Source organism: Peromyscus leucopus, chromosome 2 (genome assembly GCF_004664715.2).
Source record: "Peromyscus leucopus breed LL Stock chromosome 2, UCI_PerLeu_2.1, whole genome shotgun sequence".
Classification (NCBI taxonomy): domain Eukaryota; kingdom Metazoa; phylum Chordata; class Mammalia; order Rodentia; family Cricetidae; genus Peromyscus; species Peromyscus leucopus.
In genome coordinates, this window is record NC_051064.1 from 122,373,476 (window position 1) to 122,630,935 (window position 257,460).

The 257,460-nt window shown below is 48.4% G+C and overlaps 4 protein-coding genes across 10 annotated transcripts; 2 read left to right on the forward strand and 2 right to left on the reverse strand.

The window, feature by feature from the left end:
- The first annotated feature begins 21,453 nt into the window (after nucleotides 1-21,453).
- Nucleotides 21,454-22,478, forward strand: Cited4 (Cbp/p300 interacting transactivator with Glu/Asp rich carboxy-terminal domain 4). Its single transcript, XM_028886414.2, has one exon. The coding sequence runs from the start codon at nucleotides 21,473-21,475 to the stop codon at nucleotides 22,013-22,015; it is 543 nt and encodes a 180-aa protein (XP_028742247.1). The 5' UTR covers nucleotides 21,454-21,472; the 3' UTR covers nucleotides 22,016-22,478.
- A 23,121-nt stretch (nucleotides 22,479-45,599) lies between these two features.
- Nucleotides 45,600-96,473, reverse strand: Kcnq4 (potassium voltage-gated channel subfamily Q member 4). Its single transcript, XM_028886508.2, is given in 16 exon segments — nucleotides 45,600-47,529; nucleotides 47,902-48,031; nucleotides 49,382-49,513; nucleotides 51,714-51,813; nucleotides 53,850-54,070; nucleotides 60,955-61,116; nucleotides 62,712-62,800; nucleotides 65,051-65,146; nucleotides 65,315-65,425; nucleotides 65,815-65,940; nucleotides 66,539-66,714; nucleotides 66,914-67,040; nucleotides 67,601-67,691; nucleotides 95,899-96,160; nucleotides 96,163-96,264; nucleotides 96,341-96,473. Coding segments are annotated over 16 exon segments (2,271 nt in total). The 3' UTR covers nucleotides 45,600-47,316.
- Nucleotides 96,474-109,197: 12,724 nt separating this feature from the next.
- On the reverse strand, nucleotides 109,198-182,492 carry Nfyc (nuclear transcription factor Y subunit gamma). 5 transcript variants are annotated; one of them, XM_028886433.2, is made up of 11 exons: nucleotides 170,476-171,206; nucleotides 168,541-168,613; nucleotides 144,276-144,388; nucleotides 131,576-131,647; nucleotides 130,106-130,219; nucleotides 125,179-125,274; nucleotides 120,110-120,283; nucleotides 116,799-116,957; nucleotides 113,281-113,388; nucleotides 111,021-111,080; nucleotides 109,198-110,016 (listed from the first exon to the last, which is right to left on the reverse strand). In XM_028886433.2, exons 3-11 carry the CDS (start codon nucleotides 144,378-144,380, stop codon nucleotides 109,897-109,899), a joined length of 1,008 nt encoding a protein of 335 aa, XP_028742266.1. In that variant the 5' UTR covers nucleotides 144,381-144,388; nucleotides 168,541-168,613; nucleotides 170,476-171,206; the 3' UTR covers nucleotides 109,198-109,896. The 5 variants fall into 5 exon arrangements, with proteins under 5 accessions (XP_028742266.1, XP_028742263.1, XP_037058800.1 ...); XM_028886430.2 differs by lacking the exons at nucleotides 168,541-168,613; nucleotides 170,476-171,206 and adding an exon at nucleotides 182,292-182,492; XM_037202905.1 differs by lacking the exons at nucleotides 168,541-168,613; nucleotides 170,476-171,206 and adding an exon at nucleotides 181,614-181,948.
- Nucleotides 182,493-217,886: 35,394 nt separating this feature from the next.
- Rims3 (regulating synaptic membrane exocytosis 3) lies at nucleotides 217,887-255,537 on the forward strand. 3 transcript variants are annotated; one of them, XM_028886426.2, is made up of 8 exons: nucleotides 217,887-218,214; nucleotides 236,251-236,424; nucleotides 241,390-241,637; nucleotides 246,773-246,914; nucleotides 250,596-250,705; nucleotides 252,483-252,584; nucleotides 252,820-252,959; nucleotides 254,822-255,537. In XM_028886426.2, exons 3-8 carry the CDS (start codon nucleotides 241,421-241,423, stop codon nucleotides 255,038-255,040), a joined length of 930 nt encoding a protein of 309 aa, XP_028742259.1. In that variant the 5' UTR covers nucleotides 217,887-218,214; nucleotides 236,251-236,424; nucleotides 241,390-241,420; the 3' UTR covers nucleotides 255,041-255,537. The 3 variants fall into 3 exon arrangements, with proteins under 3 accessions (XP_028742259.1, XP_028742260.1, XP_037058801.1); XM_028886427.2 differs by lacking the exon at nucleotides 217,887-218,214 and adding an exon at nucleotides 233,355-233,819; XM_037202906.1 differs by lacking the exon at nucleotides 217,887-218,214 and adding an exon at nucleotides 234,695-234,873.
- Nucleotides 255,538-257,460: the final 1,923 nt, after the last annotated feature.

Genomic DNA, 257,460 nt, shown 5'->3' on the forward strand with positions numbered 1-257,460 from the left:
AGTAGACCAGGGTTCGATTCCCATCACCCGCATGGTGTATCATGATCATCTGTAACTCTAATACTGGGGGATTTGATGCCCTCTTCTGGTCCCCAAGGGCACCAGGCACACACATGGTGCACAGTCTTAGACACACACAAAACACCCACACCCATAAAATAAGCCAACAAATATTTGTAGGAAAACAATTCTGAAGCTAACGGATACTTGGAGAGTTTGGAGGTTGGCAATCACAACAAGTTTGTGTGGCTGGGGCAGAGTGAAGAAGGAAAGATCTGATAAGAAACTGGGGGAAAGAGGGACAAAATCAGTGGTGATCTGTTTGCTACAGCCAAGACGCCGAGCGACTCCAAAGACATGAGAGCAAGTCTGAGCAGAGGCTTGAGAGAGTGGAAGGACACTGTGGGATCTAGGCAAGAAGAAGCCACAGCAGCGGAGGTGGAGCTGGGGAGAGAGGATTTCTGCTGTAGCTGGAAGCCACAAGCTCTTCAGAGAGACCAGACAGGTAGAGAGGGCCAGGGCAGGGGTGGGCAGGGGTGGGCATAGTGGGAAGGGGTGGGCAGGGTGGGCAGGGGTGGCCAGAGAGAGGTCAGCCTGAGCCACTAAAAGAGTGCAATCGCCATGGGCTGAGATGGGGATGCTGGAGGGAGAAGCTGGTCTGGGAGATCATTTTAAGGCCCGTGAGGGTGAAGATATTACGGATCACCCAGTGGAAAAGCCAGAGGGCTGTTGGGTGTGTGGCTCAGCAGGGAGGTCCAAGCTGGAGACAGAAATGCAGGCCTGAGTGCATGGATGAGTTCTAGGAAGGAAATCGTGAGAACGCCTACTTTGTATGGGGATTAAAAAAAATTCAAATTGAAACACTCAAGTGTTGAACTGGTGCCTCACGCAGTAGGCACTCAATACAGGTTGACTGTCTTCCACGTCACCTTATGTCTCTTGCACTCACCCCCAGCTTCCTGCCATGGCCAGCTCCCCATGCCATCCTCCATGCCGCCGCCTATAGGAGTGACTTCCTAAAGCCACAGGTCTAGCTGTCTCTGCTGCTCACAGCCGCAGCGACTGTTGCTGGCAGGATGAAATTCATACTTCACTGACTGCCCTGAAGGCCCTTCTTGATGCGGTCACTGCCACCCTTGCCAGCCCCCACTTCTGCTACCCCTACCTCCTACTTTACACCCCCCTCCCAGCAGTCATAGAAAACCCTTTGTTCCTAGCTTGTTGTCTTTGAACATGTGGCAGCCTCTGCCTTGACTTGTCCAACAGCAATCCCCTGTGATTCTCACAAGCTCTGTGAAGCCTCCCTGCCTGCCCAGACTGCCCCCTCCCCTGCAGATCTGTTTCCACCTTCACCAATGTCTGGAGGGGGGGGCACACAAGTGCGCACGCAGGGGTGTGTGTGGCTCTTCCCACACTTGTTCCTGCAGCTCCTAACACTAAGCCTGTCACAGGCAAGGCCGATGTGACACAACAGATTTCATTATTGTTAGCATGTCTCGGGTTCATGAGGGCCAGCATGGGTTAAGGATCTTGCTCAAGGACCTTGCTCAGATCGCAGCTGACAAAAACTGACAATCAGACTCCAAGCCTGTCTGATTCTGGGTCAAGGTACACACACACACACACACACACACACACACACACACACACACACAGGTATGCACCAAACTCAAGGTATTTGGGCGTAGAGAAATCTTGGTCTTTGTAATTGTTCCCTGTTTGGGAAGGGATCCAGACTGGGCATTAAAATTTACCCTCAGAACACAGCTATTCATTGGCTTATTTAATAATTCATTCACCCATTTATTCTCTCATTCATTTACTTCCTCATTCTTCTATTCATTCATTCACCCACTCATACACACTTAGTAATTGGACTTAGAATTTTGCTCCTGGAGTCCACCCCTATCTTCCACACAAGCTGAAAACCCAGGAAGAGCCCACCTGGCCAGGGGATGAGGTGGCTCAGGGAGGGAGCAGAGCACAAAAGGCTTGTGGTTGACCTTGGAAGGTGAAAGGGGCTTGCTAAGGGGGCTTTGGAAGCAGGATTCTGAACTGAGTGTGCACATTCGCAAAGAACGCTTGAAAGGGCTGTAAATAGGAGGCTGTCTGAGAAGGAGGAAGGGTGAGGATCATGCCAGAGAAGTCTGGGGACATAAGCAGAAGCCAAGGGCAAGATTAATTTGGAAGTTAGGTATGGTGCAAGGTTAAGGTTTGGGTTGAGTATGGGTTTAGATCTTCAAATATAATTCTCTCTATTTTTTTTCTCTTGAAAGTTTTTTTTGTTTGTGTATTTATTTGTATCTTGTTTGTGGAGATCGGTTCTTGCTGTGTACACAAGGCTGGCTTCAAACTCTAGATAATCCTCTTGCCTCAGTCTCCCAAGTGCAGAGTTTATAAATGCGAAGAGTCCAGATTCATATATTCTCCCTCTCTCCCCTTCTCCACCCCTCCCCCACCCCTCCCCCTCTCTCTTTCTTCTTGTGGGTGATGGTAGTCATTTATGACAGTTCATAGCTCCCATGCTGGATTCCTTCCTCTACATCCTAAGTGTGCTCAGCAAGTCAGGCTAGGGCCTGGTTTTTAACAGGCCAGTCCAGAACCAAAGGATCGAGGTGGACTGCCTAGTCAATGAATTTGGAATGCTTCAAGGAGCAAAACCAACACCTGTTGAGACTCCTGATGCCCACCAGTTAAACTGCCAGTTTGGGATGTTCGACTGTGTTGTGGGCACCTCTCTGCCCGGACCCCCACGGGTCAGGATCGATGCCCTTTTCTGCTCATAGACTTCCCCACGCTGTGCTGCCCCTCAGCACCACCTCGGAGCACACAGTAGGTGTTCCATCCAGACTGGCTCTTTGCTCTCATTTTCCCACAAAACCGGCTGCAGGAGCCCCTTCCGGATGGAGACCACCCAGGTGTTCTGACTCACCTGTCTGGAGGACCAGGCTGCGACACTCCCAGCGCGCCCCTCCCCTCCCCCTGTCCCTGCCCATCCCTGGCCAGCGCTGCACAGCTAGGGTCCTGCACTGCCCCAGGCGCGGAGCCGCGCAATTACCCTAATTACAGCCCGGCCTCAGCGGCGGTGGAGAGCGGGGCCACGCCGGCCTGAGAACGCCCCCGGTCCCCGGCCGGAGCGTGGGAACCTCGGTGCCCTCCGCCTGGAGCGGCGGCGGCGGCGGCGGCAGCGTCGGGGACCCGCCCGCTGGGGAGGCCGCGATGCGCGATAAGCCCGCCCCGCCACTCCCGCCCGGCTAATGACTGGGCCTCTCTGGGAGCGCGGCCCCTTTCATCAGCAGGTCCCCAAGCGCCCCGCGCCCATTAACTCCCCAGCCCCCACACCTGGGTGGAGAGCAGCGGCGGGCCCGCAGCCCCAATTGCCAGGCGAAGCCGAGTGGCTACGCAGGCAGGCCAGGAGGTTCCCAGGAGAGATGCGGCGGCGCCCTGCTGCCGGGATGCGTCCCACATCCCACATCCGCAAAGCACCTTGCTCCCCCGCTCCTCCATTCACACGCCCACTCATTCATTTATTCACTAAACAAACGTTTTCTGCGTCCCTTCTAACGATTGTTTCCTCTTCTGTAAAGGGAATAATAACATTATCGTATGGGGTTTAGGTGGTACCGGAGGGATGAGAGAAGCCACTGAGTAATCGACCCATTCATTTCCAGCTGCACCCTAGCTCGCTTGGCACACCAATCCTGGATGAGGTAGAATCCACTTTATATAAAGGCAAGAGAAGTGATGGGATTAGTCAAAGTCACACAATGGCAGGTGTGTCAGCGGGCACGACTGCACCACACCGTGAGAGTGCAGTTGACGCCCAGGACCCCAGATTTAAAAAAAAAAAAAAAAAAAAAAAAAAAAACCCGACAGCAGCTGGCTTTTCTGGGACAGTTGGCACCAGGCACCATGCAAAGCGATGTCTGCACATTGTCCCCTTTAATCCTTGCTGCAGGAATCTGAAGCTAAGAAAATAAATCCACTTCTCAAGGCCGCACAACCAGAGTGGCTGGAATGAGGTTTGGAAACCAATCCGACAGGGCCGCTGAGACTCATTGCTGTGTGATGGACACAGCAGTGCCAGCCTAGGACTTGGTCATTGCTGAGTTCTTGGCAATAGCCACATGAGAACATGTCAACAAGCACCTAGGAAGGCCAGGCTTTGAAATCAGATCAAATGGGCCCTGAACCCAGAAGCTCACCAAAATTCTCCAGCCTTCATTTTCTTCTCTGCCAAATATGGACACCATCACCCACCTCCCACTGCTGGGAAAGGAGCGAGAGTCTGCAGATGAGGGGACAGACCAGGTGCTTAAGACATGTCTACCCTTCCCTCTACCCCTGCCTTTGGTGCCCCAGCTGGCCTGGCCTGGCCTGGGCAATGTTCCACTCCTGCTATCCTTGCCCTCCTCCACGTATCTAGCAAAGGCTTGCTGGGCACATGGTAGGCACTGGTCTTCTTAAGAACGGCCATGTTTCCCCAGGTATGGTGGACTACTGCTTACCCAGGAAGTATAAGCACAGTCCCAGGGCCTCTAGTTTTTATCTTTGGACCTGAAGCTCCCGAGCTGGGACTAGCTCATTATAGGCAGCAACAGCCATCAAAACAGGAGTCACCAAGGGCAGGGGTCATCAGTCCATCTCCAGTCAGGTCTAGAGAGTCACTTCAAAATTTCCTGACAACTCTATGCCCAGGTAACGGCATTCCCTCCAAAGGAGAAGGTGACAGAGGACAGGGCATCTGCCGGGGCAGAATCCGATCTGCCTCTTTCCGCTGCCATCTGCTACCTCTCTTTACCACTTTAACACGTGATGATGGCCGCCAACAAACCACCTCCCCCGGCAGGAGGAGACAGCAGGGATAGAGGTGTTGGGGAGATGGGACACGGGGCTGTAGAGATCAGCTTTGTTAGGACTCCTTGAGGAAAGCCATTTGTGCCTAAGAAGCTTGACCACATGGCCTTGAAGTCCTCCCAAGAGCAGGTCCCAGAAGGAAGAAATTCTGAGGCTTCTGGTCTTCACACCTAGAATGTATGCTGTAAAAATCTTTCTGTTTGGTGCGGCAGCCGCTCACTCCATGTGGTGAGTGAGCATTTGGCAGGTGGGAAATCAAAACTGTGGTGTAGTGGGTCTGGTGAGGCGGCTCACTGAGTAAAAAGATGATTGCCAGCAAGCCTGACAACCTGAGGTCACTCTCCGGGTCCTGCATGGAGCAGAGCAAAAGCCAAGTCTTCTGACCTCCACACATGCGTGAATGTGCACACACATACACACAAATAAATGTTCTTAAAAATGGTGTTGTAAGTACTAAACACACAACTGCTTTCAAGATTTATTACAAAAACCCACGGTAGCTTTATATACTGAGGCCAGAATGTGGCTGAATGGTAGAGTGCTGAAGGCCCCGGGTTTGATCACCAGCACTACACTATTATTATTTTTACATTAATTACATATTATAATGAAGTTATTTTGAATGGAAGGGGTTAAACTACACATGGCCAATGAAAACCATTTCACTCATTTCTCCTTTCCTTTTAAAAGGTGCCTACCAGTACGGGCTTATTACCTAGCTGGTTAAAGCCCATGCCTAGTAAGATGTGGCCATGTGAACATTTCCAAATGCATGTATGACTCACATTTAGATTTCTAGTACACAGCTCTGATTAAAGAGTCAGCCAGCTGAGCCAAGACTTCTTCCCCAGTCACCATGAACACTGGGGTATGAAGGACTTGCTCCCTTCCTAAGAGGGGTACACCAGACCTTGGCACCTTGTGAGGAAGTGCTGTTTGCTTCCCCAAAATAATTGCACCCCAGTTTTCCTGATTCTGCTCAAGGTGCTACTTGCTCAGAGCATGACAAAGAGACCACCTTCCATTACCACTCTTTTTTCATGGAAGTGATTGAGATGTACCTAGCAAATTCCTTCTGGGGGTAGTCCCCAGCAGACTCAGAATCATGCTGCCCATAGGCACCTTGGTGGCCCCTTACTGTGTTGTGGAATATTAGTTTAAGATGTGTTACATTTGTTTATGCTATGGAATATTTGTTTAATGATGCAAAGATGTGTGGCATTATTTTATGCTGCATTTGTTTAGTTCTGTGAAGCTGTGTTACTGTGCCTGCCTAAAACACTTGATTGGTCTAATAAAGAGCTGAATGGCCAATAGCTAGGCAGGAGAGGGTTAGGTGGGGCTGGTAGGCAGAGAGAATAAAGAGGAGGAGAAATCTAAAAAAAAAAAAAAAAAAAAAAAAGAGGAGCTAGGAGTGAGAAAAGGAGGAGAGGAAGACACCAGAAGCCAGCCACATAGTCACACAGCCACACAGCCAGCCAGGAAGTAAGAGGGAAAGATATATAGAATAAAAAAAGGTACAAAGCTCAGAAGCAAAACATAGCAAAAAAGAAATGGGATAATTTAAGTTAGAAAAGCTGGCTATAAGCCAGCCAAGCTAAGGCTGGGCATTCATATGTAAGAATAAGTCTCTGTGTATTTATTTGGGAGCTGGGTGGTGGGCCCCCAAAGAGTAAAAACAAACAAACAAACAAACAAAAACCAAAGCCCACATTACTGTCCAATCCTGTTCCCCTTAGTTGTCTAAGGCACCTGTGGGGAGCAAGACTCAGATCACATGGAGTCCTCTGTCCACCTCTTACAGGCCCAGCCAGGACTGCTCTGAGCTGGAACAGGATTCTCTCCTCCCTCTGCGAATTGGCACATTTGTGGAAGAAGCAGTCGTGATCCCACCCACAAGACAACTAGAGGTGCTCACACAGCCCCTTTCTCCTGGGTAAGAGCAGGTCCTTAGGGAGATCAGGGCACAGAGATGGGGTGCCGTTTCTCCCCACCCCACACCCACAAGCATCCCTCTCCACACTTTGAGAAAGAAATAAACCTTGAGCCCCGTAGTTAATATCATAACCCGAGGAAAATTCTTCCAATGAGGGGGTTAAAGTCACGGTCAGCCAGTGACTTGCTGGGTGACCTGGAACATTCACCTCCCTGACTGATGAAATTCCTTCCATTGACTTGAAACTATTTCCTGGTAATGTCCACCCCGATCCTCCCACACCTTCCAGTGTCATCACTACGTGACAGACGTCCAGAGAGATGTGAATGCAGTTTGATTAAGAGCTCCTAGACTTTCCTCATCTCTGGGCTGGGATCCAGTTCCTTCTGGGCAGCACTTCCATCCTGCCCATCCCTCGGCCCTTTGGGTCTTCCCAGAAACCTGGTATGGGAGAAAAGTGGAGTCATCTGGTTATCAGGAGTGTGTGGGCTCAGAAGTCAGGCCGCCTTGGGAAGGGTCCGAGCTGCACTGCCTTCCAACTGTGCGTCCCGGGGAAGTTGCCTCAGCCTCAGTTTTCCTCAGAAGAGGGGCTCTGAGCGGCCTGTTGTGCTGTGAGGTTGAAGTCAGTTAGCACACACTAAGCTCAGCACAGAGCCTGCCATTTGTCACCTGGCTCCTGCCTCACCGCATCAAGTCTCCCCTCGTCACCTGATAATTTTCCAGCCAGGCGCTTGACCTGAGTTGAGCCAGTGGGTTTTTTCCCAAGGATGTCTTAGATGTGGGATGTAAAGGAGGAGGTTGGGTTTTCTGTCATTAGCTGAACTTGCAAGGTATGAAAACCAATGTTTTCTATGGTGGGGGGATGGTCTGCCGCTGTGACAAAGATGACATTCACGTGCCCTAAATGAATCAGAGACAAGAGACACATGGAGAACACCCTGGTTCCACCTGGCCCTGAGGATCAGTTCCATCCTGGCCTCTGTTAGTTATCTTTCTCATTGTTGTAAAAGAAAAAAACAAAACAAAACAAAAAACAAAACCCTGGCAGAAGCAGCTAAAAGAAGGGGGAGTTTGTTTTGTCTCAGGGTTTGAGAAGGGGTGTGGCCCGTCACGGCTGGAAGGCGTGGCAGCGGGACATGAGGGAGGCGGTCACACGGTCCGGTCCCGTCCGGTCCGGTCCGCAGTCAGGAAGCAGAGAGAGATGAGTGCTGGCGCTCTGCTCGCTCCCTCCTTTTTATGCATCCTGGGACCCCAGTACACGGGATGGTGTCCCTACTCCACAGGGTGAGCTTTCCTTCCTCCGATAAATTTCTCTAGAAACATCCTCCCAGACACACCCGGAGCTGTGCTTCCAGGGTGATCCCAAATATAATCACGTCAACCATGGAAGCTTATTACCATCATACAACTCGTCCTGTAACCTTGTGGTTTAAAATCGGCTAGCTTCCGCTGTGGGACAGTGGTGAACCTCTGCCAGGTTCACCTGGCAGGGACCAGCTACTGATCAGCTCATGACTCTGTGTGCTGTCTTTACCTGGGCTCAGCAAGGACCTTCATCTGCCCATCTCTACCTGGACTTTCTCATGGAGTTCCAGTCCATGCTCAACCAAGGCTGGAGAGCCCAAGATGGCCTGAAGCTGATCTAGCATTTTTCTGAATGTTTTTGCCATGTGCCAGGTGCTATAGCAAATATTAGAGTGATGAAAATGTTTTGTGAGTTCTTAGTTTGTGCAGATAGAAATGCTAAGTGCAATGTATGGCACTTAATCCTCCTAGTTACTCCATTAGATAGTTGTTAATATCGCTCCCATTGTACAGATAAAGAAACTGAGGCTCAAAGAGAAGGAATAACTTCCCTAATATTTCCTTTTGTAAAAGATTTGTTTTGCTGGCCGGTGGTGGCACACACCTTTAATCCCAGCATTCCAGAGGCAGAGGCAGGCGGATCTCTGTGAGTTGGAGGCCAGCCAGGTCTACAGAGGGAGTTCTAGGACAGCCATGGCTACACAGAGAAACCCTGTCTTGAATAAACAACAACAAAAAGATTTGTTTTTTATTGTTTTTTAATTATGTGTGTTCATCTGTGTGTGAATATTGTGCATGTGAGTGCAGGTACCCACAGAGGCCAGAGGTTTTAGATCCCCTGGCACTAGAGTTAAAATTGCGAACCACCTGATAAGGGATCTGGGAACCAAACTTGCGTCCTGTAGAGAAGCAGAGCGTGATCCTGACCGCTGAGCCATCACTCCAGCCCAACATCTCTCATATTTCAAGACCCTGAAGTAAAATTTAAACCGATGACCCCAGAGTGTTCCCAGGGCCCCATCCTCTTGCACTGTACCATCCTAACCCTTCCCACGCAAAACAGCAGATGTGACTCTGCTGGCCTTGTCCTGCTCAATGTGTTGCCATGGCAACTGAGTGGCCACGGCACCCATAGAACAAGATTGAGTGACAGCCGTTTAGTCAATTCCCCTTTTTATCTCTTCTGTGCCTGGTATCTGAGCAGGTACTAGGGACACAGAGATGACTCAGATGGGGGAGGCAGTAGCTGTGACAGGGAGGAGGTAATGAGACCCTGCCTGGTGTGGGCTCTCCACTGACGGCTTGATTTTTCAAGGTTGGTGAGACAAGGCCTCCTGGGGCAGACTCCCCTTCCCTTAGCTCTATCTGGTCTCTGAGTCCGGGTCCCACAGCAACAGATGTCATTAGGGGAGAGTCAAGGATTCTGAGGCATTCTTCAAGCCTGGCTGCCAAGCTGGGCACAGAATCTGTTCACAGTACAAGCCCAGATACCAGGCTAGAAGTAAGCTTCCAAGGGTAGGTGGCATGCTTGTCTCGTTCTTAAGCAGATCCTGGGCCCGTGGGAGCAGTTTCTGCCAGTCGGGCAGAAATGCCAAAAGGTGCGGCAGCATGTGTCCACAGATCTATGCCCTGCGAAAGGCCCGGGCACTGGGGACACAGAAGGACTAGGGGAAGGAGGGTGATCTTGGAACTAACTGGTCCCTCTCTGCAAATTCTCACTCCATCCTTTTCTGTGGTTCCCGTGAGCGGAAGAGCAGGCAAGAACGGGCTCCTTCCCTATTTGAAGAATGAGGACAGACGCCTGCATCTTAGGGCTGCTTCTTGTGTATCTTGGGCCGGCCGAAGCATGTCAGGGCTGCATCAAAAGGAATCCAGGATCATCACTGACCCCAGGGCAGTAGGCCACAGGAGGGACGGGGCAATGGCTGGTAAGCCATCAGGAATCCAGCTAGGCTCCCTCTCAGCCCCACCCGCCCCTTTTCTCTCTGCTGATTACTTCATCCTTCTGCCTTCACAGACAAGCACCTTCTATCTATCTGCTACCTGTGGCAAAAGCTGGGTGTCCTGTGGAGAGTTGTCATAGTCGGATTCACACTAGCTGCTGTCTTTCAGGCATTAGCCCAAATTTCCAGAGGGAAAGGATTTAGCCCAAGTGGAACCTGTGCTCCACTCTAGTCTGATGAGCGAGAGCATAGAGGGATGTGGCCAGAAAAGGTGGGTCACTACTGCAACCAGGAGCCCTGGGAATAAAATAAGAAAGGGGACATCTCAGAGAGCATCGCCATGATCAAGAGGGGTCCCCCCACATGGTTCTTATGCAGACAGACTGAGACAGTGTGCATCAGCCTCCCACCCACAGTCAGCCCCATCATGTGCGGGTCTTAGGTCAGCTTTTCTGGAAGCAGAGCTCTCAGAAGAGGAGAGAGGAAGAGAAAGGAAAAATGAAAAACAAGGCTATGATCCCAGCCTGACCCTCAGGGAACTCTGGGGCACCCCCTGCCCCAGCGCCAGGTTATATCCAGACCCCAGCACTGTCAGGGACTGAGCTGGCTGAGAAGGAAGGCTTCCATTCTGCAGAAGGCCATTCAGTAGGGAAGGAAGGCTGGGATCTGGACTTGATTAGACCCAGTAACTGCCATGACAGGGAATCTTGGCAACCTGTGTATTTAATCCATATGGTCAGCTCCATGGGCACCCTTCACTCCTCACTTCCCTCTTTCTATATGTCTAAAGATTTTTAAATTAGTTGCCCACCCCTGGGCTTTGTATGCATGTATTTAAACAATCACGGACCAAAAGTATTCACCCTGAAACTGTGCCCATGCTAAACACATAGAGAAACTTCCTGTCAATATTCCCTAAACAAGGCAGCATACAACAACCATTTATATGTTTATACTGTCTTAGGTGTGTACATTACCTAGAGATGACTCAAAAACACCTGTGAGTTATTGACTTAATGGTATAAGTTATTGACTTAACGCTTTCAGCTATTGACTTAATGGTATAAGTTATTGACTTAATGCTCTCAGTTATTTGCACCATTTATTCTTTGAAGTAGAATCTCTCTATGTAGCCCTGGGTGTCCTGAAACTCACTATGTAGACCAGACTAGCCTCAAACTCACAGAGATCGGCCTGCTCACCTATCTGATTGCTGACTTGGACTCACCAGCCTCCAACCCCTGAGCCTTGCTTAGGACTCCCAACCTGCCAGCTCCTTCCCTCCCCAGCCCTTCTGCACACAGCGCTCCTTGGCCCAGAACATATCCCTTTGTTTTTGGTAGAATTGGTTCCTGCTCTCCTTCGGACTTCAGCACAATGCCACTGTGGTAGTTAGTTACTGGTCTATTGCTATGACAAAACACTGTGACCAAAGAGATGCATAAAAGGAAGTGTTTAATTTGGCTGTGGTTCCAGAAGGTCAGAGTCCATGATGGTAAAGTGAGGGCAAGGCAGTGGGATCAGCTGAGAGCTCACATCTTACACCAAAAACAGGAGGCAGAGAGAGCTAACTCAAAATGGAGCCCTCCCCCAATGACACACCTCCTCCAACAAGGCAACACCTCCTAATCCTTCCTAAACAGTTCCACCCACTGAGGACCAAGTATTCAAACATAAGACTATTTGGAAGCCATTTCCACCACAGCCACAGCCACTTGTGAGGGGGGCTTTCTCCAACCTCTCTCTCTCTCTCTCTCTCTCTCTCTCTCTCTCTCTCTCTCTCTCTCTCTCTCTCTTCTTTCTCCTCCATTGTTTTAGACAGGGTCTTTCTTATGTAGTCCAGGCAGATCTTGACCTCAAACTCAATATGTAGGCAAGAATGACCTTGAACTTCTGATTCTCCTATCCTCACCTTTAATACTGGAATTACAAGTGTGCACCACCTCAGCAGGACGGTGGTGGCGCATGCCTTCAATCCCAGCACTTAGGAGGCAGAGGCAGGAAGATCTCTGTGAGTTCAAGGTCAGGCTGGTCTACAAATTGAGTTCCAGGACAACCAGAGCTGTTACACAGAGAAACCCTGTCTCAAAAAAAACAAAACAAAACAAACAAAGATGTGTGCACCACCACCACACCCAGTTCATGCAATGCTAGGGATTGTCACTTAATTGTGTGTTCCGTTGTGGTAGGGAGTGGTTGGCATACAGCAGGAGTTCAGGATGTATCTTTGAATAAATGAATCAATAAGTGAACGGATGAGTCTGTTGTCATGCCTCAGCAGTTCTCACACCCAACCCATCCTATTGTCTGCAAGAGAGAACATTCTAGTAGGAGCACCTTCCTCTGCTCAGAACCCTTCTGTGGCCCCTCTTTCTCTAAGGAGTCAGGGTGCTCATCGCTTGCACAGGTAAATAAGAGTGGGACAGAAGTTAGAAGACCAGGCTCAGTCCCGCCCTTGTGCCCTTGCTGGCTGGACAGCGCCTCTCCGACACTCAGTTCTTTTCTATGAAATGGGTGAAAGCGTCCTGCCATTTCTCCTTCCCGGGCTACAGTGAGAAGTCCCGAAAGCTGTGCATGGACGATTTTCTGTGGAGGTATTTTGTTTGTGCTCTATAATAAAGCTTGCCTGAAGATCAGAGGGTGGAGCCAGCCACTAGATAACGATAGAGGCCAGGCAGTGGTGGCACACACCTTTAATCCCAGTGCTTGGGAGGAGGAAGCAGGAAATTCAGGAGTTCAAGGCCACCCTGGGCTACACAAGATGGATCCAGTCTAAAAGAAAAACAGCCAGGCAGTGGTGGCACACACTTTTGATCCCAGCACTTGGGATTTCACACTTTTAATCTCAGCACCAGGGAAGTGGAGACAGGAAGTTATGGCTGGGCGGAAAGAGGAGGAATATAAGGCATGGGGAGGGGTGCGGGGGGGGGGGGGGGGGGGGAGGGGGAAGAGCTCACGTCCCTCTCAGGCTGAGGATTCCTAGAGGTAAGAAATCTTCCTAGTGGCTGGCTGCTCAGCTTCTCTGATCTTTCAGCTTTCACCCTGATATCTTTCTCTAGGTTTTTATTATTAAGACCAATTAGGATTCGTGCTACAATTTTCAGCATCACAGGCCTTCACCTTTCAGGCCTGCCCTGGCCCCTAAACACAAACGCCCATTATTCTAGCCTGGCCTGCTTTGTGAAGCTTGCCCTGTGCAGTCACAGCTTCCCTGTGCCCTTGGTTGGCAAAGCCCCCTTCCCCGCCTCAGCCGGGCCCTCCACGATGCTTTGCCCTCTGCGCACCTTACACCACACGTACTGTTAAGTGCAGAGGAGACCCTGCTGGGCATGGGACCTCACTGTCAGGGAGAGCCCTCTCTACCTTCCAAGGAACACGGGGCGGGCTGCTGTAGAAGTTCCATGGTGCACAGAGAGTACAGGGTCCAACTAGATTCCACACTACTATCCTTAGTATGGGCGGAGACTCTTCTCTGCACCTGCTTTCTCGTCTGTGAAATGGGCATAACAGCATTTTCCTTGTGGGGTTGTAGTGAACATTAAATGAGTTGGTATCTATAAGAGCTTGGCGGTGCTGGAGAGGTGGCTAAAGGGTTAAGAGCACTGGCTGCTCTTCCAGAGGGCCCTAGTTCAATTCCCAGCACCCACATGGCTGCTCACCACTGCCTATAACTCCTACTTCAGGAGATCTGACATCTTCCCACAGACATGCATACAGGTAAAATACCAATGCATATAAAATAAAAATAAATAAATCATTCTAAATATTGTTAAAAAGAGTTCACAGCAGTATCTGGTGCATAGTAAGTGCTCCATAAGCATTAGCATTTCTTCTTCTTCTTCTTCTTCTTCTTCTTCTTCTTCTTCTTCTTCTTCTTCTTCTTCTTCTTCTTCTTCTTCTTCTTCCTCTTCCCCTCCTCCTCCTTCTTCTTCCTCAGGTTTGAAAAATAACTGCCACTCCTCTAGGCATCACATCTCCCTCCCCAGCCAGAAAAGAGGAAATGCAAAAGAAGGTAGTGAGTGCTGGCTGAATCCATGCGGAGTTTGGCTGGTGGTTTGTTCTGTTTCCCAGTTAAGATGAAAGTTGCATAACATTGAAATGAACCGTTTTAGAGAGAACAGTTCCATGGCATTTAACACATTCGCCCTGTTCTGCAACTGGCATCCATATCTAACCAGCAAGACATTTTTCTGTGCTAAAAGAAACCTACCCCCTCCCCTAAAAAAACCAAATACAAAAACTAGGCAGTGGTGGCGCATACCTTTAATCCCAGCACTCGGGAGGCAGAGCCAGGTGGATCTCTGTAAGTTTGAGGCCAGCCTGGTCTACAGAGCAAGACCCAGGACAGGCACCAAAACCACACAGAGAAACCCTGTCTCGAAAAACAAAACAAAACAAAAAACCTTCCATTCCCATCAGTTCTTCCCTGTTCTTCCATCCCCCAGCCCCTGGCAGCTGTAAATCTGTGTTGGGCCTCTATGAATTTATTACTTCTGGATAATTCCATCTACTTTTAAAGAGCCTTCCAGGATGCTTACTCAGGCTTCTCTGCTCACACCTTATTGCCCAGTACTATATTTCTTTTTTAGCTGAGCACATTTGTGGTGGTTTGAAACAAAATGGCCCCCAGAGGGAGTGGCAATATTAGAAGATGTGGCCTTGTTAGAATAGGTGTGGTCTTGTAGGAGGAAGTGTGTCACTGGGGAGGCAGGCTTTGAGGTCTTTTTCTCAAGCTTCACTCAGTGTGACAGCCAGTTGACTTCCTGTTGCCTCTGAATCAAGATGTAGGGATCTCAGCTCCAACACCACACCTGCCACCATGCTCCCCATCCTAATGATAATGGACTGAACCTCTGAAACTGTAAGTGAATCACCCCCAATTAAATGTTTTTATTTATAAGAGTTGCTGTGGTCATGATGTCTCTTCACAGCAATAGAAACCAAAGACAACGTTGCTTCTGTGAACAAAATCAACTTTTTTTTTTCTAAATGTAGAGTCTCACTATGTAGCCCAGGCTGGCCTGACTCTTGAACTCTTGGTCTTCCTGACTCAGTCTCCTGAGAGCTGAGGTTCACAGGTGTGAGTCACTATGCCAGGTTAATTTTTTTTTTTGTTCTGCATTTGAAAACTCAGAGTACTTACAACCACATTTTATTCATTTGAAGACACACAGATTTCCTTCCACAGATTTTTTGGGCTAAGATCTTATATTTTGATATTGATAACATTTCATATTTAATGAAATGTCTGGCACTCTTTTAGATGCCTAAATGAAATGGCTAATCCCCTGTGTTTATGGGACTGGCACACATATGGTGGGATATAAACAATCAAACAATAAATAAGTGAATTGTGTAGTGTGTTCAGATATAATGCTTAAAAAAAAAATCAGCCAGGCAGTGGTGATGTGTGACTTTAATCCCAGCACTTGAGAGGCAGAGGCAGGTGGATATCTGAATTCAAGGCCAGCCTGGTCTATAGAGCAAGTTCCAGGATAGCCAAGGCTACACAGAGAAACCCTGTCTCAAAAAACCAAAATAATAATAATAATAATAATAATAATAATAATAATAATAATAACAACAACAACAACAACAACAACAAAATCAGAGCATGGTGAGTTCCATTCCAGAAATGGAACAGAGACAGACCGCCTCATAGTTCTCTTGCCATTTAGCACATTATCTCAACACTTAGCAATTTAAAACACGCACATTTGATACCTCTGTTACGTGGGGGCAGGAACCCAGAAGTCACTTGAATCTGGGTCTCTCATGAGGCTGTAAACAGGATGTAGGGCTGAAGACATTGAAAGGCCTGAATTGGAGCTGGGGGTTCCCATCCAAGATCACTGACTGATGCAAAGGCTGGCGAAAGTCTGCGTGTCATGGTTCCTCGTCCTGTGGGCCTTTCCATGGCTGCCTGAGTGCTGTCACACCACACCAGCTCCCTTCCCCTAGAACACGTGACAGTTTCAAGAAAAAGCCAGAGCCAGATGTGGCAGCACACACCTGCAATCCCTAGACTTGGGAGGCAGTGGCCCAAGGATCGGGATTTGAAGGCCATCCTCAGCTACATGGCAAGTTTGAGACCAGCCTGGGCTACATGAGACCTCAAGAAGGAGGAGGAGGAGAAGGAGGAAGAGAAGAGGAGAAGGAGGAGGAGAGAGCACACCACAGCATCTTTTATGCCTTAGTCTTAGAAGCATCTCCACAGACTCTGTTCTACTTGTGGGAAGTGAGCCATGCCGTCTCTTCCACATTCAGGGAGAGGGGAATTGAAGACAGAAATGTCCAAGGACTTGTGGACACATTAGAAAACCACTACAGTTAACTAGGGCTGCCAGAGTGAGAGAAAGGTGATGTCTGAGTGAGAACTGAGCCGGGGAGGGCCTTGGCCAAGCTGACCTAGGGAGGAGACACTCCAGGCAGAGCAAGTGTAGTGGTTTGAATGAAAATGGTCCCCGTTATGCCCCTAGGGAGTGGGACTACTAAGAGGTGTGGCCTTGTTGGAGGAAGTGTGTCACTGGGGGCGGGCTTGGAGGTCTCTGATGCTCAAGCCAGGCCCAGTGTCTCACTCTCCCCTCCTGCTGCCAATGTGCATCCCGATGGAGAACTCTCAGCCACCTCTCCAACACCATGTCTGCCTGCATCCGGCCATGTTTCCCACCATGACGATTGTCTTAGTTAGGGTTTCTATTGCTGTGAAGAGACACCATGACCATGGAAACTCTTATAAAGGAAACCGTTTAATTGATGGCGTACAGTGCAGAGGTTCAGTACATTATTGTCATAGGCATACATCTTGCATAGGCAACAGGAAGTGAACTGAGACACTGGGTGTATCTTGAGCACATGAGACCTCAAAGCACCCACGCGCACACACAGTGACACACTTGCTCCAATAAGACCACACCTACTCCAACAAAGCCGCACCTCCCAATAGTGCCATTCCTTATGAGCTTTGGGGAGGCCAATTACATTCAAACTGCCACAACAATAATGGACTAGACCTCTGAACTGTAAGCCAGCCCCAATTTAATCTTTTTCTGTAAGAGTTACCATGGTCATGGTGTCTCTTCACAGCAACAGAAAACCTAACTAAGACAACAAGCCACCAGAACTGTGGCCCCGGACCTTCCGGCAACAAAGGTAAAGAGAGTGGCCCGTGGGAGGCAACAGGGTGTAAATAGGGCACCACACTCCCTCCTCCAACAACAGCTGAATGATGCTGGATGGTCTCTTCTCTTTCCTCCTCTGTGAAATGGGAATGGTAGCACAGGTTGACTGTCTAACATACCTGGGATCAGAAATGCTTCAGATTTTGGAAGTTTATTGAATTTTAGATTATTTGCATAGACTCGAGCATCTTTAATTTAAAATTTTAAAAGTTGGGGCTAGAAAAATGGCCCAGTGGCTAAGAGAATTTATTGTTCTTGCAGAGGTTCTAGGTTCAACTCCCAGAACCCGTATGGTGCTTCATAACCGTCTTTGACTCCAGATCCAGGGGTCTGAAGCCCTTTTCTGACTTCTAAGGGCTCCAGGCATGTGTGCATACAACCCGAGACTTCAGATCCCTGACACCAGAAAAAAAAATGCTGAGGGTAACGAACGTTGAAGAAGACACCAAACATCCACCTCTGGCCTACACACATATGCACACACACACATAAACACACACACACTTATACACACATAAAAATCCAAAATGCTCTTAAATGTGTAACTTGCTGGAAATGACATCAGGATGACTGTTTGGTAGCCCCTCCCCCAGACCCCACGTGGCTAACAGCCTTTCCTCTTTCATTTTCTCTTCTCCATTTCCTCTTCAGTCTTGCTGAGACACTATGGCCCATGCTGTCCTGGAACACTCAGCTTCTGTGTGACAGGATTACAGCCCTGAGCCAATCCCGACTCTTCCTCCATCTCTGCCCCGACCTCGCAGTCTCACTCCCCCAGAGAGTCTGCAGCCTGCATGCTCCTCTCCTGCATGCCTGCTTTCCCCTTGCATTCATTCTCTCTATCCCCATGCTACTTACCACTTTCTAGCACGTAGGGCCTCATTTTACCTATTCTGTTGTTTACTGTCTGTCTCCAAGTATCAAATAGGTTTGTGTGCATGGATGTGCTGTATATGTGCGTCTGTGTTTAAGTGTGTGCTAGTGTGTGTACAATACATGCAGAAGCCAGAGGGCAAAGTCTGGTGTCTCCTTCTATCCTTCTCCACTTTATTTTTTACACATATTTATTAACTTACGTGTGCCTGCATGTGCATGTGTGCTGTGGTGTGTAGGTGGAGGTCAAAGAACAACTTTGGAAGCTGACTCTCTCCTTCCATCATGTGAGTCCCAGGGATAGACCTCAGGTCATCAGGCTTGGTCACAGGTGCTGTGTATATCGCTCTGTATAAATAAAACACTGATTGGCCAGTAGCCAGGCAGGAAGTATAGGCGGGACTAGCAGAGAGGAAAATTGAGAGAACAGGAAGGCGGAGAGGAGACTGCAGCCGCCGCCAGGACAAGGAAGATGTAAGGTACCAGTAAGCCATGAGCCACGTGGCAAAGTATAGATTAATAGAAATGGGCTGAATATAAGAGTAAGAGCTAGACAATGATAGGCCTGAGCTAATGGCCAAGCAGTTTAAATAATATAAGCATCTGTATGTTTATTTTATAAGTGGGCTAAGGGACTGCCAGGATTTGGCGGGACCCAGAGAGAAAACTCTCAAGCTACACACAGGCACCTTTATCTGCTGAGCCATCACACTGGCCCATGTTACTCTTGGAGACAGGGTCTCTCCCTGAACCTGGAGTTTGCAGGTTGGCCTAGTCTGGCTGGCCAGCAAGCTCCAGGGTCCTCCTCACTCCCCCTCCATTGCACCGTGCTCACAAGCACATGACACCACTCTCAGCTTTTTATGTGGGTGCTGGGAGTCCAAACGCAAGCCCCCAAGCTTGCATAGCAAGCAGGTTTCCACAGGAACCTCTCCAGTTCCCCTAGTGAGTTGCTACACGCCAATTCCAGCACTTAATTCACCAGATCATGTGCAGTTATATTGTGGTCACAATGTCTGCAGAGTAGATTCTCAGAAGTTTTCATGAACTTGAAAGTCACAAATTAATTAATGTCTGACGAAGGGTAGACATTTGATATTTACTTACCAAATTAAAGACCTTTTAAAAAGTCTTACTTTAAATTTATATTTGTGTGTGTGTGTGTGTGTGTGTGTGTGTGTGTGTGTGTCATGTATGTGGGTATCCACAAAAGTGAAAAGAGGGTGTTGGGTCATCTGGAGCTGCATTTGTTGTGAGCTACCCAATGAGGACAGTGGGAAGCGAACTCAGGTCATCTGGAAATACAGCAAGTGCCGAGCTATTTCTCTAGCCCCAAATGAAAGAGCTCTTTAGAGCATTATTCACACACACTTTTTTTTTTAAGGGAAACTGTCTTGTGATGCAAACACTAGTGTCCTTAGACCAGCCATGTCAGGATGATTTTTTAAACATAGTCTCGTGATTCAAACCACCCACAGCCCAAGCACTAGGGAGGCAGAAGCAAGGACAGCAATGGCCCTGGGTTACGCAGCAAGGCCCTGTCTAAAACAAACGAACTCTTAGTGTCTGAGTCAGGAGGTTAGCATTCCCCCTAACCATGCACACCTCCAGAGGAGACAGAGGTCCAGTCGGGGTTAGGAATCTCTGTGTGGAGCCTTGTTCAGAGAGAAAGAGATAGCCCAGGGTTTTCATCACACTAGGCTGGGAAAGGGGGAAGATTTGTGACCACCTGCGTGCTCCCGGGCACCCAAGCAGGGACCACCACAGCAGACAGCCCAGGCCCTGTGGCCCTGCGGAATGCAGACGTCCCCCACCCCCACCCATCAGCCCAGTGTCACACGCCTGTGGGTGGCAGAGCTATGATTAGTTCTTGGGCCCCTCTGAACTCCCTGGCTAGGCTTCTCCCCTCTACACGAGCTAGATAAACCAAAGTTCCAGGAAGTCCAGAGGCTGCTGCAGGGGGAGGGGAGTCAGGAGAGGAAAAAAACAACATGTGGAAGTCAAGGCTCGAGGAATCTGTCTCTTGGCCCGCCTGTGGCTCAAAGAGTTTGGAGTGCATAGGCCTATTACACCTTTTTTGCATAGGACCCCTGCACAGCCACTTTGCTTTGTGTGTTTTAGTCTACTTATCTGCAAAATAGGGCTAAAAATTCATACCCTACTTCCAGGAAGATGCTTGTAGAATATAAAACTCTCTAAAAGTCCAAGTTAGAATTACTGTTATCCAAAGGGGTGAAAATCCCCCACTGGAAGATCATTAGAGCCAACCCTATACCCAGCCTTTCACTCAGTTGAGGAACATTTGCATAGGTATGTTCCAGGTACTATGGAGGGCTCTGTACACACACACACACACACACACACACACACACTCGGCTAACCCTCACCATAAGTGCGGTGTGGTCTCTGCTGCTCTTGCCAGCATCCTAGAGAGGAAGAAGCCGCAGCTTAGTGAATGAGCTGCAATTCACGCCATCATTCGCTCATTCATTCCACTTTTACAGAAAGCCAGCTCCGGACCAGGATGTGGGCCAAATGCTGAGGGTAAGAAGATGAACAAGTCCTTCAGGAGACATGCCCATAAATTACTTCAATAATAACTGGGGACATGCTTCAACAGACAGCACAGTGAGAGCCAGAGAAGGAGCAACTGGCTCCCTGGGGGTTATGGGGACAGAGAGCTGAACTCTCCAAATGACTCTGCTTCGCCGAAGTGCAATCCAAAGGCCTGAGTTTGAACCCTGAAGGCATTACTGTGTGTTTCCAGGAAATCTTCAGTGTCGGAACCTCGGTCTGGAAAATTAAGGAGCTGAATGGACCCCAAGATCCTGCAGCTCCAGGAACTGGTCTTCCCACTTCATCTTCTGGCAAATTTAAGCTACTCCCACATTCCCCACTAGCCAGAACCTCGAAAGCCTGACGAAGCACCAGAGAAATGTCAACCACTCTGCCCTACCAAAGCACCGGCAACCTGGGACGCCGCGGGAGCCCAAAGGGCGGAGCTCTGGTAGAAGGCGGGACCGAGGACTTGTTGGAGGGCCGCGCGAACCTCCCAGAAGGGATTCATCCAGCCAATGACAGACAGGGGGCGTGGAGGCCCGCCTCTTGGTATAAAAAGTCGCCTGTTTCCGAGGCACCGTATGCACGTCTGCGGACCTTGACCATAGAGTGTCTGGTTCTCTTGCGGCCTGCCATCCCGGCACTGGGGCAGTGGAGGAGAGAGGAGACCCGGAAGATCCAGGTGAGACAGTGGACGAATCCGATTCGGTCTTCCTTTGCCTGGCTGAGTTGCAGGGACAGCACCGTGTCCTGGTCTCCCGCCCAAGAGGAGCCGCTGGCCGGGACCCGGGGCGCGCGCTGACCGTCCGCCCGCTGCCATGGCCGACCACCTGATGCTCGCCGAGGGCTACTGCCTGCTGCAGGTGCCGCCGCATGCCCACGGCCCGCACGCGCCCCGGACTCTGCAGCCATACTCAGGCCCGGCCTTGGACAGCGGTCTGCGGCCGCGGGGGGCCCCGCTGGGACCGCCGCCGCCACCGGGGACTCGAGCATACGGCTCCTTCGGATCGCCGGCCTCCTTCCAGCCCTTCCCCGTCGCGCAGCCGCCGGGCCCCGGTAGCGCGCACCTGCAGCCCGCCTCCACTCCGTCCCCGGGCCGCACCGCGGCGTCCCCGGGAGCCGCCGGGGGCCCCTCACCTCTGCAGCCCACGCCGGGAGCCGCGTCCCCCCTGCCGCCGCCGCCCTCCTCCCTGGGCTGCATGGACGCAGAGCTCATAGACGAGGAGGCGCTGAAGTCGCTGGAGCTCGAGCTCGGGCTGCACCGCGTGCGCGAGCTGCCTGAGCTCTTCCTCGGCCAGAGCGAGTTCGACTGCTTCTCGGACCTGGGGTCGGCGCCACCCGCCGGCTCAGTGAGCTGCTGAGCGCCACCGCCGAGACATGTGGGACCCTGTGAGCCGGTGGCCCAGCCCGCACGCACCCTCCGTGAGGGTGGAGGCGCCGGGTTTACTCGCCGAGACGGCTCTGGCCTGGGACGCCTGCCTTGCCCCCAGGCTCTGCCTCCTCCGCAAGACAGTTGGGTCTTGCTTCTCTCACCCAAGCCTCAGAAGTCAAAAGGAGACTGAACCAGCCTTTGGATTCCATGTTCTTGAATTCTGTGCCCTCCCTCCCCGCTCCCTCCCCTCAATCTGAGCCATTGCAGGCCTCTGCCTGACCTTCTCATGCTGCCCACTAACCGGATTGGGTCTCCGGAGCCATCTGCCTAAACCCCCACCTTCCCTGGGCTTTTGGCCTGGGGGAGGGGAAGGTTTTACACCTAACCCCTTGCAGAGTGGAGCGATGCTCCCAGTAGCCTCTAAAACCAAAATAAAAGTGGGTTGCTTTACAGTTTTGAGTTTCCATTTCCTTCTCATCTCCACTCTCAAGTACGTGAAACTTGCAAAAGCCCGAGGCTGATAGATGCTAGAGGCCATGGACCCCAGAAGCCCGAAGGACAGGAAACTTGATAGTTTCTTTTGAAAATGTCTTGAGAGTTGTGCAATTGTCATGTCATAACCCGAGAGGCCCGGGCCACTGATAGACCAGTTGACAGCTTAACCCACTGGACTTCCCAGCTGCTAGGACTCCGGGGGCCTGGAGAGTACCTGAAGACCTAGGCAGCACTAGTTTTGTGCAGAGACTCTCTCACTTGTCCACGACACTACCCCTTCCGGTTCCCTTGGAGGGGGTGGTCTTGGTTATGATGCTGTCATAGGTGGAGGGGGTGGGGATTGAACCCAAAGCCTCACATACGCTTCATCCATGTGACAGCTGTAGCACACTTTCACACTCTTAGTCAACTCAGTAAACTGTGGAGATGGTTATTCTGAAAACTGGTGCACAAGGTCGGGGACAGACCTGGAAACAGATCATTCTGGGAACATGGCAGAGAACTGTCCAGAAAAAGGATGGAATCAGTTCAGCAGTTGGGATGGAGGTTGTTTCAGCTTCGGGGAGGCGATGACATTTGACGTGATGGACACTGTGGCATGACAAATGCGTTAAGGAACAGGACAAGACCTTGATTAAAGGGAGGGCCACATACCCGTTCGTGGGATCTATGGGAAGACAAGGAGCAGCTAGAACAGACAGGGAAGAGCAGATGGTTTCCTGATGACTTTATGTGGCTGGCTGGGTCCTCGTTCCACAGGTGAGGGTGTGGTGCTGGCCCCAGCCTGGTGAGTCCAGACCTCCAGTGCACCCTCTGCTGTTGACTCTGAAAAGATTCCCCTGCTGTGTGGGAGTGAGGCTGAAAGTCAGGAGGAGGAAGAGGCCTGGCCAGGCATGCTTCCCACAGTGCTAGGGCCAGGCAGTGGGGCATTCTCCACGAGACAGTACATTCCAGGGACTACAGAGCAATGCCACCGAGCCTTTCTGTCTCCGAGGGGTTGGCCTGTGCTCTAGTGCCAAGTGCTTGTGCATATGGCTTCAGCAGCTGTGAGTTATCCCCGGGTTTACTGTGTGGGCAGGAGCTCTGAAGCCAGCAACATGAGCAGAGAGTGGGTGACAGGAAGTGTTTGGCCGATGAATGAAGGGCCACTCTTAGATCCCAGAGCCTTCTGGGACAGATGGAAAGAAAAAGGAAGAGATTCTTCTGGCCCCCCGGACTGGCCTGACCTTTGAGCTCAGAGTGGTTTGGACCAAGACAGAAACCAAGGAATCGAATTGGGACAGGAAGGTTTGGCCCTGGGCTGGACACTTCTTTGATTGCATTTTCTCAAGGCCTTGGTTTTTCCACCAGTAAAAAAGAGGCTAAAAGCCTTACCCTGCTACTTTACAAGGCAATAACCTTCTTCATAAGTGAGGAACCAGTTCAGGAATGAGCTAATAAGCAGTTGGTAAACTCTCAATGCCTCCCAAGTAGAAGGGAATACAATAGCACCACACCAAGCCATACATGGTGGTTCACACTTGTAATCCAGCACTGAGGATACTGTGTTTGAAGCCAGCCTGCACTACAGAGTGGGTTATAGACTAATCTGGGCTACCTGGTAAGTTCCCTGTCTCAAAAGTTAAAAAAAAAAAAAAAAAAGGTGGGGGAGTCCTAGATACAGTTTTATGGTAGAATACCTGTCTAGCATGTACAAGGTCCTGGGTTTAATTCCCAGGACCAAAAAGCAAACAAAAAAAGCCTGCTGTCCTCCCCAGAGGGACCACTGACAAGCTGGTTAGCAGACAGATGGACAGAGATGTAAGACTAGGACAGCTCACCTGGTCCTGGTCCTGGCCCTGGGAGCTGAAGGAGAAAGAGCAATGGACTTGTAGTCTCATCACCACATCATCAGCTCAAGAACAGTCTCAGGAGCTGCGTGGCCTCAAACGAAGTCCCCTCATCCTCTGAGTGTTAGTCTTTGCATAAGTACACAGCCCTCCACAGTGTCTGTCACCTCTTCCTGGGTGCCTGCCTCCTAAAACACCCTGCTGCCCCTGGGTCCTGAGTATCTGTCTCTCCTGCTGAGGCCCGGTCTGCTGGGTCTTTAAATTTAGTCTCATTAAAGGATGGGAGCTCAGTCATGGTGCAGACAAAGCTTGCTTCCATTTCTTCTTCCTCTTCCTCCTCCTCCTCGTCATCATGGTTGTCAATTTATTCTCCCACTTCCCCATACCAACACTCTTTGTTTTTATTTATATTTTATCATCCATGCCTTGTGTTTTTCTACAGATAGAACCTCTCCGTAAATGGGGTCCTAATTGATAGCATGACTACCATAGAGCTGCTGTGGAGGTAGATGAAAGCTTCGAAGGCGGTGCCTTCCAGTAACCCCAGCACTTGAAAGGTGGACATAGGGAGATCAAGAGTTCAAGGTCATCCTTGGCTACATACCGAGGTTAAGGCCAGCCTGGAATACATGAGACCCTGTCTCAAAAAAAAAAAAAAAAGAAAAAAGAAGAAAAAGAAAAAGAGAAAGAAAGAAAGAGAGAGAGAGAGAGAGAGAGAGAGAGAGAGAGAGAGAGAGATAGACAGACAGGACAGGAAAGATGGCTCAGTGGTTAATAATGCTTCTTTTCAGAAGACCAGAGTTTCCAGCACCCATGTCAGGAGGCTCACAGCTACCTAATTCCAGCTCCAACATTCTCTTCTGGCCTCTGCAGGTGCCTTCACACATGGCAGATACATACAAACACACACATACATATGCAAAGTTGAAGTTGATGACGTGTTTAGGACGATGGAGTTTGTGCTTGATGCTCTTCTTGAATCTTGACTTTGGATGACACCTTTATCCTAGAGTCTTGAAGGAGGTTGCCTTCCCCGCCTAGTGAAGGGTCAGTACAACAGTGAGACTGTTGTCAGGTCCTCAGGAAGCAGACTCTGAGAAGATGTTCTGTTTGCAAGAGATTATTGTCTTCAGGATCTGTGCTACACAGGCAGGGGAGGAAGCCCAATGGAGCAGAAGTCACCCAGCAGACTCAGCCAGCCCCAGGCAGAGCTCTGAAGCTAGAAGGGCTCTTCAAAGTTGACCCAGGTTAGACCAATGCACTCTTATATGCTCCTGTCCTCATCAACCATGAAATGTGGGGTGCCTGGAATTGGTATGGCCCTGGGTCGGTCAGCCCTCTATAGACAAACTCCACATGCCTGAAGGAGCTTCAGGAAAAGGCTGCCACTTCCCTGTTAGGGCAACAATTCCGTGGAAAGGGACTTTGAGTGGCACATCACAGTGTCCCCCACAAACACCAGGGTCATAACAAATGTCTCCTCACGGTTACACTCCACAAACTTCATTGGCTGCCCCTTGATCCCCAAGTATCACTTTCCTCATTAGAGAACAAGAGAAAAACAATCGAATGTACCTTACAGGGTCTGTGGTACACTAGATTCTCACTAACAGCACTGACATCAGGGTCAGCACCCTTCCAGCTCAGCTAAGAGCTCAACAGTCACTGCAGAATAAATTAATGAGCAGCCTGGTCTCAGCCGTTTCCCAGGCGGCTTAAGCGGTTTAGCTGATTACTGACTGATCTGCATGAGTTCCTAATCCACCCTGGACTAACTCATCATGTCACTTGGATGCTAGAAGCGCTGGGTTGGGACTAGTGCCAACTAAAAGACCCAGTCAGCACCTGGTGAGTGCCTACTATGTGCAAGAATGATGGAAACTAACAGGGAGGGCCAGGGGATGCTCATTGTCTTCCTGCCTCTGCTTCAGTCTCCGCCCATCCCGGAAGGAGTTCTTCTGGGTAATTTGTCTCCATTCAAGAGGTCAAGAAACTAGGGTACAGTGAATTAGTCCAAGGCACACCCTAGCTCAGCAGGGCCTGTCCCATACCCAGGCTAAGTTTGGCAAAGGAATCGAATCTGAGTGACACAAAACCAGAGTCCCAGCCTGAGCTTGCCACTGCCTGGGAGATGCAGAAGGGGCGGAGCCTCCCAAGGCCTTGGTTTCTCTCTCCCATGAGAGGGAAGAGTAACACCAACATGGGTGCATGTTACAAGGACTCAAAAGATCTGGGTCCCAGAAGCACATTGCAGTTGGTGCAGTGAGGGGCTGGAGACACGGCACAGGAGGTAAAAGCACCAGCTGCTCCTCCAGAGGACTTGAGTTCAAGTCCCAGCACCCCCCATATGGAGGCTCACAATGGTCTGTAACTCCATTTCTGATGCCTTCTTTGGGCCTCACAGATGCTGCACACATGGGTACCAAGCACCCATGCATATATACATACATATATATGGATATATGTGCATATATAAGCATATAAATGCATATATGCACATATGTGTATATATGTATGTGTACATATGCACATATGTATATGTGTATAAAATTGGTGCAGTACTGCCTGACTGGGATAGGGTTGAGGATGGACAGTCACAGCAGCTACCCTGCATCTGGTTTTGGCCTAGGGGACTGCACACTTTGGGCGTTAAGGTCTGCAGCCACACAAGACAAGGGACACACAGGAAGGATTCCCGGCAGGCCCTGCTGAGCAGTTTGGAGTCTGGAAGGTTAAGCATTTATGGTAAGGATGCGATAGCATGGGCCTGTGATCCCAGTACTTGGGAACTGGAAGCAAGAGGATCAGGAGTTCAAAACCAGCCTAGACTACATACTGAGTTCAAAGCCAGCCTGGGCTGCGTGAGACTCTGCCTCAAAGGAAGGGTGAGATGGGGTCAGCTTGGGAATGACATAAATGACAGACCTGTACCCCTCCCAGTTTGTGGGGTGCTGCAGATCAAACCCAGGATTTTGTGCCTGTTAGGCAAGCACTTTACGGACTGAACTATTTTCAAGCCCGTAGTATTTTCTTTAAAGCTACATTGTTTTTAATGACTACATTGTGTGCAGTCTGCCTCCCCAGCCTCCATTGATGTTTCCTAAATCTGAGGTAAGAAACAATGCTACCAGGAGACCTGTCTATTTACCTTGCCTGCCTGTGGGAAGGGCTCTGTGGGGTGAATTCCTAGAAGGGGGATTACTTGATCTGATGATAGGTGCAAATAAAATATTCCCTAGAGTAAAGTGACTTCATCTTGCCCCTTGCCAGCTCTGTATAAGAAGTCCTACAGGCTCATGCCCTTGGCTATCCTGGGCATCAGGAACATTTCAAAGCTAGTTTCCATTTATTTGAACATTAATAAAGATACCGTCCATTTGTATTTCTTTCTCCGTGTTTTAGCAGTCCTGCTATTGGCTGGGGGTTCTGCTGGGTTTGTGTGGCTTTTCCTTAATAGCTTATAAGAACTTTATACTGTGCTGGAGATTGAACTTACTGCCTCCCACGAGATAGGTTCTGTCGCTGACTTGTGTTGTGGAATAATCTTTTTGTACATTATGAAGATGTGTCTTTGCCAAGGCTCCTTCTGATTGGTTTAATAAAGAGCTGAGCAGCCAATAGCTAGGCAGGAAGAGTTTAGACGGGACTTCCAAGCAGAGAGAAGAAGAGGAGATGAATCTAGGTACAGGAGAAATACCAGAGGACACTGAGAAGAAACACGAGGTGTAAGATAGAAGAGAAGTAAAAGCCATGAGGCAAAGCATAGATTAATATAAATGGGTTAATTTAAGTTATAAAGGCTAGTGGGACAAGCCTAAGATAAGGCTGAGCTTTCTTAATTAATAATAATTCTCCGTGTAATTTTTTTTGTGAGCTGCTGGTTCAATTTCTACAGAGCTGTAGCTCCAACATCATTTTCTCCTCTCTCTCTCTCTCTCTCTCTCTTTACTTTGAGATAAGGTCTCACTAAGCTGTTCTGGTTGATCATTACTTCTTTCTGTAGCTCAGGTAGGCCTTGAACTTGCAGTCCTCCTACCACACTCTTGAGTAGCTGGGTAGCAGGTTTGTGTTGCTGGACCCAGCTTACATAAGAAATCCTTATTTATTATAAATACTAAGCCCTTGTGCCTGGAGAGAGAGAGAGCTCGGTGGTTAAGAGTACTGGTTCTTACAGGAGACACAGGTTGATTCCTAGCACCTACCCCGAGGTTCACAACCACCAGTAATTCCAGTTTTAGAAGATCTGACTCCCTCTTCTGACTTCTGATGCCACCAGGCACACATTTAATACACATAAATTCACATGAGCAAACATTCATGCACATAAAATGAAATAAATCATAAAAAAAACTGACTAGTAAAACCCTTTGGGGAATGGGTTATTTAACTTGACATCTGGTATCTTTTGCCTTTTGGAAGTCATCAATTTTCTTCATTTGTGTGTGTGTGTGTGTGTGTGTGTGTGTGTGTGTGTGTGTGTGATATGCATTTATGTGTATGCTCTAGTATGTGAAGGAGACCATGTGTTCATCTGTGGAAGCAGGAAGTCTTTGCAGACTTCCTTCCTCAGTTTCTCCCTTCCTTACCTATTCCTTCACTAAACCTGGAGCTCAGTTTCCGTTAGACTGACTGGCCAGCAAGCTCTGGGGATCCCTCATCTCTGTCCCCTGTGTTAGGGGTACAGATGCCTGTGGTCATGCTTGGCTTTTCACGTGAGTGTGAACAATCTGAACCCAGCTCCTCGTGTTTCTGTGGCAAACACTTTACCCACGGAGTCATCATCCCCGCCCCGGCAGTTTCTGGTTTCTTATCCACCAGATCTTTCTGTCCCCTCAAGAGCTTCTGACAGGAGTGGCGGCCGGCAGTTCCAGCCTCCGGGATCACCACGGTCACCTGCAGGGCTTTGTTTTGTTTCTGCCTGGACTTTGTTTCAGAGAACAACACACACAGCTGTGGCTGAAGGACAAACCTGGGCCCTGGTGCCATACAGACCGAGGTTTAAATTCTGCTTCCAAACTCCGTACGTGATATTTGGCCACTTGGCCGCTTTGCTGTTCTCTGAGCCACTGAGTTTTTCTCTTTGTCTCTTCTTTTTCATCTGAAGTACGTTTAAATACAGATAAACTGAACCGACGGCTCACGTGTGCTATCGGCTGCTACGTGCTCAGCACGGTGCCTGGCGTGTGATAAGAACCTCGTGTGTGTGATAACCGCTTCCAGCTTAACTGCCTGGGCTGAGCGAGCAGGGGCTGTTTACACATCCAGAGAAAGGGTCCTGGAAAGGGGAGCGGTGACTTCAAACCCCACCCCATGCAGAGGGCCCTTCAGTTCTTGAGACATCTGCCTTCATGCCTTTAGGGTCTGGTCCTTTCCCCTGAAAGAAGGTGTCCCCAAATTTCCACTGAGGAACCACTTCTCTCTCATTTCTAGCCCGTGTGGTTTGAGTAAGCATGTTTGTCCTCTATGTGTTGTTTGAAATAAAATAATGCTAAGTTCTGAAGTTAGAAGAAAGACCCACCCTCGAACTCTGGATTTTTCCCATGGCTGGTTTGAAATGGCGATGCTTCGTCTCCTTCTCCCTTTCTTCTTATATAAAAGTCTACTGAGGGCCAGCAAGAGGGCTCAGCGGGTAAAGGAGCTTGCCAGCAAACCTGAAGACCTGCAATTGGCCCTCAGAAGCCACATGGTGAAAGAAGAAAATTGATTATGGTAAGTTATCCTCTGCTCTCCACAGCATGTGTGCATACACATGCACCCATGCTCACACGCATGCGTGCGCACGCACACATACACACACACACACACACACACACACACACACACACAGAGAGAGAGAGAGAGAGAGAGAGAGAGAGAGAGAGAGAGAGAGAGAAATACATCTGAAAAACAATTAAAAATATGAGTTTATCAAATTTGCAGATAAGGTTGAGCTTGCTAGCACACATATGTAATCTAGCAATTGGCAGGCTGAGGCAGGAAAATTTCCAGTTTGAGGTCTACCTAGGCTGTATGGAGAGACTTTACCTCAAAAACAAAACAAAATGCAATAAAAAACAACAAACAAAAACCCTCTCCAGCACCCACAAATTCAGCCAGCACTGCACACCCATGCACCCTCTGCTTGTTTGTCAGCCAGGACTGACTCAGAGTATCTCAGCTGTCTCCCAGTAACTTAACCCAGCGCATCATTACTTCAGATAAAGGAGCTTCGCTTCGCAGAGGTGTGCTGACTTGTCCATGAGCACACACCTAGTAATTTAACTTACAGACTTCAAACACTTAATTTACTTAAGAGAGAACTTCATGCTAGGCATGGTGGCACATACCTGTAATCTCAGCACTTGGAAGTCAGAGGCAGGGGGATCGCCGCAAGTTTAAGTCCAGCCTGGACTACACGGTGAGTTCCAGACCATTCCGGGCAATATATGAAGACACTGTCTCAGAAGAGAAAGGGTGGTGGGTTGGGTTTGTGGTTGCAACGGTAGAGTGCTAACCTCACAGAACGGAGCTGTGGCTTCAGTGTCCATCACCACATACAGGAGGCATGGCGATGCACGCCTCTGATCCCCAAACCCAGAAAGTGGAGGAGGAGAATTAGAAGTTCAAGGTCCCATCCTCAACTACATAGTAAGTTGGAGGCTAGCCTGGGCTACACGAGCCCCTGTCTCAAAAACAAAAACAAATGAAAACCATGGGGAGAGGGGTAGAATCCTGTGCATAGATTTTCAAGTGTTAGTTGAAGTACTATGAAAAAAGGGGGCAGAAAGAGTTTTAAGTGAATTGAGCAAAAAATAGCTCTTCTGAGACCCGCCCCCCCATCATTCATAACTGTATCACTTGCTCCTGGTTGCTCCACTGTTCAGAACCTCCCAACCCCATGAACCAAGACGACTGTTCAAAGTTCAAACCAGATTTTACATCTCTTTTTATCTTTGTAGCATGGAAGCTACATGAGCACACCATGTCCAGCTCTCAGCAGGAAGAGGGTAAGGTGGTGAGCACACCCAGGCATTGGGGTCCAGCGGTCATGTCACATGACCCATGACCACATTTAATTACATTTAGCTGCAAAGGAGGCCAGAAAATGTGGTTTCTAGCTAGCAGTCGCGTATCTATCAGCAGCTCAGGCACTATGGAAGAGGAGCATGGACAGACAGCAGTGGTAAGTGGCACCCAGACTCCAGGGTGCTTGGTGAGGTTGAGAAGGTGCCAGAGGCCTGAGTCTCATGCAGCCTGAACTGTTGGAGTTCAGTATTCTTTTTTGTAGCCAGGGTCTCCCAATGTAGCTCTGGCTGTCCTGGAACTCTTTATGAAAGCCAGGATGACCTTGAACTCACAAAGATCTACCTGCCTCTGCCTCCCAAGAGCTGGGGTGAAAGGCATGCATGACCACTCTGGTTGAATTTAGTATTCCTGGTATTAGTCATTCTTTACTATGAACACCCATCTTGGGAACCTTCTTTTTTTCAAGCCCCAGTTTTCTTGTCTGTAAAATGAAAATCATAAGGAGACTTGCCCATAAATTAAGACTGTGGAAGCATGCCCCATAAGTCAGAATACAGAGTAGGTGATCACATTATAGAATGGATGGAGTAGAATGTAGACTCAAGTGCATGAAGGAAGGAGATCCCAAGGCAGTGGCAGTATGTGCACATTAGCACAAAGGAGGAGAATGTGGAATGCATGAGCCAGCGGGCAGAGACAGAGGCGGAATGTGAGGTCTGAACAAGCAGGTACTCTTTTGCAGAACACGAAACTACATCTAGATTATTTAGATGGCTATGTGGCTTTCAGTGATGAAATGCAGTGGCTTGAGAATAATGAATAAGGTGTTATCCATAGTATCAGTACCTAGCTGCTCCACACACACACACACACACACACACACACACACACACACACATACACACACACTTAGGATTGTCATTCATGGGTGTTCTAGTCTCATTTCCTATTGTTGTGATATAATAACCAATTAAAAACTCAAAGTCTTAGTAAGGGTTTCTATTGCTGTGAAGAGACACCATGACCCTGCCAACTCTTATGAAGAAAAGCATTTAATGGGCTGGCTTACAGTTTTAGAGGTTTGGTCCATCATCATCATGGTGGGACATGGCAGTGTGCAGGCAGGCATGGGGCTGGAGCTGAGAGTCCTACATCTTGATTGGCAGGCAACAGGAAGTGGTCTGAGACATTGGGTGCGGCTTGAGCATATATGAAACCTTAAAAAGCCTGCCTCCACAGTGACACACTTCCTCCAACAAGGCCACACCACCTAACAGCACCACTCCCTTTGGGGGCCATTTTCTTTCAGTCCACCATACTCAACTTAGAGAAGAAGGGGCTTATTTTAACTTATTATTTCAGGTTTTAGTCCCCTGCAGTGCAGTAATCAAGGTGACAGGAAGTTTAAACAGTCACATCACATCCGCAATCAAAAGCAAAGAGAAATGAATGAATGCATGTCTATTAGTGCACATTTTTCTCTCTATACTAGGGAATGTTGCAGTCCACCATGGACAAGTGTCTTCTCTTGTTAATTAACATAATCATCCTGCAATCTCAATGATGGCCTGATGACACCTGCTTGATGTAGGGTGCAATACCCCCCTTTGCTCTGAAGGTGGCAGTACCACACCAAGTGAGGCTTACTGGACCACCTATGCAGATAATTTTTAGGGGAATGAAGCTTAATTCCCTCAAACACCAAAGCTTTGATGTTTTCCGTTCTCTTAGATGGAGCTCTGGGTAGGGAAAGGGAAGGGGACTACATGTTTGAATCCTGGCTCTGCCACTTACTCAGTGTGACCTTGAACAAGTTCTCTCCTGCTGGAGCTTGCTTCCTAGTTGGCAAACAGGATGATCACACCCGAACCTACATCATAGCGTCTCTGTGAGTGTCTAAACAAGCGTGACTGGGTTTGACATTTGTGTGGACGGGCTTAGGGCTGGTGTGTGCAAGCAGGCTGGGTTCCGGAGCAGGAGGCAGGCAGGGTTCAGCCCAGTGCCCAGTCATGCAAATGACCCGAGGTGTGGAGAGGGAGGTGACTTTGGGGTTCACATTTAAAGATGAGGGAGCTGAGGACATAACTTTCCCAGGGCCACACCCTCAGATAGGCAAAGCACGAAACTCAAAATCTGGGAAAGAATTTAATGTGTAGTATGTGGAGAGGCCTTGAAGTTGAATCACGAGACCAAAATCAGAACTCCGTGGGACTGCTTTATTATCACTGTGTGGTTTTGTGCAGTTTTTGCTCTGAGGCTTCTGAAAGTTTTACACACACACACACACACACACACACACACACACACACACACACACTGCCCTGTTAACATATACATTCTCAAAGCACCCCCACATCTATTCTCCCACCCCATTCCAAGATGACATAAGGCAAGCTAAGGAGCAAAGGAAGGAGAGCCGTTCAGGGACCCATCTGGAAGTTAAGAGACTCGGGCTCCTCTCTGGGCTCTGCACTGGCTTTTGGAGTCTCAGAGTCCTCATCTGCAGACTGGGTCGGTTGGATCCAGGGCTCCTGGAGGCCTTGGAAGCCTTCCGACCTTCCTGGTGGCCTCACTCCCAGGCCTCTCCCAATACTGTCACTTTTTCATTTCACTTATGTTCTTATCACCTTCTGAGTTTATCTCAGCTTTGTTGCTGCTGTTGATTTCTATCTAGACAGTAGTCTACTGCCGACTCCGGGGAAGCAGGGACTTGGGAGTTCTCAAGAGCGGCTGGGACCACAACCACGGTGGCTCTAACAGTGCTGGATGTGTGTCAGAGAAAAACAAACAACTGGAATAAAAATGAAGGGCCGAGAACACAGCCCGTACCTTCTAACCCTTCCAGGTAGGGTGTCTGAGACCCCAAAGCCCAGCTTGTTTCCTAACTCTGGGCTGGTGCTGCGACACCCAAGGTCTTTACTGACCCCTTGTGGCCGTGGGGACACATAACAGGGACTAGGGGATGTTTCTTGGGTAGCAGACAATCACTCCCACCTGGTTTTGCTCCGCTCTCTTCCAACCTGCATCTACCTGCAGCTACCTGCTGTGTCTCCTGTAGAGTATGTTGATGGTTGCAAACAAGAAATGTAACTTTCAGGGACTGGAGAGAGAACTCGGTGGGTAAGAGTGCTGTTGTGTAACTATGGACCTGAGTTCAGATCCCAGCATCTGCGTAGAAAGCTGGGTGACCTCAGCACTGTTGAAGGTGAACTGCAAAGGCTTGCTGGCCACCCGTCCAGCTCCAGGATCATTAAGACAAGCTGTCTCAAAGAAGGAGGTAGAGAGTGATCGAGCAGAATACCTGATACCTTCTCTGACCTCTGCACATGCATGTGTGTCACACACACACACACACACACACACACACACACACACACACACGTTGGCAATTCATCAGGTGAGTCCACTTGCCACCAAGTGAAAACATGAACTGGATCTCCAGACCCCACTCGATGGAAAGAAGAACCAGAGAACCAAGTCCTGCAAGTTGTCAGCTCACTTCCACATGTCTGCTCCGGCCCCGCAACGCACACCATAGACAAATGTTATAACAACTTAGGAAATAACCGATGTTTCTTGTCCTCCATCTAGCTGACATCACACCTGAGAAAGTGGAGAGGTCCTGGTACCAGGAGAGGAGCTGAGGGAGTCTTGGGCCATGAGGGGGATGTAAGGCAGATTCCACTCAGTTCTGAGCAGGTGCAGCAGTCTGGGCTCGAGCCTTGGGTACCTCCTCCCAGCAACTTCTCTCTCGCGGGAAATCCTCCATGTCTTCCACCCCTTTTTAGGCTATTTGGGAAAGGGGTGGGGGAGCGGAGAAGTATCCAATGCACAGAGAAGTCATTAGGGACAAAAATCAAAGATGAGTAGAAGGCTTTGGGAAAAAATCTTTCGTTAGGTGCAATATGAGTTTCCCCTGTCACTGCTTCTAGTAAACTTGCCTCGCTGTCAGACCGGCCTCTGATAACACTGCCAAACAAGCCCACTCCTTATCTCAGATAAGGTTGATGTCTCCCCCTGCCAGCCCTGCCCTCTCCCTCCCTTTCCTTCTGGGTGGATCTTCCCAGCATATTCCTCCCTGTACCTTCCACACACCATGGTCTCAGAACTCTCCAGGAGATCTGCCATGAGACAGATCAGCAGCTGCCTGCCCCACAAGGGGAGCCGTGGAAGATTTCGCACAGACTTTCAGATTTTGTAGACTACTACTCTAATCACTAGGTAAACCGTGCATCATGGAGACAGACCTGGTTTATTTGGGTAGCTATAAGATGCCAGGCACATGTTCCATGCCTGTGGCATGGTTAGAACTGAGGCCACCTTTGCACTGACACCATGTGATATATGGGGGCTCCAAACATGTAATGTTATAACACAGGTTCTAGGTCTAAACAAATAGGTTTTTTGTTTTTTTTTTTTTTTTTTTTTTTTTTTTGGTTTTTCGAGACAGGGTTTCTCTTGTGTAGCTTTGTGCCTTTCCTGGAACTAACTTGGTAGCCCAGGCTGGCCTCGAACTCACAGAGATCCGCCTGGCTCTGCCTCCCGAGTGCTGGGATTAAAGGCGTGCGCCACCACCGCCCGGCCAACAAATAGGTTTTTAAAGATGTACTTTTATTATTATTATTATTATTATTATTATTATTATTTCATTTGTTTGTTTGTTTGGGACAGGGTCTCCCTATGTAGCCTTAGCTGGCTTAGAACTTGCTGTGTAGACCAGGCTGGCCTGGAACCTCTGCCTCTGTGCTGGGACTAAAGTGCCACCACACCCAAATAGTTGTATTTTTTATTGTACATGGGGTGTGTGTGTGTGTGTGTGTGTGTGTGTGTGTGCCTTCACATGATACATACATGTGAGACAGGTGCTGGGGCAGGCCAGAAGCTGGAGTTACAGAAGGTTATGAGCCACCTGATCTGGGAAGCAAACTCTGGTCCTTTGGAAGAGCAGCCAGTGCTCTTAACCACTAAGCCATCTCTCCGGCCCCCAAATAAGGTTTTTAAATGGTTGGCTTTATGATGTCTTCATGTGTCCACATTTGGCAAGAAGAGCAAGCCGCAAAGCAGCCCTCAGCCCCTGAACATTTGCGCAAAGGTGGATTAAAGGCCGCTCCAGGTGGGATGGGGAAGTTTGCAGCTCCCCACGACTCACAAGTTGAAGTTCTCATCCCTAGAACCTGAAAATGCAGCTGTATTGGGAGACAGGATTTGGAGGAGGTGACTGAGTCTCTGTGGGGTTGTTATGGGCTCAAGGGCCACATGGATAGTGTCCTTAAAAGAAGCAGAGACCAGAGGCACCAGACACTCAAGAATGCAAGGCTCTTGCAGAAACAACTGAAAATACTGCAAGCCCAGGAAGAAAGCTTAAGGATGAAGCCAACTCTGCTTGTCCCCAGATCTGAGACTCCCAGCTTTCAGAACCACGGGGAAATAAAGATCTGCTGCCAGATCTGCCAGATCTGTGCTATCTGGTATGGAGACTAATGCACCCCCGTGGCAGCCTTCACAATCCTGTTGCCCACAAGAGGTGGGTGGCAAGGCAAGGTGAGCGCTCTCAGCTTCTCAGAGGAAACAAAGATGCTATTTTATCACAGGGCCTGTCAAAAGAGCATGACGTCATCTAACAAGAAATATGCAGTATGGGTCTCATCACTCTGCAAGAGCATGAAAATTGCAACATTTTCAGAGGGCCATCCACATGAGCTGAGCTCTAACACATTGCAATCCCAGGCTGCTTGGTACAACTGGAGAGGTATCTGCTTTTGTGCTCTGGCCATGAAACAAAACAAAAACCCACTCTAGCCTGCAAGAGGATGAGAAGCTATGTGGGGCCAGATAAACAATCCAACCTGTGGACCAATGAGGGTACATGAAACACTGGACATATAAACCATCGTAGGTCATCATCTTGGCCCATTCTGATGCTGTAACAAAATACTGGGTGCTAGGTACCGTATAAAGGAAGGGGAGGCTTATATAAAAGAAGGAGCTCAGGGTTTTGGATACTCAAGAGCACAGTGTTGACATCTACGCTGGCAAGGGCCTCACTGGGAATGACATCATGGTAGTGGGAATACACATGAGCATGTTAGCTGCTTATGTGGGAGAAGACTCGGGGGAGATGGCAGGCTCCCAACTAATTCTAATTAGATCTGGAAGGAACTAATCCAATCCCAGAAAACCTTCACTAATCCCTTCTGAGGGTGGTTTCCTAGAACCTAGCTACTTTCCACAAAGGCCCCTCTTGCTAAATTGCTCTATACCACTTCTACACTGCCATAGAGTTGGAGGAGCTTCCAGTGTATGAACCGTTGAGGGACGTAGTCAAACCACCGCAAGCAACCAGCCTCGGGCTAGATGCCAGATGATTACAAGAACATTAGTGATCCCAGGTGAGGCCAGCAAGACTGCTCAGCTGATTCCAAGACGGAACTGCTGAACCACGAAATCAAGAATAAATAAAGCAATCGTCGTTTTAAGTCATTAAGAGTCACGGTGCGTTGTTACACAGCAATAGATAAATGACGCACCGAGCTAAAAATCGTATCTGCTCTCCAGGTGATGGTAGTTCAGGGACTCCCATGGCCACCTGCAAACTCTCCTTGCTGAGCCAGACAAACCTAGAAGAGAAACAGCAGACAGCGAGCTGTGCTTTGACTAATGGAGCAGCTGTCTCCCCCAGGGGCTGGATGACCCCGGGGCTGGAACTCATCCCCCTGCGCCCATTCATCCTGCATATGTGCTGAGCCAGGGTCTGGCATATAGCAGGTGCCCAGTAGGCATTTACTCAATTAGTGAACCGCCTTGGGACTTGTTCAGGCTGCTAACATCCCTGCTTGGATGCCTGTAGCGGTCCCTAACTGCCACCTCCCACACCCAGCCTTGTTCCCGAAAACCCACCTGCCATCCTAGAGAGAAAACTTTTTAAAAAGTACAAATCTACCTCAGTGTGGCTCCTACTCGAACTAATCCTTCGCTTCCTGCTTCCTTGGGATGATTTATGAACTGAAAATCTGTGAGTGTGATTGTGTACCTGTGCCCAAGGCCTTGCACTAAGCAAATGCTCTATGACCAAGCTACGTACAGTCCCAGCCCTAGGGTTCTTGAGACAGGGCCTTGCTATGTAGCACAGGCTAGCCTCTAACTCCCACCTGCCTTTGCCTCCCCAGTGTTTGGATCACGAGTGTGCGGCAGGGTCGTATCAAACTCTCACAAGTTCTTGACCCCCAATTTAACGTCCCATCCTGACCTCCCTCCCTGAGCAGCCCCCTCCCCTACTATCCGAGCCTTATCATGGGGTTTTCTTCATGTTCTTCCATTGCCGTGTTTTCTAGTGTGTCTGGGTTTCCCACATGCTATACCCACTAGCTAGCACAGTCGTCTCCACCGACCTCATTCCCATGCTTGGCTAGATCCCATTCACCCTTCAGGGTTCTTGTTTGTCTGGCAATGTTTTTGTTTGTTTTGTGTTTGGAGGGGTGTGTGTGTGTGTGTGTGTGTGTGTGTGTGTGTGTGTGTGAACCTTGACACAGGTGTGGACAATCTGAGGACAGCGTGAGTTAGTTCTCTCCCTCTACTATGTGGGTTCTAGGATTGAACTAAGGTCATCAGGCTTGGTGGCAAGTGCCTTTACTTGGTGAGCATTTTTTCTTTCTTTCTTTCTTTCTACTTCCTTCCTTCCTTCCTCTCTTCCTTCCTTCCTTCCTTCCTTCCTTCCTTTCTTTTTCCAAGATGGGGGTTTAACTATGTAGCCCAGGCTGGACTGGAACTCACTTTGTAGACCAGGCTAGCCTTAAATTCATAGAGATACACTCGCTCTGTCTCCTGAATAATCGATGCCACCACATCTGGCCCTACTGAGCCATCTTGCTGGTCCTGTTTTTTGTTGTTTGTTTGTTATTGTTTTTTTTTTTGTTTGTTTGAGATTGGATCTGATATAGCCAAGACTGGCCTTGAAGTTACTCCATAGCTAAGGGTGACTTTGAACTTCTGATCCTCCTGCCTCCACATCCCACGTGCTGGGATTATAGGTTTGCCTTCTTTCTGCTTGGTTGTCCATTTTGTCTGGCTTGAGAGATGACAAGAAGTATAGGTGGACACTGATTTGTGGACAGTGGATATCAGTTAGATTGAATGGTCCAGGATTGGGGAAATGCAGAACTGAAGGACTGTCCATAAGGAAGACGGGAAGAGGAATTCAGATTGGCTTTCAGCCGTGGCACAAAATTCAAAGATATTTGTGTTTCAAAGAAAATCTTACTGAAAAGGACTCATGTCAGAGGGGGCTCTCGGTAGCCAGACAAGATGGCCCATTCCATGGCTAGCAGCCCACCTTCCTCCAGACCCTTCCTGTGCTGTCTCAGTACAGCCATGTACAATTCAGACACGGTGGCCAGAATGCAGGCTGTGGATCCAACACATGGACTTACGTCACCAAGACTCATGAGGCCAGCGCCAACACATCTCATCTGTTACCAGCAGAGGCAAACATGAAAGACCTAATATGTCCCCTCTCCACAGTGGGCCCCCAACACCTGGTGTCATGTGGGTCCCACTGGACACTTCTTGTCATGGAGGGGCCTGGCTTATCCTCACCGACAAGCACAGGATGTTAGCTTCCAGGAAGACAAGGTCATGAGAATGGCCCTCTCACCAGGCCATAGTATCGATTCCTGTGGTTACTGCAATGAGACACTTTACACTTGGTGGCTTGAAACATCACCACAAATTCTCCCACAGTTCTCGGGGGCAGAAGTCCAAGGCCAGTTTCACTGAGTCTAAACCAAAGCGTGGGTACTCCCTCCAGAGCACTGGGGGAGAATCCACTCCTTGACTTCCAGCTGGTGGCTGCCAGCCTTCCTTTGCTAGGGCGTGCTCATCATTCTGCCTCTGTTTGTCTTCAACTCACCTGCTCTTCTGTGAGTGAGCTCTCCTCCTACCTCTCTCTTAAAGAGACAGTCATGGGACTGCAGGTCTGGCTTAGTGGCTGAGTGCTTGCCTGGCATGTGAGAGGCCCTGGATTTGGTCCTCAGCAGCACCACTACCGCCACCTCACACACACACACACACACACACACACACACACACACACACACAGGCACACTATTTAATTACATTCATGGTCTGTCTTTAACAAAGGACAATTTTCTCCTGTCAGAATCCTAAATTTCAGGCTGCAATCCCAGCACCAGGGAGGCTAAGGCAAGAAAATCAAGAGTTTGAGGCTTTAGGTCAGAGAGACGGCTCAGTGGGTAAAGGCGCTTGCACCAAGCCTGATGACGGGAGTTCAATCCCCATGGCGGAAGGAGAGAAGTGACTATTGTAATTTATCTTCTGACTTTCACATGCACGCTGTGGATGGGGTGTGTACATTCCTGCACAAACACACACACACACACACACACACACACACACACACACACACACGTCAATAAATGTTTTATTTTCTAAAAGCCTTAAAGAGTTCTGAGACCACCCTGGGCTACATAGTGAGATGGGGGGTGGGGTGGGGGGGTGGGGGGGTACTGAACAAACAAAAAAACTTTATTAATATCCCCTCCCACCCTTCTCCTTATTCTCCTTATTCGGTGACAGTCTACACAGATTAGAAATTCCTCCTTTTGGTGCCATTATTCAATCTATTATACCTGTTTACCAAGCTTCTCCATTTGGCTCCTATAATATTGGCCCCTGCTACATGGGAAGTTTTCATCTTCAAGGGGAGGGATGAGTTTTCATGTCATTTGACTTCCTCAGGCCACATAGCCAGCAATTAAAGGAAGAGTTAATGTCCTAGCTGCATGGCCTGCTCCCTACAAGGGGAAGCTGAGGGACTACACATCAGGGCAAGGCAGGCTAGGTCTGGAATCCAGGGGATGCACTAAGGCCCCTCTGACAGTCAGCCCTCTGTCTTCTGTATCTGTGCGTTCTGCATCCATAATTCCAACCAACTGTGGAGACAGATGACGAGTAGATAGATAGGATGATAAATAGATGGTAGGTATGTAGGTGGTTGTCTACAGATACATAGAGTAGACGGTGTCAGAGATAGATGATAGATAGGTAGATAGGTAGATAGATAGATAGATAGATAGATAGATAGATAGATAGATAGATATTGCATTTATACTGGCTATGTACAGGATTTTCTCTCATTATCACTTCATGAACAACACGGTATAGCAACTATTTCATATAACATTTACACTGTATTTGGGGATTATAGGGTAGAGGTGATTTAAAGCATGCAGGAGGATGTGTGTAAGTCATGCTATACTCTTTTATAATGAAAATTGAATTTCCACAGTTTTAGTCTCTAGAGTAGATCCTGCAGCCAACCCATCATGATTACTTTACTTCCATAGACAACACTAAAAGTTAATGAAAAGCTATGACACCCAAACCATGCAGGACCACTAAGGATTCAGACCCTTCAGAGATAATTTAGGTCACTTTATCACATAGAGAACCCTAACCAGGCGCTGGAGATGATGGCTCAGTGGTTAAGAGCACTGATTGCCCTTGCAGAGGACCTGGTTCCCAGCACGCACATGATGGTTCACAACCATCTGTAACTACCGTTCCAGAGAATCCAGTGCCCTCTTCTGGCCCCTGTGGGCTCCAGACATGTGTGTGGTACATAGGTGCACACAGAGGCAATACAGGAAATAAAAATAAAATTAAAAAAAGCCATCAACCCCTAACCAACAGAGAGATTGGCAAAGGAAAAAAAGGAGGGGGAGCAGGTAAGGATTAATAAATTATACGCCAGCTATGGCATAGTTTGCATAAAGAAACGTGTCTCTATGAAAGATCAGTTACCACCAAAAAAGAAAAAAGTCTATAATAGCTATTCATGTTTTCTTCTTTGCTTGGGATGTTGTGGCATTAATTTTTTTGTTTTATTTTTCAATAGCATTAATTTATTCCTGCCCCCCCTCCCTATTCCATGAACTAAAGTTCCCTTTAAAAGCCACATCTGTGTTGAAGACTCTGCAAACTGACTGACTAGAACCCTGATTGTGGAGTTTGGAATGCTGCAGACCAAGAGCCACAATTATCTCGTACTATCTTTAGTCCGCTTAATCTAATCGCCATTTATCACTGTTACGCTTTGAATGTAAATGCCCTGCACAGGCTTGTATGTCTGAATACTGGGTCCAGAGGGTGGCGCTGTTTGGGGGCGGGGTTGTGGAACCTTTTGGACATGGAGCCTAGCTGCAGATGCACACCGCCACAGAAACAGGGCTTGAGAGTTAGAAGCTATAAGTCATAAGAACTCAGCTTCCAGCCTGAGGTCTTTGGTTACTGCTCTGACAAGATATAAAAAAAAAAAAAACCACATGCTCCGGAAGCTGTGAACTCAGCCAAGTCTTCCCTACCAGGACAGACTACACTGTGTGAAACCATACGCCATTCTTCTTTTTAAATTTTTCTCCTCTATTAAGTTGTTCTGGCAGCTGCAGTTTAAAGGATGAGAAAAATAACTAATACAGTTGCTACCCTCTGGGCTGGGGACTAATTCCATTGGCAGAATACTTATCGAGCATACATGAAAACCTTAGGTACCTTATAAACTGAGTGTAGTGGTGCATCCTGGGAAGTAGTGGTACCAGGATGAGAAAAGTCAAGGTCATTCTTAGCTATGAGTTTGAGACCAGCCTGGGATACATGAAACCCTGGGGATAGAAGTGGGGAGGGGAGGGCTTGAGGAAGAAAGAAGGGGAGAGGGAGAAGGAGGGGACAGGAAGAGGGAGGAGGAGAGGCAGGGGAGAATGGAGAGGGAGTGGGAAGAGGGAGACTGAGAGAGGAAGAAGAAGAAGGAAAAAGAAAGTTGTGTCTGTTAGGTAAAAATTTTGGAAACTATCACCTCTAAGTAGCTTCCACCAACTCAAAAGTTAAGAATGACATCAGATCAGATCTGACACCTCTGCAAAGACGTCCCCGCGGCTTCGCTGTATCCCATCCACCTGCTGTCCCTAGCGATGGATCTGGCAAACACATTGATTTATGACTGTCTTTTGGTCTATGACTATAAAAGTTCATGTAACCGCTTCCACAATAAAGATGTCACTCAGGGCAACCTGAATTTGTATCCCTGAACCAGGGTCACTTATACTTGGCTCAGAATAAGTTCCTTTTCCCTTTGGAACAAGGGTAGTCCCTTTGTGAACAGTCTTCTACAAGATCGTAGTGTGAGGTCCGTGTTTGGGTGTACTAGGAGCAGCTAACACCCTCCCAATAAGGTTGGCTGGCTAGTTCCCGGAGATGGACGGTTTTGTTAGACTGAGGTTTGGGAGCTGGAGAGATGGCTCAGTCGTTACCAGTGTACACTGCTCTTCCAAAGGACCCAAGTTCCGTGCCAGTTCCAGGGGGATCTGGAGTTTCTACCCTCTAAGGGGCATTCACATGCACACACCCACACAGAGACAGGCACATACACATAGGTAAAAAATAAAACAAATACATAAAATAGTTTTTAAAAGGCTGTGGGACTGTGTGTCTTCTTTTGCAGGGAGAGAGTTAGAAGGATCTTGTTTGTGTGAAGCATAGTTTTGTCTTATTTGGTGGTGGACACTGTCATATGGCTGTCTGATACGTGTGGGTTGATGTGTACCGTTATTGACTGTTCGGGGGGGTCTGTTGTCATCCTTAGATTCCAAGAGCTTCTGTGACACTATGACTTTAAAAAAAAAGGATTAGCAGGGAAAGATCAGAAGGCAGATGTAGAGATGTTTTTACTTTCTTTCCCACAAGGCTCTGTGGTCGACGTGCATGCCTAGGCAGGCCTCTCTGTATCCCTAGCAGAACTTCCTTTACGTATCTCCAAACTCAAAAACTTGTCCTCCCTCCCTCCGTCTGTCTGTCCGTCCGTCCGTCCGTCCACGTGTGTGTGTGTGTGTGTGTGTGTGTGTGTGTGTGTGTGTGTGTGTGTGTGTTAGTTAGTGCTAGGGACTGAACCAGGACTTAGAACATGCCAAGCAAGTACTCTACCATTGGGCCACACTGCCAGTACCAAGCTTGTGAGTTTTGATGTCTTCCTGCATTTTTGCTGTTCCAGGAAGGGTTGCTGTGTCCAACAACTTTCTCTAGGTAACCCCAGATTTTCTGTTCCTTGCTCTGCCTGCACCACAGCTCTCCATTGTAAATCCTCCTTGTGGAATAAGTACCATTCTGGGTCTGACGTGAATTTGGAAGAAACATCCCATCTCTCAGGTCACCTGGGTCACTCTGACAATTAGAGACTAGCTGATATAGACCAGAGGAAGCCCTCTGGGTGGTAAGTATCATTTGGCAAGATCCATAAATGCCAGGGTGGTGCTTCCCGGGTGGCTTAAGTTTATTGAGACCTTTGCTTCTATGAAGAAGGGGAAGGACATGACTTTCCTACCGCTGAGCCTTTTTGGAGAATCATGATGAAATATTGACAATAACTTGGATTGTTCACTGCTTATCATGCCCCCGCCCCACGGGAATCCCGTGGCTAAGGAGCCCTAGGTGTCCGGCCTAAACCTCCCTAGAAGTTGAAGTGATGCTAGCAGTGAACACTTCCAGTGACTGGTTCCTTTCTCTTCCCAGAGCCAACTGAACAAAAGGCTGTGTGTGCTGGAGTAGCGTCGAATGCACGTTTGAGGCCAGGCTGGGCTACATACCCTGTCTGAATAAATACCTAAATACCCTGTCTGAAAAAGTAAAGGGCTGGGTGCACTGGCTGTGTCCTGATTCTAAATGTACAAACAGCCACATTCTTTTTTCCCTCCTTACCAGTGCTTCTGTGTGTAAATGAACAAAATGAATTATGTAAATTATTGGAAGTCAAAGAGAAAAACCTACTATCTGCCATAAGGCTGAGATATGCTCAGAGACTCTGTCTCAAAAACAAACAAACAAAAAAATAAACAACCCCCCACAAACAAAAAGTCCCCTACCACTGTTTCTGGTTTCCTGACAGGACAAACCACCAGGAACGTAGTATCCACTTCTCACTGGTCCTCACAAGAGGTCCACCTGGCTGTGAGGAGGGCCGAGCAGAGGGATTAGCAAGAGTTCCAGCACCTAAATTTACCTGTCTGTGAAGTCAAATCTACTCCCCTAGACGCTTCAGTTATCCGGGACAATGTGTCTTTTCTTTTTCCTTGGGCGGTATGGAGCTGGGCCTGTATGGCTTACAATAATTCCAATTCTCATTTCCACCATCAAATCAGGAGCCTCAGCCCTCAGCCACGGACCACAACCAGGACCAATCACTTCCTACTGAAAACTTTAATGAAACCAATAAGTTAATAAGTTAACAAAGTGAGGTACTTGCACATCTGAGAACGGGGTCGGTGGGGGAACCTCGATCGTGGAAGGAGGGAGGGCTGCTTCTTCCCATGTCTCCTTTGGTCACAGGGTAATCTTCTTCTCCAGCCCCTCTGGGCAGCTGTCTCTGAGGAGGTGGAGCGGCTCTCTAGGGTCGGTGCAGTGCGAGTGAGACGAGCCAGGATGGGCTCCATCCAGGGCATGATGGTACATGCAGATGGTAGGGCAGAGCCGGGGCTGAGCACGATTCCACCCAGGCCCCGGCACTGGTACATGCAGGTCCCAGTATGAGATGCAGACAGTTAGGCCTCAACCCCTTGTTCCCACGCACCCCCGAGAGTGTCCTCATTGGTCCACCACCTCAACTCCCTTGCCACCTGCACGGGCCTTGCATAAGAGGAACCAAAGGGGGCGGGGATCCAAAGCTGGTGCTGAGGCCTGCCGTGTTTGGGCGTGTGTGCCCATATGCCGGTTGGAGTGAGCCGGTGGGGCAGAGGCCGGTGCAGGTGAGAGCCAGCTGCCCTTGGTATAGCACTGGATAGTGTGTTCTCTCTGGGACTAGGAAGAGGGCGTGCATGCCTGGGTTCTCTCCAGTGGTGTGCAAGGTCTGGAGGCCCCGGCCTGGGTTATGCTGTGGGGATGCCAACGCAGTCCTCAGGGCAGCCAGAGGACTCCTGTTGGGGAGCAAGAAAAATTCTGAGGCTGGGTCTGGGGAGACCTCTGGATGCTCCCTTTCCTGCCCAGGAGACCAAGTGGCTTTGTGCTCACGCCTCCAGGTGTGTGTGGTCGTGTGCGTCACTGTGTGAGGCGTTCTGATGGAGAAATAAAAGGGCCATGCTTGTGTTCTTGGTGGTGGGCCGCTGACTAGTAGGTTTGGGGAAAATACAAGAATTTGTGCTGTCAAAACTGTCTGGAGGACCAGTAGGACATCCAGCAGCAAGAGGGAGCCCCTGGGTGACCCCTGCAAAGAGCAGAAAGGCCCAGGCACTGTCCTTGGGAGAGGACAGGGAAGTTTAGGCCCCATGCTGGGTGGGGGTGGATGATAAGCCAAAGAATGGAGGTTGGGTATGGCTAAGCAGCCTGAGGCCAGCTACTGCTGGGGCCCATCTCCCAGTGCGGGAGAGGCAGAGGAACCCCATGGGGGTCCCCAAAGTTGCATATTTAACATAGTTTGCATATATGGTGCCCATCTACCTTATGGCAGAGTCCTGTGCTTTGTGGGCACCTGTGGGGGCACCTTGGGCCCATCCCCGAGTGGGGCAGGGCTTGGCAGGAGGACTTCCCTGCTCTGCCTGGAAGGGCGGGCCTGGAGACCTCACCTTGCATAGCTAGAAGCTGGTTCAGGGACCAGGGCCCCAGCGCCCTGCTCCCATTCCCCGGACAGAGCCCCTGCCAGGCGGGTCATATTGAACCTTAATGGAGCCGGCAGGGTCCGGGAGTGTCCAGAGGCCTCCGGGCAGCCACTGCTGCGGCCCACCACGTGGCCTGGCATTTCGTGCTCCTGGGGCGCTGGTACCTGGCATCGGGTATCTCGCCCACCCAGACAGCTCAATACTGTGTATGGCCTCTCTCCCTGCCAGGGAGCGAGTTCAAGTATGAGGGGTGAGGCCTCGGGGTGAGTCCGAGGGGCAGACGGAAGGCTGCCCAGCCCCTGAGAAGCCCTTCAGTCCATGTTGGTGCTGACTGAGCGAGAGATGCTGAGGGTCTGTGCCGAGACGGAGATGTCCTCGTGGTCTACAGGGCTGTGGTAGTCCGAGGTGATGTCCGGGTCAAAGAGCGGCACTTGCACGGTCCCCAGGCTGGCCGAGGTGCCGGAGCGTAGGCAGCGGGAGTAGAAGCCCAGCAGAAGATCCAGCTTGTGCTCGATGGACTGCACCTGGGGGGGGGGGGGATGAGGAGCGAGGCTAGAGAGGGTGTTGGACCCGAGGGCCGGGCGCCGCTGGGGAAGGGATGGGCCTGGACGGGGCGGGGCCGGAGCTCGGGGGCGGAGCGTATATAGGAGGCGGGGCTTGGAAACGATTTGGACGCCAGGTAGGAGGCATGGTTAGGACCGGCTTACGCCTTGGGGATCCTTCAGGAATGGGGGTGAGTGGGCTTTCTTGGAGCCGGGCTTGTTTGTGGGAGGGAGCTTGGCGGAGCAGAACTCAGCATGTGGGCCCCGCTAGGGCCCCCAGGGGCCAAGGCTCGGCCCTGCAGCAGTGCTGTGCAGCTCATGCAGCCATGGGGTGGAAGTCCTTCCTACACTCACCTGCTTTTCCACCTTGACTACGCGCCCCATCATGCTGATTTCATCCACTGCCTCCGTGTCCGAAGGCCCCTTATCGCCCTTCTCCCTAGTCTTGCGGTCCCCGGGCCCTCGACCCACAATTTGGTCCACCCTGTGGGGGAAAAAAATAAACTATCCAAGAGACTGAGTCGCACTGTGCCTCCCTTCCAGGAGAACCCTTGGTTGACCGCTGACCGGGAAGACAGACCGAATTCTGGTGGGAAGAGGCCACTTCCCTGCCCAAGGGAGGCTGAGCCTGGGAGACACCAGTCCCTTGCTTTGAGAATTCTCCAAATAACAAGCGGAGCCTCCGAGGTGAGAAATGACGGGCTGGGAAAGGGAATGTTGGAAGGTGGACAAGGCCGGAGCGAATCCCAGCCTCTTCCACGCTCGCTAGTTCATAGCAATGCAAGTGTTATCTTGACCCTCTGCCCGCAGCCCTGCTTCCTTTTCCTCAGAAGCCACTCCAGTCAGACTTCCCCTCCCCCAAGTGAACTCCATGTTGCTAAATCCAGTGATCAACTCAGTCCTTATTTACTCGACCCAACAGCAGCAGAGGTCACATCTGATCACTCTTTCTTCCCACAATCCTTTATTTGTTCTTTTCCCCCCTTCTAGACAGGGTCTCTTGTGACCCAGGCTGGCTTTGACAACTCTCTCAATAGCCAAGGCTGGACCACTGATCCTCCTGCCTCTAGCACCCCTCCCCCCAATACTGCTGTTGTTGTTAAGACTGGGCCCCCCTGTGTTGCCCTGGCTGACCTGGAACTCCCTCTGTAGACCAGGCAGGCCCCAGACTTACAGAGATCCACCTGCTTCTGCCTCTCCAGTGCTGGCATGAAAGATAGGCACCACCAGGCACCACCTCGAATGTTATTTTTTGAGTTAATAAATGAGCAGACAGTGAGAAAATAGGGCACACGAGAAAAGAAAGCTCTAGGCGATTTGGGACTTGATATAAAAGTTCTTCCTTGATCTTGAACCTAGGGGACATGCAGGATTCTCAAGGCAAGAATGGAAAGGTAACTTGCTTCACATTGCTACTTGGGAGACGGGAAGTCAGTGGTTACTGTGGGTCAGTTACTTCCAGATCTGGAGACAGGCCTCCTAAGGAAGCTGTCAAGGCATGAATATGGACTGGACTCATCCGGAGGACTACAACTGAGGTTGTTTTGTTTTTCAGCTTCCAAGCAGCCTGGGAACTGCAAGCCAGGGATCTTTTGGTTTGGATTGGATTTCTGGTTTCTTTGTTCTTTTGAAGCAGCATCTCATAGCCCAGGCTAGCCTAGAACTCATGGTCTTCCCGCCTTTGTCTCCCCAGTGCTGAGATGACAGGTGTAGGACAGTGAGCCTCCTAGAGGACCTTGCCCACCTGGGCAGTGCCCTTAGAGAGCACAGACGGCTCACCTGGGCTGGGACTGTCAACTCCCTCCCACTTCCTTCCCGATGCCTGCATACCCACCGAGCTTGCAGGCTCTTGATCCGCCCCAGCATGTCCAGATGCCCTGCGGAGTATTGCTCGATGACATCCTTCACATCATATGGCCGCAGTGTCTCCTTGAATTTCCTTTTGGCTACCAGGAACTTCAGAATCCTGTTAGAGGAGGGGGAATCTCTGGCAGTTGCTCTTGTTCCAGCAGGGGACACTTTTCCAATCTCTTCTCTGCCCCTTTGTCCAGATCCAGGTCATCTGCTTGGACCACTCCAAACAACCTCTGCTGGGTCCCCAGCCTCCTTACCTAACCACCAGGCTCCCCTTTGCCCTGCACACCCACAGACTGGCTTGGTGTCTCTCATATGCCTGCCTCTACAGCCTCATTAACAGAGGAGGCGGGGAATGGACCCCTTGTCTCTCAGCTCAGTGGGACACGGAGCTTCTAGAACACCAACTGCTGCTGTCGGCTTAGGAAAGAAACGTTGTATTCACTCTACACATACTTGGCAATTGTGTGCAGGGTTTTGGACACCCAAAGGGAGATTCGATCCCTGGCTACAGAAAGCCCAGGCCTAGGGTGGGAGGCTGGGAGGGTCCAGGCAGTTGGGGGAGACTAGAGCCAGGTTCAAAGAATAGGAAAGGAGAGCTCGGAGCCATGAGAAGGGAAGGCCTCAGCAGGCAGAGCCTTGGGTGGTGTTTTCCAGCCAGGGGCAAGAAAGCTGCTCCTGCTCTGAAGAAAGGAGCTTCCCAGAAACAGGCAGGGGAGCCTGGCACAGGACTAACTGTGAGGAAGGGGCGGGGGCTGGGTGGAGAAGGCACTGGGCTGGAGAGGCGTCATCAGTCTGCCTTAACACGCTTGCTCTGCCAACTCCTGGAGAGAATGTGCCGGGGTGCTCCGTGGTCTAGGCACGAAGACCAGTTCTCAGGATGAGCCTGAGCTGGGAGGAGACAGATTTGAGCAACCCAGAGGTCAGACAAGAGACTTCTGAGTCCAAATCTAAGTTGACTCCTATGGCTGGAGACAGGGTAGGCAGTGGTACCATCAACTGCCTGACTTGGGGAGGTGGGCAGAGGAGCAGTTTGGGGGGCATTCTGGGTGTGTGTGTGGGAGGGGGTGCTGTGAGGGTGCCAAGCAGAGCTGTGCCCTCACAGCTCAGATACCGTGTCCAAGATGGTGGTCACAGAAAGGGAGAAACAGGATGTATGGAAAGAGGTGAGGACAGGCCTGACTGAGCTGGGAGGGGGACCCAGCTGGCTGATCTGAAAAGGAACACAAGAAGAGGCTGTGGGTGGGCAGGGGCATGAGCCAGGGCACAGGTCAAGGGAGCTGAGCTTCAGTGGCCTCCGGAGCCCAGCTGCAGGCTAGGAATGGAGACCTAGCCAGGACTCCTCGCCAGGAAGCTGGGGCCAGATCCACACTGGGCAATGGTTACAGGACACAGGAGACCAGTCCCTGCTGAATTATCACAGCAGCCAATATATCATGGCTTTCAAACTGTTTGACCAAGACTTACATAAAGAACACATCTTATCCTGCAAACTAGTACGCAAACACACACAGATTGAAATACAAATTTCATAAGCATTATCACCCTGAGTATGAGACATTCAGTCTCATATTTTTTTCTTTTTATTTGATTTTTGAAGCAGGAACTCCTGCAGTCCAGGATAGCCTCAAACTGTCGATGTAGCCAAGGATGACCTTGAATTCCCAAGCCTCCTTCTTCTACCTCCCAAGTGTTACACAGAACTGTGCCACTATGCCCAGCTTCAGGTTTTTTTGTTTGTTTGTTTGTTTGTTTTGTTTTTAAATGCTGCCACGACACACTGGCAGTATCACTGAGTTCTAGACCTGTGGTATGAAGAGTACTGCTCTTGAGGATGTCCTAGGAGCAACAGAGAGGCCAAGGCACCCAGGGAGAAAGTTTGTGAAATAGAGACAAAAGGAGCTTGGGAAGAAAAACACGTGTAGAGTAGGTAGGGCCTGTCAAGGGTCTCTGTCACTGCTCTGGGGCGAGAAAGAAAGAGGCTGCCACACGGTTGGAGAAGGAGAACGGGGAAAGAGGAGCAGAGAGGCTGAGCTGGGATGACGGGGAGGACATGGTATGTGTAAGGACAGAGACTGATGGGCAGCTGTGCCACTGGCCCCCAGAGCCAGGCCCTCTGGACACGTTGTGTGTCGTGTAGGAGCAAACGGTGCTGGAAGCCATATGCTCCCTGCCCACACCTCCTGCACTCCAGGCAGGTAGCAGCTGGCACCCTGGGAGCTGTGCCAGGCCTGGCCATGAGGACAGGCCCAGATGGGGAGCAGTGACAGGTAGCAGGTGGGAGAGCTGCTCACCTTGGGCTTCAGCCTCACCTGACAGAACGGATGACCGTCTTCACAGCAGGCATGACGTCATCCACCGTGAGCTCACACTGGTAGCTCTTCTCCTCAGCCACTTCCTCCGAGGGGCCCTCTGGAAAAGGCAGGAATGGTACATGAGGGGCAAGGGGTAGGAGAAGAAAGCACCCCCAGTGCCCATGTCCTTTAGCAGTGCTAATAAGAGGACAGAGAGGTAGGAAGGGTCCAGAACCTTCCTGAGGCTCAAGGCAGGCCAGGTTCCTGCCTTCCTGGCTGGTGGTTCTCATCGCTCTGTGTTACATGTCCTTTTGCCTCTTCTAGTGCTGAGCAGGGCAGACATCTGCCTGGTGACAGGTGGCTGCTTTAGAGGACATACGGTCTAGCCTGGGACAAAGGTGATGCACACAGCCTTGGAGGACATGCTATGTGCTACTCCTTGCAGGGCCGGAAGCCCCAAGGAAAAGGCATTTATCTGATACTCTTTACAGAGTCTTGTATGGTCTTCTCTTCCAGTTGGGAGTGAGGGGGGTTGGGAGGGTAGGAACTCCAGCTAGTGCCCCTGCCAATATCTGCTACAAGAAAGGCCCTTAAAGCGAGGATGGGAAAACAGCTTCTCAGAGGCTGGTACCCTGTGCTCCAGGAGGGTGTACTTCGCTCACCACGCAGGAGGAAGGTGACCCCAGGCACCTTCCATGGGTCAGGGCCTCCCAAAGAACTACTGGTTTGTGGTGTTAAGTAACTTTCCAGGAAAAGGCTGAGTCTTCCATCCTCAGCATCTTGGCACAGCACAGGCAGAGGTTTTGAGCTGATCTCTCCTTCCAAGAACAACAGGAGCATCCTGTCCTCATCCTCCATAGCTTCCTGTCCTCATCCCCCATAACTTCTTGTCCTCATCCCCCATAACTTCCTGTCCTCATCCCCCATAACTTCCTGTCCTCATCCCCCATAACTTCCTGTCCTCATCCTCCATAACTTCCTGTCCTCATCCCCCATAACTTCCTGTCCTCAACCTCCATAGCTTCCTGTCCTCATCCTCCATAGCTTCCTGTCCTCATCCTCCATAACTTCCTGTCCTCATCCTCCATAGCTTCCTGTCCTCTCCTCCATAGCTTCCTGTCTTCATCTGCCATTGGATCTATTTACCCTTTCTTTCTGTACCAAGAGCCTACAGTACATTCAGCAGGGGCAAGGAGTCTGTCAGGAGACCCCATATATCCTTCCCATTTTCCAGAAGAGGACACTGAGGCATAGAACAGAGCAGCCTCTTGCCTAAGTCCCAGTGAAAGCTAGAACCCAAAGGGACCATCTTCCTCTAACAGTGGAGAAATGGCCCCTGCCAGACCCCTAGCCACAGCGGCATCAGGCCAGGCTGGTGCAGGTGACAGCAGACGGCACTTTTGGCCAGCCTTGCTTCAGATAAGAGCTCTCCCACTCACATGCTGAGAGTCTCAGTTTCCATGTCTACAGGGTGGAGGCAAAACAGAGTAGCTGAGAGAAGCAATGGAGACTGTCCAGTGGGCAGCTGCACACAGGGTTAGGACTCCTTCCAGAGTGCCCCGAGAGCTGGCTGCTGCTGGGCACTCACTATGAATTCCACCCTCCTGTTCGACTTCCGAGGATCACCTCACTTACGCCTCAGAATCTTTCTCCGAAATAGATACTGCTATGGCCTCCATTTTACAGATGGGGAAAGTGGGACCCAGAGTGATGTGGTCACTTATCTAAAACAGGTGACGGAGGGCCAGTGAGATGGCTCAGGGAGAAGAGTGATTGGCATGCAGGCTGATGACCAAGTTTGATCCGGAGGACCCACGTAGGAGGGAGCCAACTCCCACAGGTTGTCCCCTGACTTCCACTCACACAGACATGGACACATACACACCATAAATAAGTAAAATATAATTTAATTTTAAAAAAATTAACAGAGACAGTAATCAGTTCTTGGAAGCCTGGTTCCAATCCTGTGCTCTGCCAAAAGCCCCCTCTAGATTCTCATTTGATTATCCTACAGTCTGGAGACTGGGTTATAGCGAAGAGGAAGTTCTGATGACGGTTTTCTAGAGCAGATGACCTGAGCCAGCCTCCTCCCCCACCCCACCCCACCCCCACCACCGCCACCTCCAGCAGATGCACATGACCTCTGGGGCTTACCCTCAGCAGAGCTGCGAGGCTTGAGTCTTAGAGAGGCCCGGAAGCGGGTGCGGTCATTGAAGCTCCAGCTCTTCTGCACCTTGCTGGGGCTGGACGCCTCACCCACCTGCTCACTGCTTGGCGAGGTGGGTATTGGCGGAGGTGCCAGGTGCTGTTTGGAGGGACCTGTCCGCTTCTGGGAGCTGCTCATGCGGATGCGGTCTTTGATGCCCATCCGGCTGCTGGCGGGGCATGGCGGGCCAGGGAAAGGGTCAAGTTAGCTGGTGCTGAAGCAGGTCAGCAGGCAGGTGGGGGCAAAGCTGACCTAGGGGCTAGCTATCGGGTCTGGATTTCCCACCAGTCATTTCCTCGGGTGTGGCGAGGGGGCCCTGATGCCTACAGGAAGCTAGGTTAGGTCAATGGGGACACATCCCTTCCCCAGCCCCACCTCCCACTCTTTCCCATCCCCATCCCCAGACACATAAGGGTCACACAGGAGACAGATGACAGAGTGAAAGCAGTGAGAGAAACCGGAAGGAAGTGAGAGACGGGAGGACAGAGGACCCCGGACCAGCCCAGGTAGGTGGGTGGGGAGTGGAGGTAGCAGACCCTGTGGGCACAGACACACTGTAGGAGGAGCTCACTGGTCAGGAACACAGAGCCAGGCTCCGGGCCTCCTTGTACCCAGGGGTTGGCTTTGTGGAAGCGAAAGTGTGTGCACATGTGTACCCGGGTACACAGCCCCCCATGTGTACACACAGTGTGTATACATGTGTCCATTTACACCTCCTCCTCCCCCACCGCTGGAGCCATCTTATCCCACACTGGTCAGGTCGCGGCTTCAGGACCTGGAGCGACTGCATAAACAGGACGCTGCAAACGTAGGTCTCTACCCCAGATTTCCATGTGTTGTTAGCTGGGGGGCTGTGTGATATGATGGCCTGCTGAGGCTATGCATGTCCAGGGCACACCAGGTGCTGGTCCCCTCCATGAGGATTTGTGTGTGGTAACCTGTTCTCCTGTGGTTTTCCCTGCCTGAGTTCTGCTTTCCAAGACTGACATCCTACCCACATGGTCTTAGAGCACCTGGAAGTCTCGTCTTTCTGCCTACTCACCTGTGTGCTTGTGAACACACGTGTGTGCAAGAAAGCTTGCTCTCGCTTCTCTTCCTGCACCCTGCTCCCCGTCACTTCCCCCAAACCTTGGAGGACAAACAGAAGGAGGCCTCCATTCCCCTCAGACAGGCCCCAGTTAACCAATACCTGGTAGAGCAACTCTGTGTCCAAGAGGTTCGAGAACCATGCTATGCTGTTGGTAAGACCTCAGCAAGCATCCTCCACCCCACACCCTGCAGCATTTCCCCTGCTGGAGAACCCGGGCTGACACAGCTCCAGGGGTTCCCACACCAAGTGTCTAGAGCCATAGTGCAGGAAAACATCAGATAAGGCTGGAGAAGAGGCAGAGGTGAAGAGGGGGTCCTAGCTCCTGCCTGAGGTCTTTCAGATCAAGGGCTGAGCAGATAACAGAATCTAGTTTCTGTATTAGGTGGGAGGCAGGGCCCCCATGCCTAGGGCATGGAGCAGAGAGCAAAGCCAGCGTGGTGAGGTGGGGGAGTGGACCAAACCAGGGCCACCTTGGGAAAGGTGTCCCAGATATGGGGCCAACCTGAAGGGTGGGTCCCTGCCTAGGGGTAGAGGTTATAGGTCACAAGTTGGGAGCTTGGGGCTAGTAGAAGGAATCCATCATGTTCTTTGGAATCCTGGGATCTCTTTGACACACCCCAAAGATTCTAAGAGAAGTTTGAGTGTGGCTTTCCCAAACTTGCCTCTGCAGCCCCATTCCTGTGGGCTCTCCTCATGCTGGCAAGCACCCACACCCACCCAGGCCATGCAGGACCACCCTGTCCTCTGCTCCTCCAATGTCGAGAGAGAGGAGACTGGGGAGTCCTTGCGCTTCGGCCCAAGGACTGGAACTCCAGATTGCTTCTTGAAGTTCTGGGGAAGCGTGGCCTCCATTACTGGAGTGTACAAGGCTATGCTTGCACCTGGCAGAGCTCTCAGAGGAAGGAGACCGAGGCTTGCACTGGGGCTTACAAAGTCCCTTTCTGGCTCTAATTCCCTGGTGGTGGAGGGAGCTTCTGGCCTGATTTAGGGATTCTGTAACTTTCCAGCCAGTCAAAGGTCTTGGCTCCTCTTGAATGCAAGAAGACACTGTTTTCCCCTGGAGCAGCCCTGGATTCCAATTCCTTGGGCAGGGACCAGAAAAAGGCTCACGTCAGCCTCTCTGGAGCCTGAAAGCTCAAAGAAAATGGAAAGAAACCTGGCACACGGTAGGCACCAAACAGCTCTTTTCTTCCTAGGCCCCTAGGAGCACACAGGGTCCATCTGCAGGCTTTGGTGCCTTTAGGTCTCTAAGCCTCCCCTGGTATGGTCCTTGGATTTGCCATCCCTAGTTTATAGATGCAGAAAGAAAGAAACAATTCACCTAAAATAAGAACAAGATCAGGATCCATTTTCTCTGTCTTTAGAAACTGCCTTTTCCCAGGACCAGGGTTTAGTGTGGGAACTATGGCAGTGGTCCTCAGCTGGGGGCGGTCTTGCCCACCAGGAGGCACCTGACAATGGAGATACTGTAGGTTATCACTCTGTAAAGGTGCTCTCCTGGTACCTCCTGGGTGGAAGCCAGAAATTCTGTTCATCATCCCAAGATGCATGCCGTAGGCCACAGAAAAAAGAATCATTAGATTCAAAACGTCAACAGTGTTGAGATAGAAAAAAGGGGGGCTGTTGGTGCCTGGACAGATGGGGGTGGCTGCATTAGTGCGTGGGGGTGGAAAGATGTGGGGGAAGGGGAAGGAGGGGAGTAAACCCTTCATCGGCTGCTCTCCAAGTGCCCTGAAAACCCAGCCATAGGGAACTCTGCCCACCACAGCCCAGGCTGAGAAAGGCAGACACCCAACCCTGTGATGTTCCACACAGCCCCTCTTCAAGGACTATGGGGAAACAGCCTTACCACGGACCTCTCTACCTTGGGACATTCCTGACCTCCAACCTACACTGGGCAGGTCTAACCCAGCCTCCTCAGCGCCACCTTTGGGGAGCCCTTATTTCCTACAGACATATTCAGAAGCTTTTGATTTTTCTTTTTTCAAGATTGGGATTAGAACTTGAGAGGTCTGCCATAAAGCTATATCCTTGCCGGGCGGTGGTGGTGCACGCCTTTAATCCCAGCACTTGGGAGGCAGAGCCAGGTGGATCTCTGTGAGTTCGAGGCCAGCCTGGGCTACCAAGTGAGTTCCAGGAAAGGCGCAAAGCTACACAGAGAAACCCTGTCTCGAAAAACCAAAAAAAAAAAAAAAAAAAAAAAAAGCTATATCCTTCTCAGCTTCCAAACTACTTTTCAAAAGTATGGCTTTTATTTTATTTTATTTATTCATTCATTCATTTAGAAGATAGGACCTCGTGTAGTCCAATCTGGCCTGAAACTTGATATATAGCCAAGGACAACCTTGAACTTCTGATCCTCCTGCCTCTACCTCCCATGTGCTGTAACAGTAGGCATGCACCACCACATCCAGTTTATGCAGCACTTGGAAGCAGACTCATGCATGCTAGGCAAGCACTGTACCAACTGAGGCACACCCCAAAGGCCTTCTTAACTGACAAGCCTACTAGATTGAATGAGGCCAGCTTACATTTACAGAAGCCAGTCAGTTTTAGCAGAAGCAAACCCCATTAGCACCTTTATTTTACATGGGAGGAAACTGAGGCCTAGAAAGCGAGGTGGTGTGTGCAAGGACACATAGCTAGCAAATTGGAGCTAGAGGGTGGCCTGAAACGATGATTCTAAGAACGGGCTGCCTCTCAACAGAAGCCTAGTAGGGGCCCTGGCCCTGTCTCCAACCACAAGGCTCCCCAAACCTAGGCCACCCCAGTGCCAACAGGATGAGGCTTATCCTGGTGGTTGGGGTCTTCCTGACCCCATCCTGCCCCAGAGTGGCTCCAGGGGCCACTCTCAGATCACGCCCTACTGGGCTGCAGGCTCATCTCCCACAGCTGCGCCTTCTCTTTCCCTCCCGAGCTCCATCTGTGCAGCTCCCTGGCCGGAGCACCCTCCCCCTGCAGCCACCTCTTCCAGGACCGCTTCTGGGCTAAATGTCTGACCTCGGCTCCATAGCCCCTCTTGGGTTGTGCTCCATGCACTGAACCACAATTACTCTTTGCAACTCTCCGCGGACCATGTTTTATTCATCGCCATTTCCCCGGTGCACAGAGCAGGGCCTGGCATGGGGCAGGTGCCACAAATGTAGTCGTGGTGCAGCTGAAAGAGCCGGGGCTCTGAAACTGGTGCCACAGGGGCTGGGCGCAGCCCCTTCAGGTACCTGCGGGCTTCCCAGGTGGGTGGTGGGAGAGGCAGGGAACCAATCCCAAGGTTGGCACAGGTCAGAGTGGGAAGGACCCTCAGAGAGCCTCTAGTTCAACCTGTCCATCCCACAGAAGGGAAACAGGTCTGAAGAAGTAATTTAGTCAAGAGAGCAGGGGTCAGCAGCAGAGCCAGAGCATAACCTCAAAGCTCCTGAGAGTGCTTTGCCCTAAACCTGGCACTGGGCACATGCCCTAAACCTGGCAGAGGCAACCCCGGGAAGGCAAGGGGGCTTAGGGCCCCAAGGCAGATTGCAGGCGGCAGGCACATGCACCTTGTCCTTGGCCCATCCTGTCCCCCTCTCCAGCCCCTAAAGTGGGGGGGAGCACGGAGGAAAGGGGACAGGAGGAGCAGATGAGGGGGTACCTCGGTCTCCAGCTGGCGTGGATCCGAAAGAAACTCCGCTTATTACTAAACATCTGGCTGGAAAGTTGAGAACAAGACACGAACAGAGGTTAGTGACAAAGAGACAGGTGGTTAGAGCATGGAGTGCTGCCAGGATGGGGCTGGTCTCCTGTGGCTGGAGGGAGAGAAGGATTCCCACTCAAGCCACCCCCCAGTCCCAACCCCAGGATGCAGAGGTGCCCAGGCTCTGCATACGACCCCTTGGGTGTATGTCGAGCCTGCAGAACTCAGGGCCCCTTCTCCAGTGACCGAGTCTGTGGGATGGAGAAGTCCTGTCCTTTGCATTTTGAATACATGCTCCATGGGATGTGGTGGTCAGGAAGCCAGGCTTTTAGAATTCATCCCATAACCCTCAAAGGGAAACCCTGGTCCTGGGAATGCCATTCCCAGGAAGTCCTGCTCCTTGGAGCCCCACTTCCTGAAAACATGCTCAGTGTGGGCCATCCCCAAGCTCCATGTGTCCAAACCAGGGTGGGGGGTGGGAGGTAGCAGAGTACACATGCGTGTGTATACATATATATGTACACACATGTGTTTGGGGATATCCTAGCAGGAGTTACACCCCATTTCCTAGGGCCAAGATAGCCAAGATGAAGGACATGTCCACTTGGCTTGAGCCTGGTGACAGATCCAAAAGCCACAGCTCAATGCCCCACCCCAGGTTCCTGAGTCCTCCGCCATCAGACACACAGACACAGACACTCCAGGGCAGACAGACACAGTGTTAATAATGCCAGGCTTTCAGCGTTTGTCTGTTCCCGGGCCTCTGAGGACTCAAGGACCCAGAATCATTAAGGGGCACAGGACCCAAGCCCTCACCCATCCCTAGTGTCTTCTGATTCAGGTGAAGGAAGACAAGAATGAACTGGAAGCTCAGAGCACATATTTGGCCCTGCCCAGGGTTGCCAGAATGCCAAACGTTGTGAGTTTCTGGCTGTAAGTTGTGGTTTGGCAGGCACAGTACCTGCAGGCACTGATGGAGAACCCACGTTAGGTTACACCATGGGCTTCTCTTAGAGGGAGCTCCCGGTCTAGCTTGCCCAATCATTCCTCTCCCTGAAGTTCCAGGCCTGTCTAGCCCTTGGCCAGTAAGAGCCCTCACTGAGAGCAACCATCCCCACCAATCCATTCTCCAAGCCCCTTCAGCCCCAAACAGAGAACCCAGAGCCCCTGAGCAGCCTGCATAACCATATGCAGGTTGGGCACGACCCTGACCACTGACCAGCGTCAATGTTTTGCCAAGAGCAGAGTTACTGGACTTTCTCCAGGCACACAGCCGAGGCGAGCATCTCTGAGTGTCGAGGGACTTGCCTCTTTCCTGGCTGCTAATGTTGAACCTGGGCTTAATGAAACCCCAGATTCAGGGAGCCGGTGTCCACCTGGCTAGTTCGAGGATGATGTGTGGGGTGAGGCAGAGGAAAAAAAGATGGGCAAAGCTGGGGAGAGCATGAGGGGACTAAGCTGACCCTTGACCTCAAAGCTAGACCCTCACAGAAGCAACTGCTTTTTCCTAAGACGTGAGGAGGGGCTTCCATTATCCTAACGTGCCCGGGATTCCTCCAGTTCGGAACATGTGGAGGAAGCAAGCGCTGTTCTGTCTTGATTCTTCTTTCAACAGGCCAAAGCTCCGGGTCAAGTTGGGAGAGAGGGTTGGGGACAGCAAAGAGTGTCTCAGTCCAGAAGGAGAGAGCCCCAGGGTGTCCTCCCCAGCCCAGCAAAGCTGCAGAGAAGAGCTGCAGAGATAAGCGTGTTAGACACTGGTGGAGTTTTACGCAGGTCCTGTAGCCGTCTTAGTCACAGAGCTCTCTTCCAGCAGCATGCCGGGGGAGGGGGTCCCTGCCCTCACACCCCAGAACAGAAAAAGCACCCTCCATTACCTGAGCCGTAAGCACCTGGGGCCAGCGGCCTCCTCCTCTCTCCAGCTTCCCGGGAGGGATGGGGGTGCAGGGATGGAAGGGGGTGGGGGGACGGACGTGGAAACAGAGAAAGAAAGAGGACAATGGTATGAACGGTGGAGATGACAGGAGAGAATGGTGCGGACAGCTCTCCCTCTGAGACCCTGGGAGACCCAGAGAACAGAAAGGTAAGTCCAGGGTGGCCTCTCTAGAGAGGACGCTCAGTCTGTACCTGTCTGGCCATCTGACGACAACTACCAGGCCTCACAACAATGCCAGAGATTTCCCCCAAACAGGTCCATACACCCGTGTGGTGGCTGCAGGAGGTCTGAGAGAGGGTGAGACAGAAAATGGAAAAGGAAGAGGAGAAGCAAGAGGAGGTGGTGGCCTCCGGGGGCCCCTACCTTTCCCCAGGGCAGAAGGAGGCGCTGCCCGGCCGGTGGCAGGTGGCAACGGGCGGGTAGCGAGAGGGCGCTCCGTCAGGTACTGGCGCCCGCCTCACCTCCAGGGGCCGGAGGCCCCCATTGCGGGCCCGTTGTACGTGCTCAAACAAGAGGGCCAGCTCTCTGCAGGAGAGGGCGCCATCAGCTACAGGCAGGGCTTCCGGGACACCACCCACCTTACCCAGTGGGCCCAGAGCTACTGAGCTCAGATCCTGCCAAGTCTTGAGCCACCCCCTCAGGGCACTCACAAATAACCCCAGGTCAGAACAGGCAGGGTGGAGAGGCTAGCTTTCTCCCCCTTTGCAGGAGTTTCTGGGAAATCGGAAGGAATCTAGGTATGGTTATGCAGGTTGGGCACAACTCCAAAGCACCCACACTGAGAGGGAGCTCGAATCTAGCTGACGCTGCTCCTCTTCGTGGAGCTGTGCCTACCCAGCGGCCATCAGCAGCTCTGAAATCCTTAGTCTCCCAGCCTGACTGGGATTTTAGGAGAAACCGGAGCTGAAGACAGATTTAATAGGGTGGCCAGTCCAGCCACACTGCCCTGTGGTGTTCCTCCTACCACGGAGTTCCTGGAAATGGGATTGGGTTGGCTATCTCTGTGTCATTTCCTATTGCCATAACCAGGAAGGAAGGTAGCCACCTCTCACCCCTCACCTGTCTTTCCAGCGGAGCCCAAATCTCCAGACCAGGCTCTGTTCCTCTTACCAGGAAACCCAGGCTACCCCATCCAGAGTTCCCCCACTTCCACGGCAATTTCTAAGCATCCAGTCCCTGTTCCCTCTCTTGCTTGGCCTTGATCCCTTCCAACATCCCCCTCCTCCCCAAAGGGGCTGCTTCAAATCCAGCCTCCAGCTCTGCCTCTGAGGTAGGAGCTAGCCTCCCCCAGGTGTGGAGATGGGGAGAGGGAGGGGAGCCCCCTTCCCAGCCTCTACCTCCTGCTCCTCCCCTGGGAAGCCTGTGGGACAGGGAGGGAGGAAGAGGGGGCCAGGTGCGGGTGCGGGCAAGTGGGATCACCCAACAGCTGCTCGAGGATAACTAATGAGGCAAAGACGATGGAGAGAAGCGCTGAGCACAGCAGCCCGGACGAGCACGCACTCCATGCCACCCTGCCCGTGGGACTGAGCCAACCAAGCCGGCTCTGCAGTCTTCACTCCTGCCCCAGGGCCTGGCCAGGCACCTGGCTCCACGCACCTTGATGATGCTATTAATAACCTCCGGCACAGAGCCGCCCCCATTCAGCCTGAGCCCAGCCTGGGCCAGCAGAACAGACTCACTGCTGGCCTCAGAGGTTGCTGCCCAGAACAGTAACAGGGGCCACACAGTCACACACAGGGGCTCTGGGGCAGGCACACGTTTCTGCCATAGCATCCTCTCTAACCATCAATACATTGGTTGGTACAAGGCTAATGTACCCCCACTCAGGACCGAGGCGGGATGAGCTGGCTGTCGCTTCCCTAGGTGGCATCACCTATTGGCGAGTCTGGCAGCACTCCATGTGTGGGACTCAGCTTCAGGGGCAAAGCTGCACCAATACCCTGAGCCCAGTGGGCACAGAAGAGTTGGGGAGAGGACCAACCAGACTCCAAATTATGCAGGACTTGAAGCACCATCCCCAAATACCCTGTTGGGAGCAATCTCCTTTCTTAACCCTGAGGGCATCTTCCCAAGGGGAATCAGTGCCAGTCCCTACCCGCTCCCACTCCAGCAGCACCTACCTGAAAGACGGGAGGATACTGTCATAGTAGTACCAGGTGGCTGTCAAGTAGGCCCGGCTTGTGTCAGTGGAGTACAGGCGCCATGCGGCCTGGAGGCGTGGGGAGAATGGGGTGCCATAGAGTCCTTAGCCACCTACCAGCCCTCCACCCCTGAGCGAACCCAGTCCCAGGCCAGCTGAGAATGATGTCAGGACCAGAGGCCAAGTCTAATTCCATAGACCAGCAGGGCCAGCCAAGAAACCAAGACCTACAAGTGACTTCCTCAAGGTGACCTAGTAAATTGGCACCAGAGCCAGGGGCTTACAAGCCCTGGGTAAGAGCTGGGGTCTGTGGTCAGGCAGGCATGGGTTTCTAACCCATTTTTCCATGCAGGCTAGACTGACCGCTGTTGACCTAACAAACTGTTAGGAGGATGAAATGGACAGATGTCTACCCCACGCCAAACTCAGGGCCTGGCACACTTATGGCCAGGCTCCTTTAAGCCCTCCCGTTAGCTCCCTTAGCTAAGTATACATTCACAGTGTCTGGTTAGTGTCTTTCTTCATAAGCTGCGTCTTGGGCACCACTGCATCCCCAGTGCCAAGTACAGTATCTGGCACACGCAGGTGGTTCTGCAAATGTTTGGGGAGGAAATGTTGACTAAGTGAATGGCTTTACAAACAGCGACTCCGCTGTATTTCCATCAGCCGCCTACTGCTACCATGGGACTACTAAGGCCTGAGGGAGAGCAGGGAAGATTACTGACCACAAACTCTTCAGCAGTCACGGACTCTACAGCAGAAGGAACTACAGTTTGATGACAGAAAAAACTGCCTCTCTCTATCCAGGCAAAAAGAGTCTGGGAAAGACTGTGAATGGACTGATCCACCAGGGCAGGGAGGTATGGAGACCGTTAGGCAGGACAAAGCAGAACTGGGGCAGCCCCAGATGCCTCCCCTCCTTTGGGTGCCTCTTGTCCTTAAGGGGTTGCCACGAGTGACCTCACCAGCCTGGCGCCTTCCTAAGACAGAAATATTTTTACTTCCTGCTTGCCTGGGTCCCTGGCATGGGCTGGGGAGCAGCTGCCAGCGCTCTCGTTAATTATGGGTACCACAATACCAGCTGTCTCTCAGCAGGGACAGGGCCAGCTGCTTGCCCCTACAATGCCTCTAGGGAGGCCAGCTCCCAAAGGACAGTGGCCATTGTGCCCCAAGGGATGCTAAGAAGAAAAGGCCGGGCTGGTAGTCGGAGATAGCAGGGAGGGAGAAGGGGCTGTACCCTGGGAAGGAGAGATAAGGAGGGGCCGAGTCAGGCTTGGGTTTGGGGGTCAGAGGTTGCTGGGGAGCAGGCAAAAGTGTGCTGTGTCAGGATTCCTTAGCTCTTTCCTACAGGGAGTTCTCCTGCACGTCCCTACCCTGGAGAGAAGCCAAGGCAGCGACAGGCTCACAGATCAGGGCCCACTCAGACCACGGCCATCACGCTGAGGGAAGTTGAGGTCACATGGCCCTGGTTTCCTACACCTGCTCCCATCCCTGGCCACTCCCATTTCCTTGGCCGGCTCCCTTCTCACCTGCCCATTAAATGCTGGCAATACTAAAAGTCCAACTTTGGACCGTCTTCTTATTGTACGACTTCCTGAGGACACAGCGAGTATATATCAAGGCACCAGGAGTGGAGCAGGCCGACGGGACCCAGTTTCAAGATGGCAGAGTTAGGTCTCCATTAGGAGATGGGGGGCTCTTGTACAGACTCTCCCCATCCCAGGTCATTGCCACAGGTGGCAACAGGGTGGCTCTAGGGAGTTTGAAACCAGCTATTTGCTGCAGGGGAACATTACTGATAACTCAGCCAGCACCCCAGCTCTGTAATGTGGCATGTGACCCTCCCATGGAGGCTAGAATGTAACTGGCCCCCATAATCTCATAGGGAGTGGCATTATTAGGAGGTGCGGCTTTGTTGGAGTGGTATGGCCTTGTTGGAGGAAGTGTGTCGCTGTGGGGCTGGCTTTGAGGTTTCCTATGCTCAGGATCCTGCCCAGGGAGTCAGCCAACTTCCTGTTGCCTGTAAGATGTAGGATTCTCAGCTACAATCTGCCTTCATAATGCCATGCTCCTGTCATGATGATAATGGACTGAACCTCTGAAACGGTAAGTGAGCCACCCTCATTAAATGTTTTTCCTTTATAAGAGTTGCGGTGGTCTTGTGTCTCGTCACAGCAATAAAAACCCCGGCTAAGACACCTCCTCCCCCAAAGTCCTGCCCCTCTCTGAGCTTTGAAGCAGACTTGTAGTTCCTAAGTTGGGACACATGGGTCAGCCCACAGGGCTGACAAGCAGGGGGGCCTCCTAAGCACCATGTACCTGGATGAGGTTGGCTGCTGGCATCCTCCGCTTCTCAAAGTGCTTCTGCCTATGCTGCTCCTGGACCTTCAGGGCGAAGCCAGAGCCCAGGATACCCTACGGGGATAGGGCATGGCTGCAGGTAATGTAGAAAGGGGGACAAGAGGCGACTAAAACGTTCCCATACCTGCCCATCGGAGGTACCCCAGGTTGCCTAAGGCAAATTTAGGATAGGCTGGCTAGGTCTTGGTCCCAGCCTCCCTCTCCAACCAGCAGAGAACTCACGGCAGGCAGGGCAAAGAAGGAGATGCCCAGTAAGGCGAAGCCGGCAGCCAGAACCCTGCCCAGCCATGTGTGTGGTGTCTTGTCACCATAGCCAATGGTTGTCAGTGTGATCTGGAGATAGAAACAGGTTACCCATAGGACTGGGCAGAGTGGCCAGCCACAAGGACTTGAAGATACAGCAAACTGAGGACCAGAGAAGGGCTTCCCCGACAGAGCGGCCATAGGGACTGATCTCAAGGACTTCTCAGAGAGACTGGAGGGGTACAGATGGGTTCTCACGCTAGTTAAGGAAAAGCAGTACAGGTCACAAGGGCTGAGTGAAGGGCTGGATGTGGGGCACAGACAGGTCCAACAGAGTAGCTAGGGGGCAAGCACAGGAACTAGTCTCAGAAGCGCCAACCTAAGCCTGAGCTGGGGGGCCGCGGTAAGGGAACAGAACCTGGGAAGTGTCCAGGGAAGTTCTTAGGGGGAAGGGCGGACCTGCACAGACCCTCACGCACCGTCCCCCACCAGAGCGAGTCGGCATAGGAGGAGAAGTCAGAGTTGGCATCCTTCTCAGCCAGGTAGACGAGGAAAGAGGCAAAGATGAGCACCAGGAACCCGATGTACCAGGCGGTGATCAGCTCCTGAGGGAAAAAGGAGGGGTGCCTGTCGGGGCATAAAGCTGCACACACTTCTCCAGTCTCCCCCCTTCTTCAAGGATGGAGCCCCTGCCCGGCCTTCTCAGAACCCCCCAGAGCCAGACCCCAGGCCTGTCCTTAATCTTTTCAGGTTTCAACCCATCTGATCCCTTCCCAGACTCACCCTTAGAAACTACCCAGTTCCCCCACTCCATTGGGAGCAGTCCTGTCCAAACCAAGGTGCTTGTAGATGCGATCCTTAAGCTCTACCTCTCAGGCCCTGCCTAAGCCCCGCCCCTGCTGGCGCCAGCCGCCTCGACACCCACCCCCCAGCGTAGGCCCCGCCCCCTCCTCAGGTCTCTTATTATTAGGCCCCACCCCTGCTCAGCTCCAGCCCCTTTTTCAGATAGGCCACGCCCCTGCCAAGCCCCGATTGTTCTTGGCTCAAAGTAGGCCTATCCCGCATCAGTCCTTGACTAGGACTCCTCCGCCTGGCTCCAGGCCCCGCTTGCCCCAGCATTGGCCCCGCCCCAGCTCCGCCTCTTGCTTGCACCTCGGGTAGTTTCCAGGAGTTTTGTTCCCCCGCTCCTTTCCCCAGCCTCACCTTACTGTGCGCGTAGACCACGGAGCCCAGCAGCTTCCAGGTGCCGCCACGGCGGTCCATACGCACCATGCGCAGGATCTGCAGGAAGCGCATACTGCGCAACGCGGACGTGGCAAAGATGTTGCCCTGTGTGCCCGCGGCGATCACCGCCACCGAGGCCACGAACACGATGAAGTCTGCAGGGCAGAGGTGCCGAAGTCACCAGCCCACCTCGCGTCAAGACCTGGGGTCTGGGACTCCTGGGACCGTAATGGGGGTGGGGGTGCAGATTGGGAGGGTCCGCTAAATTCATGAGAAGCCAGGATCGGGGTCAAGGATGAGATTAAAACGCCTCCCTGAGGCTTGGGGGTGGGGCAGGGTAGCGAAGGCTTATACCGATGACACAGAAAGGCTTCCTGGCGAAGCGGAAGCGACCCTGCCATCCTCTGTAGCGGCAACAGCAGCCAGCCGACCAGACGCGGATTATGTACTCCAAGCCAAAGACCACAATCATGACGAATTCCTGTGGGGGACCAGGACCCAGATCAGAGCCCAACCCCATGTTAGGAACACCGGCACCTGGTTAAGTCCCTCTTAAACCTGGAAAGATTTGAGAGGATTCTAGAAGGAAGGTGGCCTCCTCTTTGTCCTCCAGGGAGAACAGAAGAAGCCCAAGTCTGCCCCCATACACAAATGTCTAGCTCCATAAGATGCCTGCATTTCTTCTTCTCCCTGCCCGCAGCCTTCCCACCATTCTAGACTCTTGGCCCTGGCTGAGTGACATTAAGATTAAGAGCGGCTCTCCGTTGGCGGAAGGGCCTTCTATGGGTATTTTTGTTTAACACCGTGAGGTTTGCTTCTGCTCTGGTATAGAATGGAGCCTGCTCGCCTAGTCTATCCTGGGCCCATCCTCAGGCCTCACTTAGAACAGGAGATCCCCCTGCACCAGGAATGATGGCCAGAGAGGGGCAGCCGTCTGCTCCCTGACCGCAGTCTAGGAAGCTTCTCTCCTCAGGTGGGAGGTGCTATGTCATATGCTGCTCGGCCTTGGAGGAGACTCTAAAGGGGACTCCCAGCACTCACCAAGATGAGGAGACACTCGTTGGCAAGTTCCTGGTGCTCCTGGATAGTGGACAACACGGACAGCACCAGGCAGCTGAAGACTAGCAAAAATCTGCAATGAGAGCATGATGGGGGAGGTTAGATGGTTGGGGGTACAGAATAACTGAGGGTCCCCTGGCAGGGGCTGCCGAGCTGGGAGACTCGCTATTTGGGTGGAATTCTTTGGAAAACAGAATCCGAGCAGAGCTCTGTAGAGTCACGGACAGGCAAGCTGCAGGCTGCTGAGCACAGACACCTCCCAAGCCCTCTCCGGACAACACTAACGTGACTGAGACTTAGGGAGGAGGCCTCTCCGTTTTGTCTGGGCTAGCAAGAAAACAGAGAGGCTGTGTTTCCCTGGGCTTAGCCACCCACTAGCCTTGGCTCCGGGCTCCATTTTATGGCCCAAGAAAAGTGTTCCAAAGGTCAACAGAGCTCAGAAGCTGTGGCCTCAACTGAAGAAGAGGGACAGCTGCTCTGCCCCCGTGTTTTTATGGAATTCATAATGAATCAGCTAGAGAAGAGAGGGGCCGGGGAGGTGGCTCGGTGACAGCACTTACTGTAAGGGCTTAAGGCCCCCTGTTTGAATCCCGAATACACAGGTCACAAGGCTGGGCGTGACCACGTGTGTCCACAACCCTAGTGTTGGGATCAGAGACAGGCAGAGCACAGCAGCTCACGGGCCAGTCAGTTCAGTTAAAACAGTGAGCTTCCGGATCACTGAAGGACCCCGACCCAAGGGAATAAGGCAGAGAATGATATCATAGGGCATACAATGTCCTCCTTTGGTCTCCACAAGTAGACACTCACACCCATGACCACACACACACACACACACACACACACACACACACACCACAAATACAAAGCGAGGGGCACAGAAGCAGCAACACAGGGATGAAGGGAGAGGAAAGGGGGGTCAGCGAGGGAGGGGCTGGGGACGAAGGCCTGGAACGACTCCGTAGGCAGCACGAAGCTACCAAGTGGCCCTGTTAGACGGGAACTCTAGAATGTAACTCATCCCACACTTCCCTGTCAGCTGCCCATGAAGAAACAACAGTCTACAGCAGGAAAGGGGTTCACCAGAGGTTGCTGAGTGTTTCCAGGGGTGACCTGAGATTGGAGCCCGGAGTCCCCAGCTGAGAGGAAGTGGGGAGAGTCCATAAGCAGGTGCCTTGAGGCATGTATATGCACACGGGCGGGCTGCAGGTATAGCGAGGGGAACGTGGGTTCTTTGGAACAAGGCGTGTTAAGCATGCACTTGCCCCCAGAAAACACCAGAAGGAATGAGCTTGTTCCCTGGAAACGCATCGCAATGTACTGACCCGCCAGCCTTCCCACATGTCCCCAGAACCTCTGACTCCTGCTCACGGCAGAGCCCCTGCACACCTTCAGCCCTAACACACTCTGCCTGTCCCCAGAACCTGACTCCTACTCACGGCTTCCTCTTCAGAGTCCCCTTCCACAGTCTGCCTTCCTGTATGTGCCCCAGGGGTTGCTCTTTCTTTCGTTAATTTTTGAGACAGGGTCTTGCTATGTAGCCCAGGCTAGCCTCAAACTCTTACCTTCCTCTCCTGTCTCTGCCTTCCTAGTACTAGGATTACAAGTGTGCAACACCATGCCCAGTACAAGCATGCATGCACACTTTGTGTGTGTGTGTGTGTGTGTGTGTGTGTGTGTGTGTGTGTGTGTGAGAGAGAGAGAGAGAGAGAGAGAGAGAGAGAGAGAGAGAGAGAGAGAGAGAGAGAATTGTGTGTAACCTAGGAAAACCACCGACCTCTTTACTCAGCCTCCTTCTCTGTTACATGGGCTGATGGGCAATTGAGAGTAGGGTCTGGCTGGGCCCTGGCCCACTTACAACTCCTTGAAGGGCAGGATCTGGTGCTGCATCACAGGAAATGCCCCTGGATCAAGGAGGCAAGAAGCAGCTGTCGGTAGGGACTTGAGATGAATGAGTAAGATGGAGGCCTCTGCGGTCAGTCCCAGCCCAGAGCTGAGTCAGCAAAGACACAAGGCCAGTGGGGGAGGGAGGCACGCCCTCCACCCCTCAGCTCCAGTACCAACCGCAGGACCAGCAGCAGCCAGGCTACCTGGAATGGGAGCTGCAGCTGACACAGAGTAGGGATGGGCAGGGCTGCGGTGGGAACGTCACGGGCCCTTGCTCTAGCCCAGCTCCTCCACTGCCTTTCCCAGCTGTCGGTAAGCCCTCGGGCTGCTGTGGACATCCGTAGTTCTCTCTGGAGCACTTCCAGAATTCCTTTCCTCCCTTTTCTTCTTGCTATTCCAATAGTTACACGGGCACCAACTATCCACAGTAGACGAAGCCAAAAAAGCAGATTATAGAATCTGAACGGTCATGTGATCATGGTGATTAAAAAGATACATAGGCACCAATAGTGGCAGGCTCATCTCTGGTGGAGCAAAAATGAAGTGATTGGGTTTTTGCTTTTGTTACCTATCTGTGCTTCCTAAGATTTTTTTTTTTAAGAATGAATATGGACTGCTTAGATAATAACAAACTAATGTGCGTCCATTTATTTGTACCCTCCATTAAGGGCTCAGTTGTCCGGCTCCATTCTCAGATCCTATGGTCCCGTGGTGGTTTGAATGAGACTGGCCCACATAGGTGAATATAGTTGAATTCTTGGTTCTCAGTTGGTGGACTGTTGGGAAGGACTAGGAGGTGTCGCTTGGAAAGCGAAGGTCAAACTCTTCAGCATTGCCAGCAAGGCCCTCAGAGGCCTACCCCCACCTCAACCCTGCCCTCCCACCTCTGCACCTGATCCTCTCTGCTACACTCACTGCAACACCCCAGCTCCCTTGAACCGGCTGGGAGTGGCAGTGTACCCCTTTAATCCCAGCACTCTAAAAGGCAGGAAGATCAGCACAATTTAAGGGCCAGCCTGACCTATATAGTAAGTTCCATACCAGCCTGGGACAGAGCAAGGCTCTCTCTATAGCAACAACAAAACCCTGAATTTCGTCTTCTCTTCCCTTTATCACTGGCAGGGACAGGAACTTTTTTTACCCTAGGCCCTCAATTCATTTGAAAGGATGTGTTCAAGCTGATGATGAACAACATCCTGTCCTGTTACCCGAATAATTATTCCTATCTTCAAGATGAAGACATGAGACCCAAGACTGACAGATTTGTTTAAGATCCCTCAGTGGTAGGGCTGAGGCTAGACGCTCTTCAGCTTCTGGCCTCAATGCTGCCTTGGCCTTAGCCATCACATAGAGATGCCAGATGCTCTTGGAGAAACACAAGCTCAATGTTTAGAGCTTAGCAGATGGAGGAAGTCTGGCCACGCTGGTGTATGACTTCATCATATGACAAATAGGATTACCTGAGGATTGTTTTCGGCCCCTCTGGGGCTCAGTTTCTCCAGCTACAAGAGTAGAGATGGTACGCAGGGGCTGGCTGGCCAGGGCCTTTGCTACCTCCCTAGCAGAGCGCCAGACTGGAGGCTCCTTTCTGCTACATCTCTATGCATCCCATCTGTGGGCAAGTGGGCCCGTGTATCCTCTTAGCCAACCTGGAGTTAGAGCTGTAGCCGATGGGGGCAGCCTGTAGGCTTGTCGGGAGGCCTATCACGGTCTTTCCTCTTCCCTGTACCCCATTCTGCAACTATTCCTCCTACTCATTCAGGAAGAGTATGGACAGAAAGGTAGCTATTTGCTTAGATCCGTGGGTCTCAAACGACAGAAGACATCAGAACTCCCCAAAGGCTTGCTAATAGTGGCATATGCCTGTAATCCCAGCACTCACAAGGCGTAAGCAAGAGGTTCAGAAACTCAAGGTCATCCTTGACTACACTGAGACCTTGTCTTGAAAAGAAAAATGCTGATTTCTGGGCACTTCCTTGGCAATGTCTGATTCAGAAAGTTCAAGGTGGAAATGGGGCTCGATTACTAACCAACTCGGCGTTTTATTTGTTTTTCTTTTGACAGGGTCTCACTATGTATCCAGGCTAACCTAGAACTCAAGATCCCCCTCCCTCAACCTTCTAAATGCTGGGGTTACAGGCATGAGCCTCCACATTGGGCACCAAGTCAGCACCTTTACAACAATGACAGTTCTTACTGTCTCCCCTTCCACGCCTCCTCACATCACCACCGGAAGTGGCCAGGACTGGGGCCGACAGGGAGGCAGGTGTCATGCCAACCTCAGCATCACCACCGGTCTGATGTGCAATCCCACTGGTCCAGCACAATATCAACCCCTCCACACACATGTTCTCCATCAAATCCTCCCCAGTCCCTACTGTGATTCCTCAAGCACGTAAGTGAGGTGACGGGATATAAGATATAAGTATCCAGGGATGGCTATGCCAGTCTGTGAGTGCACACAGAGTCCTGAAATATGCACTTTAATGGGAGTTAGGCTATATAATGGGACTTGCTTCTCAACAAAACTGTGTGTGTGTGTGTGTGTGTGTGTGTGAGAGAGAGAGAGAGAGAGAGAGAGAGAGAGAGAGAGAGAGAGAGAGAGAGAGAGAGAGAGATGTTAACTTTCCCCACGTCATAATGCAAGACCGGAGCCCAAGGCCAGCTGAACCACAAGGTCAAACTATTTCTCCGAGCTTCAAGTTCCCAGCCCGCCACACAAAGGTAGAGGATACTGAACGATAAGCAGGTTCTTATCACCCTGGTGACTCTTCAGTAGTGGGGTGGGGAGGGAGAAGACAGCCATCAACTCAGTTCCAGATTCCCCAGAGACATCCCTGGAAGGAAAGATGTTCAGAGACTAGAGAGATGGACATAGGGCAGATGGGAAAGAGGATGACAGGGGATCTCACAGCAGGAAGGAAAGAGGTTGCCCCCTGAGTTATCTGAACCACACTCACTTCAGAAACACTAATCTCATCTACACTCAGGTGGGTTTATGGTAAAGCCAGGAATAAATAATCCAGATCCCAAGACACTGGCGAGTGTAACAGTGGAGACACCCTGGGAGAGATGGTGACTGTCCTAAAGAGAGTGAGGCTGTTCCAAGTAGAGATGTAACCAGACAGGGGTGGGGGTGACCCAGACAGAGGACGCATGGTATGCCAGCAGCAAAGATATGGGCATCTGTGGAAGCCAGCCTAGAAGGCTAGCAGTTCTTGACCCCGTAGGGAACAGAGGTGAGATCCATGAGAGCATCCTCTGGTACTGGAATGAGATCCTAAAGGCAACCGGAAGCCATTGGGGAGTTCAGGGAAAGGAAATGACAATGTCCCTCTTGTGTTTCAGGGCCACCGCCTGGGTAGTATAGACCATGGAGCAGGATGGAGACGCAGACGAGAAACACTCGCTAGAAGGCTCCAGGGTAACTCATCTGGGAAATGACAGAGGTCTGGACCGGCAAGTGGCAACAGAGAACAGAGGGAACTGGATGGACTGGCGGCACCGTAGGAAAGGGGACTCTGGGACAATGAGGAAGAATGACCTCTCTGTTTGGGGCAAGGGCATTGGGCTGGTGAAAGTGCTGAGTAGCACATGGCAAGTGGGAGACCCCAGAGGAGATGCAGGGACTGGGGACAAGGCATGATGGGTAAGAAGACAGAGCTGGGTAGAACAGTTGCAGAGATATTGGGGTAGACATGGGGACAGCTGTGACAATCCAATGAGCATGTGAATTTAGAGGAGAACCCAGTGACATCTAGCAGTGTGAAGGGAGGAGCCCTCTGTCCAGACCAAAAGAGTAGACCCAGGAAAGGAAGCCAGAAGAGAGGCACAGAAGCCAAGAGAAGCAAGTGTAGATGACAGCAAGAAGGAGGTGGGGGGGACCGCAGTGTTCACCCTGAAAAATGTCCATTGGACTTGTTGGTCCCTGGGTCCCTGGGTCAGGGCAGCCTCACAGGCAGAGAAGGACCTGAACAGGCCCAGTCGGAGTGAGAGCACATAAGTGGGGGTGAAGACAGGACTGCAAAGGAGAAAGGCCAAGGAGCTGGAGAAAGATGGACACAGGGATCTTATCAGAAGAGAGAGCAGGAGTGGGAGGAGCCGGGAGAACAGGAAGCTGGAGACCTGGAGAGAGTGGAGTAAGCCCAGGATGGATTCCCAGGTTGGCAGGGTGAGGGGAGGGGAGGCAGGGGACAGTTCAGTGGGAGACCGGGCTGGGTCAGAGGAGAGAACTGAGTGTGGGTACCCAGGAACTAAGAAAGGAGCTGCAGGGATAGAGCCTGAGAGGGCTGATGGGTATCAAAACCTGCACCGCCCAGGTCTGGTTTTTCTGTTTCTTCACGTTTGATTATCCAGTGAGGAAGCAGCCTATGTGGATGGAATTAGGGCATGTTTCCCTCACCAAACCAGACGCAGGCCCTCTGCCTTCTTTCCTCCAGAACCTCCTCCCTTCTTTCCCTCCCTCCGAGGTCCGGCCCCCAGCCTGAGCCTTGCCAGTCAGCGTCTGGGACCTGCCTAGCAGCCAGATCCCTGATATTCGCCACTGGCCTGGGAAGTATGTGACTCCTTTGCTCTCCAGACTAGGGCCCCCTGAGCATGGCTGCTCTGTTCCCCTCAGCAGGGGTGAGGAGTGGGGGGGGGGATGGGACCTAGTGCCAGTGTGTCACCACTCAGTCAAGATTCCTGGAAGGCAGAGGCCATGACCCCCATTCCACCTGCCTGCAGAAAGGTATTTCTTGAGCCCCAAACCAGAACTGATGCTGAGAAGGGACTTCAAAAGACTTGACACCCACATCTTGACAAGGGGGTTGCAGAAAAGCCCAAAGGGTCCCACCGTCCTCTGAGGAGGGCGAACACTTGCTTTATCTTGTGGGTTGGGGTCTTGATGGGAGGGCCGTTAAGCGGGCCTCAGAGCGATTCTTTCCAAGAATCCTCAAGGGCTGGGAGGAGCGTTTCCCCTGATCCAGCGATTCTAAATACGGCTGAGGGAGTGAGAACACGTGACCCAGGGCCCCACACAAGGCTGCTGCTGGCAGGGCTGCATCTCTGGGCCAGAGGTCCATAATGGGGCTCAGGGATGGGACGAGGTCTTAAAGGAGCCTTAGTTTCCCTGTCTCTAACACGAAAGGGAGAGGCAGTCCAATAGTGGCTAAGGGTCCTTCCCCTTAATGACTGTCCAGCAGGGCAGTGGGGGGAGGGGGAGAGAGAGAGGCAGCCCTCAGCTCAGTTCACTTTCTCCAAGGATGTCCCTGGAGGGACAGCAGCTGCCAGCACACAGTGCAAACTATGAAAAAAATGCCTCCTCTTGGAGGACCAATTAGAAGATGCATTCCCTTTAGTTGGACAAGTTGCAAAAACTTGACCCCTTGAGCTGGCTCCATTAGAAACTGGAATTGCTTGCTGTGGGCTGACCCACCCCTGAGCTACTGGAGTCCTCTCAGCCCAGCCGGGCACCTCATGGAAAGCCCCGGGGTGACTCCACAGCCTCTCCTGGCTGGAATTCGAACCAAGAAGAGTCCACCAGCTGGGCACGGTGGCACATGCTTGTAATTCCAGCACTTAGGAGGTTGAGAAAGGGCGTCGGGAGCTCAAGGCCAGTGTCAGCTACATAGCTGGTTCAAAGCCAGTTTGAAGTACATCAGACTTGGTCTCCAAAAAATAAAACTAGGGTGGTGGTGGTGGTGGTGGTGGTGGTGGTGGTGGTGGTGGTGGTGTGTGTACTTACAACAGAGGGTGGGCTGAGCCAACAGGATTTTTTTTTTTTTTAGTGTGCTTCTGTGGGAGGGTATGTGCATGTTACATGTGCCCACACAGGTCCGCATGTGCACAGATCAAAGGACATTCAAATGTCCTACTCTGTCACTCTCCACCTGAATCCCTTGAGACGGGGTCTCTCACCGTTTTTCAGCTAGGCTGCTGCCAGCAGGCCCCTGGAGACCCTCCTGCCTCTGCCCCATGCCCAGCATTTGAGTCACAGGCACATGTGGCCTTGCCCAGGTTTTTTTCTTGTGGTTACTGGGGATCCAAACTCAGGTCGCCATGTCTGTGCAGCAAGCCCTCTCCTACTCACTGAGCCATCTCATCTGCCCTTCCATCAGCTTCTCTCTCCAGAGGGAGCCATGAGCCGAGGAGGGAAGGAGCCCAGAGGTACAGAGAGCAGCGGCGCTCTAGTTCACGAATCCCAGATGCACATCTGGCTGCAAGGACTCTGTAACATCCCCTTTTCTTACAGCCCGCCACCTCCTAGGTCAGTCTTTCTTCCTTTCTTTCTTTTTTTTTTTTTTTTTGTTTTGTTTTGTTTTGTTTTGTTTTTCGAGACAGGGTTTCTCTGTGTAGCTTTATGCCTTTCCTGGAACTCACTCTGTAGCCCAGGCTGGCCTTGAACTCACAGAGATATCCCAGAGATCTCCCAAGTGCTGGGATTAAAGGTGTGCACTACCACTGCCCGGCTAGGCCAGTCTTTCTTAAGCTAGCTCCTCTGGAGCACAGGGCATGGGAAATGGTGGTTTCTGGACAAGGCGCTTGAGTGCCGTGCTTGGAATGTTGTTATTTCCTAGGGATTTGTGGGTCTCCAGCTTGGTCCTCAGTGTGGCAATCGTGAGAGAGGAGCCTGATGGGAGGTTGTTAGACCCTTGAGAGTGGGACCTCAGAGGCATTAGCAGAGTTCTCCTTGAACTCCAGGCTTCCTGTCCTTCCTTCCTGATCACCCAATCTCATTCACTCCCAAGACTGTGATATTATCATCCATGAGGCCTTCACTAGACCTGAGCCAATGCTGCTGGCACTCCCTTGAACTTCCAGCATTCTGAGCTAAAAACAGCTCTTTCCTATGTGAAACACCTAGCTTTGAGTATTTTGTTATAGTAACACAAAATGGGGTAATAATTTAATGAATCGCCTCCTCTTTTCTCAGCTGGACCAGCCACCAAACTTCCGCTTGTTCTCTCTGCTTCTATCTGCGGTACCAGCCAGACCACCTTCGGCAGCAGGTAAAGGAGCCGCACAACATGGAACAAGGAGGAAACGGGGGCTGTCTGAGGCTAGCAAGGCAGCCCCGGCTTCTCTAACAGCTAGCTGCTAAGGCCTTTTAGGCGAAGAGGAACTGAGGGCTGGAACACAAGATGCCCAAATCTGAGGAAAGTATGCAAGGTGGCCAGTAGAAAGTCCCCGTTGGCACCATCAAATAGTTCCGTGTGTATTCCGTGGCCCAGCTTGCTTTGACTCAAGCTGTGTTTGACACAAGGTTTTACTTGCACGAAGATCGAAGACCTCTGCTGTTTTGTTTTTGTTTTTTTAACGTGAATCCATTGACCTTTGACTCAGGCTCAAGTGCAGGTCCTGTCCACCAAGCCACCTTATTCCGGACCCGGCTGGCACCCTGACTCAAGCCTTTCCATTAGCATGCTCTGCTCCCCCACCATAGCACACGGGGCTTTGCTCGCGCTCCTCACCATCTTCGCGTGTGTGTGCCTCTAACCTGGCTGGTTAGGTGGACGACACCTCATACTCCCGTGATTCCCCCACTCCCATCTCCTTGTGGCCTTCCATGGTGGAGTGAAAACCTCTGTTGAATCAGCTGCCACCACAGCCCCAGAGGTCCATCCTTTTTATCAACTCAAGTCAGACTCAAATAGATGCTGGGTGAGTTCCCTGAGAAAAGAAAGGCGTGCCCCTCCTCTCCAGCACACTGGCCCCTCCTGACTCCACACCTCAACACCCCCTGAAGCTGGAGGAATTGTGGGGAAATGACACAGCCCAGATCCACAAAGTATTCATTCATTCATTCACTCTCATTCATTTTTTTTCATTCATTCATTCAGTAACCATTTACTATTTATTCAGAGATCATTTACTAAAGACTCTTCATGAGCCAAGCACAGTCACACAAGCCCTGCCTTTAGCAAGCTTACGTTTTTGGTAGGAGATAATAAACTTGTAAAGGTTCAAGTCGTCAGATGATGGTGGAGAAAAAATTAAGGGATAAAAAAGGACACAGAGCCCCAGTGTGGGAATGAGGAAGCTATTGTACAGAGAGTGGGGCGGGAGAGTAGCCTTGGGAAGGTGGCGTTTGAGCACACTGGAGGAAGTAGGGAGCCATGCAGGCATCTGAGCAGAGGGTAAAGCCAATGGAAAAGGCCCGAGCCTGCAGGGCGTGTGCCAGGCCATCAGGGAAGGAGGGAGAAGCAAGGGATGGTGGGAGGTGGAAGCAGATATCAGTCTCTGGGTAGCTGAAGATGTGGTTCCTCACACCCAGGAGACACAGGAGTGTGAGCAGGAGCAGCATGGCCCAGGGAACTGGGGACGCACTGAGAGAAGCAGCGAAACATTGGCCCCACCTGGGCTGGGAGGCTAATGGTACAATCCCAGCAGGAGCCTCCCGTGATGTGATTAGATCTGGGCTAAATTTTGGCACTGAAGATCCCTTAGAAAGCTACCAATCCTCTCATTTCTAGATGGGGAAACTGAGTCCCAGAAGGAGGTCTGCCTACCTGTGCTCCTACAGTAGATCAGACACAGTACTGGGCCTGGGACTGAATTTCCCAGCCCTGAGGGTAACTGTGTGTGTGTGTGTGTGTGTGTGTGTGTGTGTGTGTCAGTCAGCAGAGGCAAGACTCAGCACTTGCCCCACCCCCACCCACCCTTCCAAAAACCAAGGGGCCAGGATGGTTCCGTCCTGGCCCTTCCTGCAGCACGTGACCCAGGTGACACTCCGTTTGAGGGCTTCCCAGTTCCCTAGCTACTTGAGTCTAACAGGGGTCAGGGTCACCTCTAAGGAAGCTTCTATTCTCCGAGTCAGCAGGTCTGTGCTGAGGGGAGGGGGGATCTTAGTCCCAGCCACTTAGTTCTCAGTACTCCCAAAGCTGAGAGTGCATTGGCAAGAGCTGACAGGGTGGAACAGGAGCTTTGGGGAGGGCAGGGCCCCCTGGGGAGCTCAGGTGCCAAGACAGAGCCCAGCCTGGTAGTTCTGCAGACTCAGCCTTTGAGGACCCCACCCAGACCGAAGTTTGTGGGTATGAATAAGCAAAGCAGCATGCAAACTCATAGGCCACACCCGGGGCAGCTGAGTGCCCCCCCTAGGAACCCCAAGGCCGAAACCAGCCTGAAGGAAGCTAGTAAGCCCTGTGAGCTCAGGCTGAGAGCAGGGTGTGGGGGTTGGGGGTTGGGGTGGGCTGTTCCATAGCTGAGGTGGGAGGAGGGTTGGGACAGTCTTAAGGTGGAGGGTATCTGCAGACACTGTCTCGGTTTCTTCAGCTTCTTGGTAAGGGAGGACCACCCAGCCTACTATTCCAGCAGACCAGAGTCCTCTAAAAGGCAAGAGCCTGCTTGGTGGCTCTGAGAAGTGTCAGGATTGAGGGCACCAGAGGGCATAGGCAGCGCCGGGAACCTAGGTAACTCGGCTAACCCATCAGCCAAGGGTCAGCACTCCTCTGCAGGAGGGAAGGTATCAAGGGCCTTGTTTGTGGCTGGTCCAGCTGGCTACTCTGGCTTCCCGGACAGGAAGTGAGGCTCTGTCAGCTTCTAAAGCTGCCTGTTTCTTGTTCTCTAGGAAGTCAGTGAGTGCTCCGGGGTCACCCAAGAAGAGGGTGTTTTACATTTTATTTGCTTGCCGGGGCCGTCAGAACTCTCCCGTTACTGAATAATGCCATCAAGAAGGAGTGGGGTAGACCAAAGCTGAACTTCCTTAGCCACAGGGCTGTGCAAATTAAGGAGGAAGGGGACAACTGTTGGTCTCTGGTGCCGATGCGCTGTCCTCTGCTGATAGACCATGCCAGTATCACCGCCACAACAAGCTTGAATTCAGCTCTGCGTTGGCTGATGGGCCTAAAGCACGTGATCTGTCCCTCTCTAGGACTCAGTTTCTCTCTCTGTCCAGCGGGATCAATGATCCCAGATGTTGCAGCCTGGAGGTAGGGGTCTCCTGGGATGAAGCCTGAGCAAGGTTCAGGTTCATCTGGGGACACAGGAGGCTGACACTAGGCGGGGCTCCTCGGGAGAGGAAGATGTGCTTGGGGAAGGTCCTGGGGACCCCTCCCCGGCTCGGCCTTTGGCCCAGGAGAGCTTTCTGCCACGGGGAACTCTACCTGCTCTAGGGTGCGAGCCACCGGACCCCAGATCTTGGCCAGGGCGAGACATCGTGGAAGGGGCGGGGTCCTTGGTGGGCGGGGCTTGTGGGGGCGGGGCTTTGCCACTGCGAGCTCCAGGCGCGCTGCGGCTCCGGTTACCTCCCCGCCGCCTCCCCGCCCGGCCGGCTTATTTTCCGTTTCCAAATTAACAATTGAAAACGCGGCGGCCTGAAAGGCGAGCAGCGGGCCAAGCGGAAAGTGTGAAGGTGCTGCCGCGTTACCGAGGCCGGGGGGCGGTGAGAGAGCATTCGACACCCCGACCCGCCACCAAATGCCCACCCATGAAGGCCAGAGGGCAGCGACCCAGCGGAGTCTTGGCCTGATGCAGCCCTCCCGGTGCGGCTCTGGCCAGGGTCGCAGCACCCAGTGCTCAGGCTCGGGACAATGCCAACCCCTGCGAGGACGAAGGGGGGAAAGGGAAGAGCGCGCTAGGGCTAGGTTTCCACTCACAGGCTGAGTGCCCAGCCCGAGCAGCAGGTGCCAGGCAGCACCTCATAGCACCGTCCTTAAAGGCTCCTAGTGTCAGGGAGTTTCACGTGTGACCTCAAGCAAGTCATTTCACCTTGCCAAGACTCGATTTCCTCATCTGGAAAATGGAGAGAAGAGAAGCAGTGTGTGCGGAACAGATAAAGGAGGCTGGCTCACAGAGAAACCTCTAGGTAGCAACTATTACCTGTGTTGACAATGATGTGGTAGTACTAATTCCTAGGTACCCCTCTTCTCCTCACCATAACTAAGGGTGCTGACCAAGGTCTCAGGGCCTCCTTAGAGAGCCAGAGGCCAGGAAGGTCCTGGTAAGGGGCTCAAAGACTGGCTGAATGAGAAGGCCTGGGCTCCTCCTACAGAAAGGAGTGGCGCTGGGCCTGCATCATGGGCATCTCCTTGATGCTCAGTGTATGAGCGGTAATAGAGAGACTTCCTGTTCCCTGGCGCCTAGGCATGGGCGATGAACACTCTAGAGAGTTTTTGGTCCTCTTTTCCCTGTAGTGCAAGCTCTGTGAATGCAAAAACTTCATCTTGCTCGCTGTCTCTCTCCAACACCTAGAACAAGCTTGGTGGGATGGAGGTTCCCGGTGAATAATTATTGAGTGAGTGATCGAATCAATGAATGAATGCGCAGGCCCAGTGAGCCTGGGAAAGCCTCTTGTACAACTACAGCCCCTGTCAAGGGAGCAGGGAGGGAGGGTGAGTTCCCTCCCACCCAGAAACCCAGGGCAAGGGGCATGACAGGAGGAGAGACAGATAGGGAGATAGAGAAGAGAGATGGCATTCTCAGGAGGCAGAGCTAAGATTGCCTGTCTCCTGGCTCCCCACTACCCACTAGGACTCAGTCTGTTCCCTCCAGCTGGTTCTTCCCAACCTCCCAGGAGTCAGACGGCCCCTCATCCAGTCGGTTTGGAACCCAGTGTGAGTGTTCCTGTCCCATGTCAGTCCCTCAGCCCTGATCTGCTCCCCACACTTCCACCTCGGCGACCTCGACGCTCTCTGCCATCCTTAGAAACCCCTCTCCACTCCCAAGCATCCCTGTTCTACTTTGGGAAAAAGTACCCCTCGAGACCCTTGGGATTTCAAGCCTGCCTCGGCTGGGCACCCTCAGGACCCTCCGTTACCCTCTGTCTTCTCTGCCTGGTCTGCACTGTGTCAGCCGCTCCCCTGTCCCACCCCACTGACACTGATTTTCTAAAGCAGCCCAGTTCTGTTCTTTCATGTCCACCAGGCTGGTCCAAGGGGATGCCAAGGGCTTCAACCTTGGTGACTTGGGATTTGGCCAGCCTTGTGGAGCCTGAGGGTTCTGAGGAAAGTTGCCTTGGAGTTGTTGCGGAGAGGTCTGGGTAGAGGGAGAGCCGACGTGATGGGAGCATACCTCTGATGCTGGCAGGGCGGAGAAAGAGTTCAAATGGAGAGAGACCCACATATGGCAAGTCTAAATATTTGCAAGTTTAAATCAAGTTAACAAGCTGTTAAATAAAACGCGTTCTGTTCTTCCTGGCATGTCTGCCTTCATAATGATCTGGACGACCAAGTTTGAATTTCAGTTCCGGGATTCTTTTGAGTCCTGTGCTGGAATACGGCAGGGTCGGGCAGCCCATGGTGTAGCCCCATTTTCTTCTCCCACTGAGCCTATCTATCTCATCAGGCTCTGCCTGGACTCACTAGGAATCAGCAGACCCTCATCTCCCCCCAGAACCCCCCCCCCCAACACCGCCAGATTATCTGGGAGAGAAGCACATGCAGGTTACAAGTCCCCATGCAGGGCTACATAGGCAGAATGGACAGGATACTAGGCCTTTACCCTGGAGTTCACCCAAACCAGCCCCACTCTGATCTGATGTGTGTGTGTGTGTGTGTGTGTGTGTGTGTGTGTGTGTGTACCATTCAGGATCCTATCAGAGAACCGGGTCTACCACTTCAAACAGGCTGAACAGCGCTACTCTAGCCCCTGGCCTGTTGAAGGCAGGAGGAAGTAAGGGCTGGGCCACCACAGCAAGGCAACCACAGGCAAGCACAAACTCACCACACAATCCCAGCCCTCCTGCCTCCCAGGCAGACTTTTCTGATTGGTAAGACCCAAGACCCTCCCAAACGCCAGGCCGCCCTCAGCAGTGTCTGTGAGGCGTGAGTGAGCTTGCACCTGGGACCTTGACTCGGACTTCAACTCTGGTTGCCCAGCTCAGAGATAGATTGAAGAGCCAGGACCAGGCTCCAGAGAAGGAAGGGAGCCCTGGTATAAATAACAGTGGGGGGTCGGGATGTTTGGGCCCATCTCCCAGGCGACGGCTGTGTTTACTGCCCAGCGAGGGGGCGGGGGCGGGCAACCCACACATTTGCCTCCCTGACTTGTAGCCAAATTTCTCCAGGAAGGGGTGGCCCAGGATTAGCCCCAAACACTCCAACTTTACACCCCACCTGATGGATCATCTGCCTGACAGAGGCCCTAAACCTCCCTGCCATTTCTGGCCTCCTCTAGCCCCAAATGCTGCAGGCTGTATTTCTACCCACCCCAAGTGCTCCAGCCTCCCCCCACCAAGACCTACTCTGCTCAGAGATTGAAAGGGTGGGGATCATGAGAAGGGCAGGGAGGGCCTTGAGCAGAACCCTGGGTGTGCGCCAGCATCTAGCTGGGGCCACTGGGTATAGAGCAGAGACAAACCTCTCCCACGGCCCTGGCCAAGACACAGGGAGGGCTGTAGCCCCCAGATTAGGAGAGTGCAAATCCCTTTCCCCAGCCCACACTTCATCCCATGCCTGTCATGTGAGAGCATTAGATGGCCAAACCCGTCCTGGGGAGGGCTGGCAGGTGCCCTCTTGATCATGCACTGGCAGCCACACAGACCAAGGCAAAGACCATTGATGCAGCAGGCCAGTGGGAAGGTCTTTCCCCATGAGCAGCAGCTGCACCAGGCCTGGGCTGGGGTTGATGAGTGAGTTCCAGTCAGCAGGTCAGCCCAGTCTAACACAAACACACACACACACACACACACACACATTCTCACAGAGCTCTGCTCAGCTGTCTGGTGGGTCTTGCCTGGGACAACAGCTAACTTGGGCAGTGTATCCATCCTAGCATACTTAGACACCTGGGCTAAGTCTTAGCTGAGCCACTTTGCATAAGTCACTCTATTTAAAAAAAAAAAATTGTGTGCATGTGTGAGCAGATAGACTGTGTGTGTGTGTGTGTGTGTGTGTGTGTGTGTGCAGATGCACTCACACATATATGTGCTTATGTGTGAAGGTCAGCCTCAGAGTCACACCCAGCTCTCTGCTCAGGGACCCCCCTGCCCTTCTCATGCTCCCCACCCTTGCAGACTTTGAGGAGAAGTAGGTCTTGGGAAGGGAAATGTTGGAATACTTGGGACGGACAGAGGTGCAGTCTGCAGCATTTGGGGTGAGGGTGAGGGCAGGTCTAGAGCGGCTAGAGCCTAAGGAGCCACCCACCTAATTTTTTTAGACAAGATCTCTCTCACTGGGGTCTAGGGCCTGCTGACTGGGCAAGGCCTATGGACTAGCCTCAGGCTTCTGCTCTCCAACACTGGGGTTACAATTTGTACCATTACACACGTGTATGAGGATCAAACTTGAATCTTCATGCTTGGGTGGTACTCACTTTACTGACCAGTCTATCATCTGAGACAGACAGACAGACAGGCACACACACACACACACACACACACACACACACACACACACACACACACATTCATTTTTGAAGTCTTAAACACAGGACCCTGTGCATGCTAGGCAAATGTTCTACCGTTGAGTTACATTCCTAAACTCCTTTCCCAGCCTTAGGATGAAATGGTGTAGGAACATTCCTTCCCGAAGATACCACCATGAGAATTTCTGTCGTCAGGATTCAGGGAGATTAGTTGAACACACAATAATTAAAGCCCACAATAGGCTAGGTGCTGACCACAAAGCGCTCTGTGGGTCCACGTGGGACAGGGACCTCCTTTCGAACACAACGGGAAGCTCGGAGGGTGGGGAGGCTTTGGAGGAAGGCTGTCGTCGCCCTGGCTTACCACTGCCAGGGATAACTGAAACTCACGCTGAGCCTCAGTTCTGGTCTGAGCTCATCTGCTGAGTTCAGTTTAGCCTTTGTCCAGTTTGGAGCCCTGGTTTCTTGAGTAGCAGAATGGCAGAGTGGGGTACTGTAGGGGGGTAGACACTGCCCTGTTAAGTTATAGGGCCGGAGGAGGAAGAGGGGCTAGGCCCTGACTCTTCCTCCAGACTATGCCACACTTGTCTCAGTCAATCCTTGCATGTGCTCACGGGACTGTTCAAGACCACTCCTCTGGGGATACCCACAGACTCAATCCTAAACCCTCTGGCTCTTTCCAAGCAGTCTTTGGACCTGCTCTCACTCTTCCTGCTTCAAGCACAGCCCCAGCTCTGCAGCCTCTCCCAGGGCAGGGTTTGCATACATGCCTGGAGCTTTCCCTACAGGCAAAGTTCCCAGGGCTGCAGGCCAGGCTGGGACAGCCAGGCCCAAGACAGAGTTATTGGCAGCTGTGGAAGCGTGCTCTGGGATATGGGTCCTGGGGCGAGCAGAGGAAGAACAGGCCAATGGGGATGGCATCCTGGGGCCCCTTTCGGAGTCCTCCCACCACTGGGGTCCTGGTCAGTCCCAGAAAGGCATTTCTAACAGAATCCTGCCTGTCACACCTACACCCACACTCAGCCTCTTCCATCCTCTTCCCCAGGGAGCTGCTGCCCAGCCAGGACTGTCCCCACCAAACCAGGCACAGTTTAAGTCCCAGCCTCTTCTCTGGACACCATGCTAAGTTCCCTGTGTTGTGATGTTCTGCTGTCTTGGGCGAAAGCCACGCTGGTCTCACCTCTGGCCCCTGGCCTGTATCAGACCCTCTGCCCGGCTCCTGTCATCATCGGACTTTTCTGTTGCAGTGTGAGCTGCCTCCTCCAGGAGGGCTTCCCTGCCAAGGCTTGGTTTGGGGCGACACTGGACCACTCTATGCTGGGATCCCACAGGATCTGCAGCACCTAGGGACAGTGGCACTTATCACCCAGTGCAGAGGCCCATCCATGTCCCTCAGGAAATAGGGTGTGGGTCCCGATTCACTGCTCTATCCTCAGCTCATAGCTTAGGGACCATCTCCCAGAAACTGCCAGTGGCTCCTTCTCAATGAGAGCAGGGGAACAAAGGGGAAAGAACGAGTCCCCTGCAGAGGCGGGTGGGAGCAGGATCTTGACCTTGATGGCTGAAGTGCTATTTAGGACAGTCTCCTGGAGAAACAGGTACTGTGAGGATGAGGAAGGTTCACGAGGCCACAGCCTCCAAAGCTGGACCTCAGGGTTTGGGTCCTGGCCCTGCTAACGTCTTTGGGCCTCAGCCCTCATCTGGAAAACGGGCCCACTGGCAGGGCTCGAATCACAGGGCTGTCGAGAGGCAAGTTCTCAGAGCAACATCTGTCTGGCCTTCGGTAAGCACTCAATAAACACTCGCTATTATTATCTTTACTGTTACTGAGAGCTGGGGCAGGGGGAGGAGCCCCAGGAAGGGAGGTGCTGCTGGTTGCCGCCCAGCAGGCGTGGATCTCTTGCCTTCCCACTGCAAGCCTGACCTGCTGCAGCCATGCACAGGGTTCCTGCCCAGACACAGCACAGGGTTCCTGCACACTTAGACTCCCTGGACACTCTGTCCGGCGTGAACCTAGGACATTCTCATCTTCCAGACACTCACCCCTTCCTGCCACTTCCTCTTGTCGTGATGAGGGCTTGTCCTTAATCCACAAGCTGCAGCTTCCCTTTCTAAACAATGGGCACAGTGACATGGCTACCTTATGGGGATCTTGGTGGGGATTCATGAAGGACTATGTGGAAACCAGTTAACACAATTCCTGTTACGCATCAGGCAAAGACCTTGTTACTAAATATGGGCCCTGAGGACCTCAGCCTGGTGCATCTCTGAGCTGTGGTCCAGGGCTCCCCAAGAAAGGAACTGCCAGCATGGCTGACCTGTTCTTACAGGGCCAATCTGTTCCTCCATGGCAGTTTCTCAAGGCTCAGACTAGAGTCAGCAAGAGATGGATGAGGGCTTCAAGGCTCTAGGGAAGTGGAGCCTGTGATGGGAAGACAAAAAAGAGAAAACCAGCCAGGAAGTGGTGGCACACGCCTTTAATCCCAGCACTCGGGAGGCAGAGGCCGGTGGGTCTAGCCTGGTCTACAAAGTGAGTTCCAGGACAGCTAGGGCTACACAGAGAAACTCTGTCTGGAAAAACCAAAAATAGATAGATAGATAGATAGATAGATAGATAGATAGATAGATAGATAAATGTAAAAATAAAGAAAAAAAAGAAAGTCATCATATCGCTCTGTTTTTCAGAACACTCCAATAATTCACCAGACTTCAATCAGCAGACCGCCCTGATGGGTGGGCAGGAGACTACAGTCCTGGGGTGGAAGAGGCTAGTACTTCGGTAAAGTTGGACCTGGTTGCTGTTACACAGGATGCAGAGGCAGAAGCCAATCACAGCCTGGAAACTGCTGGTCCAGTGTTTAAGGCCCAGCCCCTCAGACCATCTTGGGAAACAGTCGGGGGTGGGAGAGGGGGGAGTGCCTGAGGGCAGGACCTGGGCCTCCTCTCTCCCCTAATCTGCCAGGTGTCTTCCAGCTCTTCTGGCCTCCATTGCCCGAGAGCCAGGACAGGGCCCCAACTCTTGAGGATTTCATGTTTTGGTCAAATTTCCAAAAACACTTTAGGGACTGTGTAAGCCTGTCAACTTTTTATTTTGCCCAGTAAGGACAGTTTTTAAAATCCCCACCCTATCACCTCACAGAAGAAAGCACATAACCTCAGACTACGGCAGTCTTTGAAATGGGCTGCGTTTAGCTTAATGAAAAAAATCACCACGCTGTCCTTATTGTGCTCAGTTTTTCTCTTGGCCACTGAAAACCACCCTGGGGCCTGCCTATACATCTGAGAACTGCTTGGTGCTTGAAGGGTCACGTAGATGGGTTCGAATTCTGGCTCTGCCCACAGACAAGCTGCATGACTTGGTGTGCCTCCACGTCCTGTCAGCAGAATGGGGATAACAGCCGGGCTGGCCACAGGGACTGGAAGTCTTGTGGCTGCAGAGCAGTGGTGCCCTTCCCCCATCTGCCCTGCCTACAGCTCCCGAGGACCAAAGGGTAGGGGCCCCTTCATGGCTCAGTGACCAAGGGCCCTGCAGAACCTGTGGCAAAGGGACCCAGAAAGCCTGCCTCAAAACCTTCATCCTAGCTATTCCTGTCTGTCGGAGCCCTGCCCTCAGGATAACGGCAGGAGCGAGCTTCTAGCGTTTGGAGGGCCAAGAGGTCCGTCCTCCACTTCTCTCTAGTGGGCAAAACCCCTCTCCTCTTTAAAACCTGGCCGTCATCCTTCTCTCATGCATGGGCAGTAACTCATTCCCAAGTGTGAGCCACACCCTGGGCTCACCCCTCCCTACCCAGGTCTGACAGCCCATGGAGGAAGAACCAAGGAAGAATGCATGGGGCCGGAAGTTAAACTCTGGGGACACTTGTAGGGTCTCCAGTAGAGCCGAAGTAGAGCGGGCAGAGAGTGTTTCCAAGAAGAGATGATGTTCAAACTGGGCTTTGAAGGATGAATAGGCGTCAGCAACACAGCAGTGGGTGTGAGAGGGGGGTAAGTGACCAGCCCAAGGAAAAGCACATGGAGCACTTAACAGCGCATTGTGGGTCACTTCCAAGAGAAGGCACAAAGGGTGTCTCTGGGGAGAACCTCCTGGGGTTTGGAGGTGTGAGAGCCACTGGATCCAGGAAGGAAGACCGTTTTTGAGGTGTTCACAGTCTGGGTACTATCTGGGAGTTAAGGGCTAAAACCCTGAAGGCGAAACTGTCCTCAAAAAAGTAACATGTCGCGGATTCTGAACCCACCATGAAACGGGGAGGAAAGGGCCCAGGACAGAAGTCCAGAGTTCAAGGACAGGAAGAGGGGGCAGAGGGAAGAGGCATGAGCCATCCCTGCCCCTCCCCGCCTCAAGGAGTGGGGGCGGGGGGGCGGGAATGGATACCAGTGGCAGAGTGCTTGCCTAGCAGCACAAGGGTTCTGAGTTCGATCTCCTGCATCCTGGGTGGACAGGAAGTGGATAACAGGGGCCCCTAAACTCAGACGGCTAAGCACATGGTTCCAGGAATCTTGTCCTGGGTTCAAATGCTGCGTCTACCACTTGCTAGCCATTCTAGCCCCCCTACAAAAAAACAGTGCCAGATGTGGTGATCCCAGCACTTAAGACAAGGAAGGAGGAGGAGCTAGAGAGTAGGGTCAGCCTAGGCCAGTTACAAAGACCCTGTATGTACTTGCGCACGCGCGCGCGCGCACACACACACACACACACACACACACACACACACACACACCAAAAATAAGAGTGCCTGAAGGAGCTGCTGATGTGTTCACTCAGCCTCCCTCCATTCCTAGCTTAGGCGCCCTCCCTCCTCTTTCTGCTGGACCAAGGGTCCCCCTTTCCTCCCCATCCCACCTCTCCTGCTCAGCGGCCTCCAAACAGGCTGGCAGAAGAGATGAGCGAATGTGTACTCAGGGACTGCTCCATTCCCCGGGGATATATGGCACACACCATGATGATATCTGTGGAGCTGTATCCTGGGCCATCGGGTCCTGTCTCCTGACTCCGTTTCCTCATCTGTGAAATGAAGCTATCTATCTATGTGTCTGCCCACGGTTCGGGGCCTCTGGAGCGCTGAGGTCTCTGCTCTGATACTCTGTAGCAAGGAGACATTACACAGCTCTGCATGCCCTGCCCGCCCCACCAAAGGAGGATGCTCCCTGGGGCTCCAGACTGCACCCGGGTGGGGGCTGTCCCTCCGGCAGAGGGTGGCGGTTGGGCCCAGATGGGCCAGAGGAGCAGCACCTGGGGTTTGCTGACAAAGCCATTCTTTCATGTCCTTCTTCTCTCCCCACCCCCCTCCCCAACTCCCAGAAGCAGCCAAGCCCAGCAGAAAGTAAACCCAAAGGCAGAGACCTGGACACTCCAGGGAGGAGCTGCAAGGGAGGAAGGGTGAGAGCAGTAGAGACCCCCCCTCCGTTACTCCAGAGCCTTCCGGTCCTGATCTTATTTCCTTTCCAATATTGGGCTCACAGGAAGCAGGTGTCTACCCTCTGTCCTCCATGCTGTGGAGGGGTGCTGTCCCTTTGCCTGACGAGGAGGATTAGAATAAATCACATTCGGCGCTGCTAGACAGGGTTTCCCACATTTTGGAAAGTGTATCCCACAGAACCTCATCTGGCAGTCCTCCTTGTTATCTGACTTCTCTCCCTTTGGTTTCTGTGAGAACCAAGTTCTATCATCTCCAGCAAGCTTGCTCCTGTACCACAAGCTGGACCAGAGGTCTGAGGAGTCAGAGGATTTCCCTCCAGCCCCCAGGCCAGAGACCCCAGACCACCATCCGTTCCCGGTTCTCCACAGAAGAGAGAAGAATAACTGTGCTCTCTGCTCTCTTTGCCTGCCTCCCTCAGGCACAGCCCACGGATTCTTAGCCCAATGAGTCTGTTGCCTGGGGCTGCCCCCCCACCCCTGCCACCCCCTCCCCCCGCTCTTCACCCCCAGGTGCCAAGCTCCAGGGCACACAGATCCTGCCTTGGGGACAGAGTTGCCCAGTCTGCCCGGAGTCTTGGGGGGTTCCATAGGTCAGACTACACCTTCTTCCCATCCCCACAGAGCCTCCAGGGGATTGGCAACCTCCTGGGTACCCCTCTAAATGTCTCCCTGTCTTCTGAGGGGCCCCAGCAGAAGATATTATGAGATACCCCTCTCACATCCCAGCTCCTAAGTCAGCAGCCCCTCTCCATGAGCACAGCTCTGTGTCTGCAATCCTGACTAAGTGGGTCCTCTTTCCTGCTAGGCCCATCTGGCAGAAGAGGACACGAGGCTGAGGATTAGAGGGGGATGGGGATGGGCATCCCATGATGGGTCCCTGGGTTTGTTCCAGAGACCACTGCTACTGGGTACCTCTCTGACGGTGTCAGTTAGCTGGGGGCGGGGAGGGAGGGATATGAACCATGACACCCAAACCTTGACTGCACAATGGCACTTTGGGGCAGAGACAACACACACACACACACACACACACACACACACACACACACACACACACAGAGAGAGAGAGAGAGAGAGAGACAGAGACAGAGACAGAGAGACAGAGACAGACAGACAGACAGACAGACAGAACCCCAGGCCCCAGGAGGCTTAGAGACCAGTGTTCCTAAAGACAAGCAGCTTCTCCATAGCCCACCCCACCCCCTATCTGCTCCCTGCAGGCGAGGCTCTGGTTCCCCAAGCCTGGCAAAGCACTGGGCTGGCTGATGTCATTCATGACACAAAGGAAGAAACAAATCCATAAGCAGGCCAGAGACTCAGGCTAGTGACTCCAGTCACTAGCTGGGTGACGTCCCCTACTCAGTGTGAAGTGAGGATGACTGTCCCCTGACACAGTGCTGTGAGGCCTGAATGATGTAAGGAAGAAGCTGGGAGGGAGAGGCACTGACTCCACCTGAGTCAGGAGAACATGAGCCTAGGATTTTGAGGCTAGCCTGGGCTACATAAGGAGATTCATCCTAGAAAAGAAAAAAAAAAAAAAAAAAGGCTCAAATGGGCCTGGAGGGTGCTCCACAGAAAGCCACAAAGACATAGTCTCAGGCTCCCAGCAGACACACGAGTGACAAAGGCAATACCGCCCATACAACATCCTCAGTACACACACACTCCTGCTGAGCCCAGGACCTCGGTCAGACCTCCCATCGGAGGCACAGAGTGACGACAGTCAGAACATCATACACACAAGGACGACGGCGACGGTGACGGCGGACTCATGCCTGGTGCGGCACTGGCTGCTGTCCCTCTTCAGCCCTGGCCACCCAGGAGGCGGCTGTGATCCCCACTGTTCAGACTGGAGGGCCCGAGGCGGCTCAGAGACTAAGCAACTTTCAGAACAGCTAAGGGCAGCGGCAGAAACAAAGCCCATCTGCCAGACTGAGCCCACACTCCCATGTCCCCGTGGGGCTAGCTCTGGGGACATGAAAAGCCCCCCATTTCCCTCCAACCCTCCATCTCCACAGCAGGGCTGTCCAGGTCTAGCACTGGGGAGAACCGGAATGGGGAAAGTTTCCCACAGGCTCCTTTGGGGGCAGGGCCCCAGAGCCTTCTCCTCCTGCTCCCGGACCACTTCAGTAACTCTGATAGCTCAGAGAACTTTAAATTAATCACCCACTCAAAGTGCTGCCACCAGCCAAAGAATAATTGTCTCCTCAAGCGCGCCTGGCTCCAACATTGTGTGGCCATGGGCTTCTTCAGCAGCGGGGCTTGCGATCCCATCCAGCAGGGCCTCGTCAATGGGAAGAAGAAATGTGCTAGGAACTAACCCAGAGGAAGAACTCCAGAAGGCGTGGGGAGCAGCAGGTGCCAGGGAAAGCGAAAGGGAGAAGCCATTCAAGATGGTCACTCTCCCACTCCTCACAGAGGAAAAACAGAAGCACTGAAGTGCCACGGACCACACACTCCAAGTCAGTCACTAGTCACAGAGCGAAGGTGTTGGAGCATCAGGTTTCTGCAGGGCTGTCTGGGAGGCTAAGTGTGACCTTGGATGGGAGTGTGTCCCGTTCTATGCCTGGGTATTCACAGCCACACGCTGCAGGGTTGGGCAAAGGGGGCACTACGGGAGGAGCCCAAGTCGGCCCCGCTGAGTCACGTGGTCCCCAGGCTGACCAGGGGGTAATCTGAAGCCCTAGGAGAGGAAAGGCAGAAACTGCATGAAGGGAGTCACCCCTGGTCTGTCCCGGTCCGGATGTCCGTCTCTGAAGCCAGTGTGAAGGTGGGGCATTAGTTCCTTCTGGATGAGGCTGCATGGGCATCTGTGCCGTCTGTGGGCTGTGGTGATGAGCTTGACTGCCCTGGGAGCAGCTGAGACCTTTCTACCTGAGTCTGTAAAACCTTATCACTGCCCCCTGGCTGCAGCTGCACAGGGTGCTAGGGACACAAAGCGCTGCTCTGGAGGGGTCTGGGGCCTGATCCAGCCCAGGTCAAAGGATGACAGTTCTGGGGTGAGGTTGCTCCTTGTGAATGACATGGCCTTTCCTGGGTTTCACGTTCCTCATCTGTCAACTGGGGAGAATCACAGGGCCCACCTCACCAGGCTGGGAAGGGTGTGCATCTACACAAAGTCAGAAATCTCAGTTCCAACTCCAAGGGCCCCATCAGGTGGCCCCAGAGAGCAGAGGGAATGGTTCTGGACAGGGACCGTGGACTTAAAAAAGTCTGGCCCTCCGCATCTGCTACCGATTTGCCACGTGATCTTGGTCTTCAGAGCCGTGGTTTTCTCAGAGGCGGAATGGGGCAGTCAGAATGTGAGAACTGACCTGGCCTGGGTGTCCTGTGTGGGGATGACATCCAGCCCAGGCCATGTTGTGTCTCACGGGCTTGGGGTAGGAGGTTGGGCTGGGGGACTCCCGGGTTAGGAGTGAACAGGCCCCAGAAGCTGTGGCCACCTCCTCCCCTCCCCATTCCCACAGTTTCTGACCCCAGGGACAAGGCTGAGGGAGGATGTTTACAGAGCCTTAAACCTTCACTTAGAGAAGTTTGCTGGGGGCTGGGAGCAAGGACTGTTGAGTGGTGAGAATGTCCCAGTGGCCGGTTGGGGGAAGGGGCACTCGCTCTGTCATAGACCCTCCCAGGTCTGGGACTCCAAAGGTGCTAGTGTGATCTGAGAGGGTACCACAAGGAGTGAGTCTGCCCCTAGGGACTCAGCAATGAGGACAGGGCCTGGGGAGGGTGGGGATACAGACCAGTGGCCGGGGCACGGGGTTAAAGGGCAAAGTGGCAGATCCAAGGGCCTCAAGACAGAAAGACCCGAGAAGGGTCCAGTGACCCTTCTTCATTCTGGTCTACACAAGGAGAAAACAGGACAGGCAATGTTCATTCCCTGGGGCACAGTTGAGGACAAGAGAAGCCGACTTTATGCCTAGATGCCAGGGGGGGTGCTGGTCCTGGTGGGCTAGCTAGCTGGTGTGAGGGAGGCGTCTCAGCCCCCTCCTTCCCAAGTCCTCTCTCAGAGGCTCTTCTGTGGGAACCCACCCCATGCTGGCCCGGGTCTCTGACAACAGGCCCTAACCGATGCTATGCGTGGAAACACACACACACACACACACACACACACACACACACACACACACACTCAACTTGGAGAGTGTGCAAGTTAAGCTAGAAGTGCAACTACAAGCAATTCTTGACAAGGACACACAAGACCCTACAGTTAGAGGCTGAGAAACGCCATGTCTGGAACCCTTAGAGACAGGAGACGCTTCTGTGTAGGCTCCTTCCCCGACCCACACCACTACCACCCACTCCTCCCGCTCAGACAGCCCCTAGCTGTTCGCCTGGCTCTTTCCCACCATTAGCCCACCCATGAAGACAAACTGGGGGGGTCTCTACTCGCTCTGATGACCTACATATTTAAGGCTCCGAGAGACTCTAAAGCTAACAGTGTCACTCAGCACTCAACAGGCTCCTGGCATCTCAGTCTCCCTGACCTCCAAGGTCCACGGCCAGTTCTCTGAGATCCCTAAACATCCAGACACTGTCACACCATGTTTCTTCCCCTAGAGCTCCAAGGAATGCCTTCACACTGAGCTCCTAGAGACAAGTGCTCAGGACATAGGTGCCTCTAGCCAGGGCATTCCTGGCATTCGGAAAGGGCCGGATGTGGGGCAAAGGTGTTGTCAGATTTAGCTCCTGGGAGGAAGGGGAGGCCCCTCCAAAGGAGCCATGGTAGTGGCTGGTCTGGGTTAGGTTGCCCTCATCTCCAATGACTGTCCCGGGGAATAAGAGGCCAGGCCTGCAGGCTGAGGAACCCAGCTTGGAGCCAACTGACGTCTCTGCCCAGCTCTGCCTTGGAAAAGTCACCTCCAGGAAGGAAACTGTGGAAGGCACAGCTGTGTCCTGTGTCTTAGCCTCCACGGGCACATGAGGGGCCCGCCATGCAACTCCTTTACACACACACACACACACACACACACACACACACACACAGTGCTTCTTTTTTCTTCTTCTTTTGATGGTGGCGCCCAGGGCTCTATCAGCAAGCTCTACCTTGAGTCTGGTGCATTCACTTTCAATGGGCACCGGAGCCCTAGGCCACCAGCACTGATCTGTACCGCTCCACTGTCCTCTACATCCGACAGATGTTCATCCAGGTCTTATTGGGACGCACTGAGATGTGGGCTGCTCCTGGTCACTGACCTGGACCCAAAGCCTGACCTTACATCCTGCAGAATCGTAATCTGAGGGGGGGGGTGTCTCTGCACGAGTCATGGTTGCCACCTCCACATACTTATGATCGACAGAAAGTTCCTTCTCTGTTCTTCTTTGAGCCACCTTCCCCCCCCCCTCAGGTTCTGTGGCCCCTATTCCCGTGGGGCAGAGACAGGTGAGCATACACCAGCGAAGCAAGCAGAAAGACAGGTGAGAAGAGCCAGGTAGAAAGGTGGACAGGCAGGTGGACAGGTAGATAGACAGATGACAGACACACAGACATCACAATAAATAACTGGACAGGCCCACATACCATGGAAATAGACCAACAGAAAGGCTGTGGGACAGACAGGTGGATAGATGAACAGACAGGCTATCACACACACACCACACCACACACACACACACACACACACACACACGGAAACTCAAGTCTAGCAGAGGGACAGACAGAGTGTAAAGTGACCAGCAGGTGGACAACGTGGGCCGCCCAGGAGACCCTAAGACTGGCAGTATGCTTAAGAGCAGCCCTCCCGGGCACTCCTAAGCATCCCAGAACCAGGCCCAGCCCATTAACCGATATGGCCTGGGCCTCTCATGTTCCTGGCTGGGCCAGGCCGTCCCCCAAGACCGCCTTCTGAGCTGCCAAAATTCACTCTTTACATCCAAGAGGGGTCAGTGTTTTGAAAGTTGTAGGAGCCTGCTGAGGGAAGGAGGGGCCCCACAGCGTCATTGTTTCCAAACATACCCCTCTCTTCTTTCTTTTTCCCCATGCCCAGAGCCAGGCCTAGTACAGCGGCCAGCAAGGAAGGAGAGCCGGGCCCAGCCTGCAGGGCAAGGCAGGACAAGACGGGGCAGGGCAGCCAGGGCAGCCTGCTGCCTCCGCTGCTTCGAAGTTGAGGGTGCAGGGAAAGGCTAATGAAGACACAGATAAAGTTGGAAACAGCACACAGGCCTGTCAGGGCCATAGGGACCCTAGACACCTACAATCAGAGGCCAGCCCTGAGCTGGGGACAGCCTGTTTCTGAAGAGGGAAATCTCCAAGGGGACGAGGTGGGAGCACAACACTGAATCTGAGAGGAGATGGCAGGAAACCGTGGGGGCCAGGGTCTTCTGTGTCTGGGACACAGTGCGGGAGAGGTGGAGAAAAGGAGAGCCTCACTTTAGTGGCTTCAGACTCGGTAGAGCAGAGAAGCTGAATGCCGAGAGTAGCTGGGACAGAGCGGCGGGGCTCTGCGATCAGGATGGAAGTAAGGAGAAGAGGCAGAAGAGGTCAGATGCGAGGGCAGCAGGGGTCAGCGCTGGGAGATCAGGGGTTAGGGTCAAGCTGGGGGACCGAAAAGGGGGCTCAGGTCCTAGAGGGAGGGCTGAGGCACTGCCGCGGGGCAGGGGGCAGGAGGTGGAGCCAGCGCGGGGCGGCGGTCCCCAAGGAGCCCGGCTCACGCGGGGTCAGCGCTGGGGCACGCGAAGGGGCGCGGGGTCCCCAACTTACATGAAGACGTGATAGACGAAGGCCCAGCCGCGGGGCCGCTCGAGCACGTTGTAGACCCAGTTCTGGAGGCGACGGTAGCGCTTGTGCGCGGCGGAGGAGCGCTGGCCACAGGCGGAGCCCGAGCCCGAGCCCGGCCCAGGGAGGGGCGCGCCCGGCGGCAGGGGGCTGCCCAGAAGGCCGAGACGACGCGGAGAGCCGCCCCCGCCCGCCTCGCCCTGTTCGCTCTGCACGGCCGTGAGCGCCACCAGCTCGGCGCGGGGGCGTCCCCGGGCGGGGGGCCCAGGCCGAGGCGGCGCGGGGGGCCTCGGCCATGGGCGGCGCCGGGCGGGGGCCGGGGCGTTGCGGGGCGGGGGCGCACTCGGGCCGCTCAGAGGCGCATGGCTCGAACCCCGGGCCGGCGAGGCGACCCTGGGCGCGCACGCGGTCGGCGGGGGCTAGGGGCCGGGCCGGGGCCGTGCGGGGGCCGGGGGCGGTCGCTCGGAGCCTCGGGGCCGCGGGAGCCCGTACTGACCGCCCGCTTCCCCGGCGACTGGGGCGGCTCTTTCCGACTCCAACTCTCTTATTACGCGCTCCATGCCGCTCGCCTTTCCACCTGCCGCCGGCGCGCCGCTCACATGTCACCCTCCCCCGCCCCGCCCCGCCCCTCCCCCGCCCGCCCCGCGGCCGCCTTCCCAAATCGGGAGGGAGCGAGAGAGGCGAGCGCGGGGAGGGGGACCCGCGCCCGACGCGGCGGGGCAGGGCGCACGGTCCGGCCAGTCGGTGTGTGCTGGCCCCGAGCGCGTGGCGCGGGCAGCGAGAGGGCCCTCGAGGCCGGGCGTGTACTAGTGGTGTCCCTGGTAGCCGGCCGGCCCTTGGGAGGGAGATTGGGACGCCTCGTGTGTGGTTGTGGAAAGTGGGGCGTGGAGTGTGGAGTTGTGGCCGCGGTTGCGCGAGGGACACTACTCATACTGTACAGGGACGGTGTGTGTATCCAGCGAAGTGTCTACTTGTGCACGCTGGCAGGCTACCCGTGGTTCTGTGTGGGTTCATTGTGAGTGGGTGGGTGGGTGGATGGATGGATGGATGGATGGATGGATGGATGGATGGATGGATGGATGGGAAGATGGGTATGCAGAGCCGGGCAGTGCTGCACGACGGGTGGTGTAAGCGAGAGGTGTGCCCATCGGGTTGTGCCCTTGGTTTCTTGTGCAGGGTGTTTAAAGTTCGCTGAGTGAGGTTGGGACAGCGGCTGCTGCTCCTCCCGCCGCTACCTGAAGGGTCTGGTGCTCTACAGTACTGAGAAGCGTGGGGCGGTGTAGCTCACCGCTGGGTCCAGAGGAGTCTCTCCTCGAAGCTTCCCTTCTTGGTGATGATGGAGGAGACCCCAGCTGACCACCCTGAGCAGAGGGGGCGCTCCCCCGAACACAGACCTGTCCTCATCTTCCCAGCTCGTCCCCGCCTCCATGGGAATCACCCCACCCCACCCCACCCCACCCCTCTCTCCAATTTATCCAGGGAACCTTGTTTAGGGCAGATAGGAAGTATAGAAGTAAGCACAGAGCAACTGTTAGGAGGACTGGACAGAGCCCTCCCAAAAGCCCGTAGTATCCTATTCGTACTTTCTCTAGGAGCAACCCTCCCCGGCAGAAAGTTTTCGGTGCCTGACCGCCATCTCCAGGTGTGGGCTGGCTGGCCCCTTCCCTTCGCCCTGTGCTAGGTGGTGATTCGGGTTTGCTGGCCCTCCTTCTCTCTTCCCCAGCCTAAAGCAGTGGCCAAACCAGCCGCTCTCTCCGCAGGCCCTGCCCCAGGGTGAAACGCTTCCGCAGCAAACTCTTCCCCCCTCGGGAAGGATCTCGGGGGACACAGCTAGCCGGAGGGGCGGGGGAGGGGGCGGGCTGCAAGCTCGATTCTCAACTGTCAGCAAAGGCAGCATTGATCTGCTGAGCGTCAGTAGGGGAGGGCGGGAGGGAGGGCTGTGGGCCGGGAGGGCGCGCAGGATCTGAGATCCCCAAGCTAGGCTTGGCAGCCAGCCGTACCCCCAACCCCTAGTGACCCTTTCCCCTCCTGCCCCGCTGGGGTGCATTCTAAGGTCTGACCTGGATCTCTCCCACTGCGGCTGGTGCTGTGAGTGCACAAGGCCAGGCACTCCTGCGCAGGTCATGGTCTGACCTACTGACGACTGGAGGTTTCTAGATCTCAGGGCTCCACTACGGATGCAGTGCCAGAGCTAGATGGAGCCATCCTCTCCCTATAAGCTGAAGCCAGTATATCCCCCTTCCCATATATGGCATTGCCTCTCCTGACTGTAACTGGCAGTCCTCCATCAGGGGCCCAGGGGTGGGACTCAAGTCTGGGATTCAAACTGCACAATGGAAAGTGGTCGCTGGGAGTCTTTTGAGGTTTTGATCTTGGATGAAATGGAACTTGAATTCAGGTTGTCCCTATCAGCACTCGGAACATCTAAAATTGGGTCTGTTCCGGGAAATCCGATCCTCCAGTTCAGCATCACCTATGAACCCATGCCTCTCTTCGCATGTGGGGGACGGTTGAGCTTCCCTTTCCTCCTTGAGTAAACTGCTCTCTTCAGAGAGAGGGTCTCCTTAGCTTTTCCAACCCATCGCTGGCTAGGGGGAGGTAAGAGGCTGTTCAGAAGCACCTTCCAGGGTCCCAGAGGCTATCTCTGCAGGTAGGCATACCTCTGCATGGAGGGTCATATGTACTGGGGAGGGCAGTTTTTCCTGAGGTGTGGGGGGTGGTAATAGGAGGGCCTGGCAAAGTTGGGCTGTTGTGGTGTGTGTGTGTGTGTGTGTGTGTGTGTGTAGGAGGCAGAAGAGAGAGTCCAGAGAGGACAGGTGGCCACTCTGAGAGTCACTTGGTGGCCTTCCTGTGCCCATCCGGATTCCCAGGACATGACAGAGAATGGACTTTCCCCAGGCAGCCTTTAGTGACTAAGACACTTTTCTGAGCAGACAGCTGTCTCTCCATCCCAGGTCTGGCCTCCCTGATGGAGGGGGATGGGGTAACGAGTGCTGTGGTCTCCCACACCCCATCCATGCCTCCCCCATCTATCCCCTTCACTCCATCCTCAGCAACTTTCTCACCACCGCCCCAGCTCCTTGGCAACCCTGCCCCTCTTCCCAGCTCTCTTTACTCATCCCCTGCCCCATGTTTCTCCCTGGCTCTGAGTTTCCATGGCTGTATAAGAACAGGCCAACTCTCCGATCTGCTGTAATCCATCACTGTCCCCATCATCCATCAATGGAGCAGATATTGATTGAGAGGAAGGGTGGGGAGGGTGAGTGTTCCCATTTGCTGAGCACTAGCTGTGGGCCAGGTCCTATCCTTTACAAAGAATACAGTCCTGTGCTTTGTGGGAAATGGGCTGAGAGGTAGGGAGACACACCTAAGGATAGCCAGTGCCCTGAGTTTCCCCAGCACTTGCATGCTGGGCCCTGAGTGCCGGCGGCGGCGGGGAAGGAATTGTAAGAGTTGATTCTGGGTCTCTAGCACTGGCTCCTGCCAGGGGGTAGGATGCCCAGATCTGAAAGGATCAAGTAGCTGGCACCTTGGTTCTTGAGGCTAGGTTCAAGGCTGGTATTGACTGCTGTCATGACCTCAGGTCATTTCACGGCTCGGATTCCTTGCTGGAGTGGGAGGGTTAGCTTCACTCAGCAGTTTCCAGCCCCTTGTCAGCACCAGGAGTCCTTTTTTAACAGACAGAATCATAAGGTGGTAAAGAATGACCGGGGCAGGGGGCTCCAGGCCCCGCCCACCTGCCTGTTTCTCCCTGATCTCTGGCTGGTCTCCCCGCACAGCTGGCTGCATAGTCCAGGTTGTCCTGAATTCATGGCAATCCACCTGCCCGTCACCCGGTGCTGGGATTATCAGTGTGTGCCACCTCACCTGGCTTTCCCCTGGGTTTTCTTATGAGGCCCGAGGACAGAGAAGCTGCGGCTGGCAATGACAGGGAGCCTTCTTTGGGGACAGGAGTGGCGAGGGCTTGAAGAGCAGCCTTCATCACCTTTGCCTGAGCAAGGCCTCTGTGGCTCCCCTTTTAGCATCTCCCAAACACGCTGGGAGCTCACGAGGCTCAGACCTGTCAGGCAGCCTCAGGCTGGGCGAAGACTTGCCCAGCAGAGCACCAGGCTACAGTGTGTGAGTAGGTAGGTCTGGGATGGGGCGGTGTTCTAGGGCACAGGGGAGGAAGAAGCGTGGCTAGCAGGGCAGAGGCCTTGAACACCAGACTGAAGAGTCCAGATAGCAGACCGGGGGCCTGAGTTAGGCCCAGAGTGGAGGAGGACTCAGGAGGGCTAGACACAATAATTCATGAAGCCACAGGTCAGCTGGGGTTGTACAAATAGGAGGCATTTATCTTACTGTGCAGGTGAGAAGTGGCCAAGGGTGCTCACAGGATGATAGTGTCACATCGTTGCCTTTGGAAGTCACTGAGGGATGTGGGAGCCTTCTCTCTTTTCCCTATACAGCCAAGAGTGGGCAGAAGGATTAAGCTGCCCAGGGGTCAGAAGAACCAGCTAGGGAGCCGATGGCCCTGGGCCTGAGTGTGTCACTTGCCTGCTCCCCCCCTGGACCAAGCTCGTCTGGCCAGACAGGTAAGAGTCACAGAAGTGGAGAGGGAGGAGTATCTCTGAGCTCAGCAAAAGTAAATGCCCACTGATCTTCAGGCCTGGGGTGGTGGGGTTACCTGAAGAAGAGAAAGAAGGGGAAGGGGTGTGGAAACAAAGTCAAATTCATTCCAAACGTGCAGGACTCCTCTACCCTTGGGGTTCTTCCTCCTTCCCTAGGTGGGGGAGGGCTGGCCATGCAGATGAGTGTGGTCCTGGGGTCTCCTGGCAGGTCCCTGGTCTCAGCAAGGGTCACTAAAACAGTAGAACTGTTGGAGTACAGAGGAAGGGCTGTGTTGAGTCATCAAGTGTCTTCTGGAGGCTCAGATCCGTCATCCCAGCTGCTCAGGAGGCTGATGCAGAGAGATCACAAGCACTGGAGTTCAAGGCAAGTATCTTAGGGTTTCTGTTGCTGTGAAGAGACAACATGGCCACAGCAACTCTTAAAAAAAAGATTTATGTATGTATGTATGTATGTATGTATGTATGTATGTATATATGTATGTATACAGTGTTCTGCCTGCACACCAGAAGAGGGCGCCAGATCTCATTACAGATGGTTGTGAGCCACCATGCGGTTGCTGGGAATTGAACTCAGGACCTCTGGAAGAGCAGCCAGTGCTCTTAAACTCTGAGCCATCTCTCCTCTCCTGCCCCATGGCAACTCTTATAAAGGAAAACATTCAATGGGGTGATTTACAGTTTTAGAGGTTCAGTCCATTATCATCATGGTGGGACATGGTGGTATGCAGGCAGACATGGTGCTGGAGAAGGAGCTGAAAGTTTTACATCTTGATATGCAGGCAACAGGAAGTGGTCTGAGACACTGGGTATGGTTTGAGCATATATGAGATCTAAAGCTGCCCTCCACATGACACACTTTCTCCAACAAGGCCATAACTACTCTAACAAAGCTACACCTCTTAATAGTGCCACTCCCTTTGGGGGGCATTTTCTTTTAAACCATTACATTTCACTCCTTGGCACCCAAACACTTATATCATAATGCAAAAATGCATTCAGTTCAACTTCAAAAGTCCCTATAGTCTATAATAGTCTCAAACTTATTTAAAAGTCTAAAGTTCAAAGTCTCTTCTGAGATTCATACAATCTTTTTTTGTTTTGTTTTTGTTTTTTTGTTTTGTTTTATTTTTTGTTTTTTGAGACAGGGTTTCTCCATGTAGTTTTGGTGCTCGTCATAGATCTCGCTCTGTAGACCAGGCTGGCCTCAAACTCACAGAGATCCGCCTGGCTCTGCTTCCCGATTAAAAAGGAATTAAAGGCGTGCACCACCGCTGCCTGGCTTCATGCAATTTCTTAATTGTAATCACCTGTAAAATCAAAATCAAAAAGCAGATCACATCATTCCAACATATAATGGCACAAAATATACATTACCATTCCAAAACATAGGGAAGGGAGTATAGTGAGGAAATACTGGACCAAAGCAAGACTGCAAAACAGCTGGGCAAACTCCAAACTCTGCATCTTCATGTATAGTGTCAAAACGCTCTTCAGATCTCCAACTCCTTTCAGCTTTGTTGACTGCAACACACTTCTTTCTCCTGGGCTGGTTCCACTCCGTTAGTAGCTCTCCTCGGCTGGTATCCCACGACTCTGGCATCTCTACCATTTTGGGGTGTCCACGGCAATCCAGGTTTCACAGCTTCACAGAATGGATTCTTTGAGCCTCCATTCAGGGACACCCCTGACACATGCCTGGCCTAGTGGCTCTCCTTAGTCTCAGAGGAAGGTTCCATAATGCCTTTGTTCTATCCTTGACTCTACAGCCATAACCACTTGGCCAAAGCTGCCAAGTTCTGCTGCTTGCTGGGGCTGGAACATGACCCCCCTCATTCAATTACATCTTTACCAGCTTCAAGTTTTCAATGGTTTCCTTCACTACCTAAGCTTGGCTGTTCTAGAACTTGCCCTGTAGACCAGGGTTCCCTCAAACTTAGATATCAGCCAGCCTCTGCTTCTGGAGTGTTGGAATAAAGGCATGCACCACCACACCTGGCTCTAAGCTTTTCTTTAATTCCTTTCACAAGCTGGAAATCTAGCTGTGTACAATCTTGCCCTGAGGTCATGACTCCCTTTATTCCATTTCTTAATCTGTTTATCTCCTTGAACACAGGACTTAGTTCCATTCCACTTCCTGGTGCTCCTTTTCTCCTCAACTATTACATTTTGTAATTTACCCTGCTCAGCTTGCTCCTTTTTACTATACATCATCATTAGAATTACCACTAATAACCACACAACAGAGTCAATAGTAGGCTGTTTTGAAATTTTTTCTCTGCCAACAGAATTAATCCAAAACTCTTCACTTTAGCCTTAGGTAGACTCTTCAAGGACAAGGGCAAAATTGTCTTTCTTCACCAAAATATCACATTCTTCACCAAAATATCACAAGAATGATCTCTAGGCAACATTCTTCTCCTCTGAAACTTCTTGAGCCAGGTACCCACAGTTCAAATCACACTCAGAACCAATGTCGTCCATGTTTCTACTAGGATAAGTGCCAGTTAAGCAGCACTTAAAGCCCTCAACTGCTTTTCTATTCCACAATCCCAAGGTCCATATTCCTTCAAACAAAAGCATGGTCTAGCCTATCACAGTAATACCCCTGTCTCTGGTACCAACTTCTGTCTTACTTAGGGTTTCTATTGCTGTGAAAAGATACCATGACCATGGCAACTCTTATAAAGGAAAACATTTAATGGGGCAATTTACAGTTTTAGAGGTTCAGTCCATTATCACCATGGTGGAACATGGTGGCGTGCAGGCAAGGCATGGTGCTGGAGAAGGAGCTGAGAGTTTACATCTTGACATGCAGGCAACAGGAAGTGGTCTGAAACACTAGGTATGGCTTGAGCATATATGGGACTTCAAAGCCTATCCCCACAGTGACACACTTCCTCCAACAAGGCCATACCTACTTCAACAAGGCCACACCTCCTAATAGTGCCACTCCCTTTGGGGCTATTCTCTTTCAAACCACTACAGCAAGCTTGGGCAACTTTGTGAGACCTTGTCTCCAAATAAAGTGCAAAACAGGACTGAGGATGTATTCAGTGGGAGAGTGCTTGCTAGCATGTACACAGACCTAAGTTCAATCCCCAGTACAAACAAATAAAACAAGCAAGCTAGCTAGCTCTCCTGACAAAATAAACTTATATTAGGAGGCAGATTTTTGAGAGTAGGCGGGACTGAAGACCTTGAGTGGCAGGGGAAGGGATTCAGAGGGAAGATGGTTAGTACTTGGTAAGGCAGGTGGGAGTTCAGGGGGTCTTACAAGAAGCATGAGGCTGAGTGGCAATGTTGAGAGGCACAGAGAACAGTACCTCCAGGTCAAGCTTGCTCTTAAACTATCTCAGGCTTCTGGAGCCTTCCTGTCTCTGGCCTCAAACCTCATCAGATATCAGTAGAAGCCTTTTCTTGAAATATTAGGTATGGGAGACAAATGCTGGATTTTTATTTTTGTTTGTTTATTTATTATTTATTTTAGACAGGACCTTGCTATGTATCCATGACTGGTCTGAAATTCACCATAAATTGGGCTAGCCTCCAAATTGCTACAAGGACTCTGCCTCCTAAAGGCTGGGATTACAGTTAGGAGCCACTACATCCAGCTTTGGATTATCAATTTAGGAGGGGGTATTAAAAGGCATTTTAAATATACATCTTCAGCCCAAAGGTTAAGAGAAAGATGGTTGGGAAGAAAGATACAACCTAGAGCATGGGTGTGGGCTTCTCAGTGATAGAGTCCTGGGGTATTTCTTTTTAACAATAGTTATCCAAGCATTAAAGCAAAATTGAGAACTCCTTAAGAGCAAAGGTTCCTTCCTGTGAACAAGAGTGGAAGCTGTACCTTAGAGGATTCTTTGTTCTAAGGAGGACAGCCGTATAGCTGGCCCACATGAGCAGAATGAGGGCCTACAGTAGACTGCTCACCTAGGCTAGATCTGGGGTAGTGCTAATCCATCTCTTCCTGTTGGTCACAGCTTTAGGTAGAAAGAGTCCCATGTGAATGGGATACCTCAGCTGGTCCATATGCATTGGAGACTCAGATCCATGGTATGCAAATACTCTAAGCCAAGACACTTGAGGTAGGTGCTACTCCCACATGGCTTGGGCACATCAATTCAAGAAATCACTTCTCAGTATGATGGCTACACTCTGGCACAGTCAGGAAAATGTGCTGCAAGTAACCCAGAGAACAAACTTCATAACAAACGAGTAGTACAATAACTTGAGGAACATTTCCCGCCATGGGAGAATTCATACCTGAAGACCTAGAAAAAATGAAAGTCTAAAAATCTTGATACAGTTAAAATCTTCAAAAATATAAAGGAAGAATCAGCATCTATGAATAAAACCTGAAGGACACCAAGCAGACATATACAGCAGAAATGAACCCAACTATCTAGAACTTTTAAGAAACAGAAGTTACTGACAATGAAAAATAACAAACTCAATAGGCAAGTTAGTAAATAGAGCTGAAGAGAGAATCACTGGTTTAGAAGCTAGAATTGGAGAAATCCTTCAGAATGAAGTGCAGAATAAGGGAAATAAACATGTGAAAGAAGAAGTATCACAGAATGAATGGGAATCTCGAGTGTATGTATCATTACTCAGCAGATATTGATGAGTAACCAAGCTCTTTCCAGAATGGAAACATGAATTTCTAGTTAGGAAGTCTACAGACTGCCTAGTAAGACATTACAAAAAAACTACATCTAGACACCTTTTAGTCAAAAGTGTGGAATATCAAGAATAAAGAGGAAATTCTAAAAGCCACCAGAGAGAAAAGATCGCTTATCTACAAAGGTCCAATAATTGAATTGACAGTAAACTTCTCATCAGCAACAACAGATGCCAAAAGACAAAAGAGCATCTTTCAGAGTGCTGAGGGCAAAGAACTGGGAATCTTCATTTCCATCTATTGCCAAACTGTCTTTGAAATCAAAGGGCAAAATAAAGACATTTGGACATGTACATTGTCTTAGAAAGCTTCTGTCCCACAAACCTCCCGGGGGGGGGGGGGGAGGTGCAGGGCCCAGGGGGAGGGGCTAGGAGCTCACAGGTGCCAAGAGGCTCAGCGGAGGCCAGGTCTCCAAGAAGGGGCAGGAGGCTTTGATATGCAGGGCAGCAAGAGCTGTTTTGGATCTTGCCTCAGCACTGGCCAGACAGAGGAACCCAGGCCAGCCTGCCCAGCTCAGATTTTCCCCTCTTGAATGCCAGTCCTGCTCTCTTCTCGTCCCCTCTTTCTGGGCTGTGGTAATGGCATGATACCCAAGCTAGGGGTGATATCACTGGCCTGGCTCTGGGGCCTTGAAGAGGCCATGCCCAAGCTACTCATATGACTGGGTACTTGACCACTGAAGGGTCTTCTCTAGACAGCTTAGATGTCACCTCAGAAAGCCCTACAGGCAGCTAGTGCTGTGGAAAGGGACAAGACCAGTGGAGGACAGGTCACAAGACTGACAGCCAGCTGATGCCCTTGAGCAATTTCTTAACTTCTTTGTGCCTCAGTTTCTTCCTTATAAGATGGGGGAGATTGCTCACCCCCATGATGATGATGATGAAATGTGAATCAAAGTAATACCAAACCTACATACCTTCCTTCCTTCCTTCCTTTCCTTCCTCCTTCCTTCCTTCCTCCCTCCCTCCCTCCCTTCCTTCCTTCCATGTGGCCAAGAATAACCTTGAACTTTTTTTTGTTTGTTGTTTTTTTTTTTCCGAGGTAGGGTTTCTCTGCATACAGTCCTGTATGCTTTGTAGACCAGGCTGGCCTAGAACCCAGAGATCTTCCTGCCTCTGACTCCTAAGTAATGGGATCAAAGACATGTGCCACCACCGCCTGGCAACCTTGAACTTCTGATACCCATCTTCACCTTCCAGCTGCTGAAATTACAGGTGTGCACTATTTATAGCCAGTTTGTGCTGAGCTGGGGATCAAACCCAAGGCTTTATACATGTTAGGCAAGCCCTCTCTCCCCCAGCCTAGCTCCATTTTCCTATACAATAGCATCTTAGAAGGTCAATCTCAGAAAACTCAGCCCAGCAGACAGACCATCAATGCTCAGTTAAAACAAAAAAAAACCTAACAGAATGCCATGGTGAGCAGCTGAGATGGTGGATGTGTACGGGTACTACAGTCCACAACAGCAGGGACCTCGCCTGGCTTGTTTTCAGCTGGACTCAGAATGTCCCAAACAATATTTGACATAGGCACAGGGTGCCAAAGAAATCTCTGCCGAACAGCTGTGTACGTGAGCTCTAATAATAGTTTGTAGATGTTGACACAGGAGCATCGAGAGAGTCCTCGCTGACTCTGCCCAAGGAATTAGAAGTTTCTCAGTGAGAGCCATTTCAATTGGGCTTTGATGGATGTATGAGAGATCAATACACGGGAAGGGCTTTCCAGGCACCGGGGCCAGCACATTCTGAAAATATGGCTTCAAGTTCAGGCAACAGACGGTTAGTACAGAACACTGACTGCAGTGGCAGGCAGGGCGGGAGGGCGCAGACGCGGAGTTACGGAGTAGCTTGTATGGAGTTTTGTCGGAAAGTCTTTATTTAAACCTAACTACTTACGTTCATATGATACTCCAAAGAGAGCAGTTTCCAGTCCCACTGTTATCCCAGAGGCCCCTCTCTTCAAGGGGTTGGTTGGTGTCTTAGCAGAAAAGGGATAGTCACACCCCCTTCAGTTCCTAGAACTATTTCAAACCCAGAAGAGGATGGGGACTGGTGACTATGGACTCGGTAAGGGTGGTATGCTGCCCCCTTGTGGCCTTGGCCAACCAGGGCAGCAAGGCATCATCTAGGTCCCATAATCCCAGGGGTCTCCAATCTCTACCCCCAAGCAGCACCAACTTTTTACTACTCCATACACACTCAAGGTTGGGCCAGGGATCCTGGGGAGCCAAGTAAAAGCCAATGTGAGCGATTTACGTAAAGCTGTCTTCTCACACTTCCTACCTTCAGACAAAGGAGGTGAACAGGGGTCAAGGCACCAGGGTTCAGGTCTAATCCCACCCCTAATTCAAAATGACCTTGGACACGTACGTCATTAAACTAGGCCTCTCTTGCCACCTGTACCCCAGGGACTGTGCTCCCTCTCCATGGCTTCTGAAGGGTCACTGTGAAGACCATTGTTACACTGGGGCTATGAACACTAGGAAGGAAATGCTCAGAGTGCTCGGGATGGATGTAAGGGGATCATGCTGGGGATTAGCTAGGGGCTCTCTGGGGCTGCACCAAAGGGTTTGTTTACATCTGAACAGGCCTGCTGGCAGGGCCATTTAAAGGGAACGTGCTAGCTAGCTGCTTGCCAATCACACCGATCGAATACTTAGAAAACAAGGATGAAGTCTGAGTAAAAGCAGGCTGTAATGGCTAGCACTTGGACATTGAAGAATGAGGTGGAGGAGTGGGGTAGGACAGAGGGTACCAGGAAACAGGATACAGCTCCTTTACTGTGAGCAGGCCTCTCTACCTGTTCACTAGATGGGATGTCCCACTCGGGGCAGGTGGAAAGGCCAGATGCTCCCTTTATAGAGACACAGCTAGATGAGGACAACTGAATTGGGGTGGAGTCGATATGAGAGTTATTTTTCCTTAGCCTACTTACTGACAATTATTGGTGAAATCCCTTCATCTTCTCTGGTAAGGAGCCTCTATCCAACACCTTAAAACTAGGAAAATGGTTTTGCAAAAAAACTGTTCCTTTTCTTGCTTATAAAGTGTGAATGACTCCCATACTTGGTCCTAGCTTTTTGCTTTGGTGGCCAGGAAGCTCAGCATCAAATCATTTCATTTGTGTTTCTATTTTTTGGATCCCAATCTCCTATTCAATTGTTTTTTCCTAATCTTAGTTTGTTTTATGGACTCAGGCGAGTACATGTAAGTGAATGAAAATTAAATTGACACATTAGCATGTCACTAACAGTCTTGCCTATCCAGGGAGTTAAGGACAGTCTGACCAGATCTGAACATTCCAGCCACGGAATCTGGAATGTAGGAGGTGTGAACCATGAGTCTTTCCCAATTTTCCTTTGCCAATGTCTACCCTACCATGCAGGTTTGCAGTGAGCTGTCTGTAACCATGGAATCCTAAGAATACCAGGCCTCAACTGGAAAGGTCTAGAATCGGTCTCTTCCCTGCACCTTTCCTCTTGAGCCCAAAGCCCAGGGAGTTGCCCACAGGTTTATGGCAAAATGATCTCTTCTTCTCCTGGCATTCTGCTCACTACCTTCCCCATGACAGCAGGCCCGACTCTGGCTGTAAAGAGACAAAGACATCAGGAAAAGGGCTCACTGCTGGCCCTTCTTCCTGTTGCCCCCGTTCAGTGGAAAGGCCTCCAGTAATCAGAACTACAGCAGGCAATGGCAAGAGCCACTGTGTGCCTGGGGTCTTCGCTTGCTGGAGGAGCCAGTGTTCTCCAGGAGAGATGTCCCTACCATGTCATGCGGTGGTCCATTTGGGTAAGGCGAGGCTTTTCTGAGCAGGAGACATGTTCTGATGAGGGTCGTTTGTAAGCCAGTTTGAACTCATTAAGTTCCTCTGACCCACTCCTTACAAGTGGTCCACCTTTCCTGACAGCCAACCAGAAAACAAATCAACCTTTCCAAGCCTCCCCAAGTGAGTGTGGCCCCATGACTGTCCCCAGACACAGAAACAAGACTCTCGAGTACCTAAAAGGAGATTTATTGCATTTCATGCAGTTTGAAGTCCATGCAGCAACGGAGATGAACACAATCATAACGTATCAAACAATGAAACAGTGGGCAGAGCAGAGCACAAGGCCCTAGTCTCCTTGGGTCTTGGAGAGAAGGGCTGCGGAGGAAACCAGCTCTCTGTGGGGAATGAGTTCATGGCCCACAGACAAGGAATGTTTCCACGGCTTCTGGATGCAGAGGGATCTGGAGAAGGGCAGAGAGGACGCTGGGGGAAAGGGTCTGTTCTGAGGGCAGAACTGGCAGAGTGGAAACCCTGGGCACCCTTAGGAAGGGAGCACGGGCTGCCCCTTAGCAGTGGCAGTGAGTGCCCAAGCCAGGAAACAGAGAATTATTTCCTCAACCACACGCTTCAAGAAAATGCCATAAATATGTTATTTAATATTCTTGTTTTATAGCATTGGACACACAGCTCAACATACTGAAATATTGATTCCTTGGAGACAAAATGAAAAAAAGAAAATAAAGAATATTGCATCGTTCTGTTGTAGAATCTCAGTCCCCAGGTGTGGAAAGTAGTGCACCAGTGTCTTAGCCTGAAGGAGGCATGAAGTCCCAGGTCCTCTAGTGAGGGAGGGTATGTCCCCATCACCTGGGGCTCTATGGCAAAGATTGTGTTGGGTGTCCTTGGCCTTGCCTGCTCAGGCCCTCAGTCTCCAGTCACCTGGGGGGTCTGCCCATCGGAGGGCTGGTTGGTTGACTGAATGAACATGGGCTGGGCGAGGTCTTGGCCTGCAGGCATGGTGACTTGCTGGATCTGGTACAGCTGCTGCAAAGGGTAGAGAGGAGAGGGAGGTCACTCCTGGGATAGAGGCAGCAGGCAGTTCTCTACAGTCTTCCAACTGGGTGGGGTCCCAGACCCCTTAACGTCGAGAGGGAAGGGGACAAAGTGCAGTCTTCATAGGGGGAGGGGGCCAAGCAGCAGATACAGGAGGCGCCAGGCGCCATGTGAGGTAGTTTGGTAGACGGGAGCTACACTCGCTGTGCCTTCCACGTCTCTGTGCTCTCCAGTCAGCTCAGACCCAAACCTGCTGCAGCCTTTTCTGTTCTGACAAACACAGCACTTGGCCACAGGACTAGCATCTTGCAAACCAGGATCCTCCCTCTTCCTTTCCTCCAAGGGCTCTGTGAAGATGTGGCCTGGTATTAAACATGTACTACAACCAAGCCCATCAGAGAAAAGACAAGTCAGGGCCATCCAGCCTCCTGGTTTCTCTCAGTCCCTAAAGAGACCACCCATAGAAGGAGCCCTGGCCCAAGAGCCTGGCAGAGACCAGAGGGCTGGAGGCTGACTCTTCTCCCTTTGAACAGCAGAGAACAGAAGTTAGAACATGTCACCTAGCTTCATCCTCAGTGGACCATGGGACCATGCTGTGAGGAAACAGCAGGTGAACAGAGAAGGCCCCTCTTTCTTAGGGACAAGAATGCTCAAGAGGTCACATGTTCCCTTATTTGAACTAATCTATGTATAGGTATCCTGTCTTAGGAAGAAACAGAAAACCTGTATTCTAGTGCTGGCTCTGTACCAACAACTGAGTGAGCCTGGAAGAGGCACACCCACTTCCAGGGCTCAGTTCATTCACCTGAAGGATGGCAATTTGGGCTATATAACACTTACCGTTTTTTGTTTTTGTTTTTGGCCTGCAGACCTAAAGGACTGCTACTTGTATTAACAATGTTTTGTCCACTATTAGGAAGTAAGACAATAGCCCTACCCATCCAAACCCACATACCATCTGCATCCCTAAACCCCAACTCAGGCTGGGTCCCTACCTGTCCATCTGTGAACTGGCTGAACTGCTGCTGTCCTTGTTGGACTTCTGTCTGTGTGATCTGTGGAAAGCAAGGACAGAGCAGGCACATTAGCTGCAGGGTCTATCAGTCCCCCACACAAAGACTGAATGACACAAGGTCTACAAAGTATCCAGAATGAGGCCTGTCACTGAGCAGCTGCTTGGCAAAGGCCTGCAAGCAAGAGTCTCTTTGCACTGAGGGCTAACAAAAGTCTGGTCTCACACAGGCACATTACAACCACCCTCTCCTCTCAAGGTTTGAGGCTCAGATTAAGAACACACATCTCCTCAGCTTTAATGTAATAGTTATGGCTTTAAATAGAAGCCTTAGAGTTTGTTTTTCAGCCAATGAAGGCAGATTGCAAAATGAAAGGCAAAGCAGTGAGTGGTCCCCTTCGTCCTTGGAAGGCGGGCTCCAAACTCAACTGCAATATGAAACACCCTAGTGAGCAGCAGCCTTGGCCCTCCCATCTCACAGTGGCAAGTCATGAAACACTTTTTCCCCACACTCAGTGTACAGCCCTCTGGGCCAAGAGGGAGAGATGTGTGCAAGAAAAACATTTACCCCACACACTTCACATCTTACACAAGGACTTTATACTGACAAGCAGAGTTGCAGCATATGCCAACTGCTGGGAAGAGCTAGGAAAGCTGGAAAGACTGCAGTGTGCATCTGTGTCTGTGGATACGCAACTTGTGGCAGCCTCTGTACAGCTTTTAGAATCAGCAGAGCCAATCTCTAAGGTAAAGCTTGCCCTCTCACGTGTCCTCCCAATGGCCCCAAACAGCTCCTGCTAGCCTGCCAAGGAGGCAGGTATGAAGGTTTCTTATTATTACTCTTATTCTAGGTCTGTCTCCTTCTGTAAATCTATAAGCTGCTTGAGGATAGGAGCTATGATTAATCTGTATACTCCCCTAGTACAAAGTCAGTCTTGTAGAAATGCCTTCAGGATAAATGAAGAAAACTGAGACACACAAACAATTCTCACAGATGAAAGTCAACTGTGCCTGTGGCCAGCAAGATTGCTATTACCAGCAGTTGAAAAGTTTAATTTACCTTTAAATCACAGGCATTTCATCCAGTGTTCACCCAACAAACATTTATTTAAATCACAGGCATTTCATCCAGTGTTCACACAACAAACATTTACTAAGCACCTACTAGGTGCCAAGCTGTACAATTTACATCATGGAGACTGTAAGTGCCCTCAAAGAATCCACTTTTTGAATCTCCCCTTCTCTCCACTTTCTGAACTCCACTGCCCAAACTGGCATCTGAGGAATCACAAATCCTTCTCACTTCCTTCTGCTTCCATGCCACAAAAAGGCTTCTTGGATCTCAAGAAAATTACCAGAAATCTTGCATGCTTTTAAAGAAAATGTAAAAAGGGAGATGGGCGCACGGTCATACTAGTCTTGAGAAGTGTCATTGATATCCAAGAAACTTATGGGAAGCCCAGATCCGTAGGCAAGTGGGTCGCAGGGATGGAAAGGGTCCTTTAATGATCCCAGAGATGATGTGGAGCTCAGACGTCTTACTCTTGGCTCATCCCTCACATTTCCCAAATGAGATCTTTGGAGACCTGCTCTAACTCAGCTCTGTCACCACTGTCAATAGATACATCACCAGAAATGCAACCGGGCCAGACGGGTCCAGCTCTTAAACGATTGCTGCTTTTTTTGGGCCTGAGGCAAAAGGATCCATTAACAATACATCCCCTTCACCACTGTCCCCCATCATCTGCAAATGATGACCAAGACCCTTAAGCCCCCGAGGCCTGGAGTAGGTAGCCCCCTTGGCACCTATGACTCAGAGCCTTCAAGACTGTAAGGCAAGGAGGACACGAGGGGTGATTTCTCTGGCTGAGTCTGTCTATGGAGGTAGAGTAAATTAATGTTTTCCCAAGGGCACAAGAAATACCAGAACACAACTGCCATTGGGGCTTGGAGGGGGGGCATAGCCTGGCAACTAGGGTTCCTCCAGCCTGACGTGTACAGACCCATATCTGGCCTCTTCCTGGTATACTCTGTCTGTGTCTTTGCCCCTTAAGAGCAAGATGGTAAACACATTGTGGATCTAACTGTCCAGTTAATCCCATCAGCCCCTGGCTGCCACACAGATAAACATTTGGGGTGAATGGTTCTTGCTGAAGGACAAGGTAATGAGAGCTGTGTGCTGAGCACTCTCTTTGCTACAAGAAGTTGGCCAGCTGATTCTTGTCCCTCTCTGGTGTACATACCTGTTGGGCATTGGTGGCAAGTGTCTGGATCTGTCCCTGCACAACTTGGGTGCCTGACACAGGCTGGGCTAAGCGGATATACTGCAGCTGGCCGGCATTCAGCTGCACCTAGGACAGGGCAGAGACAGAGAGCACAGCGGTCTGAACACAATCTCATACAGGCATACTTCCCATGGCCAGATTTAGGGATTGCCCATGTCCTGCAAGTCCCTCCAAGAAGCCTACCCTAAAAAAAGTCCTTTTAAACAGAGGTCAAAACAAGAAAAGCACTCCACCCCTACACAAAAGAGCATGCCCTAATATGACCACACACTCATCTTGCTAGCAGTTGGCTATTTGATCAGAGCTTATCTAAGGCTTTCCTGAGACTACCCAACACATCAGAATGACTGGGCTTTAAGTGTAGGCCTCTCCTGCCATCTCCATCCACTGTGAACAGTGCCAGGATTTGCCAGGTGCCCAAAACAGATGGCTGTCAATTTGAGTCATTTAACTCATCTTGGAGGAAAAGCCTGGCCCCCAAATTCAGGACCGATGTGTATGGGTGTGTGGGTGTAGGGAGGGGGTGTCTGTGGACCATGAAGACCCTTGATGTTCAGAACTAGCTTCTGGCCAGATACTCCCCAGGGGAAGCAGAGTCGGTAAAACCCTCACAGAAAAGCTACAAAACTGCCCCTGGTGCTCTTCGTGCTTACAATGGAACCTCACACATCAGGGTAACACCACAGCCTACACTTAACTGTGTCCTGAAAGCCTTAACGTGGGCTCTTAGAATTCCACTGTGCCATGAAGCGCTGTCACTTCAGCTGGGGAGGAAGGGAGGAAGGAGACAGTTAGAGATCCATGGCTCCAGAGAGATAAGGGAAGCTGAGAACTGTGGCTCTGCACACGGGACAGGTTAGGAGCACAAACTGATTTGGTCTGTCTCTATCTAGGGGCCCAGAAAGCACACTCCTGGTTGTTCAACTTGCTTCTGGTGCAAGGAAGAATTTCCTCAGGCAAACAGCATCACACCGCTGTACCGGCACAGGCTTCTTCCTGGCTTTCAAAAGCTACCTCCATCACAGCAACCTTACTTCCATGAGGAAAATGCTGACAGGATAAAGCTGTGCCCTACATGCAGGGCTACGTCAAGTGCTTCTCTGCGATGCTGGCCTCAAAGGATTTGAACCATCAAGAAAAATGGAAGTTTTGTTTGGTTGTTGTTATTGTTTTAGACACAGATATCTCAGGCATCCCAGGCTGGCTCTGAAATCACTACATAGCCAAGACTGACCTTGAACTTCTGATCCTCCTGCTCTACTTCACAAGTTCTGGGATTACAGTTTAAACAGCGGTAGGGATCAAACTGAGAGCTTCATGCATGCTAGGCAAGATGGCACTGCTCCCCAGGCACAACTCAAGTTTATGGTGAAAGTTCCAAAGCTATCTGCCTGGAGCAGATAGGGGAAATACAGATGTTAACATCAGGTTCGATGGAATGCAGTGAGTGTACCGTGACCTGCACCACTTTGTTCCAGAGCCAACAGGAGCTGGTGGGAAGTTGTGCCCAAATTCCTTACCAAATCTATACTGCAACTTCCAGTTGCCATCAAGCCACCTCTGTGGATGAAAGTGGTTGGAAACTTCATCTGCTCAGACCAACCGACAGTGGTCTGTCTAGTCAGGAGTTACCAGAAGGCCAGCCAAGAATCAATCCTAGGGTGACAAACTAAAGCCTTGTCTCAGGTATAGGTAAGGCTCCTAACAGCCCCACGTATTTAAGATTTCCTAGCAGGAGGCCACAGCTGCAGGAAGTCCTAGGGCAGCCAAGTGGCTCCAAGCAGCTGCAGCAGAAGGAAGGGGCTTTGCTGGTTAGGTTGAGAAACCTAGAGTTGCCCTGCTCCTCGGTCTCCAGCACAGGACCGCTGCTCCTCATGGCTTTGCTGCTGCCCAAGTTCCTTGGCAAACAAGCCTCTCCCTTTAGCTTTTGTGAGGGAAGTAGTTTCTGCCTCAAGAGTCTGAAAATGTCCACTTCTGAGAGGATGTCTGAGGACAGAGAAGATGAAGCACTAGATTCTGGAACCATCTTCTGGACCAATGGTTTTTTCCACAGAGGGATAAAGTTACAGTTCCAAGACTGGAGATATGGTTCAATGACCTTGTTTTGGTGAGAGAGAGAGAGAGAGAGAGAGAGAGAGAGAGAGAGAGAGAGAGAGAAAGAGAGAGAGAGAGAGAGAGAGAGAGAGAGAGAGAGAAAGAGAGAGAGAGAGAGAACCATTCAAGCAGAAGGTCTCAGAACTAGTGGCTGAAATAGTGATGAAAGGTAGAACAAGCAGGTCCTTGGAACTACTGGTGTATTTTTGTCTGAGAGGCAGAAGTGGGGTGGAGAGAGACAGACTTACAAAGTCCACTTTCCTACGGTTTTGCCTGGTCTGTTACTTCATAACTTAATAAAGTTCCCGCACTGAACAAAGGGTACTCTTTGGGCTTTGTTTCAGAGAGGAAATAGCAAAGCAGGTCCAAGCGGGTGCCTATCATGAAGGACGGCTCCACTCTTTCCCATTTTGGTTGCAAAATGTAGAGTCTTTGCAAGTGCTAAGACAGGTGTTTTTTTTGTTCTTTTTTGTGGAGTTTTTTTAGTTTTTGGTTTTGTTTTTTTAAACAAAGTCGCTCTTCCAAAGGACATGGGTTCAATTCCCAGCACCCACATGACAGCTCATAAGCATCTAACTCTAATTCCAAGGGATTCTATGCCCCGTTCTGGCTTCCACAGGCACCAGGTACACACTGCTTGGACACAGTGCAGACATACATGCAAAGAGAACACCCATATGCATAAATTAAAAAAAGACAGGTTTAAAAAAAAAAAAAACTAAGAAATGAAATCCCTCCAGGCACGCAAGAAGCAACAGTCTACAGTAAAGGAATGGGTAAGTTAAATGAATGCCAAAAATACACTTTGTGGCAGGCTCCCCGGGAACTGACTCATGAATATGCAACAAGTGTATTTATGGCCTTCCCTACATACCTCCCTCATGTTCTCAGCTAATCAAAAGATAGGTCTGGGGGGGGGGGCTGGGGCTGGTGAGACGGCACTTGCCGACAAGCCTGATAACCCAAGTTCAATCCCCAGGACCCATGTGGTAGGAGAAGTGGTGGTGCCCAAATCCCTGCCAGGCCTGTGCTGCAGCTCCCAGCTGACAACAGTGGGCACGTGTGTAGTGGGTACACACGTGTGCGGATGAACGTGCCTTGGAAAATCCCACCCACAAACGTGTCCTGATTCTCACATGAACACAAAGAAACACACCCACCCATGGGCAAACGAATAATAATAATAAAAAAGAGAGGCATGAGATACAGCTACCATGATGTCTCTGCGTAGGTGTAGGAGGGAAGAGAGAAGAGCCACACCACAGGTGAGACAGGAACTGGACTGAAGCAGAGGGGAAGGGAAACAATGGACAAAGCTGGGTGTGTGGTGGGAATACGACACCATGAGCTGAGAAGAGTCGGGGACGACGGTGCAGGCTTACCGGGATCTGCTGGATCTCTCCAGTGTTGGTGATAATCTGCTGCATCACCTGCATGGTCTGTCCAGTACCACTCTGGGCCTGTTGTGTTTGTCCCTGAGGCTGGGCCTGCACAATCTGCACCTGCTGACCTTCTCCAACCTGCATTGTCACGGGTGTGGTCTAGAGGGAAGATCAAGAGAGAGTTGCTTGGGTTCTGGCTAAGCGCCTGTAGAAGTAAACTGGGAGCACACACTCCATTACTGCCTAGATCTGTCACCCTCTTAACATGCAGCCCAATGGGTCTACAACACAGCTAGAGTTAAGTCTTAATTAGGAACGAGAAAGCCAAACCAAGTTTTAGGCTCACAATGCAGAATATCTATCTGCCTGAGTCTAAGCTTAAATGCCTGAGCTTCAAATGCTGCAACTCCATAGTCTTTCTGTGATGGCAAGGTGCATACAATATAGGGGGGGGGGGGGAAGCAATCATAACAGCTCACTCGAACAGACCCATGTCAAATTTGGAGCAGGTGAATTTCGAGGGCACAGTGTAACATAAAGTGGAGCCTACACAAATGTATTATACTTAGGGTCCTATACTACGTCCTAAGCATGGAAGACCCTAAAAGAACCCGCTGAGGCTGGGGCCTAGTGCATGTAGGCTTTCACTCATTTCAGCAGCACAGAGGATCTTGTCCACCTTCCCCCAGGAGAGCATGGCAACAACTCATCAAAGCCTACCCTCATTTAATAGAATTCAGAAAAGCAAGAGCTTCAACAGTCTAGAAATGGATCTCAGGGTTAAGAAACTTCTGCCTTATGTCCATGACTTGCACTTAGCAGCTTGTCACTATGAAGCAGACTCTGAATCTCAAGACCTTAGCCCTTAATGTGAGCTGGGAGGAATGAACCCAGTGTCTGACTTGTCTGGTCATGAGAGTGGTGGCAGATAGGGGGAGCCACTAGACTTGTGTTCTCCTCCCACTTCAGACATCATCTCCCCCTTTGAACTAAGTAAGAACCTTGTCAATCAGATGATACTGGGAGTCTCAAAGAGTCATGGGCTTCAAATGATGTTGCTGTTCTGATGCCAACTCTTGACTGCACAAGTGCCCCGGACATTATAACACAGTAACTAAAACTATGGTGAGGGAGGCCTAGGAACTACAGAGAGATTTAAGAGATTACTAGGTAAGGAAAAATTACTGAAAACTTCAAGAGGAAAGGAGAGACAGAGTTCTCAGTACAAGTATCCTTGGTGGGCTAGGACAACACCAAACATCTTTTCTATTTGTCTATCATGGTCATGGTGTTCCACCTGCCTACCCCACACCAAGAGAAGTAAGTTCCCAACTAAAAACAGAAAGCACAGAATTCATTTCACCACAGTTCCTTCCAACTTTGCTACAATGTATATTTTATCTTAGGAAAGACACTTGTATTCGAACTGAAACAGCCTTCATTACTCATTCACTATGGGTCCAGGGAGGTGGAACCCAGTCCCCAGCCCCCTGAAGCAGCAAGAGCAAAACAGCTTGAGGAGACCAACCTCACCAACCTCACAAGCTTTCTCAGCTCCAAGCCCCAGCAGGTCTTGGTTGGCAAGGAAGATGGATAAAATTTTTGTTGACTACCGCCCCCACCCCAACCAACCAACCAACCAACCAAAAAAACCAAAAACGTATGCTGCCAACTCCTCACTGTACTCCATCAGCCCAGTTTTTGAGAGGATTTCCAAGGTATTTCTAATTCATTTCAGGAGAATGAGGGCTTTACCAGCACGGCAGCTGCCAAGTCCCCCACGGTGTGCCCTGCTGTGAGCACGGCCATCCCGGGCTTCCTGAGACAACCCACCATCAGGGTCAGCCCTCTCACTGCAGAGGCACAAGCATGAGCCAAAGCAGCAGCTCCCTGAGGCTTCAGGGTGCAGTGAATGCCTGAGGTGAGGACTGGGCTATGTAATCAGCTTTGAACCTTGTCTGACTAGCAGTATCTGACATAGAGAGAGCATTCGATATATTTCTATTTTATGAATAAATAAATGAGCAAGAAATAAACCCTGAAGTCAAAATTAATATTTAAGTTCATCCCACTCCCAATGTTTTTCTTCTAGGTAAACTTAGCTCTTTACCAGAATACATAAGGTTCTCCGGGATGTGTTTCCTGTACCTGTCTAGGTATCTCCCATGCTAATTATATTCTCCTACCACTTCTGCTGCTGCTTCTCATTTTTCTGTCTGTCTGCTTGTTCTGCTTGCTTGTTCTGAGACAGAATCTCATGCAGCTGAGGCTGGTCTCAAACTCCTGATTCTCCCATCCCCAACTCTGGAGTGCTGGGATTACAGCATGTGCCACCACGTCTAGCTGTTTTTCATTTGTAAGCCTTCGAGCAGCAATAAATACCATGCTTTCCCAGTGTATTAACACTTCTAGTGAGCCCTCTAAGAGCCACGTTACTCCATTCAGGGGCCTCTAATCCCCTTCTCTTCCACCAGCTCCTCACATCTTTATTAGGGACTCTGTTGATAACGCTCTGTCTATAATTCTAAAGCTGTCTTAGTCTTACTCATCCCATGTGGTGGTACAACCTTTAAAAATATTTGTATCCCCAACTAAGACTATTGTGAATTCCTTGGAAATCAGGATTGTTTTATTCATGCTTATGTCCCCAATACCTAGCATAGGACTTTACTCACAGAGGATGCTCACTGTTTGATGAATAAATAAAGAAATGACTGACAGAATTTGGATTCAGAGCTCACAGAACTGAGTCCTCTGCAGCCTCTCATGACTCCCAACGGATGGTACTGCTCTCAACAGTACTATGGGGGAGAGAAAAAAATCCTCTGATTACTATTGTCAAAAGAGCAGATCACCTGATACAAATACAGTAGGACAGAGAACTGCCAGAAAGAAGAGCTTTGCAAGGTGGCAATAACACTGCTCTCCCCTTTACGGGCACAAATCCCAGTCCTGGTATAGACAGAGAGCAGGTGTGGAGTCCACTGAGAAGACCTTTTACAGACATCCCACTAATGGTCAGGGGTACATTAGAGAATTTTTTTCCTTCTAGAATGTCTGAGCTCATAGGGATCCTGAAGAACATCTTGTCCACTGCATTTTCCTCATCTGACCTATGAGGAAAACAGGGTCCAGAGAGATTAGGGTGACACTTGGCTTCTGTGACTCAATCAGGGGAAAGCTCAGGTTTCCAGACATCAAATGCAGCACTCTGTAAGGATGTAATGGCCTCTCTCTGCACAGCATACTTTCCCCACCCAAACCTAAGAGGCACTGCTGTGCTAGGCTGGTACCCTCTGCAGCTCACAGACCTGACCCTGCTGAGGCTGTGCAATGATGATCTGCCCAGGCTGGATGGTAGTCGTGGAACTAGTAGTCTGCTGGCCTTGCTGCTGTCCCTGGACCTGGACAGCAGTGGGCTGCTGAGCCAGCGTGAAGTAGTACTGGACGGGCTCCGCAGGAGTCACAGACTGGCGCACCTCCTCCTGTGGGGTGGAAGGAGACTCAGGTAAGGGGAAAAAAAACCAACTCAGCAACCGCCACAGTGAATTTCCACTCTTCCCCCAAACAGGCTATGTGCAGTTGCCTGCTGAATGCTGAGCTCTCCACATTTGCAGTCAAAGGAAAAGGGGAATCTGAAGAGACCAGTTGTGCTAAATCAAACTAAAAATAACAGCTTCTATAGGCTTCACAGAACATACAGCCAATTTTCTGAAGCATCGAGTAATCATCCATTGTGTGATAAGTTGCAAACAGTCAAATAATTACCGTAACCAACAACCACGTACCAAAAGAACTTGTCAGTAGATTCTGTCAAGGCCTGTGATAGGAGAACAGTGCTATCTGCCAGCAACAGGAAGATGATACCAAAATTTACTGTCCCCAAGTCCCATAAAAGACAGTATCCCCATTCCAGGAGGGACATGTCATGGAAAGGGGGAAGGCTTTTCCTGGGCCCCAATTCCAGAGCCAGCCTTTCACAGAACACTGAAAGCTCTATGTTTACAGCATCGCATCTGAGTCTACTTGTACTTAGCCACAGAAGTGCAACCCAGGGGGCCTGATGATAGCTCTCCTCTGGGGTGCTGCCTTGGCTGACTAGGGAGGAAGTAGCATTCTGTCCGATCTGGTAGGTGAAGAGATTGTTCTTCAGCTGACGTTTTCCATGGCAGAAGGAGTAAACAACCCTCTCCCAGCCACCTTGAGCTCACAGCTGAGAGTGTAGGATGTTTACACACACTACAACATGGTTACAGACCAGGGGTTGGTGGGCCCCTGACCACCCACAGAGATCAGCATCTTATTCCGAGTGACCTGTGACACATGGTGTCCCTGTCTAGGACAATAAAAAACATTCAACCACATAGGCTGAGTAAAAAATATTAGCTAATTTTATTCATGTCCTCATTCAGAGCTAAGTTTATCAAGTTTCAGAAGAGATACTTCCACAAGGTACTGAGACCTTCTGCTCACACTCCCCAAAGTGCGCTTCCATGGCACTGTCCTCACTGCAAGATTTTGTACCTACATGGCAAACTGACTGCCAGTTCTGCTCAAATCTAAGTCCCAGGAGGGCAAATACTGCCTCTCTCTTGCTTGCTACTGTTCCTGGTACTCCCATACAGGCCCTGGTAAGTGGTGCCTGAATGATGAGACTTTTCTGAATGCATCCTGACTGCACGCAAATTCTTCTGAACCCAACAGCTACACCAATACCTTTAGAGGACAGCACCTCCATTCTCCTTTGTTTCCCTAAGATCCGGTGACCATGGTGTGGAAAAGTCCTGGGCTGAGTGCTTCTGTATTTGCCTGTGGACACTGTAACTGATTATGGACAGCTGGCCTCTGAGAAACTTGAATCTTATCTAACAAGGTTCCCTAATGCCATCCCGGAGCAGGAAAGGCCTCTCTGAATGTTCTTGTCATCTAAGAAGTCTTTAAACACAAACTGACCTGGGTTAATGTGGTCCGTGCTTTAAGTCCACACGGCTTCGATCCTCAACATAATTACGCAGATGCAGAGGAGGCAGGAGAGCCCCCTTTACTTTCACCTAGGTCTCAAATTCGAGACCACCTTAACCCTGACAAAGCCAGGTCCATTTCAACCCCAGCTTCCTTTCCACTTAAGCAAATGTCAGCCAGCAACCATGTCTTGGCAGGGATAACAAACATACCAATACCCCTTTAAACCACAAAAGGGAGGCCAACTGCTCTTTCTAAAGCTGTGGAAATAAGTTCAATGTGTATTTTTTCCCCATTGAGGTCTCCTTTCATATTTTATAAATAGGAAGACCAGACTTGACAGACCAAGCTCTTGGCCATGAGAGTATTAAGACCAGAGAACGCAGACCAGCTGATAGCAGTCAGGTAGCTGGGAGACACTGGTACTTCCTACCTTTGATCTGTGGCTGGCTCTAGGTGTCCATGATTACAGTTATCAAGCACCAAATGTGTTTTTGTAAGACAAACAGCAAATTATTTATATACCTCTGCCAGAACCCAAATTACCACTTTACCAAAAGCTAGCAAGCAGGCAGGTAGCTTCTCCTATGCTTCCTACTGCATCCTCTCAGGTAATAACAAACTAGACAGTTTCTAGGACAATGCTGTCAGGACTAGGCATGGCTGTTTTCATATCCCTAGGATGGAAGGAGGCGCAAGTAAGGTTCTTCGGCTTTATGAAGACTCATTCTGCAAATGGAGGTCAAGCCAGCAAGGGAATGATTATGCTTGATATAAAGAAATGGGTGAAAAGATAATGACATTTCAATGAGCAGGAACTTTCAACTCATAGCTTAGTGGGGGAGAAGTCAGCCCTTAACTTTTACTTAAAAATAGTCTATTCACTTCCACAGAAAAAAAGAGATTCCAATTCATCTCTGAGAAGTCAGGACCTTAGACTCACAATTCAGTATTTCCCTTTTCCAGGTGTGGAACAGCATCCTGAGCCATAGAATAATCCCTGCATGACTGGGTCAATACAGAAGGGGGGAAAGTCGGGATTTAGCTCAGTGGTAGAGCACTTGCCTACCAAGCACAAGGCCCTGGGTTCGGTCCTCAGCTCCAGAAAAGGGGGAAAAAAAAATACAGAAGGGGGTACTTGCTTAATATTAGTAGTGGTCTCTCCAATGCTGAGACTGAAAAACAATGCCAGTGCATAAACAGAATCTCTTCACAGGGTCATCACTACACTGATGAGCAGCCAGCTCCAGATTGGGGAAAAAACACATTTGCTTTAGTAGCAGAGTGAACTGCTGCCTCCTTCAGAGGGTGTGTTTTGGAGAGTAGGCACTTTTAAAGGACTTTAGGAGGTGCCAGCCAATTTGGAGCTTGGGAAAACTTCATGTCTACAGAGAATTAAAAAACTGCTATCTTAGAATTTCAGGCTAGCTTTCAGCAGTCTCAACCTTTTAAAGGCCAGGCAGCAGCTGTCCTGAATAGGATGCCAATCAATAGCTCAAACACCTACAAAGAACTAAAACCAGGCAGCATACAGAGTGTTCCTGCTAGATACTCTTTAAAGGGAGAGAGACCAAGTGTAGGGGTGTGTGCCTTAAATCCTAGCACTCAGGAGCCAGAGGCAGGCAGATCTCTCTGCATTCCAGGACAGCCTGGTCTACACAGTGAGTTTCAGTCTAACCAGAAATACACAGTGAGACCCTGTATCAAAAACCCAAACCAAACCAATCAACAAAAAAAGGGAGTGGGATAAGAGTACTTCAAGTTTAACACTCTGAAGGGTAAACACTCTGAGACCCTGAAGGACAAACAACTCTGTAGGAAGATATAGGACAGTGGTTCTCAACCTTTGGGTTGTGACCCCTTGGAGGGAAAATGTCAACCCTTTCACAAGGGTCACTTAAGACCACTGGAAAACACAGATATTTACATTATGATTCATAGCATTCACAAAGTTACAGTTATGAAATAGCAACAAAAATAATTTATGGTTGGGGGTCCCCACACCATGAGAAACTGTATCAAAGGGTCCTGGCATTAGGAAGGTTGAGAAGCACTGCTCTAGAATAACACCCTTCTCTTTAGTCAGTCTATTGGCAAGCAGCCCACAGTGAACAAGGAGTTAGCGCAATAAGAGCAATGCCTGACTGTATCACAGATCTTACCACCTCATTTTTAAAGGGGGCTTGTGGTGGACACATGGGAGCAAAAATCCAACAAAGAAAGCAGGCTTGTGGTATTATTAGCTCCAAAGGAAAAGAGGCAGTTTGAATTCTGTGACTTCTCAGAGAGGAAGGAAGCACCCCAAGAAGAGGAGTCCAGTCCAGGGCACAAACCTGTAATGTCTCAAAGCCGATGCACGCAGCGGGGACGACTGTGGCAGCCTGCCGCTGTAAACATCCGACTGAAAGCTCTTCTCAACACCTTACAGCTTCCAGTCAAGGATGTTTACAGTAGCAAAGACTGCCCAGAAAAAAAGGAGCTTCGGTGAGGCACACCCTGCTCCCATAAGGGTGACCCAGGGCTTGCCAACCCAAACCCTCATGAAGGGTCAGAATTAATGCCAATTAGGATGCCCACTCCTCTGATACATTTTCTGACTGGTAATTAGTACAGGTCAGCATGGGGATTATGGCTGTCATTAAATGACTCTAAACCGTGTACTAAATAATTTGTTAAAAACACTTCAAAGCTTACGAACAAAAATAAAGCAAGCAGAACATGGTATGGCTTTACTCCTGTGAGGCTCTGCCACTATTTCCGAAATGTTCCACTAAACCTAGTGAGTCATGCAAACTGTGTGCCTGAACCAAGGAGCTCTATAGGACGGGCTCTATTACAATCATGATGAGGAGTTAGATGCACTCAAGTGGAACAAAATAGTTGGTGTGACCTCTGGAGGTGAGCAGGCAGAAGAGAGGGCAGACATTCGGCTCTTGTGCTTGAAAAGAAAAATGTAAATGGTGGTTCTAACACTTGGTTGGACATTAAAGCATCTGGGGAGCTTTAAATATTATTGATTCCTGGGATCATGGCATCACAGGCTCTGAATCAGTGCATGGAGGTTAGAGCCAGGGCACTATATAGAGACACAACAGACTGAAAAAACAAAGGCCTCTCACTCCAATCCACTCTTAGAATCTGAAATCTGCCTGGCTGAGAAAGTTTTTATTTTAGATCAAGGAGTCTTGAAATGTTTCATTCCACTGTTTGTGACTAATATCTTTAACTTTCATTGCAACACCACCCCAGAGGCACTGAGTTAAAAGTACCCATAAATGAGTAGAAGGAGATGTTGAGGATGATCTGGACTAGAGAGGAGAAACAGGAACAGCAAATGCCTTGGGAGGGTGGGAGGAGCCCTGGACAGCAGTGTGCCCAGGTCCTGCAGGCAGAAGTTAGGCATGCCCTCCCTGCTCACCTGACGCTTTGGAGGTTTCAGTTCATCTCTTGGAACAATGTCGATGAGAAAGTCGAACTGATCAAATTTTGTAATTGCCATAGCAATATCATTCCGCTGTAACAAAGAAAAACAGAGTAAAAAACTGGTATAAAAAGAATATAGTTCTTTTGGCTTTATTATCTTTCACGTAAGAAGAAGACATGACTCCCCCCAAACATCCCCACACACCCCCACACCCAGCCTCTAGGATTAAACCTAGGGCTTTGCACATGCTGGGTAGGTATTCTACCACTGAGCTATACGACAGCCCAAGGAGGTGACTTTTAGGCTGCACTAAATATCCCTAGGTGTGTTTAGAGCTAAAATAAGAACAGTCAAACTTGTATCAGACTTGTTGGACAGAAATCAACAAAAGAAATACACACATCCCGTGCTCTAGGACAAGATATCTGAGCCCTACTCACTACTGTTTCTGCTTGTTCTGGTTTCAAGACCCTCCATAAAATTGTCAAAGTATCATCCTCTGACTAATTCAGGAGACAAAGCCAAGAGTTTCAACTGGCACTCCATGGCTGGCAAGGTTAGCCCATCATTTATTCCTATTACCTTTTTCAAGGCCTATGCATTCTTTTTTTCTTTCTTTTACAGGCAGTTATAATCTAGTCACTTGATCTTTGTATGTTAGCTATAGGTTTTAGTTTGGAACTCAAAATTGCATTGCTTAGTTTAATGCAGACTTTAATTCTGAATTTGAGCCTGAATGCTCAAGCCTGAATTTACTAGGTAGCTGACAAGAATGTCACAGCATGTTCAGGTGGACTTTCTCTTCAAGTCTGACATTCCTCCTTCCTATGAACTAAAACACACACACACACACACACACACACACACACACACACACACACTTTTTTTCTTAATGTGTGTACTTTATTGCAAGTTTTAAGGGAAAAAGAAAACACACTAACTCAAGAGTGTGATATACTCAAGCATGTAGGAGAAAGTAAACTTTGAAATGTATTTTAAAATTGATCACTTTGATGGTGGTGATGCACACACCTTTAATCCCAGCACTTGGCGGGCAGAGGCAGGCAAAATCTCTGAGTTTGAGGCCAGCCTGGTCTACAGAGCAAATTCCAGAACAGCCAGGGCTACACAGAGAAACCCTGTTTGAAAACCCCAAAACAAAACAATAGACCACTGTTGGCCTATTGTTGATGGCTGGACGATGTGAGAGGTCCGGTAAATTAGCTAGAGTACACTTTGTGTTGTGTTGTTTTCAGCCTACAGCATCTAGCATTCCTGGATAGTCTCCATCCAATTACTAACCAGGCTGGACCCTGCCTAGCTCCCAAGATCGGATGAGATTGGGCGCATTCAGGGTGGTATGGTTATAGATTAGAGTAAAATTTAAAGTCAGAGTTTGGGAAAGACAATATACTGGTACTCACTACAAACTTCATGTTTGAAATTCTTCACAATAAATTAACAAGAAAAAGCAAACAAACTCACAAAAATCCTCAGCAACTTCTATATTCCACATCTTAAGGAAAGGATACCCATTAGAACAAATAGGAGGGTAGAAAATTTCTGGTTTTTTCCCCTAGTATCTGTCCTGGTCCCAAGCCACTGAAACGCAAACCTCTAATCTACCCTTCTTGCCAACCATCAGCTTGATAATAAAGCCTCCTAAATGAAGTAGGGCATTTCTTAAAGTCTGCCAGAACTCATCTAAGTACAAGAGTGTCACAACTTTGATGATGCCACCTGTTCAAGCTAAGTAAATAGCTCATGTATGGATGGAATGAAGGGGAAAAAAAGTAAAGACCTCTAAACACTCTCTCTCTCTCTCTCTCTCTCTCTCTCTCTCTCTCTCTCTCTCTCTCTCTCTCTCTCTCACACACACACACACACACACACACACACACAATTCCGGAATCTTCTGTTAATACAGATATATTTTAAATTGATCTTTTCTGCCTCTCTCATAGTCGAGGTCAGTCTTGAACTTGCTATATATATATAGCCAAGGATGACCTTGTACTCTGGAACCTCCTGTCTCTACCTCCCAAATGCTGACATCACTAGTATGTATCACCTCATCTTACTGTGCCTTTTTTTTTTCCTTTCTTTTAAAAAAATAAAAATTATTTGTGTTTCATTCTCTCTCTCTCTCTCTCTCTTTTCTTTCTTTTCCAAGATAGGGTTTGTGGTGTTTTGAAAGAAAATGGCCCTCAAAGGGAGTGGCACTATTCGGAGGTGTGGCCTTGTTGGAGGAGTGTGTCACTGTGGGGGCAGGCTTTGGAATCTCTTTTTCTTAAGCTTCCTGAATATGACCGTCAGTCGACTTCTATTGCCTCTTGAGTCAAGATATAGAACTCTCAGCTACAGCACCACATCTGCCTGCATGCCACCATGCTCCCTGACATGATGATAATGAACTGAACCTCTGAAACTGTAAGCAAGCCCCTCAATTAAATGTTTTTCTTATGCCATGGTCATGGTATCTCTTCACAGCAATAAAAGCCCAAACTAAGACAGGGTTACTCTGTGTAGTATTAAGATTAAAAGTATATACCACCATACTGTACCTTTCCTTAAAAAACAAACAAACAAACAAAACCCCAAAACCCAACTGTTTGTTTGATGTTTTGTTTCATTTTGTTTTTCAAGACAGGGTTACTCTGTGTAGCCCTGGCTGACCTGCAACCCACTCTGTAGACCAAGATGGCCTTGAACTCACAGAGTTCCATCTGCTTCTGTCTCCCAAGTACTGAGATTAAAGGTGTGGACTACCACTCCTGGTTTACTGTGCCTTTCTTAATATTTTACTGAGATACTATTCATTTCAGTGAAATACAAAAATCTAAGCAGTTTGGATTCTGATGAATGTCTATACCCAGGAATTTGAAACCAGATAGAGCTCAACTTCTAGCAACCCCTGCAGCTGAGGTAACACTAATGGTTATCACTGGATGTGGTACTGCTTTAATATCATACACTAGACATTTTCCTCTAGGTTCTTTAGTTTAATACAATTTTGAGTTTATTGTGTTATATGGAGCAGTAGTGACCTATTTCGTGATATATGAGAATTCAATTATGTATGTCTGACGGGATCCTGAGTTATTCCCAGTTTGGAGCTATTACAAATAAGGTTGTTATGTAAGAATGTCTACATTTCTCCTGCATGCAAACCTAGGCATGGAATGCCATGTTAGTGTGGCCATGTGTTTAATTCTACTCCAAACTGCCAAATAGGTTTTCCAGAGTGATTACACCACTCTATATTCTGACCAGCAGTGACTTTTAGATACTCAATTTCTACACCAATACTTAAGAATTGTTTCTCTTTGACTTTAAGCTGCTATTCACAGATGACTAGTGATGCTGCACACCGGCTTACTGGCCATCACCTTTAAAACTCTTTTTATTACTTGTAGAGGGGACACTGCAAGATTGAGCATGCTGTGGTGTGTGCAGAGATCAATGAACAGCTTGTTCTCTTCTACCATGGACTGAACCCAGGCTGTCAAAGTGGTGTGTGTGTGTGTGTGTGTGTGTGTGTGTGTGTGTGTGTGTGTGTAGCACTTCTCCTGGCTAAGCCATCTTGCCTCCAGCCATCATCTTTTATAAGAGGGCTGTTCAAGTGCTTTCCCCCATTTACTTTTTAATTTCAACTGACTTAGTAGCTTTTACAAGATCTTCCTAGACTTACAGAATTACTTTAATCAGTATATAAAGTTTTACAATTTCCATATGCATATTATTCTATAGAGATATGTGTACGCATACATACACATTCACACATGTGAGAAAGAGTGAGAGACAATTTTTTAAAATTTAACATTTTTTGAACAGTGGCTAGGCATGTTGGCAGAAGCCTATAGTCCTGGCCTTGGGAGAATCAAGGATTTCAGGCCTAGAGTTGGAGAAGGAGGTCACTTGGGAGGCAGACGCAGGCAGATCTCTGTGAGTTTGAGGCCAGCCTGGTCTACACAGTGAGATCCAGGACAGGCACCAAAACTACACAAAGAAACAATGTCTCGAAAAACAAAAAAAAAAAAAAAAAACTTTCAGTGTTTTGTATCTATCACATCTTTTCTTTTGTATCTGGAACACCTTTTCTCTAACCTTCCTAATGTTTCAAACCTTTAATACAGTTCCTCATGTTGTGGTGACCCCCAAATATAAAATTATCTTGTTGCTACTTCATCATTATAATTTTGCTACAGTTATGAATCATAATATAAATATCTGATATGCAACCCTCTAAAGGGGCCATGACTCACGGATTGAGAACTGCTGTTTAGGGCTAGTGCCTAGCTGATAGAAAGGGTTTTGGGAATTAATATCACCAAAGGTTCTACATATAATATAAATATTGACTTGCTAAGTTAAAATAAAGAGAGCACAATGACAGGTAGATCTCTGAGTTCAAGGTCAGTCTGGTCTACATAATAAATAATGAGTTCTAGGCTGGCCAGAGTTACTCAGTGAGGCCTTGAATCAAACAAACAAAAAATAGTAACAAAACAAAAAGAGCACAAAAGGAAACAATTTCAAGGAAAACAGACAAGGAATAAAAAAAATCTAGCAGTTAGTGAGACCTTGAATTCTTTCTGGGATTGTCTTTTTCTGACGGCTCTGGTCCAACCAGAAGCCCATCTGGAGACACAGTGGACCACTTGAGCCCTTGCCTCTACGTAGGTACACCAACTAAAGAGAAAGCTCCATCGCCGAGCTGTGAAAACCATGCGAGAACTGGAAACTAACATTCTTAGAAGGAAATATCATCATGTGCCTACCAAGTATACCTGTGCTCCAACAGAGGAAGACCCTAATACATATCAGCTTGGCAGAGGCCATCAGTCCATAGCACTGGAGAGGACAGGGTAGGGGAAGGCAGGGTTTACACCCCAGTTTTCCTGATGTGAGTCAGCATTACCTGAAGAGTACGGCGCTTGTTGTCCTCCGTGTGGATCCAGGCTCGAAGAGTCAGCTCCGTGATAAAAATTTGGGCTGCCTTGGCGAAGAGCACAGGGGCTTCTGCACTGATCATCTGGAAGAGATTGTCGGCCCTCACTGTCAATCACCAGAAAAAAACATTCAAGCCAGTCAGTCTTGTGTCAATACCTACCTTGGGACAAGAGCTGGGAAAAAAAAAAAAAAAAAAAGGTGATGGCCTCTGGAAAGTCCAGAGTGAAATAAATCCGAGTAGGGGTAAGACAGGTAACTGGAAGAAGGGAAGAGGAGAAGGATGCTTACTTATCTAGTGCCTGCCACTGTCAGGCCCATCCATGGTGTTCACTTTTTGCCTTGGTCAGCGTCTCTTGTAACACAGGCCAGACTCCTTAGATGCTGGGTTGTCTTGCCTCTACCTCCCAATGCTGGGATTATAGGAATATAGGTGCTTTTTTTTTTTTTTTTTAACCTTCCTAACAGCCTTTCAAAGAAAGTACAGTTAAGAAAAGTAAGTGACATGGCCATAGCTACAGAGCTAGTAGGTGGCAGAGTTTAGATTCTAATTCCAAGAAACTATGTGAGGAAAGCTTGGGTGCCAATGGATCTGGGTAAAATCTCACATTTCTCACAACCTCCAGTGTTACTAGGAGAAGTAAGTAGGAGTAGCCTGTGTACCCAGCACAGTGCCTGAAAATACTAAGCTGTCTTAATATGTCTGACTTCCAAGTTCAACCAAAGCTGTAAAGAATATAGAGACAGATGCACTATAGAGTTAACAATATATAAGCCGAGAACTGGGATCTTGGCTCTACCAATACAGATGGTCATTTCATCTTTGTGCATACTTCCACAGCTATAAAATGGACATGCATGGTGGCATATGCCTAGAATATCCCAGTACTCGAGAAGGGAAAAATTGGGCTACATAATGAGGTGACACATGTCTGCATGTATGCCTGTAGGCCAGAAGAGGGCACCAGATCTCATTACAGAAGGTTGTGAGCTACCATGTGGGTGTTGGGAATCAAAGCCAGATCCTCTGGAAGAACAGCCAGTGCTCTTAACCACTGAGCCATCTCTTCAGCTCCAGTAGACCTTTTTCATAGCTCAGAAGAAGACAAAAGATTGCAGCAGGACGCTGAGAGAATAGCAATGTTCTGTTGAATGATACAAATGTTTACCCTATGAAGAGAAAGGAATTAGGAACAGCACCTGATCTCAGAAGCAACCACTAAGTGTTTGGGAAAAACTCCCATAATATGCCTGATTTTCAAAGAAACATCATATAATAATTAAAACTGTTCAATTTAAGGTCAGTTCATTTTAGACCAAATAAAACCATAGGCAACATATCATAATATTTTCATTTCTGTTTAACTTTGAGCCCTAAAGGAATGAACAATACTCAAAAGTTTTAGCTCTAATATGAACCTTAAAAATAACGTGAATTCACCTTCACATCTTCATCCAGTTTCATAATCTTCTTAATACGAGCCAGTGGGAGTTCCTGCACCCGGAAATCTTTCTGAAATGAGCAATAAAGGCACATGAGTGGTGGATGGCCAGCCACGTGGCAGAGCACAGGCAGAAGCCACAGACTGGTCTAGAACCCCCTCTCAGGAAATATGCAGGAGAGGAAGGACAGATAAATTAACAAAATACAAGCTCCAGACAAAATTCTTCACTTAGCCCTTGCAGAGTTCCCAACTCTCACAGTGCCCCAACGAAGGAAAGACAGCAGTACTCAGTAGAGGTTCATTCATTTCAAGTATCTCCTCTTCCTTTGTCTTTTTGTTTGTTTGTTTTGGTTGTTGTTGTCAGTCATTGTTTTGTTTTTCTCTATATAACACCCTGGCTATCCTGGAACTTGCTTTGAACCAGGCTGGCCTCCAAATCACAGAGATCCCGGGTTGGGGATTTAGCTCAGTGGTAGAGCGCTTGCCTAGCAAGCCCAAGGCCCTGGGTTCGGTCCTCAGCTTGGGGGGGGGACGGGGACTCTGTGAGTTCGAGGCCAGCCTGGGCTACCAAGTGAGTTCCAGGAAAGGTGCAAAGCTATACAGAGAAGAAACCCTGTCTCGAAAAACCAAACCAAAAAAAAAAAAAGAAGAAGAAGAAGAAAGAAAGAAAAAAAAAAAAAAAAAAAAAAAAAAACAAATCACAGAGATCCACCTGCCTCTGCCTCCCAAGTTCTAGGCACCACCACTGCCCAGCTTCCTTCCTTTTTTTGTAACCAAGTTTACTAACCTGCAACATGTGGAGTAAAATGAAATCGCTGCCTCCAAGGCTTTCCCCTATCCTGCCAGTGTTCTGTGTTTGTCGGAGACAGGATCTCATTACTGGCTGGTCTCCAACTCACAGCACTCTCCTTGCCCCTGCCTCCAGAGTGCCTGCCCGCCTGCCCTCCTCCCAGCTCTTTCCTCTGTGAGGACCCTAAGGGTGAGGAGGAAGTTAGCAGCTGCTTCTTGAAACAGGCCAGCTACTTTTTCCTTAACCAACAAAAATGGAATGAGGAAAATAAACTATACTGGCTGGGGTTTAAGAAAGGTGTTTTTTTGTTTTGTTTTGTTTTGTTTTGCTGAGTAGTAGCGGCGCACATCTTTAATCCCAGTTTGGGGGGAGGGGAGAGACAGGTGGATCTCTTTATTAGAGGCCAGCCTGGTCTACAGAACAAGTCCCAGGACATCCAGGGCTACACAGAAAAACTCTCATCTCAAAAGACCAAAAGAAAAGAAGGGAGGGGGGAAGCTTTTTGTAGTAGTAGTACTACTCAATTTATGTGCAATTTAAGCCCCTCCCCTTTTGCTTTATTTTGAAACTACTACTATTAACCACATGCCCAAGGGTAGATATAATTCTAGAAATAAAAGATAACTTGGAATTTTAGAGCAGTAATGAAGTGCTAAATGAAGTCAAGTCCGTGCTGAGCTAGGCATTAAATGACTGTTCCATAAGGGCCTAGAGTGTGACTTTCTAAACCCAGAGTAATCACCTGGGTATCCACCTTGTCACATTATAGAAGGAGGAACTATTACTTGAGATTTGATAAAAATTAACAAGCACAGGGAACTTTCTTTTCCAAAAGTAACAGAAAACTTAATGTGCACGTCAAAGAAGGCATTCTAGAAAAAGATCATTAGGCTTCCCAGTTTCTCCCCTATAACTAATATATAGAGAGTTAGGAGAAACGATTAGGATTAAAATATCTAAGATATCTAACAGGGCCAGACACTGTAGCACACAACTTTAACCCCAGCACTAGGGAGGCAGAGGAAGGCAGACTTCTGTGAGTCTGAGGACAGCCTGGTCTACAGAGTGAGTTCTGGGCCAGCGAGTGATACACAGTGAGACCCCATCTCAAAACAAACAAAAAAAGAACTGGCAGCATAGAGGAATACCTTCAAGGCAGAAATTCAAAAAAGATACCCAATGTTTCTACACAGATGAACAAGCTACACTCAGCTCTACAAATTCAAATATCACTTTTTAATCTTTTTGTCTTCCAAATTAGGTAGCATTCTCCTCAAAGCCTCCACTATGACTAACCTGGGAGTGACAGAGGCCGAGAGGTCCAGTTATTACAATGTTACCAGAAGAGAGTAGAGCATATTCTTTCTAACCTTGTTTCTGCTCCCCTTTATTTACTGCGTCCCTGCAACCCAACCCAACCTATGTTACCTGTGACTGTGTCAAAGTGCAAAGTACCATCCTATCCCTATTTTTGAGGGACTTGTAATTTGTCAAACACAGTCACATCAAAAACATTATATAGTCTCTTAACTAGAAAGAGGGACACAAGGAAGGGAATAAAGAACCAGCTGGCAAACTGGGGCTAGAGAGAAAGAAGAGCTGGGAAATGTCCACAGGAAAGGTGACAGGAATTATGTTCAAGTGATACTTGTATTCTCACAGAGTGAATAGGAAGGAAGCACCAAATACCTGCAGTGTCAAAAGTATGACCCGGGACAGCAGGACAGTAGGAGCAAAGAGGGAGATGGATTAGGGCCAGACACTTGAAGTCATTTTTTTAAGTCTTTAATCACAGCAATCTATCCCTTGCCTTCTTACTAATGTGGCACATCATACAAGATGACAACACTGTTCAGAAATGCGAGAGAGAGAGAGAGAGAGAGAGAGAGAGAGAGAGAGAGAGGGTAAGGGATGTAATTCTCAAAGTTCTCCCTGGATATACACAGTACATGACCACAGGAGTTCGCTCTCTTGCAAATGTGCTGTCATTTGTCATTTAATGCCATTTCTACAAGATTTTTCCAGGATTACGTAACCAAAGCACAGGATTAATCTAACACACACACACACACATTCCAAAATCAAAAAGCCCTCCTTGACCAGTATGTCAGCACATGACTGTAATCCCAGCACTCAAGAGGCAAAGGCAGGACTGCTTCAAGTTCTAGGTCAACCAGAGCTACATAGCAAGATACTATCTCAGAACAAACAAGGAAAACCAAACACAGTAGTGCACATCCCATACTTGTGAGGTAGAGGCAGGATGATTAGTGCAAGGCCAGACTGGGTTATAGAACTCAAAACAAACAACAATACCACACACACACACACACACACACACACACACACTTCTTCCAATTTGAATAGAAAAGCAATAAGGGAAATAGCAGAACACAGATACTATGAAAACCAAGTGCAGGAATACCAGGGTTAAAGAAGAGATAAAGAAGGGGATGAAGACGGATGAAGGAGTGATGAGCTATCCAAAACTGAAGGTGTGGTGACAGATACCTTTAGTCCCAGAACTCAAGAGGCAGGCCTATCTATGAGTTCAAAGCCATTCTGGTACACAGTGACACACATACCCCAAAGCCTTATGGAAACCCATTGCTATGTAAGCTAACGAAAAAATGTTATTTTTTTCAAAAAGGAGTATGAATGGAGGTACCCTGCCTGAGTGGACCATGCTTCTGTCAAAAAGCATGGGTTACTAAAGGAAAATTTCAGTGTCAAGTATAAAATACCTCCCTATGAGTCAATGGTCAGGGACGCCCCAGAGGAACACACACACACACACACACACACACACACACACACACACACACACACACACACACGAGACAACATAGGCTACTGCCATTGCTCTTTGTTGCCCACCACAGCTAGACAGTGAGGTCCTATTGCTGAAGACACAACACATTTTGGTTATAGGACAAAGAAATTAAACTAAGACTGACCTCAATGATGACTAGCTTTGATAGTGCTGGAGGTGCTATGCAAGAGAGAAAAGTTATCAACTGACTTACTGAGTGGTGGATGGTGCATCGCACAATACTGACCTGAAAGGTAGGCTATGCCTTCTGGTACAATAGTAGCACAACTCTGTGGTGGTAACCCACAGCTTTCTGATTTAATCTGAGGCCTGCTCCATAGAAAGGAATGCATGGCTAGCACTCTAGATCTGGAGAGGAGAAAAAAAAAAAAAGACCCCTGGGGACCCTATTACTGTTGGTTTTTTTCTAAATGTAAATGTAAAACTGCCTTCTAAATATCTATGTTTATACCCATAGATTAATGCTGTTTTCAGTCTTGGTCATAGAAGCTTCTTTCTACAGTGAGTGGGTAATTCATAACTGGTCAAAGTGTTGTGAATAGCTAAATGCTGAGCACTTAGCCCTCAATGAGGCATTGATATCAATCCCTCAGAGGCTCACGGAAATTGTGGTAAAAGGGTAAGAAGAACGTAAGAGTTGAAGTATTAGGAGGAATACTGTGAAGTCTTCAAGATATGACATGGCTGTTAAACTCATGAACTCACAGCCCCTATAGTTACCTCTACAAGACCTTTAAGATCAAGCCAGTCAACATTTCACCATGGATGAGAGGGACTCATGAAGCTCTACCCCCAACTGAGGAGCTATTGATAACTGAGGGCTGCTGCAGGAAGAAAAGTCATTTCTTGGGAGTGTGGCCACTACTAGGTTACCCACGCTCCCATAGATGACACCATATCCATGCCCATGCAGGTAGAACTAACTGGGAACAGTGAGCTATTTCTTTTTAGAAAGGACACAAAAAGGGGGGGCTGTGGCGGCGGCAGCGCACGCCTTTAATCCCAGCACTCGGGAGGCAGAAGCAGGCAGATCTGAGTTCGAGGCCAGCATGGTCTACAAAGTGAGTTCCATGAAAGGTGCAAAGCTACACAGAGAAATCCTGTCTCGAAAACAAAACAAAAAAAAAAAAAAAAAAAAAAAAGGACACAAAAGTAGACGTAGAAGGCTAATATTTAGGGACGTCTAGAGGGAGAGATCTGGGATGGGTATGATCAAGATGCATTGCACATATTCATGAAATTGTTAAAGAATTTTCTTAAAGATATTTTTGTATGTACTCATGTGTATCTGTGTATGTATGTGTTATGTCACGTGTGTATGAGCGCCTGTAGAGGATAGAAGAGGGTATCAAATTCCCTGAAGCTAACCTATCCAACCTTCTTCTGTGAGAGCTCATGATACCCAAGCCTTGAACTCTCCAAAGAGGAAGAACTATGTGGAGCTGGGAAGATGGTTGAGTGGTTAAGAGCACTTGCTGCTTTTGAAAAAGACCCAGGGTTGGTTCCCAGCACCACACGACAGCTCACAAGCATTTGTAACTCTAGTTCCAGGGGCCCTGAAGCCTTCTTCTGACAAGCACAGGTGCCAGACACACATGGAGTGCATATACATACACACAGGCAAAATAGAAACACTCATATATATATATATATATATATATAAATAATAAAATATATTTTAAAATTTTTAAAAGAGGCAGTCTGTGAAAAATGGATCATAACATGGTGTAGCAGTTTGAATGTAATTGGCCCCCATAATCTCATAAGGAGTGGTACTATTAGGAGGCGTGGCTTTGTTGGAGTGGGCATGGCCTTGTTGGAGGAAGTGTGTCATGGTCGGGGTGGGCTTTGAGGTCTCCTATGCTCAGGATACTACCTAGTGTGTCACAGTCTACTTCCTGGTGCCTGCAAGATGTAGGATTCTCAGCTGCCATGCTCCCAGGCATGATGATAATAGACTGAACCTCTGAAACTGTGAGCGATTCCCTTCCAATGAAGTTTTCCTTGTAGCCAGGCGGTGGTGGTACATGCCTTTAATCCCAGCACTCGGGAGGCAGAGCCAGACAGATCTCTTTGAGTTCAAGCCTAGCCTGGTCTACAGAGCGAGATCCAGGACAGGCACCAAAACTACACAGAGAAACCCTGTCTAAAACAACAACAACAACAAAATGTTTTCCTTGAAAGAGGTGCCGTGTTATCTCTTCACAGCAATAGAAGACACAGCTAACTAAGACACATGGGGTTTACGAAAGTAAGGTGTTCCTGACAGCAGCCTAGTTTTCTGTACTCCCACCTCAGCTTTCTAGACACACATAAGAGCCCAAGGGATGTTTGCAGGAAAGGGGGTCTCTCTACTACCAGCTTACTGAAGACCCACCCTGGCTTTCACATTGGCAGCCCTGTGAGAGTGAACAGTACTGACCTATCTTCCAGTTGAGCCAAGAAGGAGGACTATCACCCAAATTCTTCCTCAACTTTTCAGGAACTGGATCAGTGAGCTGCAGAACAGACTCTCTGAATATTCTCATGCACCTGACTACAGTCTGAGAACTGTATTTAAATCACCGCCATGTTAAAGTGCCAAGTTTCAAGAGTCCTTAAATTACTCTGATGAAAGCCAAAGAAAACTGTTGCAGGCTGCAGGAATATATCATAAGAACTCAGCTGGTTATGGCAAAGTCACTACCTGGAGGAATCAGGGAATTCCTCCAGAGGAAGCCAAATCCCAAGGAGTTTTTGGTGTTACTTGGCTTGTTATATATCAGCTGTCTTCTGTTATGAAAATCATGTGTGCCTTCATAGTTTTCCCAACTGACTTTTCCCTAAGAAGGGCTAACAGTGTGGACTGATCACTCTCTGGACATACACATTCCAGGTATTTGGAGAACAGCCTCGGGAAAGGCTTTCTCTGGAATCAGATATCTCCCTTAGCCACTTTCAAGGACTACAGGAAACACCACCCAGGTGGGCACCCAACTTCCGAGGGTAAAACAATGATAACAGCCCACGTGCAAGTCTCTTGACTTAAATTCCACAAGGAGACACCGCCCAGGTGGGTGCCCAACTTCCAAGGACTAACAATGATAGCAGCCCACATGCAAGTCTCCTGACTTAAGGTAAATTCCACAAGGAGACACCGCCTAGGAGAGGTGGACGTTAAGTAATAAATAGCTTTACACAATTTAGCTCAGACCCTCCCTGTATATACCGGTACTTCCAGGGCACAGGACAGAGAAGAGAAAAGAGAATGGAAGAACTAGATGGGTAAAAACTTGAGAGGAACAAAGTGAGATGGGGAAGAACTAGACTGAAGGGCTAGAAGAGAGGACTAGAGGAATGAGATGGAAGATGAGGAAGAGCCAGATGGGGAAGAACAAGATGAGGAAGACCCAGATGAAAGAGAAGGAGATGGGAGAGGAGCTGATAGGGGAAAGAACTAAATAGATGAGAACCTAGAAGGGACAGAACTAGATGAAGGAATTAAGATAGAACCTAGAGGAGACAGTAGATGGGCTGGACCCCTATAGTCCCCGATAGAAAACCAGCGAGTTCTTCAAGCTTTACTACAGAATCCAGAGTTTTAGGTAACAGAAATCTCTTCTACTCAGCTCATTGAAACACTACAGAATGTCAAGATTCTCATCCTTCTTAAAGCAATAATTCTCATGGTTGGCTTCATTTTGGAATTGCCTAGGGGAAGCTTTTGAAAATCAAGTTGCCTAGGCTCTGCTGCAGACTGACCACAACAGAACTCCAAGGGTAGAATCCTGACATAAAGTTTTTTTTGAAAACTCCCTTCATAAACTATCATTAGGAATGAGCATTAAGGGCTACTCTCTTAACTAGGTCTTGTTACTCAAATGCTATCCTTAGACTAGTAATGGCATTACCTAAGAATGCAAAGGAAACTCAAGATCCACTTCAGACGACTAAATCAGAATTAATTTTCACCTGCATTCCCTTCTGGGGCTCTCACAGACATTTGTCTGCAAAGCACAGATCTACAGAAAGAGATCATAGCACACAGCCTGTTTTATGGTTTGTTGTTGAGACAGGGTCTCACTGTGTGACTCTAGCTGGCCTTGAACTCTAGAGATCCACCTGCCTCTGCCTCCCAAGTGCTGGGGTTAATAAAAGAAGCCACCATGCCAGGCCCATGACCTGTTTGTTTTTATTCATTTTACTTGTATGAGTACTTTGCCTGCATGTATGTCTTTGGACTACATCAGTGCTTGCTGCCCACAGAGACCAGAAGAGGGTATTGTATCTCCTGAGACTGAAGTTACAGACGGTTGTGAGCTACTGTGTGGATGCTGGGAACTGAATCCTGGTCCTCAGGAAGAGCGGCCACCAGTGCTCTTAAACACTGAGTCATCTCTCCAGACCTTTTAACAGTCCATCAGCCCTCAATGTTCTTGCTTGATTACATGATTTGATTGTCATGTTAGGAATGTCACTGTCCATGAAAAGATGAAGTATTATAGCATGAAAAGATGAAGCTGTAAATGAAAGGAAAATGACTTAATTACTAAATTACAGCTATCTGAAAGCTGAACTGGACATAAAGAGTAGGTCAGGGGAAAATTAGATTTCTCAAGATTCAGGATCCTCACCATTTGATCCATCCACTCCCTACCCAAATCACTACCCTCAAAGGCTAAGTTATAGCCTTTTCTTCCCTACTCTCAAAGAGGTCCCAACAATTATAAAACTCAATGATAAGATGTATACTATGACTTCACATGATGCAGAATGCTTATAATTGTAGTGTTTGGGATGCTGAAAGGACACTCTCCATCCCCCCAAAATGAGAGATACAAAGAGGGTAGAGGAAAATTTGGATCCTCAATGAGATCCCCACCACCACTTACAAGGGTAGGAAACATCTGTTACTGACTCTGCCTAGAGACTTGATGAACAGGAATATAGAATGTTTTATGTAATCCCTGAGGGGCATGATTACTCATTAGGATTTGTAACCAACGCCACCCCCATCTGAACACTTGAATTCATGGCCAACTGCAGGACTTTTAAGAGTGTGGGAGCAGGATGGTCAAGTTGAGATGGAGGATAAATTGCTATTACTTGATTCAGACTAAAACAACTGAGAACAGGTATGTTCAGTACATCATGAAATATAATACCTGAATCCCACACCACTTTTACAAATATTCTTGTTTTACTTATACTTAGATAATTTAAGCATAACAGACTTTTAAAAATCTGTTTCATGTTTTGAAGTATCCGCTAAGAGGATAAGACAATCTGGGAAAGTCTGTTATCAATCTGGGTGTGGTGGTACACTTCTGTAATTTCAGCCCTTGGGAGGCAGGCACACGAAGAATGCTGAAACTCAAGGCTAGCCTGGTCTAAACAGTATATTCTAGACTGGTCAGGGCTGTAGAGCAAGACCTTGTCAACTCCCTTCCCTCAAAAGTCTGATTTTAAGCAGCACCAAGTTCCCAAATTAAGTGCTAAAGTGCTGCACAGGCAGATGTATGTCAGAGAAGTGGAGGCCTTCGTGTGCTGCAGGCTTGAGACTACCACAGGCCTGCTCTTAGAAAGAACAAACACCCCAACCTCATTCTCTCATGGACACTTGGAACTGGCATCGCTCTGCCCTTAGTCTGGAGTGGAGTCTGAATCATTCAGTCATTCATCGTGCAGCTATTATATGTCAGTCACTCTCCTAAGCAGATGCTACAGTAGAGGTCTAAGGAATCTTTCAGAGATACACAGGAAGAAAAGTTTAGTTAAGTCAATGGAAGAACAACCCTTTCTTCTTATAATTCTTTCTCTCTACCTACAAAACTTGAACCAGAACGGTACATATTGCACCAGTTTGGCCTAAAACAAGTAAGCATTTAAAATCAAATAAATGTAACCATTAGATTATATGATGACTAATCTTGGCTGTCAACTTTACTGTATTTGAAATCAATTAAAACACAAACTGCTGGGGCACTCCTGTGAAGGATTTTCTTGATCAGATTATTTGAAGTGGGCAGACCCATCCTAAATCTGAGTGGCACCTGGTGGCAGCCTTCATAAAAGCACATGGAGAAAAGAACTGTTTGCTTTGTCTGTTTGCCCGCCCTGTCGAAGGCAAGTCCCCATGTCTTACTGCAACATTCCTTTTCTGATATTAGAACCCACTTCTTCAGGATTCCAACAAAGACTGGAGACCAGCAGCCCTCCAAGAATCCTCTCTAAGCCTTCAGCACCAGATTGGGCCTGGCTGAGCAATGCCATATCCTTGGCTTCTCCCGTGTAAGACACTCATTGGTGGACTATCTGGGTTGTCCTGTAAGCCAATCATGCACGTGTACTTGTACTTTTAGAAAACTCTGACTAACCAGGCGATGGTGGCACACGCCTTTCATCCCAGCACTCAGGAGACAGAGGCAGGTGGATCTCTATGAGTTCCAGGCCAGCCTGGTCTACAGAGTGAGTTCTAGAACAGCCAGGGTTATACAGTGAAACCTCTCTCGGGGAAAAAAAAACAACAACAAAAACAACCCACACAAAACAAAACAAAAACCCAAAAGAGAAAATCCTAATAAAGATTATCTTCCAAAAATCTGTGTAAAACAGCCCACTTCTGACTTTGTAACTTCACTGCCAGCCCCTTTGTCCTCTGTCTGAAACAGCACGGATAACCAACCCTTGGGAACACTGGAAAGAAACATGTCTTCTCACTGGAAATCCACTCTGCCCACAGCCACCCAGAAAAGGCTCAGCCAAGCCCAATCACCCTTTTGTGTAAACGAACACCACCCAGTGGTCCATTCAGAACATTAATTACCCCAATGTCAGTGGGTATTTATCACAGTTAGAAGTTAGTTTAATTTGTTACTTATTTACAGTCTGCCTTGAGAGAACAAGGCATGTCCATGAGGACAATGATCTAGTCTGTCAGCATACTACTAGAGCCACAGAGGACAGCACAGGCCAAAGTAGATGAAAAATTAAGAATGTGTTGAGTAAACAAACAAATCAATCTTGTTTACCAGAGTATACCAACTTTTTTTTTTTTTTTTTTGAGACAAGGTTTCTGTGTAGTTTTGGTGCCTGTCCTGGACCTTGCTCTGTAGGCCGGGCTGGCCTCAAACTCACAGAGATCCGCCTGGCTCTGCCTCCCGAGTGCTGGGATTAAAGGCATGCGCCACCGCCACCTGGCGAGTATACCAAATTTAGGTTTACTGGTTTAGTATACCACTAAACCGAAGACATTAGCTTCTATTATCAGGAAAAAAATCCAGGGTCTGCTCTGCCAGCGTGCTAATACCTCCAAGGCAGCAATGGCAAAAGACACAGGGAGTTCCTTCAGTACTTGCTAAGACACCAAACTGAATGCTCTTTAATAAGAACATGACAATGTATTCTGAAAATACTTCTGTTTTATCCTGCCTTTCTCCTTTACTATCCCTGAACCACACACTACATTCCTACCCCCAACTTTTACCATACTGAACGTCTATTCCTCTAACACAAGGTTCTTTCCTCTGGGACTGCAAGCCTTTGCACATGCTCTTTTTGCTGTCTAGAATAGAACTATTTTCCCATCCTGCTGTGGAACAATCTTTGTACCCTGTAAATGTGCATTGCTCTTATTGTTAATAAAAAGCTGACAGGCCAGTAGCTGGGCGGAAATTAGGTGAGAAATTCAAACTGAGAATTCTGAGAAGGAGAAGGGCAGAGTCAGGAGTCACCAGCCAGACACTGAGAAAGCAAGATAGGATGCTGTACTGAGAAAAGGTGCAAAGCCACGTGGTTAAAACAGATATGAATTATGGGTTAATTTAAGGGTAAAAACTAGTTAGTAATAAGCCTGAGCTACCAGCCCATCATTTATAATATAAGCCTTTGAATGGTTATTTAGAAGTGGCTGTGGAACCTGGCAGGACAGAGAAAAGCCTCTGTTTACACCATCCTGTCCATGTGGCTAATGCTCATTCACCTTTCAAGACTCAATAAAAATAAACATGCCGGGTTTTTTTTTGTTTTGTTTTTTCTTTTTTGCTTCTTAAGTTTTATTAAAGCTCAAGTCATCAGGTTGGTAGCAAGCACTTTACCTGCTGAGCCATCTCAGCATCTCTATATGCTGTCATTTAAAGCCTTTTCTAGCTCAACCAGAGAAAATTGGTACTACACTGTCTTCAGGGCATGTTCCCTTTTATTGCTTCAGAACTCACCACTGTGACTGTGTCCATAAATACTGAGTAAATACCTATTGACTAATTCACTCTAGTTGTAATTAGAAGACTGTAAGCTCCTCAAAGATGGGGTTGCATATGACTTTTTTTTTCTAAGTCCACAGTTATCAACAGGAGATGATTTTAGCTCAAAGGAACATTTGCCAGTCTATGAAAGTATTTTGTTGTTTTCACAAGTAGGGGAAAACTGCTACTGACTGTTAATGAGTAAAGGCCAGGATGCTGCTAAACAACCTGAAATACATAGGACAGCCCCTGAGAACATCATAATGCTGCTGCTACTGAGAAAGCCAGATCTAAGTGTATCGTTTGTTTGTTTGTTTTTTGGTTTTTTGAGACAGGGTTTCTCTGTGTAGCTTTGCACCTTTCCTGGAACTCTTTGTAGACCAAGCTGGCCTCGAACTCAGAGATTCGCCTGCCTCTGCCTCCGAGTGCTAGGATTAAAGGCGTGTGCCACCACCTCCCGGCTAAGTGTATCTTTTAACACCTGCAGAGTGCTGGCTCACAACACATCTGCTAAATAAGTTGCCCAACAGTTTTCATTAAATTATAAAAAGCTGGTATGGCCAATGAATTAGGCTAAAGAAACAGGCTAACTACTACAGGAGGGTGCAACCTCTGCCTCTCTGTACTTCCTCAAGTACCAGTTTCACATTAGTCTGCCTCCAAGTAGCGTATCCAAACAACTACTTAGTTACAAACAATAGCCTGGTATTGCCTTGTCCAAGGGAAATTCTACTTTCATCCCCCAACTTATAGGTCAGAAATGCACTATGCCTTTGTAAACATGTTTGAAAATAAAAGGTTTGTGTTTTGCTTCTGCTGATCTGCTTTAGAAGCTCATTGCTCTTCCTTACCACTGTTAAGTTTCGGATTTCTTCCATGACTCTGGGCCAGAAGGACTGGAGGCTTTGCTGGGCATCACTGCTGCTGGTACCGCCAAACCCTCCTTCTGTAGACATTTTCGAAACTGAAAACACACACAGACACGAAACTAATTAGAAATAATAAAGTCATACTTGCTGTCCAGGTTAGCTGTTTATCTGTAAATGTTTTCATCTGGTTTAATTGTTTCAGTGTGTTAAGGTATATGTTGGGTTGACAGGCTTTCTGGCACATACTTATAACATCTTCACAAAAGATATTTGGAGCAAAATTTTCCTAGATTACAGCACAGACTATCACAAGTTCTAATTTAGAAAATTAAGTTTTGAGCTGGGCAGCAGTGGATGGTGGCACACACCTTTAATCCCAGCACTTTGTGGGGTGAGGAGACACAGGACAGGGACAGACGGGACACAGAGGCCAGCCTGGTCTACAAAGTGAGTTCCAGGACAGCCAGGGCTGTTACTCAGAGAAACCCTGTCTCAAAAAACAGAAAAAACAAACAAACAAACAAACTGTTTTAGCTGGGCAGTGGTAGCGCACACCTTTAATTCCAGCACTCAGGAGACAGAGGCAGGTGGATCTCTGAGCTCTACAGAGTGAGTTTCAGGACAGCCAGGTCTACACAGAGAAACCCTGTCTCAAAACAAAACAAACACAAGAAAAGGAAGAGGAGGGGGAGAAAATCAAGTTTTGAGAAAAGCCAACTGAAATCCTCATATGGATCTGGTTTTAATCTCCTGTGGGAATGAAGAAAGCATTCTGTAGTCCCAGTCTAACCCATAATTTTCATTATTATTCTCTTCAAAACTTCCTAAGTTATCCATAGCTCCTCATACTCCATGCCATAGCCTATAGCATATACATAAGGGTTTGATGATAAATACAGAAGAGAAAGCTAAAGAGGTTTGGAAAATAACAGTAATAGTCACATTTATTACTTTTATTTACGTATTTTTTAAACACTGATACCCCACTTCTCTGGAGTTTCTAATGGTGATTGTTCCTTCTGATTGCCAACAAATCTGTCTTGAATAAGGATATTAAAAATGCTAAAGCAGGACCAGTAATTAAGTGGGTAGTGTGAAATCTCTGAAATGAAACTGAGCACTCCCTAATAGTTTCATAACTCCAAGTTTGCTTTGGCACAATACCACACACAACACACCAAAAGTTAGAAGCTCTAAGAGTTGAAGTCATAATTTTACCATGTGTGAGGTGGAGGCAGGAGGATGAGGTCAACGTCAGCTCTGGATAAAATAGTTTGCCAGGCTGGGCTACATGAAACCCTGTTTTAGAAACAAAGGAAAAGGAAAGAAGAGAGAAGAGAGAAAAGGGGTGGGGGTGAGATGGTTCAGTACGCACCCACACGGGAAAGGAAAGGACCATCTTCCTCAAGTTGTCCTTTGACGTCCACGTGGTGCTACAGCGCTCACATACACACAAAATAAATGTTGGAGATGAAAAAACAAAGACAGCTGAAAGAAGAGGAGGATTAAAATTGGGAAGAAAAGAGGAAGGTCAGAACCTACATCTGTCCAACTGGTTTATAATGTAGTAAGGAAATGAAACATTCCCCCAGTAGCGATCACTGTAAATAATACTATAATGCCTTTGAAAAACTTACAGAAACAAAGTGTTGGTCGTGTGTGTGTGTGTGTGTGTGTGTGTGTGTTTGGTTTTTTGAGACAGGGTTTCTCTATGCAGTTTTGATGCCTGTCCTGGATCTCGCTCTGTAGACCAGGCTGGCCTCGAACTCACAGAGACCAGTCATGCTCTGCCTCCGAAGTGCTGGGATTAAAGGGGTGTGCCACCAACACCTGTCGAAACAAAGTGTTTTCAAAACCTCTAGTTCAAATGCTTACCTGGCTAGTGTTTAACACCAGAAAACAGTTCAACAACTTAAGGATAAGAAACTTTTGATCTCCTAAAGAATTCCTATTGCAGAGAATTACTTGAAAAAGTCTAATATGCCAGTGACAAGTCACTGACAGAGCTATGTAAACTATTTTCTTTAATTTTTAATTATTTTATTTTATATGCATTAGTGTTTTGCCATGGGTGGCAGTTCCCCTGGAACTAGAGTTACAGTTGTGAACTGTCACATGGGTGCTGGGAAGTGAAACCCAGGACCTCTGGAAGAACAGTCAGTCCTCTTAGCCACTGAGCCATCTCTCCAGCCCACTATGTAAGCTAATTTAGAACTAATTCTGCAGGGCTAAAAGAAAAGTACCAGAGCCAGGTATCACATGACCAAACATGCAGCTTTCTGGGGTTTTGTTGGTGGTGGTTTTGCCTTGTTTCCAGAAGGGGTCTCACTATGTAGCATTGGTTGTCCAGAAACTCACTATGTAGACGAGGTTGTCCTTAGAACTGCCTGTTTCTGCTAGGATTAAAGGCATACAACACTATACCTGGCTTCAAATGTATACCTTTCTAGGTTTCATGTGTGTACGGTTGGGCAGGCCTTCTCCACTAGCAAAGTGGGGTGGCTGGTAAACCTAGGATGTTCAAATCACTGCTAACTGTTTGTTTAAGGACTGCCTGACCAGTCTGATTTTTTCCCCATTTTCCTTATAGAGAAAATGAGTGTGTGTGTGTGTGTGTGTGTGTGTGTGTGTGTGTGTGTGTGTTGGGGGGAGGGCACAACACTTAAGACTTCAAAGTAGATTGCTCTGGTGTAATGACATCAGTGGGTGATGATATAATGGGAAAAATGGCTGGAGCCACTTTCTAATGCTGGAGGGCTATAAACAGCTCTATACATCAACAGGAACTCTTTAAGTATCTGGGAAGCAATGTGATCTTAACTTTCTGGAAAGAGTTAAAGGGAAGTGGTGAATCACAGTTGGAAATGACTAGATAAAAATCTTAAGTACTAAATACTCACAGAGATCCCTCACAACACAGCTCTATGACACTTCATTCATTACCACTGGGCCTATATTGCACTTCAGATGTACCCAGAACACAGAAATCGTTAGGAAAAACAATGTTTTGAGACAGCCATCACGCATGGTCCAGGCTAGCCTAGAACTCTCTACATATCAAAGGATGACCTTGATTTTCTGATCCCCTTGCCTCCACTTCCAGAGTGCTGGCATTATAAACATATGTCACCACATCCAGTTTAAGTGGTCTTGGAGATCAAACTCAGGCTTGGTGCTTACTAGGAAAACATTCTACTGAGCTACATCTCCAGCTCCATGGAGAAAATTTTAATTTAGTTTTACTAATAATTTCCTATGAAATACTCATGACAAGAGAGTGAGAATCAACCTTGTTAAATAAGCAAATTTTTTATAAAAACCTTTCTAGCCAGATGTGATGGTAGTACACACCTGTAAATGCAGCCTTCAGGAGCTGAGATTGAGTCCAGAGCTAGCTTAGGCTCATAGTGAGACCCTGTCTCAAAAAGAGGTAGCAGTGATGAGGAAATGGGTATGTAGCTCAGAAGTAGAGGACTAGCCTAGCATTCACAAAGCCCTGAGTTCCCTAGCATCACACACAAAAATACTGTATTTAATATAGAGTATGGTGGCTTATACATATAATCTCAGCACTTGAGTTGGAGGGCAGCCTGGTCTACTCAGTGAGAAAAACAGAACGAATCTAACCTTTGTTGTGGGGAATAATGGACAGGTCTGACCTGAGCACACTCTGCCATGCAGACTGCTACCCACTGAATGGAAAATCTGCACCATTGCTAGTGACCTTTCCTTCACCCACTGATGATAACTAGATTTAGCTGGAGCACAGACACCTGTGAGATGAAATGTTTGGTAAGCTCTGTTTTCCGATCTTCCATCTATGCACACAAATGTAAGGGTGCACAAGTCAAGAAGCACTTTTACAACCATCTGTGCAGTTTGCCTTAAATTACACAGTGCATATTCTTCCTTTACCTGGATTAAATGTATGAGCCACCTGGACTGGCTCTAAAATTTACACTATATCTCAAGCAATACAGTTCATTTAAAAAAAAAAAAAAAAAAGCTTGTGTTTTCAGTATTTACTCACTGAAGCATATTTTAGTATTAAAGTAACACAGCCTAACTATAAATACAAACTAATTCTGCTGACTAAATTCTTAAAACAGAGGCGGGAAGGGAGCAACCTGAGTTACTTATTGCAGTAATTAACACATAAATGGCAACTGAATTGATCTTGCTACAAAATTAGCTCATTTATAATCTTTACACCCCATGGAAAAACACGCATAGTTCATCTGGGTGATGAACCACATATTTAAATTAGAAGAATTATTCATAATGGCAGCACTTGGGAGGCAGGAGCAGAACAGGCAATTTTGAGGCCAGCCTTGTCCACACAGTGACAGGAGCTTTAGGATTCTTTTCATTCTCTTAAGTCATTACCTACCACTGGATAAAGCCATTTATATAATGCTAAAAAAGATAAAACTGTCTTTAGACCAAGCACATTAACTTACATCACTCTTATCAAAAATGCAATATAGAATTTCTCAGATTCAATTCATTATTGATATTAAATGTGTTGTTCATGTTTATTAATTAGTTTTAAGTACTTGAATAAGACTTCCTGTTTAATGAGCTGAAGTATTCAATGCTGTTGCTGAAAGTATTTTCAACTCCCAGTATTTCAACTCCCAGTATCTATTAATTTGTGATTTTAAATTAACTGATTTTATAAATGGTTTCCTTTCCAAAGCTAAAGAGGGAAGACTCAAAGTCCATCATGAAAATGCTATTTCTCTAATGCTCAACTCAACATCTCCACAAAGACTTCTCTAAATATCCTCCCTCACCTAGTAGTCCCTCCTTGAATCTACTCTAAGTATGAGTCAGCTCTAGTTCCCTCACCTAGCACATGGTATGGTAACTACCAAGATGGGCAAGAGAGTCACTGAGTATGGCCTCTCTAGGAAAACAGACAGCTTAACCCTGAACATCCAAGAGAAGTGGTTACACAGGAATCTCAGAATAGAGAGTTTTCTCAGGCTGGTAAGATGATTCAGCAGATAAAAGTGCTTGCCTTAAACTGCACAACCAGAATTCAAGGCCTGGGTGATACTGACACATACCTTTAGCCCCAGCACTTACTTGGGAGGCAGAGGAGGCCAAACACCAGTCTCATAAAATATAAGAAATAAAGCCAGACTACCTGGCTACAGAGCAAGACCCTGCCTCAAAAAATCAAAATAAACCAGGCGGTGGTAACTTAAGCCTTTAATCTCAGCACTTGCAAGAGAGAGGCAAGAGGATCTCCAAGTTTGAGGCCAGCCTGGTCTACAGAGTTGAGTTCCAGGACAGCCAGAAAAACCTTGTCTCAAAAAACCAAAATCAAAATAAGGAAAGTAAGTGTTGCTGGGCAGTGGTGGCACATGCCTTAAATCCCAGCACTCAGGGAGGCAGAGGCAGGCAGATCTCTGTGAGTTCAAGGCCAGCCTGGTCTACAAAGTGAGTTCCAGGACAGCTAGCACTGTTACAACAGAGAAACCCTCCCTGTCTGGAAAAATCAAACAAACAAAAAACAAGTACTGTGCTGCATACCTGAAATCCAGACTCAAGAGGCTACCGGCAGGAGGACCAATGCAAATTGGAGACAATTATATTGAGTTCCAATAAGTAAGAAAAGATACAAAGAAACATAAGGCTTGGATGGCAAGACTGTTCAGCAGATTGAGGAACTTGCTATGAAGTTCTGAAGTGGATCACCAGAACCCACATAATGAAAAGAGACAATCAACCCCTTGACCTCCACACATACACAAACAAAACAAATGTAATTTTAAATAAATTTTAGGTGGACATGGTGGTACACATATTTAATCCTATCACTTGAAAGGCAGAGGAAGCCAGATCTATGTGAATCTGAGGCCAGCCTGATCTACAAAATGAGTTCCAGGACAGCCAGAGCTACATAGAGAAACCCTGACTAAAAATATACCAAATTGTAAAATAAAATTAAACTAAAGAAATTTAAGGCTTTATTGAAATATTTGATACAGCTTATTCTAAAACTGCTGTGGGATGTCTTTCTGTAAGCTATGAATATATGCTGCTCTCTTTGGTTGATAAATAAAGCTGCTTTGGCCAGGTGGTGGTGGCGCACACCTTTAATCCCAGCACTCGGGAGGCAGAGCCAAGAGGATCTCTGTGAGTTGGAGGCCAGCCTGGGCTACAGAGTGAGTTCCTCTGTGAGTTGGAGGCCAGCCTGGGCTACAGAGTGAGTTCCAGAAAAGAAGCAAAGCTACACAAAGAAATCCTGTCTCAAACAAACAGACAAAAAAAAAAAAAAAAAAAAAAAAACCACCTGCTTTGGCCTATGGCAAGGCAGGATAGAGCCAGAGGTGAAATCCAAGCAGAGATACAGGTGAAGAAGGGCTCAGTCTGAGAGACACCATCCAGCCGCCCAAGGAGCAACATGCCAGCAAACTGGTAACACCACAGCCATCACAATACTTAGATTAATAGAAAAGGTTTAATTTAAATGGAGGAGCCAACTAGTAATAGCCTGAGCCATCTGCCAAACATTTATAATTATTATTAAGCATCTGAAAGGTTATTTGGGAACTGACGGGTGGGAGAGAAACTTCCCATTAGATAAAACTCTTATCTTTAGGTTTTTAATTCTCTATTCCTTGGCATGTACTTCATTCTACATACCCCTTGGGAGGTGGAAGCAAGAAAGAGTTCAAGGTCAACCTCAGCTACATAATGAATGCCAGCCTGGACTACAAGAGGCCCTGTCTCAAACAAAAAACACCTACTGTCACAAGAGAACTGTTCAATGAAAACATAAACCATAGAAAGTTCCCTCCAAGACCATTTATTGCCTAGCACGGTAGCATAATCTCACCACTTGGGAGGCAGAGGCCAAAGGATTAAATGTTTCAGATTAAATTAACAAATAAACAAACAAGAGCTTGAGATCAACCTAGGCTGTATAGTGAGAACCTATCAAAAAAAATTTTATTTACATTCTTTAAAATGCAAATAAATTCTAGACCTTTACTATCTGGAAAGCAATCATATGTGTTGGTAATATCAAACACACACACACACACACACACACACCACTTTCTTTCTACCCACCCATCCCCAGTAGGTGTGCTCTAAATGGGCAGTGCTCTCAGAAGCCAGAAGAGGGCACTGGTCCCCTGGAACTGGAGCTATAAGCAGTTGTGATCTGCCACATAAGTGCTAGGAACAGAACAAGTCCTCTGAAAGAGTTAACACCTTCTTTGAACCACTGAACCATCGCTACAGCCCCATATCACCCCCTATTAATGTTTCCAACCCAACTTGCATTGGCCTTTTAGGCTAAGTTATCAACTATTTATTCCATTGCCTCCAATTTAAAATAAACCAGCAAATATGTTCTGATATTCAAAGCACCTATCCTGAGTGGGCAAGATAGGGCTCAGTGGGTAAAGGAATGTGTCACCACGCCCAAAAACCTGAGTTTGATCCCCATATAGTGGAATTGGAGGACCAACTTCCACAAGTTGTATACACACACACACACACACACACACACACACACACACACACACACACACACACACACACACACCAATCAATTAACCAAGTAAAAAAAAGTAGGAAAGCCCCTATCCCGACTCCTTTCTGGTCAATGTTTATTCTTACAGCACTGTGGAGCTCTGGATGTTAAGAGAGGGTATCATTATGTTACTGTGGTTGGCCTCCAAGGAACTATGCAGAGTTCACTGCTTGCCTCAACACCCACACTTTAGTTTCCTAAGTGCTTAAGATTACATCTATGTTCAATTCCCACCCCCAAGACCGAGACTGGAACCCAAGCCTCTGCATACTAGGCAAGTGCTCTACCACTGAGCTCCTCCCATCTTTTACTCAGTTTGACCATGTCTTCCTCTGTCACTTTTAGTTCCAGTTCTGTTTAAGTATTCAGTGAAACCATTAGCTCCAATTTCTTTGTGTAAACCAGACAAAAGTGGAGTGTTATATTTAAAACAGTAACGGAACAATGAAAAGAATGTTAATCTGAATAAACAGATGAGGAAGAAAGTAGTTGAGACTGAAGCTAGTTTGTGCTCACTACATTAAATAACATCTAATTACAATCAAAAGTAAATTTGAAAACTCAGAATTTCTAAATAAATATTTCTACCAATAATTTGCTTCTCATATTTATATAGCTCGACCTTAGGATATATGCCATTATCAATCACATTGGCTAAAAGTCAAACCTTCAGTTCTCTATCAAAAAATCAATCACAAACTGACAACTTCAGAAGGGAAAAAATAGCATTGCTCTACAGATTGAGAAACCTGCTTGTGGGGGGCTAAAAAAATGGCTTAGAGGTTAAGAGCAGCCGGGCGGTGGTGGCGCACGCCTTTAATCCCAGCACTTGGGAGGCAGAGCCAGGCGAATTTCTGTGAGTTTGAGTCCAGCCTGGTCTACAAAGTGAGATCCAGGAGAGGCTCCAAAGCCACACAGAGAAACCCTGTCTCGAAAAAACAAAACAAAACAAAACAAAACAAAAAGGTTAAGAGCACTTGTTGGACCTGGGTTCAATCCACAGCATCTATGTGGGGGTTCACAACTGTCTATAACTCCAATTCTAGGGTATCTGCCCTCTTCTGACCTTGGATACCAGGCAAGCACATGGTGCACATACATACGGGCAAACACACATACACACAAAATACAATTTAAGAAGCTAAGAAGTTGGGGCTGGAGAGATGGCTCAGAGGTTAAGAACACTGGCTGTTCTTCCAGAGGTCCTGAGTTCAATTCCCAGCACCCATCTGGTGGCTCACAACCATCTGTAATGGGATCTGGCTCCCTCTTTTGGCCTGCAGGCATACATGCAAACACAACATCGTATACATAATAAATAAATCTTAAAAAAAAAAAAAAAAGAAAAGAAAGAATCTGAGACATTGACAGAGACATAGACTTGTTAGTATGCTGGTAACTAGCTTGTAGCCTTGGGTCCAAGGGCAGTCACTCCAGTAATCACCTCCTACTTGAATACATGTCAAAGAGGTTTCTGACAGTTGTGCAGAAAGTCCTATAGACCTCATGACTTAAGGATGTGGTACATCAATGAATCCAAAGGAAGGTATGTGACTACAACAGTCTTTTTTTTTTTTTTTTTTTTTTTAAAGATTTATTTATTTATTATGTACACAGAAGAGGGCGCCAGATCTCATTACAGATGGTTGTGAGCCACCATGTGGGTGCTTGGAATTGAACTCAGGACCTCTGGAAAAGCAGTCAGTGCTCTTAACTACTGAGCCATCTCTCCAGCCTGACTACTACAACAGTCTTTACCTACGCTCATATAAGGTAAGTCTTCTACTTAGGCAAAAATACCAGAAGTCTTGCTGCATATTTTCTAAGCTCGCTCTTAGCTGACATCACTAGGTCATAATGATTAGCAGTCTATCACATGGTCACTACTACAAAAACGAATGGAGTCTTATTTTCCACAACTGATTATTGTCAAGTTCAATAGCCTAGGCTGTGTCTATCTCTAGGTTGGATCTGGCTATACACATTCTCCTTAAAGACCTGCTCACAAGGACATATTTTTAAAATGGCAACAGAGCCATTTTTTGCCTTCAAAATCATGTTTCTGTTTGCCATCTTCTACAATATGGTCTCCGAGACAAGGGACAGATAACAGAGCTAAGATATAACAGGGGAAAAACAAAATAACTGGCACATACAAAGAAGTGACATGGTATGGAGAGGCTATTTTAAACTTTGTTGCTGTGGACTAGAGAATGGTGTATAAATTTTTTACTTCCCAAACTTTCCTCACCCGTGTGAGTGCTCAGACTTGACTCATACCCGAATGTATGACAGTAATAAAAGACTACCATCACTAGTTTACAGGCTGGTGTAAAAGGACCCAAATACTGAATGAAGAAGGCTAAAGCATGAGCCCAACAAGTACTGCCCACAAAATCTGGGGGTCCTTACTAACCATTACTGTATAATAAAATAACCTTCCTTGAAGACAGCAATCCTCATTTGCTTATGCTGTCCACGGCTTTCAATGGAAACCATAGGACTTGCAGACCCTAAAATACAATGTGTACAAAAGGGTACTAGTTAGAGCCATGTCAGGTGCTCTACCCATCCTCTTTCTGTTAAGGAACATGGGATGAAAGCTTAAGCTTCCCTGGACCACGTAGCTCTTCTGTGGCTTTGCCAAAGCCTAACTCACTTCATTAAAAGTAGACTGGACCTGCTCCCTTGGCCCCACAGAAATAATAACTGTACTGTCTTTGACTCTCCAGCCTAAAGAGAGAAATATATTCTTGCGAAAGAATGGAGAGCAACTAGTTTTTCAGGCCCTGAGACTGAAGGAAATTCTGACATCAGCTGGAACTAGAAACAAGGCCTATACAGTGAGGTTGTGTCTGAGAACAGCCATTTTGCTTCCTGGACCATCTGAGATGTTTGTTTGTTTTTTGAGACAGGGTTTCTCCGTGTAGTTTTGGTGCCCATCCTGGATCTCGATATGTAGATCCGCCTGGCTCTGCTTCCCGAGTGCTGGGATTAAGGCGTGTGCCACCGCCACCTGACTCCATCTGAGGTTTATAAATAAACGTTTGCCCAATTTCTGGCAAGATTTGTGTCCAAAAATGAGAAGTGTAATTCTAAACAGTATTTCAAATATGACAACTTTGGAGATTTGGAATTTACAAATGACTTGCCGGGGCTGGAGAGATGGCTCAGGGGTTAAGAGCATTGGCTGCTCTTCCAGAGGTCCTGAGTTCAATTCCCAGCACCCACATGGTGGCTCATGACCATCTGTATAGTATAGCTTGTTAAGTCAGTCTTGCTCTCTGCTGTTTTCAGGTGTATGTATTTTCAGAATATTCAAAGATAATTAGTCTCAACAAGGGATTACTGATTTAAATCCTTAGCCCAAACTTCCACGTGCCTCCCATCTCAGCCCCCTGAGTGCTGGGACACACACAAGCCACATCACACCTGCTCTCCTTGGCTTCTTTCCATGCTGTCTTTTCCTTTTATCCTTTCCCTTCCCAAATTTCTTGACATAGTGACATCTATGAGTACTCAGCTGTGAACAGTGGGGGGCAGTGAAGTACAAGTAAAAAGAAAACACATAGGACCTGGGGTCCTTACTGACCATTGCTGTATGTTTATGATCTTGGGTAAATCATCTAACTCCTCAGAGCCACTATTGTTGGCTCAATGACAGACACCTACTCATGCCCAACAGTTTTAGACAGCACCACGCCTCAAGACCATCAGGCATCAGAGCTCTTCTGTTTACTTGCTTCACTTTTTTCTTTTTTTTTTTTTTTTTTTTTTTTTTTTTTTTTTTTTGGTTTTTCGAGACAGGGTTTCTCTGTGTAGCTTTGCGCCTTTCCTGGAACTCACTTGGTAGCCCAGGCTGGCCTCGAACTCACAGAGATCCACCTGCCTCTGCCTCCCAAGTGCTGGGATTAAAGGCGTGCGCCACCACCGCCCGGCACTTTTTTCTTTAAAAAAAAAAAAAAAAAAAAAGCCCTGCTTCACATGCATGAAGATAAAAATAAAAAGACCTCCCGTCTCTTTCACAAATATCAGATAGTTAAGACCCTAACTACTTAATTTAGAATGAAATGTTCTAATTAAAAAAAAAGGCCAACAATTAAAGCTGGAATTGACTAGGAAGGCTTCAAATTTAAAAATTGGAAAGCCAGTGATCAGGATAGATGCAGACTTTCCCTCCAGACTAATTCAGAAACATGTAAATCTTTAGGAAATATCACACTGCAGGTTTATATAAACTGGGAGTGCAAGGCTATTTCATCTTGTAGAAGCAATCATAATATATAGTCTAGGGCAGCTACCACACTATCTGACCCCACTTAGCCCTATCACCAAAAGAGAAAGTCTGTTTTGAGTTCTAAAGAAAGCTCTGGAAGGGAACACCTTTAATTCCATCACTTGGGAGCCAGAGGCAGGCAGATTTCTGAGTTTAAAGTCAGCCTAGTCTACAGAGTGAGTTTCAGGCCAGCCAAATCCATATGGTGAGACCGTGTCTTGTCTGCTCTTCCAGAGGAACAGGGTTCAATTCCTAGCACTCACATGGCAGCTCACAACTGTCTATAATGCCAGCTCCAGGGGATCTAGACACCCTCCTCTGGCCTCCTCTGGCATTGTATGCACAAGCATACAGACACATAAACAGGCAAACCACCCATAAAAGTTAAAGAAAAGAAAAAGTAAAGAAAGTTCAAGCAGGGTCCAGCTCTATTTAAACTCTCAGATACAAAAAGATTCTACAAAGCAATAATTCTGAGGACCATTTCATGGATTATAACTACTGTTTAAAGATTTAGGGTATAGCAGCTGGGCAGTGGTGATGCACGCCTTTAATCCCAGCACTCGGGAGGCAGAGCCAGGAGGATCTCTGTGAGTTCGAGGCCAGCCTGGGCTACAGAGTGAGTTCCAGGAAAGGCGCAAAGTTACACAGAAAAACCCTGTCTCGGAAAACCAAAAAAAAAGATTTAGGGTATAGCATCCATTAGGAAACTTTGCTTTCCCTTATAACTATAGGGAAATTTAATATATTTACTAATCAACATTTCTCCTTCCTCTCAAAACATCCTTAGTGCACAATCAAATCTACTTCTATAAGTAGCATTTTCAGACTTGTTAATACGGCTTATTACTATTTTAGCATATTATTTTTAAGCTCCAAATGTGTACACTCCTATTTTCTTCTTGGCTCTTACATACCATCTGTTTCTGGCACACACTCAAGATAAACATGCCTTGCATATAGTGAAAGGGCCATGAACCCAATGACCAAACACAGGCTCCTCAAGAATTACTCTAAGTTCTCAATAATCCTTAGTCTCAGGTTTTTGAAATTTGCATATAGGAAGATTCCTTCTTAAGTACTTGTGTTCATCTATATAGAAACCGCTATGCAATAATCCAATAGAAGAATTAAAAAAAAAAATAGTGACAGGGAAGAAGTAAAGGGTAGGGATGCAAAGGAGCTGTTCTCCTTTAGACATACAGCACAATAGCTAATCACACGTTTCCTTGGACAACAGAGACTGTGTGCTGGTAAATTAATAGGTCTAAAAACATCAAGGAGACGGCAATTCCCAATTACAGACCTGAAAGGCTTTAAGGGTTTTTTTCTTTTTTGAGAATGTTTTTTTAGCCAGGCAGTACTGGTGGGCATCTTTAGTTCTAGCACTCAGAAGGTAGAGACAGGCAGAACTCTCTGAGTTCGAGGCCAGCCTGGTCTACTGAGCTAGTTTCAGGACAGCCAAGGCTACACAAAGAAATCCTGTCCCACCCACCACACACACACACACACACACACAAGAGAGAATAAAAAATTTTTTTTTGAGACAGGGTTTTTCTGTGTAGCTTTGGAGCCTGTCCTGGAACTCACTCTGTAGCCCAGGCTGGCCTTGAACTCACAGAGATCCTCTTGGCTCTGCCTCCCTGCCACCACTGCCCGGCAGAGAATAAAAATTTGTTTACATCTTTCTTTTTTCGCCTGCGTGTATATTTGTACACCACATGTAAGAGGGCATCAGCTTTTCTGGAACTAAAGCTGCCACGTGGGGGCTGGAAATTGAACCTAGGTGCTCTGGAAGAGCAAACAGAGCTCTTAACCACTAAGCCATCTGTCCAGACCTCCCTGTCAAGTTTTATAAAAGTTGTAAATACAGGGTTGGTTATACTGATTATTCAGAGTGGGAGGAACTAATTCTCCAAGACAACCAAAACCCAAATCTCCCACTGTTGTATAAAGCAATAAATGGTTACATTAATCTCCAACAATTGTACATCTTTTACACTTTTGTGTGTAAATGTGTATGCATGGGTATGCTCATGTATATGAGGGCTAGAAGTTGACACTGGGTTCTTCCTCACTCTTTTATTATTATTAAGAAATTTTCTGTTCATTTTGCATACCAAACACAAGTACTTCTCTCCTCCCTTCTCCCCCCCCCCCCCCCAGCCTTCTCCCCTAACACACTCCCCATTCCCACTTCCTCCAAGGCATGGTCTCCCATGGGGAGTCAGCCCAGCCTGGTACATTCAGTTGAGGCAGGTCCAGGCCCCTCCCTCTGAACCAAGGTTGTGTAAGGTGTCCCACCATAGGCACTTGGCTCCAAAAAGCCTGCTCATGCACCAGGGACAGATCTTGATCCCATTGCCAGGGGATTCTTAAACAGTCCAAGCTAAACAACTGTCTTGCCTTTGCAGAGGGCCTGGTCCAGTCCCATAGAGGCTCCAAAGCTACTGGTCCATGAGTTCCCACTAGTTTGGTTTGGTTGTCTGTCTGTACATTTCCCCATCATGATCTTGATGCCCCTTGCTCATAGAATCCCTCCTCTCTCTCTTCGACTGGACTCTTAGAGCTTGGCCTTGTGTCTAGCTGTGGATCTCTGCAACTGCTTCCACCAGTTACTAGATAGAGGCTCTATAATGACAGTTACAGTATCCACCAGTCTGATTACCGGAGCAGGCCAGCAGTTCAGGCACCTTCTCCACCATTGCTAGGAGTCTAAAGTGGGGCTCACTCTACTTTTTAAGACCTTTGTCTACAACAAGCCTCACAGACCCTCCTCCTGCCTCCATCTCCCTCCTGCTGGGGTAACAGGTACAAAAAGCCATTCTTAGCTTTTTATGTGAGTGCTGGGGATCCATCCTCATATCCTCATGCTTGTGCAACAACATTACTGACCGAGCACTGTGCCAGGCCTGTCCTTTACACTTCTGAAGGGGCTTTACATTACTTATTTTGTCCTCAATACAAACACAAAAAAGGGAGCACAGGTACAAATATTCCCATCTGATAGATTCATCTAAGAAGACTGAGAAACCTGGTAATGAGGTAAGTCCATGTCAGAGCTGGAATTTGAACCCATAACCTGTGCTCTTGTGTATGAAACTGGACTTGAACTTGCTACATATCCCTTGAAGTTCTGATCCTTCTTGGCTCTACCTTTCAAGTGTTGTGGAGTTACAGATATGTATCACCAGACCCAGTTTAGGAATTTTTAGGAATCAAACCCAAGGCTCCATATATGCTAGGCAAATACCCTAACTGAGCTGGATCCCCAGGACTCATTACCATACTTTCATTTTTTTTTTAAATGTATATTTGTGTTTTGATAACATGTATGTCTGTGTACCACTTGCATGCCTGGTACTCACAGATGCCAGAAAGGGTCACTGCATCTCCTAGAACTGGATTATAGATAGTTACAAGCTATCATGTGGGTGCTGAGAATTGAATCCATGTCCTCTGGAAGAATCTTAATTGCTAAAGCATCTCTCCAGGCCCTACTGTATCTTCTGAGATAGCATTTCTCACTGAACCTGGAGGCCATGGTTTATCTAGAGTGGCTGGCTAGTGGACTCAGATCCTCGGCTCCACCTCTCCAGCACTGGGATTACAGGTGAATGCTACCACACCCACCTGTTTTATATATACCTCCAGGCTGGCCTCAAACATGCAGTCATCCTCCTGCTTGGCCAGTCCTGTGATCTTTTGTTAAAGTTCTCTTCTTTTGTTAAGACTGGTTATTCAAGATGGGCAGGGTGGTGCATGCCTTTAATTCTAGCACTCAGGAGGCAGAGGCAGGTGGATTTCTGTGAGTTTAAGGCCAGCTTGGTTTAAGTGGAAAATTACAAGTGAAGGCTATACAGTGACAGACCCTGGTTTGTTTTTTTTTTTCCCAGACCCTGTCTTAAAACAACAAGAAAGAGTTATCTGAATGGTTAAGAGTGCTTGTTGTTCTTGCAGAGGACCAGAGATTAGCATCCACATCAGACAGCTCACAACTGCCTGTAACTCCAGCTCCAGGGGATCTGGTGCCCTCTCCTGGCCCCTGTATACATCTACCTTTATTTTATTGTTTCTTCCTTTAATGTTCCTAATCATTCTGAAAAATGGAGATCTAAAGTGCAAAGTCACCAGATTGCTACACACTTTTCAAAGTGGAAACTGATAATTTTAAGTTTAAAGTTTTCAAGTTTGGTAAGCAGCAGAATCCTTCAAGGAGAGGGACTAGACCCAGTTCACTTGCTGGGGCCTGGTGAGCTTTTACTACAGTATCCAACAGCCTTAGTCAGCCCTCCATTACAAATGCTCCAATAGCTGCACAGATTCCTTTCTTCTAATTACTTCACTGGGGGTAAAGCAGGAGCTATAAACCATAGCTAGGGTATCTAAAGCAGACTGTCCAGCTATGATTCATCTAAAAATACTGATCTCTGCAGTTCAAGGGAAGGATCCAATACATACCACAAACTGTGCACCTGCATGGCTAAAAAAGACCACAGAAATCCTAACTCTCTAACCAAGTATCTATTTTGAAAAGTATCTATTTGTGTGACTGTAGTGAACTTAGGATTCACAGAAGGCAATTCCCCAAATATTTATTACTGCCCAAAGTATCTACTTATAATTTGTTCTGAAAAGTGGCTAACGCTACCTTTTTCAATAAAACCTTTCAAAGTAATTCAATTTTACTATGCATTTGTTCCTTTTAAAATCAACTTAAGTGATCATTTACATAATATAAGAAATGAGAACTCTCAGCCGGGCGGTGGTGGTGGTGGTGGTGGTGGTGGTGGTGGTGGTGGTGGTGGTGCACGCCTTTAATCCCAGCACTCGGGAGGCAGAGGCACGCGGATCTCTGTGAGTTCTAGACCAACCTGGTCTACAGAGTGAGATTTAGGACAGCCAGCACAGCTTCAGAGAGAATCCCTGACTCTGGGAGAAGAAAAAAAAAAGAAGAATGAGAACTCTTGCAAAATTTTCTTACATCCCTTTTGTTTAGTTGGTTTTTTTGTTTGTTTTCTTTCCAAGACAAGGTTTCTCTGTGTAGCCCTGTATGTCCTGTGCAGCCCTGGATGTCCTGAAACTCACTCTATAGAACAGGCTGTGCTGGGATTAAAGACATGTGCAACCACCACCCAGTTTTTGTTCTGTCCCCATCCCCGCTCTATCCCCACCTCCCGTTTTGAGACAGAGTCTCTCACTCTATAAAACAAGATGTCTTAAAATTCTGGTCATCCTCTTGCATTAATTTCCCAAGTAGTAGCAATACGGGCATGAGCCATACCCACTTAAAAACTTTAAAAAAAAAAACAAAAAAAAAAAAAAACTGTGTCTTTGGGTAGAAGACTCAATACAGGAAAGGGTGAACAGAGAGGACTAAGTCTCCCAGAACAGACTGTTTTCTCAACACAGTAGGGAAGTACAGGGTAAAGAGCACTGGGCTCATTTCATCAGCTTCTGCCCCCTGCTTCCTCGCCCTCAAAATGGAGATCTTTCTCTGTCCTACCCACATCAGAAATATCAACTAAGAGTACAAAGGTACTTAGCTGTGAAGTACTGATTCCCATAAACATTGCACACTGTTACAAGTTTAGATGTTGTTGAGAGCAGTAGCTGCATGGGCATCTGGCCAGTTAATTACCAGGAAGAAAAAAAATTCACAAGAGTTCAGGATAAAAATAGCCAAGTAAGACAGCTGGAAATTTACAATTATTTCTCTAGTGACAAGTTTCTTACTGTCTTTCTTTTTGATTGGAGATAATTATGACACAGTTACTCTAGAAACTAAATACAGGTGGTTTATGGTGAAAATTCTGCTAGAGCTTATAGATCAGTGGTTCTCTATCCTTTGGGATGTAAATTATTTGCTAAACAAGCACTGTCAAATTCCTACACATGCATTTTTCATTGGCTTCCCACTTCAGACTTCTCAAAGTTAGTATCAGTAATACTAAATCCAGTGCAACCCCGGAATCTAATCTTTACCCTGGATGGAGAAGGACATTTCTGTACACATACATCTCAACTACCTAGTAAGACCTCAAGAAAATATCTACACATCTTTAGAGAAAGTCAAGACCATCAGGTTCAAGAGCTGTGTTTCTCTTGCAGGTCAAAACACAAAGAAATGCCCATACTAGCTTATTGCATATACACTTAGAAGCAGAAAATGATGCCCTCATTCAAGATCAGGTATCATGCACATATGGTACTCAAAACATTCTGAGGAAGATGAGAGCTAAGTAATATGTTTACCTTGTTGTGGATGCCTAGTTACAGATGTTCTTTAGCTTGTTTGTTTTTTGAGACAAGGTGTACTATGTAGCCCTGGCTGGCCTGGAACTCTATCTAGACCAGGCTGGCCTCAAATTCAGAGCTCCACCTGCCTCTGGCTCCTGAGCAAAAGATTAAAGGCATGTGCCACCATACCACAAGGGTCCAACACTTTGTTTCTATCTCTGATATGAAGCTTGGTAAATTCTGACCATTCTCTCCCTTGATTCTCTTATCTGTCACCCAGATTAGTTATAATTATTATGAGTTTAAATTCCAATTATTATTGGCTAGGGATATAGCTCAATGGTGGTACACTTGCCTACCAGGCACAAGACGCCAGTATTGTCACAGACGAGGGAGGGAGAAGACGATGAGGATAACCAAATATACTACCAATTCTGATATTTCCCCCAGTGTCCAGTCCTAAATATACAATCTATGTACTGGACATTTCCAACTGGAAAGCTAAGTCAAATAAAACTAAAACTCCCCAAACTCAAATTTACTTTTTTCCAAACCTGTTCCATTTCTCCTTCAGTTTCTGTTCTGCTAATCATTCAGGCTGTCCCTCAGTCCCATGAACTAAGTAATGACAGTGTTCAATAGTGCTGTCCTCACCTGACCTTTCTTCATGCTACTATCATTTTATCTGAGCCTCCATCAACTCCATGCAGTAATAAAATGATGATTACAATGACAGTAACTAATACCCATTTAGCTATCACTGTGAGCCAAGTACAACTGTAACCTACTTAAATTACCAACAATTATAACCTTCCTCACAAGCCTCTAGCATGTCAGACATGTCCAACCATTTGACACTGTGACACGTGACACTGTCATTTATCAGTTTATGTTCAAGAAAGGGAAAATCAAGTTAAAATAAAAATCACAAAATTTCTAGTACCATCTTCATTTTACATAGGATATGCAACAAACTTAGTGAAAGCACATTTCTGGTAAAGCCACAGCAATCTACTGCCCTAGATCCTCAACAGTCACTAATGTCAAGCAGAAATTGATCTCAGTGTCAAGGACCCCTACTTCCCCAGTCGTCTTTCTTTTACCACTCCTTCCTGTCATTCACTCATGCTCTGAGCAGGGTGACCTATTTATTGCTCTCCTCAGTGCAAAAGTTGCACTCTGTGAATCATGATCTTGCTCCTGCTGTCAACTATGCCTCAGTCATGTTCCCACCTCCTGAAGTCTGATAGAGCCAATTCAACTGCTTGCCTTCCTAAGCTGAGGTCTCCTCTCCTGAATTTTAAGCCTAAGCTAGCCTCTAACACTCCATATAGCTGAAAATGACCTTGAACTTCTGCTCCTCCAGCATCTGACTCCCCCCACTCTCCTCCCCTCCCCAGTGTTAGAATTAGAGTCATGATACCACTTGGAGTAAGCTTTATGAATGTTAGGCAAGGTACTCTACCAAATGAGCTACATTCCTTGCATTTTCCACATCAGTTCCTAATATTTGATATGCATCATGTCTCCCTAACCAGACTGTTAGACCTAGAATACAATTTTACTTGTGCAAAAATACACAAAAAATATGCAGACATAATGAACTGGTGAGAAAGAATGTGTAAGCATCTAACTTCAGAGTCTCCTTAGAGGTAAGAATTACAAAGTATAGGTAAAGAGAGGAAACCCTAGTTTTATCTGAATATTTCTAGTCATGCAGTCTTCTATTTAGTGTCCCATGTAATTAACACCATGGAAATGGAGCCAAATGACAGTACTTTCAACAACAAAAAGATCACCAAGTCAATCAGCACTGCAGCTGGCTGCAGTTCTTGACGCAGCCATCTTTCTTCCTCTGAACAAGGGAACACAAGGTCACAAACTATGTTATATGCAACTTGAAAGTTACTAACAAGGGTTTTTTTCTCCTTTAGTTCTTTTATACTGGAATTTATCTGCTATTTATCCTTCAGCTGCCCTTTTATACTACAGGGTGTTAAAAGGTAATTTAACTTACAATACTTTGAGTAGAGAAAAACTTTGGGTCAATTACTGAACAGAGAGACAGGAGATGAGAATAATAAACAAGTAGAAACTGACCAAGCCCTGAAGAGCTGGCCCTAATACTAAGAAGAGATTAAAAAGAAAATTGAAGTCTGCATAATGCAGACATAAAGTACATACTTTCCAGCTGTGTCTACCACCAATTTCAATCACAGGACTTTATATGATGTAAGTTATACAGTTCAATCCCTCACTCTTTCAATAAACTAATTTTTATTCAATGGATAGAAAAAACTTTAAAATTTTCAAAACATCCTACCAAAGAATAAACAAAGAACAAAACTTCACAACTACCCATGAGCACACAATGACACCACTTTGCTGGGGTGGGAATTTGGCATAGTTAGCTAAAGTATTACCCTGGGCATACACAGACAAAGGCTCCTACTTTAGTCTGGTTAAATGTTAGAATCTTCGCTTCATTAAAATGTCACATTAAAGACTCATGTGATGAACTAGGCTCAAACACGTGTGAGAACAGCTTGCTCTTAAAATGTATTTCTAACAAATAAGAATAAACAGCATGAGCTGGCATGCAGGTGTTATGCTCTGTATCTTGTTTTACTTCTCTGTAATGCACAAAAGTCACCCAGTTCTTTAAAACACCTTTGCCAGGTGGACACCATTAGCTTCCTAGCTGAATCTCAGTTTTCAGAACAAGCAACTGGCTGAGGCAAGAGATTTTCAATCCCAAAGGGACACTAAGCTGCTGCCACAGCAAACATTCGAACCACGAGACTCCATGTGTGGACTACTGAACCTCCTCCATGGCCTACTTCTCTGTTCTTTCTGTGTCCTGTACAGGTGTACCATAAGGAAAAGAAACATGAAAGATAAAAACCACCCAGAGGAATAAAAAAAAAAAAAAAATGCAATGAACTGAGTGGGAGTAAAAGCTCTGATCTTACCAGGCCAGTACCTAAAAAGCTGAGATCTTAATAGAACCCCAACTCTCTCTGGCCTCAATTGTTCCAAGAAAAACTAGACTAGATCCCCTGACTCCAGGGAGCCGAAGACGTGCTACAGTGCTTGCCTAAATTATTCCGTCAGTCTAACACAGTATTAATCAAACTCTGGGGATGAGTATGGGCAAAATAATCTGATTCGCAAAGACAACCATGATCCTCTTCAAGAATGCTTTTTAGGGGCTACGGAATGTAGCTCAGTAGTGGAGGATTAACCTAGCCTTATAAGGCCCTGGGTTTGATGCTTAGTACCGCAAAAAGGAAAAGAGAGGAAAGAAAAAAAAAGGAAAGAAGGGAGCAGTAATAATGCTTTTTAGATTCCTGAAACCCCCACAAAAAGTATACAACTTGGGTTTTTTGTTTGTTTTTACCCTTTTTTAGATTTATTTATTTTTAATTCATGTGTATGCATATTTTGCCTGCACTTATGTACACGCACCATATGCATGGCAAGTGTCTGCAGAGGCCAGAAGAGGCCCATTATGGAGTTACAGGTGGTTTTGAGCCACTGTGTAGTTGCTAGGAACTGCACCAAGGTCCTCTGGAAGAGCAAGTCTTAACCACTGATCCATCTCTCCAGCCCCAGTATACAGCTTCTTGAAAAGGTGGCCTAATCATAATTAGGAACAAAAAGCCCAGTCACCAAGGCTGCTGCTTTTAAGCATATACTGCTAAGGAACTTAGCTAAATAAATGTTAACTTTGCTAAATCTTACTGTCTGAATTAAGTTTTTCAATTCACACAAAAAAGAAGCCAACATTAATGCTGACTGACCATGACTGAGGAAGTAATTCAATAGGACAGGAAATCAAAAATCACAAAGTATCAATGTGAGTGGGGGGGGCAATCCTAAAAATTGGTAACACAAGACATGTAAAATAGGGGTGAAAGCACCTCCATGGGGTTCTACCACTTATACCAAAGAAGCATCACACAGTAATAACTGTGTCAGATTCATGTTCATGCTTAGATTCTAACGGGTCTTCATTTCTTCTTAAAGTCCTCATTTCAACATTTACTTGCTCACTACTATTCTACAAGCTATAGCTACTTCTCAAGCTCCCAAATAATCACAGACAGAAAGATCATATGACTTCACAGCAAACAAACAAAAAGGCTCCAGTGTACTTTATAAATATTTGGCATACAAACTAAAAACTGTAACCTCTGCTAAGCAATCAGCAATAATTACAACTTACCCACATAAAAATAAAATGCACATCTCAGTATCCAATCAGAACAGGCTCCCAGTCTTTATTCTGAGAAGCTCCTAAGTTTAATGTTGTTTTTAAAAGCAGCATTCCATTTTTTAAACAAAGGCCAGATGGCTCATTGGGTAAAAACATTTGCCAGGCAAGCCTGAAGACCTGAGTTTGATTCCAAAATCTATGTATAAGTGGGTCATTCTCTGATCTTCACATGTATGCAGTAGCTTGCTGATGCACATGTGCTTACACATGTGCACACACACATTTTAAAAACAAAAGTATTATCACTTCATTCTATTCTGAGGTCTTTGTTCTGAGGATGGCCTTATGTAGCTCAGGTTAGCCTTGAACTCCCTATTTAACAGAGGGTGATGGCCTCCTGAATCCTCTGGCTGAGCCCCTTAAATTTTGACAAAGGGGTTAAAATTCCTTCACAGGAAATATTTATGGATGATGGTTCAATAATCTCAACACATGTATTAAATACATAGACAGGATCCAGCTGGTGAGATGTCTCAGCAGGTACTTGTTGGGACCTGAGTTTGATCTCTGAAATCCATGGTAACTGTAGAGAACTGATTCCTGAAAGTTATCCTCTGACTCCCACACATGTGACATTTCATATGCATGCCCACACTTATACACAAAATAATAAATCAATTAATTAAAAATAGGATCCTGTTAACACAAATAGGAATATGCAAGTGAGGGAATCAAATATTATCTTATAAACCTATAACACCAACATTTTTTTCTTTGATGTTGTACCTATCTCCATAAACATTTAAGTCCCTCAACTAGGCTGCATCAGTAACAGGCAATATTTATACAGGAATCCATCATGTGCAGAGAATTGTCAACATAAGGGAATTCATTCAAGACTCACCACTGAGTAAGATGCTGCAGGGGATGTAGCTCAGCAGAGCATTTGCCTTGCAGACACAAGGTCCTAGTTTCCATCCTCAGCCCTGAGGCTAAGTGGTATACACCAGTAACCTCAGCACCCAGGAAGTGGAGTAAGGTCAGGAGTTCAAGGTCATCCTTGACTACACAGAGAATCCTAGACCTGCTTGGACTACATAAGGTTCTATCCCAAAATAAAAATAAGGTGGGGGGGGGGGTTTAAAAAGATAAAAGACCCTGCCTCCAAGCCTTTCAAACTAAGTTCAGCCCACAGGTCCCACAAGGTGAAAGGAGAGAACCCACTGCTGAAATTGTCCTCTAACCTCTAATGTACACCACGGCACGATCTCTTCTCTCTCTCTCTCTCTCTCTCTCTCTCTCTCTCTCTCTCTCTCTCTCTCTCTCTCTCTCTAAATGTAATAAAAAAAACAGTGGATGGTAAAGAAAATCACTCATGGTCAAGTCCTGTCCCATACACATTTACAATCCCACCTCCCAAATTGCTATTTCTAGGTCTCTTTTTTGAGACAATGGCTGGTCTTAAATAACCTTGTACTTCTGGATCCTCTTGCTTCCCTTCTCCCAAGTTGGGATTACAGGCATGGGCCATCATACCTGGTTTATGAAGTGCTAGGAATCAAATCCCGGGTGTCCTGTATGCTAGACAAGCACTTTACCAACTGAGCTATGGTTTGTTAGGTCCCATGTTTTTATAAGTCGACTCTAAACAGGTGACTTGACCTTGGGATCTGAACACAGGACTCTTAGCTTTAAATAGTTTATATTCTACTGCCTCAAAATATAGTCTGTCACCAGAGTGAACAAACTAACCCCAGCCAAGCCTCCCTGACCCTTACCACTTCTGCCATATCCCCCTGAGTTACGGTTAATTTCATAAGGCTTTTTCTCTTTCCGGGAGAGTTTTCCTCTTTTGTCTAGAAAATGTTTTCAAGTCTAACGTGTTAAGTGAGGGGAATGTATCAGCGCCATTCAACAAAGAATCAAATGAAGGGTCCATAAATGCCATTCAACATACAGGAAACAACATCTCAGCTGCGTCAGGCCTCATACAGGCACTCCTGTGTGTGTTTTCCCAGGCAGTGGGTGACCTAAAAAAGATGAAAAACTTTTCTATGCAACTAGCTCCACAAAGTTCTTAAGTATACAGTTTTGTCTCAGCCTCCTATTTTCCCCATCTTCATTTTTATCCCTCTTCTCCAGGCCTCTCTCAGAGCCAATAAGGTCACTGATACCTCCATCTGTTTTTTAAACTAACATACAACTTGAAATAACTAATATACACCAACAACCTATACAAAACACATTTAAATTAAGTGTCACTTGAATTTTAATACTTAACACATACTTCTTTCTCTTGGGACTTAAAATTCCCCCAAATTGAACATTTTCTTACCATCAGCATTCCTACCAAAAAGAGTTTCACAAATACAACTACTTGAGCTCCTGGAATACCATTCTCTTCACTAGGAACCCTCCAGATTACAAGGGTGAGAGAGCAGCATGCAATGAATTCTGAATCTGTTAGGTAATTCACTCAACTGTCCTAGCAGAAGAATTTAGAATTTTTTTCCTTGGGGGTGGAGGGTGAGAAAGAAATGGTGAGGAAGCAGGCCTATTACTTTAAAACTCCAAATCAGATTCCTAGTAACTGCTGGATAGAACATCCAGAAGTAGTCTTTCATCTTACGAGAGCTTTTCAGTTCAAATCTGCATAAACAAACTTTGTCCTTCAATCTTTCAAATCCTCGGCAGTTTTTCAAGGTCACTTTTCGGAGCAGCGACAGAGGCCTGCATCCAGGAACTTGGGCTGTTATCCCACTCCAGTTGGAAGTGTCTAAACCTAAACCCCAATGAATCCTCTCAGGTAGATCTTTTCCTCAAGAGGAAGCAGAGGAAGGCAGCTCAACACCTTCCAAACTTCTCCTCAGGCCAGGCCTGCCTCCTCCCTTCCCTGTCCAGAGCTACTGCTGCTCGCTGCTCTACACTCCACCTCAGCAGGGATGTTCCAATGACCTTCATTCAGTATTTGCAAATAAAGAGAAAAACAAAGAACTGCTTTTTAAAAACCAGGCATACTACAGATCTCAGTACACAGAACTAATGATTCCACTGTTCACAAGAACTGACTTGTTACTTACTGATTAGCAACCTCTATTAGCTTCATATCCTTAAAGAAGGGGGTAAATATCAAGGGCAAAAAGGCTACCTACACTCTTAACTTTTCTAATCACAAACTGCAGGTAAGCCCCTTAAACATTTCATACTGAAAATGAAAGGCATTTTGCTTGAATCATTTAAAAGAACCAAATCAACAGCTGACAAAAATGTGATAAGCTTGTCACTTCGAATTTTAACTGCCCTCTAAACTAATCAGCACATTAAACTAATATGAACATTTAACAACAAAGACTTAATTGATTCTTATTAGAATCTACAGACAGGTAGATCAAGAAAGTTATAGGAGAATTTCAGGCTGGCATGTGGGCCTTTCCCATCAGAACCTGCATCGGTTGTAAATCATATTTTCAAACAAATTGAAAGAGCATTAATGTGGCTTCTATCTCTAAAAACATGTGTGCCAAAGAGGTGCATGGAAATAGAAAAACTCTTAAAACAACTCAGCTTATTCTGGAGAAAAGCTTCAGTGCACTTGAACAAAGGAAAATTATTTGGAAAACAGTTAAGTTTACCCAATGTAAAGACACAGTGCTTTGCTTCTGTATGCCCATGAAAAATGATTAGCCCTTCCTGCATCTGTCTTGTCGATATTAAAGCAGGAAAATCCTAGTTGAAGGACATGCAAAATCTAACCAGAGCAAGGTAATCTAGGTGCACAAGAAGGTATGCATGGAATGTCAAGTGGCCATTTTCTGAAACAGTGCAACTTGTCTATACTCTCTGAAGCTACCAGTCTCTATCAGCTCAACACAAAACAAAGAATTAAACTTACCGAGAACTGCATTAATTTTACATGGAGTTATTTATATCTCCTCGGACAGGGAGAATTTAAGTCACTCCTATCCCTCCCCCTAAAAAAAGAACGGAGGACAAAAGGCAGCAGAAGATGCAGAAACCTGAGTCTGGAATGTCCACTCCAGTGAAAACCCGAACAGCTGTCCTCCCACCCCCCAGCAAACTATTCGCCATTTTTCTTTGTCTTTCAGCTGACCCCTGCCTCAGTGAAAAACTCTGAGGCTCCAATGAAGCCTGCAGCCTCCTTCCACTTTAACAGTCAAAGGCATTCAATCTAGCCTGCTATTTGACACCAAACCTTGCCTCCAAAGCAGTCCCATTGGCTGAGCCGTTTTATCAGCTAAGAATACAAAGCCATGATTGGCTGTTCACGTCATCAGTTACCTCCTTTGTACACTTCCTGTTTTAAAGTTACCTTGAGAAGCAGAACAGGGGTCAGATTCTTCACTTCAAACACAAGAACTTAAGGATTGGAAATACCCAGCAAATGCACACAGCAGACATCTATGGTCTCATGCGCTTCAAAAACGGGGGAGGGCAAATTTAGAATTGTTCTTAAAAACCAAAGGAAAGGTTCGCTACACTTCCCACCCAAAGGATTTCCTATTGGCTACAGAGTTCCATTTAAAAAATTTAAGGTAATTTCACTGCTTCTGATTGGCCATGAATGGTGTCTGTAAGATATTGCTACAGTATCCTATGGCAGAAAAACCAGAGAAGCAATGTGCATAAGGTTGGAAAGTTGTGACCATATACTTCCAGGTTTCTACTGATCATTATTAACAGAAGAATAAAACCAGGCAGGGTTAATCAAAGAAAAACAGCTTTCTCAATAATATCAGTGAAGCTATGCTCATACAACAGTCTTCAGGATTTCGAAAAAGGTGCCTGTCTTTGTATTCATGGTAATTTTATTTTAAAAGCACAGACTACTACAAAGGTAATGCATTTTACTTTAAAACACCAGCAAACCAAATAGGAAGCTTTGGGGGTAATATATGAAGTTGGTGGCAGGAACAGTAGCATTTCAAAAGAAGCCCACCACAATGTTCCACTTCAACTTTCTGAAAATGTGATGGAGGGGGAAATGCCTTCTATGACATCAAAACTCTGAACCAGGCATGGGAGCACATACCTGTAATCCCAGCTAACCAGCAGGAAGGAAGGTGCAAAAGAATTCAGAATTCCAGTGTGGTCTACATAACAATACCCTAGGGTTTTTGTTTGTTTGTTTGTTTTGTTTTTTTTGTTAAATAAGCAGCAGGAGTGATCTCAGGAAAGATTAATAGTTTTACTTAGCTCACTGCTGTTTCTAGAAACATTCTAGGGTACTGAAGGTCACCAGGAGTAACCAGAATTACCTATAGACTTTGGGCTCTACAACCTACCTTTTAATTGTATGACACAGACTAAGCTTGAACCATAGTTAGCTCATCTGTAATACAGTTTGTATACACTGTAGGGGCTAAATGGATTAATATATATAAAGTACATTATATGCTGTGCTTGAATAAGAATGGAAAAAATATGAAGTGCTGAATGCCATCGAATTCTACCTTCTAGTTTTTATAGAGGACACCATGCAAAAAGAAAACAAGACTTGTGCTAAGGCCCTAAAACTACTTTGTGGTAATTTCTCCTCTATGTCCTGTATCCCTGCAGCAAGCAATTCCTCAGCTGTAAAGAACTGTGTAAGAGGACTCCCAGCTGGAACTAAAAATCCCTGGTTTTTAGGCCGGAAATCCAGGCCTTTCACCACCACCAGTCACAGCCAAGGTCTGGTTATTGTTCTAAAAGTCTGCCTTTCAACTGTTTTTGATGTACCAGATTAAACCAATCAAGTCCCTTGCTACTCTGTGAAGGTCTTGGGCATAGTTTTTATTAGTTCTTGGCAGTTTACAAGAAAAACATCTCAACTCCTATTTCTCATCAGCGGTCACCACAGTAGAATTCCAACCACAGTGAGAAGAAAACACAAATTATCCCTGAATTTCCACTTGGCAACCTGACCCATTCACTTTCTCTTCCCTAGCTGATATTACCATAGACTAAGTGCCTCCTGGGATATCTGGGACTCTAACTTTCATTCTTCCCTTGCCCCGAATCTTGGCAGCTCTCTATACCACACAATTGCATCTACTCATCCCCAAAAATACTCTCGTCACTAAGAGAGAAAACCTGTAACTCAGGTTACAGTTCAAGCTTCAGTGCTCTCATAGAAGGGTGAGAACTCATGCTCTTGGCCAAACTCCTTATTAACTGTTTGATATTATTCAAGTTACTTAACCTTTCCTGAGCTCATTTCATGTTGAAAGTGATAAAACAAAATTAACTCACAGGAGAGCTGAGATAAATGAAAGCACAAAGCAAATCTGTAATATAGTAGGACTCAATCAATATCTAAACATACATTTTACTACAGTGCTTTATACATACTATTAATTTATTTTTTAAAACATCTTTATTAACACACAGAAGAGATTCTTCAAGGCAGCAACTGTGTCTTTCTATCTTTCTGCATGTGTTCCCAGTGCTCAGTACCAATATATAAATGAGGTACACATTTGTAATCCCAGTACTCTGGAGGCTGAAGCAGGATTTCCATGAATTCAAGGACACCCTGGCTACACACAGTAACTACCAGGCCAACCAGAGCTATACAACAAGATCCTGTCTCAAAAAATAAATTGTGGTGGTATTGTGTTCCCCAAAATATTGTGTACTCTAATAAATTTATCTGGGGTCAGAGAACAGACAGCCACTAGATACAAAGGCTAGAAAATGGTGGCACTCACACCTTTAATCCTAGCATTCCAGAGATAGAAATCCCTCTGGATCTCTGTGAGTTCAAGGCCACATTGGAAATAGCCAAGCATGGTGACACACACCTTTAATCCCAGAAAGCCAGCCTTTAATCCCAGGGAGTGGTGGTAGATAGCAGAAAGATATATAAGGCGTGAGGACCAGAAACTAGAGGCATTTTGGCTGGTTAAGCATTTTGGCTGGTTAAGCATTCAGGCTTTTGAGCAGTAATTCAGCTGAGGCCCATTCCGGATGAGGACTCAGAGGCCTCCAGTCTGAGGAGACAAGACCAGCTGAGGATCCGGCGAGGTGAGATAGCTGTGGCTTGTTCTGTCTCTCTGATCTACCAGCATGGACCCCAATAACTCATCTCGGGTTTGATTTTATTAATAACAACTTTTAAGATTCATGCTAAAATAAATAAATAAATAAATAAATAAATAAATAAATAAGCCCTCCTACCCTGCAAAAACATAAACCAATCTTGACTCTAGCCAGTGTCAGTAAGCGGGACAGTGATAGTGACTGCTGGAAAACACTGTCCTATCTAAAGGGGCAAACACTAACTAACCTACTGCACTCTGAGCTCCAGATGTTTTAAAGACACAAAAGTCAGATTACTTTAATGCCAAATCTCTGTATTTTAATGTGTGTTTCAAATCTTTTAAGAAGTTATAAGTGTGGGGGGGGGGTGGCGCGCCTTTAACCCCAGCACATGGGAGGCAGAGGCAGGAAGATCTTTATGAGTTCGAGGCCAGCCTGGTCTACAGAGCGAGATCCAGGAAAGGCGCAAAGCTACACAGAGAAGCCGTCTCAAAAAACCAAAAACAAAAAAAAGTTATAAGCAAACCAGCCGGGCATGGTGGTACACACCTCTAATCCCAGCATTTAAGAGGCAGAGGCAGACAAATCTCTTGAGTTCAAAGCCAGCTTGGTCTACACAGTTGAGTTCCAGGATACCCAGAACTACAAAGAGACCCAATCTCAAAACAAACAAACAAAAAAAGTTATAAGCAAATGAAAGAAAACCAGAAGCTATTTACTGGATTACAGTTTCTGACACAAATTTTTCCCCTGACTTAGTTCTGAATAACTATTAGTTACTTCCCAAATCAAACCCACCTCAAGGGCTTGTTTGTTTTTAAGTGTCAAAATATTTTCAAAAGACAGAAATAGCTAAACCCAATGGTGAGAGCCTGTAATCCCAGTAACAGGCTAAGGCAGGAAGATGATAGCATGATACCATCTAAAAAAGTAAGAGGAGCTGATTAGTGGCTCAGTGGTAGAGCACTTGCCTAACACAGACACCAGACATACATACATACATACATACATACACACACACACACACACACACACACACACACACACACACACACACAGCTCTAGGTTCAATCCTAACTACAAACAATAACAACCAACCTAACAATTATTTTAAGATGCTCCCCAAAGGCAGCCTAGGAACAGTTAAGAGCAATAAATATCCTCAAAATAAAAGAATGCAGCACTGGTGCTTAGAAAATGGTACCTTGAGCTACACAAAGAAACCCTGTCTTGAAAAACAAAAAAAGAAAATGGTTACTCAATGAATGAATGAGGGGGGAAAAGACCTTTAATAGATGATAAATTCTAAATTATTCAGTTAAGTAAAACATAGTCTTCAAGGCCAGCCTAAACTACACAGCAAGTTCTGGGCTAGCCAGGGATATATAGTGAGACTCTACTAAAATTAAAACACACGCCAGGCTTTAGTGGCACATGCCTTTAATCCCAGCACTCTGGAGGCAGAGGCAGGTGGATCTCTGTGAGTTTGAGGCCAGCCTGGTCTACAAAGTGAGTTCCAGGACAGGCTCCAAAGCTACCAGAGAAACCCTGTCTTGAGAAAACACACACACACACACACAGAGAGAGAGAGAGAGAGAGAGAGAGAGAGAGAGAGAGAGAGAGAGAGAGAGAGAGAGAGAGAGAGGATAAACCAAAGCATAATTGAGATCAATGGATGAAAAATTATTCTGGAGGAACTTACTTCAGCTCTCAGCTGTCCAAACATGGGGACAAGCTGTCTGGAAAGCTATGAATGGGGCTGTTAGTCACAGGCTGTCTCAACACTTGACAAGGATATGTAAAGACAAGAAAAGGAAAAGAGCAGCCATGTAGAGTAGCACACAAAAGCCCAGACTACCCACCTAGACAGATTTAGACTACAATTTCTCATTATCATGACTCTGTAGCTCATGGCCTCAAGCTAGTTACTTAAAGCTCTACTGCAGCCAGTCTCCTGTACTCTAACAGCCCACAAGGTTGGAAGATTAAAATAATTTTGTTTGTTCAACAAATACAGGCACAGGGACGGTTCTGAGCCCTGAATCCCAAACCAGACATAATGTCTGTCTTCAATGGGGTTAAAGTCTATTATAAGAAATTTAGCCGGGCGTTGGTGGCGCACGCCTTTAATCCCAGCACTCGGGAGGCAGAGCCAGGCGGATCTCTGTGAGTTCGAGGCCAGCCTGGGCTACCAAGTGAGTTCCAGGAAAGGTGCAAAGCTACACAGAGAAACCCTGTCTCGAAAAACCAAAAAAAAAAAAAGAAATTTAACCCAGGTATCATGTGATGTTGTGCTAGTTACCAGGACATATGTGCAGTGCTACAGAAGGATAAGCAGAGGACCTCACCATAGGCCTATTAAATATCAGGCTGCTCAGAGGGCTTCTTGGGGGAGTTAAGATCTTAAGAATAAGAGCCCTTGGTATGGCAGTAGTCAGTGGTGAAAAATACAAATGGGAAGCCAAGCATGCTGGTGTATTTATGTGTGACCTCATCATTCAGAAGGCTGAGTCAGCCTGGGTTACATAGTGTACTAAACCCTGCCTCAAAAGAAAGAAGGGGCCAGGCATGGTGATGAATGCCTTTAATCCCAGCATTCAGTAGGCAGAGACAGGAGGATCTCTGTGCATTCTGAGCCAGACTGATCTGCATACTGAGTTCCAGGACAGCCAGATCTAAACAGAGAAATTCTGTTTAAAGGAGGCAGGGGGATGAGAAAGGAGGAGAGAGTAAGGAGAGGAGAGGGACTAGGGGAAGGTGGGAGAAAAAGGGAACTATTAAGATTTCTCTAAAATCAGTGAGACTCAGTAGTTGTGATGTTATTTTATTACTACTCCATGTGTGGGCTGTGGAGGTCAGAGGACGACTTCTGGAAGTAGGTTCTCTTTCCACCTTAGGTTCTAAGGATCAAACAGGTCAACTTGCACAGCAAACACTTTCACCCACTGAGTCATTTTGATGGCCCAGAACTCAGTGGTTAATGACACATATAGAATAACAATAATGTGCCTGTTGTAAGCTCAAAAAAAATGAGCTGCTATTAATTATGACATTACCTATTAGATTGGATAACCTTTAAAATAATAACCTTTAAGAATCTATGTCACTTTTGAGGCATTCTCAGAAAAATCTTTCCCAGTATAGGCCCAGCTATCCTGCACAGATCATTCACTTTTAATTCAGACTGCCCTATCTCACCTGAGCTCCAATACACAATGGTTATAGCACAAAACCTTTATTAATTCTCACAAACATACATGTACAAAGGCCTGACTAATAATTGTAAAATAAGGAATTATATTTCACTTGGTCACTATTTAGTGACACATTTTTTGTAGAAGGAAAGACTCCAGGCAACTCTATTCGGATAGCTGTCTAAAACAGTTTAATGCACTAGCTGGGCATGGTAGCACATTACTTTAGTCCCAGCACGAGGCCGGCAGTGGCAGGATCTCCGTGAGTTCCAGGACAGCCATAGCTATGTAGAGATATCCTGCCTTAAGTAAGTAATAAATAAAGTTTAATGCACATAATGTTTTCCTTTAAGTTTAGTATTACTGAAAATGACATTAAATATCACCATAAACAAAATATTCTGCCTTCTAGATTACTGTCAGCCAAGCACACTCTGCTTCCTAACCTGTCCATTTCATAATGAACAAGTTCTACAGTACTGAGCCCTCTTGGGAAAGGAGTGGTTTTTAAGACAGAAGTGACAGACATTCAACTGTGAAGATGGTATATACCTCATTAGCCCTCGTTCTTTTTTGTTGTTGTTTGTTTTTCAAGACAGGGTTTCTCTGTGTAATTTCGGTGCCTGTCCTGGATCTCACTCTGCAGACCAGGCTGGCCTCCAATTTACAGAAATCCGCCTGGTTCTGCCTCCAAGTGCTGGGATTAAAGGCGTGCACCACCATTGCCTGACACCCCTCGTTCTTTTAAAATGGACATATCATATGCATTCTTATCACTGAGCGAAGAATTTCACTTTATATAGCTACCTGGACAATTTGCAGCTTGAGTCTAGGTAGGGATTGGGGCAATTAGGTACCATGAACAGCTTTAGAAACACATAGCTTTCCATCAGTGGCATGATATAAAACATTCTATATGGCTGGGCAGTGGTGGCACACACCTTTGATGCCAGCACTCAGGAGGCAGAGGAAGGCGAATCTTTGGGAGTTCAAGGCCAGCAAGAATGAGTTCCAGGACAGCCAGAGCTATTTATTACAATGAGAAATCCTGTCTTGAAAAACAAAAAAAAAAGAAACAAAAACACTGTATATGTAGTATAATTTCCTGGGTCATTTCACTTCTTCTCTTAGTGAAACACTGTTCAAGATCACTATTTATGCTTCATACTCAGAGCAATCCTTGAATCGTACATACTATTGACTTTAAATGGACAGTATAGCTTAAATAGGACCCCTTTAAGTACCTTAGACATTGAAACTTCAAACCTTTAGTTTAAAGCTATTCTAGGAACACTCAAGTGCAGAAAAGGTAGTCTGAAGTCACCTCTCTAAACTACACCTGAAGGTTATCTATCCATTACAAAGTTCTCTCTGCAGATAGGGAGCATGAGCCCACCCTGTACTGGAGATGACTACGAGTGCTTCTCAGACTTCTCAACACATCACTGTTGAGAAACATGAAAGGTGGAAGAGTGCAAACAAATCTTGCAACCTGACAAAAGGTCTTAAAGGCAGGCAGATTTTTTTCCCCCACAATGTTATCTTCTGCAACACACAAACCAAAATCCAACTTCAACTAAAATTTTCTACACTAGGGAAACTTTTAAAAAAATAATTACTATAAATCTCTGTATGGAATACTGGTTGTTCTAACTTTAAAAAAATTGCTTCTAGCAAATAGGAAAAGCTTTTCATTCCCCCACCATCTTTACCTGGCTGCAACTGGAAGTTAACAGAAGCTATCAAAAGACACTATTCCCTGAAACAAATTACCCAACCACTTTGAGCATGTACAAGTTTAAGACTGACCTCACACTGGCCCATGGAAAATCAGCCTCTAAGCCACAACAGTCCAAATGATTGAGGTTTCTCTTTTCTATCAGTGGTTGCTCCCCCATGTGGAATCCTACTGCACACAAAAGAGGAGAGAACTATAAAAGACCTCCTTGTCAAGAAAGCTCTAACTGGATGTCAGTTAGAATGGCACATTTTATGCCGTTCCAAAAAGAAAATAATGAGTTCTCTCATTTATTAAGGTCCACAGTGTTATCTTCTCATGCTATTATACTCATTTCTTGTAATTACCACTTTACAAAGGAAAAAATCTAAAACTCAGACAAGACTATACCCCAGCACAGAGTAGAGGCTGGAGAAACTGCAGCAACACAAATCTTTCCTAGTCCAACATCAGCTGCTACAGCACTCCTTCACAGGCACTTCAGGGACAAAGATGGAATCCATTTCCTCCGGCAGTTAATCCACTGAAAATATGCTGGGTGCTTTGAGTCTCTGCAGGGAAAATACTAAAATGAGCTGTATGTTAACCTTCCTAATATCCCAGTTCATGCATGAGAACCTGAGTAAAAAGAGTGACTATAAGACATTACATTACTCACAACCAGTTTCCTCTGAAACAAGTAGAAATGAAAGGAACAACTTTGCTAGCTAATGAATGTCCTTAAACTGTAATATCGGAGGCTGGAATAAAATTCAAGGTCATTTACGACCCTAAGTATGTCCTCTGCCATTCTCCTTCCAATGAATGAGGTAAACTTGAACTTATTACTTGAACTCATCACTGGAATCATGTGGTAGTACACTTTCCTGGCATGTGACTCTGGGCACTGTACCAAAGGGGTTAAAGAAAAAGTCAAAATATATCCTGTAGACTACATATTCAAAAGGCCAGGACAAGAGGATCCCAAGTTAGAAGCTAGCTTGAGCTACACAGGAAGATCATGCCTTTATTTTTATTTCATTTTATTAATTAATTAATTTAGAGACAGAGTCTCATATATCTCAGTCTGGCCTCAAACTACTGAGCCTTCCTTCTCTACCTCCTGGGTGCTGGGATTACAACTATTAGATGTTAGTACCAAATCCAGGGCTTACTGCATGCTAGACTCATACTCTACCAACTGGGCTACATCACCAGCCCAAGAACCAAGGTTTGTCTCTACCAATAAGACACTGCTTTCTATGGTGAAGCAATGCTGTCCAGTGAAACGAAGTCACCTATCCAGTGACTGAGGATAGACAAGGCTTGTCTTTACAAAGCTAAGCGACTTTGAAAAGGTTCTCTCACTCTTTAGGACCTCAACACAAAGAACATGCTTAAAAACAGCTGCAGTTAAAACTTTCTGATAAAGGGCAAGTGTTTCTTTTCCGTAACAAGGTATCTATGGTACCAAGGCAATACTGACTTTAAAAATAAAGGCTCTTGCCCTGTGGTAAGTCTTTAATCCCAGCACTTGGGAGGCAGAAGCAGGAGGATCTCTGAGTTCCAGGCCTGCCAGGGCTACACAGAGAAACCCAGTCTCAAAAAAAAAAAAAACAAATAAATAAGGGCTACAGCTGGTCACAGTGACACCTACCTTTAATCCCAGCATTCAAGAGGTCAATCTCTATGAGTTCTAGGCTAGACTGCTCTACCCCATCTCAAAAATAAAAATAAGGCCAGGCAGTGGTGACACAAGCCTGTAATCCCAGCACTCAGGAGGCAGAGACAGGCGGATCTCTGTGATTTCCAGGCTAGCCTAGGCTACAGAGTGAGTTCCAGGACAGGCTCCAAAGCTACACAGAAAAACCATCTCGAAACACCAAAAAAATAAAAAATAAAAGAATAAAAATAAAATGTAAAATAAGCTCCAAGCTGGCAAAGCCTGAAGACTGGAATGCAACACATGGATTTCACACGGTAGAAGGAGAGTACACCTACAAAATGTCCTCTGACCTCAAACATTCGATGGCTCACAGCCAAATATACACAATAAATAAATTAAAATGCAATAAAATTTTCAAAATATAAAATAAGAGCTCCAAGATACAAGCATGGGAGGGCCCTCTGGATAATCTCATCAGTTAGGAGGTGGAGTCAGGAGAATTGGGAGTGACAAGAATCAGCTACACATCGAGTTCAAGGGTAGCCTGGACTACATGAGAAAGGGAAAGGAAGAGGAGGGAAGGAGAGAAAACAGGGAGGAGGAGGAGGAGGAGCTCTAGAGTGTAGGAATTGAGAATTACAGACCTGTGCCTGGATCTGGACTAGCTGCAAACCTCAGTAAACTCCTAGTGGTTTCGTTTTGCTTTTAGAGAGCCTCATCATATCGTATAGGCTGAGCTCAAATTCCTGGGCTCCAGCAACCCCTCCCACCTTAGCCTGCCCGCTGGGACTCCAATAACACCGAACCAGGGGCAGTGCACCAGGCTCCAGCAATGGACTAAACTGTTCACTCAGAGAACGAGAATAGCACTGCTATTATCTAGGTGACATAAAATTCACATATACCCCAGCTAGTACAATGTAAGCACGCAATACACGGTAGTAGTAGCTCTGTTATTCCTGAGTTTAATTCACAGACTACCGTGATTCAGTACCTCCGAACTGAAGGTAAAAAGATCAATTTTAGGGATGGGGGTGTAGCTCAGCTGGTAGCGTTTCTCTATCACGCACAAAGCCCTGACCCTGCGTTTTTCTAAAGGCAGGAAAATCTCATATGAAACATTTCAAAACTAGCATGATCCCAAACCCTGTAATCCCTAACTTCCCAACTATGCAAATACCATCTAGAGCCTACTTCATGCAATGCTGAATTTGGCATTCAGTGTCTAAAACCTGACACACCTGTCCAATGGGATCCCTCTTTCTGTTTACCTGTTTCTCACACCCCATGCCAGAACCCAGAATGGACTCCGGGGCTTCCCCCAAATCCTCCGGGTTTCAAAACCTGAATTCTACAGCAAAATCCTTCGTCTGGCTCTGTGTTTTTGGTTCTCAGGCCCTCTACTCCCATACCATGCACTCAGACTTCTATTCGGGGTCATTCCCAAGCTGGTTCACGCTCCACGTCTAGCACCCCTGGATCTAGAAGACCCTTCTTCTGTAACTCCTGTTCCGGTGTTTACAAACCAAGGGCTTGCACGCCCCCCATCTGGAGTTGGCTGAGTGCCTCTGGAACTAGGAGTGCCCCCTTTTGCAGGCCATAAGCCAGGCTACCACTCTTTCTTTCTCCTTAGGGCCTCCGGCTTCGCCCCGGAATCTCCTCGCCACGCTGGCCTTAGAGGGATGGTCTCCCCGACCCCCGCAGCCTGAGCAGCTAGCTAGCAAGCCGACAGCCGCCAATTCCTTCATCACCACCACCACCCCCAAGGCCGGAGCCGGCGTGACCAATAAGGTGCCAGGTCCGCGGCCTCCCCGCCGCCGACCAATCACGAGCGAGCCCCCCCGCAGCCGCCTTCCGCCAATGGGAGAAAGCCCGCGGGCCCAGGCGCACGGACCCCGCGAGCGCAGCCGCGGCGACAGCGGCGGGCCCGGCGAAGGCACAACATGGCGGCGGCAGGCCCGACCGAAGTGCAGCGGCGGCCGCGGGGGGAAAGTGAGATCTCCGCCAGAGGCGGGAAGCGCCGCCCCCACAGCTGGCCGCCGCCGCCGCGGCCCTCTCCACCCTCCTCGTCCAAGCTCCCATACACTCACAGGCCTCTGCTCCGGAGTCCAGCAAAGGAAGCAGCCGCCCCCGCGCTGCCTCGCCGTCGGGCAATGCAGGGGCCCCGGGCGCGGTGGAGGGGAGGGGGAAGCGTGCGTCACGGAAAACGGAGCGCGCGCGGAGCGGGGGCGCAAACAAGATGGCGGCCACGCCGTTGTACCGTCTCTCTTCCCCCCCCCCACCCCGTCCGCCCCTCCCCCTCGCTCTCGGCGCCTTGACTCTTAGCACCGCGTAGTGCGCAGCGGCTGAGCCGCCGGAGGTCTCGCGAGAATTGAGAAGGGCCGGCGGCGGGGCAAGACGGAGCAGTGAGAGCGGAGGCTTCTCAGACCCCGCCCCCTTCCCGGGGCTCGGGAGGCGTTTCCTGGTGACCTCCGAGGACGGTCTATTATTCCTGAAGCGCTCCGCTTTGATGTGCGTGCTTCTGGGTGTTTAGGAGATAGTTTTCCGTGCTTTGTCTTTAAAGGAAATGAATGGTGGGGGAAGAAGAACTTCGCCGGCAGTCCAAGTTTAGAAAGTCGCGGGGACCAGCGAAATGGCTCCGCAAACCTGACAACCCGAGTTCGAGCTGTAGAACCCGTAGACCGGAAGAAGACTCCTGAAAGTTGTCCTCTCATCTTACCGGCGCCGCAGAGCGCGCTCATACACACACACAATAATACAACTTAAAAAGCAGAACCGAAAAGGTGATGTGTTGCAGGAATCCTAAATGGTCTTATAATGAAAACCCAGAGCCAGATACTGGGGTAAATGCTGAAAGATCGGAGGAAACAAGCCACAGCCACTTCTCACCTCACCAACTCTTCAACGAAAAGAGAAGATCCTGTTTTCCCAATCCTCAGACTGAATGCCCGAGTCCTCAGCCAAAAGGGCTGAATTCCTGTCTCTTGCCTTATATTCCTTTCTCTGCCCAGCCATATCACTTCCTGTCTCAACCTTCCTAGTGCTGGGATTAAAGGTGTGTGATCCCAAGTGCTGGAGTTAAAGGTGTGTGCCACCACTCCCTGGCTCTTTTTCTTTTAGACTGGATTAATCGTGTGGCCTTGAACTCACAGAGATCCACATGGATCTCTACCTTTGCCTCCCAAATGCTAAAATTAAAGGTGTGTGCCACCACTGCCTGATCTCTATGGCTAACTCTGTGATTGGCTCTGTCCTCTGATTATCAGGCAAACTTTTATTTCTTAAATTACAGATATCACCACAGTGATGACATTTGCAAACCTGAGAATTGGCATATAAAGATTAAAGATGGGTTTGGGAGGTGGCTCAGTAAAGTGCTTGCCACAGTCTTGAAGATCTGAGTTAGATCCCCAACACCCACGTAAGAAGCTAGCACAGGGGTTCTCCCATAACTGCAGGGCTGGAAAAGAAATCAGCTAGCTCCAAGTTCAGTGGGAGTCCCAGCACCTGGGAGGCAGAAGCAAGAGGATGTCTGAGTTCAAGAGCAGCTTTTTGTCTACAAATCGAGTTCCCGGCCTGCCAGAGCTACATAGGGATACCCTGTGTCAAAAAATAGGGTGGAGTTGCCATTGAAGACATCCAGATGTTGCCTTCTATGGCACCTGCGTACCCATGCAAATACACCCCCACACACAAATAGGGCTAGGTGTGTTGAAACATGCCTCTAATCCTAGCATTCAGGATGCTGAAATACAGGGGTCATAATATGGAAGCCAGCCATTTGCCTGGGGGGTTAGTATTTCACCATTTTACTTTTTGTTTTTGGACAGGGTCTTGCTATAACTGGTTGCTTTGGTGTTCATTATGTAGTCCACTCTGGCCTTAAACTCAGCAAAATCTTCCTTGCTTGGCCTCGGGTCCTGGGATTACAGATACAAACTATTATCCCCAGCTCAAAAAAAGACATGTTTTACTAAATAAGAAATTGTATTTTGACTGAGCTGTGGATGTAGCTGAGGAATAACGTTATTAAAATGTTTAAGGCCCTGGGGTATGCTCCAGCACCAGAAAGAGAAGGAGGCAGGCTAAGGATATGATTCAGAGTGCTTGCCTGGTGTGGAAGCCCTGGGTCCAGTCTCCAGCGTGGCATAAAGCCCGGTGTGGTGGTACATGCCTTTGATCCCAAGACCCTAAAGGTGAAAGTGGAAGGATCAGTACTGTTTCAAACCCCTAGACAAATGGCTGAGGTGCCTATTTAATGTATCAAAGCAGACCTGGCTTCCAGGTCAGGCTCTCCCAGCATCCCTCAGTCTCTACCTGTTACAAGGTATGACTGGTATACCCTGAACTCTATCCTGAACTCTCCAGTCCAGGGACTGGGCTGCCCTTCCCCCAAAGGCTCTTCCCTGTATAATCCAGACCCTTTGTACCTTTGCCCACCTGGCTGTTGCACCTGTTTACCCCCCATCCCCCCCCCCCACACACACACACACACACACACGCCCAGCTCAGCCTGGTCTCTCCCAGATGTCCCTGCCTCTACCTACATGCTCACTTTTATCTATAATGAACTTTCTCCTCCACCATACCTAGGAGCAACATGTCCCTTTCTTTCTTTTTATTTCTTTTTTTCATTCAATCAGAAATTCAAAATCGAGTCAACTAAATGGCCAGATAGCCAGAAATCAGTGCCTGAGGTCCATGTGATGGAAGGAAAGACAGACTCAGGCAGTTTTTCTATGAACTCCACTAGTGTGCTGTATTACATGCATACCCCTCTGTGGGAGCCTGTTTTCGGTTTCCTCGTGGCTTTACCCAGCAGGTCCACATAGAGGATGATCAGGACCACGGGCATGAGTGCAGGTGTCTGAGATGGTCTGCACTTGGCTGTGCTTGGGAAGGAGGTCTTTTGCTCCACCCCTTGGCGTCTCTATAAAAACCCTGGGCCAGAGACAGTCAGGGCTGCTGGAAAAGGTTCCAGGCCCTCTCGAGGCTATCCTTTATTTTCTATCTGTTTATCTCTGCAAGATTCTCCGCTATAAATCCTTCTATCTAATATTTCTTGCTGTTCCCTATCAAGAAAACTCTGGGGAGCTGTGGGGTTGGTGGGTAAACTCCCCACACCCCTCACAAATACATGCACGCACATACACACACACACACACACACACACACACACACACACACACACACAAATAAATGAGAAAAAAATGTTCAAGGTAATCCTCTGCTACATTTAAGGGGTGGGGGAGTTGATATAGAGAAATAAACAGCTAAACAAAGAAAAACTTGAGAAGTCTGCCAATATTTATTAGAAAATTATGTTTGTGAAAAATGTGAAAACTGTGCATGAAATAGCCCAAGTAATCAAGTATGAACAGTGTGCAGGGGCTGCAGACCATTTCCCTTCAGAGCCTGAAAATTAAGTTGCTCTTAGAATTAAACTAAATGAAGGTCTACGTAGGAGAAGAAATTAGCCAACAACTACCTACTTAAATAGTGCTGGAGCACTGGTCAAGCAGAGGAGTCCCCTTACAGGAGCTGAAGAGATGGCTCAGTGTTTAAGACTGTGCACTGCACTTCCAGGGTACCTGAGTTCAGTTCCCAGCACCCATGGGGGAGCTTACAACCACCTGTAACTCCAGCTCTAGGGGATCCAATGCCCTCTTCTGGACTTCATGGGTTACCTGCACATAATCACACATAGATACATATAATTAAAAATAATAAAAAGAAGTCCACTTACAGTGGGCATGTAGTTCCATGATAGAGCATGTATTCACTGTGCATAGCACCCTGGGCAAGATCCCCAGCACAAAAATGGTAGGAGGGAGAAAAGGGAGCGTCCATTTAGTTTCCTAAAAGTATCCTGGTTTCTGGATACTATGTCGCAGGGGATCACAGGGAAGGGGAGTTAGCTGAAGGCCAGGGAACAGGAGCTATTAGCCAGCACTAAAGTGTTTTGGTATTTGTGTCAGTATTATAACTGATAACAATATAATAGGAACACAAGATGAACATGAGTCCTCGCTGTGGATTGGGTTATTATCCATAGTTTTTGTGCCTCCCTTTCTGAAACCCAGTGTGGCAAGTCCCTAGAGAACTTCAAACCATTAAGCTCAGTAAGTTTTGTCTTGTTTTGAAGTTTGGATGGCTAGATGGTTGGATTTTTTTGTTTGTTGTTTATTTTTAATTAAAAATTTTTTAATTTATTCCGGGCAGTGGTGACACATGCCTTTAATCCTAGCACTCTGGAGGCAGAGGCAGGTGAATCTTTGTGAGTTTGAGGCCAGCCTGGTCTACAGACCGAGAACCAGGAAAGGTGCAAAGCTACACAGAGAAACCCTGTCTCTAAAAACCAAAAAAAAAAAAAAAAAATTAATTTGTGTATTTGTGACATGTACATATGTGTACATGTTCATGTAAACATACTCACATGCACATGGAAGCCAGAGTATGCCTTCCTCCATTGCTCTCCATATTACATTTTTTGAGGCAGGTTCTCTAGTTGATCCTGAGGGTCATCAGATGGGTTAGAGTGGCTGACTAGAAAGCTCAAGGGATCAGCCTGTCTCTGTCCCACCTAGGCTGGGTTACAGATGTACACCATGACATCTGGCTTCTACATGGGAGCTGAGAATTCGAAGTCAGGTCTGCATGACAGCAAGGCAAGCCCTTTAACTCACTGAACCATCTCCCTGGCCTGGATTTTTGTCTTGGTTTTTATCTGCTTGGTTTTAGATAGGGTCTCACATGTCCTAGGCTGGTATCTAACTTGCTATGTAGTTGAGGATGACCTCAAACTCCTGATCTTCCTGTCTCTGCCTCCCAAGAGCTTCGATTACATGCCTGAGACATGATGCCCAGCTTGGTTTTGTTTTGTTTGAAACAAAGTCAGAACTCTCTTGTCTCCACTTCTCTAGTGCCAGGCATGTGACACCAACTTAGCCTGGTTTTGATCAAGGAAATATGAACAGAAGGCTGGAGATGTAACCAAGTAGCAGAGTGTTTGCCTAGTTCTTACCCAGTGTGCATAGGGCCTTTGCCAAGTACTGGAAATGTGACGGGAGACAGGGCTTCATGCAACCCAGATTAGCCTTGACCTTGCTATATTGTCAAAGATAACCTTGAACTTCTGACCCTCCTGCTTCTACCTCCCAAGTGCTGGCATAAAAACCTTTCAAGCAGAAATTGATGAACTGTCCATGTTCCTGCCTTATTATTTTCCCCCTGCCATGAGAGCAGCACATCGCAAATAAACCTGCTTCTCCAAGAATGAAAATGAGCAGAGTCACAGCTAACGCATATGCTATATAATGTCGTTTGAGCAAGAAATACATCTTTGTTCTTATAAACCACTGTGATTCCTTTGGCTGTTTCCACAGCTCTCTCTGGGAGTAAACCAAGAACTCATCTACAAATATGATCACAAACAAACTGGTCAAATCATATGGGAAGAATTTCTAAGGAGGCAAGTATGAATATAATGTAAGAAACAGAAGCTTAATCAGTTTTGTCCAGTGATCTGATTGTATTCTGTTTGGGGAGGTTCTTTGAGGCAAAGGGCTTGCCCAACAGTGGCATCCCAAAACACGGTAGTCCCAGAAGGTAACTGTGGTGGTTTGAATGTAATTGACTCCCCATAATCTCATGGAGAATGGCACTTTTTTTTTTTTTTTTTTTTGGTTTTTCAGGACAGGGTTTCTACAGGCTACACAAGAGAAACTCTGTCTTCAAAAACAAAAACAACAGTAACAAAAAGGTGTCTCCTCACAGCAATAAAAACCCAAACTATAGCCAGGCAGTGGTGGCGCACGCCTTTAATCCCAGCACTTGGGAGGCAGAGCCAGGTGGATCTCTGTGAGTTCAAGGCCAGCCTGGGCTACCAAGTGAGTTCCAGGAAAGGCACAAAGCTAAACAGAGAACCCCTGTCTCGGAAAACCAAAAAAACAAAACAAAAAAAACCCAAACTAAGACAATAACATGAGTATTGGATATATATTATGAAATTTATCAGAGTGGCTTATAGGCTGTGGTCCAACTAGTTCAAAAATGCTGTCTCCCAACAGAAAGAATTCATAAGGCTGGATGTCTCAGCTGGTTTTCAGTATATGTCTGAATCCCAAAGAAGTTGACACTAATGCCAGTAAGGGGCCAACAAGCAGGCAGCCTGGAAAAGCAAAAGCTTCCTTTATATAGGCTGCCACCAGAAGGTATAGCCCAGATTTAAAGTGGATCTTTCCAACTCAAAAGATCTGAATGTAGATTGGTTCTTCCCACCTCAAACAATTCAATCAATAAAAATTTCTCACAGGTATGGAATACCAAACCACTTGGGTTTTAGTTAATTCCAGATGCAGTCAAGTGGACAACCAAGAATAGTCATCACACATGCTTTCCTGATGTGATTGCACACTGACCCAGCAAACATCTATTTGAGATGGTGTCTCACTCTTGCCCAGGTGGCCTTCCAATGCCTGGGCTCAAGGCCATCTTCTACCTCAGCCTTTGAGTAGCTAAAACGGCAGGTATGTGCCACTAAAACGAAAACAAACAAAAATACTTGATATTTTTCTTCATAAATCAATCAGATTCTGATATATATAAATGAGAGTTACTGTGAGTGTGTGATTATCAAAGCCCCCCATCACGGGAGTCTGTTCTGCTCTCCAATCACTGTAAAACTCAGGCTTCTGGTGTGAAAAGTTAAAGACCATCTTTGGGGCCATGACAAACTCCTTAAGGTTCTAAGCACTCCAGGGAGGCCTGTCTGGAAGAAAGCCAGCTGGATTTCTGAAACCACTTCCCTGCATGGTGTGCTCACTGCCTTTGATCTGAGAGGAAGATGGGGGATAAAGTGATGTGCTGTTTGGTTTTAAAGACAGATAGATTATAGCCACTTGATGAAACAATGGAGGGAACTCAGGCAAACCGGCAAGGATGTGACATTGAACTAGATCTTGGGAAATGAAAAGAATTGGTGAAGAGCAAGCCATGTTGTATAGCTGGCTATAAGCAAGTACAGGGAGTGAGGGCTCCATTGAGGGAAAGAACCATATGTAAAGATATATTAAGGTCAAATGGAGGCTTAATTTCCTGCCAGGGAGAGGTAGTGGTGGCTTTTTGTTGGTTGGGTTATGTTTTGTTAGTTATTTTTGGTTTTGCTTTGTTTTCAACTAATTCTATTATTTGGTTGGTTGGCTTTGTTTTGAAGTAGGAGTTGTTTGCATTTTCTGGTTTTTTTTTTTTTGGTGTCTCTGTGTGTGCAATGTATGTTTTCATGTGTGTGAGTGCATGTGCGTATATGACTGTGGATGCATATGGAGGCCCAAGGCTGACATTATTGATGTAGGGTCCCTCGATTATACCCAGAGCTCACTGCTAAGACTAGCAAGTCTAGCCAGCTTGTTCCAGGGATTCCTCTCTGCCTTCTAAGTGCTGGAATTAGAGATAGGCTGCCATACCCACCCAGTATTTATACGGGTGCTGGGGATTTCAACTCTGGTCCTTATGCTTGCACAGTTTGTTAGCCAGAGTTCTCTAGAGATAAAATGAATGAATATATGTATGTATGATGTATGTATGTATATATATACATATATATGTGAAGAGGGTTTATTAAATTACTTTCTGTTTAAGCAGTAACAGTTGTTTCACTCCTGAGAGCCTGAGAGTCCAGCATGTGCTCAGTCTTTAAAGCTGGGTGCCTCCTTTAGTTGGAGTATTCCCACAACTATGCTGTATGTTCACTGCATAGACTGACAACCCAGTAGTAGTTCAGTGGGTGCCTACACAGTCCCAATCTGGTGATGAAAACCTGGAAGGTTCCTGGAGAGCTGCTGATCCTTCCTCAGTGATGGAAGCCTGGAAATGCTAGTTCTGTCCCCAGTGAAGGAATCATCAGCAACAGAAGGATAAATCAGCTCAGCAGCTGAAAGGAGGGCCAAACAGTCAGGAGCGAAGAGCCTGAAAGCAAAAGACAACTATCTCCCTTCCTTCTGCCACGCCCCTTTTAAATCCGGGCTGGGACCAGAAGGTGCCACTCACATTCTAGTGGGTCTTCCCACATCAGTTAAGGATATGAGAAATGCAGCTCCCTATTCAGGTGATTCTAATTTGTGGCAAGTGACATTAAAACCAACCATCACATGCTACAAGAACTTTATCCACTGATTCGTCTCCCAGCCCAGGCTATCTATCCTTAAATTCACTGTGTGGCTTAGACTCACTTCAAGCTCTCAGTCCCTCTAACTGGGATTACAGGATTGTGACACCATCTCTGGTTGTAATTGTCGCTGCCTTCTTCTTCTTCTTCTTCTTCTTCTTCTTCTTCTTCTTCTTCTTCTTCTTCTTCTTCTTCTTCTTCCTCCTCCTCCTCCTCCTCCTCCTCCTCCTCCTCCTCCTCCTCTTCCTCTACCTCTTCCTCCTCCTCCTCTTCCTCATCCACTTCTTCTCCTCCTCCTTTTCCTCCTTAAACAGACTCTCACCTTGTAACTCTAGCTGGGCTGGAACTTTGCATGTAGACCAGGCTGGCCTCAAACTCACAGAGATCTGCCTGCCTCTGCCTCCGGAGTGCTAGCATTAAAAGTGTACGCCACCTCTCATTGGTAACCATGTTTCTCTTTTATATTAAATGTTGTATTTAATGTGTGAGTGTAGTACACTTCATTTATCAGTTCATCCAGTGATGGGCAGTTGAGTTATTCATTACCGCCTTTTGGATGTTATGAATAATACTGTTTTGAGTGCCAGTGTACGAGCAGGGTGTGGTAGCTCATACTGGGGAAACTGAGACTAGAGGACTTCTATGAATTCAAGGCCAGTTTGGGCTACAGAATGAGATCTGGTTTCAAGACAACCACCACAAAACTTAGTGTAGGGGTTGTTGGAGTCCTTTCAGCTCTTTTGGGGTGTAAATCTACAAGAGACCTTACTGAATTATATAACAAGCCTATGTTCAATTTTTTTTTTAGTAAGTAACTTGCTATTTTCCATTGTCTACACTATTTAACATTACAAACAGAAGTTTTTCTAAAGGTTAGTGTAATATGGTCAAAATTGTGTATAAAACAATCCAGAAACCAGAGTCAATGGACTAGTGTGATCGGTTAGGGTTTCTATGATAGTTGGGGAAGATGTGAAGAGGACCTGAACCCACTATCAGCAATGAGAATATGGGGAGAGGATATGGATGCAGAGGGGGTAGATTACTGAGGTGGGATTGAAAGGAACTGACTATTGATGACTATTGAGGGGACAGGGGACAGAAGACAAATAAAGGGTGTTGGTACAGTTCTCAGATTTCACAACTGGAACAGTGGTAGGTAGTCTCCAGATGGAGACTGAGTATGTAAAGTTCAAGCCTGGGCATGTGGCATTTCAATTACAAGCAGATTGTAAGCTGTGGGATGGCCCTGTTGTCTCAATACACAACTGAAATCCCTTTGCACTTTAAGCTGGTAACAATTCTTTCTTTCTTCTCTCCCTCCCTCCCTCCCTTCCTTTCTTTTTCTTTAGAGACAGGGTTGCATGTAGCCCAGGCTGGCTGGAACTTGCTATGAGCTTCTTCACATGGCTAACCACACTCTACTTCCCCTACCACCACCCTTTTTAGGTTGTGGAGTCATCCTTCACCTCTGTCAATTCCAGCCTCAGAGGGTATAAAGCCCCATGAACATAGCTCTCAGCTCTCTGGCTAGAGGCGCTGTAATTTTCAACAGGCAGCTACAGAGCTCTGAAATCCGCTGTCTCTTACTCTGAGGGCTTCCTCCCCACAGGCTGCTGTTCCCAGAATAAGTTTTACTTTTCTGATGGATCACTTGGACTCAAGGATTCCCCAGTACCCTCACCAACCTTTATCTACGAGCACACTGCCATCTAGATGGTTCCCTCTGAGCTTCTTCCTTCCTTCTGTCCCTCAGTCAGGGTCAACCCTGCATCACTGCCGTCCCCAGCTCCCTCAGTCTTCCCCAGTCCATGCCCATTTTCTCCCACAGGTGTTTGTTTGTTTTGTTTTGATGAGTTTCTTGCATTATGCTGTCTTGGTCTCTGACTTTCTGAGGATGTACTGACATGAGGGGAGGCAGGCTGGGAAGCTTCCTTCTGTGGTTGTTCTCCTAAGCCCTATCCCAAGCAGGAGCAGGCACATGACTCCATCTGACCAATCATATCGATTGAGACCCACAATTTCATTGTATGTTTTTTTTTTTTTTTTTTTTTTTTTTTGGTTTTTCGAGACAGGGTTTCTCTGTGTAGCTTTGCGCCTTTCCTGGAGCTCACTTGGTAGCCCAGGCTGGCCTCGAACTCACAGAGATCCGCCTGGCTCTGCCTCCCGAGTGCTGGGATTAAAGGCGTGCGCCACCACGCCCGGCCTCATTGTATGTTTTTAATTACATTTATTCTATGTTTTTCACATCATGTATCTTGATCCCATTCATTCCCTGTTGTTTCATATCCACCCTCCACCCCTACATCTCTCCCTGCTCCCCGACAAATAAAACAAAATTCAAGAGAGAAAAATGAAGAAAATAGCTGGGCAGCGCTGGCACACACCTTTAATCCAGCACTTGGGAGGCAGAGGCAGGTGGATCTCTGTGAGTTCGAGGCCAGCCTGGGCTACAGAAACCCTGTCTCGAAAAACCAAAAAAAAAAAAAAAAAAAAAAAAGTGAAGAAAATAAAATGAGAAAAAAAAATTAAAAATGGGGGAAGGAATTAAAAATCTCGTCATGGAAGCTGCCGTGTGACCCAACAAGTCATGCCGTATACTCCTTGGTTCACATACCTCCACTTGCAAGTGTTCATTGCAAAGAGTCACTGATGTGGTTCAAAGCCCCTGGTCTCCACTAGGCTTCTTCCTGGACATCCCGCTGGCACCCTGTGCTGTGGAGATCCTGCAGCTTTGGGCCTGCGGGTCAGGTCCCTTCACAGGCTCCAGCAGACCATAGATGTTGGGGCGGGCCAAATCATAAGCCTGGGTCTGAGCCTGGGCAGCTGTAGGGCTGGAGACCCACCGTTTAGTCTACCACTTCTTCAGAATCTCGGCATCATTTGGTTTCCAATCACTAACCACTTGATGCACCTCTCCCGAAGGCATGGCTGACAAGGTGTGCAGGGCTGCCAGTGCTTGCTGCCTGAGGTCACCTTGGGAAAAACATGGAGTCTATGCCTTCTCCAGAAACTTCCATACCCTGGTAGCACACTACGTCCCAAACACAGGATGTGACTTCTGGAGCAGCTGCAAGATGAACCCGTGAAAGCTGCCTGCTACAAGGGAGGCAGCTACCCTTGAGACAAACTGATTAATGGGAGATGAGACAGGCAGGAACAGGCTGGAAAAATCCACTCTTCCTGCCTCTGATGGACTGTCCCAAGGCATAATCTCTCCATCCAACCCTCTTAGAGACATTTTGTATAGTCCTGTAGGCACACTGCCAGGAGAGTGGCTGTGTCTCTTCAGGGCAAACATTTCCCTACATGGCCTCCCATCCCCTGCTGTCCCATTTCCTGCTGTCCCTTGTCTTGCCCACAAGACCCAGCCAGGACTGTGTCCCACGTATGAAGCTTTAGCACATAATCCCTTTTTCATCAAGAAAACTTGATTAGACAGGTCACCATTTCTTTCTTTCCTTTTTCTTTTGGTTTTTCAAGACAGGGTTTCTCTGTGTAGTTTTGGTGCCTGTCCTGGATCTTGCTCTGTAGACCAGGCTGGCCTCGAACTCACAGGGGTCTGCCTGTCTCTGCCTCCCGAGTGCTGGGATTAAAGACATTCGCCACTGCCGCCCCAGCTAGGTCACCATTTCTTAACAGATGGGCACATGACCCAAAGGCTAAGCAAAGCAAATCCTTGCCAAAGATGTGAAATAAAAATGTAATAGAGACAAGATTTCTCTTCTAGATGCCTTGGGCTACAGCCATTCCTGCCTCAGAGAGAGCCTCCAGAGCATGAAGGCATCTGAAGAAGAGGGAGTCAGGTAAACCCCTAACATTCTCTCCTCTCTGTATATTTCTTTCATTTTTTTTTTTTTTTTAAAGTCAAGGGTCCTGATCTACAGGGCAGGCTGGGCCTGGGGCTTGCTATGTGGACCAGGCTGGTCTTGAACCTCTCACTCCTGCTGCTTCTGCCTCCTGAGTGCTGAAATGACAGATGTGTGGCACCATATTTAGTTTCATCATGTATCCCTCTAAGAATCCAAATTCCACAATCCATATCCTATAAAACACAGTGACCCATGGCTCACAAGTCACCTCCATTCAAAGCACTACGAAGAGCCAAGGTGATGGCACATATCTAGTGTCCTGAACTCAAGAGATAGAGATAAGAATATCAGGTATTCAAGGACCAGCCTTACACACATCATCATCATCATCATCATCATCATCATCATCATCAGGAATCTTGGCGTGGTGATGCATGCCTATAATTTCAGGAGTAGAGTCCATCCTGGGCTACAAAGAAGTTTTTCTTTTTTCTTTCCTTTTGTTATCATGGGCTTATATATCTAGAACTTGTCTCAAAACAAAACAAAAAAAACTATGCAGGTGACTAGATTCTTAGGATCAATCTCCAATTCCTGGGAGGTAGAGATCCTGGATGGGCTAACTTTGGCAAAGTGCCCACCCACTAATTAGTCAGCATTGTGAAAAAAGATGGCAGCAAGCATTGTCACTCAGAATGATAGCATCCTGGAGAGTGGGAGAAAGAGTAACTCTGCCCAGAAAAGTGGGAGTCAAAGACAGACCAGACACTGGTTGTCCACTTCCTGACAGGAAGTAAGGGAGAGCTTGCATGAAGAATTCATGCTGTATAATATCACTTTACTTATGTAAAGATGTGTTACACTTGTTTATGTTGTGGAATATACTTTAACTGTGTAAGGGTGTATTACATTTGTTTATGTTGTGGGATATCACTTTAACTGTGTAAAGGTGTGTTACTTTTGTTTATGTTGTGGGATATTACTTTAACTGTGTAAAGGTGTGTTACTTTTGTTTATGTTGTGGGATATTACTTTAACTGTGTAAAGGTGTGTTACATTTGTTTATGTTGTGGGACATCACTTTAACTGTGTAAAGGTGTGTTACATTTGTTTATGTTGTGGGATATCACTTTAACTGTGTAAAGGTGTGTTACACTTGTTTATGTTGTGGGATATCACTTTAACTGTGTAAAGGTGTGTTACACTTGTTTATGTTGTGGGATATCACTTTAACTGTGTAAAGGTGTGTTACACTTGTTTATGTTGTGGGACATCACTTTGACTGTGTAAAGGTGTGTTACTGTTGTTTATGTTGTGGGACATCACTTTAACTGTGTAAAGGTGTGTTACACTTGTTTATGTTGTGGGACATCACTTTAACTGTGTAAAGGTGTGTTACACTTGTTTATGTTGTGGGACATCACTTTAACTGTGTAAAGGTGTGTTACACTTGTTTATGTTGTGGGATATCACTTTAACTGTGTAAAGGTGTGTTACATTTGTTTATGTTGTGGGACATCACTTTAACTGTGTAGTGTGTTACATTTCTTTATGTTGTGGGATATCACTTTAACTGTGTAAAGGTGTGTTACACTTGTTTATGTTGTGGGATATCACTTTAACTGTGTAAAGGTGTGTTACACTTGTTTATGTTGTGGGACATCACTTTAACTGTGTAAAGGTGTGTTACACTTGTTTATGTTGTGGGACATCACTTTAACTGTGTAAAGGTGTGTTACACTTGTTTATGTTGTGGGATATCACTTTAACTGTGTAAAGGTGTGTTACATTTGTTTATGTTGTGGGACATCACTTTAACTGTGTAAAGGTGTGTTACACTTGTTTATGTTGTGGGATATCACTTTAACTGTGTAAAGGTGTGTTACACTTGTTTATGTTGTGGGATATCACTTTAACTGTGTAAAGGTGTGTTACACTTGTTTATGTTGTGGGACATCACTTTAACTGTGTAAAGGTGTGTTACATTTGTTTATGTTGTGGGACATCACTTTAACTGTGTAGTGTGTTACATTTCTTTATGTTGTGGGATATCACTTTAACTGTGTAAAGGTGTGTTACATTTGTTTATGTTGTGGGACATCACTTTAACTGTGTAAAGGTGTGTTACATTTGTTTATGTTGTGGGATATTACTTTAACTGTGTAAAGGTGTGTTACACTTGTTTATGTTGTGGGATATCACTTTAACTGTGTAAAGGTGTGTTACACTTGTTTATGTTGTGGGACATCACTTTAACTGTGTAAAGGTGTGTTACATTTGTTTATGTTGTGGGACATCACTTTAACTGTGTAGTGTGTTACATTTCTTTATGTTGTGGGATATCACTTTAACTGTGTAAAGGTGTGTTACATTTGTTTATGTTGTGGGACATCACTTTAACTATGTAAAGGTGTGTTACATTTGTTTATGTTGTGGGACATCACTTTAACTGTGTAAAGGTGTGTTACTTTTGTTTATGTTGTGGGACATCACTTTAACTGTGTAAAGGTGTGTTACTTTTGTTTATACTGCATTTGTTTAACTATGTGAAGATGCGTTGCTGTCTCACCCTTGCCTGCCTAAGGCACCTAGTTAGTCTAATAAAAAGCTAGGCAGAGGAGGGATAGGCGGGGCTGGCAGGCAGAGAGACTAGAGAAGGGAGAAGAAAAACGAGGGAGAAAAAAGGGAGATGCCCACCAGATAGACACAGAGTAGGACATACAGAATGAAAGAAAGGTCAAAAGCCCCAAGGAAAAAAAGTAGATGAAAAGAAACAGGTTACTTTAAGTTTTAAGAGCTAGTGGGACAATCATAAGATAAGGCCAAGCATTCTAACTAATAAGTCTCTGTGTCATGATTTGGGAGATGGGTGGTGGCCCAAAAGAAAGCCTGTTACAAGTTCAGAAAATTGAACTTCAGGCCAGGCCTACAGACCAGTGATAAAGCCTATGAGGCCCTAGATTTTATCGCCAATACTACCAACCAAATAAAAACATACTGACAGAGTCAATTATGGCTTATACATGTAATCTCAGCATGCAAGAGGCTAGGGCAGAAGAATTGCCATGAGTTCAAGACCATTCTATTAGCCAGGATTCTCTAGAGCAGTGGTTCTCAACCTTCCTAATGCTGCAACCCTTTAATACAGTTCCTCATGTTGTGGTGACCCCCAACCATAAAATTATTTCATTGCTACTTCATAACTAATTTTGCTACTATTATGAATCACAATTAAATATTTTTTGGAGATAGAGGTTTGCCAAAGGGGTCTTGACTCACAGATTGAGAACCGCTGCTCTAGAAGGACAGAACTAATAGAATGAACACACACACACACACACACAGAGAGAGAGAGAGAGAGAGAGAGAGAGAGAGAGAGAGAGAGAGAGAGAGGGAATTTATTACATTGACTTTCAGTCTAACAGTGTCTGTCAGCACATGGGAGAGGCTAAGAACCCAGTAGCTGCTCAGTGTCTGGAGTTAGATACCTTGGCGGTCCTCAGTCTGGCACTGAAAGCCTAGAAGATTCCTGGAGAACTATTGGTTTTCTACCCATGCTGGAAGGCCAGAGGAGCTGGGTTCCAATGTCAGCAAAGGTTGGCAGCCACAGCATCAGCAACAACAGAGCAGATACACTTATCAGCAGGGAGAAAATGTGGGCAGGTAAAGGCAGACCTGCTTTTCTTCCAGACCTCTATTCTGGACCACCAGACGGGCTGCCCGGTGTTAGGGAGGGTCTTCCTCCTTGAGTTAATTCATCCAGGAACTACCCTCACAGCCCCACCCAGTGATTGTCTCTCTATTGATCTAGAGCCAGTCAAGTTGACAACTAAAGTCAACCATCACATCCAGTATGGGCTACATAGCAAATCCTGGGTCAGCCTGGACTACACTCTGAAACCCTATGTGGTGGTTTGAAAAAAAAGTGCCCGGTAGGGAGTGGCACTGATAGGAGGTGTGGCTTTGTTGGAGTAGGTGTAGTTTTGTTGGAGGAAGTGTGTCGCTGTGTGTGTGTGTGTGTGTGGGGGTGCTTTGAGGTCTCCTGTGCTCAAGCTACACCCAGTGTCACAGTTCACTTCCTGTCGTCTGCAGATCAAGATGTAGAGCTCTCTCTCCAGCACCATGTCTGCCTGCACACCACCGTGATGATAATGGACTGAACCCCTGAACTATAAGTGAGCCACCTCAATTAAATGTTTTCCTTTATAAGAGTTGCCGTGGTTATGGTGTCTCTTCACGGCAATAAAAACCCTAACTAAGACACCCTATCTCAAAACAAACAAAAAATGGGGGACTGTCAACACAGCTCAGAGTGTAATACAGGCGCAGAGCCTGATGACTTGAGTTGGAGGACCCAAATTATAAAAGGAGAGAATGAACTCCTACAAGATGGCTTCTGACTTCCACACATGCTGTGGCGTATACACACACATACAAAATAAATAAAATGCAATAAAATTCTAGGAAATGAAAACAAAGTGATATCAATAGAGCTTCCTGTGATGGTGGGAACACTTTATATATCTGCTCTGTCCAGCACAGTGGATGTTAGTCACAGGTCACTCGTGAGCTCTGGGAAGATGGTATGCCTGGGTTTTTCAGTCAGGGTTCTCTAGAAGAACAGAACTAAAAGAGTGAACATATATATGAGATTTATTAGAACGGCTTACATGCTGTGGTCCAGACTGTCCAACAGGGGCTATCTCCCAATGGGAAGTCCAAGAATCCAGTAGTTGTTCAGGCCATGACAACTGGTCTTCAGTGTACGTCAGAATCCCAAAGAAACAGGCTCTAAAGTCACTGAGGGAATGAACTTGTGAGTGAGAATGAGAGCAAGCAAGCCGAGAACAAGCAAATGCTCTCTTCTTCCACTGCTTTTATATAGGCTGCCACCAAGTGTGGCCCAGATTTAGGGTGTGTCTTCCAACCTCAAACGACCCAGTCCAGAACAAATCGCTCACAGGTGTGCCCAGCTACTTGGGCTTTAATTCCAGACGTAGTCAACCTGACAGCCAAGACCAGCCATCATACTAAGAAACTGAAATTTTAATCTAATTTCATTTCAATTTCAATTTAGCCCAGTCTGTGGTATACATCTGTAGTCCCAAGCATGCCAGAGGTGAAGGAAGGAGGGCCATGAGTTTAAGGACAACCTGAGCTACATGAGGCCTTATCTTTAAAAAAAAAAAAAAGTGCAGTGGTAAAGTACTCAACAAGATCCTTAAAAAACTTAAATAGCTACATATGGCAGATCAGTAGGTAGTAGAAAGCACACATCTAGACTTTTGATCTATGTTGGGAGGTAGAGGGGAGCATTAGTTATAGACTGTGACTTGGAATCAGTCTGATCTGCGTTTGAATCCCAGCTCCATCTACTTCCCTGAGCTGGAAAATGGAAAGATGTAAAGGGCAGTCAATGGCATGCTGAACCACAAGGAGAGAAGAGAGGGAAGAGCTGCCATGGGATGGTCCTTGGAGTTTGGCAACTGTGGTGATTTCAAAGAGAAGCCCCCCCCCATAAGCTCTTAGGCTTGAATGCTTGGTCCCATGTTGGGGTCACAGAGGTTCTTGTGTTCACTGAGAAACACTATGAGGACCAGGAATGTTAATCACACAGGGGTGTCTCCTCAATGGAAGAGATAACAATCAAATACCTGCATTCCATCCAGAAAGCTGAGAGGGGAGGTTGATAATGTCCTGGTGACATTTTTTGCTATCTGAAGGGACAGACCTCACCCAAATTCCCCAGAATGATTATCCCAGACTCTTCCCTCCATCGACCCTTACTCATCCTTAGGGGAGCTGTTACATGTACTTCATGGCCTGCTGACCTCTACGCTATAGGTCAGAGATCTCACTAGAATCTAGGCCTTTTAGCTATAAAAACCCATCCTCATGGTGTAGTCATTCCTTAAGCTTTATTATGCACCTGGAATTGGACTGATTGTTGCCTGGAAACCTTTCCCCAAATTGCACTGTGTTTTAAATCTGCTGACAGTGAACCGCCTGGCATTAGACTCCCTGAAGTCTGATCCAGGTTGATGAAGTCAATCTATCTGCACTGGGTTTTCATTCTTATCTCTTCTCCAGGTTGACTTTCCTGTATGACACCTGCAGGGACCCCTCAGTCCCCAGTTAGCAGAACTGTTTGGGAGAGATTAAGAGGTGTAGCCTTAGCTGGGTGTGGTGGCATATGCCTTTAATTCCAATACTAGGGAGACAGAGGCAGGCCAGTCTCTGAGTTTGAGGTCGGCCTGGTCTACAGAGTGAGTTCCAGGACAGCCAGGGCTTCACAGAAACCCTGTCTCAAAGAAACAAACAAAAAAAGTGGGAAAGGTGTGGCCTTGTTGGACAAGGTGTGTCCCTGGAGGTAGGCTTTGAGGTTTCAAAAGCCTACACTAGGCTCTCTTTCTCTCTGCCTGACCGTGTTAGTTCTCAGCTACTGCTCCAGCGCCATGTCTGCCTGCCAGCCTGCCTGCCGGTCTGCTTGCCATGACCATGGGCTAACCCTTTGGAACTGTAGGCAAGAACCCAATTAATGCTTTCTTTTGTAAGTTACTTTGGTCACAGTATCTCTTCACAGCAATTGAGAGATTGGGAGTGAATGAAGACAAGAAGTGTTGCCAGGCATGGCGGCACATGCCTTTGATCCCAGCACTTGGGAGGCAGAGGCAGGTGGATCTCCGTGAGTGAGAGGCCAGCCACAAAACAAAACATGGAAAGACTTGTAAAAATGTGATGGGAGCTGGGTGTAGTGACTCAAGCCTGTAACCTCAGCATTTGGGGGTGAGCGTGGGGGAGTGAGACAGGATGATCACACACTAGGGGATAACCTGGGCTGTATTCTAAGATGCAGTTTCAGAAACCTAAAAACCACCACCACCACCACCACCACCACCACCACCACCACCACCATCCCCCCACCTCAAATGTGATGGTGTGGCCTGGCAGTGGTGGCACACACCTTAATCCCAGCACTTGGGAGGCAGAGCCAGGTGGATCTCTGGGAGTTCGAGGCCAGCCTGGGCTACTAAGTGAGTTCCAGGAAAGGCGCAAAGCTACATAGAGAAACCCTGTCTCGGAAAAATAAAAAGAGAGAGACACAGAATCACTGCCAATTGAAAGGTTGAGAGCCAAAGTGGGGAAAACAAGGGAAAAAAGTCCTCATAGCCCACTCTGTCACACAGCTCTCTCTGTCATACAGCTCTCCCCGTGTTCGCCAGATAGTGCATGAGTCCTTCGAGGGTGACAGCTATGAGTGCTTGGGAACTCCAGATCTTGTAAGTATGCGACATCATAGTGGGTGATTAACATCCACTGGATGTAAGTAAGCCAGCCCACTCTCCGTTACATGGTACACACTCCAATAGTTAACGTTAATTAAGTTACCAGAAGGAGTACTTAGAAATCCTTGACTTGAAAACCCTTTCTGTAAGAGGTCCTTAGAATATCGCCTGGCACAGAGGACCTGATCAAGTAATTGCTATGGTAATTAATGTTAGTGGGGGACTAATAATGAGAATTAGCATTTGCTGGTGTCATTTAATCCTTAAACCAACTTAATGAGAGGATTTTGTTGTTTGGTTTTCTGGTTGAGATGAGAGCCTCACGCAGCCCAGGCTAGCCTTGAACTCAATATGTAGCTGAGGCTAGCCTTGAATTCCTGATCCTTTTGCATCTGTGCTGTGATTACAGGCCTGTACTGCTATTTCCAGTGGGATGGGTTTCATTAGGTTAAGTTGGCAGATATAAAGAAGAGATGGAATTTATCTCAAGTCCTTCAGCTCAGAAATGCCAGGACTGGTATTGGACCTAAACTTACCTGACCCCAGACATCAACCTTGGATAACTAAGGTGTGGAAGCTGGAGAGCAGGAAGTCTCAAAAGGAGAGCATAAGGAACGCTATTCTGGGCTCAGAATTCAATCCTGCTGTCTACCATTCACACAACTCTGGAGTCCACCTTCTCCCTCCATGTCCACTGCTTCCCTTCTTGCCAGGCTCCTCACTGCTGATCCTGAGTGTATCCGTCCTCATGAGGATGTCCTCATGCCCCGTCCCTGCTTCATGTCTCATTCAACTACATCTTACCTGACTCAAGAAAGCAGTTGAAACAGATTTTCGTTTTGTTTTGTTTTTGTTTTTCAAGACAGGGTTTCTCTGTGTAGCTTTGCACCTTTCCTGGATCTCACTCTGTAGACCAGGCTGGCCTCCAACTCACAGAGATCCGCCTGCCTCTGCATCCCAAGTGCTGAGATTAATGGCGTGCACCACCACTGCCTGGCTTTAATTTTGCTTTTGAGAGAGAGTCTAGAGCAGGTGAGCAAACTAAATATTCTGGCAGATGAAGGGTAAGTCACAAAGTAAGGGAAAGGCTGCAGGGCTGGAGAGATGGCTCAGTAGTTAAGAACACTTACTCTTCTTGCAAAGGACTTGAACTCAGTCCCCAGCACCCATGTTAGGAGAGTCATAAACACCTGTAACTCCAGCTCCAGGGAATCTGATCTGATGCTCTCTTTTTGGACTCCTTAGGCACCTGCTCTCTCCTGTACATATCCACACACAGACATACATATACATAATTAAAAATAAAATAACAATTTGTTTATTTATTTTTATTTATATGTTTTCTTGAGATAGGGTCTCACTATATAGCCCTGGTTGTCCTGGAACTCACTAAGTAGATCAGCTGGCCTTGAACTCACAGAGATCGACTGCCTCTGCCTCCTGGTGCTGGGGAAATTAGTGAGTGGGGCGGGAAGAGGGGTGGGGGAAGGCAGAGCACAGGTAAAGGTAGGTTCTTGAGATCCTGAGCATGGGTCATAAGGGAGGTTCACTTCTGATAGGAGCTGGGACACAGCAGTGGGGTAAATGGTGATGGAGAATGTGGGAAACAGCACAGTGGGTAAGGCTTAGAATCCTTCAAATCAAGGTTTGGGTTGGCTGTGGTGGTACATGCTTGTAATCCCAGCCCTTGGGAGAGAGAGAGGACAGGAAGATGGTCACAGAATTGAGGCCAATTTGGACTATGTAGCAAGTTAGAGACCAGCCAGGGCTGCAGAGGCAAGACTCTGCCCCCAAAAAGACTGAGAGGGAAAAAAAGAGTTAAAATTTGCAGCCGTTGATGTTGGCAAAGTATAGGCTATGGTTCAAATTGCAGGCCACAAGCCATTAATAGATCATGAAGTCATTGAGATGGTTGAGCCAGCTTTTATTTTAAAAGATGGAATGAGATAGGATAGACTAAGATAGGAAAATAGAGTTGACGGCACATAGCAAGATTAATTACTGTGAAAACTATTCTAAAACTTGTTAGCCTTCTGTATATCAACATGTACATTGATCACAATATAAGACTTAGTTATTTAATGATTTATTATTTATTTTTATTTTAGGTGCATTGGTGTTTTGCCTGCATGTATGCATGTATGAGGGCATCTGGGTCCCCTGGAGCTGGAGTTACAGATAGTTGTGAGCTGCCATGTGGGTTCTGGGAATTGAACCTGGGTCCTCTGGAAAAACAGCCAGTGCTCTTAATGACTGAGCTATCTCTCCAGTCCCTATTTATTTTTAATTGAACATTTTATACACTATATTTTGATCATATCCTTCCCCGCCCCCAAAGCCTCCCAGCTCCTCCCTACTTTGCTGCCCACCCAACTTCATGATCCTTCTCTCAAACAAACAAAAACAACAAAAAAGAAAAATCAAAACAAACAAAAACACCCAATAAGACAAAAAAAAATACCATAACAAAACAAAAGCGCACACAAAACATGGAGCTCCATTTGTGTTGGTCAACTACTCCTGAGGATGGGACCTGCCCTGGAGTGTGGTTGGTATACCCAGTGGCACTCCATTGGAGAAGACAGATTTTCCCTTTCCCAACAGGTATCAATGCAAATAATGTCTTGGCTAGGGCTGGGGCTTGTGTCCACTTCCCTTTCCTTGGCTGGGATTTTGTCCACTTTGACCTTGTGCGTGCTGTCACAGTCTCTGTGTGTTCCTATGTGTACCGGCCCCTTTTTTTCTGAAAAACTGTTTTCTTGAAGGCATCCACCACCTCTGGCTCTTACAATCTTTCTGCCTCCTCTTTCTAATAGATCCCTGAGCCTCAAGGGGAGGTGTTTGATGAATACATCCATCTTAGGGCTGAGTGCTTCAAAGTCTCTCACTGTGCACACTGTCCATCTGTGGGTCTCTGTGTTAGTTCCCATCCACTGCAGGAGGAAACTTCTTTGATGAGGGTTGAGCAAGGCCCTGATCTGAATACCAGCCAAGTGCATAAAACGCATTTCTTGTTGAGGATACACTGAGGAATATTTCAAAATCCTCATCTAGGATGTTACTAAGGAGAAAATGACAGACCCCTAGAACTTTGCTTTCACATTTTTCTATAAGGCTTATTAATGGGTCATGCTTGTTGTAGAATATTATTTTAAGGTGTGTTACTATTGCTTATGTTGCATTTATTTAACTCTGTGAAGTTGTGTTACTTTGCCTGTCTAAAACACGTGATGGTCTAATAAGGAGCTGAATGGCCAATAGTAAGGCAGGAGAGAGAAATAGGTGTGGCTGGCAAGCAGTGAGGATAAATAAAAGGAGAAATCTGGGAGAAGGAAGGAGAAAGAAGTAGCCAGAGAAGGAGGAGGACATCAGGGGCCAGCCACCCAGCTACACATCCAGCCATGGAGTAAGCGTAAGATTTACAGAAGTAAGAGAACAGGAAAAGCCCAGAGGCAAAAGGTTGACAGGTATTTTAAGTTAAGGAAAGCTGGCAAGAAACAAGCCAAGCTAAGGTCAGGCATTTATAAGTAAGAATAAGCCTCCGCGTGCGATTTATTTGGGAGCTGGGTGGCAGGTTCCCCAAAAGAGTAAAAGAGCAAAAACAACAACACTTGCTCATGTTTTACAACTGATGAAACTCAACACTGTGAGATTCATGACCCGGGTCCACTATGTTGTGTTGCTAGAGTTTTCCTGCCTTGCCCATAGTCAGGACAAATCTTTGTCACCCGCCAGTCCCACAGCCGCTCAGACCCAACCAAGTAAACACAGAGACTTATATTGCTTACAAACTGTATGGCTGTGGCAGGCTTCTTGCTAACTGTTCTTATAGCTTAAATTAATCCATTTCCATAAGTCTATACCTTGCCACGTGGCTGGTGGCTTGCTGGCGTCTTCACATGCTGCTGGTCATGGCGGCGGCTGCAGCGTCTCCCTGCCTCAGCCTGTTCTTTTATTTCTCCTCTCTGTTAGTCCCGCCTATACTTCCTGCCTGGCCACTGACCAATCAGGTTTTATTTATTGACCAATCAAAGCAACTTGACATACAGACCATCCCCCAGTAACAGCCAAGTGCAGACCATCTCAGACACCTGCACTCAGGCCCATGGTCCTAATCATCCTCTATGCAGACCTGCTGGGTAAAGCCACGAGGAACCTGAGAATGGGCTCCCACAGGACATACAGAACATCCCACAGCAATGTTGGGATTCCCTCTGGCAACTACAATGAGATACATATAAATCCATCATCACCATCACCATCATCACCATCATCATCATCATCATCATCATATGGTCTTCAGGGCTATTCTCCTTTCTTGGTTTCCATTCCCTATATTGGCCCAAGATAGGTACCTGTCAATAGTTCTAAATGTTGCATGTTCCCATTTACAATTTGCAAGGAAGAGACTTTCTGCCAGACACCCTAGCAAAAACTCTTCAGAAATTCACTCTGATTGGACTACCCCAGTTCATATGCCCACTTGACCAATCACTGCAGCCAGAAGTATTGATTTAACCTGCTCTACCAGATGGAACTAGCCTCTTGATAATACACAGGTCCTGGAAAGGACATGAGGGGCTAGTAGAAAGGGAGAAGTGGATGGCGTATGGCAGCTCATACCTATAATTTCAGCACTGGAGAGAATTACAGTCTGGGGTACATAGCAAGATTCTATTTCAAAAAACAACACACATGGCTGGGGGGGGGAGGACGGGGAGAGAGAGAGAGATTATCCAATACATAATACATAGCAAAGGTATAGCTCAAAGATAGAACACTGCCTGGCAGCAGTAGCGCACGTCTTTAATTCCAGCACTTGAGAGGCAGAGGCAGGTGAATCTCTGTGAGTTTGAGGCCAGACTGGTCTACAGAGCGAGACCCAGGACAGGCACCAAAACTGCATGGAGAAACCCTGTCTCAAAACACCAAAAACAAACAAACAAAACACACACACACACACACACACAACTTACTTAGCAAGTGAAAAGCCCTAGGTTTGATCCCTAGGTCTCCCCACCCCTACTTCCAATCCATTATAGACTCTAAGAATGATGTCAAAATGAGGTGAAAGTTTAAGTAGCACTTGTGCTCGTAGTCATTCACCTGTTTGCTCTCAGCATCACACAAGTCTTCCCACAATGCTTTTTACTGTACTGAAGGATGCTGAACACAATACACCCCTTGCACCCCAACAAAATACATTTCACAGATCCCTCCTGCCTCCAGCTTTTTGTCAGGTTGACCAATAGGAAGTTCCAGTGAGAACCTGTGTGCCTGGAGAAGGGCTGGTAGTCAGAAAAGCAAAACTGTTGTTTTCTCTGCACCTGCTGGAGCTTCTGGCAACAGCTAGTGCTTAGGGCATTGTACTTGGTATTTTTTACCCTTTGGCTCTTTTGGGGGCTTGCCACCCAGCTCCCAAAATAATACATGGAGACTTAATTTGTTCTTATAAATGCCTGGCCTTAGCTTGGCTTGTTTCTTGCCAGCTTTTCTTAACTTAAATTATCCCATCTACCTTTTGCCTCTAGGCTTTTACCTTTGTCTATTTCTGTATACCTTTTTTTGGTTCTTACTCCGTGCCTTGTTGGGTAAGCTCGGTGACTGGCCCCTGGAGTCCTCCTCTCCTTCTCCTTCATTTGCTCCTCGATCCCTCCTCCCAGACTTCTCCTCCTATTTATTCTCTCTGCCTGCCAGCCCCATCTGTCCTTTCTCATTTCTAGTTACTGGCCATTCAGCTCTTTATTAGACTAATCAGGTGTTTTAGACAGGCAAAGTAATACAGCCTCACAGAGTTAAACAAATGTAACACAAAAGAATGCAACACATCTTTGCATCATTAGACAAATGTTCACAGCATAAACAAATGTAACATATCTTCAACAAATATTCTATAACAGGGTGTGGATATCTATGGAGTCTCTGGAAGCGATGGAGGTAGGCCACGGTCACCGTCAGTCAGTGGCATGGAGGTATGGCAGTGGGTTCCTGTAAGCTCCAGAAATCATTGGCAGATCTGCTTACAGCAACATTGAAAAAAAAAAAAAACACTGTTCTAGGAGCATGGGCTTCTGCATCTTGTCATATCATACCCCTTCATCTGATCCTAGACCCCAGGGTGGTAGGACTTTATCCTTAAGTCTATTCCACCTTACCCTTTCCCTCCTCCAGGACCTCTAGCATGTTTCTAAACAGTTGGCCAAGCTAAATTCCTTGTTTGAAAGTTCAAAGACTGAGTTGGGCGGTGGTGACACACGCCTTTAATCCCATCACTCAGGAGGCAGAAGTAAGCAGATCTCCGAGTTTGAGGCCAGCCTGGTCTACAGAGTGAGTTCTAGGACAGCCAGGGCTACACAGAGAAACCCTGTCTCCAAAACCAAACTGAACTTACCAACCAAACAACAAGAAGAACAAAAAGAATGACCTTGAACTTCTGATCCTCCTTCCTCCACCTCCCAGTGCTGGGGTTATAGGCATGTGTCTCCATGCTAGATTTCTTCTGTTCTGGGGCTCAAACCTAGGGCCTTATGCATACCAGATAAACACTCTATCAACTGAGTTATACCCCTACTCTACCACTATCTTGTGGAGAGCTCACAGCTTGCCTCATGAGATAATTTGACTCTGCTGTGGCAGCATCAGCGGGTTTCAAAAGTACCAGGTGATTGCTTGAGTTGGTTGTTTGAAACCTGGAGCTTATGCAGGGACGTTTGGCTCAGTCTGGGAGGAGGGGACTGGACCTGCCTGGACTGAGTCTACCAGGTTGATCTCAGTCCTCGGGGGAGGCTTTGCCCTGGAGGAGGTGGGAATGGGGGTTGGACTGGGGGGGGTGGAGGGGGAGGGGGTGGAGGGGAGATAACAGGGGAACCCGTGGCTGATATGTAGAACTGAATGGTATTGTAAAATAAAATAAAAGGAAAAAAATGAAAATTGGCGGAGACTGGAAAGCCATGCAGAGGCTGGGGAGCAGGGAAAGAGTGGGGAAGGGGAGATGTTGATCAAAGCGTACACAGTTTCAGCTAGAATAAAAGAATAAGTTTTAGTGGCCTGCTGCAATGCCTGTTAATAATTCTGGATTTATTATGTATTTCAAATTTGCTAAAAGAATAAAAATTTAATATTCTCATCATTAAAAAAAACAGAAAACAAAACAAAACAAAAAAACAAAAGTACCAGGTGGACACCTGGACACAATTGACAAGGGAACCCAAAACCAAGGGGACAGTAAAGGGTGTCTTTGTCATAGTAGAGTTTAGAAAGAGAGGGGAGTCAAAGGTGTTTCTCCTCCTCCTCTTCTTCTTCTTCCTCAACCACTTCCTCCTCCTCCTCTTCCTTCTCTTCCTTAGCCGCGCTGACAGAGGGATAGACTGGGGGCTCTCTAAATTCTGTTTTACTTTACACTGTGTTCTCTGCAATCACAACAGGAAGTGTCTCAGCGGCATTTATCCCTGCCAACACCAGAGGAACTGTTACACCAAACCTTTGCATCCAAGCCAGCTTTCTTCTGTGGTCTCTTGGTGCTACCCAAGTCATTTGTGGGGTAGACAAATCTCCGGAGGAGAGTCACTGTAAATGACCCCTGAGGCCCCTAACCCAGCAGCCGCAGCAGTATTAATAATATTAGCTGTATCAGTACCATTTTGTAAGCTAGGGTCGGGCAAATCCTGACAAGATAACTAAATTTAAGTAAGTGTGATCCTTGACTGGAAACCATCTGGATTCCACTGAGGCATTAACTTGCTCTGTGATCTTGGGCAAGTCATTAAGAAACTTAATTTCAATATTTTCATTGGTTTGTTTGTTTGTTTGAGGCATGGTCTTACTATGGAATTCTGTCTGGTCTGGAACTCACAGAGATCTGCTTGCTTCTGCCTCCTGAGTGTCAGGATTTAAAGAAATGTACCACTACACCTGTTTTAAAAATGGCATAGGAAGGGGAAAAAATGGCATAGGAATAATTAAAAATTCTTTTAAAAAATAGCCAATCATGGCATTGCATACCAGTAATCCCACTACTCAGGTGGATGAAGCAGGAGGTTAAGTTGGAGGCCAGCCTAGGACACATGGCAAAACCTATCAAAAAAATTTTTGTAAATAATTTTTTTTTTTTTTTGCTGACATAGTGTCACACACCTATAATCCCAGCCTGTGGGAAATGGGAGCAGGAGGATGAGGAACTCAAAGTCATATCCTTAGCTACATACAAATTCAAGGCCAGCCTGTTCTACATAAGACACTCGCAAAAGCCCATGAATAAATCTAGTTCCGAGTGGAGAGGAGGGATAGGGGATGGTACGTGGTATTTTTTTTACTGTTTCTTGCTCATCCCTGGGTTTCTGTGAGAAGCAAATAAGACGGTGCATGGGGAAAACACAAAGCACCACAGAAAAGCGAGGACGTGTCACCAACACCATGGTTCCTAGCCAAGGAGGAAGGCCGGCCACAGGCTGAGTGAGAGCCAGGCAGCTGGAGGGCAGGAAACGTCAATACCTCAACACCCAGGAAGAGAACTTCCTTTGTTTTAAGTTCTTCCTGGAATGGCGCTTTCTTTGGAACGAACCTGGCACTGAAGTCCCTGGAGAGGCTAACACGGGCTGTGAAGGTGTTAAGGGGGCAGGTAGGACATTTAGCATCCAGAAGATGCTGGCAAGAACCCAGCCCTTGTTCTTCCTCTCCTTTGTGATCCAACAAAGGATATGATGGAAGGGGGAGGCAGGCTGTGTCAACAGGGCTCAAGTTCAAGGCCAGGTGTGTGCTGGAGTGTCTAACCAGCCACCAAGCTATTTGGGGAGCTGGGAGGTCAGGGCTCCAACCCCCATCTCCTTTGCCAACGGCAGACCCTGCTTCCTCTGCACACTATCCAAACACAGCATTGATCTGCAGAGGGCTTTTTAGATAGTTCAGTAAACCAAGTTCCAAAGATGGAGATAGACCCTGGCCCAGATGATCGTGGAATCAGATTATCGAGCTCCAAGAGACAGGGACTCAGTCAATGTGGTTCACATACAAGGAGAATCTGGGAAGAGGTGGACTGAACGGCCATTAGGAAGGAGGCCTGTCTAACTCTGTTCAAATAATACTTCTCGATGCATCCATCTCCGGACAAGAATGCCCCTTTGTCCTTCACCTGAAGTCACTCAGGCTTCTGCTTTCATTTGGTCTCCAACCCTGTTCCTCCTCTTCCTCCTCCTCTTTTTTAATGTTAAGATTGATGCTACGTTGCCCAGACTGGGCTAGAACCTGTGATCTTCCTCATTCCACACTATACTTCCCACCTTAGCATGCACATGGCTCAACTACCCATGACCCACTTGTCTCTGGCCTCTCTGCGTCAATTTCCTTTGCTCCCTGGAAACTTCCTCCCGTTCTTTGATTCCAGAGACGTTCTAGTTGGCCTGTGCAAGACCATCAGCTGGATGCAGGCAGTTCGTATTGGAGATGGTGCCCCTTGCCTCAGGCATTGGCCCCATCTGCCCCAGCCTTAAGGCTGGAAACGCCAAGGTGATGGAAGCCTGCTCACCCTCTGCTCCCACTCTCATGTTCCTTTCCAGAGATGGAAGCAGAATGAGACAGAAGAGGCACTTGCTGGCAGTCTGCAGCACGCTCCTGCTGGCACCCCCACCCCAGCTCTCCGGAAGCTCTGCTTTGGGTCCTGGAACGGACTCTCAGGATGTATGAGATGATGCTGAAGTGGGTGGCTTTCCTCCGAGTGGGTGTGAGTCAGGCAGAAACTGGACCATTGCTGGGATCGTGACTGGAGCTCAAGGTTCAGAGCTCCTGCCTGGAACTTTCCACGGAGTTACCATTTCTTCCCCTTATTTATGCAGTGGCCAGGTTTTAATGCATGTTCAGGGCCATCATTCATTGCTTCCTCCTCTTCTCTGTTTTCTTCTGTATAGTGGGTAGCCATTTCAGCTTTGATCTGGAAGTTCCAACCCCCATTGAGGCCTCAGTAACTGTCATGCCTACAAGGCAGGGCCAAGAGAGGAGCCTGAAGACCCGAGATCCAAATGGGAGGCTCTCTTGGTTCCTGGACCCTGGACGGTGGAGCTAGACCGAGCAGAGTTCTCCAGAGAACACTGCCGGACTGCGCTGCGTCTTTCCCAGACCCTGTTACCTATCCCTTCACTTGTAAGTTACCCCACAAAATAAACCTCCCTTTTAACTACGTGGAGTGGCCTTAATATTTCAACCAATACTTCTGGGTCCTTGGGACTTTCAGACACCGAGAAGATGAAAGCAGAAAAGAATTGGAAGAAGTATAAACAGGGTAGAAACCACTTACCAAGCGCTGGGTCCTGATCACTGCTGCTTATATACATTTGCTCATTCATCTTTACAACTCCCCTGTGAAGCCGGCAGCACATTTCACACATGCTGAAGGAAACACACTCAGAGAGAAGTTCCCAGAAAATAAACAGCACAGCGGGGCTCTGAGGCAAAAGCCTGCGCTATTTACATGGCGCTTTGCAGCCTGCACCCCGAAGTACACACCAAGGGCCATTTTGGCCAGGGGTGACAAGAAAGCAGGGGGCTTCCAGAGGAGGTGACATCTGGGCTGAGGCTGAGCAAATGCTCATCAGGCCATGAGGTGGTGTAGGGGAGCACTGTAATCAGTGGGAGCCACCTGTGGGAGCCGAGCTCCCAGGAAAGCTGGAGCCCAGATGTGGGCTGGAGGTTGATGCTCCGGAGGTGTATCTCCCTTGCCCATTTCTAGCCTTAGGAAAGAATATGAGGATGCCGCCAAAGGAAGCAGAGGAGAAGCGTTCTGCTGCCTGACTTGCAGGCCTGCTTTAGGGTGCCTAGGATAGGAGTTTGTAATTTCCCTTTGCCTTTTCTATCTCCTCCCCACAGCTACCCCAGGCTGTGAATTTCAGGAGGACCAAGCTGGGTCTTATTCACCCTTTCATTCCTAGTACTAGCTGCTTAGTGAAAAAAATAACAGTAGCCTCCAAGGGGTTTCTGACAATCCCTTTAAGCCATATAGCTCTCCTGTCCCACCCATGTATCATAGTTTTGTTTCTTTTTCTTTTTATTTATTTATTTATTTGGTTTTTCGAGACAGGGTTTCTCTATGTAGCTTTGCGCCTTTCCTGGAACTCACTTTCCTGGTAGCCCAGGCCTGCCTCTGCCTCCCAAGTGCTGGGATTAAAGGCGTGCGCCACCACCGCCTGGCTTTGTTTCTTTTTAATGTTTAAGATTTATTTTTATTTTTTTGTGTATGAATGTATTGCCTGCATGTATGCATATGCACCATATGCGTGCCTGGTGCCTGCATGTATGAGTACATACCACATGCGTGCCTGGTGCCTGCAAGGGATAGAAGAGGTTGTCAGATGAACCCTGGGTCTTCTGCCAGAGCAACAAGTGCTTTTAACTGCCAATCTATCTCTTCAGCCCCACCCCCTTGTTTTTGGGTTGTTTGTTTGTTTGTTTGTTTGTTTTTGAGGCAGGGTCTCTGGTAGGATTCTCTGAGCCCACAATGAAGAGAGAACTGGTCCCTGAAAGGTGTCCTTTCACTTCCAAACACTTGTGGCGCATGCACAACAACACACACACAAATAATAACTTTAAAAATTAAAAACTCTCATTTTGCCTCAGTTTTAGTCCATGGTCAACTGGCCTATGGAGGTACATCACGGGCTACATGGTGCAGAAAAACTGCTTATTTCACAGCCAGCAGGGAGAAGAGACAAAGGGTTTGGAGGAGTCCTGTGAGCCCCTTGGCGGTCAGGGCTCCCAGTGGCCTACAGACCTCCTACCAGACATCAGCTAATTAGAGTTTCCCCAGTCCTCATCAGTGCTGTGCTGGGGACCCAGCTACTGCCATACAGAGGTTTGGAGGTCACTTAAGAAGGGAACAGTGGGGACCAGTAAAAGGTCTCAGGGAGTAAGGGCACGGGCAGCCAAGTCTGACCTGAGTTTGATCCCCAATAGGAGAAAACTAACATCTTTTGACACCCCCCCCCACAGATACACACAGAAAGAGACAGACAGATAGACAGACAGACTGACACACACACACACACATATGCATGTGCGCATGTGCGCACGTGCAATGATTTTTTTTTTAAAGAATGAAACCATGGGGTCCAAGAGATGATTCAGCAGGTAAAGGTGCTTGATCCATAGACCTGATCACGTGAGTTCAATCCCTGGAGGTTGCACAAAGATGAAAAGAGAAAATTGACTTATTAAGGGTGTCCTCTGACCGCCATAGATGTGTGCACACATACCCACATGCACAAACAAACATAGCAACCAGGTGAGAGGCAATGGTTCCCTCTCCTAAGGGAAAAAGCTGTTATTTTTTAAGAAAAAGCTTCTTGGGCTGAGCGAGGTAGCTCACACCTTTAATCCTAGCATCTGGGAGGCAGAGGCAAGCAGTTCTCTGTGAGTTCGAGGCCAGCCTGGTCTACAGAGAGAGTTCCAGGATACCCAGGGCTACATGGAGAAACCCTGTCTTGAAAAAAAAAACAAAAGAAGGAGGAGGAGGAGGAGGAGAAGAAGAAAAGGAGAAGGAGGAGGAGAAGGAGAAGGAGAAGGAAAGAAAGGACAGAAGAACGATGTGAAGTAGCTTGATCTGAAACTTGCAGTTCCCAGAATAGCCACATGAGGGAAATAGTGAGCAGCCTGCGGGCGGACTCTGGCTCAACCTTATCACCTGCTGAGGACACAGATGGCCTAGCTGGGTTTTCCGGGGCTTCCCAGTCCTAGAACAGGTGGGCGCTGGCCGGGATGCCTTAGGAAGAGTCTCCATAATGTGCTGTGCCTGGTCTGGACTCTCACATGCCCTCCTTGTGTATTCCCCCTAAGCTTGGAAGAGCAGACAGCAGGCCAGAGGAGCAGAGTTAAGGGCATTTATCTCCTCCAGTTTGTGATTTATCTTTCAAACTTGATATTAAGGTCACTTCTTTGGTGGGAAAGAATATCGAACATCTCAGTATTTTCTGTTATGGGGTTTCTCAGCTTAGAAAAAGTCTTTGGTCTCCAGATGATCAAAACATTTGCCCATTTTTTTTTTCAGGTGTATTATACATATGCTGCTATTATTTGAATATATGATCCACCTGGAGTTTATTTGCCTGTCTGTGTAAGACATGGCTTGATTCTGTTTCCCCAAATGACTAGCCAGTCCTTCCACCCAGTTGATGGAAGGACTATTTTTTTTTCTCTATTTCCTCATCATCACTTTTTGAGACAGGTCTTCCTATGTAGCCCAGGCTACCCTCCAACTTTTGATCCTTTCCTCTCAGCCTCTCCAGTGCTAGGATTACAGGCGTCACCCACCATGCCCAGCCCCCCCAGCAGCCCCCCTCCAGTTTATCTGAAGCACTAGCTTCACGGAATTCCCCAGTGTGGCTAAGCCTATTTCTTTCATTTAGTTATTGTACAGATTTGTGTAGAGTCATAATTCAATACATGTAAACAGTGCGCAGTGATCAAATTAGGGTAGTTAGCGTTTCCCTCTCCATTAAACATTAAAAACATTTTGTTAACAGACACTAATTGTATTTATTTATGTAGGACAGTGTGCTAGTTCAGTACATGTGTACAATATGTACTGAGCAAGTCAGGGTGATTAACACCTCCCTCTCCTTATCATTACTTTGTGTTTGGAGACCTCAAGCTTCTCTCTTCTAGGGAGTCATGAAATACTCAATTTCTTTGTGAGCTGTAGTCATCGACCATTTCTGTACTCCATTTTAATTCAGGGATCTGTCTAGTCCTGCTTCGCTGCCATACTGTGTTAGCAACATAGACTTTATAACATGTTCTTAATATAATTTAATCTTATTTTTAAATTCTGTGTACTTATTCTTCTACTTGCACTGAAGAGTCAACGCACCTCAATCTTCTGGAAGCATATATGTAGAAGGACCCAGAATTATACACAAAATGTGTATTTGCATGTTTCTTTAGAAAGGAGGTCCAAAGTTTTCAGCGACAGGCAAAGAGACCATGACGCCAACAGCGGCTCCCGACTTACAGGTCCCTGAGATAGAGGGCAGAGAGGAAGCATGGCTCCCCTCAAGTATTCTGACCTTCATAGCTGTGCATTCACTGTCTTTCGCCTCCATCATTTGTTCCAGATACTTCCCTGGCCTTCACATTGCCTACTTTAATCTAATTCCATTGCTTGCTCCGGAACAGGCAGCCTACCATACAAGCTCTAGTTCTAGGCCTAGATTAGATGGTAACAACATTATCATTAATAAACAACTAAAATCATAAATCTCAGTTGACAACCTGAGGGACCCAGATTTGGGCTTTTTACATTGCTGGGCCTCAGTTTACCATGTGGAGAAGGTATGAAATAGGATGAGGGAGGCCCTTTATCTGAGTCATTTTTCTAGTTCTTTCCAGCTTCTCACTCATCATTCATATTTTGTGAAATTAAGAACCTTCCAGCAGTAGCAGAGTGAGATCCAGGACAGCCAAGGCTACACAGAGAAACCCTGTCTCAGAGGAAAAAAAAAACAAAAACAAAACAACAACAAAATAAACCTTCCAGGCTGAGAGCAGAGATGGCCAGTCCTAAATTCACTTAAGCACAGCAAGGTGGGAGCAGGCAGGACCCTAGGAGAGGTTATCCTCAAGTCATCAGCTGCTGAGTCTTTTTTTTTTGTTTGTTTGTTTTTTTGTTTTTGTTTTTCGAGACTGGGTTTCTCTGTGTAGCTTTGGAGCCTACCCTGGAACTCACTTGGTAACCCAGGCTGGCCTCAAACTTACAGAGATCCGCCTGCCTCTGCCTCCCGAGTGCTGGGCTTAAAGGCGTGTGCCACCACCGCTCAACACTGCTGAGACTTAAATCAGGGCATCTGCCTGAAGTTCATTCAGGCAGATGCCAAGCCCAAGTGTCTGGGTACACCTTTCTTAATTAAATCATGTGAAGTGAGAAGACCCATTTTTTTTTTTTTCTGACAGGGTTTCTCTGTGTAACTTGGCCTGTTGTGGAACTCAGTCAGTAGACCAGGCTGGCCTCAAGCTCAGAGATCTGCCTGTCTCTGCCTTCCACATAGTGGGTTTAAAGGTGTGTGCCACCACACCCAGCAGACCCACTTTTAATCTGGATCTTCTGGGGTGGGAAGACCTGCTGTTGATGGCAGCCTATATAAAGGACATGGATGAAGGAAGCTTGCTCTCTTTGCCTGCTTGCCCTCACTCTCCCAAGCAAGTCAATTCCTTCACTGGCATTAGAGCCTACTTCTTCAGGATTTGGATATATACTGAAGACCAGATGAGACATCTAGCCTCCTGGACTGAACAACCTACTGGATTCTTGAATTTTCTGTTGGTAGACAGCCATTGTTGGACTAGCTCGACCACAGCTTGTAAGCCGTTCTAATATCCCCATCTATATATGTGTGTGTATATAATATATAATATAATATATGTGCATATAATATAAATGTAATATTATACATACACACACACACTCTCTCTCTCTCTCACACACACAGAAAGAGAGAGAGAGAGAGAGAGAGAGAGAGAGAGAGAGAGAGATACTTTGGGTCTCAGAACTCTTGGTGTCAGGATTGCCTAGTACAATTCCAGGGTTTTTTCTTAACAGAAACCATCAAGAAAGCCCCTCATGATTCTGGAAACTTAAAAATAACCCCAGATATTGTAAAAAACAAAAACAAAAAAAACCCCTCAGGACACAAAACCATACAAGTTAAAATCACTGCCACAGGTGGGGAGAGAGTTACCATGGGTCACAAGGACTGATAGATACTCTAGCCCCTTCCCTTAAGTCCAAAAGGACATTGGGAAGTCCTTTTAAAAAATACTTATTTTTAATTTGTGTGTGTGTGTGTGTGTGTGTGTGTGTGTGTGTACACGTGTGCTAGTGCCTGCAGTTGCCAGAAGAGGGCATCAGATCCCTTGGAGCTGGAGTTACAGGTGGTTGTGAGTTGTCTGATGTGGGTGTTGGGAACTGAACTCTGATCCCCTTCAAGAGCAGTAGGCTCTCTTAACTGCTGGTCTCTCTCTCTAGCACCAGAAAGTCTGCCACAGCAGGTACTTGAGCAAGTCCTTCCTCCTCTCTGAGCTTCCTTTTTGTTTTTTTCTTTTTAAATCCTGGTCTTTAGAATGGACTCTGTTTGTAAGTTGCTTAGCCTCATTCTTCACCATCTGACATTCCTGGATCTGGTTCAGAGTAGATAGGGGCACCTGGGAGGTACCGTCAAAGACAAAGAAGGGTGAGAGGAGTGGATAGGCAGAGGACAGGAGGGGCATCTTAGGCACAGGGAACTACTTGAGTGGCCCCAGCTTCTCAGAGGTTCACCCCTTCCAGGCCTACTCAGCATGGATAGTCCTAGAAGGTCCAGATTCCCATGGCCCCGCCCACCATAAGACCACGCCCACCAGGCCCCGCCCCGTTCGCTAACCCCTCCCACCAACCTGAGGCCCCGCCCCTGGCAGGGCCCTCTTCGCCTCCCGCCAGCCGTGGCTCTGGCTTTGCACCCGGCGGCGACTGAGAACTGTGGCGGCTGCGGAGCCAGCAGCGCAGGCGGGCGAAGCGGAGCTGTCCGGCCCGGTGGCGGGCGATGCCCCCGTGAGTCTCTGTCGCTGCCCGTCCCCGCCCCGCGTCCCTACCCCTTCGGAGTCCGCGCCCGCCGGGAGCCGGGCCGCGCCTACCGCCGGGTCCGCGGGGCGGGGTCCCGGGGCAGCACCTGCCTCGCCTTGCGGAGCCACTCCGCCAGCGGAGCCCCGCTCCCGGCGTGGACCCCGGCCCCACCTCGGGGTAAGTCAGCAGGCCTTGCGCGCCTGCGAGTGGGCGTGGGGAGGGGGCTGCGGTCAGGGGACCACGCCGGGGAGGGGGGTTCCGGCTGGCCGCCGAGCGCTACGTAGGGATGTGTGCCAGGTCTGGGGGGCGGGGGCCCGCGATGCGCACCGCCTGGGATGACTGTGGGGCGGGGGCTGAGCCTGGGGAAGCCTGGAAAATGGGGTAGGAACCTCAGAATCTGGAGTACTTTGCTGACGCTCAGGGCTCACCTGGGGCCCTGGTCTCCAACAGCATTGCTTCGCATGGCAATTTTTTGGAAAGTGCTTAAAATCCCTCCTGGAAAGGCAGCCTGCCTTTCTCCCTCCTGCCTGTACCCTGGTTGGGAAGCGGCCACTTTTTCCTCCCGACGTGACACCATTGTACCCAGAGAAAACACCCCCCTCCTCAGGAAAGGAGAGAGGTGGTGCTCACGCAGCCTCAGGGTGGGAAGAGGGGGCTTCTGGGAAGCTGGGGAAAAGTGGTCAGGGGAATGAAGGGTTGCTCAGGGCTTCAGGGAAGCTTGGCAAGACCCTTCAGGGGCCATTCTGGCGTCTTGTTCGTTTGGGAGGATAGGTCCCCCTGGCTGGCCTCCTGGCTGCCTGGATCCCAGGCCCCTATCACCTTTGAACAACCCAGCCTCAAGGAGTGGGTCTCCTCCTAGCGCCTCAGAAGCTCAGGAAGCGTTCATAGCCCTTGTGGTCCCAGGCTGAGGTGAGAAACGCTATACCTAAGGCCAGAGAAACAAGGGGCTCTAGCTGGCAATGCCACCACGGGCCTTCAGGGCTTGGGCCTGGGGGAATGGTTGTGTCCAGTCCTGTCTCTAAGGGTGAGGTCTGTCAGTGAGGAGGACTCGGCTGCTGCTTTTCCTATTGCCCTGTTCTCTGCTGGTGATGATTTCTCACTTGGCTTTGGGGCCTGAATGGTGGAAAGAGGGTCTTCCCCTAAGGGGTTAACAAACCATTTCCACAGTTGCTTCCAGCCACCAATTAGTCCATAATCACAATCACGCAGCTGGCAACTGTCCCTACAGGCAAGTGAAGAGGGTAGCCTAATGGGGACAGTCTCTGGACAGGGGGCTGCTGGGGAGGGGTCCATGCAACTTGTGCTTAAACCAGGTATTCAGGGACTCCCTAGAGTTCTGCAGACATCTGGCCATTTACAAGGGTTAAAGCCCAGCCAGAGCTGATTAAACTTGTCTTCAAACCCTGGCTCTGATACTTTGTCTTCAAACCCTGGCTCTGATACTTTCAGTCTTCAAACCCTGGCTCTGGGATACTTTCTGTCTTCAAACCCTGGCTCTGATACTTTCTGGCAATGTGATATTAAAGAAATCACTTGCCTTCTCTGAGCCTCTTCCAGCAAAACAGACCTACATTTTAGGAGGGGTAAATACGGTGGTAGGTTTGAGCAGCTTATCCTCGTGTCTAGCCCTCATCAGCTCAGGGACTAACTGCTGAACTATAAGCAACACTGTGCCAAGTACTTGCTGGGGCAGGCGTGCTGGAGTCAGGAGCTGAGGACTCAGCAGGGACCTTGTTCCCTTCCTCCAGGGGATGCGGTCGGTGTTACCGTCTTAACTCTTCTCTCTCGCTCCTTGCCACTCATAGTATCTGGACATGGATTGGGTTTTACTCTTCGGAGCCCAGGCCTGACACTGCTGACTCTCCCGGCCCCTCCTCTCCCTGAGCTGAGCTCTTTGGGGGCTGTCAGGGGTCTGGGTGATGTCTGTCCATAGTCATAGTAGTAGCTGGCCCTTTAAGGAGTGAAGAAAACAATTATCAGGCTGGGCATTGCATCAGCTGGAGCCTGGAGGGTCCCGGGGGAGAGGGGGTAGGCTGGTGGTTGATTTCATTAGTGCCATGTGAGAACTCTCACCTGAGTGTGCCCCACTCCCCAGCTGAAACCTTCCCCCCTCAGGCAACAGCCACCCCGGGGCTCTCTGACCCTAGGAACCCTACTTTAGAAGGCTTTTCTATGTCCCCCGGTCTTGTCGTGAGTCCAGGCACAGGGGGTGTAGGGAAAGTGCCTCTCACACAGCCTTTTGCTGACTCTGGCAGTGGCTCTGCCCGCTAGCATTCTGCTGACTTGGGGGTGCAAGAGTGTATCTCCTTCAGCAACATTTGCTGAGAAGAAATACCCCCATATGTGTTTGGCTGACCTGGGGGTATTTCTTTCGCAGTGGGTACAGATGACTTGGTCACTGGTCTCTTTTCATGATGGAGCTGTATTCCACAGAGATGTCTGTGACCGGACATAGGTGCTCCATGGGCTGGGATGTGCTCTGTGGGTGAGATGGATTGGTTGTGAGCGGTGAGTCACAAGGCTGTAGGGTCAGTGGCAGAGAGGAGACAAGGTACCTGGGTATCAGACAGTGCACGGTTCATGTCCTACACCTGTGATTATTACTACAGGTGTCCATCTCGACTCCTTTGCCTTTTTTGGCTCTGGAAAGCAAGAATGATTGTCAGGCATGGTGTTTCCTGCCTGTATACCTTGCACTTGGGAAGGCAGAGTCAGTAGAATTATTGCAAGCCTAGTCTACATAGCAAGTTCCAGTCAGAGTACAGAATGAGACCTCATTTCAAAAACCCAAGCCCAAACCAGGTATCCTTTGTATCCAAACTGGCCCACCTGCCTAGAAGGTGCTGCTGATTAAGTGTGGTACTGGCATATGCAGGCAGCCTAGGGCAGGTGGGACCTTCTCTGATGATTCTCATCCCTTGTAAGTTTGAACTCCTCACACTTGGAGCTCCAGATAGCTGAATAAAAGCTGAATATGATGGTATACTCTGTAATCCCAGCTGATGGCAAGTAGTAGATCAGGAACTCAAGGCTAGCCTGAGCTATATAACAAGTTTAAGGCCAGCCTGGGCTCCATGAGACCCTGTCTCAAAAACAAAACAGAAACCCAAGACACCATTCAAGGCCATTGCATGAGAAACAAGAAAAGGAGGCAGGCGAGGAGTGGGAGCAGGGAGGGAGGGTCCTCTTGCCTCTGTTGCAGGAGGGCAGTCAGTCACTGAGTACCACTGGTACAGCAAGCTCTGGGAACATGGATCCCGCTCTCTAGGAGGGTCATGGTCTAGAGCAGGTGATTACATATGTGACGTGTGTTGAAAGTAAGGGTTCACAGACCTATCACTGCAGGTTGCTCCCCTACCTTCTGGGGTTCAGGAAGGGCTTCCAGAGAGAGTGACCTCTTAGTCGAGGCATGGAGGATGCCAAGTAGTGAAGGAGGCAGAGAAGCAAGGACGACCAGGGAGAGAACAGTGTTTAGGGCCCCTGGTGGCGTGGGAACATCCTGGTGATATAGCTGAGGGGTATGTGGCAGGCTAGGGAAAGCCAAGCTCCACAACCCTGGGTTAGCCGTATACCAGAGATGTGAAGGCTTATTCTAAAGTCAGTGGCAACCCCTAAAAGGTTTTAAGGAGAGGAGACAGGATCAGACTTCCAGGTATGTGTGCTGCAGCCTGTGGGCCACAAGGGAGCCTCCTTAGGAGTGACCTTTTGCCCTCTCTTAGCCCTTCCCTTGAGGAGCAGCAGAGATGGTACCCAGGGAGACCTTGTTTATGTGGCTCTTCTCAGGAGGAAGCGGCTTCAGATCCCTCTCTGTGGGCTGAGCCACATCTCAGCCCTGTTAACTGAGCTCTGCCTTTGGGGCCAGGTTTTCCCAGCCTCTGGGGGAGCCAGAGGGCCGAGATGTAGAGCGTTGATACTAGCCAGTTCTGTGTTCAAATCCTAACTCGGCAGTTCATGAGCAGAGCATGCCCGTGTCTAAACTGGAATGTTGTCAACTATAAAATGGGAAGACGAAAGGGAAATTCTAGCTGGAGATTGTAAGGCCCTATTCCAGGTGGCCTTTTTCCTACCTCATGTGAGGGCTAGCACGGGAGGCTGGCTCCAAGTAGGGGCAGAACCCTGTGGTTAGTGGGACTCCACGCTTTAATTTTCAGCCGCCACTGTCTGGAAAGAATTGTTTTGAACAAGGGTCTGGGCTTTCATTTAGCACGGGGCTTTTCGTATTATCTAGTTCATAATCCAGAGAGAGGGGACAGTCTTGAAAATAGCTCCTGAGCGGGAGGCCATCAAAGGTGGGGGCCCTGATTTTCTGTCCAAAGGTGAATGGGGCATTAGTCACAGAAAGGCTTAGGTGGTGTTTACCCTAGGGTTTCTCTGCTAAGCACTTTACACACTCATTTTCACCAGTGAGGGGAAGATGATCATCGTCTCCATGGTATAGATGAGGGAAGTGAGGTTATTTGACCACAGCCCCACAGTCATCAAGAGAAAGGACCCGAGATTCAAAGACAGGGTGACCGGTAGCAAGACAGCAGGCATGGGCTGGGCAGTCTTCATGTAGGTGAGGGGCTGCCTGAGCTGAGCCTGGGAGAACTTGGGGTTCATTCATTCATTCACTCACTCACTCACTTGCTTGCTCGCTCAACTCACGGGATCTTAACTGTGTAGCTCTGGTTTGCCTGGTTGCAACTTTGAGCTTGTGGCAATTCTCCTGTCTCAGCTCCTTAAGCATTGGAATTAAAGACATGCAGTGTCATGCTTGGAAGGGAGAACTTGGCATTGCTCAGAAGGATGTAGGATACAGGGAAAGGAAAAGCTTTTATCTGGGCACAGTCTAAACCCAGGGTATGCTCCTTGGCTGGGAGAGGGAGATTCAAGGCCAGATGCCTTCAGGGTCTGAAGGAGGATAAGCTTTGGCTTCGTGCTTCTGACTGTCCAAGCCCAGAATCTCTGGCCACTCTGCCCCTAGGTCCTGCTGTTGCCATGGCTCCTCCGAGTTAAACTGACCCCTCTTCTCTCTGCACCGCCCCCTTGCCCATCCTCCCCAGGTCATCTCACTTACTATTCTGAATTTAGTTATCTCTTCTGGGTTCAGGACCAGTATCGGTCCTATGCTTCCTAGACACAGCCTTAGGATCAAACCCAGGTCCCTAGCTCCACCCACCTGCACCTGCTCTGCTTCCAGGGTCCCTGGCTTGTCTCTATCACCGTCACCATCACCCACCCACTTGCTCAAGCTGGAAGCTGGAAATTCTCCTGGACACCTCCCTGCCTTCGCCCCCACAGCCTACAGCCAAGCCTAGTAAGCCTTCTTCTCCAGCATTCCTCTCTGGGGTCAGGTCTGTGGCCCCTCTTCCTGCCTACACCCCACTCCAGAAACACGACTATCTGTCATCCAGACACCCTTGACACCCTTGCCCTGGACCCCTTACGCTCCCATGCGTGTGCATCTCATTTTGTAGATGTAGCCAGCACGATCTTCTAAAGATAAATGTTTGGTTGTGTCATTTCCCTGCTTAAAACTTCCAGGACTTCTTAGAATAAAATCCAGATTTACTGACGCAGTCTCCAAGGCCCTGTGTCATCTGGGCCTTACCTCCCTATTACATCATCTTCTACCATTCTTTCTTACCCCCCCCCCAACTGCAGGACATTTACGCGCTGTCCCTGATGCACACCCCCTCCTGGGAGCCCTGCTGACTCCTCCTGTTCTTAGACAACAACCCAAGTGTCATGTCAGCAGAGAAGTCTAAAAGCCCAGAGCTAAATACTCCACTTCCATAGGACCCCCTCCTCCTCCTCTTCCTCTTCCTGTGTATGTGGTATGGTTCATGCACATGAGTGTAACGGTACACATATCCATGAGCACAATGTCTTCCTCTATCTACTCCCTTCCTTGTTGCCTTGACATATGGTCTCTCACTGAACCAGAAGCTCATGGCCTTGGCTCCAGGCTGGCAGGCTAGCAAGATTCTCCCGTTTCTGTCCCCTCATCCTGAATTAAAACACACACACACACACACACACACACACACACACACACACACACACACACACATACAGAGTCTTACCTGACTTTTTACATGGGTGCTGGGATTCAAGCTCAGGTCTTCGTGATTATACAGGAACTCCTTAGACCAAACCCCAGCCCCAGGACCTTGTACTTCTTCATGATGCTTGGTACCCTTTACTTTCTTCCCATCATCTCTTTTCTGGCCTGAGAGTTCAGTGGGTCTGGAACCTGTGTTGCCTAGCCCTGGCACATAGTAGGTGTACAGTGCATCAAAGAGCAGGTACCTCATCCTGCAGCATCCTCGGTGGCCTCCCTGCCTCCAGGCCTGGATTTTTCAGCCTTTTTCTCTACACATCCCCAGAGCGATCTTTCCAAAACATAGAACTGACCCCGTCACCCCCTGCTACTTAAAATACTTCAATAGCTCCCCGGTCGCTGACAGGAAGAGGCTTCAGCTTCTTAGCATGGTATTCAAAGCTCTTTATGATCTGTACCCGGCTCCCTGTCCATCCGCAGCTCTCCTGCTTCCGCAGCACGCTTTGAACACCTGGCAGTTCCTGCAGCAGGCCAGGCTGTTTGGTGCCTCTGTGTACCTGCACGTGTTCTTCCCCCTGCTTGTAATGCCTCGCCCACCCCTCGCCTGCTTCTGGAGAATGTCTCGCACCCTTTAAAAGCATCTCGGGCCCCCTGCCCTCGCTGTGAAGCTTAGGTAGGAGCCTTTGCCTATCCAGGATGGGTAGCCCACCCCGCCCTTGCCATATCAGCGCCAACTCTGCATCTCTACCTCGGGAGGTTCATCTCTTTCTCTCCGGCCCCCAGCTCCTGTCTTAATTAGGAAAGTCCAGGCAAAGCAGCTTCTTCAGTAATAAAGGTGTGTTAGGAGGAAGGTTTGTTACAGGGAACAGGCCTGTGGGGACAAGGGGGTAGAGGAGGACTAGTCTAGGGAGGCAGCACCTGGAAGGCCAGAGAATTTGAATCTTCATTTTCTGCACCCTGCTGGAAGCCTTTGCCTATCTGTCCCCTCTGACAGGATTCTGGTATTGTGACCCTGGATTCCAGCCACATTCAGAACTCCCATCTAGGACTTGGCAGATCTAAGCCCAAATTCCCAGGAGAAGATCTGATTGGCTCTGAGGGAATCAGGTGCCACCCTGGGCAACACACCTATAACCTGCTGGGAAGGATCACAGAGTCAGACATGAACATGGCTACTGGAACCTACCTTGGGTGTGTGTGTGGGTGGGGTGTGTGTGTGTCATTGTTAGCCGGACAAGTGCTTCAGAAGACATCTGCTCAGTATTTAAGGTGCCAGGTGGAGCAGGGAGGTGGGCAAAGTGCCAGCCTTCCATGCAGACAGCTCCTGGAGAAAGGGGGCCTGGAACTGTGACTTAAAGGGGACTCTTCCTAGGGTAATAGTGGCCAGGACAGGCACTTAAGACCTTGTCTACTGTCATTCAGGACCTAAGTAGAGAGAGACCAGGTGGGATGATGAATTTCTCCACTTTTCTTTAGAATGAGGTGAGGGAGGCTGATCGGTCAGAGCTGCATTCCACCACATTCCCCCTGCAGTGCCAGAGATTAATTCCAAGGCATTGCACATGCTAAACAATCCCTCACCCACCAGACTGCATCCTTAGTCTTGGGATTTTTGAGACACCGTCTCATCATTTAGCTCAAGCTGGCTTCACACTCACGTTTGTCCTGCTGCTGCTTCCCGGATGCTAGGACAGCAGGTATTGAACCACCACACCAACCAGAATTGTCTTCCCTCTCAATCATACTCATCCTTTAAGGCTGAGATCATCAGTGATAGTACATGCCTGTAATTGCAGCACTCGGGAGGCAGAGGCAGGTGGATAACTGTGAGTTTGAGGCCAGCCTGGTCTACAGAGTGAGTTCCAGAACAAGGGCTACATAAAAAAAAAAATCCCCTGTCCAGCTGGGCGGTGGTGGCGCATGCCTTTAATCCCAGCACTTGGGAGGCAGAGGCTGGCGGATCTCTGTGAGTTCGAGGCCAGCCTGGTCTCCAAAGCGAGTTCCAGGAAAGGCGCAAAGCTACACAGAGAAACCCTGTCTCAAAAAAACAAAAACAAAACAAAAAAAAAAAACAAAAAAAACAAAAAACAAAACCTTCATTTCCTTTCCTCAGCAAAGAACCATCTCATGCCTATCTCAGCAGCCAGTCATTTTTGACCTGTGTTGATTCTGTTCTTGCTTCCCTAGTAATAAATAAACCCTTTTTTGCCTCTGTACGAGGCACCAGGCATGTGATTCCATTTAATCCTTATCTTAAAGATGTGCTATTATTTTGCCCATTTTAAAGACATGGAAACTGAGGTTCAGAGAGGTGGTGTTGATAACCTAGAAACATACAACGGTGTAACTCCAGAATAAAACTCTTTATATTGGCTACTTACTCACCTGCCTATTTGCTCTTTGGGGCTATGAGAGTCTTATAAGCATATGCCAGGTAACCAGTCTTCTGCCTTCCCCACTGTCCAACCCAGGATCACCCAGAGTGAGGGCTCCTGACTGTGGGATACCTGCCATCTGTGTGGAAGTCAATCTCCTCCTAGTGGATCTGCCTAATAGAGCTGTTAACTGTGGGCAAATCTCTTGACCTATCTGGGCCTTTTCTCATCTCAGATGAAGATTACAATCCCTGCTGTGAGTTTCAGATTAGATGGAGGACTATAGAAACAATTGTAAATAGGAAACAAACCCTGAGCAATTTCTTTTTTAAAATGTCTATTTATTTGTGTGTGTGTGTGTGTGTGTGTGTGTGTGTGTGTGTGTGTGTGCATGCCATAACACACATGTAGAGGTCAAAGGACAACTCGAGGAAGTTCTCTCTGTCTTCCACCGTATGGGTCCTGGGGATCAAACTCGGGTCACTGGGCTTGGTGGCAGGTACCTTTACCTGCTGAGCCATCTCATCAGCTTGAGTGGGAGGCAAGGTGGGTGGGCTCCCCTGGAATGACACCTTCAGTGGGACTCCAGATGGTGCTCAGGGCCTTCCAGATCTGCCATGGCGCAACATCAACTTACATGGTGAGAACTTTGGTTTCTTCTCAACTCTAGCAAGTCCGGGGTCACCCCAGGGAGGACAAGTTTGTATAGTTATGAATGTCTTTCAAAACTTCCAACTCCTCCCTGCTGCCTCTCTGCAGAGATCTCAGAGATCTCAGACTGGGCTGAGCACTGTGGTTAGCAACTCCATGTGTTGAACTGTAATAGTAGAGCTTGTTTTGTTTGTTTGAGACAGGGTCTCACACTCTCCTAGGCCGATCTAGAACTTACTATGAAACTCGGGCTGGCCTCAAACTTCTGGCAGTTAATGCTGTCTCAGCCTCTCCAGGGCTGGAGCTACAGTGTGAACTGCCGCGTCTGTAAAATGACATCTATTTCTTTTGAGTGGGCATGTGGGTGAGCGGGCGCGCACCACTGTGTATGAGTGGGAATCAGAGGACAATTTGTGGGAGTCGATTCTCCTCCACCCACCATGTGGGTCCCAGAAATTGCACTTCAGTCATCAGGGCTGGAGGCACTGAACCGGCTCACCAGCTTATGACTTTGTTGTTGTACTGTGCTTACTTTTACAGTCTTTTTCTATTTATTAAAAGTGATATTGACATTCTGTTTATAGTAGCAAGAGAATTGCTATTTAAAATAGTTCACTTAAGTTTTGAAAGTGTCAGTCTAAAGAAAATAGTGTACAGGAGACTGGAATTTGGCAGAAGTCATCAGTGTGGCTCACTAATGTGTGGACAATCCAAAAATCATGGCGGGGGACGTCAGAGATGTGACCCTATACCCATCTAATCTTGAAGTTGCCTCTTCATCTACCTAAAAAAATTAGAGTTTCTCCCTGCTATATTGGCCTGCTCTCCTTTGCCGATTCTATGCTCAGGCTCTCCTCTTTTTCCTCCCCACCCCCCCTTCCTCCCTTTCTTTCATTTGGTGGTGCTGAGGATCAGACACAGGGCCTCACAGCCTGTGTTTCTCACTCAGCCACCAGCCATGGCTTGGGCTGGTCTTTGTTTTGTTTTGTTTTGCTTTGAGACTCTTGCAAACAGGAGAATTTGTGTGTGGTCCCCTCAACCTGTTGGAGAGGGGCTGTTGGTGTTGAGATGTCTGGATGGAGTCAAGAGATGCTTTCACTCCAGGCCAGGACTTGAGATGTAGTGTGGAAGGACAGGACCTCAGACCTGATGGTCCTCCTGTCTTCATACACAACACGGACTTCAGAGCTCCCCAGAAGCCTGGGGCCCCAGGTGGCCCAAGGCTTTGGGAGTTGTGGGTAAGGGAAGCAGTCCTTGGAGCTTTGTGTCCTAGAGCTTGGGGCCCTAGAACAACAGAGCTAAGGGGCTTTGGACTCTCTAGGGTCCCCGTTTCCCAACTCCCTCCTCTAACCACCTCTTCGTGCCTCTGTTTGTCCCTAAGGCCTGGGCAGCAGCTACCAGGAAGCCTCAGAGGCTAGGTTTCTCCACAGGGCTCAAGTCCAGAGCAGACATGGCAGAAAAAGAGGAAAGGAGAGAGATCTGTTTGTCTCTTGCATAGTCACATTCACAGCGCGTACACATTGCCCTGGGCACCAGGAAATTAGGAGCCTGGGCAGAGTGTGGGTGTGTGCCGTGTATCCATAGTGAGAGAGGGTCACTGCCAAGACATATCATGTGTGTATGTTAATATAGTGTGTCTGCAGCTCACTGACCCCTCATGTGATATGTCTCAGGTTCTCTGAGGGAGTTTTCATGAAGCATTTGAGAGTGTGTGTGTGTGTGTGTGTGTGTGTGTGTGTGTGTGTGTGTGTTGGGCAGATCTCATGTGTGCAATGTATATGTGGGTCTGTGGTCATTGCATCTCCGTAATGTGTGTCTGTTGATGTTTGTGCACTGTGCATGCTCGCACTTCATGCCTGAGTGCCCTGTTCAGGTAGCTTGTGCACTGGGTGTGGCTGTGCTCGATGTCTGTGGATGTGGCCTTCTTTGTAGCAGTGTGTCTCTAGTTCTGGGCGAAGGTGTATCACTAGCCTGGAAGAGACCTAGGGATGAAGGAATAGATGCCATTCCTGTCTGTGTCCAGGTCAGCTGAAGCTGTGCTGGATATGAGAGGAAGGTCCCCTGGGTGGGCAGTGGGCACAGCAGCGGCGCCTTCCGGCTTGGCTCAGGACTGGTAATTGGAGCCCCTTCCCTTCATGAAATATTGATTCGCCTGGAAGGCAGCCCTGACCAGGGGAGGGGCCGGCAGGCGTGAGCACCGGCCGCTGTCCTTGGTGCTATCAATGCTGCCGGCCTGGTGCTCAAGGGAGAGGCTCTGAGCCTAACACCATTAACAGGTCCCCACTCTCAGGCTGAGTTTACCTGTCCCTGTCCGGACAGCCTGAGAGTTTCTTCACTCCATCTAGGAAGGGGCAGCAGGGGAAGCAGGTGGGTGTCTTAACTGAAATCCAGTATCTCAGGGCTGGGGTGACCAAAAAGCTCTGGTTTTGCCTGGGTTGGTCCTAGTTTACAAATTTGTCTACAGTCCTCACAGGTTTGTTAGTCGTGCTCTTACTCACTCTCCCAGGGGTCCTGGTGGATAATAAATGATGTTCTTACCTGCTGTAAGACTGATCCAAAGGCCTATTCCCCCGTATCTCTGCTCTGCCTGGGAGTTCTGTAGCCATGTGGTGTGCTTTACATGTGTTTGGGGTGCAGTAATTGTTCTTCCTATACTGGGATGAGCTGGACTAAATGTTTGGGAGCCCCATGGACTTTGGGATCCTACTGCAGCCCAGGCCTTCACCTGGAGTATCCAGACCCTTCTTACCAATCTAAATTCTACCTTTCCTACCTGATATGTTGGTACCAGAGGGTCAGGTGAGTTTGAGACCAGCCTGGTCTACATAGCAAGAGCCTATCCATCCAATCAATCCATCAATTAGTGCTCCTTTGTTTGTTTGTTTTGTTTTGTTTTGTTTTGTTTTTTCGAGACAGGGTTTCTCTGTGTAGCTTTGGTGTCTCCAACTCACAGAGATCCGCCTGGCTCTGCCTCCTCTGAGTACTGGGGTGAAAGGCTGGGATTAAAGGTGCATGCACCATCACTGCCCAGTTTGTGCTCGTTTTTATCCATTGGCTTCTCCTGCTTCTGAGGAAGACCTCCCTGTGGTCCACAGTGAGGTGGTATGTGATTGTCCATCTGTATTCTCATGGCATCCTCTCTTAGGGTCGTCTTCTTTTTTTGAGACAAGGAATCACAGCCAAGTGTGGTGGCGCACGTCTTTAATCCCAGAGCACTCAGGAGGCAGAGGCAGGCAGATCCCCGAGTTCTAGGCCACTCCTGATTTACAGGGCAAGTTCCAGGACAGCCAGAGATACACAGAGAAACCTTGTCTCGACAAAACAAAACAGAACAAGCAAATAACAACAAAAAAGAGACAAGGGCTCTGCAGCCCAGATTAGCCTTGAACTCATGGAGTTCCTTGAGCCTCAGGCTCCCAACTGTTGGAATTACAGGCCTGAAACACCATGCCCAGCTTCTCCCCTTCGAACTGCCCATTCTCCCCTCTGTAAGCCCCTTTCTCCTGCCTGTCACTGTGGGTGTTACACCTCTTGCCCTGGGCTCACCTATACTCTCCTCTGAATGTCCCACTTCTTTCTACATCTCTCTTCTTCTCTGGGAACACACCCATTCCTGCCCACTCCTGTAGGTCTCCTGAGCTCAGCGGATCTGCTTCCTGCCCAGTGGCTCCACCCATAAACTGCAGTGTTCGTTAGATTCCTTGTGACTAACATGGGTACTCATTTTCCCCCTTGGCCAGGTTTGTCTTCCAGGACCCCTCAGGCTCTGTTGATGGCATCGTCCATTCCTATCCTCCTTATAAATCAGCTTGGATTCCATTTACTCTCTTCTCCCAAATTTGTCTCTTCATCCCCTCTAGGGACTCCCAAACCACGTCCCTTCCCTCTTCCTACATGTAGGGCAGCCGTGCAGCCCTTCCAACATGTATGGAGCAGCCGTTCCAACCTCCATCAGCTTGCTTCTGATTTGCACGCAGAACTGGATTGATCTCTGGAAAGCACCGTGCCTAAACCTTGTTAGATTTCACTCCTGCAGGATTAAAGACATGCTTCTTAGCTCTGCAGTCAGGGACTCTCATTGATGGCCTGAAACCTCGCTCTCCAGTCCCCACTTCCACAGCTGCACTTGTCTTCTGCTCCTCTGCCATGCTCTGTTTGTGAGCCTCTGAACAGGCCTGTTCTGGAGACCTCCCTAGTGGTCCCCACTGCTTCCCCATCCAGTGGCCTCTATCCCCCCATTCCCACCTATCTTCTGCTCAGCTCCACTCTACTTCTTCCTGATGTCTTCTCTGGTGTCCCACAGCCTACAGTGTTCTTTCTTTTTACATAACAGAGTGTTTTCCCTTGGCATCTCGCATCCATGAGTGGTCCATGGGCCAGCAACAAGGGCATCGTTTGGGAGCTGGTGGAAAACAGACCGACAGACAGACAAACAGCCAGAATCCCAGGCTCCACCTGGGAGCCCGAGGGTCAGAATTGCACTTCAGCATGGTCCCTAGGTGGTTTGTGGCCACATCTGAGTTGGAGGAGTGCTGGTCGGTGTGTTCACTGTGTACCCTGCTTGTTTGGGTGTACAGCCTTTTGCCAGGATGTGGGAGATAATCTGAGATGCCAAGTTTAGCACCATCAGGTGATGGCTGCCATGTTGGCCAGATTCCACAGTCTATGGTGGAGGAGTGGATAGTGGAGATGGCCAAGAAGATTGTGTACCCTTCCCACCTCCTGGGCCCCAGAGCTCAGACTCTGTAACTCCAATGCGGAAAGCGCTCTGGAAACCCAAGGAGGAATCAATTAATCAATAGAAAGCAGTCATCAAGCATGTAGCCGAGTTTGTCCCTGCTCACAGAACACACACACGGTGGAAATGTCTGTTATTTTAGCATATGTTTTGGAAGGGAAAATATTTATTTTTTTCCCTTTATTATAGCATTAATACAGTTTCTAAAGTAGTAGCTTTAGAAAACACAATATGTCACATGAAGAAAATAAAACTGACTCATGGTTCCTCTCTCCATTGGTGTTCATTTGGTACTTTTGGTTGCCATTCATTCTTTCAACAAATATTTACAGAGCCCTGCTACATTGCCAGACCCATGCCAGGTACCAGGGATTTAGGGTGAAGAACACAGTTCCTATTTTTAAGCAGCTCACAGCCTGGGGCTGGGTGTGGGAGACAGGCACTGCACAAGTTACAAACGGCTATTTGTTCATGTCCCAGAGCTGCTGGGACAAAGTACCACAAATGAGGTGGCTCAGAGCAGTCTGAATCTGTTCTCCCAAAGCTCTGGAGGTTGGAAGTTTGAAATCAAGGTGTCTGGAAGGATTGATTCCTGTGCGATCCTCGGCAGTTCTCGGCAGTCCTCGGCAGTCCTCGGCAGTCTTCGGCAGTCTTCGGCTTGGTGCTCCAGTCTGGACTTGCATACCATCTTCCCTTTTCTCTAGTCAGTGCTCTCTTCCTGAAGGGACACTAGTTGGAGTAGGAACAGCCCCCACCCCCCACCCTTTCAGGATGACTTTAATCACATTTGCAAAGGTCACATTTTCAATGAAGGCCACACTGTAGATACAGGGTATCAGGACTTTACCCCATAATACTCAAGGACAGTACAGAGTTCTGGAGGAGCAAGAGAGGAGACTTTCTTTGCCCAGGAGGATTGCTAGGAAATGACCTTCAGAGGGGGGCTGAGAAGAGCTGGAGCAGGGAGGCAGAGGTGGAGGGATAGACAAGCATTCAGTCCTTGGAGCATGGCGGTAGGCGCAAGCTATAGAAGAGCGTTCCAGGTAGACAGGAGACACCGTGGCACTTGCGAGGAATGGAAAAGATGGGGCAAGAAGCCAGGATATTGTGGAACCAAGGGGAGAAAGTCAGTCAGGGATTGGGGGCCAGGTGAAGGAAAGGAGGTTGTAAGTGTCACACGGGGTGGGGGAGGTTTTCATCCTGGGTAAAGACCATCTCTCCCTGGGACTGATCATCCTGGAGCTTGGGTTTCTCTAAGTCGCTGGTTCTGAGCGAATACACAGAGCCATGTCCTCAGGAGTCTCTGACTGGGAGAAGAAACGTGTTAGCTCTGTACTCAGAAGAAAGCAGGAGCTGGGCCTTGCGTCCCATAAGCCTTCTCTGCACAGGAGACAGGGCTCCTCTAGCCCAGAGTCTGCTGGACTGAGGGAATGCTGAGTCTGGGACATTGGCCGGGATGTGATCACAGCACCTGCATTACTGTGAGGGCTGTGACTAGGGCCGTGACCCAGACTGTGGGAGAAGACAGATCTCTCGGGAACATATTTTCAATGCTCTTCTCTTGTCAGGGACTGTCTGGAGCCTGGTGCCTTCCTTCATAGGACCCAGCCTAACTGGGTCTCAGCTCATTCCCTTACCACACCCTTCGAGGGTTGTTCCTTCCCTGCGTGTGATGGGAGAGGGCCCACCTTGCCCAAAGCTGCTGTAGCCGCCTCGCCTGGGCTGGGTGGGCCAGCCTGGGTGGAGAAGTGGGTCAGCTGGTAGCCATGGTGACAGCAGCTGCTCCCTGCCAGCCTTCCCATCTCTTCACCACAAACCTCACCGGATGAGCTTCTTTGTATGGTCCAGCAGAGATGGGAGCCAAGAGGATGGGGCTGGGGTGTGGGGTGTGTGAGTGTGTCTGTGTTCCGGCTCACACAAGGGCCTGCTCCAAGCCGGTGTGTGAGCCCCAGCCTAGGGAGCCAGGCTCCAGGTAAGACTCATCTCGCTTTCCTGCCAATGGGAGCAAGGGGCTTTGCTGTTGCTCCTCTGGCTGGGCAGGGCCAACGGGAGGAGACATTGCCTGTGACTGTGTGGAGCTGTGTGCACACGAGTCTGAAAGTCTGTGTGGCCGCATCTGTGTGTCTTTGTGTGGGTGAGCAGGTGCATATCTGTGAACTCATGGGCTTGTGTCTTTAAAATGTGGGCAGCAGCTTTGTGGGTCTGTATGATATGATCACATTTGAAATTATGGGCTCTCTCCTCTGTGTCTGTCTGTCTGTCTGTCTGTCTGTCTGTCTCTCTCTCTCTGTCTGTGTGTGTGTGTGTGTGTGTGTGTGTGTGTGTGTGTGTGTTGGGGGTATTGTCTGCAAAGATAAGGTCTCCACATTAGGAGACTAGGTGAGACATCATGCTCCTCTCCCCACACTGGCAGCCTGTGCTTTCTTGGCCTAGCCTGCCTCCTTCACCACATACCAATGCCTGCCACCCTCTCAGCTCTGCCTAAGTAGAGGAAGAAGGGGCTAGACTTAAGGGCCTCTACTGGGGTTTGAGGCAGGGTTCTCGGGTGCCAGACCCAGCATCCAGCCAGGGCTCCAGCGTGGTGCGGAGGCAGCTTTCCCAGCTACCCACCATCACAATTGAGAGGTGCATTCGTACCCCACACACCTAGAGCGGTGGTGGTGCATGGACCTCCCCCTGAACAGGCTGCTCACAGTGGGCAGAAGCTGATGCCTGGGAAAGTGTTTACCTCATACCAGGCACCATCATTCACAGTAAGTAGGTAATTGTCTAACTGGGCAGTGAGCACGTACGGATCTTGTTTTGTAATCTTTTACCTAACACTCCTAATGCACACGTGGTCATCCCAGTTTAGAGAAGAGGAGCCATGTGCTGGGGGTTGGGAGAGAAGCCTTCTAACTCTGCTCAGGAGTGGAAGGCCTGGATGTCACACGGCCCAGCTCCGGAGCACATGCTTTTTTTTTTTCTTCCCTCTGTGCATCTGTTCCTGTTGACCCAAATGATCCATAGTCAGCTGGGAAAGCTGGGTAGGTAGGTCCAGGTGGCCATCAGACTCTTCTTTTTTTGTTGATTTTTGTTTGTTTGTTTGTTTGTTTGTTGAGACAAGGTTTCTCTGTGTAGTCCTGGCTGTCTTGGAACTAGCTCTGTAGACCAGGCTGGCCTCAAACTCACAGAGATCCATCTGCCTCTGCCTCCCATATGCTAGGATTAAAGGTGTGGGCCACCACTGCCCAGCTCCAGCAGACTCTTAGAGAAGAAGAGATGGAAGTTAAGAGACTCCGGGTGACTTTCTCAGAGTTAGCGCCTCCTACTCTGACGGCTGGGCTGTGGGTCTCAACCCTTTTCACAGGGTCACTGAAAACCATAGGAAAACACAGATAGTTACTTTATGATTCATAACTGTAGCAAATTTACAGTTATGAAGTATCAACAAAAATAATCTTATGGTTGGGGGTCACCACAACATAGGGAACCACATTAAAGGGCCACAGCATTAGGGAGGTTGAGAACCACTGCTCTAGGAGAGACACACAGAGCAGATAGAGGAAGAGAGGGTGGGGCCCAGAGCTCCTGAGCATTCTGGCCTGGGTGAGCCCTTCATGTATTAGAGAATGTTGTTTGTTTTGCTTCAATACAGGTATAGTGGCACATACCTGCCATCCTGCTCTTTGGAGGTAGAGATAGGAGGATCAGGAGGTCAAGATTATCCTCAACTGGACTGGGGAAATGGCTCAGCGGTTAAGAGCACTGGCTGTTCTTCCAGAGGTCCTGAGTTCAAGTCCCAGCAACACATGATGGCTCATAACCATCTGTAATGAGATCTGGTGCCCTCTTCTGGTCTGCAGGCAAACATGCAGGCAGAACACTGTATACATACTAAATAAATCTTTAAAAAAAAAAAAAAATTATCCTCAGCTATATAATGAGCTAGAGGTCAGCCTGGGCTACTTGAGACCACATCTCTAATTAAGCTTTTTTTTTTCTTCTTCTGGGCCTGGGGATGGATTTCATAGTCTGCCTGCACATGCTAGGCTGACATCCACTCCTGAGATACACATTCCCATCCTTTAAAAAAAAAAATCTTAAAGCTGCTGGGCTTCAGCAGTTTGACATTGAAGTACCTAAAGGCAGATTAGGGACCAGGAGTTTTAAAGGAGGAAACAGTAGCACCCACACACCTTCGATCCCAGCCCTCAGGAGGCAGAGGCAGGCAGAGCTCTGAGTTCAAGGCCTGGACCAACCAAAACAAAAAAAGGAGGAAACAAAATTCTGAAAATTGGACTTTCTCAGTGTCCCACAGCTGTCCCCAAAACCTGTGGTTTTTTTCCCCCAGCAGCTGCTAGAATTCCCTGCAGACAGAGGTCTTAACTCACTTTCTTCTGTGCTCAATTCTTGCCTTGCAGACCCTGTCATCCCATTTCCTCCTCCGGGAAGCCTGCCCTGATTGCCTTTCTCTCCTTTCCTGAAAACTGGTATCGGTGTGGAAGAGAGGCATCGTGCAGATGCTCTAGGGCTGGGCTGTGGAGAGGGCAGAGCCCCCTGTGATGCGGAACACTACACTCAGATTCATCAGCTCGGTGAGCTTCTCTTTCCTCTAGGTGGGAGGGAGGAAAAGAGGGAGGGCGCCCTGACGGGATGGGACAGGAACCTGGGGTTTAGAAGACTAGGGTTGGCTTGTAGCCTTGGGTGTATCTCTTTTCCAATCTCCGCCTCTGTAGTTGAAAGGCAGGAGGAGTAGGGAGGATGTGTCAGTTTGGACTCAGGAGCTACTTCTCCTGAGCTGGCGCCGGAGCACTGTTGAGGGGCTCCTGAGGTCGGTCTGGCCTCTGGGAACAAGTGATGCTGCTGTAGGCAGATGATGGAGAAAGGTAGATGAGCCTCACTCACTTGCTGGCCTCTCCGGCCTCACAGTGCAGGCACCCTGGGGTGAGGTCCTTCTAAGAGTGGGTGGCTAAGTTCATCTTGGGCTTTGGGGTCCTTCACTGACTGCCAAGAAAAGCTGCTTGGCTTGTCAGTCACATAGTCCAAGGGACGGAAGGCTGTGGAGGGGCTTGGCAGGGCCTTGAGACCTGCCCCAGGAATTGTAGCGTCCCTAGGGTAGCAAGACCCCAGGTAGAGGGTCCCCTCCGAGGGCAGAAAAGGAAACACCAGGCCCATCCCTGGGTGTCTCCCAAGGACACGTCGGGATCATTGCCTCTGCTCCTGTGTAGTGAGTGGGTGGGAGTCAGCACAGAGCACTGCCAAGTGAGGATTCTGTAAGTCAGGGCATCACAAGAGGATCACTACCTTGATGTGTCAGGAACTGGTCAGGGAAAGGGTCCTGCTCGAGCAGGGCAATGTGATGTGACCTTCCCGGAAAGGACATTATGTCGTTCACTCGGCAATTGTTTGAGTCCTCAGTATGTGGCATGCTGTGTTCCGGGTTCTCACTCTCTCATGTCTCTGCTACCTCCCCTTCCACGTCCCTGTGATCTGACGGCTCAGGGCTGCTGTGCACTGAACTTCCTTCCTCTGGGGTTCAGTGTGATTGATCCCTGTGCCTCTGGCATCCCTGCAGAGAGGACTTAGAGACATGGTTATTGTTGTTGTCCTCTGCCCATCATCCCCGCATGTTTTGCAACAGGGTCTGATGTAACCCAGGCTGGCTCTGAACTCATTATGTAACCAAGGATGACCTTGAACTTCGGCCCTACTGTCTCTACTCCCCCAGTGCTGCCGTTACAGGTGTGCCAGCTAGACAAGCACCCTACTGGCTGAGTTATACCTCAGCCCCAAGAATCCCAGTTCTGAGCCTTCCACCAAAGCATATGGTCTCAGACTCAGCTCCCTTGACAAAAGGACTTTTCCAGAGCACCGAATTTGACCCCTTCCATTTAACACAAAGACGAGGAAACCAAGACCCAGAAAAGAACACAGGAGGAATCAACTTATGTTCTGATCCACATCCCGATACCCAAGCCTCCCAGGTTTCTGTGCCCAGGACCTCAGGCCTACTGCTTTGGGTCTGGCTCCTCCTACCTTCTTGGGGAGTGGCCTGCAGGCTGGGGTCACCCAAGCACTCCTCAGTCTTCAGGTACTTGAAGATGAGAGCATGGCTCAGTATGGTACAAAGTCCTGGATGTCAGTCTGCTTGTCAGTCTGTTTATTATTCATGAGGAAACATGAGCTCCCAAGTTGGCAGGGTCTGGAATTCTGTCCCTTCTCACCCCTCAAGTGTCCTGGAGGCTCACCAGGGAACTATGTGCTTTTCTAGCTGTGGTCTAGGGTTTCTCCCCTTAAATGCTCTCACCAGCTTGGGGAACTTGGGTCACAAAGGGTTTTCTTATCATAGATACTTGCCTTGCAGTTTTCTCAAAGAACCCGGAGACTCAGGGTGGCGCCTGCCCTGGAGGGGTAGGCCCTCACCTTTGGATGAGGTCTGGACTGAGGGGTAGGGGCTACCGAGCATGTAGGCCTCTTTGTAGATGCAGGAGACCTGGGTTGGAAGCCAAGCCTTGCCACTTCCTAGCTGAGTAGGACAAGCCGGTCTTCTGCTTCCCTGAGACTTGCTGTTCTCATCTGCCCTGAAGAGATAATGAGGCACCTCTCGGAACTACTGTGGCGGGCCAATTAGACTCACGCTGTGGCAGATTCACACCATCAGATAAGCCCTGTCCCATCTTCCACCAGAAGACTGTACAGATACCCCCAAGCCCTCGCAGACTGGCACAAGAAATGGAAATTAAACAGGAGAGATCATCACAGGCCACAGGGACTTTCCATTAGCTCTAAGGTTGATGGAGGACGGAGAAATACAACCCTAGACTCTGCACCACCACAAGGGGGAAGCAATCCAGAGCCCCAAAGAAGGCAGAAGGAGGCCTTGACTCACCCCCTCTGTTCAGCCTCAGTCCACACTGGTCTAGCAGGAGCCACACTGACAGGACCAGTGGCCGTTCTCAGCAGTGTGGGGACTGTGTCTTCCTTGGCAGCCGGAAAAAAGCCACCCCCTCCCACCTTCACTTCCTCTTCCCATCTCCTACATCCTTTTCAAAAGTCAGACTCCCTCAAGCAAAACGTCCTGACCCCGGGGATGCACAGCTAGCCCAGGAGGAGACTGGGTGCCAACGTAGAACAAAGGGGTGCAGAGGATGAAGGGGTGGTTTTCTGACTATGCCCGAGCAGAGCCAGCTGGTGCGGCCTTGGACCTAACAGCCAAGCCATAGCACGCTGTAGCTGGAGACGACGGTTCTGGGGCTGGAGAGAGGGTCCCGTGCTTCAAGGACGTGCTGTGTAGACATGAGGGCTGCGTTTCAGATCCCCAGCTGGGGTCTAGCCAAGTGACTGAGCTCCACGGACAGTAAGAGACCCTGTCTTAGAAAACAAGGCAGAGACCGATGATTGAGGGAGACTCCGGACATCAGCCTGTGGCCTCCACACATGCAAACACACAGAGACCCCACCTCTGTGTAAGGCAGGGCCACCGACGCCTGCCATCCCCTCCCCCAGAGCGTTCTCGGAGCCCTCTGTCCTCCTCTTCCCTGGCTCTTATCGTAACCACCATTAAATATTTAATGGTGTAATTAGTTATTTACTGTCTGTCTCCCCTCCTGGACTGGAGGTCTTGGGAGGGCAGGACCAAGTGGACCTGGCTCACTGCTGTATCCCTGGCACTCGGCCCTGGCCTTGGAATTTTAGGAAATTAAACATTTGTTGAATGCAGTTAATGAGGACAGTAAATTTTTATACTTTGGAAAGGGATTTGGCAATATAATCCAAGAATTTTTTTTTTAAATCCCTAATATCAGGCAGAATGCTTTTAGATATAACGGAGAACACTGATTCACACTGGCTTAAGCAATAGAAAACACATTCTTTGTGAACTGAATACCAGAGAAAAGCAGGCTCCAGGTATGGCCCAGTGTTCTCCGTGCTGTGTGCTCTGGTCCTCAGCATCACTGGCCTCTGCCTGCATTTGGGCTGTAGCAGGAGGGGCATGGATTGGGAGGTAGAGACCTGCTCCCTCCACCACTCCTAAGGTGAGCTGTTTGAGCATTGGTCAGATGCCCTGCTCCCGAACAAATGACTTGCTGAGGGGAAAGCCATTCACCATTCACCAGTGACCTTAAGTTAATCGGTGTCTGCCTCAGAAACGAGACAGGGTAGCACCTGGCCAAAACCATTGTCTGCCAGCCAGCTGGGGAGAGGGGGTGTCGGCTAGGAATTTAGGACACTCCCTGTCATTCTCACCCCATCACCCGCCAATCCGTTTCTAAGGAAATCATAACCAGTTCAGAAAGATGTTCATCTCAGTGTTTGCTTGTTTTGAGACAGGATCTCAGGTGGCCGAATCTGGTGACCTTGAACTCCTGATCCTCCTGCCTCCACCTCCCAAGTGCTGGAGTCACAGGCGTGAAGCGCCACGCCTGGCTTCAGTGTTTTTAAAAGAGAGGAGCGAGAAACTTGGATCAGATTCAGGAGGTAACTGCATTGAAATATTTAAGTCAATTATGTGCCGTCTGTACAAGGGACGATTACAGTGGCATTAAAACGTTTATCCAAAGTGTTAATGACATTGGGAAATGCTACGATGTGATGTTGGATGAAAAATCCCAGAATTTAAAATCATATTTACGGTATGAGTCCAATTATGTTTTAAAAGCACAGAACAGAGCCGGGTTAGATGTTGACAGTGAGGTCTGTCTGAAGTATAGGGGACTGTGATTTTCCGACTCCACTTTAGGCTTTTCTGGGCCAGCCCCTTCTGCCCCTCTCTGCACAGACTTCTCTTCCTGCTCTTGTCACTCACTGTGAGCGTGACCTGCCTTGGCATTGTCCTTTACATTTTATGCACAGTCCCTAATTTAATCCTTAAAGCCATCCTGTGGAGTACAAGGGCTTTGATGTTTTGTTGTTGTTGTTGTTTTGCTAAGGCATTTGTGGAGACTCCAACATGTCTGGTCACACAGTTACCCAGCTAGTGGATGGAAGCCTTTGGAGTTCCACCCCAAGCCTGTCTCTACTGCCAAACGAAGTCGTCTGCAGCTTGTCCAGAGCCAGGCTCTAAAAGTTCCATTTTTGTTCTCTAGGGGTTTTGTTGTCTTATTTGGTATATTACAATTTTTAAATTACATTTATTTATTTAGTGGGGGGGGGAGGTAGTGCGCATGTGCCACAGTTTGTGTGGCAAGGTTAGAGGTCAACTTTTGGCAGTTGAGATCCCCGGGACTATGTGAGTTCCAGGAGGAGAACTGAGGTCAGGTTTGGCAGCAAGCACCTTACCCTCAGAGCCAGGTCCCAGGCTTTGGTTCTGATTGTTGCAAGGCTGGGAGGGGGGTTGAGGGTTGGGGTGGGTTCTCACCCCAGGCCTCACACACACAGGACAAGTGACGGTGCCCACGTTTATTGAGTCAGACTTGGAGATTTATTATTCGTTCATTTCATCCTTACCACCTCAGAGAGACCTAGTGAATGACCCAAAGTCACATAGCTAGGAAGTGGTGGAGTAGCAGGAGAGTCACAGGGATGTGATGTGGACCCCCTTTTCTCCCGCTCACCTTCAGAACTGCCTGAAGCCCTGCCGCCCTGAGGACCATGTTTAACGGGGAGCCTGGTCCAGCCTCAGCTGGGGCCTCTAGGAACGTGGTACGGAGCTCCAGCATCAGCGGCGAGATCTGTGGATCCCAGCAAGCTGGGGGTGGCCCCGGGACCACCACAGCCAAGAAACGACGCAGCAGCCTGGGGGCCAAGATGGTGGCTATCGTTGGCCTGACCCAGTGGAGCAAAAGCACGCTGCAGCTCCCCCAGCCTGGTGAGGGGCGTGGGCACCAGGAAGGGGGGAAGTGGGGGGGGGGAGGAGGGGAGTGGGGTGTTGTTGAGTCCGGTAGATGCACACTTTGTGGGTGCTTTATGGGCGGGTGTGCGTGACTTTCTGTAGTCCTAACTGGCAGGCAGGGACAAACCGGAGGAACAGTCAGGTGCTCCAGACTGCACAGCTTCGGGTGGTGGAGTCCAGACTCAAGCCCTATTGTCCCTCCCAGTTCCGGCTCTGTACATGCCGCCGCCGCTGCCGCCGCCGCCACCGCCGCCGCCGCCGCCACATACTGACTGGTGCATTTATCAGACGTTGTTTGAAACAGCCAAGGGACCCCACACTTTTCTAGACGGACATCCTCATGATCTTGTCCTAGTTGTCATCTCTCAGTCCCCTAAGGACAGATAGCCCCACAAATACAGTTGCATAGTCACACATAGGCATCGCAAAGTCACAAGAGAGACACACAAATACATGGCTCCTGCAGTGACAGATCCAGAGTGTTCATTTGCTCAGACAAGCCACTTATACTGCCAGGAAAGCACGGTCCAGTTATTCTCATTACACTGTCCATGGTTGCAAATAAACTCTAAATACGGTTCTCTGAACACAGACAAAAAAGACCCACATCACTTAGATGCACATGCGCCTCACCAAGCTACACATATGCCTTAGCCGATACATCCTCATATATAGGGTATGCATCTTCAGACATCTGGCTACAGAATTCCAGTTATGTTCAGACTTGGGGGGGGGGGATTCACCTTGTCTCACACAGCCACATGTGGCCCCCACATCACAGAGGAGCCAGACCTCCCTACCCAGACCTCCATTTGTGGCATTGGTCCAGACACCAGCTGGCTTTGTTTTAAAATCTCTTCCTGCTTATTTTGCTCAGAGTAACAACTTCCCCCAAAAACCTTCAAGTAGGCAGCTGGACGGGGGTGGGGAAGGGTAGAATGCTGGAGCATCCAGGGAGGATGCTCATCAAGACGCCCCATTGGGGCTGGTATTTGGGGGTGCTTCTCCAGACCTTAAAATAGATTTTTACAAAGCTGTCTACAGGAACACGGGGGATGGTCTTTTCCAGCGCTCAGGCTCCCGTGTGTTTTCTGCTCAGGGAAAGACTAGATGGGGAGGGTCTTGAGGTCATTAGTACCTTTGGCTGGGCAGTGTAGACTTGAGAGTAGAGAGCAGGAAGATGGGGAGTTGGACTGGGACAAGGAGGGCTGGAATAGAAGCAACCTGGGGGGGATTAAGATTAGAAGGTGCTGGAGGAGCTGGGCGGTGGTGGCGCACGCCTTTAGTCCCAGCACTTGGGAGGCAGAGCCAGGCGGATCTCTGAGTTCAAGGCCAGCCTGGTCTACAGAGTGATCCAGGGCAGGCACCAAAACTACACAGAGAGACCCTGTCTTGAAAAGCCCAAAAAAAAAAAAAAAAAAAAAAAAAAGTCCTGGAGGTGTTGGAACCTAGAGGTCTGTGTCTGGTAGTATAAGCACAGGAATCCAGCTCCAGACCCAAAGATGTCTTGTATGCAAAGTGACTGGGAGTGACAGTCTCCAAGGCCTGAGTCACTGGGAGTCATTGCGGGATCTGCTGTTGCTTCAGACAGCAGCAGGCTGGGATGGGAGCAGATGCCAGGAAGACCTGCTACCTTGGGGAGAGACACGATGCTGGGGCCTCTGGATGCCTTGTCTTTGTGGTGTGTAAGGGCATGTCTAAAGGCCCAAGGTCTGGGGCCAGGGGAATTGCCCAGATGCCTTTCCAAGTGCAGGTCCCTGTGAATCATCTAATCACTGAATGTCATAGCAGGAAGGGCCCTCGAGGTCATCCAGTCTGATGTACTCATTTATCTACGAGACTTCCAGAGCCTGAGGAGAAGGCACTTCCCTGGGGAATGACCTCAGGCTGGCCTTTGCAGCCACACCCCAACATTTACTAGCTGGACAGTTCAGGCAAGCTGCTTCCCTTCTCTGAGCCCGCTGTTTGTTGAAGACAAAATATATGCTTTATAGATCTATCCAGGGATTAAATGATAGATGTGCAAAGGTACCCAGCCTCTCGTGAATGGCACATGGGAGACACTCAGCAAAGTGTTGATATTTTAAAAAGATTTATTTTTATTTTTAATTGTGTGCATGTGTGCGTGCATGCGTGCATGTATGCATGCAAGCTTTGAGTATGCCAGTGCCTCAGCTTGGAGCATCATCCTGGCTGGGAGACTCTGGGACTACAGGCAAGTAGTATGTGGTCAACTCACCAGGGATTGCTGCTGAGAAAAGATCCCAGAAGGGTGCCCCTGTTGCCCCGAGTGGAATGACTTGATTCCCTGTAGGGCTGGGCTGTGGGGAGTCAGGAAGAATTCCTTTCCTGGGCCTAGCCCTTGGAGCTCTTTTTCTTTTTTTTTCCCCAAGAACCCCACCCTCCTAGTTCATCCACACCTTGATCTTCTTGGTTCCTTTGCCCCAGTTCACATAGTGCAATGTCTAGTCCGTACATCATCCTCCCTCTAGTCCCCTGCCTGTCTGCACTCCTCCAGTTTGTCATCATTTTGCCCTATTGCAGACCTCCCAGATCTCACCCTGTGCTTTAGAGGGCCTGTTCTGGCGTCGTAGATCTCCATGGAACTGCCAAAAAGTCACTTTCTGGTCGGGACTCAGTTTCCTCTTCTGTAAAATGGAGCTAACAATGCTCTCTCCCAACTTCCTTTGAGATCTATCAGTTCTCTAAATTGTAGGAGCAATGAAGGGTGAGGTCAGAGTTTTGGGGTCCTAGGACCTAAGTAAAATCTGGCCTGGCATTAATTAAGCTGAGCCTGCCAGGGGGTCATGCTTGGTAGAAGTAGACTTCTAAATGTCCAGTACCAAGGACAGAGCCCTTCCCTCCTGAGGCACAGAGAGTATTGCTGCAGGCCATGACGGCTCCTCTTTTGTATGTGACAGGACAGATAGAATGGCTCCTGGAATCTTTCTCCAAGGAACAGTGAATTTATTGCAACCACATGGACCAGTCAGTTCTCTAGAGAGAAACACCATAAAGTTATTCCCTGGGTCAGCAGGGGCCGAGGCTGGGCAGGAACAAAGCCAGTGGGGGGATTTCTCTCTTGAGTTTGCACGACCTTTCTCCCAGCACTGAATACACAGGAGTTTAATCTCTGCTGAGTCACACCTCCAAGAGAGGAAACATCGAGAAGGGGAAGTGTCATGTCAGGCAGGGAGTCTGAGGGCCTGGTGGCTAGCCAGCTCTTTGGTATCAGAACCCTGGACTCTTCATCTGTGAAATGGTGGAAGGGCCTGGAGAAGTATCTCTGACCTTTCAGGATTCTGCACATTTCCCACTCACGGACGCTCACACTGGGTTGGGCAAATCTTATCTAAGAAGGTAATTTCACTTCCAAATGGGCCAGAGCTTTCCCAGGCTCTAAAAGAGCGTGTGTTGAGGGGGTGAGGATGTGAGGGGGAGGCAGGGTGACTTTCAGTCCCACCCCACCCCCCCACAGCCATCTGTCTTCTAACTGGGTTAGAGGGGATGAGGCATTTAGGAGCCAGGGACAGAGAGAGTCCCATGGTAGGTCATATACCATGTGTGGGTGGACATCATTATGTGTGGTGAGTAGATGGGCTCAATTCTAGGTATTAAAGATTATATATATATATAAAACCTGTTTGACAGTGTACACTGTGTCCATGTAAGACCCGGAGGGCCTGTGTGACTTTGTATAGACAGACACACGGTATCTTACATGAGGTTATTGTATTCATATATGTGATAGTCAGCACTCCTGTGTGTCTGTCTTATGCATGTGTAAGAGAAATATGCCTGAACTAAAATGACTCTGTGTGTGTGCATGTGTACGTGTGTGTGTACGTGTGTGCGTGTGTGTGTGTGTGTGTGTGTGTACGTGTGTGTGTCAGTGTCAGTGATTCCCAGATATGCTAGCTATGCTGATAGCTTGCGCTGAGTCTAGAGAACACATCTTTCTGTATGTTGCCCCTGTTCCCATCACCTCCCCTCCACCACCTTATCTGCTGGTGTTTGCCCTCCTGACCTTCTCTCATCCAGTGGGGACTTCCTGAAGGGTAAGTGGGGCAAAATAGGAAGAATAGAGGCCTCCTTTTCCCAAGCTGTGGACGTGAACATCCTCTCCCCAGCCTACAGTTGGCTGCCTTCAGGGATAAATGTGCTGTTACCCTGCCCTAGGCACCCTTGCAGGCCACTCAACTAACCCTTTTCTTGGGCCTGTAACTGGTGGCAGCAAATGGCCCCTTTGGTGCCGACTCTGTCTGAGTGCCACTTTCCTCCCCATCAAGTTGCTCAGCAATCAAGCTTTAGCAGGGGAGTCCCTGCAAAACCCCAGCCTGTCTCCCCTCCCCACCCCCGCCCAGGAGGAGAGCTGTCTGGAGGGACCACACTGCAATGCTAAGGAGGTTGCCATGGAAACCCAGGCAGGCTGGCGTGCTACTCAGAGAGGGAAAGTGCCCTGTGTTTCCTGCAGGGCTGAGGAGGGGGCTGGGGGCCCCTGCACAGAAGGTGTGGAGACAGGGGACGGACTCTGCTGTGGACCTTCTCAACTCCAACTTGGTCAGGTTAGGCTGGCCGCCCCATCCACCTGCAGTCTTGCCTTCCAAGGTCCAGCTTGACGGTTGTGATGCTCTCCTTCTTAGACGTTACCTTGAGAAGGCCAATTTCCAATGGTCAGGCTTCCAATGGGGGCTTTTCTAGGGCAGCAGAGAGGTGGGTTTGGGGTCTGGTAGGAATCCAAAAGAGGGAAAGTAAATCTGGAAATCCCAGAACAGACAAACTCTCCAGAAGTGAGAAGAAGGAGCAGCTCTTAAGTTTGGGGGCTGAGGCTGAACAGAACGGGAAGGCAGAGTCAAGAGAACCCAGTGGAGGGGGAGGGCCTCTCGGCTGCAGGACAGCTACATTTCTCTGGGGGCACGCAGCACGTCTCTGGGCAGCTTTCTCTGTATCATTACCCTGCGCTGGGCCGGGGGCTCAGCTCAGTGGTGTCCCAGCCTCGGCAGATGCCCGCCTGCTTCTCTGTCCAGAGCAGCACTTTGGTAGCACTCTTCGAGAAGCCTACGCCATGTTTTGACCTTGTTCCCTCTCTCTTCTTGGGTTGGGGACCCCAGAAGGGGCCACTAAGAAGCTGCGCAGCAACATCCGCCGGAGCACGGAGACTGGCATTGCGGTGGAGATGCGGAGCCGGGTCACGCGCCAGGGCAGCCGGGAGTCCACCGACGGGAGCACCAACAGCAACAGCTCCGAGGGCACGTGCGTGCACCTGCCAATTTGGTTTCCAGCCAAGATGTCTGCATACCTCCCTGCCCCGGCTTCCCCTTCCCCTCTCCAGCTGTCTGGTCCCTGGGCCCAGGTCTTCCCATGGCTCCCAACAGAACACCTCAGAGGACCTGGAGCGCATCATTGGTTCTTTTATTTCAGGAGGGGACTTGGGTTTCCTGCCTCCCATCTCCCACCTTAGACCCTGCTCCAGAGGAGATGAGCAGAAAGGAAAATGTGACCCTAAATTCCTTTTAAGCCTAGACTCATTTTCATGGCTTAGTTGTGTGAAATCTTTATAAATCACCTTGCTTGGAGATTAAGGAAGAAAATTGGACTAGATCCATGTTTTTAGAACAGTCACATCTTACCTTGTGACTCATAGGCAGGAAGTAAGATCGCTGTAGTGGGTCAAAAGCAGCATTAGAGAAAGAACTAGAAGACACAGGTGTAGCCTGTGTAGCAGGGTTCTTTCAGGACGGCATAGGTCAGCAGTGGGCCTTGGTGTTGGCAGCCCGTTTCTTTTTGCATGTGAGTTGGAGCGAGCATTTGACAGTCACTGCTTAGATACCCTCCAGATCTGTTCTGAATCGGAGTTGGTAGATTTTTCTGTTTCTCTTTCATCAAGGCCCTATAATTTTCAGTCTCAGGATCCTGTGGCTTATTTAGTATTCAGTGACTGTCCTTACTCCTGTACAGGGAACCTTTGGCATCCCTGTGGGACTGGTTCCAAGACCTCCCATGGATCTAAAACCCACAGCTTCTTGAATCCCTTCAGTACACTGACTGGTATGGTGTCCCCATACTCGCTGTACCCATCCTCCTGTGTGATCGGGTCCTCTTTTGATCACCTGTAACACCCAGCCAAAGCGAAATGCAATAGTGATACTTGTTATATAGGTCTCACTATAAAGCTCAGGCTGGCCTTCAATTCAGAATCTTCCTGCCTCAGCCTCCTAAGCACTGGTATTATAGGTGTACGTCCCAATTCCCAGCCTAGACTGTATTGTTTAAGGAATAATGATAAAAAAAAAATCTGTGCTCAGTACAGACAACCCTTTTCTTCATACTTTCAATCTGTGGTTGCTTGAATCCACAGATGCAAGACCCGTAGATACAGGTGGCCAACTGTACCTTCTAACATGGAAACAAGTAGCCGTTAGCATTTACTACCTCCTGCCTTGTACGGAGCATTGATGGGTACCTTAGGCTAGTGACCCCCTCTCTCAAAGCCATGTGCTATGATCATTTAACACTTGTGCCCAACCTGAGTGAATTTGGAAACCATCATGTCTCCATGTACAACGAGGGAACCGAAGCTACTAAGTGGCAGAGGCTCTTTACCCACAAGCACAATTCTTAAGACACAGGCCATTGTTTACACTAAGGTCACTTGATTCCATAACCTTTATTCATAATCTCCACACCGTATACCAGTCACATACACACCCCATGAGCCCCAGTTCTGAGACTTTGAATCTACATCTTTTTTTTTTTTTCTTTAAAGATTTACTTATTTATTATGTATACAGAAGAGGGTGCCAGATCTCATTACAGATGGTTGTGAGCTACCATGTGGTTGCTGGGAATTGAACTCAGGACCTCTGGAAGAGCAGTCGGTGCTCTTAACCTCTGAGCCATCTCTCCAGCCCCAAATCTACCTCTCTTTTTTTCTTCTGAGGTCTCATTGTCATAAGAATGTGACACCAGGGCTGGGTGGGGTGGTGCACACCTATAAATCCAGCACTTGAGAAGTGGGGTCAGGACCAAGAGTTTAAGGTCAGAGACTTAACTACATTGTGAGTTCCAAACCGGCCTGGACTATAAGAGGCATTGTGTCAATGAGAGAGGGGTGGGTGGAGAGAGGAGGAGGAGGAGGAGGAAGGCCAAGAAACGAGAGGGAGATGGCTCAGTCAGTGAAATGCTTGCTGTACATGTATGAGAACCCAATGGGGGGCTCCAGCACCCATGTAAAAAGGCTGGATGTACACATGCCTATAACCCCATTATTGCAGAGACAGAGACAGGAGGATCCCTAGCACTTGCTAACAGCCAGTCTCTCCAAATCTACAAACTCCAGGTTCAGTGAAAGATTGTCTAAACCAATAAGATAGAAAATGATTGAGGAAGACACCCAATGATGACCTCTGGCTCTTGAAAACACACACATATACAAAGAGTACATATGTACCTACCCTAATACAAAAAAGAATGACGCTAGGCTATTGTTGATCACGATTAATAAAAGTGGATGCCTTGAAGCCTCTTCCTAAGGGTGGAAGATGAGCCTTGTAAGAGAATGCAGGTTCTGTCCCACAGACCTATTGCTCCCCCATCACTAACCACTGGAGCCCCTACTCCAAACTGCCCAACAGGGATTCCTCTCTGACCCCCTAAAAGATCTCATGGCTGCCACTAAAAGATCTGCATATTCGAGTTCACTGTGGCCCCCGAGCAAGCTGTCCCTGTTGGCCGTACCCAGAACATCTGGGGCTGAGGACATGATGGCAGCCGCAGAGGCAGAAGCCAAGTTCATTGCCATTTGTTGTACCTCATGTGTCTAGACTGTTTCCCCCACACCATCCCCCGGTGAGCCAGGTGTCACCCTCTTGCAGACAAGGCCAGTCTCTTACCTCTTGGAAACGTCTGTTTCATCTGTGAAATTCAATAATGGTTCCTACCACACAGCCCGGTTGTAAGGATTAATGATGTAAGGCACGTGGAACGTTCGATGCGCTGCTGGCGGCTGGCCCGCTTTCAATCACTGTCAGTTTGTCTTGTTACTATTTCCAGCCCCCCTCCCCTCCAGTCACGGACCACCCACAATCACCTGCCATTCATCTCAACCTCATCGTTAGGTTATTTTGGTCTCAGCTGCCGTTTTGAGAACCACCTCACCTTATTGATTTGGATTTTAAATTTCTGGTTAAAAAAAAAAAATCAAACCTCAGCTCTTGGAACTTATTCCAGGCAGTAAGAGTCCCTCTAACTTGTTTCTCATTCTTGACTTTGGCATGCTCTCATGAGGATGCCCTGCCCTCTAATGATCACTTCAGAAATCTCGGGGCTTGGGCTGGGATGCAGCTCAGTTGGTAGCATGTCCGTCCAGCAATCATGAAGCTCTGGGGTCTGTCCCTAGCACTCCATAAACTGGGTATACTGGTACATGCCTGTAATCCCAGAAGGCAGAGGTATGATGATCAGGAATTCCAGGCCAAACCTTGGCTACATCATGAGTCTGAAGCCAGCTTGCGATACACAAGTCTTTGTCTCAAGAAATAAATAATAAAAATAAGGATCTAATGCCTTAAATATCTTCATTAGTCTCTTTAATAATATTAAAGTATTGTTTTCCATGCCAGATACTGTGGGACCTGCTTGTTACCCACTTGGGAGGCTAAGCCAGGAGGATTGTCGTGAATCTGGGGCCAGCCTGGGCTACATAGTGAATTCTCGGTTAGCCAGAAGTACACAGTGGGACTGTCTAAAACACGAAGCCTGAAGTATTTTTCTTCAACGTGCAGAAATGAACAGGTGTTCACTCCCAGTTAGAGTAATCTAGTCACAGTATACAGGCGAGAAACGGAGGCACAGCTCCCCGGATGCAGGCCTCTGCATCCATCCCCACCGCTCACCCCCCTGCTACCCTCACGTGCCCTCTGTTTCCTTCTGCAGGTTTATTTTCCCCACACGGCTTGGAGCTGAAAGCCAGTTCAGTGATTTTCTGGATGGCCTGGGACCAGCCCAGATTGTGGGGCGACAAACATTGGCCACACCCCCCATGGGTAAGTCTTGGAAGAAGGACAGGGGCGGGGGGAGGGGGGAGGGCACAGCAGTGGGGGCCTGTGCACGGTAGGGCAGGCAGCAGGAGGGGCCGGGGTCCCAGCCTTCCTCTCCTCAGTGTTCAGCAGCTGTTTCTCCAGACTGCCCCTACGCCGCCCTGTCCCCCCCCCCCCACGGTCACTCTCTCCTGCTGTGTAGACACTGTTGGCTTCTGTTGATTTACCTTCTCTGACCTTGGACAAGTAAGTCACGACCCTTCTCTGAGCCTCGGTTTCCTCATCGGGAAAATGGAATCAGTAATTCCTGCTTTAGTTCTCCAGCCTCACCACCCTTTCTGAGCTCCTGCTAGATGCTTTCTATAAAGCATTTTAGTGTTCTCCTTAGGAACTGTGCCTAATTGGACTTGTTACTCCCAACAGTGTCTGGCACCGAGGGACCTTTAGTAATTTTCTCATCTCTTTCTGGCAGCTAGGAAGCTCTTCTCAAAGCCCACATCGGGTCCTCTTAGCCGCTCTCAAGCCTCCCCCTCCCCATGTTCAGGCAGGCTTCCCCATCAGTCTGGCCTGAGCTTTGCCTGATCCAGATGTCTCTACTCAACCTCATCCTGATGGTTCTTGACCTTTGACCCTCACAGCAGAAGAGGGAAGTGAATGCAGACAGTGGAGCTGGGATTTTGTGCCAGTTTAGGACTCTGTATGTGGCACTATCCTTCCTTCCTTGGAAGAGGGGTCCACAAGACCCTCAGAGTCAAGGTCCACTCTCTTCTGGCCCTGGGTATTGGATTTGTTTAATTCTGAGATTTTGGTTGGTATTGGAGCCTGCTCATTATCCCAATCCCTTATCCCTACACACACCAATAAGTGCCAGCCACTTCCATAATCTTTACTGACCCATCAGAACCTAGAATATTTTGTGTGTGGTGCCCCCTTGTGTTCCAAACCAGGAAAGACAAGTGTACATTCCCGGTTAGGCATGTTGTGATAGATTGAGACCCATTGGTCTCCTTGCCAAGGTCGGGAATCACTGGAGGGAGGAGGATACATTTCAAGGTGTCTCTGAATGTGGTGAATTCCTGCCCCCAAAGTATATAAATGCCAATAATAACATGATGACGATGATGTTTAATTTTTCTAACTCATTTAATTTTCTTTTGGGGGGTGGAGATCAAGTTTATAATTCTACACCCATTTGAAGAGTGTTCCAAACAACTACTATGTAGTTCTAAACTTAGCTCCCCCACAATGAGCAAAGCTAAGAACTCCTGAAAGTCAGCATGACTGAAGCCCATACCTTTTTGGAGTAAGTTATGAGCTCTTGGCTTTCAGCACACAGGTGATGGGGACCTGCCCTACTCCCTTTGTCCAGGGTCAAAGATGTCCTGGGCAGGCTCATAGCTTAGCGTCTCTTCGCGTGGATACTCTCTTGGTATCTGTCTGACATATAATAAAGAGACTGGCTGAGGGCTGCTGTGTAGGCCCTGCCTCCCAGACTTGCCTGTTCTGTGTAGCAAAGCAGAAGCCCCTAGTCTACCAGACATTGGTAGCCCTTAGTTATGACCTGAGCATGTGTCCCTTGAGGGTCATTCCCCCACAGCCTATCACAGTGTTTCTTAGTCCCTTTGAAGTGATCTCTTGAGAGCAGTTTCAACATGTGCAGCTTGCTCTGTCACAGTCCCTTTCCAGGGACCCCGCAGCATCCCCTGCAGGGTGGTGGTCTCCGGTTCATCTTCCAGCCTGCCCCATCTGACTTCACCTGGACTTCCGTTCTTTTCCCTTACAGGAGACGTGCACATTGCCATCATGGACCGGAGCGGCCAGTTGGAGGTGGAAGTGATTGAAGCTCGGGGCCTAACCCCCAAACCAGGCTCCAAATCCCTCCCAGGTGAGGCTGAGCAGCTGGGGGACGTGAGGAAGGGTCTTGGCAGGGATGGGGTACTAGTAAGCAAGTCCTCAGCTCACCAGTGCCCTAAAGCAGTGCTGTGGACAGTGATCCACACCTTGCCTGGATGGAAGGTTGGTGAGCAAGCTGGGCCAGCTCATCCCACCCCCCACCAGAACCACCTGGAGGGTGGGGGCAGGCTATGGCATCTCTCCCAACCAAGCGCCTTCATTTTCAGCCACCTATATCAAGGCTTACCTGCTGGAGAACGGGGCATGTGTAGCCAAGAAAAAAACGAAGGTGGCCAAGAAGACTTGTGATCCGTTGTACCAGCAGGCTCTGCTCTTTGACGAGGGGCCCCAAGGCAAGGTTCTGCAGGTCAGTGTTTACAGGGTAGACACTCAAGTTCAGGTCAAGCATTGAACCAGGTGCACTCGTTTACATCGCCTCTTCTTTATCATGGTAGGGGGTGGGTGCACGTGCATTTGGGAGGCACACATGTAGTGTGGAGTCAGTTCTCCTTCGCCTTGACGTGGCTTCCGGGGATTGAACTGAGGTCCTTCAGCTTCTGTGTAAAGCACTTCACCTGCGGGGCCGTCTCGCCAGTCCCCTTTTTTCTTTCTCCCCCCACTTCCTTCCCTCCCTCTTCCTGTTCCCCTCTGTGTTTTAATTTCACAGCCCATGCTTCTGTTCCCCAACAATTCATAGGGTTTTGAGCGATAGTGAAATAGCTCCCCGTTCTCCCAGCTGGGCAGGAGAACCAGGCTTTATTCGCTGGCCGTCTCCATTTTCCTACCTTTCCTACCTGTGCCTTGTCCCTCACTGGGTGCTGGGTGTTGCTAGGCACTTTCTGGAACGATTTATGTCTTCCTCAGAGGTGATCCTGGGAAGGAGGTGTGGTTTCCCCATTTTGCAAATGAGGAGGCGGGGTCTCAGAAAGATGAAGGGCCTGCTCAGCTGAGTGATGAGCAGAACTGAGCCCAAGTCTGGGTGACTCTCGGGCCAGCCAGCTCCTTGAGAACGAAACAGTGTATCAGTGGCTTTTCCTGATGAGCCTGAGGGTGGGGTGTTGCCTCATTGCGCCCCTTCAGTAGATGAACCTGAGTTCACAGGGGCCTCCCTGACTTTCTGGGCTCAGTCCCTGCCTGACACTCATTGTGGTTAGGATGTGCGGAGAAGAGATGGCCCAGAGGTTAAGAGCATGCACCACTATTGTAGAAGACAGTTCCTGTCACAGATGTTGGGGTGACTCACAACTGCCTCTAGCTCCAGCTCCAGGAGGTCCCAGTGCCTCTGGCCCCTGTGGGAACCTTGACTCATGTTTATGCGTGCACATAAAATATTTTTAAAAACGTTTAAGAGTTTGCACATAGGCAGACACTCACCAAGTTAAAAGTGGTGGTGACTTGCCTTGCCTGAAGCCTGGCTTGCTTATTTGTAACCAACACCCAAGATTCATTTTAAAGGAGAAAAGATTATTCTGGGTGAGGTCTGGAGATTCAAGTCCACTGCCCGTTGGGGCTGTGGAGACAGCTGCTCACCTCCGGGCACTTGGAAAGCCGAGGAAGAGCCTCGAATCCCATAATCCCCTTTCAGGAATCCACCTCTGATGTTTTTAATCCTCCAGCTTGTCCATCTCATAGCAGGCTGTTCCTCTGAGCTGTGATGGGGTTCTGTCGTAAGGGCCCATGGGGTTACAAACCCAAGTGCTGCAGAACTCTGGGATTCTGGGGCAGAGGCCCAGTATCAGATGTCTGTTTTTTAAAAATGTTTGAAAACTCATTGAGCCAATCTCTTCCTCCTCGAATTCCAGATGGAGACAGTCAGGGCAAGGGGCTTATTCAGGCCCACAGCAGCCAGCAGCCAGCAGCAGGGCTGCAGCTATGACCCAGGCCCTGAACACGTCTGTTCCTTTGTGGAGAGAGCTGCTGCCTGGGGTTGCTGGGAGGAGGTCTGGAACCAGATGCACCCAGGATCTAATCCCAGATCACTGTGGGGCATTGTGTTGGTTAGTTAACCCCCTGAGCCACAGAGGGGAAGAGTACTTCTTACAACAGTTGAGATGGTGCATGGCCCCCATAGGATACAGTCTGCCATGTCCCAGGTGCTCAGAAAGCACAGGCCCGTATTGTTTTTTAATTCCGACTCTCCCATCTGTGCCCGCGGGAAGCTGGTAGGTCCTGGGCCCGCTGCCCAGTCCTGGAGGTTCAGTGCCTCCCCCTTCCCCTTCCTTCTGCCAGGTGATCGTCTGGGGAGACTACGGCCGTATGGACCACAAGTGCTTCATGGGTATGGCCCAGATCATGCTGGACGAGTTGGACCTAAGTGCCGCTGTCACGGGCTGGTACAAACTCTTCCCCACATCCTCTGTGGCTGACTCCACACTCGGATCCCTTACCAGGCGCCTGTCCCAGTCCTCTTTGGAGAGTGCCACCAGCCCCTCTCCCTCGTGCTCCTAAGGACCTCCCTGAGGACAAGAGGCCAGGGGCTGGAGGGGGAAGGGAGCCTGCTGGCCACCCCGCCCCCTGTACATAGTCTCCATGTCTTTCTGGACCCCTCGCCCTGCTGCATGCCTGTTGGCCGCTGGGCTCGTCCCAGCTGGCAGTGGAGACTGTAGTGTGTGTTTGTGTGTCTGTGTGTGTGTGTATGTGTGTGTGTGTGACCACATTATATCTGTCCATTTGTCTGGGTACAGTCAGTCCTGGTGACCACATGGACTGCAGTCCACACCTCTGTATCTTGCTGGAAAGAATCCAAAGGAACATCACGTGGACACATCTCGTCCCTGGAGTCTCCAGGGGTGGAAGTAGGGCATGTGGCCACTGGTGGGCCCTGCTTAGTCACAGCCTGGTTCTTGTCTCTGGTCTCCACTTGGTTTCCTGTCCTGTCTTTTGTTTCCTTCCTCTCCCAGCATTGCTGCTCTTTTTTGAGGAATGTAGCATCCATTGCAGCCGACCATACCTGGTGCCCTCTAGGAATCCAGTCTCTTCTCCCGACCCCAGCTGTGCTGGTCATCATCCCATTGAATGCACTCCACAAGCATGTGGCATGCTCACTCATTGCCCTGGTCCAGCCCCCAGGAAGACAGGATAGCTGGGGAGGAGGGGCCTTGAGAATGTTTCTCCCTGGGGCTGGCACCTTCTTACAGGCCAAGTGCCTGAGAGCTGAGTTCCAGGGTGCTGGCCAGACACACTGAAGGACGTGCTATGGCCTGACCTCCCCTCTGCTGGAGTATGCTCCAGCATGCCAAAGGACCCCCCACCCCGGTGGACCCAGGGGGGTTTCTGTCAAATCAGATGGCCTTCTCAGGCATCAAGGATGGGCCTGACCCCCTTTGGACTTATCCTTGAGGGAGCATGGCTTGGTAAGAGGTGTCATGGGTAGGGCTGCTTGCTGAAGTCAGGAGGGCTAAGGCTGAATTGTTTTGAGCCACAGTCAAGAACCCTGTCTGGCCTGGGGATTAGCCGCATGAAGCGTTCTTCCAGGGTTCTGCTTTCTTTGCTCATCTCTAGACACCAGTCCCCAGCTGGGGTTCTGACACCCCAGGACTCCAGCCTCCTAGCTCCATGAGCAGCCTGGCTCTGCACTCGAGGGTGCCTCTGTCACCAGCTCTGTACCAGCAATACTTACCCCTCACCTCCCTGCCTTTCTTGAGTGGCCCTCTGCTCCTCTGGGCAGTGGCCTGCACTAGGCACCCCAGCTGCCTCTGCTTTACTACCCCGTTCCCTTGTCCGGTTGGGGCTCCTCCCAACCACTGAGAACCCTGTTGGAAGGACTAGTGCCTGGGCTTGAGCCTGAGGTGGCTGTTAATACTAAAGGCTAGCTCTGGAGCGCTGTACCCGTGCCTCTCCTCTTCAGCTATAGGGTGGAATTGGAGACTGCCTGGGAGATGGCAAAGCAGCCCTGGTCCATGTCCAATAGGAAGGAGGAGGGGTGGTGGGGGTAGGGTAGGGGAAGGCTCTCTTTCTGCCTCTCTTCTAGCCCATCTCCAAGTGTGGCCATGCCTCTAGCCCAAGTCCCTAGGCAGGGAGAGATACCAGGGTAACTGTGAAAAATCCTTGGCCTGTGTGTGAATTCCCTTTGTACCAAAGCTGGGGTACATAAAGCCAGCCCAGCCCAAAAGACCTCCCTGTAGTCAGAGTCCTGCACCCTCCTTGCAAAGGAGGATAGGGGAAAAGCCCCAACACAAACTGGGGTTGAGGCCGAAGACAGTGAACAGGACTGAGGATGTCTGCGCAGGCGGGTGAGTGAGGTCGTGGCCAGGGGACGTTCTCTTGCCAGCCTTGCTGGCTGGGAGTATATGTATCTCCCTCGTCACTAGACACGAGGCGAAGTGCTCTGGCCTCCGAGCCTTAACGGGTAGGGGGCAAGGAGGAAACTGGCTTGCAAAGGGTTGTTTTCCTCTTGCCTGTGGTGTGCACACCTGTAAAGCAGTTGTCCTCTGGGTGGTGTGAAGGCCATCTGGAGTGGAGGAGGCTCAGTAACCCACTGACAGCATAGACCTTTGCTGAGGTAGCACTGAGTCACCTCCAGAAGTGGGAGCTGCCAGCAGAGGGGCTTCCGGCCTTGGAGTTTCTCATTTAGGAGGCTTAGCACAGGGGATGATGATGTGCTGGGAACTCCTGCTGACCTGCCTGCCTACAGTCGGAGGCTGTAAACTGCCTAGGAGATGGCTTGGCTGTCCCACCCCTCTCATGGAAGGTAACCACCCCCACCCCATTGATCTTGAGGAATTCACTCCTTTTAACACTGAAGAAGTAATCCCACCTAGATTCTTGCGCACACACGTGGGGTGTGTAAGGCTAGTATGTCCATGTGATAGAGGGGCTGGATTTAAAGGTCTGTTTCTCAGCACCCTGGCCGCAGGGCTCCACTGGGA

What these genes read in the sequence shown, in the direction of transcription:
- Cited4 (XM_028886414.2), top strand. Translation starts at nt 21,473, where the DNA reads ATGGCCGACCACCTGATGCTCGCCGAGGGCTACTGCCTGCTGCAGGTG.
- Nfyc (XM_028886430.2), bottom strand. Translation starts at nt 144,380, where the DNA reads ATGTCTACAGAAGGAGGGTTTGGCGGTACCAGCAGCAGTGATGCCCAG. An exon ending in AACTGGATGAAGATGTGAAG is followed by an intron (nt 130,220 to 131,575) that starts GTGAATTCACGT and finishes AATCTCTTCCAG; the next exon opens with ATGATCAGTGCAGAAGCCCC. An exon ending in CACAGCCTCAGCAGGGTCAG is followed by an intron (nt 116,958 to 120,109) that starts GTCTGTGAGCTG and finishes TCTTCCCTCTAG; the next exon opens with ACCACACCCGTGACAATGCA.
- Rims3 (XM_028886426.2), top strand. Translation starts at nt 241,421, where the DNA reads ATGTTTAACGGGGAGCCTGGTCCAGCCTCAGCTGGGGCCTCTAGGAAC. An exon ending in GCTGCAGCTCCCCCAGCCTG is followed by an intron (nt 241,638 to 246,772) that starts GTGAGGGGCGTG and finishes TGGGGACCCCAG; the next exon opens with AAGGGGCCACTAAGAAGCTG. An exon ending in ATTGGCCACACCCCCCATGG is followed by an intron (nt 250,706 to 252,482) that starts GTAAGTCTTGGA and finishes TTTCCCTTACAG; the next exon opens with GAGACGTGCACATTGCCATC.